The sequence below is a fragment of the Scyliorhinus torazame genome, chromosome 17 (genome assembly GCF_047496885.1).
Source record: "Scyliorhinus torazame isolate Kashiwa2021f chromosome 17, sScyTor2.1, whole genome shotgun sequence".
NCBI lineage: Eukaryota > Metazoa > Chordata > Chondrichthyes > Carcharhiniformes > Scyliorhinidae > Scyliorhinus > Scyliorhinus torazame.
Window position 1 is genome coordinate 116,840,209 of NC_092723.1, and position 286,450 is coordinate 117,126,658.

The following is a 286,450-nucleotide window of genomic DNA, read 5'->3' on the forward strand; positions in this document are numbered from 1 at the left end:
GAAATCAAGAATTTATCAACTTCTGTCTTAAAGACACTCAACGTCCTGGCCTCCACCGCCCTCTGTGGCAATGAATTCCACAGACCCACCACTTTCTGGCTGAAGAAATTTCTCCTCATCTCTGTTCTAAAGTGACTCCCTTTTATTCTAAGGCTGTGCCCCCGGGTCCTAGTCTCCCCTGCTAATGGAAACAACTTCCCTACATCCACCCTATCTAAGCCATACATTATCTTGTAAGTTTCTATTAGATCTCCCCTCAACCTCCTAAACTCCAATGAATATAATCCCAGGATCCTCAGACATTCATCGTATGTTAGGCCTACCATTCCTGGGATCATCCGTGTGAATCTCCGCTGGACCCGCTCCAGTGCCAGTATGTCCTTCCTGAGGTGTGGGGTCCAAAATTGCTCACAGTATTCTAAATGGGGCCTAAATAATGCTTTATAAAGCTTCAGAAGTACAACCCTGCTTTTATATTCCAAGCCTCTTGAGATGGATGACAACATTGCATTTGCTTTCTTAATTACGGACTCAACCTGTAAGTTTACTTTTAGAGAATCCTGGACTAGGACTCCCAAGTCCCTTTGCACTTCAGCATTATGAATTTTGTCACCGTTTAGAAAATAGTCCATGCCTCTATTCTTTTTTCCAAAGTGCAAGACCTCGCACTTGCCCACGTTGAATTTCATCAGCCATTTCCTGGACCACTCTCCTAAACTGTCTAAATCTTTCTGCAGCCTCCCCACCTTCTCCATACTACCTGCCCCTCCACCTATCTTTGTATCATCGGCAAACTTAGCCAGAATGCCCCCAGTCCCGTCATCTAGATCGTTAATATATAAAGAGAACAGCTGTGGCCCCAACACCGAACCCTGTGGGACACCACTCGTCACCGGTTGCCATTCCGAAAAAGAACCTTTTATCCCAACTCTCTGCCTTCTGCCTGACAGCCAATCGTCAATCCATGTTAGTACCTTGCCTCGAATACCATGGGCCCTTATTTTACTCAGCAGTCTCCCGTGAGGCACCTTATCAAAGGCCTTTTGGAAGTCACGATAGATAACATCCATTGGCTCTCCTTGGTCTAACCTATTTGTTATCTCTTCAAAGAACTCTAACAGGTTTGTCAGGCACGACCTCCCCTTACTAAATCCAAGCTGACTTGTCCTAATCTGACCCTGCACTTCCAAGAATTTAGAAATCTCATCCTTAACAATGGATTCTAGAATCTTGCCAACAACCGAGGTTAGGCTAATTGGCCTATAATTTTCCATCTTTTTCCTTGTTCCCTTCTTGAACAGGGGGGTTACAACAGCGATTTTCCAATCCTCTGGGACTTTCCCTGACTCCAGTGACTTTTGAAAGATCATAACTAACGCCTCCACTATTTCTTCAGCTATCTCCTTTAGAACGCCCTAGCGAAGGCAGGCTCCAGGCATGGTTATTTCTGGAACCCCCCCAAAAGCACCCCAGTACACGCAGTTCAGGTCTCACAGACCAACATTCAGGATTTAGCGAAGGCCCAGAAAGAAGACGAGAAACTCAGGGAAGTTTTAACGGGAACCTTCCCAGCCCCGTACGACAAGTTTAGAAACGCAGGGCGGGATTCTCCGACCCCCCGCTGGGTCGGAGAATCGCTGGGGGGGCGGCATAAATCCCGCTCCCGCTGCCCGCCGAATTCTCCGAAGGGTGAAAAGTTGGCGGGGCGACAATCGTACCTCCCGCCTCGGAGAATGGCAGGGGCGGACGCGAGACAATGGACTTCGGGGCTGCCCATATTCTCCTGGCCGGATGGGCCGAAGTCACATCGGCGTAAATCAAAACACCTTTTTAACAGCGTCAACCAGTGCTGATGGTTGACGCCGTCCAGCGTGGAGACAGGTCACGACCTGGGGGGGTGGCCGCAGGAGAGGTCCACGTCGGATGACGCCATCGCCAATGGCGTCACGCCGCTCCTAGCCCATTTGGGACCGGAGAATTTGCGTTGTTTGGGGGGGCCCGACTCCGGAGTGATACGCGCCGTTTTTGGCGCTGGGTCCCAGATAGCGCGCCAGTTTTCGGAGAATCCTGCCCGCGATCACCACACACAACGGTGTGATTTTAAAGGGAGGCATTTATATAGTTCCCAGCCAGGACAGGAACCAAATCATTTCTCAATTCCATGACAATCATGGACACCAAGTAATTGAACCCACCCTAGCCCACCTCAGACTGCTTTGCTGGTGGCCTGGTTTAAAAATCGATGTCACACACTACGTAGAGAATTGTTTAATCTGTGCCCAGAACAATCCGGACAGATATGCGAAAAAGGCTCAACTTAGCCATACCCGCCCCGTTAATGGACCCTGGACAAATCTCCAGATAGATTATACAGGACCCCGACCCCCGTGCAGAAATGGTTACCAGTATGTGGTCATAGACACCTTCACAAAATGGGTGGAAGCATTTCCATCACGAACTAATACGGCCAAGACGACGGCTAAAATATTAACACACCACATCTTTACAAGCTGGGGCCTCCCACGCAGTATAGAGTCCGATCAAGGCTCCCATTTCACCGGATGTGTAATGAAAAACGTCCTCACGATTTTCGGCATTAGACAAAAGTTCCATATCGCATATCACCCCCAGTCAAGTGGTATTGTAGAACGAATGAATAGGCCACTGAAAGCCACCCTCAGGAAAATGGTACAGCAGAATAATAACACCTGGGATTCAGTACTCCCATTTGCTTTGATGTTTTTAAGAAACACAGTATCTACATCCACAGGATACATCCCCCACACCCTCATGACCGGACGCCCCATGAGAGGCACTGAGTATTTACTAGGACTGGATTTGGCCAGCCCCGCAGTTACAGCCCTCACGCATGAAAACGCAGTCACACAACTAGTTCAGAACATAAAGGCAGCCCAACTCGCCGCAGCAGTGAGACTTGGAACCAGGAAGAAACAGAGCAAGGCCTGTTTCGACAAAACAGTACACGCCACTGAGTTTACAGTAGGGCAACAAGTTATGCTTTCCCTTTACAACCCCAGTTCATTCCTCTCCCCAAAATTTTCCAGACCGTACTCCATTTCGGACAAAGTCAGCCCCTCAGTATACAAAATAACCTATCCCAATGGCAAGTCTGCGTGGTTTCATATAAACCAACTCAAGGCTTACGGCTCACAGAATAACCACACACACCACATCCTGCTCACAGCAGCAGACGATCGTGCCCCGCCCACAGATGATGTATTCCTATCCTCTCCCAACCACTCCAGCCCGCCCTCAGACATGACTTCAACTCCGCCCCCAGAGGCACGACTCCGTCTCTCCCTTCCCTCAACCAGCAGCGACAGCGACAGTGATAGCGATCACAATGATGACAGCCACAGTACACCATGTTACGACTACACCCCTGCACCAGGCCCCACTCCCAATGAATCTGAGCATGATTCTACCGACCCATTCAAGATCACTCATATCAAAGCCCCTGACCCAGACCCACCGCCCGACGATTACGGATTGAAGCATAGTAGCTCCAACCTCGACACACAATTCTGGCACCGAGACAATTCGTTCAGGCTCATCCGGAATGATGAGATGGACCCCAATTCGCCCCAAGCAGCTTTAGCACGGTTACTGCAGACAAGAGTTTGGCAGCCGGGAGAAGATGATGACTTAGAGTCTGACTCCCACCAAACAAATCTCTTTGTGACCCTGTTCACTATTGAGCAGTGAGGTGTCCAGATGATGCAGAAAAAAGGAACCGATGGAAAGATACGGTGTTCTTTCTGATGGAACCTGCACCATATTTGTTGAATGTTTGTTCGTTAATGTTATCGTTAAGTGTTGTGTGTAAACTCGAAAAGTTTTTTCACGGCCCCACGTCACCACCCCCTTTGATGGCCAATGGCTGTTAGAGGATCTAGTTTGTCCCCAGAAACTTGTTAATGGAACAAGTTTGTCCCAGACAATAGTTCAGAGGAACTAGTTTGCCGACAGAACCTTGTTTAAGGTACAAGTTTGTCCCAGACAATAGTTCAGAGGAACTAGTCTGTCGACAGAACCCGACTCATAGTTGCTCTCCTAATTCGAGAGGCAGCCCCCCACGCCGACCATATTCTTACCCGTTCATGCCGGTTGCTCAGGCAGTGGAGAAACGGCATTGGTCCCCGCCCTGCCTGAGGACCCCCCTCTGGTCAGCTACGCTCGGGTAGAGCACATACGGCATTGATCACCGTCCTACCGGGGATTCCACCCATTTCTTACCCGCCGCGGCCCATACGCACCCCATTTTCGCTTGTTACATTCAAAATTCTTTTGTTTGGTTTTGGCAACCCTTAGGTTGCGTCCCTATGCTATTTGCATCCTCAAACACTGGGATGGTAAATCACACAGGCTGCAAGACAGCTCGCAGTACGGCAGTATTTTCATAGAATCATAGAATTTACAGAGCAGAAGGAGGCCATTCGGCCCATCGAGTCTGCACCGGCTCTTGGAAAGAATACCCTACCCAAGGTCAACACCTCCACCCTATCTCCATAACCCAGTAACCCTACCCAACACTAAGGGCAATTTTGGACACTAAGGGCAATTTATCATGGCCAATCCACCTAACCTGCACACCTTTGGACTGTGGGAGGAAACCGGAGCACCCGGAGGAAACCCACGCACACACGGGGAGGATGTGCAGACTCCGCACAGACAGTGACCCTAGACAGAATCGAACCTGGGACCCTGGAGCTGTGAAGCAATTGTGCTATCCACAATGCTACCGTGCTGCCCACTTTCATTGATGTCTTGTCCAAATATTTGTTTTTTTTTAAAAATGAGGGAGTCATAGATGCTGACCAATTATAAAGGGAAATTGGCAGTAAAGGACAGACAGACAGACATACGAGATCTTAAGCAAGATAATAACAGAAATTATGCTTGTGTTCACAGAACTCCAGAAACCCAGGAACCACAGAGGAAGACAAAGAAGTCCGACAAAGATGAAGACAGCCTTCGTGTTCACATGGATCTTAGTGGGATCCCTTCAGTTGCGCGCGGACGCTACCCCCCTGACCCCTACCACACAAACCATAAATGACTCTCACCCCTGTAATGCACGGAACCCCGAGATAACTATCCCAGCGGCAGCTAGCAATACCCCGACCTGGTATGATAAGTTTATCACCTGGTACTCACTCTCATATGTAGTCGAAACACTCTTAGTGCTGGCGATACTTTGCAGTGTAGTGCAAACGTTTAGAGTCAGGAAATGGCGAAACAGAGCATATCGCTCTCGCACTTCGGTGTACAGATTTAAGTCCCCCATTTTCGGATTTCACCAGACCCCTGACCCCATTGGGACAGATTAAAGAGCATCCATTTTGTTTAATGTATTCTATGGAATAAAGAGATGTAAACCTCTGTGTCTGGCTGCCAGGCCAGAGAAATTTGTGTGCTGCTATTTTGTACAGTTTAAGATGTATAGATTATTTTTGGATTGTTTGTATTTTTGGATTGTTTAAATGAGGATAGTTTATTGAGAATAGTTAGAGGTTCCAGTTTTGTTATTTTTCTGTAATGCATGTATTAATGTCATAGCGCCCCGTAGAATTTTTTGATAATGTATGTATTTAAATGGTTTAGGTAAGATTGTGTTGCATAGGATAAGACAGTGTAGAGCCTAAGCATGGGTTCCCTGGGGATCAGAGGATGAAGACGGCATGGTAATGTGATCCTTCATGCTTCACGTTGAGCATCACAAGGAGGGAGTGTAGCCATCTGGGATGGCCACATCCCGATTACAAAATGGACACTTGCAAAGACTGCAGGGAAAATTGGACAATGCTAAGAAACAAGCAGGTGCAAGCTCTGTCTGTTGATTAGAACCTTAAACGCTCAGACAGGACAGAAACTACCAAACGATTTACATACTAATGAGCCATCTCCGGGGACGAAAGGAAAACATTTAGATACACAATGTTAGGACAGACTCCCCGGCGCCAGAAGAAGCTAAGACAAAGCAGACTGACAGTCACCAGGACACGCCCAGTGATCAGGGAACCACCCCTCTATTGGAAAAGATGATTGGGAAAGACCCAATTAATTCAGGCCAAGTTCAAGGCCCGCCCAAAAGTGCGCGAAGCCCTTTGCAGTATAAGAGGTTTCACCCAAGGGAGAATCTTTCTCCTTTGGCTTTGGCTCTCACCGAAGAGAGAGACCAGCCCAGCAGCTACAGCAGACCAAGTAAGTCCCAAGTCAACGCACGCTACGAGATAGACGCTCCTAGTTGCTACCCTGTAAACAGCTCAACCCAGCAGCCTCAGAACCGAGCAATGGCCATTGTTCCTCTGACTGAGTGGGCGCCCAAAGCTAAGTAGGCTTAGTAATAGTGGTAGTTTAGTTTGTAGGGTTTATGCATGAGTAGATTTGACTGTGTGTAAATAAATGAGCATTGCTTTTGAACTTACTAACTGGTGTGTCGAGTCATTGATCAGTATTCGGTTCTGAACCTTGTGGCGGTGTCGAAAGATACCTGGCGACTCTTGAGCAAACGTGATTAAATAGAGCCAAATTAAGAGCCAACCAAAAGTTAGCAACAGCTGTGGGTGAGATGTGGGTCTATAACGTTCCCTGTATCCTGTTTGGATGCAGTCAGATCATTTATCCGTGGAAGGAACATGTCGACGATTTTATCCCTTATTCAATCGGTCTTGTTTGTTCCCAATTATGTGATGACTATTGTTTTGTGCTGTACCTGATGTACATTGATACCTATAGCTATCTTCCACTTTTGTTTGGTTGTTGAAAATTTTTTGGAAAAAATGGAAAATCACAATAGCTAGACATTTTTTAAAAAGCGCCATCAAGGGTCTACTTGTGCCTTGTACAGTATGGCACTGCAGAGAGGACTGGAGGTGCAGGAAGAGGAAGGCCCATACTACTTTACATCCTTGGACAGGGAAGATGAGAAGCCAATTGTGGCCATGGTACCTGCAGTTGTTCAGATCACTGCCCAATACGCCTGTGATGCTCTTGTAAAGACATGGTTCAGATAACCTGGTGCATGAGGCTCTGAGGCAGACCAAAAATGCTAACCCCCACCCTCCCCACCACCACCCCGCTGTTTCCAGCAGACAGAAATCCTTCATAACTTCATCATCCAACCTGCTCATACCATTCTTCAGAGGGCCTATTCAGAATTGAGAATACAAGTAGAGGCCAGGATAATGAATAATTTACATAAAATGTTTGTTTCATTGATATCGGCATAAACATAATGCATTAATGTTGTTATACACACTCTCCTGCAGCTATTCGGTATTCCTCCATCGGCTTCCTATCATAGAATTCAGACAGTGGCGAAGGAGGCAATTCGGCCCATTGAGTCTGCAATGACCCTTTGAAAGACCACCCTACCTAGGCCCTCACCCTATTTCTAGAACCCTACCCTAAGTGGCAATTTAGCATAGCCAATCCACCTAGCCTGCACGTATCACTACATGGTTCTCCCCCTGTGACTCCAGTAGAGCTGGAAGGCAGACTGCTCTTCCCCTGCTCTATACAGATGCCCATGGAGGGGGGGCATCCACTGGCTTTTGGTGCCCTTGAGGTAAAACAATCGCCTCAACCCCCCTCCAAACCAATATGTTCAAACGGTCTGGAGGCAGGAATTGTGCATCCATCCATCTGGACCCCTATCCTCTGTGGCCATTTGAAAATTCAGTGCCAGGCCTCTGGGTCACCCCCATCTCCAATGTTTACTCCTGTGGGCTGTAATGAGGGGAAACAACAGAGTTATGAATGTGAGGAATGTATAGTGTTGGAGGGTGATTGTGAGGGGTGTGTGTGAGTCAGCAATAATGTGAGGGACTGCACACGTTGGCTATTCAGATGGGGAAGCGAGGAGTTGTTTGGAGAGAGAGGAATGAATGGAGCTGTAAGGTGTGTTGTTTAGAGTATTGCTGCATATGCTATTAAAGCTACTGTGGAGCATCAGTCAATTGCAAGCATCCTCATGCTTGCTGCTCACTACCCTGGCCACATCTGTTTGATCTCTCCCTCTGTCTCTACAGGGAATCAACACAACCCTTCTGTCCCTCACCACCTCAAGCCTGACCTCCAGGGAAGAATCAGAGAACCGAGGAACCAGTCCTCCTATGTCTTCCTGCTGTGTTCTTTCTGCTTTCACGAGGAACATTGGGTGAAGCCAATCTGACCCCTGCATCAGTCCCATGACAGGTTCTGTTGCTGGGTGCTGTTTGGCATCATGCTTGTGCCATTGGTCGAGAAGCCTGGAAACAGAATAACTGAGTGAAGCAGCCATGGAAAAGCTGACAAAATGGGTTTATAATCTGCTGCTGACCTTACACTGTGGGTTTGTCTGTTTCAATAACATTTCGCCCAATGTAACGGGTGACGGGGTGTTGGGCAACGATGAATGGGCAAGTATGAGGCAGGACATGAGAGGATTGTGGGTTACTATTGTGGGGAGAGTGTGTCGTAAAGCAGAGGGAAGACAAAAGAAAGGCATTGGGAAATAGCTTTAACTATGCCTCAAGTATTCAAACCTTGTTACATGCATAATACCTTACCCTTGGCCTCAATTTTCCATGCCTGTGATAGGGATAAGAAGTGGAAACCCTGGCTGATTTCCCTCACTAATCCAAAGGAAATAAAGTTAAATATAGCATCCCCCAACATGAACTGAAGCGGGCTAATTCAACTGTGAACGGGGATCACATTTTTGACCTTCCTGGGCTGCCTGACTCAGTTTATTTGCATATATACAACCAAAGGCCTCGTTTTGAGGTTACAAGTATTGAATTAGATCATTCCTTTGATAGGGCCATGTGGTTAAATATTACAAGATCAAGTTTCCAGTTATACGTGCCGACTCTTGTTGGCAATCCTAGGTAGTGAGAGAGTGGAAGGGGGAGGGGTGGGATGGGGAAATGGGCTGAAACCCTCGAAGGAACCTAGCACTGTAATCAAAAGAATCTATAAAATGTTTAGAGAACTGCTGCCCTTATTTTAACCAACACCCAAGGCCAGGATTTTCCAGCGCTGACACCAGTGGGCATCATTGTGGGCACGAAGGGCATTAAGAGAGCCGTTTGACTTTTGACAACTCTCCAAATTTTTCTGTCCTGTCTGTGTCGCTGCCACCAGTATTGAAATCGGAAAATCCCGCCCGGGGTCTCAGTCACCCATCATCACTCGCTGACCTGCATTGATTCTTGAGCCTGTAACACCTTAATTATAAAAAGGGGCTGGTTTAGCACAGGGCTAAATCGTTGGCTTTGAAAGCAGACCAAGCATGCCAGCAGCACGGTTCAATTCCTGTACCAGCCTCCCCGAACAGGCGCCGGAATGTGGCGACTAGGGGCTTTTCACAGTAACTTCATTTGAAGCCTACTTGTGACAATGAGCGATTTTCATTTCATTTTTCATTTCATCTTATCCTCCTGTTCAAATCCCTCACCCTAACCTCCTCTCCCTTGAGAACATGCAGAGAACTCTGCATTTTTCCAACCCTGGCCTCTTGTGCATTCTCCACTTCCTTTGTCCCACCATTGGCAGCTATACCCTCAGCTGTCTAGGCCCGGCGCCCTGGCAACGCAGCTCCACTTATCTCTCCTCCCATCACCTTCCTTAAAGGCCACTTTGACCATGTCTTTGGCCATTTGTCCGAACATATCTCTCTTTGGCACTGTCAATTTTTGGTTTAATTAAATTAACAGCACTTATTATATAACACCTTTGATGGTAGTCCAATAGTCAAACATCCCAAGACACTTCATAGGAGAAATTACCAAACAAAATTTGACACAGGGCCCTACCCCCTTGAAGAACCTTGGGATTTTTTCATCTTTAAATGAATTATATTAAAACAAGTTCATTGTTGTTGTTGGAAAAGAACTGATTGCTTAAAAAGAAGTTAACAGACTGGAGCTTCAAACGGGAGAAACATGAGCCGCCGAGCTTGGAGCCTTATCACAGTAGATGGGCTGAAGGCCGAGCCGGGCCAAAATGTTAATACATCCAGGTCAGTCTTGTGAATGAAAACAGTTGCCCGTAGCAGACGATAGGCCAATGGTTCAGGGTACCCATGGAAACAACAAAAGGAGGCTCAGATGTGGCAAGGAGCAAGCAGCCCAAGGATTGTGAATAGTCATAAGTTTGATTTCTTAATGTTTGAAAATAATGTAAGTCTGAAGAAATATATATAGAAACTTATAACAATTCTTACCAGTACGAACACACCTCCTGTGTGGAACATCATACTTTACGGGCAGCACGGTAACATAAGTGATTAGCACTGTGGCTTCACAGCTCCAGGGTCCCAGGTTCGATTCCCTGCGGAGTCTGCACGTTCTCCCCGTGTCTGTGTGGGTTTCCTCCGGGTGCTCTGGTTTCCTCCCACAGTCCAAAGACGTGCAGGTTAGGTGGATTGGCCATGATGAATTGCCCTTAGTGTCCAAAAAAGGTTAGGAGAGGTTATTGGGTTATGGGTGTCGTGTTATTCACCCTGGGGTAACACGGACTGCAACTGGATGCAGTTGTACTTAAAAGTAGACTCCAAACTTTGGTGTTAATTCAATACGCTTTATTGAACTTGCTGAGCAGTGCACACAGTTCGCTGTGGGTTGACACTTGACTACTCTGAGTGTGCTAACTATAACTAACTAGACCAGACTAGCTCTGAGCCACGTGTAGAAGGTGCTAACTGATATATACACCCTGACTGTCACTACAGTTGTCACCAGTGGAAAGAGGCAGAGTGCTGATGCCTTGTGTATTTTATAGTGGGAAACCCCCCTCTGGTGTTTTGCCTGGTGATTGGTTGTGTTCTGTCCTGTGCGTTGATTGGCTGTACTGAGTGTCTGTCACTGCCTGTCTGTATCACATTATGTGCATGAGCGCATATCATGACACCCAGCCTTTTAAAAAAAAAAAAAAATTGTTGTTTGCTTGGAGCATATGCGACTGTATTTACATGTAAAACTATTTACATTAAATGGCGAGTGGATGAATATATACATGAGAGGTGTCTAGCGTGCAGATACAGAACAAAATTTACCAGATAAATGTCTAAAAGTCCAATCTTTGGGGCTTACGTCTGATCCTTGTCGACCGCCTGAGAGGTAGAGGTGGGGACGACGGCGCCTGGACAGGCGGGATTGCTGCCAGATTGGTGGCCTTGTGGTGCGAAGTGGCCGGAGGAGGCATAACAACATCTGGAAAAGTAAGATTTGGTGGTCGGCAGGCAAGTTTGCGTAGTGCCCTTCTTTTGCGCCTGACAATGGAGCCATCAGCCATACGACCTACAAACGATCTGGGAGCAGCCTGTCGAACAACAACAGCTGGAGCTGACCAGCCTCCATCAGGTAGCTTGATCCGAACAGCATCTTCTGGAGATAACACAGGCAAATCGGTAGCATGAGCATCGTACGTCAGCTTTTGCCGGTTCCTGAGTTGCTGCACCTTTTGCAGCACTGGGAGGTGATCCAGGTCTGGTAAGTGTATGGCCGGAACAGTCGTCCGCGGGTCTCTATTCATGAGGAGTTGAGCCGGAGACACACCGGTGGACAGAGGGGTTGCCCTGTACGCCCGCAGCGCAAGGTTGAAATCAGAAGCAGAGTCCGCAGCCTTGCAGAGCAGTTGCTTCACTATATGGACCCCTTTCTCAACCTTCCCATTGGACTGCGGGTAGTGTGGGCTTGCGGTAATGTGGTTGAATTGGTACAACTTGGCGAAATTGGACCACTCTTGGCTGTGGAAGCAGGGACCATTGTCACTCATGACAGTGAGTGGAATACCATGCCTGGCAAATGTCTCCTTGCAGGCCTTGATGACTATCCTTGATGTGAGGTCTGACAGCTTCACAACTTCCATTTAATTTGAGAAGTAATCTATGATGAGCACATAGTCACGCCCATTGGCGTGTAAAAGGTCGATTCCCACCTTGGACCACGGAGAGGTCACGATCTTGTGTTGCTGGAGTATTTCATTTGCCTGAGCAGGCTGGAAACGCTGGCAGGTCGCACAATTGAAGACCATGTTGGATATGTCCTGGCTGATCCCAGGCCAATAGACAGCCTGCCGGGCCCTGCGCCGACACTTTTCGACACCTAGGTGTCCCTCGGGGATTTGTTTGAGCACTAAGCTCTGCAGGCTGCGAGGAATAACGATACGATCTAGCTTGAGGAGGATTCCCTCGACGACTGTCAGGTCATCCTTTATATTAAAGAACTGAGGGCATTGCCCTTTTTGCCAGCCATTTGCGAGGTGGTGCATTACACGCTGCAGAAGAGGGTCCTTGGCAGTCTCTTCACGAATGCTGATCACTCTTTCATCTGAAGCAGGGAGGTTGCTGGCACACAGTTGCACCTGTACCTCAATTTGGCGGAAGAAGTCAACCTGTTCACAGGGCGAGGTGATGGAGCGGGACACAGCATCCGCAATTATCAGCTTCTTGCCTGGTGTGTATACTAACTCAAAATCGTACCTTCGGAGTCAAAGGAGATTGCGCTGAAGCCTGTGCGTCATGTCATTCAAGTCCTTATGAATGATATGGACCAAGGGTCTGTGGTCAGTCTCCACTGTGAAGGTTGGTAGACCGTAGACGTAGTCATGGAACTTTACAATGTCGGTTAGGAGGCCCAGGCACTCTTTTTCTATCTGGGCATACCTCTGTTCAGTAGAAGTCATGGCCCTTGACACATAAGCAACTGGAGCCCAGGACAAGGAGTCATCCTTCTGGAGGAGCACCGCATCAATGCTGCCCTGGCTTGCATCCGTGGAGATTTTTGTTTCCCTGTCCGGTCAAAAAACGCTATTACCAGAGCAGTGGTGAGCTTTGCCTTTAGCTCGAGCCTCTCTGCTTGATGTGTGGGTAGCCACTGGAATGCAGTGGACTTCTTCACCAGATGCCTGAGAGCCGTGGTGTGCGAGGCCAGGTTAGGAATGAATTTTCCCAAGAAGTTCACCATACCGAGGAAGCGTAGCACCGCCTTTTTGTCTTCCGGGGTCTTCATAGCGTTAATGGCCTTTGACTTTGCGGAATCTGGTCGCACACCCTGCTGGGATATTTGGCCGCCCAAGAACTTGATGGATGACATGCCAAAGGAGCACTTGGCCTTGTTCAGCTTGAGGCTGTTTGCATGGACACGTCGAAAGACTTGTTTGAGACAAGATATGTGTTCTCCGGGGTCGTGGACCATATGATTACATCATCTACATAGACACGCACACCCTCAATGTCCTCCATCATCTGCTCCATGATCCTGTGGAAGATTTCAGAGGCTGAAACAATGCCGAATGGCAGGCGGTTAAAACAGTACCTGCCAAATGGTGTGTTGAACGTGCAGAGTTTCCTGCTGGACTCGTCCAGTTGTATCTGCCAGAAACACGCGATGCATCTGGCTTCATGAAGAATTTGGCATGTGCCATCTCACTGGTCAGTTCCTCCCGCTTCGGGATCGGGTAGTGTTCCCGCATTATGTTCCGGTTAAGATATTTAGGGTCTCTGTATATCCGCAACTCTCCTGAGGGCTTCTTCACACAGACCATCGAGCTGACCCAATCTTATGCCCTGGTCTTGGAGCTCCTGTAGCTGTGCCTTTAAATGTTCCTTCAGAGGAGCCGGTACCCGGCGTGGTGCATGGATTACAGGCGTGGCATCAGGCCTGAGTAAGATCTTGTAGCAATAAGGCAGAGTACCCATTTCAGTAAACACATCCAGGTATTGTGCAAGGATGTCATCAATGTCAGCCTGAAGATTCACACTGGAAGAAGACATGGCATGGACTCGCTGTACGAGGTTGAGTAGCTTGCATGCATGGGCACCAAGCAAGGATGCCTTATCAGGCTTGACGATTTCGAATCGCAGTGTGACATTGATGGTCTTGTTGGAGACAAATAAATGGCAAGATCCTAGTGCAGTTATGGTATTGCCATTATAATCGAGGAGCTGGCAGGCTGGCGGAAGAATTCTTGGTTGCTTTTAATGCGGTCAAAATCGGCTTGAGAGATGAGATTGGCTGAAACATCAGTGTCCAGCTTGAACTGTATGCTGCATTGATTTACTTGTATGACAGCAGGTCATTCGTCCGCGGAATCCACATTGAGGATAGATAGGCATCTTGCTGAATTTGAGGAGACATACTCACATGTAGTGATGATGCCCACACGATATGGGGACTCCAGGCAGTCGTCCTCTGGATCCGTAGTGCTACCAGGATCAGAATCCAGTAAACCTTGCTGCACACATCGGACGCGCTTGCGTTGGAAATGGGATCGCTGGCCTTGACCGGTGGTGCAGACCTGCGCAAGGCTGCATAATGTTCAGGCTTCCCACAATTTAAACATTGCCTGCCTTTTACAGGGCATTGCCGCTTTAAGTGGGCGGTGCCGCAGTTCGAGCACGTCATGACTTTGACGTTGTTACGCTCCGTGCGCCGTCGCACATGTGCAGTGCAGTCAGCCGACATTCGCACCTGCGCAGTTTGGTCTTCGGCCGCTTCGTTCTCCCGTTCGTGTTGCACATGCGTGGGGCCCTGGGAAAAGCGCGCGAAGTGGCCGCTTCATCGATACTGAGGCGCTGCATCTGGGCGACGGCCTGTACACTCTCTGCCTCGTGGGAGGCAAGTCGTTCCTGCTCTGCCGATTTGAAATGGGAGTACCAACTTCTCACCTGTTCATGTACTTTACACGTCTCGATTGCGACTGGCAGGGTCATGTGTTTAATTTTGAGAAGTTGCTCCCGCAAAGAATCGGAGTGCACCCCAAACACGATCTGATCCCTGATGATGGAATCAGCGTTGTCACAATAATTGCAGGACCGCGCTAATATACGGAGATGAGATGAGTTAGAAAGGTTCATCCTTACCCTGGAAAACATAGTGTTCAAAGCTCTCATTTGTTTCGACTTCACAGTGACTGGCGAACTTCATTGAATTTGGTCTTGTCCTCGCCGTCGGTAAAAGTAAGCGAGCTGAAAATCTGGATGGCTTGGTCCCCCACAGTTGATAGGAGCAGCGTGGTTTTTCTGGCATCAGACGCATCCTCGAGGCCTGAGGCCTCAATGTAGAGAAGGAACCTCTGCTTGAAGACCCGCCAGTTGGCGCCGAGATTGCCGGAGATCCAGAGCTGTGGAGGGGCCTGGATCTTCTCCATGCAGCTGGAAGGCACTTGCTGGTCGTCACGGAATCACTCGAGGTAAACCACTAAGATAAAGTAGACTACTGGTACCATATTGTGTTATTCACCCTGGGGAAACACGGACTGCAACTGGATGCAGTTGTACTTGAAAGTAAACACCACACTTTGATGTTAGTTCAATACGCTTTATTGAACTTGCTGAGCAGTGCACACCGTTCACTGTGGGTTTGACTCTCTACTAATCTAAGTGTGCTAACTATAACTAACTAGACCAGACTAACTCTGAGTCACGTGTAGAAGATGCTAACTGATATATACACCCTGACTGTCACTACAGTTGTCACCAGTGGAAAGAGGCAGAGTGCTGATGCCTCGTGTGTTTTATAGTGGGAAACGCCCCTCTAGCATTCTGCCTGGTGATTGGTTGTGTTCTGTCCTGTGTGTTGATTGGCTGTACTGAGTGTCTGTCACTGCCTGTCTGTATCTCATTATGTGCATGAGTGCATATCATGACAATGCGGAAAGGGTGGAAATGAGGGCTTAAGTGGGTCGGTGCAGACTCGATGGGCCGGATGGCCTACTTCTGCACTGTATGTTCTATGGTCTATGTTCTGTGATAAGTCTCTGATTTTCCTTGCTCTGATTTATTTTCAAGGGGCTGGTATTGGCGTGATAGGCTGAATGGCCTCCTTGATACCGCAGGATTCTATGGACATGGTAATCTCAACCTTGAAAGAATCAGACATGCCTGTAGCCAGATCAGACACGACAATGAGCCTTGAGAGCAGGTTTTTCGGGGGGGGGGGGTTGCGGTTGATGACATATACTGCCCATGCAGTGAATGTAATATTCAAAGTATTGTTTGTGGTTCAATCTTTGCAACACACAAGCTGTGAGTTACATATGAGTGACACGGAGGCACAGTGGTTAGCACTGCTGCCTCACAGCAACAAGGACCAGGGTTCAATTCCGGCCTCGGTGACTGTCTTTGTGCAGTTTGTACTTTCTCCCCATGTCTGCGTAGGTTTTCTCCGGGTGCTCCGGTTTTCTCCCACAGCCGAAAGATGTGCAGGTTAGGTGGATTGGGAAAGCGAAATTTCCCCTTAATGTCCAAAAGGTTAGGTGGGGTTACTGGGTTACGAGATAGGGTGGAGGCGTGTGCCTAGGTAGGGTGCTCTTTCCAAGGGCTGGTGCAGACCTGATGGGCCAAATGGCCTCCTTCTGCACTGTAGGGATTCCATATTATAAATATATTCATTCAAAAGTACAATAATGATAATTTATATTTCTTTGGCATCGTTAATGCAATAAAATCAGAAGGCATTTTACAGGAGCATTAGAAAACAGTATAAGGAGATGTGAACACAGAGGTAGGTTTAAAACTTGCCTTAAAGGAGGAAAGCAGCGAGGTAGAGATGCAGAGAGCTGCTGGGAGGGAATTTGAGAGCTTAGTGCCGAGGGAGGCAAAGGCACAGCGTCAAACGGTAGGAAATCAGAGTTGCTCAAAAGTCCAAAAGCAGAGGCGGAGGCAGCAGAGCTTTAGATGACCTCCAGTTTACAGAGGGTAGAATGTGGGGGATCAGCCAGGAGTGCAGAGTTCAGAGGTGACAAAGACATGGATGAGGATTTCAGCAGTAGATGAGCTGTGACAGGGGTGAAGTGAGGTAACGTTACTGAAGTGGAAATAGGCAGTCTAAGTGATGGGGTGAGTGGAGGTCAAAAACTCATCTTGGGACCAAGGTTGCAAATGGGCAGGCTTAATCCCAAATGGTTGCCAGGAGAGAGATTGAAGCTCGGGAGCAGAGTTTGGAGCAGGGACCGAAATTAATATTTAATTGGAGGAATTTGCTGCTTATCCAGCACTGAATGTCGGATAATCAGTCTGATAGCTTAGCAATTGTTGGGGAGTGGAGAGAGGTGGTGGTAATGTGGAGCTGGGTGTAGTCAGCGCGCATGTGAAAACACTGTGCTTTCGGAATGATGTCAAAAGTAGCTCATTTAGTGTCCAGCTCCACATTGTCCCAAAGTTAAGCTGTTGGCTTTACTCTTAATTTCTACTGTTCCTTCATGAGTGAAATCAAATATAAACCCATTTCAATGCACAGAATATTTTCCTGTTGCCTTTGAGCTTTAATTTCTAAAACACTTTGGTAAACGTGTTGGAGCAAGGCAAGAATTAGTTTCTGGAACAGGACCAATGTCCATATTTGGCATTGCTGGTGGTGTAGCAAACTGTAATTAGAAACCTACACAGGGCAGCTTTTAGCATCGCAAAACAACATTCTTCATTATTGCCTTTAGATTTAGACTGAAAATGACATTAGCAGCTCCTGGAACATTTATTCTGTGCTGCGTGATGTTATTTTGTGCCAAACACTCCGACATGGAAGCAGCGAGGATCCTGGCTGTCCCCGCAGATTGGAGCCACTGGCTCCTGATGAAAACCCTGCTCTTGGAGCTGGTGGAGAGGAAGCATGAGGTGACGGTGCTGAGGAGCAGCGATTCCACGAGTGTCGAAGAAACCTCTGAAGATTTTGCCCTCGAAACAATCCCCATTGCCTCAGGTCAGAGTCGGAAAATGCTTTCTGAAAGCGTTCAAAACTTTATCTTCAGTTCGGCCTATGCTGGGACTGGTTTCCTATCCAGCATCTCAGCTACATGGGGGCTATTCCTCTTATTTTCCCGCACTTCTGACGCAATGATTCCGCCCATCAAGGCGATGTTCACGGATCCTGCACTCCTACAGCGACTAAAAGCTGAAGGTTTCGATGTGGTTTTGGCTGATCCATATAATGCAGCTGGTGGCATGTTGGCGCATTTCCTTGACATCCCAATAGTGCTTTTTGGCAGATGGGCAACCACTGGAGATCTCCACTTTAATGTAGCTCCATCCCCACTTTCCTATGTGCCTGTGCTAAATTCGTACTTGACAGACAGAATGATGTTTTTAGACAGATTGAAGAATGTTTTTGTATATGGTCTGACTGATTTCATGAGCAGGTTCTACATAAGCCCACGGTACAATGAACTATGTCGGCGTTATCTCCAAAGCGACATTACAATGGAAGAGCTTTACCGAAAGGCCGATATCTATCTAATGAAGGTTGACTGCATCTTTGAATTCCCGAGGCCAATCATGCCAAACCTGGTCTACATCGGGGGGTTTCAGTGCAGACCGGGCACGCCCCTGTCTCCGGATCTGCAGCAGTTCATGGACAGCTCTGGGGAGGATGGGGTTGTGATCTTCTCCTTGGGGAGTATTGTAGGGATGCTTCCGCCAGCATTGGCCTCGGAAGTGGCAGCAGGACTGGCGCAGCTCCCTCAGAAGGTAATCTGGCGATATATCGGCAAGGCGCCCTCAACATTGGGAAACAACACCAAAACAATAAAATGGCTTCCTCAAAATGACCTTCTGAGTCATCCAAAGACAAAAGCTTTCATCACTCACGGTGGTGAAAATGGGGTTTATGAGGCCATCTATCACGGTGTCCCCGTGGTTGGTATCCCAATCTTTGGCGATCAGTATGATAATATTATGCGCCTCAAAGCCCGGGGAGCTGCAGTCATGTTGGAATTGGCTCATTTGAAGAGGAATGTTATGTACCAGGCTGTGAAGACGGTCATAGAAAACCCTTCTTACCGAGAGAACATGAAGCGTATGTCTGCCTTACACAGAGACGTGCCACTGGCTCCAGTAGAACTTGCTGTTTTCTGGATTGAATATACGATAAAGCACAGAGGGGCTGCTCATTTGAGAGCTGTAGGCAATGAGTTACCTTTTTATCAGTACTACTTAATGGATGTAATTGCCATCATTATAACTGTATTGGGGCTTTTCCTTTACCTTGGCTATAAAATGGTAAAAGCATTGCTTGGCAAAATCTGCTTGGGTAGGAAAAAGAAAAAGGACTAGATGATTAACATCAAAGGAAAGATTTTAGGGGCGGCACAGTGGTGCAGTGGTTAGCACTGCTGTCTCACGGCGGCGAGGTCCCAGGTTCGATCCCGGCCCCGGGTCATTGTCCGTGTGGAGTTTGCGCATTCTCCCCGTGTCTGCGTGGGTTTCACCTCCACAACCCAAAGATGTGCAGGGCAGGTGGATTGACAATGCTACATTTACCCTTAATTGGAAAAAAATTGGGTACTTTAAATTAAAAAAAGATTTCAGGCAGGATTACCCCCCCCCCCCGCCCCATAGCATATTCTGCGAAAGCAGAGGCGGCCACCATTAACTAGCGGAGGGATCATCCGGTCCCATCGCTGTCAATGTGGCCTCCCAATGTTTTCACTCTCCGCTGCCAGGGAACACACGGTGGAGGATCAGCGTAGGTGGGGCCGGGAGATCCTGCTGGTGGGAACGGTCAGTAAATCCTGCCCTTTAAGCTAGAGAAGCACTCCAATTTCAAACTCTTATTTACCCCACTTTCTCGAACCAGTTCTCATTAACTAGCTGCTCCATATTGTGTGCCATAATCCTATCACCCAGCCTCACACTTAGTTGTGTAGGTGAGTGGTCCTAAATATGGCTAGAGTTGTTCTTACAATGTCATTAATGATAGTCCCAGTCCGTGTGGAGTTTGCACATTCTCCCCGTGTTTGGTGGGTTTCGCCCCCATAACCCAAAGATGTGCAGGCTAGGTGGATTGGACATGTTAAATTGCCCCTTAATTGGAAAAAATGAATTGGGTACTCTAAAAAAAATTTAAATTAATGATAATCCTGCTGAACTCTGCAAAAAAAACCTCAATGCTAAGAATTCATCGGATGTGTTCAGCGGTGAAGAAAACAAAATCTCTCACAATAGGGTTTTCATTCTAATTGGCAATGACTAGACGGAAAAAAGGTTTGTCAAGGATGATTGAAGGACTATGAAGAGAACTTGCATAAACTAGTCTTGTATATTCTCGAGTATATAAGGTTACGGGGTGACATAACTAAGGCATTTAGAAATGATTAAAGAAGTTGCTGGGGTAAATAGAGAAAGACCACATCCTCTGCTGTGACAGTCCACATCAAGGGGCTCTAACCTTAACATTAGAGCAAGGCAACTCAGGAGGTTTGATAGAGGTGTTCAAAAGCTTTAGGCGCTGGAAACAGTAGTTAGGGAGAAACTGTTCTCTCAGAAAAGGATCAATAACGGAAGGGCACAGATTTAAAGTGATTTGCAAAAGAAGCAAATGTGATGTGAGAAAAAGCTTTTTCCAGAGAGCGAGTGGTTGGGTTATGGAATGCCCTGCCTGGAGACAAGTCCAATCAAGGCACTCAAGAGGGAGTTAGAATATTATTTGAATAAAAACAACGTGCAGGGGAAAAGGCAGGGGCAATGGCACTCAGTCAGAATACTGATTTGGTGAGCCGGTGCAGGCACGATGGGCCGAATGGCCTCCTTCTGCAGCAGAACAATTCTGTGATGCGTAAGTGTAGTGATCCAGGAGACATGAAGATAAAGGTTAAAGAAACTTTATTTGAACTCAAAAGTAAAGGCCCACCCGTGGGACACAACATGAGTGTCCCAGCCCAGGACTCACAGGAACTCAGTCCAGGACCAACGGGAACTCCCAGTCCGGGGCTCACAGGAACTCAGTCCGGGACTAACGGGAACTCCCAATCCGGGGCTCACAGGAACTCAGTCCGGGACTAACGGGAACTCCCAGTCCGGGAGTAACGGGAACTCCCAGTCCGGGACTAACGGGAACACCCAGTCTGGGAGTAACAGGAACAATTTCAAAACAGAGTGGTCAGGTTTAGTGAGGTAACGGTGTTCAAGGTGATGAAATGGATTTTGGAAAGACACTGCTTTGATCCAACCGAATGGCAGAACAGATTCAAGGGAAGAATGGTCTACCCCTGACCTTTCTCGTAATTTTGAGCAACAAAATGAAAAGAGTCTCCATAAGCAACACTAGGGGACCTGGGGCGGGATTCTCCGACCCCCCGCCGGGTCGGAGAATCGCCGGGGGCTGGAGTGAATCCCGCCCCCGCCGTGTCCCGAAGTCTCTGCCACCAGAGATTCGGCCGGGGTGGGAATCACGCCGCGCAGGTCAGCGGGCCCACCCCCGCCGATTCTCCGGCCCGCAATGGGCCAAAGTCCCGCTGCTGGAATGCCTGTCCCGCCAGCGTGGATTAAACCACCTTTTGAACGGCGGGACAAGGCGGCGCGGGCAGGCTCCGGGGTCCTGGGGGGGGGGTGGCGCGGGGCGATCTGGTCCCGGGGGGTGCCCCCACGATGGCCTGGCCCGCGATCGGGGCCCACCGATCCATGGGCGGGCCTGTGCCGTGTGGACACTCTTTTTCTTCCGCCTTCGCCATGGTCTTCACTATGGCAGAGGCGGAAGAGACCCCCTTCCCTGCGCATGCACGGGGATGACGTCAGCAGCCGCTGACGCTCCCGCGCATGCGTCGCCCGACGAAGACCTTTCGGCCCCGGCTGGCGTGGCGCTAAGGCCTTTCCCGCCAGCCGGTGGACCGCAAACCACTCCGCCGTGGGCCTAGCCCCTCAAGGTAAGGGCTTGGCCCCTAAAGGTGCGGAGACTTACGCACCTTTGGGGCAGCCCTACGTCGGAGTGGTTCTGCCACTCCATTACGCCGGAACCCCCCGCCCGCCGGGTAGGGGTGAATCCCGCCCCTGATCTTTATCCAAAACATTTTATCACCAATAGTACCTAGCTTGATTTTGTTATTCAACATTAAGATGCTATTCACTTCATTGTCCAAACTTCATCAATAGCTCCAGCGGATTAATTTAAAAATAAACTGTTCATGATTTCATTTCCTTGATAACGTGACAAGAACTTAAATCTTTTAACATAACTGGAACCAATTGTTCATCTAACCAAATTTAGGTCTCTTGTACTTCCTTAGACAGAAAGAATTCCTTGTCAAGGAGTTAAGGTAAGGGATTGAGGATTTGTTTGCCGTTCTTTGACTAATATTCCTTTCCAGGATCACTGGGTCCTCAGTTTCCCTATGTTTATTAGGCACTCAGAGAAAAATAATCATTTCTGGAGGCACTGTGAATTTGGGATCAACGTTTGAAGTTAATTTCAAATTCACTGTCATTTTAAGAATTTTATAAGCCAGCTAAGCACAATTGAGCACATTGAACTGTTTTTAAAATATTAAATACTGAAATGTTTGTACAGTTTTACAGTTGTGTTTGCTATATACTGATCAGTTAGCTCCCATAAACTGCATATTCTACATTGAACATCCAACATTTTCTACTTTACTCCAGTTGCCATGCCTGAAAAGTTCTTTCTGATCTGTAAAACATTTTGGGACACCCTGAGGTCCTAAACCACCTGCGTGTTAAGGGAATGAACGAGTGTGGCTGTTGCCAGGCAACGTAGGTGTGATCTGTCATGATATGCAGACATGCAGATAATGATATACAGACAGGCACAGACAGGCAGCTAATGAACACCAAGAACAGGACATGATCAATAAGCAGACAGGACACTCAGGGGTGGTATCTCACTATAAAAGGCACGAGGGACTTACATTCCGAGTCTTTCCACTGATGAACATCTACAGAGTGAGTCAGGATGTATGTACAGTATCACACCTCCAGCACATGACTAAGAGCTATTCTGGTTCAGTTAGACAGAGTAACCACACTTAGGTTAGCAGAGACTCGAACTCATGGAGAACTGTGCTAACTGTGCTACTGGTTCAATAAATCAGATTGAACTAACTTCAAGGTCTGGAGTATCTTTTGGTTAAAGATGCATCCAGTTGCAGCCTGTGTACATCCCAGAGTACATAACACATCATGCTACCAGGAGACTGCTTAATCTAGGTGGTTTACCTCAGTCCGTTCCGTGATGACCAGCAAATGTATCCCGGCACCATGGAGAAGATTCAGGCTCCTCAGCAGCTCAGGACCTCCGGCAATCTCAGTGCCAACTGGCGGACATTCAAGCAAAAGTTTCTGCTGTACATTGAAGCTTCAGACCTCGTGGGCGCGTCTGATGCAAGGAAGATCGCGCTTCTCCTCTCAACAGTGGGTGATCAAGCCATCAAACTCTTCAACTCTTTTCTCTTCACCGAAGGCCAGGACAAGACAAAGTTTCAGACCATCCTGGACAAGTTTGACAGTCACTGTGAAGTGGACACCAATGAACTCTTCAAGCGCTACACATTCAAACAGCGTCTACAAGGTAAAGATGAATCTTTCAACTCCTTCTTAACTAACCTCTGCCTGCTAGCGGTGTCCTGCAACTTTGGTGATATTGCTGACTCCATGATTAGAGACCAAATCGTTTTTGGAGTTCACTCTGAACCTCTGAGAGAGCAGCTACTGAAAATCAAGCATATGACCCTGCCAGTCGCGATTGAAACATGCACAGTGCATGAGCACGCCAAAAGCATGCCCAGTACAAATCGGCTGAAAATGAGAAGCTTGCCTCCCACGAGGCAGAGAGCGTGTAGGCCATCTCCCGGAAGTAGCGCCTCAGCATTGATGAAAGCGACCATTTTGCGTGCTTTTTCCGGGGCCCCACCCATGCACGATGCAAATGGGATAACGAAGCAGCCGACACCTGCACTGCGCATGTGCGACGACGCACGGTGCGTCAGGACGGCGATGTCATGACATGCACGAACTGCAGCAACGCCCACTTAAAGAAACACTGCCCTGCAAGAGGCAGGCAATGTTTAAACTGTGGGAAGGCTTGTGCAGGTCTGCAGCACCAGTCAGGGGCCAGCGCTCCCAATTCCGATGACGGCGGAAACAGAGTGTGCAATAATGATTACAGGATTCTGATCCTGGCAGCACACGGATCCAGAGGAAGAATGCCTGGACTCCACCTACCGAGTGGGCATCATTACCAAATGTGAATATGCCACATCCAACTCATCACAAAGTCAATCCTTCCTCGCTGTGGATTCTGCGGACGAATGGCGTGCGGTGATGCAGGTCAACCACTGCTCCATCCAGTTCAAGCTGGACACAGGTGCTTCTGCCAACCTCCTCTCACAGGCAGATTTCAAATGCATCACAAAGCCCCCCAAGGTCCTTCCAGCAGCCTGCAGGCTCCTGGACTTCAACGGAAATGCCATCACGGCACTGGGATCCTGCCATCTCCTCGTCTCCAACCGGAGCACCCATGCACAGTTATGTTTTGAAATTGTCAAGCCAGACAGGGCATCCCTACTTGGCGCGCATGCCTGCAAGCAGCTGAACCTCGTGCAGCGGGTTTACACAACGACATCCTCCAATGTGGATCTTCAGGCCGGCATTGACGACATCCTCGCTCAGTATCTGGATGTGTTCGACGGGATGGGCACGCTGCTATATCGATACAAGATTCTGCTACGACCTGATGCCAAGCCAGTGGTCCACGCACCACGCCGTGTCCCGGCTCCACTGAGGGAGCGCCTGAAGACACAGCTCAAGGATCTTCAGCAACAGGGCATCATTTCCAAGGTAACCGAACCGACTGACTGGGTCAGCTCGATGGTATGTGTTAGAAAGCCTTCGGGAGACCTGCGCATCTGCATTGATCCCAAGGATCTCAATAAGAATATAATGCGTGAACACTACCCCATCCCGAAGCGGGAGGAACTCACCAGTGAGATGGCACACGCACGTTTTTCACCAAGTTAGATGCGTCACATGGATTTTGGCAAATCCTGCTGGATGAGTCCAGCAGAAGGCTCTGCACCTTCAACACACCGTTTGGCAGATACTGCTATAATCGCATGCCGTTTGGCATTGTCTCGGCATCGGAGATCTCCCATCGCATCATGGAGTAGATGATGGAGGGCATTGAAGGGGTTCGTGTGTACATGGACAACATCATCATATGGTCCACGACCCCTGAAGAGCATGTTTCCCGTCTCCAGCAGATATTCCGCCATGTCCATGCCAATGGCCTGCAGCTGAACAGGTCCAAATGTTGCTTTGGCATGTCGACACTCAAGTTCCTGGGTGACCAGATCCCTCAGCAGGGCCTGCGCCCGGACACAGACAAGGTCATGGCCATCAAAGTCATGAAGGTCCTGAAGACAAAAAGGCGCTGTTGCGCTTCCTGGGCATGGTCAATTTTCTGGACAAGTTCATTCCAAACCTGGCCTCACACACCACGGCCCTACGAAACCTGGTGAAAAAGCCCACTGCCTTTGAGTGGAAGGCAGCACATCAGGCAGAGGGGTTGGAGCTGAAAGCCAAGCTCATCCCTGCACCTGTCTTGGCATTTTTCGACCCAGACAGGGAGATGAAGATCTCGACAGTTGCAAGCCAGGATGGCATCGGTGCGGTGCTGCTTCAATGCGATGACTCCTGGGCACCGGTAGCCTACGCCCAGCGAAACAAGGTATGCGCATATAGAGAAGGAATGCCTGGGTCTTCTCACTGGCATTCTCAAGTTTCACGACTATGTCTACAGCCTGCCGACATTCACTGTCGAGACGGATCACTGGCCCCTGGTCCACATTATCCACAAGGACCTGAACGACATGACGCCTCGGTTGCAGCGCATCCTCCTCAAACTGAGAAGGTACGACTTTGACTGAGTGTACACACCTGGCAAGGAGCTCATCATCACAGATGCATTGTCCCGCTCCATCATATTGCCTAGTGAACCGCTCGAAATCATCCGGCAGATTGAATCACAGGTGCAGCTGTGTGCTAGCACCCTCCTGGCGTCTGATGAGAAGGTGGTTCGTATCCACGAGGAGACAGCCAAAGACCCCCTCTTGCAGCATGTCATGCACCACCTCGCCAATGGCTGGCAGAAAGGGCAGTGCCCTCAATTTTACAATGTAAAGGACGACCTGACGGTGATTGATGGTATCCTCCTCAAGCTGGACCGGATTGTCATTCCACTCAGCCTCCAGAGCTTGGTGCTCTGCCAAATCCATGAGGGACACCTGGGCGTCGAGAAGTGCAGACGCAGAGCCAGGCAGGCTGACTACTGGCCCGGTATTAGCCAGGACATCTCGAACATGGTCCTCAACTGTGCGACCTGTCAACGCTTCCAGCCAGCGCAGAGCAAGGAGACGCTCCAGCAGCATGAAATCGAGAACTCCCCGTGGTCCAAAGTTGGCATCGACCTCTTTTGTGCGAATGGTCGTCACTACGTGTTGATTATTGACTATTTTTCCAATTACCCTGAAGTCGTGAAGCTCTCAGTCCTCACATCTCGGACTGTCATCAAGGCCTGTAAGGAGACCTTCTCCAGGCATGGTATCCCACTCACTGTCATGAGTGACAATGGCCTGAGCTTCAACAGCCACGAGTGGTCTATGTTTGCCAAGTCATACCATTTCAAACATGTCACTTCCAGCCCACACTATCCGCAGTCCAATGGGAAGGTTGAAAAAGGGGTGCACATTGCGAAACAGCTCATCTGCAAGGCTGCGGATTCTGCTTCTGACATCTACCTCGCGCTGCTTGCGTACAGGGCGACCCCACTGTCCACTGGCATGTCGTCGGCTCAACTCCTGATGAACAGGGACCTGCGGATGACACTTCCAGCCATACACTTGCCCGACCTGGATCACCTCCCGGTGCTGCAGAAGGTGCAGCAGCTCCGAAACCAGCAAAAGCAGGGCTATGATGCTCATGCCACCGATTTGCCCATGTTATCCCCGGCAGACACTGTCAGGTTCAAGATATCGAATGGTGGCTGGTCTGCTCCAGCTGTCGTCGTTCGACAGGCTGCGCCCCGCTCGTATGTTGTATGTATGGCTGATGGTTCTGTTGTGCGATGAAACAGATGGGCACAGCGCAAAGTTGCCTGCCCGCAACCGCTTTCTTCTCCGTTTCCGTCCGTTGTTTTGCCACCTCCTGATACCTCGAACTACGAGGCCACCAGTCAGGCTTCCATCCCCGCCTGTCAAGGCACCGTCGTCCCCACCACCACCTCTCCGGCGGTCGACAAGGATCAGACGCAAGCCACAGAGACTGGACTTATGAACATTTGTTTTGTTTGCTATGTTCTGTTTTCTCACATTAGACAGCTGTCTTCACATATAAATATGTTCACATATGCCACCGCTTGTAAGTATGTTAATGTATGCCACCACATGTAAGTACGTTCCCATGTGCCAACAAAACATTTTTAAAAAGGGGAGATGTCATGATATGCAGACATGCACATAATGATATACAGACAGGCACAGACTGGCAGTGAATGAACACAGAGAACAGGACATGACCAATGAGCAGGCAGGACACTCAGGGGTGGTATCTCGCTATAAAAGGCACGAGGCACTCACACTCCGCCTCTTTCCACTGATGAACATCTACAGAGTGAGTCAGGGTGTATGTACAGTATCACACCTCCAGCACGTGGCTAAGAGCTAGTCTGGTTCAGTCAGATAGAGTAACCACACTTAGGTTAGCAGAGAGTCGAACTCATAGAGAACTGTGCTAACTGTGCTACTGGTTCAATAAATCAGATTGAACTAACTTCAAGGTCTGGAGTATCTTTTGGTTAAAGCTGCATCCAGTTGCAGCCTGTGTTATCCCACAGTACATAGCACAACATGATCTACTGTACCTTGTGTCCTGGGGAAGCCAGCATTGTAGCTGAAGTCGAGTGCCATCTCGCCCTACTTTGCTGGATCTCTATGGAAACAGGGGAGGTAAGAGCTTCCTGCTACGACGCAGTGGACTGCAAATCGAGATATGTCACTGATGTCACCTGCTGCAGATTTGGGACAAGCCCACAGAACAAAGACCTTCAAGGCCACAGCCAGGGCTCACTAGGCCCGATAGTGCCAGGCGCCAGTTCTGGCTGCAACCATTGACGTGGCTCAGTGATGGCCTCCTTTGTGAACCTTTGGTGAAACCCTGGTGAAGGCGCTGTGGACATTGTTCCTCAATGAGGTTGGTAATGAGGGAAGAGCACTTTGTATGCCAGTGATGGGCAACCTAGGCTAGTGAGTGGCTGCTTGAATGGCCCTCCTTCATCTCAGTGGGGTGCGAGATTGAAATCAGGCTTGTTCACTAACCATGGCCCATTTTAAGTACATTTAATACACATTGAATATTTCATAACGGGTGTGGTAGTATGCATTAGGGGTCATGTGGGACTGTGAAGCCGTGATGTCATTGGCTGACAGATCCCGGGTCCTGGTTGGCTGTTGACCTCTAGCTCCGCCCCGAAGGCGGAGTATAAGAACCAGGAGTTCTCCCCCACAGGCCAGTCTGTTACTGAACTGCGGGGAACAAGTCACGCTTAATAAAGCCTCATCGACTTCATCTCTATTCGTCTCTCGTGAGTCTTTGTGCGCTACAATTTATTAAGCGTGACTTGTTCCCCGCAGCTCAGTGACAGTTTTTAAACACTGGCAGACTTGTTTCGAAGCATACCTCCGAACGGCCCCCGGCCGGGTCACAGAAGACCAGAAACTACAGGTCCTGCACTCGAGGGTAAGCCCGGAAATTTTCCCTCTCATAGAAGACGCAGAGGATTTGCAGACGGCGTTCGCAGCACTAAAAAGCATCTATGTTCGCCCAGTGAACCAGATCTACGCACACTACCAACTCGCAACGAGACGGCAAAGTCCCGGAGAATCGCTAGACGGATTCTACGCCGCGCTGCTAATTTTGGGACGGGCCTGCAGCTGCCCGCCGGTAAACACGATTGAACACACGGACATGTTAATTCGCGATGCGTTTGTGGCTGGTATGAACTCTCCCCAAATCCGCCAAAGACTTCTAGAAAAAGAGTCGCTAGGACTCTCAGAGGCACGGGCCCTTGCAGCCTCACTAGATGTGGCCGCGCGAAACGCCCGCGCGGATGGCCCCGACCGCGCGGCAGCCCCTTGGGCTCCGTGGACCCCCGTCGCGACAAACCCCACCCCCACCCCACAGGCTTGCGCGGTTCAGCCGCCAAGTCGTCCCGGGGGAGCCCGCTGCTATTTCTGCGGCCAGGCGAAACACCCCCGGCAGCGCTGCCCGGCCCGCGCAGCGATTTGCAAGAGCTGCGGGAAAAAGGGCCATTTCGCGGCTGTGTGCCGGTCCCGGGAGGTCGCCGCTGTCCCCGGAGAAGAAGGAGTCCTGCGCGTTTCTAACGCTCCCCAACCCCCCCAGCGCCCCATGTGCGACCCGCAGGCGCAGCCCTTTTGGGTCCCGGCCACCGCTGTCCCCGGAGAACAAGGAGTCTTGCGCATTTCTAACGCTCCCCAACCCCCCCAGCACCCCATGTGCGACCCGCAGGCGCAGCCCTTTTGGGTCCCTGCCACCGCTGTCCCCGGAGAACAAGGGGTCCTGCGAGTTTCTAACGCTCCCCAGCCCCCCCAGCGCCCCATGTGCGACCCGCAGGCGCCGCCATTTTGGGTCCCGGCCACCACGAGGGGAGGAGGGGCGCCGCCATCTTGGGACCCCCCAGCCCTGTGCGACGCATGGGGGCGGCCATTTTGTCCACCCCCGCCGCCATCTTGTGACCCCCCAGCCATGTGCGATGCATGGGAGCGGCCATTTTGTTCACCCCCGCCGCCATCTTGGATGGCAACAATGGACCCCAGCATCGACGGCTCCACGGGGTTCGAAGAAGACGCTGAAGCACTACGACCACGTCTGGCCTCAATGACGCTGGACCAAGCACGGCCCCGGACGCTCCAGACGACGACAACAACGGTGCTGATCAACGGGCACGAGACACCATGCCTGGTCGACTCTGGGAGCACAGAAAGCTTCATCCACCCTGACACGGTAAGACGCTGTTTTTTGACCATCTGTCCCAGTGCGCAAAAGATTTCCCTAGCTGCAGGATCCCACTCCGTACAGATCAAAGGCTTCTGCATAGTGACCCTAACGGTGCAAGGGAGAGAGTTTAAAAACTACAGGCTCTACGTCCTTCCCCAACTCTGCGCGCCCACATTACTGGGATTAGACTTCCAGTGCAATCTGCAGAGCCTAACTTTCAAATTTGGCGGCCCAATACCCCCACTCACTATCTGCGGCCTCGCAACCCTCAAGGTTGAGCCCCCATCCTTGTTTGCAAACCTCACCCCGGATTGCAAACCCGTCGCCACTAGGAGCAGACGGTACAGCGCCCAGGACCGGACATTCATTCGGTCCGAAGTCCAGCGGCTACTGAAGGAAGGCATAATCCAGGCCAGCAATAGTCCCTGGAGAGCACAGGTGGTAGTAGTAAAGACAGGGGAGAAGCAAAGGATGGTCATAGACTATAGCCAGACCATCAACAGGTACACACAGCTAGATGCGTACCCTCTCCCCCGCATATCCGACATGGTCAATCGGATTGCCCAATATAAGGTCTTCTCCACCGTGGACCTCAAGTCCGCCTACCATCAGCTCCCCATCCGCCCAAGTGACCGCAAGTACACAGCCTTCGAGGCAGACGGGCGATTATACCACTTCCTAAGGGTCCCATTTGGCGTCACAAACGGGGTCTCGGTCTTCCAACGAGAGATGGACCGAATGGTTAATCAACACGGGTTGCAGGCCACGTTCCCGTATCTCGACAATGTAACTATCTGCGGCCACGATCAGCAGGACCACGTCGCCAACCTCCAAAAATTCCTCCTGACCGCTAAAGCCTTGAACCTCACATACAACGAGGACAAGTGCGTTTTTAGCACAAACCGGCTAGCCATCTTGGGATATGTAGTGCGCAATGGGATAATAGGCCCCGACCCCGAACGTATGCGCCCCCTCATGGAATTTCCCCTCCCTCACTGCTCAAAAGCCCTAAAACGCTGCCTGGGGTTCTTTTCATATTACGCCCAGTGGGTCCCCCAGTACGCAGACAAGGCCCGCCCCCTAATACAGACCACGACCTTCCCTCTGTCGACAGAGGCTTGCCAGGCCTTCAGCCGCATCAAAGCGGATATCGCAAAGGCCACGATGCGCTGCATCGACGAGTCCCTCCCCTTCCAGGTCGAGAGCGACGCCTCCGATGTAGCTCTAGCGGCCACCCTTAACCAAGCGGGCAGACCCGTGGCCTTTTTCTCCCGAACCCTCCACGCCTCAGAAATCCGCCACTCCTCAGTGGAAAAGGAAGCCCAAGCCATAGTGGAAGCTGTGCGACATTGGAGGCATTACCTGGCCGGCAGGAGATTCACTCTCCTCACGGACCAACGGTCGGTAGCCTTCATGTTCGATAATGCACAGAGGGGCAAAATTAAAAATGACAAGATCTTAAGGTGGAGGATCGAACTCTCCACCTTCAACTATGAGATCCTGTACCGTCCCGGAAAGCTGAACGAGCCGTCCGATGCCCTATCCCGCGGCACATGTGCCAACGCACAAATTAACCGTCTCCAAACCCTCCACGAGGACCCCTGCCACCCAGGGGTCACTCGGTTCTACCATTTTATAAAGTCCCGCAACCTCCCCTACTCCGTGGAGGAGGTCTGTACAGTCACAAGGAACTGCCACATCTGCGCAGAGTGCAAACCGCATTTTTTCAGGCCGGATAGTGCGCACCTGATCAAGGCCTCCCGTCCCTTTGAACGCCTCAGTCTGGATTTCAAAGGGCCCCTCCCCTCCACCGACCGGAACACGTACTTCCTGAACGTGGTGGACGAGTACTCCCGTTTCCCCTTCGCCATCCCCTGCCCTGACATGACAGCGGCCACAGTCATTAAAGCCCTTAACACCATATTCACACTGTTCGGTTGCCCCGCATACGTCCATAGCGACAGGGGGTCCTCCTTCATGAGTGACGAGCTGCGCCAGTTCCTGCTCAGCAAGGGTATAGCCTCGAGCAGGACGACCAGCTACAAACCCCGGGGGAACGGGCAAGTAGAGAGGGAGAACGGCATGGTCTGGAAGACCGTCGTACTGGCCCTACGGTCCAGGGATCTCCCAGTTTCACGGTGGCAGGAGGTCCTCCCGGACACCCTCCACTCCATCCGGTCGCTACTGTGTACCACTACTAACCAAACGCCTCATGAGCGCCTCCTTGTCTTCCCCAGGAAGTCCTCCTCTGGAACGTCGCTGCCGACCTGGCTGGCGGCCCCAGGACCCATCTTGCTCCAGAAACATGTGCGGGCGCACAAGTCGGACCCGTTGGTCGAGAGGGTTCACCTCCTCCACGCGAACCCGCAGTACGCCTACGTGGAGTACCCCGACGGCCGACAGGACACGGTCTCCCTGCGAGATCTGGCGCCCGCCGGCAACACGCACACCCCCCCCCCGACACCAATCACCCCCTCCCTGCCACCGGCGCACCCTGCGACAGCCCCCTTCCCGGGAGGATCGGTCCTCCTCCCAGGTCCGACCAGAAGTGAAGCTGAAGCAGAAACCGTAAAGCTCCCGGAGGCGACAACACTGGAACAAGCACCACCACCACCGGGGCTGAGGCGATCGACAAGGACGACCAGACCACACGACCGACTTGTGGCATCGGTGTAACACTAGAATGTTGTGGACTTTAACGAGAATTTTCCCCCTTTTCCCTCTTACGAATACTGTAAATAGTTCAAAACAAAAAAAAAACCCTGTACATACTGTGATGACATGCAAAAGCTTTTCCTCCCAGGACCAGCCTTGTAAACCCCTACCACCATGCGAAGCACCACCCCGCCGGGTTTATTTTTAACAAGGAGTGAATGTGGTAGTATGCATTAGGGGTCATGTGGGACTGTGAAGCCGTGATGTCATTGGCTGACAGATCCCGGGTCCTGCTTGGCTGTTGACCTCTAGCTCCGCCCTGAAGGCGGAATATAAGAACCAGGAGTTCTCCCCCGCAGGCCAGTCTGTTACTGAACTGTGGGGAACAAGTCACGCTTAATAAAGCCTCATCGACTTCATCTCTATTCGTCTCTCGTGAGTCTTTGTGCGCTACAACGGGTAATAAAAAATCCTTACTCATTCATAACTTCATAGAACTGTCATAAACTTCAAATGGTATGAAGCATAGTCACACCTTGATTGGGCATAGAGTGTGCACGGTTCTCACAGTCAATGTTGTGAGCAGTCAGCATTCACCTCACTTCACTTGCCCTTGTTTTATATGTGTAACACTTCAGTCATAGCAATTAGAGAAAAAGCTACACGGACGGAAACAAGTGGAATGTGGCAACCCTGCGTGTGGGCAGTGGTCAACAAAACATCTCGTGGGCCGCACTCAGAACCTAATTGGCTGCATATGGCCCCCGGGCCGCAGGTTTCCCACCACTGCTGTATACCCACAGTGGGTGGTACTTCCTCTACCTCCTCCTTCACTCTCTTGTAGCCGTTGCTCGTGCTCCCTACAACTCTCTTGCTGCTCCCTCTCATCCTTCAGCTCAGAAGGTTGCCATCAGACATCACCCATTCCTGCAGACAAACTATCCATGTCACTGGACAAGTACATCATGAGCCACGCCACCGGCTTAGGAAAGCCAAATCCAGTCACTGGTTCTGCAAGAAGTACAACACCTTAGGCTAAATGTCAATATTTAAAATACTTTTTGATGTGTCTGGAGTAGCTCAGTCCAATAGATGACACAAAAAGTAGCAAGGCAAGTGGTGAGGATGACACAAAGAGTTTTTATAGAGGAAAATCGATAGGTTAGGTGAGTGGACAAAAACTTGGCAGATGGAATATGATTTAGGAAAATGTGAAGTTATGCACTTTGTCCTGAATAAGAAAGGAGCTGAATAGTATTTAAATGGAGAAAGATTGCAGAAAGCACAGAGAGATTTGGGGGGGTCCTCGTGCATACATCACGAAATTGGAGGGATTCTGCATACCCTAGATCAATCTAGTGAACCTTCTCTGGACTGCCTCCAAGGCAAGTATATCTTCCTTAGGTAAGGGGACCAGAACCGATATGACTGAGGTTGAGTAGGTTGGGCCTGTACTCACTGGAGTTTAGAAGAATGAGAGGCGACCTTGTTGAGACATATAGGATTCTCAGGGGCTTGACAGGGTTGACGTTGAGAGGTTGTTTCCCCTTGTGGGAGAGTCTAGGATCGGAGGGCGTAATTTCAGAGTAAGGGACACCCGTTTAGGACGGATGATGGGGAATTTCTTCACTCAGAGTACAGTGAATCGATGGAATTCTTTATTGTAGAGAGGTATAATGGTTAGGTGGTTAAGTATGTTCAAGGCTGAGATAGACAGATAGTTAATCAGTAAGGAAGTCAAAGGTTATGAGGGTAAAACAGGAAAGTGGAATTGAAGATTATATCAGATCAGTCATGATCTCATTGATTGGCGGAGCAGATTCGGTGGGTCGAGTGGCCTAATTCTGCTCCTATGTCTTATTGCCTTTGGGTGTCATAATCCAGCTGGAAATGTGCTTGTGCTCACTGTCTGTCATGCTGGGGGTTCAGAGTCTGAATAAAGGGTGTGGCCAGGTCAATAGAGTTCAACTTTAATCTCTGGAGTCTTATGTGTCACACACATTCCCTGGGGGTAGAGAAGGGACACACCACCTTCCTTCTCCCATCCTACAGATTTTATGTTAAACTGTGAGGAATGAACATTTAAACAGAGAGAGAAGGTGCTGGAATCCACAGGTCAGGCTGAGTCCGTGCAGAGAAACCAGCTTTCAGCTTGAGATGAACTTTTGGCCACAGATGCTGTCTGACCTGGGGGCGACACAGTGGCACAGTGGTTAGCACTGTTGCTTCACAGCTCCAGGATCCCAGGTTCGATTCCAGGCTTGGGTGACTGTCTATGTGGAGTTTGTACTTTCCCCGGGTGTCTGCATGGGTTTCGTCTGGGTGCTCCGGTTTCCCCACACAGTCCAAAGATGTACAGCTTAGGTGGATTGGCCGTGATCAATTGCCCCTTAGTGTCCAACAGGTTAGGTGGGGTTGCTGGGTTACGGGTGGAGGTGTGGGCTTAAGTTGGGTGCTCTTTCCAAGGGCCGGTGCAGACCCGATGGGCCGAATGGCCTCCTTTTGCACTGTATATTCTATGATGACCTGCTGAGTATTCCCAGTACTTTTTGCTTTTATTTCAGATTTCCGGCACTGCAATATTTGCTTTTGTAAGGAAAGTACACTTACTGTGTTGCAAGTGACTACACTTCAGAATAGTCAGTATTTTTGTTCTGAAGTGCTAGGGGCTGTTGCAAGGCCGTGTGAAAGATGATCTGAAATTCAAGTCTTTCTTTACTTACCATGGATTGAGTTAAAATTACCAGGGTGACCAACTCTTATGAAATAAAATAAGGGATTCTTTGATCATGGGCCAATGACGGCGGGAGGGCATGCTGGTGATCGTGAGAGTTGGGGGGGGGGGTTGGGCTTTAACAATATTCCACTCATTGAGAGAATGACGTTGGATTCAAACTTGCCACCAACCCAGATTAGTTGCTCTTCGTTGCCTCACATGCCACCTTGTGGCCGCTGGCAGGAGTGCAGTTCAGCTACGTAAACCAACCAGGTAGCTGCAAGATGAAACTCCAGACAGTTTTCCAGATCGCTGATCAGAGTTTTAGAAATACGGGGCAGATGCCACACCTGGAAGAAAAAATACAGAACACGGGACAACCAGCAGAATTATGAGACAATCCCGTCAAAGATGAGATAAGAGACGGCACGGTGGCCCAGTGGTTAGACCTACTGTCTCGTAGCTCCAGGGCCCCTGGTTCAATTCCGGCCTTGGGTGACAGTCTGTGTGGAGTTTGCACTTTCTCCCCCTGGCCGCGTGGGTTTCCTCCGGGTGCTCTGGTTTCCTCCCACAGTCCAAAGATGTGCTGGTTAGGTGGATTGGCCACTTTAAATTGCCCCTTAGGTTGGGTTACGGGGCTAGGGTGGAGGTGTGGGCTTAAGTAGGGTGCTCTTCCCAAGGACCGATGCAGACTCAATGGGCCAAATGCCTCCTCTGCACTGTAAATTCTATGATTCTATGAATTAGTCGACCTGCAAATAACAGTAAATCATTGTATGGAAATGAGGCAAAACAAATTTAAATTATTTGTAGATATTTGAGCAGAGGGTAACCCCCGGGGGGCCTGTCTCGGTCGGGGTGTCCAGCCATCGGTGACGGGGGGGGGGGTGCGGAGCTGAGGGTGTGTGTGGAGCTGGGGGGGGTGCCCCCCCATTGGTGGGGGGGGGGGGAAAGATAGGTGTATCAGTGTCAGCGGGTCCACCATGCCACCTGTTCCCATGTGTTCCCGTTCCGGGGACAACCCTAGCTCCAGCCTGAATGTCCCACCAACCACCCATAACTCCCACTGACCGCGGAAACCTCGGACCACATGGCTGAAGGCTATTGCTAATTGGGAATTGGAAATCGTAGTTAAGTGAGCAGTTTACAGCTCCCATGTGGATTCCCATGTGGAAGTTATTGCCTAGCATCTCAATCAGACTGTGATGCCTGAACACTGCGGAAGGCAATATCACGGGCAGTGAACTATATACACTCCGCCATTCCTGGGTTGCCCCAGGTTCAAGGGGGAATAGATGCAACACATGTTGCCTTGCTCTCGCTGGGCTGTATGGGAGTGCCCTACATCAACAGAAAGGGGTTCCACTCCCTGAACATCCAGCTTATGTGGAGCTGCGAGTCGGAGCGGAGATTTTAAAAGATCGCGGCCTAGTTTAGGGAGCCATTCGGAGGTGGAGGAGCAGTCTCTGTCAGGGAGAGAACCTGAGAACATCTAAGACACTCAGAAGGTAAGAAGGTAAGCAAGTGATTTTTACTCATTTTTACTTTTATACCTTTTTCAAATTGTGTGTGTCGGGGGGCAACTGAAGTGACATCACAGAAAAGCTGTGGCCTGAGTGGCTGGTTGGGAATCTACACTAAATTAAAAAAATTAAGCATTGGTAACTAATTAAACATAATTACTTAATTATAATTTAGAGGGGTATCTAAGCCAGAGATCGGAGAGTACTATATTTAGCTTTCGCATTTCTATTAGAAATCTACTGCAAGGAAACAGATAGTTAACAGTAACTTTGAAAAAATTTTAAAAATATATTTTTTTTAAAAAAAAATTTAATTTTAATTTTAATTAATTGATGCAATGTCAGTTAGAGGGGTGCAGTGCTCTGACTGTGAGATGTGGCAGGTCCGGGAGGCTTCCAGCGTCCCGGATGGCTTCATCTGCAGAAAGTGCACCCAACTGGAGCTCCTCACAGACTGCATGGTTCGGTTGGAGCAGCAATTGGATGCACTTAGGAGCATGCAGGTGGCGGAAAGCGTCATAGATCGCAGTTATGTAAATGTGGTCACACCCAAGGTGCAGGCAGAGAAATGGGTGACCACCAGAAAGGGCAGGCAGTCAGTGCAGGAATCCCCTGTGGTTGTCCCCCTCTCGAACAGGTATACCCCTTTGGATACTGTCGGGGGGGATAGCCTATCAGGGGAAAACAGCAGCAGCCAGAGCAGTGGCACCACGGCTGGCTCTGATGTTCAGAAGGGAGGGTCAAAGCGCAGAAGAGGAATAGTAATAGGGGACTCTATAGTCAGGGGCACAGATAGGCGCTTCTCTGGACGTGAAAGAGACTCCAGGATGGTATGTTGCCTCCCTGGTGCCAGGGTCCAGGATGTCTCCGAACGGGTAGAGGGCATCCTGAAGGGGGAGGGCAAACAGGCAGAGGTCGTTGTACATATTGGTACTAACGACATAGGCAGGAAGGGGCATGAGGTCCTGCAGCAGGAGTTCAGGGAGCTAGGCAGAAAGTTAAAAGACAGGACCTCGAGGGTTGTAATCTCGGGATTACTCCCTGTGCCACGTGCCAGTGAGGCTAGAAATAGGAAGATAGAGCAGCTAAACACGTGGCTAAACATCTGGTGTAGGAGGGAGGGTTTCCATTATCTGGACCACTGGGAGCTCTTCCGGGGCAGGTGTGACCTATATAAGAAGGACGGGTTGCATCTAAACCGGAGAGGCATAAATATCCTGGCCGCGAGGTTTGCTAGTGTCACACGGGAGGGTTTAAACTAGTATGGCAGGGGGGTGGGCATGGGAGCAGGGCCTGATGGCATCTACCCCAGAATATGAAGGAGGCTGGAGAGGAAATTGCTGCGGCCTTGACAGAAATCTTTGGATTCTCACTGTCTTCAGGGGATGTCCCGGAGGACTGGAGAATAGCCAATGTTGTTCCTCTGTTTAAGAAGGGTAGCAAGGATAATCCCGGGAACTACAGGCTGGTGAGCCTTACTTCAGTGGTAGGGAAATTACTGGAGAGAATTCTTCGAGACAGGATCTACTCCCATTTGGAAGCAAATGGACGTATTAGTGAGAGGCAGCATGGTTTTGTGAAGGGGAGGTCGTGTCTCACTAACTTGATAGAGTTTTTCGAGGAGGTCACTAAGATGATTGATGCAGGTAGGGCAGTGGATGTTGTCTATATGGACTTCAGTAAGGCCTTTGACAAGGTCCCTCATGGTAGACTAGTACAAAAGGTGAAGTCACACGGGATCAGGGGTGAGCTGGCAAGGTGGATACAGAACTGGCTAGGTCATAGAAGGCAGAGAGTAGCAATGGAAGGATGCTTTTCTAATTGGAGGGCTGTGACCAGTGGTGTTCCACAGGGATCAGTGCTGGGACCTTTGCTCTTTGTAGTATATATAAATGATTTGGAGGAAAATGTAACTGGTCTGATTAGTAAGTTTGCAGACGACACAAAGGTTGGTGGAATTGCGGATAGCGATGAGGACTGTCAGAGGATACAGCAGGATTTTGATTGTTTGGAGACTTGGGCGGAGAGATGGCAGATGGAGTTTAATCCAGACAAATGTGAGGTAATGCATTTTGGAAGGTCTAATGCAGGTAGGGAATATACAGTGAATGGTAGAACCCTCAAGAGTATTGAAAGTCAAAGAGATCTAGGAGTACAGGTCCACAGGTCATTGAAAGGGGCAACACAGGTGGAGAAGGTAGTCAAGAAGGCATACGGCATGCTTGCCTTCATTGGCCGGGGCATTGAGTATAAGAATTGGCAAGTCATGTTGCAGCTGTATAGAATCTTAGTTAGGCCACACTTGGAGTATAGTGTTCAATTCTGGTCGCCACACTACCAGAAGGATGTGGAGGCTTTAGAGAGGGTGCAGAAGAGATTTACCAGAATGTTGCCTGGTATGGAGGGCATTAGCTATGAGGAGCGGTTGAATAAACTCGGTTTGTTCTCACTGGAACGAAGGAGGTTGAGGGGAGACCTGATAGAGGTCTACAAAATTATGAGGGGCATAGACAGAGTGGATAGTCAGAGGCTTTTCCCCAGGGTAGAGGGGTCAATTACTAGGGGGCATAGGTTTAAGGTGAGAGGGGCAAGGTTTAGAGTAGATGTACGAGGCAAGTTTTTTATGCAGTGGGTAGTGGGTGCCTGGAACTCGCTACCGGAGGAGGTGGTGGAAGCAGGGACGATAGTGACATTTAAGGGGCATCTTGACAAATACATGAATAGGATGGGAATAGAGGGATACGGACCCAGGAAGTGTAGAAGATTGTAGTGTAGTCGGGCAGCATGGTCGGCACGGGCTTGGAGGGCCGAAGGGCCTGTTCCTGCGCTGTACTTTTCTTTGTTCTTTGTTCTTTGCCTGACCACCACATGACGATCATGCACATGTGTGCAAGCTTCCCAGGGCGTGTGCACAACAGCTACATCCTAGGGCAGCCAGACATGGCCAGCCTCTTCAAGGACCACCCAAGGATGGCCGGTTGGCTATGATAGATAAGGGTTACACGCTGAGAACCTGACTAATGACGTCAGTACGGAGGCCGGTGACCGATGTGGAGACGCGATACAATGAGGCCCATGTGGTCACCCGGATTGCCATTGAGCAGTGCATCAGACTCCTCAAAATGCGGTTCCGATGCCTTGACCGCACAGGTGGTGCACTGCAGTACACTCTCTGGAGGATCACCCGCTTTGTGGTGATCAGCTGTGGCCTCCACAACCTGGCACAGAAGCGTGGCAAGGTTCTGAAGGTGGAGAAGGAGTAACATGTGGCCACCTCCGAGGAGGAGGAGGATGAGAAGGCGCCAGACCAGGAAGGGTTGGAGGACGAGCCTGGGGAGGACTCACGGCAGCAGCGAGTGTCCGGCAAGCCTGAAGGGTCAGGGAGGCCCGCTTCACGTAAGATGTGTCCTCGTCCATCATTGCACCCCGAGCAGGCGCCTGAATGTGGCGATTAGGGGCTTTTCACAGCAACTTCATTGAAGCCTAATTGCGACAATAAGCGATTATTATTATTGTTACCCTCTCCTTCCCCTCTTCAAGGCTAACCCCGCATTGTGGAAGTGCTAGAGACATCATGGCTGGGATTCTCCGAGCCTGCACTGGGTGGGAGAATCGCCGTTGACGCCGGAAATTCCCGCCACGCCGCTCTGATGTCGGGACGCGATTCTCCGGCAACCAGAGAATCGCCGCCAGTCGCGTGCACGCGGTCGACGCGGCGCCGGTTGGGGGCCGTTGAAAGAGGCCTCCGCGGCGATTCTCCGTGGGGGCCTCTTTTCCTGGCCGAGTTCCCGCTGAGTCCAGCCAGCACGGTTCACAAATGGTACCACCCGGCGGGAGCTCGGACCCATGGCCGTGGTGGCCATCCTGGTGGTGGGGTGGGGGGAATAGACTCCACGGTGAGGCCTCCACGACGGCCAGGCCTGCGATCGGGGGCTAACGATCGGCAGGCGTTTGCGATCTGGGAGGGGCCTACCTTTTTCCGCACGGGCCCACTTTGTCGCTACACCATGTTTGGCAGCGCCGGCGCGGAAACGGCCACCACGCGCATGAGCAGACCCGCGCCGGCAGTGCAGGTCCGCCGGTGGGCCACTGAATCGCTGGGCCAAGAGGCCCGTTGACATGGCAGTTCCTGCTTGCTACCACACTTAAGCCCGGTGTTTACGCCGACGTCAACACTTAGCCAGGATTTTGGAGAATCCCGGCCCATATTTCTGGAGTGCAACTTTTTTAATGCTGTACATATGTGTTCCCAATTGCCGCAAACCCCCGATGGTGCTGCCCATCTTCCCCACCTTTCCAAACTCCTCCTCCCTCATCGTGCCCCTCCTTCCCGTTCTCTCATCGTACCCTCCCCCCTTAGCCATAACGCCCCCCCCCACCCTCCTCTCAGTGATCCTCGACCTGCTTAGCCTTCCATGTGCTACCGCTGCACCTAGGTATGTCCTCAGGATGTATGTCAAGGCTGGAGGCAGCTTGCTGCTGACCATGTCATGTGGCCTTCCATGCCCTGGTTGGCATCCTCTGGGAGCCCTGTGGCCGGAGCGCCCAGCCCACTTGCCAGCAGCACATGCCCCACCGTGCCACCCTGTTTAGGTGCTGACTCTGAGACGTTTTGTTGTCAGGCGGGATGAGTCTCAGGGGAGCAATGTCCACCTGAAACTTGGACATTATCCGTAGCATCTCAGCTATGCCCACCTGAGATTGGGACATGCCTCGCAGCACCTCATCAAGATCCAAGTGGGACTGGGACATGTCCCCCAGCGATTGGGACATGCTGTTGAAGTGTTCAGCCATGGCCGTCACCAACTGAGCCATGCTTTGGGCACCTCCACTGATGCTGCTGATGTCATGTACCAGGCTCTCCACTGTGGTCGCCACCCTAGTGTTGGCCTCTATGCCAGCGCCATCTCCTGTGCCTGTAGACTCTGGGACTTCTCCAATCGGCTACGGACCTGCTGGAGTATCGCCGACATTCATCTCTGAATATCACGGCTGCATCACCCCTGGGTGAACCTGGTCCAGAGGCTCAGCATCAGACATCCGATTGCTGTCTCACCTGGGGGTCCCTGCCTCCACCTGATGTGCATGGCGCTCAGCCATGGCCGTCACTGACTGAGCCACGCTTTGGACACCTCCAGTCATGCTGCCACATCCTCCCAGGAGGCACTGGCTGCCCCGTGGCTGCCCCTCCGAGATCCTCGCGGGAACAGGGCATTCTGTTTGGTCTGGACCACGTCCAACAATCTGGCCAGGTTGGCATCCCCAAATCCTGGGTGGCATGGCTGCAAGCTGCGTCGGGTTGATTGTGCAGGATTGGTTTGAGTGCTGCTCTCCCTTGTTAGCTGGAGGGCTGGCAAATCAGCCGGCGGGACAGTCATTTGCGGCGTGAAGCCGGTGGGGCCTTGTTAAGTGGACCAATAAACGTTTTATAGCGGTGACGGTCTTGCCGGGCCAAGCGCCGGGAAGCTCGTGGCAGTTCCTGCTCGCTACCACACTTAGAAACTTTTCCATGAGTATGGGGAGAAGTGGCACAAGCTGGCAGGCCAACGTCAGAGGGAGGTGGCGGCGAGGGAAATTGTCCAGGTGCGGGATAGGGCAGGGAAATTGGTGCTGGCCCCGGACAAAATCAACAGGGTGTTTGAGGAGTTCTATGAAAATTTGTATAGGTCGGAGCCACCGGGGGATGCGGGAATTCCTGGACGGTCTGGAGTACCCGAGGTTGGGGGAGGAGGATTGGGCCATATTAGAGGGATCAGTAGGGGTACTGGAGATAAAGGAGGCAATTGGGAGGGTGCAGTTGGGGAAGGTGGCAGGACCAGATGCATTTCCAGTGGAGTATTATAAGAATTTTAAAGACAGGTTGGCGCCGCTGATGGTGGGGATGTTTGAGGAGGCGCTAGGGAAGGGGGTGCTGCCACAGACTTTGGGGCGGGCCTCAATTTCCTTGTTGCTGAAGAAGGATAAGGACTCGATGGAGGGTGAGTCCTACAGGCCGATATTTGTATCGGTTGTTGTATAGAGCATAGAGGGTGAGCGTCCACACAAACAATGTGAGTTCAGGGTAGGGTGGAACATAGGCGCCCGGATACTCCAACCCTGCACCGGGTTGGAGTATCCCCGAGGGGGAGGCGCGAATCCCGCCCTGCCGCCCCGACCCTGGCATCCCTATTCTCTGGCGATGTTTTTCGGGCGGTGGTGGTATTTCCGTCACACCGGTGGGGGGCCATTGACAGTGCCCCCCCCCCCCGGCGATTCTCCGGGCCCCGATGAGCCGAGTGGCTGACAAGTTTTGCCCAGTGCCGCCGGCGTGGTTTACTCACCTCACACTTGGCGGGACCTGACAGGTAAGTGTGCTGGGGCCATCCTTGGGGGGGGGGGGGGGGGGGGGTGCACGGCGACCTGGCCCGCAATCGGAGCCTACTGATCTGCGGGCGGGCAGGTTCCATGGGGGCCTTCTTACCTCCATGCCGGGCCCCTGTAGGGCTCCGCCATATTGCCCGGTGGCCGGCGCGGAGAAGGGAACCCCCGCACATGCGCGGAAATACGCCGGCCGTTCCGCGCATGCGCGAACTCGCACCGGATATTCAGCGCCAGCAACACCCGCGGCAACGACTCTGGCATCAACCTAGCCCCCTAGAAAGGGGAGAATTCCTCACTTTCGGGGGCCGTTGACGCCGGAGTGGTTGGCACTGGTTTTCACACCGGCGTGGGCACATAGCCCCATTATTGGAGAATCCCGCCCAGGGTGTCTCTGTATGTGGGTAATCTATTACTGTTTGTGCCAGAGCTGAATGCGTCGATGGGGCGGATATTGGAGTTTCTCCGAATGTTTGGGTCTTTTTCGGGGTATAAATTAAACCTGGAAAAAAGTAAATACTTGGTGGTGTCCCAGCCGGGGGTCGCGGCGAGAATGGGGTGATGCCATTCCGCAGGTAACCCCCTTTAGATATCTGGGGGTGCAGGTGGTGTGGGTCTTGTGGGAGGGGGGGGGGGCTCCGTAGGTACAATCTTACTAGCTTGGTGGGAAGGGTGAAGGCAGACATGGCAAGGTGGGATAGTCTCCCTCTGTCACTGACAGGTCGGGCGCAGGCGATTAAAGTGAATGTGCTGTCGCTATTTTTGTTGATATTTCAGTACCTGCTGATCTTTTTGCCGAAGGCATTTTTTAAGGAGGCGGATAAGTTGATCACCTTGTTTATTGTGGGGGGGGAGGTAGCCAGGGTTAGGAAGATACTTTTACAGAGAGGAAGGCAGGCAGGGGGGTTAGGCCCCCCCAAATCTATTATACTATTATTGGGCGGCAAATGCCGAAAAGGTGAGGAGTTGTGTTGAATGGAGGGAGACCCAGTGGGTTAGAACGGAGGAGAGCCTGTGCAGGAGGTCGGGGCTGAGGGCATTGGCAACTGCGCCGCTCCCAATGGCCCGGGGGAATCAGGGTATTAAAAGACCTGTTCTTGCGAGGCTTGAGGAGTTGGGGGAGAAATATGGACTGGGGCAAGGGGAAGTATTTAGATACCTGCAGCTCGGGAATTTGCCAGGAAGGAAGTTCAGAGCTTCCCAAATGCGCCGGCCCCACATTGTTGGAAGAGGCATGAATGGCAGGGGGAATGGAGAAGGGGGTGATGTCGGCGACCTATGGGAGGAATTTGGGGGATAAGGTATCCTTGGAGGGGATTAAAGCCAAGTGGGAGGAAGAGTTGGGGGAGGCTATGGAAGAGGGTCTGTGGTGTGAGGTGCTCCGGAGGGTGAACGCCTCAACCTCATGCACGAGGTTGGAGCTGATACAGCTGAAGGTCGGGTATAGGGCGCACCTCATGAGTGTCATGATATTCAAACACACACATCATGATAGACACACCAACAGACAAATCAGAACACACACCACCACAACCAATCACAGAAAGATATAAAAGCACAAACACGACACCTGGTGGTCAGTATTAGCTGGAGAGGAGGATCAGGACAGACCTGCTACACGACACACTCAGGGAGACAGCACGTGCAGAGTATCCAGAACGAACTGTATTGTAAGAGTTAAAATAAAATAGAGTTGTACCACATACAACTGTGTTGGCTCATCTGTGCACCAGAGCACCCAACACCACATGGTACAGGAGTGGATCGATACCTGCCGGCATACCTCAGTGTACACAGACAACCAGCAGTGCCCAGGCAAAATGATAGAGCTCCCGGTTCCGCAGCCGCTCCAGTGCTACGGCGATCTCCGCGAAAACTGGCGGCGATTCCGGCAAGTGTTCGAATTGTTCCTGGTGGCAGCTGAACTCCAAGACCTGGATGATAGCGAAAAAATTGAATTTCTCCTCACCATCGCCGGTGCAAGGGCAAGAGAAATATTCACAAGGTTCAGGTTCTTCAGGAGGCAGCAAAGGTACGATTACCAGGCAGTCCTGGACAAATTCTCCAAGTACTGTGAAGAAAACGCAATCCAATCGGCAAGTAAAGGTAAGAAAAGCGGCAGTACTCACCTCGTGGCTGGGATCCCGGAGCCCGAATTCCCAGAGGCCGAAATCCCGGGCCTGAGAGAGGGCTGGGTCGAGGTCGGCGGCCATCTTGCTAAAGGTATCCGGCTAGCACAGTTGCGCGAGCAGTGCGCAGAACCGGAAGTTTCGTTTGCGCATGCGCGAGATGCTGCGCATGCGCAGTCAAGAAAACGGCCATCGGTAAAGGAACAGCGATCTGAGCATGCGCAGTCGCTTCCTACGTGCTACATACCGAGCGTCAGGATGTCAGAGGCCCCAGACCGCACCAATTTAAAGGGGAAACGTCCCAAATCCAATTTAAAAGGGAAACGTCCCAAATCAAAAAAACAAAAATCTGTTAAAGCTGTAAAACAACCTTCCCTCACCTGGAATGACAGCACATTGCCGCAAATTGACCCAGGAGATGAATTTGACCTCCGAAGAACCCTCCGACAAGCAGTTACCTACGCACAAGCCGATGATTCCGACCTCGAATACTTCGATGACGATCTTTACAGTGTTTCCGGACCTCGCGAGCCCAATGATAGCTCTGTGGTCCTATACGACTATGACTCGGACGAACCTTTCGTGTTGCACATTGGCGGCCCCCACATTGAATCCGACGCAGATGCGGATTCATTTTTTGGATTTGATTATCTTCAATCCAGCAGATATGATGTCCCAACTTATCAGTACCGGATGATGCTGCAGCCTGACATTAACAGACAGGGAGCGGTGCAAGCACACGGAGAGCGCCCTGCTGCCACACAGAGCGTGGTCCACGTCCCGCTCAACGTTCCCGACTCTATGAAAGAAGACATGCAAGACTCCAGAGCGCAATCCTCGCATGAACCAGAAGTGACTCCAGTGTCACAAGCCTCCACAGCAAGCTCGTGGACAGACTCCACAATTGCAGAAACGCAAGACTCCAGAGCGCAGTCCTTGCACGAACAAGAAGTGACTCCAGTGTCACAAGCCTCCACAGAGAGCTCGTGGACAGCCTCCACGATAGAAGCAACGCAAGACTCCAGAGCGCAGTCCTTGCATGAACAAGAAGTGACTCCAGAGTCACAAGCCTCCACAGGGAGCTCGTGGACAGCCTCCACGATAGAAGCAACGCAAGACTCCAGAGCGCAGTCCTTGCACGAACAAGAAGTGACTCCAGTGTCACAAGCCTCCACAGAGAGCTCGTGGACAGCCTCCACGATAGAAGCAACGCAAGACTCCAATGTGCGGTCCTTGCAGGAACAAGACCATGAGGGTCTAGCAACCTCTCCTGACCAACCAGCGGCAGACGATGCAAGTCTGCCATGCTCACGTGAACAGCAAGAAGGCTATAACAGCCTACCATGCTCCACTACAAAGCAGCATGACCATGACGGTCTCTCATGCTACAATGAAGGGCACAGCGCTGAAGACTGTTCAAGCCCAACTGAAGACAAGCCAAAGGAATCGCCTCTTCCAAGCCCGAAGAAAAAAGGTTTATGCGCTGATCTTCAGGATCATTATAGCCGAACAGAGATTAATAATGCTGCACGGTCACAGAAGGATGCTGAGGATTTGCTAAACAAATTAATTGAATGTTTAACTTGCAAGGAGCAGACTGAGAATTGCCAGTGTTTTAGTACGGATCGAAAAAATGGACAAGACATTGATCCTCAGGTAATGGAAATAACACAACCTGAATCATATCTACAGCAGGGACAAATGTCTCCCTTCAACACAACGCCGCAAAGTCCCAACTTCGGAGACCAGCAGTTAGTCAGTAATGACTCTTCAAACCTCCTATATTCGAGACCATACATATGGGAGAATTTGGGGGTAATAAACAAGGTTCTGCAATGTCTGGGGGAAGATTTAAAATTCCAAAGAAGAAAAGCCCAAATGAAGGACAACGGCAAGACAATGACAGTCCACCGACATGGTGTGCACCACCAGATGAAAACTCTGACAATTTACCCAACCCTAGTGAACAGCAAGCTGCTAATGAGGATCTATCCACGGGATGTGAGACGAGTGACGACAGCATCCCACTTCCCATGCAAAAGGTGCAAGGTGACAGACCTCGCCTCGTGCGTACCGAGGCACTCGACGATCACGGTGGGACCACTGACGACTGCGGTGGCGGCGCACCGCTTCCACCCTCGATGGCACGAGCCTCTCCACTGGTTGGTGCATTCCTGCATGTTCCGACTCCAGAAGTGCAGCTTCAAGGAATCTCGGCTGCCTCCAGTGAACCTGTTGGGACTCCGGACGGGGAGCATCGACGGAAGGCAGACCGGACTCCAGATGGGGAGCAGCCAAGCGCCGACTCTGACTCGCGCACTCCAGACCTTGCTCCGGATGGGCGGTGTCGCGGCCTCGGTGATGGCACGCTCAGGGTGACGGCGGATGCCATGGCGACAGGGAATGGATCGCGTGGCAGTCCCACTGGGTCGGCAGTGGTGACCAGCACCGGCGGTCCAAGACGGACACACCAATTCGCGCCATCGCCAGACGTTGCTGCGAGCAACAATTCTCTCTCCAAGGCGACATGCTTCGACGTTTCTCTGCGGAGTCGCCCTTCCGGCACAGCAGGTGGCCGGAACCAGCGTGCACGGTATCGGCCAACTTCCACATCTGGCACAGTCATCGCCTTGCATGATATTAGTGATGGTGCTACTTCGATGGCAACGACCCATCGGCTACAAGATGCCGTCCACCACAAACATAAAAAGAAAAAAGACTCCACCTTGTTCCTGGCATGCAGGGCGGATGGATTGGTGCGTAGGCGCAATCAGCGAGCTTTGCGCCGCCTTCTACGCTCGCAACTGAACCGTACGCACACGCCGGATCCTCCAGTGGTTCCCAAGGATGACTTCGTGGAGATGCCATGGATCATGCCCCTTCCATCGCCACCAGAACCAAACCACAGCCAAGGCAACACTAACAAAGATGTTGAATGTTATATTTGCACGAATGAAAAACCAAGCACTGCACGAAGTACAACAAATGGAAAAGTAGAGACTTCGGCAACAGCATCACCTCCAACAGTCCAAGGTGAACCAGTGTGAACCCAAATCTCCACAGCTGAACCGGCTTGAGGACCAGCCTATTCTTGAGGCGGTCACCCATTAGACTGGACTTATAACGCTGTTCATACGTTCAAAAAGTCAAACACTTCTGTATTATAACCTGTTGTTGTTTATCGTTCCAGATATCGTCTGACCAGACCACTGTTCAAGTTTTTTTTTTTTCTCGCATTCATGTTTTGTTATGGTACAACCTTGTTAGTGTGACGCACAGAACATCGCCCCATGTAAATAGTTACGTCATATACACACGCTGTACACAACACACGCACACACTCTTAGATGCACTCACGACACGATTATATTTATAACCACGTAGGCACATATCTTTGTAAAAAGGGGGGATGTCATGATATTCAAACACACACATCATGATAGACACACCAACAGACAAATCAGAACACACACCACCACAACCAATCACAGAAAGATATAAAAGCACAAACACGACACCTGGTGGTCAGTATTAGCTGGAGAGGAGGACCAGGACAGACCTGCTACACGACACACTCAGGGAGAGAGCACGTGCAGAGTATCCAGAACGAACTGTATTATAAGAGTTAAAATAAAATAGAGTTGTACCACATACAACTGTGTTGGCTCATCTGTGCACCAGAGCACCCAACACCACAATGAGGGCGAGGATGGGCTGACTCTTTGAAGGGGTGGAGGATGTGTGTGAGCATTGCGGGAGCTCACAGCCATTTTGTCAGCTGCTGTAGGAGGCCACACTTCAGATACTAATAAAGCCTCAGTTTGAATTCAACTTCGTCTCCAGCCAAATTGATCGTGCCTCAATTTATTAGTATCTGATTCAGAAGATGGACCTCCAGATTAAACCAGATCGACTGCAGCTGGATCCACACGCAAGCGACGCCAGAAAGGACTTTCAGCACTGGCCAGCTTGTTTTGAAGCGTATATCAACCCGGCGCCGACCCCTGTTCCAGAGGCTCAGAAGATTCAAATCTTGTACTCCAGACTCAACTCTAAAATCCAGGATGCGCCCAATTACGCTGACGCTATGACTCGACTCAAAGAGAGTTATGAGCAGAAGACGAACACGCTCTTCGCCAGACACGCGCTCGCAACGCGTACTCAACTACCTGGTGAGTCAATCGAGGACTTCTGGAGTGCCCTGATCCCACTAGATCGGGACTGTGACTGCCAGGACGTTACAGCTAAAGAGCACTCAGATCTCCTTATGAGGGACGCTTTTGTAACTGGGATTGGGTCCGATGTTATCAGGCAGCGGCTCCTAGTGGTTTACGACCTCGCAGAGACTAAACCACTAGCGCTTTCCATGACGGTCGCCCTGCGCAATGTACAGTCCGATGCCCCCAACCGCGCCGCCCACTCCTCCTACGCTTCATGGGCCCCACAGGCAGCCACCCCAGCGGGGGCGCTACCCACCCAGTACGCCTGCGCTACGCGCCAGCCAGTGATCTCCGGGGGACCCCGATGCTATTTTTGCGGCCAACAAAGACACCCCCGCCAACGTTGCCCGGCCCGCGCTGCCCTTTGTAAGGCCTGCGGGAAGAAGGGCCACTACACAGCGGTGTGCCAGGCCCGCTCAGCGGCAACGGTCCCCCCCACCCCGGTCACAGACAATGGGCGCCGCTATCCTCCCCTCCTCCCCAGGCCATGTGCGAGCAATGGGCGCTGCCATCTTCTCCCCCGCACAACACGTGCGTTTCATGGGCGCCGCCATCTTGCTCCACCCCCGCAACGTGCGTCCCATGGGCGCCGCCATTTTGTGACCACCAGGACCTCCGGGCGGTGCCATCTTGTCCACCCCGCAGCACTCGGAGACCAATGGTGTTTCAGGACCCCGACGCAGCGGCCGCCTCACTACCCGACGATCAACCACGACTTGTATCCATGGTTATCGACCAGTCCAGACCACACACTCTGACCAACGCATCCACCAGCGTGAAACTCAATGGCCACGTGACCTCCTGCCTACTGGACTCCGGGAGCACTGAGAGCTTTGTACATCGAAATACGGTAAGACGCTGCTCCCTTAAGGTACACCCTACCAATCAAAGTATCTCCCTGGCCTCCGGATCCCATCACGTAGCGATCCGGGGGTACTGCACGGTCACGCTCACAGTCCAAGGCGTAGAGTTCCACGGTTTTCGCCTCTACGTCCTCCCTAACTTTTGCGCTGCACTTATCCTTGGCCTGGATTTTCAGTGCAACCTTCAGAGCCTGACCCTTAAATTCGGCGGACCCTTACCACCCCTCACTGTGTGCGGCCTCGCGACCCTAAAGGTCGATCCTCCTTCCCTCTTCGCCAATCTAACTCCAGATTGCAAACCCGTCGCCACCAGGAGCACCTAGGATAAGGCCTTCATCAGGTCCGAGGTCCAGGAGTTGCTTCAGGAGGGAGTCATCGAGGCCAGCAACAGCCCCTGGAGAGCCCAAGTGGTAGTGGTTAAGTCTGGGGAGAAAAATCGAATGGTCGTGGACTACAGCCAGACCATCAACAGGTGCACGCAGCTCGACGCGTACCCCCTCCCACGCATATCTGACATGGTTAACCAGATTGCACAGTACCGGGTCTTCTCAACTGTGGACCTGAAATCCGCTTACCCATCCAGCTCCCCATCCGTAAATCGGACCGCCCATACACCGCCTTCGAGGCAGACGGCCAGCTATATCACTTCCTTAGGGTCCCCTTCGGCGTCACCAATGGGGTTTCGGTCTTCCAAAGGGAGATGGACCGACTGGTCGACCGGTACGGCTTGCGGGCCACGATTCCGTACCTAGACAATGTGACCATCTGCGGCCATGATCAGCAGGACCACAACGCCAACCACGCTAAATTTCTCCGCACCGCCACTCTCCTCAACCTCACGTATAACAAGGAGAAGTGTGTGTTCCGTACAAACCGCTTAGCCATCCTCGGCTACGTGGTCCAGAACGGAGTTCTGGGGCCCGATCCCGACCGCATGTGCCCCCTCATGGAGTTTCCCCTCCCCCACTGCCCCAAGGCCCTCAAACGCTGCCTGGGGTTCTTCTCGTATTGCGCTCAGTGGGTCCCAAACTATGCGGACAAGGCCCGCCCACTCATACAGTCCACTCATTTCCCCCTGACGGCAGAGGCCTAACAGGCCTTTGCCCGGATCAGAGCTGATATTGCCAAAGCTGAAATGCACGCTGTAGACGAAACACTTCCTTTCCAAGTAGAAAGCGATGCATCGGACGTCGCCTTTGCCGCCACCCTCAACCAGGCAGGCAGGCCCGTTGCATTCTTTTCCCGCACCCTCCATGCCTCCGCAATTCAGCACACATCCGTCGAAAAGGAGGCCCAGGCTATCATTGAGGCTGTGTGATATTGGAGGCATTACCTGGCCGGCAGGAGATTCACTCTCCTCACTGACCAATGGTCGGTAGCCTTCATGTTCAACAACACGCAGCGGGGCAAGATCAAAAATGATAAAATCTTGCGGTGTAGAATCGAGCTCTCCACCTATAACTACGAGATTAAGTATCGCCCTGGCAAAATCAATGAGCCCCCAGACGCCCTATCCCGAGGTACATGTGCCAGCGTACAGGTAGACCGACTCCAGATCCTGCACGACAGCCTTTGTCACCCAGGGGTCACTCGGTTGTACCAGTTCATGAAGGCACGAAATTTGCCCTACTCCGTCGAGGAAGTAAGGACGATCACCAAGGACTGCCAGGTTGTGCGGAGTGCAAGCCGCAATTCTACCGGCCGGACTGCGCGCACCTGGTGAAGGCCTCCCGCCCCTTTGAACGCCTCAGCGTGGATTTCAAAGGCCCCCTCCCCTCCTCCGACCGACACACGTATTTCCTCAGTGTGATCGATGAATACTCACGTTTTCCCTTCGCCATCCCACGCCCCCACATGACGTCTGCCACCGTCATTAAAGCCCTTAATTCTATCTTCACTCTGTTCGGCTTCCCCGCCTACATCCACAGTGACAGGGGATCCTCATTCATGAGTGATGAGCTACGCCAGTTCCTGCTCAACAGGAGTATCGCCTCCAGCAGAACGACGAGCTACAACCCCCAGGGAAACGGACAGGTAGAAAGGGAGAATGGGATGGAATGGAGGGCTGTCCAGCTGGCTCTACGGTCCAGAAATCTCCCGGCCTCCCGCTGGCAAGTGGTCCTCCCTGATGCACTACATTCCATTCGCTCATTACTTTGCACTGCTACTAACAGCACACCACATGAACATCTTTTTGCCTTCCCCAGGAAGTCGACATCCGGGGTATCACTCCCAACTTGGCTCACAGCTCCGGGAACCGTGCTTCTCCGTAAATATGTGCGGCTCCACAAGGCGGACCCGTTGGTGGAAAGGGTGCACCTACTCCACGCAAACCCACAGTACGCCTACGTGGCGTTTCCCGCCAGCCGCCAGGATACCGTCTCCCTCAGGGACCTGGTACCAGCAAGTTCCGCCCCGACACCACCCCCGTTGCCCCTGGCGCCACCCTCCCCTCCCCCGCCGCCCCCATCACCCCCCCTAGGACTGTCCGTCCTCCCCCTGCCCACCCCTGTTGATGAAGAGGATTTTGGCACACTCCCGGGGCCAACTTCGACCACGACAGCACCAACATGGCCGGCTCCACTTCGTCGATCCAAGAGGACGATCAAGGCGCCGGAGCGGCTGAACCTCTGACCGGCCCACCGGATGACCGGAGACATTTTTTTTTCACTGTTCAGTAAATATTAAAGATTGCGAATTGTACATAGTTATCCACCAACCCCGCCGGACTCAATTTTAACAGGGGGTGAATGTGGTAAACCACTGTGTTCCTATATTAAGGGTTGTACGGTAGAACCTGCACTCCAGGTTCACCTGGACCCCTGCATGCTAGCTCCGCCCAGGAGCCGGGTTATAAATATGCGTGGCCTTCAGCTCGCAGTCATTTCATCAGCTGCTGTAGGAGGCCACACTTCAGATACTAATAAAGCCTCAGTTTGAATTCAACTTTGGCTCCAGCCAAATTGATCATGCCTCATGGGATGACCGTTAATTCTCTTTTGGTCTTTTTCTTTTGTTGTAATTGGAATGTATGGGTGATGTTTGGGTTTGTATGTTGAAGGGGATGCTGGTTGGGGGATTGGTACTGTATTTGTTATTGTTGGTTATCTTTTGTTGTGCATTTGATGAAAATGTGGAAAATGAGGAGAATAAAAAAAGAAACTTAGCGATTAAATGGCACACATAGTCTACCTCAGTGATATAAGGTCAGATGACAACAGAGCTTGGGGAGAAATAGTTCTATGTAGAGCCTTGTGCTAAGCCTGTACTGTACATAGTTAGTGTGATGTTCCATAAATAGTGAAGACCACCAACAGTCTTGCCTTCAGCAGTTTCTGTCAATGCAGATGCTGGACAATACCATTTAAGACCAGGAGATTACAGAGATGATAACGGAGAGTTCTCTCTGCTTGTGAATGCGGAGAAAATGTCTGAGTGCCAGGAATTTCAATTGGTGAAAACCATAGGCCCAGATATTCCAGTCTATGAAACATGCATGTACGGCCCAGATGTGAGTCGGGATTCCATAGGCATCCCGACGTGCTGACCTCTGTGAGAAATACCCAGGATGTTTTGACTTAATTTGGTCAATCCCCCTGCTCCCCGGGACCCTCTTCTGAGTGAGAGTCAGAGGTTTTGGATAGTTCTGACTCACTTAACTGGATAATTACCCAGGAAATGTGAGGCAGAAAAACCCTAACTCCTGGGTACAGAACTGACCCCGAATTGCGGATCACCACACCTCAGGTGAGGGACAAGGTTGAGAAGGTGGGGCCTTGATGCATAACCTCAGCTGGTACGGGAATTGAATCCACGCTGCTGGCCATGCGTTGCATCACAAACCAGCTATCTAGCCAGGTGAGCTAAATCGGCTCTCAGGAGGTTTGAAGCCACTGTGAATTGACCTCATTCCACATTCTGTTACACCGTGAGGTAAGTGCATTGTCGTGTTAGGTCCACTGGTCTAACACTGGCTGCAACTGGATGCAGCTTAGATCAGAAAGATACTCCAGACCTTGAAGTTAGTTCAATCAGGTTTATTGAACTAATAGCACAGTGAGCACAGTTCTCCGTGAGTTCGACTCTCTGCTAACTTCAGTGTGGTTACTCTGTCTGACTGAACCCGACTAGCTCTTAGCCACGTGGTGGAGGTGTGAGATTGTAACAACACCCTTGACTGACTCTCTAGATGTTCATCAGTGGAAAGAGGCGGAGTGTGAGTGCCTCGTGTCTTTTATAGTCAGATCCCACCCCTGAGTGCCCTGCCTGCTTATTGGTCATGTCCTGTTCTCTGTGTCCATCAGCTGCTTGTCTGTATATCATTATGTGTGTGTCTGCATGTCATGACAGCTCATAGATGAAGTAAGAACAAAGAATCGTTGTTTGGAAAAGAGATACCATCAAAAATAATTACTGATGTACCGTCAATTACCACGAGACAAGAATGGTGAAACAATCGAGGCTTTATTGCACAAGATGTTGTGCCTCCTGCAGCTGGAACCAGAATGGGAGCAGCGCAGGAGAGCATACACTTTTATACTCCGCCTGCTGGGCGGAGCCAGCAGGCAGGGATTTACCGTAGTACCTGTAATAGTGTAGCAGTACCGTAATACATGCAATGTGTTACTAGTGGTGTTTACCACTACTTGGAACTATGATGTTGTTGCCATTACAGAGACCTGGTTGAGGGAAGGGCAGGATTGGCAGCTAAACGTTCCAGGATTTAGATGTTTCAGGCGGGATAGAGAGGGATGTAAAAGGGGAGGTGGAGTTGCGCTACTTGTTCGGGAGAATATCACAGCTATACTGCGAGAGGACACCTCAGAGGGCAGTGAGGCTATATGGGTAGAGATCAGGAATAAGAAGGGTGCAGTCACAATGTTGGGGGTATACTACAGGCCTCCCAACAGCCAGCGGGAGATAGAGGAGCAGATAGGTAGACAGATTTTGGAAAAGAGTAAAAACAACAGGGTTGTGGTGATGGGAGACTTCAACTTCCCCAATATTGACTGGGACTCACTTAGTGCCAGGGGCTTAGACGGGGCGGAGTTTGTAAGGAGCATCCAGGAGGGCTTCTTAAAACAATATGTAAACAGTCCAACTAGGGAAGGGGCGGTAATGGACCTGGTATTGGGGAATGAGCCCGGCCAGGTGGTAGATGTTTCAGTAGGGGAGCATTTCGGTAACAGTGACCACAATTCAGTAAGTTTTAAAGTACTGGTGGACAAGGATAGAGTGGGCCGAGGATGAATGTGCTAAATTGGGGGAAGGCTAATTATAACAATATTAGGCGGGAACTGAAGAACATAGATTGGGGGCGGATGTTTGAGGGCAAATCAACATCTGACATGTGGGAGGCTTTCAAGTGTCAGTTGAAAGGAATACAGGACCGGCATGTTCCTTTGAGGAAGAAAGATAAATACGGCAATTTTCGGGAACCTTGGATGACGAGTGATATTGTAGGCCTCGTCAAAAAGAAAAAGGAGGCATTTGTCAGGGCTAAAAGGCTGGGAACAGACGAAGCCTGTGTGGCATATAAGGAAAGTAGGAAGGAACTTAAGCAAGGAGTCAGGAGGGCTAGAAGGGGTCACGAAAAGTCATTAGCAAATAGGGTTAAGGAAAATCAGAAGGCTTTTTACACGTACATAAAAAGCAAGAGGGTAGCCAGGGAAAGGGTTGGCCCACTGAAGGATAGGCAAGGGAATCTATGTGTGGAGCCAGAGGAAATGGGCGAGGTACTAAATGAATACTTTGCATCAGTATTCACCAAAGAGAAGGAATTGGTAGATGTTGAGTCTGGAGAAGGGGGTGTAGATAGCCTGGGTCACATTGTGATCCAAAAATACGAGGTGTTGGGTGTCTTAAAAAATATTAAGGTAGATAAGTCCCCAGGGCCTGATGGGATCTACCCCAGAATACTGAAGGAGGCTGGAGAGGAAATTGCTGAGGCCTTGACAGAAATCTTTGGATCCTCGCTGTCTTCAGGGGATGTCCCGGAGGACTGGAGAATAGCCAATGTTGTTCCTCTGTTTAAGAAGGGTAGCAAGGATAATCCCGTGAGCCTTACGTCAGTGGTAGGGAAATTACTGGAGAGAATTCTTAGAGACAGGATCTACTCCCATTTGGACGCAAATGGACGTATTAGTGAGAGGCAGCACGGTTTTGTGAAGGGGAGGTCGTGTCTCACTAACTTGATAGAGTTTTTCGAGGAGGTCACTAAGATGATTGATGCAGGTAGGGCAGTAGATGTTGTCTATATGGACTTCAGTAAGGCCTTTGACAAGGTCCCTCATGGTAGACGAGTACAAAAGGTGAAGTCACACGGGATCAGGGGTGAACTGGCAAGGTGGATACAGAACTGGCTAGGCCATAGAAGGCAGAGGGTAGCAATGGAGGGATGCTTTTCTAATTGGATGGCTGTGACCAGTGGTGTTCCACAGGGATCAGTGCTGGGACCTTTGCTCTTTGTAGTATATATAAATGATTTGGAGGAAAATGTAACTGGTCTGATTAGTAAGTTTGCAGACGACACAAAGGTTGGTGGAATTGCGGATAGCGATGAGGACTGTCTGAGGATACAGCAGGATTTAGATTGTCTGGAGACTTGGGTGGAGAGATGGCAGATGGAGTTTAATCCGGACAAATGTGAGGTAATGCATTTTGGAAGGTCTAATGCAGGTAGGGAATATACAGTGAATGGTAGAACCCTCAAGAGTATTGAAAGTCAAAGAGATCTAGGAGTACAGGTCCACAGGTCATTGAAAGGGGCAACACAGGTGGAGAAGGTAGTCAAGAAGGCATACGGCATGCTTGCCTTCATTGGCCGGGGCATTGAGTTAAGAATTGGCAAGTCATGTTGCAGCTGTATAGAACCTTAGTTAGGCCACACTTGGAGTATAGTGTTCAATTCTGGTCGCCACACTACCAGAAGGATGTGGAGGCTTTAGAGAGGGTGCAGAAGAGATTTACCAGAATGTTGCCTGGTATGGAGGGCATAAGCTATGAGGAGCGGTTGAATAAACTCGGTTTGTTCTCACTGGAACGAAGGAGGTTGAGGGGCGACCTGATAGAGGTATACAAAATTATGAGGGGCATAGACAGAGTGGATAGTCAGAGGCTTTTCCCCAGGGTAGAGGGGTCAATTACTAAGGGGGATAGGTTTAAGGTGAGAGGGGCAAGGTTTAGAGTAGATGTACGAGGCAAGTTTTTTATGCAGTGGGTAGTGGGTACCTGGAACTCGCTACCGGAGGAGGTAGTGGAAGCAGGGACGATAGGGACATTTAAGGGGCATCTTGACAAATATATGAATAGGGTGGGAATAGAAGGATATGGACCCAGGAAGTGTAGAAGATTGTAGTTTAGTTGGGCAGTATGGTCGGCATGGGCTTGGAGGGCCGAAGGGCCTGTTCCTGTGCTGTACATTTCTTTGTTCTTTGTTGTTCTTTACCACATTCACCACCTGTTTAAAAAAAGAGTCCGGCGGGGGTGAAGAACAGCATTACAGATTGAGTCTGTCAGGGGCTCTGACCCTCCTTTGCGATCGCCTCAGTCCTGGTAGTGATGTGGGCGCCGACGTGGTCACCTGCGACTCCGGGAGCGTGTTGTCCACTGCTTCGTCGCCCCTTAGTGGATCCAGTGAGGGGACAGATCCTGCTGGGGTAGGGCCTGCGGTGAGGTTCGTTGGTGGGAGGGTGGGTGGCACAGGGGTGAATGAGGCAACCGGGGGGGAGGAAGGAGCGGTATCAGGTCGGGTGTTGTGGGTGGGGACCCAGTCGGTGCCAGGTCCCGGAGGGAGACTGTGTCTTGGCGCCCGTCGGGGTGTGCCACATAGGCTTACTGCGGGTTGGCATGGAGGAGGTGGACTTTCTCAACCAAGGGATCCGATTTATGGTTCCGCACATGCTTCCGGAGGAGTCCGGGTCCAGGAACTGTCAGCCATGTCGGGAGCGAGACCCCGGAGGTGGACTTCCTAGGGAAGGCAAACACACGCTCGTGAGGGGTTTCATTAGTAGCGGTGCACAGGAGTGGCCGGATGGAGTGGAGCGCGTTGGGGAGGACCTCCTGCCAGTAGGAGGCCGGGAGATTTCTAGACCGAAGGGCAGCAGGACGGCCTTCCAGACCGTCCCGTTCTCCCTCTCCACCTGCCTGTTTCCCCGGGGGTTGTAGCTGGTCGTCCTGCTCGAGGTGATGCCCTTGCTGAGCAGGAACTGACGCAGCTCATCACTCATGAAGGAGGATCCCCGATCGCTGTGGATGTAGGTGGGGAAACCAAACAGAGTGAAGATGCTGTGCAAGGCATTGATGACCGTGGAAGAAGTCATGCCGGGACATGGGATGGCGAAAGGGAACCAGGAGTACTCATCAATTATGCTGAGGAAGTACACGTTGCGGTCGGTGGAGAGAAGGGGCCCTTTGAAGTCCATGCTGAGGCACTCGAAGGGGCAGGAGGCCTTCACCAGGTGCGCTCTATCTGGCCGGTAGAAGTGCAGCTTGCACTCTGCGCAGACTTGGCAGTCTCGGGTTATGGTCCTGACCTCCTCAATGGAGTAGGGCACGTTGCGGGCCTTGACAAAATGGAAGAACCGGGTGACCCCCCGGGTGGCAGAGGTCATTATGGAGAGCCCGGAGTCGGTCCACTTGTGCGCTGGCTCATGTACTGCAGGATAGAGCATCAGGGGGCTCATTGAGCTTCCCCGGGCGATACAAGATCTCATAGTTATAGGTGGAGAGCTCGATCCTCCACCTCAAGATCTTGTCATTTTTGATCTTACCCCGCTGTGTATTATTAAACATGAAGGCAACCGACCGTTGGTCAGTGAGGAGAGCGAATCTCCCGCCGGCCAGGTAATGCCTCCAATGTTGCCCAGCTTCCACAATGGCTTGGGCCTCCTTTTCGACAGAGGAGTGCCGAATTTCGGAGGCATGGAGGGTGCGGGAAAAGAAAGCCATGGGTCTGCCCGCCTGGTTGAGGGTGGCGACCAGAGCTATGTCTGATGCATCGCTCTCCAACTGAAAGGGGAGGGTCTTGTCAACTGCGTGCATCATGGCCTTAGCGATGTCCGCCTTGATGTGGTTGAAGGTCTGGCGGGCCTCAGCCATCAGGGGAAAAGCTGTGGACGTGATGAGTGGGCGGGCCTTGTCCGCATAATTTGGGACCCACTGGGCGTAATACGAGAAAAACCCCAGGCATCGTTTCAGGGTCTTGGGGCAGTGGGGGGGGAGAGAGTTCAAGGATGGCTAAGCGGTTGGTGCGGAACACGCATTTTTCCTTATTGTACGTGAGATTAAGGAGTTTGGTGGTATGGAGGAATGTTTGGAGGTTTGCGTCGTGGTCCTGCTGATCGTGCCCGCAGATGATGACGTTATCTGGGTACGGGAAGGTGGCCCGCAGCCCGTACTGGTCAATCATTCGGTTCATCTCTCGCTGGAAGACCGATACCCCATTAGTGATGCCAAAGGGAACTCTGAGGAAATGATAGAGGCGGCCATCTGCTTCAAACGCAGTGTATTGGCGGTCCTCCGGGCGGATGGGGAGCTGGTGGTAGGTGGACTTCAAGTCTTCTGTGGAGAAGACTCGATACTGTGCAATCTGACTGACCGTGTCAGGTATGCGTGGGAGAGGGCACGCATCGAGATGAATGTACCGGTTGATGGTCTGACTGTAGTCAATGACCATCCTGTGCTTCTCCCCAGTCTTCACTACCACCACTTGAGCTGTCCAGGGGCAGTTACTGGCCTCAATGATCCCCTCGCGCAGAAGCCGTTGGACCTCCAACTTGATAAAGGTCCTGTCCTGCGCACTGTACCATCTGCTCCTATTGGCAACGGGCTTGCAGTCCGGGGTGAGGGTGGATCAACCTTAAGGGTCGTGAGGCCGCAGATGGTGAGGGGGGGGGCAGGGGTCCACCGAATTTCAAAGAAAAGCTTTAGAGGTGGCATTGAAAATCCAGGCCGAGTAACAGGGCAGCGCAGAGGTGGGGGAGGCCGTGGAGCCTGAGGTTGCTGAACTCTACGCCCTGAACGGCGAGGGTCGCGACACAGTACCTCCGGATTTCCACGGAATGGGATCCGGAGGCCAGGGAGATTTTCTGGGAGACAAGGAGTACCGGGAGGGAGCAGCGCATTACCGTAGCAGAGTGGATGAAACTCTCTGTGCTCCAGGAGTCAAGAGGCCGGTCGTCTCGTGCCCGTTGATCTTCACCGTTGTCGTAGCGGTCGCGAGGTTGCGGGGTCGAGACTGATCCAGGGTGATGGAGGCGAGCTGCGGAAGATGTTGGGAGGTCCCGGGCTGATCAGCGGTGGCGGAGGTATCAGCGGACAGCAAACGGCCAGACGAGCAGGGGTCCGGAGGCGCGGTCCAAAATGACACCGAAGACGGCAGCGCCCACGAGGCGCACATGGCGGGCGGCATCGAAGATGGCGGCGCCCAAAGGCCGCACGTGGCTTGTGATGGGGAAGCTGGCAGCACCCGCGGGCCGCACATGGCTTGTGGTGAAGATGGCGGCGCCCCTGGATCACACGTGGGGGAGTAGCAATGCCGGGCCTGGAAACAGCGGCGACCGACCGGGCCTGGCAAACGGCAACAAAATGGCCCTTCTTCCCGCACCCGTTGCAGGTTGCGCTCCGCGCCAGGCAGTGCTGCCTGGGATGTTTGCTCTGGCCGCAAAAATAACTACTTGGGTCCCCTGGAGTTTGCTGGCAGCCACGCGGCGCAGGCTTGCGGTGAGCTCAAGTCGGCAGCTGGTGGGGCCCACGATGCCCACGAGGATGCCGCGCGGCCGGGGGTGTCGACCTCCAGATTACGGGAGGCCACTACTAGTGAATTAGCAAGCTGCCTAGTCTCTGCAAGATCTAGCATACCCCCTTCCAATAGTCGCTGGCGAACGTACGTACACTTCATGCCCATGACGTAAGTACCCTGATTAATAGTTCGGTGTGTTGGACTGCCGAAACTGCCTGGCAGTCACAGTTCCTGCCGAGAATCTGTAGGGCCCGCAAGAAATCGTCCAGAGAAAATGAATGTGTTGCCGCAATTTCTGTTTATTTTTCAATGCCTACCGATTTTCCTGCCAAAGTCTTTTCTCAGGGAGATTGAGGGAATGATTACCTTGTTCATATGGGAAGGGAAGATGGCCAGAGTGAGAAAGGTGCTGCTACAAAGGAGAAGGCAGGCAGGGGGTTTGGGTCTCCCGAACCTGATGTACTACTACTGGGCGACGAATGTGGAAAAGGTGCGGAGCTGGGTCAGAGGGGTTGATTCTCAGTGGGTCAGAATGGAGGAGAGTTTGTGCAGGGGGTCGGGGCTGAAAGCACTAGCAACAGCGCCGCTCCCGTTAGCTCCGGGGAAATACTCAGGGAGTCCGGTAATAATAGCCACATTGAGAATTTGGAGGCAGTTTCGCCAACACTTCGGGTTGGGGGCAGGGTCGAGGGAAATGCCGATTCGGGGGAACCACAGATTTGAGCCAGGGAGGTGGGATGGAAATTTTCAGAAATGGGAAGAGAAGGGGATTAAGACGCTAAAAGATTTGTTTCTTCGGGGTTGGTTTGCAGGATTGAGGGAGCTGGAAGCGAAGTATGGGCTGGAGCAGGGAAAAGTGTTTAGGTACATGCAGGTTCGGGATTTTGCCAGGAAGGAGATACTAGAGGAACCGGCCTCCACATTGCTGGAGGAGGTGTTGACGACAAGGGGACTGGAGAAGGGGGCAGTGTCAGCGGTGTACGGAGCTATTCTGGAAGAGGATAAGGCACCACTGGAAGGGATCAAAGCAAAGTGGGAGGAAGAGCTGGGAGAGGTTATGTGAGGTGCTCCAGAGACTGAATGCCTCCACCTCATGTGCGAGGTTGGGGCTGATACAGCTGAAGGTGGTATATAGAGCGCACCTCACGAGGGCGAGGATGAGCCGATTTTTTGAAGGAGTAGAGGATGTGTGTGAGCGTTGCGGGGGGGCTCGCGCTAATCACGTTCATATGTTTTGGTCCTGTCCAAAGCTAGGGGAGTACTGGAAGGTGGTTTTTAGGGTAATTTCCAAGGTGGTGCGCGTGAAACTGGACCCGGGTCCCCGGGAGGCCGTATTCTGGGTGTCGGACCAGCCAGGGGTGGAAACGGGTGCGGAGGCAGATATCATAGCCTTCGCCTCGTTGATCGCCCGAAGGCGGATCCTGGTGGGATGGAGAGCAGCCTCTCCACCCTGTGCCCTGTCGTGGTGGGGGGACCTGTTGCAATCTTGACCCTTGAGAAGGTTAAGTTTGAACTGAGGGGAAGCTCGGAGGGGTTCTACAAGTCATGGGCACTATTTATTATGCACTTTCAAGAACTGGATAATATCGAACATTAGTTGGGGGGGGGGGATGGGTGGTGTAGCCACCTGGGTTGGCCACTTCCCGACTTAAAATGGAGAACCGCAAAGACTGAAGGGAAATTCAGCCAACACAGGCAAAGACTAGCAAATACAGAAATCATGTGTATTGAAACCTGTAAAAAACCAGACAGCTCTGAAACCAGCAGCCATCTGCATAATAATGAGCAATTCCAAGGCACAATTTGTTAACCTTGCTACCTAAAGGGAAAGCAGCAAATGTATGATGTGGAATGATATGTATCCTCAAGAATGGAAAATCTGAAAAAAACAACAGACACTATTAGCTTCATGTGAAAGGCCATTGGCATAGGTTTGTCTCTCCACAGCTGTACAGAACCTTAGGTAGGCCACACTTGGAGTATAGTGTTCAATTCTGGTTGCCACGCTACCAGAAGGATGTGTAGGCTCTAGAGAGGGTGCAGAAGAGATTTACCAGAATGTTGCCTGGTATGGAGGGCATTAGCTATGAGGAGCGGTTGAATAAACTCGGTTTGTTCTCACTGGAACGAAAGAGGTTGAGGGGCGACCTGATAGAGGTCTACAAAATTATGAGGGGCATAGACAGAGTAGATAGTCAGAGACTTTTTCCCAGGGTAGAGGGTTCAATTACTAGGGGGCATAGGTTTAAGGTGCGAGGGGCAAGGTTTAGAGGAGATGTACGAGACAAGAGTTTTACACAGAGGGTAGTGGGAGCCTGGAACTCGCTGCCGGAGGAGGTGGTGGAAGCAGGGACGATAGTGACGTTCAAGGATCATCTTGACAAATATATGAATAGGATGGGAATCGAGGGATACGGACCCCGGAAGTGTAGAAGATTTTAGTTTAGACGGGAAGCATGGTCAGGGCAGGCTTGGAGGGCCGAAGGGCCTGTTCCTATGCTGTACTTTTCTTTATTCTTTGTTCACAGATGCTGCCTTGATCTGCTGAATGTTTCCATAATTTTCTGGGGGGGGGTTTTACTTCTGGGAGCATTGGCTGATCGATTGCGTGATCATATGTCCATAAGGCTGTGTAAAAGCCCTCATGGGGAAGTTAGACTTTTAATTCTGATGATCCGTAATTGGCTGGATTTTTAACCACCTATCGCGGCATCCCCCTCCCCCACCCCTTCCACTCCCGCAGAAGTGGGCAGGTTGGCAGGGTCAACATAAAATCAGATAGCATGGCAGGGGTGCCTTGCCAACACGTATATGCCGCCACTGGAATTTTACCAACAGCAGAGAAGGTGGAACAGCCACACATCCTTGGGTCAATTAAAGCCCTTAAGTGGTCAATTAATGGACACTCCTGGGCCCCGTCCTGCCACTGCTGGTATTTTACTAGCGATCGTGGTGTAGCCCTGGTGGTCGAGCTATGGATGGAGGGTCCCTCCTGTTCCAGCAGGCCCCCTCTCCAATGAACATTGCCCACAAACCTGTACACAACAGCCCTCCCTCCCAATTTCCCTTCAACTCCAGTCTCCCCTCTGCCCTCCCGATCGTAAACCCCCTACTCCCCTCACCATGAGCTGCCCAACTGGCCTCGGCAGTTCACCCACCCTGCCCTGAACTCACTTCACTATTCTGGACCAATGACAATCCATTTTGGGGACTGTCTGAAGTACCAGAAGTGGCCACTGCTTCCAGGTGGCACTGCTGAGACTGGAGCGTTGTCGGCCATCCAAATGGCCAGCAGCTATCGAAGGTGTGACTTCTTCCCAAACCAGCCAATTAAAGGTCAGGACTTCCCAGGTACGCAGGGTTGACGTGACCACTGCCTCTGAATAGAATTCTGCCATTGATAGGAAACGTTCTCTCGTTTTCTGCCTCCACTGATGCTGCCTCAACTATTACCAGCATTTATAGTTTTTATTTTTGAATTTTAGTTTGTTCATCTCTTTAAAAATATATAGGAAAAAAATCCTCAAATCAGCAATCACAATAGGTGCTTGTGAATAACAAGAGTAAAAGAGTTTGCATTGCTCCTGATATCAATGGATGCTGTCTCAGTCCTGTGGCAAGTAAATGGGCAGAGGGAGCGACAGGTTGAAGTTACTGAGAACTGTACAGATTTTTAAGACAGTAGGCAAAAATTAAAGAAATCTTTTAGGACTTCTACAGCAATCTGCACTTATTTTCTCTATTCCGGTTTCAAATTATTTATAATTTTTCTCAAATTTTGATCATTGATGTTTCCTACTGGACCCATCTTTATACTGATGTAAAATATCATGTGGAAGGTCACTTGCACTCTCCTCTAAGGAAGAGTTATATTGAGATAAGGGGCTGGATTCTCCGCCGGCGTGGTGCTCCGTTTTGCCGGCAGCCCGAGGGTTTTCCGACGGCGTGGGGCTGCCCCACAGTGGGAAACCCCATTGACCAGTTGGCATAACGGAGCATCCCGCCGGCGGGGTGAAACAGAAATGTGGCACGGCTGGGCGGAGAATCCAGAGGGCGGAATTCTTCCATTCTGGCCCAGGGTGGGTTTGGTGGTGGGCGGGAGGGAGAATCCAGTGTTCAGCTCCGATGGTAAATCTATAATATGAACTAGGAAGCAAGTCTTCACTTCTCTGACTCCAAGTTTATCGTGTTCAGTAATCACTTATCCACAACAAAACAGTGCCACCTGTATCCCCTTTATATTGGTGCAGTCCATTAAACAATATGTGCAATCTATGAAACAATTAAAACCCCAATTCGAATTTAAGTACTCAGGAACATTAGCACTCTCCTAACATTCAGCGGGCGGCAAAATGTATAACCAGTTTGCAATTCTCCCAATGGTGGGTTAATGGCGGGTCGATTTTCCTGCTGGGTCATGGTGTGAACGCCATTTCCATTCACTTGCATTTCATGAATGTTCAATAAAATAGCTGCTCACTTGGATCTCACCAGGCCTTCCAATCTTGTGTCATGTCAGCGGGAAATTAAATCGACCACAAACCTGTTTGAAAAATAGTGGTGTGCACAAGATGGCCCTCCGTTCGATCAAAACTTTGAGTTGAATGCAACATACATAGTCTACCTGCCATAACGTACATTGCTCCTGATGTGTTGAATGTCCTGTTCTCCAACTCCATGCTAAGCTGGTCTTGATAGGCTGCAGAGCTGCAGGATTCATGGGCCCCACATCGTTTCATCGACTCGGATCAGTGCTGTGTCCGAGGTTGGCGGGTACAGGAGTCTTCTGCACCCGGCGCCACACACCATTGTCTGTTTAGACAGCATGGTGCTGCAGGAACCATCCAACCTCCAATCCAACAGACTGAAGGGTGACCAGGGTGGGTGCAAAGTGGGGGGGTGGGGGGGGTGGCGGTAGCTAACGAAGAAAAATGGGGCAATGCGGAAAGAGGGCTGTGCAAAGGCGGGGACGGGAGAAAGGGAAAAGGGTCACCCTGGCAGGCAGGGGGCTGAGCTTGTTCGTGCAGGAAATAAGCCTAAGTGCAGCCTCGGCGGGCGTTCCGCGCCATGGCCCGAAAAATAAGCAGAGTCCCGTTTAACAGTTCTCGGTGCTGCAGGAAACTGGGAAACACCCCACTAAACATGCCCAAAGCTGGACCCTCACAAGACTGCATGAAACATTGACAAACACAGGCGTCAAAGAGATACCGCATTGATTAATTGAAGAGGATGCACACAGACTCCAGGATATGGGTTGAGGGCTTGTTCAGGATGGTTTGTACAGCACCCGGGAGTCGGGGATGGAGTGATTTGGAGGATCACTGTTATCCTCTTGGGAAAGGGGAACTAACTATATCAAGTAAATATTTATGGGCTGCCAGGCAGGAGTCAGAGAGTGCAGGCATTCCTCCTGTGAAATGCAAAGGAGTCACAGCAGTCCAGGAGCTATGTGATCCTCAGCGTCTGAAGTCAGAGATAGTTGACAGTGTAAGGATGTAGCAGACATGCCGCAGGAACAAGGGCTATGTGCTCCACAGGAAAAGAGCACAGTTTGGTGTACAGGACAGCCCTTCGGTCACTGTCCCTGGGCTTGGCTACCTCTGTACCGGGCTGCTAAGGGTATAATCACTGGGGGAATATGTAGCCTGTCGATAGGGAAGACATAATTCGGGATGGCAGGTGTGGGGGGGTAGGAGGTATGTGGTGTGTGAAGCCCTCATTGGGGAGGGGGGGTGTCCCTCTGGACATAACAGTGCACACAGCCTCCAGATGGGAAGGGTAGATGTCTATTTGGGGCACATGAACCTCGCAGTTGATGGGCTCCTGGGGGAGTGTGGGAATGTCTACCACCACAACTGGATCCAGTATCAGTGGGCGAGGCTGGAGAATAAGTAACAGGTGGCATTCCTACCTGCACATTGTGAGGCTCCACGTAAATTGGAGGCATGCAGACAGTGGGGGAGGGAGGGCCGAACTCAGTCCTGTCGTAAAGGTGAAGCTCCACCATCTTGAAGTCCAGAACAATGGCATCATGAAAAACTGAAAGGAAGATCGGTTCTGTCTGGGAGGGATGTGAGGCAGTGTGGGAGGACTGCTTAGCTGGACTCTGAGGCGTGTTCTTGGGATGCATACGCACTTGTTGGCGCCACTACAGTTGGCAGGATCCAGGTCAATTACGCAGGACAGGGACCTCATTGCCCAGGAAGCAACAGAAGGCACTCATTTTATTCTGCGCTGTTAAATGGATAAACAGAACTCAATAGCCTCATGTCAAAGTCAACATGTGTCGGCCTCGACAGAAAGAAGGTAGGAATGCAGCTTTGAAGGCAGTAGTGAAAGGGATATATATGCTTCATTTCTGCCATTCCACCAGTGAAGAGGAGTCACAGGTTCACAATGAATACCATTCATCAATGGCCAGACGGACTCCTCTCATTGACCATGAGCAACTGAAAGGTCATAATTATACCAATTCAAAGAATGGAGTGCAGAGCTACTTTGGTTTAATCATTTCATTCACAACTCATCGCCTCCCAGAGGGCTCCAGATGTCACATCTCAGGAATGCAATGTTGCTCACCTCTTTGGGAACCTGACAAGACTGCATGAAACATTGACAAACACAGGGGTCAAAGAGATACCGCATTGATTCATCGAAGGGGATGCACACAGACTCCAGGATATGGGTTGAAGGCTTGTTCGGGATGGTTTGTACCAGCACTCGGGAGTCTGGATGGAGTGATTTGGAGGGTCACTGTTATCCTCTTGGGAAAGTGGAACTATATCAAGTTTGTCATAATATACACCACTATATCATGGTGCAGACACACACTGATGGACACACAGTGGGACCAATCAACATTCACAACACCACAGCCAAGTGAGAGCACACGCACTATAAAGACAGGGCGCATCAGAGTTCCCGCTCATTCGAGCTGCAGCTAGCTAGGACAGAGCTCACAGCCTGCAGCACAGACATTCACCATGTGCTGAGTGCATCAACTGGTTAGGACAAGGCAAAGGTCTTTAGTTAAAGCTAGTATCGTATTAACCCACAGTCTGAGTACGTTTAAACAGTTAATGGTTCAATAAAATAGTGTTGCACTATTTCAAGTCTTATGTGATCCAGAACACCCAGCACATCAAAGTTCATATTTAAGGGCTGCCAGGCAGGAGTCAGAGAGTGCAGGCATTCCTCCTGTGAAATGCAAAGAAGTCACAGCAGTCCAGGTGCTATGTGATCCTCAGCGTCTGAAGTCAGAGATAGTTGACAGTGCAAGGATGCAGCTGATATGCCGCAGGAACAAGGACTATGTGCTCCACAGGAAAAGAGCACAGTTTGGTGTACAGGACTTAGTCTCAGGAGTAAGGTAGCATTAAACACAACACAATCTGTTGTGTTATGCTTCTTCGTGTAGCATAAGCTGCTTCCTTGATGTATGCTTTGACAAAGGAAGGTCCATACTTTGTAATGAGTTCAATATGTTTATTGAACTATTAGCACAGTTCTTAAATGAGCTTGACTCTCCTGCTAATCTAACTGTAGTAACTCAGTCTAACCAAAACAGTCTGCTCTAAGCCACATGCTGGGTGTGATGCTTCTGATCAACCCTGATGTACTCTCTAGATGTCTGTCTGTGGAAAGAGACAGAGCATGTGTGCCCTGTCCTTTTATATGGGTTGTGTAATGCCCCCTTGTGGTAATACCACCTCTGGGTGTCTTGACTGCTCATAGGTTGTGTCCTATTCTAAGTGTTCATTAGCTGCATGTTTGCGTATCATGACAACTCCGGTGCTCCCTCTAGTGTTTACTTAGTTGTCGTGTATTTACATTAACCCCCTGTGTATGTACAGTGATGCATGTCACCACACAATCAAGGCACACAAAGCTGTGCAGCCCCACATCTCCCATCGGTCTGTCAATCACAGCGTCCTTTTCTGCACCCCTTAACCATTGTTATCTGTAATGATGTATGTTCACAGACTGTGTTAGAACACAAAAGGTATTTTAAAATAGTTTATCGTTTCTCCCCATATCCCCAGGACCTTGGAAAGAGGGGGGCTATCCAATGAACACCTTTCAGATGTGGTACCAATCAAGTTATAACAAATCCCACCAGCCTCCGTTTCTTACCCTCACTAATGCCACCAATATGGGAAGACCACTGGGAATAATATGTTCAGTAAGGAATGTGGTTAAAGAGATATTTGTAGGTGCTAGTCAATGTGAGCACAAATTTGTGGTGGCCAACATATCCGAGGTCTATCCCGTATATACGTCTCCTCAGTTTTATGGGTGTACACTGGACGTCCCCTACGCTAACGGGACAGGTACCTTCAAGTACTCCTTGATGGCTGAAGGGTTTGATGTGGACAAACTCACTTCATACAATGGGACATACTTTATTTGTGGCCACAAGGCATATCCCTGGCTGCCAGAGAATTGGACGGGATCCTGTTATCTGGGGTATGTAGTCCCCTTTATACACCACCTCACCAATTTAGGCGACCATTACCAAATGATGAAGCGACAAAAGAGAGCAATAACCGAAACGCAACGATACTTTGGGATCCTGCTTCCCCCTATCGGGGTAGCTCTTGCAATGAAGGAAATAAGGAAGAGAGCAAAAATCCTGGAGGAGGTAGCAAACGACACCACTGAAGCATTGACTGAGATAAATAATGAAATGGTGGCAATAAGAACCGTGGCCCTATGAAACCGAATGGCCCTCGATTACCTCCTTGCAAACAAAGGTGGGACTTGTGCTGTGATCGGTTCGGAATGTTGCACCTACATCCCCGATAGTTCAGAGAATATCACCCACCTCGTGGATCATATCCGCAAAGAGGTTAAGAAACTGCATGAAATATCAAGAGATGGGTGGTTAGATTGGTTGTTTGCCGGATCATGGGGGTCTTACCTGGTGCATGGATTAATAATCCTGGTAGTTGTAATACTTGTAATTATTATGCTTAGCTTCCTAATGAAATGCTTGTGTAAAAGTGTCAGTGCAGCAATAATTTCCCAACAGTTAATGCAGCAACATGAAGTGAGCCTTGAAGAGTTAATGGATGTGAAAGAAAGTGCTGAGAAACATAAGAAAATGATAGAAGTACAGATAGAATGGGAGAGACTGAGACGAGTAGCTATGGATTAGAAGTTATCATGAAATGATAACGGGGGGGAATGAGAATTTGGCTCAAGATAGAATAGAATTTTATGGGAAAATAAAATGTCAGATAAAGCTTTGTGTGCTGGAATGTCAAGACAGGCTTTTGTAGCAAGCTGTAATCACTTCTGCTTTCGCACCAGACAAATTGCAGTAACGGCCTTGGGAATGGATGTATTAACTTTAAAGATAACTAGAGCTGAGACTGAAAGCCAGGGGGGCTGTTCTCAGAAATGAAACAGTGTCAAAATGTATATAAACTGCTGTTGGATGTATTAACTTCAGCTTGTAACTCTCCGAGATACAGTGGTTTAGCTCCGGCCGAGAATAAACATATGTTAACGAAACTCGATGTTCGATTGGTCATTTCATCCGGACTGAAGGAAAACGAAAATTCACAAGTGGAGATCAAATTGGTATACAAGATGATAAATGGTACGGATAAAGCAGATGTGGAGCGGATGTTTCCTCTTCTGGAGCATTCTAAAATGAGAGATCATAGTCTTAGGATAAGAGGTAGCAAATTTAAAACAGAATTAAGGAGAAACTACTCCCAAAGAGTTGTGAATCTGCGGAATTCGCTACCTCAGAGTGCAGTGGATGCTGGGACAGTGAGTAAATTTAAGGAGGAGTTAGGCAGATTTTTAATTGGTAATGGGTTGAAGGGTTATGGAGAATGGGCAGGTCGGTGGCGTTAAGGCCAGGGTGCGATCAGTCATGATCGAATGGCAGAGCAGTCCCGATGGGCCAAATGGCCTACTTCTGCTCCTATATCTTATGAACGCATCACCGCATAAAGGAGGTGACCCATGCCCTTTACAGGAAGGCCCATCATTACTTCAGGTTTTCTCTGCACGAGGATAGCCAGGCTTAAAGATTCACTTACTTTAGAACTATCTCAGGCTTCCTAAGAGTACAGGCTGCAATAGACTGTACCCATGCGGCTATATGGGCTCCCTGGCCGCTCTCCCTAATGTTTATAAACCACAAGGGCTACTGTTCTAACAACTAGTGTGTGGCCAGAGCAAGCGCATCCTGCACATGTGATGTGTTACCCTGGCAGTTGCCATGACTCCTACATCCTGTCACTCTCAGGTACCTGGAATTATTGAGGGGCCAGAATGTCTGCAAGGTTGGTTGCTGGGAGATAAGGGCTGCCCACTTAAATACTGGCTCATGACTCTGGTGCGTTGCCCTCAGAGGCGAGCCAGGAAAGGTACAACACTGCTCACACCTCCACACGCTCCATCATAAGAACTTGTGAAGATGCGATTCAGTAGCCTGGAGCGCTCAGGTGCCTCTCTGCAATAGGCACCGGGGAAGGTTTGTACATTATCGCAGTTTGCTGTACCCTTCACAAACCAGCTGTGTAGAGAGGTGAGGCTCTGCCAGAGGGTGAACGGGAGGAGGATGAGAATGTCTTGGAAGGTGAAGGTGTGGAGGTGCAGGATGTCCAGGGGGCTGCTCAGGGAGCGTGCTGATGCCATGGAGGAGGGAAGACATGGAGGATGTGCCCGTGATACTTTAATAGCTGACAGGTTCCAGGAGAATTAAAATTCAGTTGGATCATCTGGAAACATCTCCATCCCTCCAAGCCATTTCCTGTTTTTTCAGGGGATAGCCGCAACATCGTTGAGAAATGGAAATGAAATGAAAATCGCTTATTGTCCCAAGTAGGCTTCAAATGAAGTTACTGTGAAGCCCCAAGTCGCCACATTCCGGCGCCTGTTCGGGGGCTGGTACGAGAGTAAACCTTTTTAAAATTTGTTCATGGGTGTCACAGGTTGTGGTAGCCAGCGTTTATTACCCTAATTGCCCTTGAGGGGGCAGTTAAGAATCAACACATTGCTGTGGGTCTGGAGTAAAATCAAAATGCTTTCAGTTGACCAGAACGTTCACATACCTATGTCAATAAGTGCAATTTATTTAGTGACAGTACACTCGTGCACCAGAGGTGACATCAACATTTTTTAACTTTCCAAACTCTACCGCTGAACCTGGGTGCAGCCGCGACATCCACAGAAGAGATGAATGCAGCTGCTGACTGCTACGTCCTGATGCCTGGGATTATTTTAGCAGATGATCTCTGGTGGCCCGATTCCTGGAGGACCCAGGCCCTCAGCGGCTTACACTGCCGGAATTGGTGCGGGCACAGGCAGAGGGGACTCTGAGCGGCTGCACACCCTTGGGGTGTCCCAGGTGGAGGCCCCCAGAGTGTCTGCTTGATGCTTATCCTCCCTGTGGGTGCAAGAGGGCCCCGGCCTGAATCCAACAGGAAATGGGGCAATTGGAGGGAGGTCAATGTCCAACGTCACCGACATCCTGACGCTGCCCACCAGAGTGTGTGCCGATGGAGTGCAGGACCGAGCGCAAATCTGGCAAGATCTGCTGGACAAAGGTCACCATGGTGCTCACCAACCTTCCCATGGTGACCTCACAGCGCTTGTATTGGAGCCACGACATCAGACACAATGCGAACGGACTCCTCCATCAGCGCTCTATTCCGCTGAGTGACTGTTGAATCTCTGTCTGATGTTCCACTGCCTCCCTTTGCATCTCCACCAGTGAGCAGGCAACTGCTTCCAAAGGCCCATCGACTGACTGGGACTGAGCAGGTGGCTGGGCCCCAGCAGCCCTCCGAGTGCCAGAGACCTGGGCTGTTCCTGCTTCCAATTGCTGCGGGGACATGTCAATGAAATATTCTCCAGAAAGTGACCCCGAGTCTATACTTGAGCTATCCCCCACTGCGCTGTTGGAGGTGCGGGTGAGCGCTGGCATGGTTCTTTGTGAGCCCCCTCATCCTCTGACCTGCTCTGGGGGATCAGCTGCTTGGACGGCCTTGATTTGCTGATGCCTGCGTGAAATAAATGACAGTTTCAGTGGATGACTTTAAACTATTTCAGAGTACATTTCACTCACTCAGATTGTCAGGATTTGATGAAATGATGGAACTGTGATCCGGTTGTTCGGAGAGGTGATTCTCTGCATCATCACAGGAGCGATCCCTGTCCCGTTTCCTCCCACTGTCCAAAGATGTGCAGTTTAGGTCGATTGGCCATGCTAATTTGCTCCTCAGTATCCAAAGATGTTCAGGTTAGGTGGGATTATGGGGAGGTGGGGGGTGGGGGGTTGGGGGGGGGGGGGCGGCGCAGGGGTGAGTGGGCAGAGAGCCGGTGCATACTCGATGGGCCGAATGGCTTCCTTCTGAACTGTAGGAATTTTATGGTTCTATTCTATTCTATTTCTGCCATCGCTACCCTCGGTCTGGGCTCACTCTCCCTTGTTGTGTGCCAGCTTGGTCCGTTTGAAGACAAAATAATGGTATGTGGTCAGAGGGGTTGGGGCAGAGGTTTGGTGAAATACGTGTCCCTGTCTGTGCTGAACCCTCCCCAGAAGAGCCAGAGGACGGAGTTTGAGGATGGTGATGACGTGAAAGTATCTATGAGAGAATGAATGTTGACATGTATCTCCCATGACTGAATGCGTGAGATCCGTGGAGAGAGTAGCTGCTTGAGTACATGGTGTCATGCTGAGAGTTTGATACTGGAGTGGAGCTGAGAGAGAACTTGGCGGAGCGACTGAGATCATTCACCCCTTCCTGAACTGCGTGATGCCTCTGGCGCGGTTGCCAGCCATGTTGACCTCATGGGAGACAGCCCTCCAATCTGGGGAGGTGAGGTTGTCATGCTTCCTCGTGCCATCCCTGGGTTGGAGGACATACCTCTGTACCTGGGCTCCTCAAATCAAGGCTCCGAGGGCATGGTGCTTGAATCGGGGTGCAGACATCTTCTTGAGGCTGCTAGACTTTTGCCCCTGGGCTTCTGACGTTCTGCACAGCCACATGGAAACAAGTGGGCTGGAGTGAGTGATATGTATGTGGTGGACTGGCATTTAAATATGGTGCCCGGAACTTCGAACCTACCAGCTGATGAATCGCCAGGTGATTTGGGGAGGCACTGACTCGTAGTTAATTAATGTGGCGGCAAGCATGGAATAGGGCGCGATTTTACTCCATTCCGGCCAGCGGGAACAGCACCACTGGAACCGCCTGCCTCAGCACTTAGACAAAAAACTGGAGAATGTTGCTCTCTATGATTGCCTTGCCCTTTACTGGTCCCGTATCTTCGAACACACTTGGCGTTTAACTAAAAGCACCTCTGAACTGTGAGACTTCCATTCTATCCTCCACATCAATCTACTTCTTCTGATCACTTTCTCCCCCATAACAATTACCCCTCTCATTTCTAGGTTTAGTATCGCCTCTTGGTAACAAAAATTGAACATTCTGGGCCAGATTATCGCAGAGTCCACAAATGTTTTTCTTGCTCTAACTGGGAATACCTGATGATCTGGGTGTGGTAAACCACTGTTGCGCCTCTATTAGGTGATGTATGGTAGGACCTGTACTACAGGTACGTTGGTAGTGCCTGCCTGCTGGCTCCGCCCAGTAAGCGGAGTATAAATATGTGTGTCCTCCATGCTGCAGCAATTTCGCCAGCTGCTGTGGGAGGCCACACATCTTAGAGCAATAAAGCCTCAGTTGTACCCAATTCAAGTCTTTGTGCAATTGATCGTGCATCAATTTATTGCTCTAAGATTTTCAAAAGATGGACCTCCATATCAAACCGGATCGCTTGTAGCTGGATCCGCATTCAAGCAACGCCAAAAAGGACTTTCAACACTGGCTAGCTTGCTTCGAGGGGTACATCAACTTGGCATAAAGTCTTTGTGCAATTGATCGTGCATCACTGGGATTCTCGATTGGAATTCTCAACTTCTTCTCAACACCTCCGTTCCTCGGCTATTTGTGATTGCTCATGTTCAACTAACTTTCCAGAGTGTGGCTTCTCTTGCCACAGCTACATATTTATTTTCTCTTTCTCTTTAAATCACCTCTGGCCTCCTTTTTGCCTTGGCTCCCAAAATGGCTCTCATTGCCAGTGACCCTTCTCTATCTCTAGGTTTCTTTACTCTTTCTTCTAATTTATGTTTTCCCTCCTTCAACTGAATACAATTTTCCTTTAACTGATTAGGAACTTGAGCAGCCATTCTTCTGATGTAGCCAATTTTTCCTTTTAGTCCTGACCGTATTTGACTATGAATGAGAGAAAGAACTACAGTCAGGCATAATTCTGAATATTTTTCCTACCATTTGGGCAATTTCCTATCTAGATATTTTTATCTTCTATTTTATTCGGACCATACAAGGTTTCAATCTCCTGCCTATTACAATCCTACTTTTGTAGATTTAGTTGGGGCCTTTTATGTCTCTAACTGTAAGAATTCCCTGATTCTCTTCCCACTGTTTCACAATCCTATCGAATTGCAATTTGACCGTGAGTCGGTGCCTCATAACATCAAAGCCCTCTGTTGGTGCCAATACCGTTAAGGCTTTAATTTCACTTGTACTACTTGGCCCAAAGTTAACCTCATTACTTGTCCTGACCCTGAGACAATAATCACAGAAATTGGTATTAAAATTTCAAAGCATTTCATTCCATTGGCAAACAACAACAGGCAATATTTCAAGACAATAGGGTTTTCTATCCGGGGTGATCAGACCATTGTTCTGGGAGAGCTTGGAAGTGTAGATCAAAGTGGTTCTCCTTGTTCTCATCTTCTCATCAGTATATCTCAACACTTAACTGGTTAGCTACTGCACTGATATAGTTTGCTTGTTTCAGTTTAGAGAAACTCATTTTGCCACCTGATACTACTGGGAGTGAGTCTGGTTGATACCTCATAATGAACATTTTTTTTGTCACTCTTTGCTTTTTGAGAATTTGTTTGTTTTCTCATTTTGCCAGTTTTGCACATTCCTATTTCATGCTTGGAGCCATGGGTGTCATTAGCAAGGCCAGTATTTAATGCACGTCCCTGGTTGTCCTTGAGAAGCTGGTGGTGAGTCGCCTTTTAGAACTGCCGGGGTTAGTGTGGTGATGGTGTTTCCACGCGCTGTTAGAGGGAGTTCCAGAATTTTCATCCAGACGTGATGATATGTGATTGGAGGGGTACTTGGAGATGATAGTGTACCCATTCACCTGCTGCCCTTGCCCTTGGTGGCCGAGGTTGTGAGTCACTCCAGTGCATCCTATAGATGGGACGCACTAGCCAGGGTGCAGCAGTGAAGGGAGTTCATGTTTAAGGTCGTGGAGGATATCGGAATCAAGCGGGTTGCTTTGTCTTCGATAGTGTCAAGCTTCTTGACTGGTTAGCTGCACACATCAGGCAAGTGAGGGTATTGCACCACACTCCTGATCTATGCCTTAAAGGTGGTGAGGGGCTGCATGGTGGCACAGTGGTTAGCACTGCTGCCTCACAGCCCCAGGGACCTGGGTTCAATTCCGGTCAGTGTGGCGTTTGTACGTTCTCCCCGTGTCTGCCTGGGTTTCCTCTGGGTGCTCCGGTTTCCTCCCACAGTTCAAAGATGTGCTGGTTAGGGGGATTGGCCATGCTAAAATTGCCTCTAGTGTCCAAAGATGTGCAGGTTAGGAGGATTGGCCATGCTAAAATTGCTTCTAGTGTCCAAAGATGTGCAGGTTAGGAGGATTGGCCATGCTAAAATTGCTTCTAGTGTCCAAAGATGTGCAGGTTAGGTGGGGTTACAGGGATAGGGGGAGGGGGAGTGGGCCAAGGTAGGGTACTCTTTCAGAGGGTCATTGCATAATTGATGGGCTGTATGGCCTCCTTCTGCACTGTAGGGATTATGACTCGATTTTGTGGAGTCAGGAGGTGAGTCACTCACTGTGGAATACTCACTGTTTGACCTGACCTTTAAATCACGCAATTTATGTGGTTACTTTAGTCCGGTCACTGGTTAATGGTGACTCCCAGGATGTTAACGATGGGAAATATGGTGATGATAATGCCGTGCTTCTAACATTCCAACTATTGTGATCTTTGCATTTATTTTAAATTTCCTGATAAGTTTACCTTTTAGCAACAAACATTTGTTTGTCCAGTTAATGTTGAAGCAGTGACCAACTCATCGCAAACAGTTTTAGCAGGGGACACAATTCAACATGGATTGCAGGAGATGGTATCTTGTTCTGGAGAATTAAGGATTATGGGTTATATAACCAATTGCTACAGGATTAATGACATTTATCTGGTAACAGCAAGTGGAGATTTCTTGTTTCGCCATTGAAAACATCCACACACCTCTGATCCAGACTGCTGATAATGTCTGGGGCCAAGCACTTGAGAAATAATAGCCTTGAAAGGTTTAGAGTGGGCTTTTCTGCTCCCACTGGGATTGTGCGGTCCTGCTGAAATTCAGTGGACGTTTGGCTGGGCTGCTGAATCTCCCGCAGCGGGTCCCACCACAAGGCCAGAAACTCCTGGCCTCAGTAAATTTAATTCAAATGGAAATGAGAAACATTACTGTGCAAACTTTTCACTTTTTCCTGCAACACACTCAGTACCGGAGCAGTTCCTCGCTCCTGGTCTGTACTGTCCCTGTGGATTGAACACAAACTCAATATGAAAACTCTGCTATTGGACTTCATGGATAATAGTGCCGAGGAATTGATGAAGTTGCCCAAGATTTTGCCATTGTAAGTGCCCAGATCCATCTGACCCAAACAGGTAATAATAAAAACTGAGTGTAAAGGGTATCTGTAGACTGAGCTTCTAGACTGTTGCCACATTTTCTGTCTAATACCTTCACAATCCTTTGAGTGCTGCTTAAGTTGAACTCGATCTCTGCTCTTCTTTAAGCATTTCTGGTGCCTACTCATCATCAGTACTGCCATTGCAATAATCTGGAATGGTTGTTAAGAACTGGGTTTGCGGATGCTCCCACTGCGAAGACCAATACGTTTGAGAAGCTAATATATATTGCAACTTCTTAAAACACTTGTTTGATAGAACTAGGAAACATGGTACTTATCTGCATTCACTTCTTTCACTGAACGTCATACAATCTGAATTAATAGTTATTTACTATTGTACCCCAATGAAATTGGATTTGCATACTGATGTGTTGGGTGTTCTGGATCACATGCAGGTCACCAACACTTGAAATAGTGCAACACTATTTTATTGAATCATTAACTGTTTAAACATACTCAGACTGTGGGTTAATACGATACTAGCTTTAACTAAAGACTAACCTTGTCCTAACCAGTCGATGCACTCAGCACATGGTGAATGTCTGTGTTACAGGCTGTGAGCTCTGTCCTCTTAGCTAGCTGCAACTCGAATGAGCGGGAACTCTGATGCCCCCTGTCGTTATAGTGCGTGTGCTCTCACTGGTGATTGGCTGCGGTGTTGTGTGTGTTGATTGGTCCCACTGTGTGTCCATCAGTGTGTGTCTGCACCATGATATACTGGTGTATATTATGACATCCCATTTTATAAAAAATGTACCTGCATGGCAATAAATAGTGTGTGGTGAATTTTCCTGACTACGTGTGTGCAAAATATTTACAGGACTATGTACATAAAACTGAGCTATTTACATGGGAAGGTGCCTGGTGCAGAAAAACAGCGTGTCACAAGAATAACGAGATGAACACTATATACAAGCCACTTGAACAATTAAACGGAAGAACAGAACAAATCAGAAAGTCCACAAGTCCACAAAGTTCACAAATTAAGTCTCTGAGGTGGGCGACGAATTCTGGTTGACTGCCTCAAGGGTGGGTCGGGAGCCGCCGGCTGAGGAGCAGGCGGGTCTGCGTCAGAGTGAGGAGAATGCAGAGTGACCGGGATCTCTGCATAGTCCAGGTCAGGGTCAACAGGAGGTCGTGGCACTGGCAGAGGATCACGTAGCGAGTGTGGAACGAGACGAAGGGCATGTCGATTGCGGCGCAGAATGGAGCCATCCGGTAGACAAACCAGGAACAAGCGGGACGCCACCTGCCGAAGAACCACAGAGGTTGCAGACCAGCCACCATCTGGAAGATGGATGCAGACGTTGTCATCTGGAGCCAGAACAGGGAGATCAGCTGCACGGGAGTCATGAGCCATCTTGTGCTGTGCATGTGACAGCTGCATTCGTTGAAGGATCGGAACGTGGTCGAGGTCTGGGTGCGACCCATGAGCAGCTGGGCTGGTGATAGGCCAGTGGACAGTGGGGCCGAACGATAGGCCAGCAGAGCGAGGTAGAAATCGGACCCAGCATCGGCCGCCTATGTGGATGCCCTTCTCCGCTTTGCAGTTGGATTGGGGGTACAGGGGACTGGGTGTCACATGCACAAAGTTGTACCTCCTGGCAAAGTTGGACCATTCCTGGCTTGCGAAGCAGGGGCCATTGTCCGACATCACAGTGAGTGGGATGCCGTGTCGAGCAAGGGTGTCCTTACAGGCACGGATGACTGCAGACAATGTGACGTCGTGTAAACGTACCACCTCCGGGTAGTTTGAAAAGTAGTCTATAATCAGGACATAGTCCCTGCCCAGCGCGTAGAACAGGTCGATGCCCACTTTGGTCCAAGGGGACATGACCAACTCATGGGGCTGTAGGGTCTCACGTGGTTGGGCCGGCTGGAAGCGCTGACAAGTGGGGCAGTTGAGCACTGTGTTGGTGATGTCGTCATTGATGCCTGATCAGTACACTGCCTCTCGGGCCCGTCGGCAGCACTTTTCCACGCCAAGATGGTCCTCATGTAGCTGTTCCAGAATGAGCTGGCGCATGCTATGCGGGATGACAATGCGGTCCAGTTTCAGGAAAACACCATCAACTACCGCCAGATCATCTCTGATGTTATAGAACTGCGGGCATTGGCCCTTGAGTCACCCGTCTGTTAGGTGGCGCATGACACGCTGTAGCAAAGGGTCAGCCGCTGTCTCGCGGCGAATTTGGACGAGGCGTTCATCTGTGGCAGGTAGATTGGAGGCCACCTTGTCCGCATCCGGCCACACACCCAACTGGGAGATGTGGTCCCTCAGGAACTTGAGTTCCGTCTGGCCAAACGAGCATTTGGCTCTGTTGAGGCATCGGCCCTGCTCACGTATGCGTTTGAACACGCGCTGGAGGCGACTGACATGCTCCTGCGGGGTGGTGGACCAAATGATTATGTCGTTGACATCGACGCAAGCACCTTCAATGCCTTCCATCATTTGTTCCGTGATCCTGTGGAACACTTCTGAAGTCGATATGATCCCAAACGGCATCCTGTTGTAACAATATCTGCCAAAGAGGGTATTAAAGGTACACAGTTTCCTGCTGGATTTGTCGAGCTGGATTTGCCAGAATCCTTTCGAGGCGTCGAGTTTGGTGAAGAGCTTGGCGCGAGCCATCTCACATGTGAGCTCTTCGCGCTTGGGAATTGGATAATGCTCCCTCATGATATTGCGATTCAGATCCTTGGGATCAATGCAAATTCTCTGCTCTCCGGAAGGCTTTTTTTACACACACCGTGGAACTGACCCAGTCGGTTGGTTCCGTAACTCTGGAGATCACTCCTTGGTCCTGGAGGTCCTGCAGCTGCTGCTTGAGGCGGTCCTTGAGGGGTGCTGGGACCCTGCGAGGTACGTGCACCACAGGCATAGCGTTCTGTTTGAGTAGAATCTTGTAAGTATATGGGAGCGTGCCCATGCCTTCGAAGACGTCGCGGTGCTGGTTGATGATGGCATCGAGTTGCGCCCTGAAGCCAGCGTCCTGGAAGGCAGACGTATCATCAGAAGAGAGAGAGTGAACTCTCTAAACGAGGTGCAACAGCTTGCATGCCTGTGCACCAAGCAGGGAGTCCTTCGAGGAGCCCACAATCTCGAAAGGAAGGATGGCTTTGCGTGACCTGTGCGTCACTTGAAGTTGGCACGAGCCGCTAGCAGGAATGATGTTGCCAGTATAATCCAATAGCTGGCAGGCTGATGGAAGGATGGCTGGTTTGTCACGAAAGCTTTGGAAATCAGACCTCGCCATGAGATTGGCGGAGGCACCAGTGTCCAGGCGGAATCGTATTTGGGACCGGTTGACCATCAGGGTGGCACACCACTCATCGTCTGGATCGATGCTGTATACCGACAGCGGCTGGTGTCTTTGCTTCGGGGACAGCCTGTTTTTCGTTACGACACTGACTCGAAAAGGCGCCTTCGAGTCCTCGGTGTCACTGCTGTGTGGGAGGTCCGCATCGGGCTCGGTGACCCTGGGTTGAATTGTCCGAATATTCCTGCGAGGCTGGCTGAAGTGATATGAATTGGCAGGCTGTGTGTCCATCAGTGTGTGTCTGCACCATGATATACTGGTGTATATTATGACACATACAGCTTGTCTATCATTTGTCCTACTTTGCAATTCGCCAATGGTTTTCCCTTGAAATAGTGAACAATATTCAAGTTCAAAAGGTAAGAAAACTATCGTCATTCCATTCATGTCTATCTTCCACTTAATGCAATGCACATAATGGACCAAGGCTCCTAACATGTTTTGGACTTGTTCTGTCAATAATCTAAATAACGGGGCTAGAAAGGGTTTAATTAGTAGACTGGATTGCAGAGACTACACAGGTATTCCCTCGACGTCACTCTGGTGGGGTGGGCCCTGATAGAGCTGGCACCCGGATCCACAGAGATACAGGTGCATCTTTAAACCAATCAGAAATGAGGGGGCAGTGCCAGGACATGTCCCTTTCCCCTTGGGGGCTATACTTAACTTTGTGCCCCCAGTGAAATCCCCTTGGTTATTCTCGTTTTGCCAAACCTGTTCTAAAACTTGCCAACATGTTGTCACGTCAGCGACATATGAATATCTAGTGAGGGGGGGGATCACGTGGCGGGGAGGCCCATTAATAATATTAAAATTTACTAGAATACATTTAAATGAGGATCCTGCCCTTTGTGGCCGTGGAACTCATGACATCACCGGAGAGGAGTGGGGAAAATCAGGAAATGCAATCTCTCCGCAGAGAATCGCATTTCCTGAGTCTCTCCGGATTTTCCTTCCGAGTTGCTGTTCTCTCTGGCGGCGATCGCGAGATGAAAATCTCTACCACCTTGTTGATTTATTCTTCCTTTTCTTTAATAGTGGTGAACCCACTGAGGTTTGCTCGAAGTTTAATTTAAGAGCCTACATTTGCAGACCTATAGGATACGATTCACCCAAATAATATCGAAGGGCATGATTTAACCAAATTTGTTTAAGTGAGCAGGAATAACCGGGTGTTTCACGAGGCCTGACCCGGCGAGGCCGTCACCGGTATCTAACTTTAGTTAGGGCGCCGCAAATGACTGTCCAGCCGGCTGATTCCCGGGACAGCGGCCATCAGCTCCCCGCTAATGGAGAGCAGCACTTAACCCGATCCCACAGAACAAACCCCAGACAGCACGCAGCCATGCCATCGCGCAGCCCAGCTCTACAATTCAGAGATGCCAATCTGGCCAGACTGATGGGCGTGGTTGAGTACAGATGGGATACCCTGGGCGTCATTCTCCGACCCCCCGCCGGGTCGGAGAATGGCCGTTGGCCGCCGTGAATCCCGCCCCCGCCCCCGCCGAAGTCTCCGAAGGGAGAAAAGTCGGCGGGGCGTTAATGGCGCCGCTGCCGCGGAGAATGTCACGGGTCTGCGCAAGGCAGCCGATTTTCGGCCTGCCGATATTCTCCCTTCCGGATGGGCCGAAGTCCCGTCGACGTGATGACCGTTCACGTCGACGTGAATCAAACCTCCTTTTCATCGGCGTGACCCGGTGCTCCAGGCTCACGCCGACCAGCGTGGAGGTGAGTGACGGCCTGGGGGGTTGGCTCTGGGCAGGCAATGGCGTGGCCGCAGTCTGATTGCGTGAGGAGAGGTGTGTCTCGGCTTGTGTGTGTGTGCGGCGGGGGGGGGGGGGGGGGGGGGTGGTTAGAGTAGGCTGGGCTCCGGGGGAGTGCCGGGAGGGGGTCCGTGCCGGGGTGGAGGTTGGGGGTTGTGGAGGGGGTCCGTGCCGGGGTGGAGGTTGGGGGGGGGTCCGTGCTGGGGTGGAGGTTGGGGGTTGGGGAGGGGGTCCGTGCCGGGGTGGAGGTTGGGGGGGGGGTCCGTGCTGGGGTGGAGGTTGGGGGTTGGGGAGGGGGTCCGTGCCGGGGTGGAGGTTGGGGAGGGGGTCCGTGCCGGGGTGGAGGTTGGGGAGGGGGTCCGTGCCGGGGTGGAGGTTGGGGAGGGGGTCCGTGCCGGGGTGGAGGTTGGGGAGGGGGTCCGTGCCGGGGTGGAGGTTGGGGAGGGGGTCCGTGCCGGGGTGGAGGTTGGGGAGGGGGTCCGTGCCGGGGTGGAGGTTGGGGAGGGGGTCCGTGCCGGGGTGGAGGTTGGGGGGGGGGTCCGTGCTGGGGTGGAGGTTGGGGGTTGGGGAGGGGGTCCGTGCCGGGGTGGAGGTTGGGGGGGGGTCCGTGCTGGGATGGAGGTTGGGGGTTGGGGAGGGGGTCCGTGCCGGGGTGGAGGTTGGGGGGGGGGGTCCGTGCTGGGGTGGAGGTTGGGGGTTGGGGAGGGGGTCCGTGCCGGGGTGGAGGTTGGGGAGGGGGTCCGTGCCGGGGTGGAGGTTGGGGGGGGGGTCCGTGCTGGGGTGGAGGTTGGGGGTTGGGGAGGGGGTCCGTGCCGGGGTGGAGGTTAGGGGTTGGGGAGGGGGTCCGTGCCGGGGTGGAGGTTGGGGGGGGGGTCTGTGCTGGGGTGGAGGTTGGGGGGGGGGTCCGTGCCGGGGTGGAGGTTGGGGAGGGGGTCCGTGCCGGGGTGGAGGTTGGGGAGGGGGTCTGTGCCGGGGTGGAGGTTGGGGAGGGGGTCCGTGCCGGGGTGGAGGTTGGGGGGGGGGGTCCGTGCTGGGGTGGATGTTGGGGGTTGGGGAGGGGGTACGTGCCGGGGTGGAGGTTGGGGGGGGTCCGTGCTGGGGTGGAGGTTGGGGGTTGGGGAGGGGGTCCGTGCCGGGGTGGAGGTTGGGGAGGGGGTCCGTGCCGGGGTGGAGGTTGGGGGGGGGTCCGTGCTGGGGTGGAGGTTGGGGAGGGGGTCCGTGCCGGGGTGGAGGTTGGGGGTTGGGGAGGGGGTCCGTGCCGGGGTGGAGGTTGGGGGGGGGTCCGTGCTGGGGTGGGTGTTGGGGAGGGGGTCCGTGCCGGGGTGGAGGTTGGGGGGGGGGGGGGGTCCGTGCCGGGGTGGGTGATGGGAGGGCAAATGAGTTGGTCCACCTGGCCAGGTGCCAGCCTCCAACAGTTGGACCCATGCGGTCCATGCCACCTGGCTGGGGGGAGGAGGGGATATGGGCAATGATGACATGTCGTCGTTCCCCTCCCCCCCACCAGGCCGTCATGTTTTCAGACCATCCAGCGATGTTGGCCGCCGTGGTGACAGCCGCTCATGTCTATGTTGCCCTGGATGAGGAGGAGGAGGAGGAGGAGGAGGAGGAGCGTGCCAGAGAGGCGGCGCAGGCTGCCGCAGAGGGGCAGGCGGCAGCCGCCCAGGCTGGAGGGACACCTGACCGACAGGACGAGGAGGGGGAGGAGGACGTCGTGGCCCCACGGCAACGGAGGCACCCGAGGGCGCCCCGTGTGTACCGGCCCCGGCAGTCATACCAGGACCTCACGGACCGGGAATGCAGGAGGAGACTCGGATGAGCCGGGAAACCGTGGCACACATCTGCCACTGCTGGCACACCTGTCACCGCGTGGCACTGGCGGGGGACACCCTCTCCCCGTGTCCGTCAAGGTTACGGTGGCCCTGAACTTTTATGCAACGGGGTCATTCCAGGCACCGAGTGGGGACCTGTCCGGCATATCGCAGACATCGGTGCATCGGTGCATCCGGGCAGTGACAGATGCCCTTTATGCCATGGCGCACCGCTACATCCGCTTCCCCGTGGACCGGGCCAGCCAAGATGCCCGGGCCGTGGGCTTCTCTGCCATTGCCGGGTTCCCCATGGTCCAGGGCGCGATCGATGGGATGCACGTCGCCGTGCGGCCACCTGCAGATAACAGGGCCGTGTTCACTAATAGGAAGGGGACCTATTCGATGAACGTACAGGTGGTCTGCGACCACCGCATGATGATCCTGCACGTCTGCGCCCGTCACCCAGGCAGTGTACACGACTCATTCGTGTTGTCGCGGTCATCCATCCCCGGCATGTACGAGGGACGCCATCCCCGGCTGAGGGGCTGGTTGCTGGGCGACAGGGGCTACCCATTGCGATCGTGGCTGATGACGCCTATACGGAGGCCACGCAATGAGGCGGAGAACCGCTACAATGATGCCCATGTAGCGACAAGGGGAGTGATCGAGAGGTGCTTTGGCGTGCTGAAGATGCGTTTCAGGTGCCTGGACCTCTCTGGGGGCGCCTTCCAGTATCGGTCAGATAGGGTCGGCCGCATCATTGTGGTGTGCTGCGTCCTGCACAACATAGCCCAGCAGAGGGGCGATGTGCCGCAGGCAGAGGAGGGCGGAGTGGAGGAGCAGCAGGAGAGGCCCAGTCCTCCCCAGATGAGGGGGATGGGGGCAATGGTCAGGGCAGATGGGGTAGACACAGACGGGTGGCTGTCCACCGTTACCGGCTGGCCCAGCGGGCACGGGACAGACTGATAGACGCCCGCTTCACTGACTAGATGGGCGTGGGAATCGGGTAGTATGGCCACAGACCGCACACCATGACAACAGCCGACCACCCACACCCCCCACCCATCCACCCACCCAGCACCCTCACCCCCCTCCCCAACCCCACACACCCCACCCGCATGCACACCACCCCCCCACTCCCAATTGCCGATCCACCGGCGGCACAACGGGCCGGGCTCACCCAGTTGCGGGTGGACGCGTGTCTATCGCAGGCCATGGAGAATGATGACAACCCGCCTCCGATGAGCTCCTGGCTCTACATCGTTGGACTATGTCTGACCCATGGCCACAGTACCACCATCCACCCGGACCATCCCTGCATGCGGCTGTGACACTGCAGCGCACGGTCCCGTCCTCTGCCCGGGGATGTTGATGGCGGCCCAGGGGGAAGGGGGCAGACTCACCTGGGGCTGAGGTAAGACCACCCCTCACACACACACTTGCGCTCAACGTACATGACACCCCCGCACACTTTGGACAGAGCACAAAGGCAGCTTCGGTAGGTGTAACATTGACTTTAATAACCAAAGGAGTTCATGCACGTGCCCTAGCGCCTAAAACTCATCTGTGCCCTGCACCCGTGCCAACTTACTCAGTGTCTAATTGTTTGGCCTTACGGGCCCTTTGACTACGTCTACGTGGTTCCCCAGACGGTACAGCAGAACTGGAGGTGGACTCCTGTGATTCCTGCCCTCTGACACTGGATCCCTTTGGCGGCCGTTTCCTGGGGCGTCCTGGCCTAGATGGGCCAGGCTGCGGCCCGGGCGACTGGGATGGCGAGCTGCCAGCCTGTCCTGCCCGTTGCCCACCCGATGCACCTGGGACGGAAGGGGGGGAGTCCAAGGTGTCGCGGTGTACCGGGACCTCCCCTACAGAGGGAGCCGGGACGGACCACACCACCTCCTCCTCCCTCGGGGTGCCCGATGGCCCCCAGGCCTCTACATGGGTGGGGGATGCGAACGGACTGGCCATCCGACGCGCCCCCGGCATCTGGCGCTGCCAGTCCTGGAGGCCCGTGCTGGTATCGACAGGGGTCTGCAGGTTTGCAGCCATGGAGCCCAGGGGGTTGTCGAACCCTGTCTGCGACAGTGCGACGCCAGCTCGCACATGGCCACTGGCGCCGATGCCCTCAGCGATGGCCTGCTGAGACTGGGCCATGGCCTGCAGAGACTGGGCCATGGCCTGCAGAGACTGGGCTATGGCCTGCTGAGACTGGGCCATGGCCTGCTGAGACTGGGCTATGGCGTTGAGCGCCTCTGCCATCTGGCGCTGGCACTGGCTCATGGCCTCCTGTGAGAGGGCAGCCATTTCCTGGGCCACAGACGCCGCCTGCACGGAAGGCCCCAGGCCTCGCAAACCGTTCCCCATGTCTGACACCGTCGCACCCATTGCCTCCACCGCGGACGCCACCCGTGCGGTGTCAGCCTGGGTGGCACGCATGACCGGGACCACTCCCAGCTCCTGGACGCGGGTGGACTCCTCCACCTGCGACCGCAGCCGCCGCAAGCCACCCGTCACCCTATTCGCTCGTCTCCGTGTCGGTGGTTGCATCGGATCTATGTGTGGGTGTGGTAACTGCAGGAACCCGGGATCCATCTGGGCGGCAGATGTTCGCTTGGCCTGGGCTGCCCTCCGACCGCCCGGTCCCTCTGCTGCTCCTACCTCCACCTGCTGTACCGGGACGGCTGTGTTGTGCGCACCAGTGAGTGTACCAGACGCCTCATCACTAAAGTGCCCAACCGTGGTGAGTGTTTCTGCGATGGTGGAGGGTGTTGGTGACAGCAGTGGCGTTGTGTCGTGCTCTTCGTCCCACTCTGAGTCCATGGCACTTTGGGGTGGGGGTTCGTCTCCACCCATCCACTCTGAGTCACTGTCCGGTATTTCGTCTTCCCGGGTAGGGGTGTCCTGGGTAGTGCTGTCCCGGGTAGTGCTGTCCCGGGTAGTGCTGTCCCGGGTAGTGGTGTCCCGGGTAGGGGTGTCCTGGGTAGTGGTGTCCCGGGTAGGGGTGTCCTGGATAGTGGTGTCCTGGGTAGTGGTGTCCTGGCTCGGATGTGACGGGGGCCTGTGGCTGCCCCCCTCATCGCTGGGTGGTCGCTCCCGCACGTGACGGGGGTGTCGTCTCCCTGTTGCTCCAGGTCTCTCCGTCTCCCGTGGTCTCCGAGGGGCATCCTGCGGGCGTCGCATGCTGGAGGGTTCGGGTCTCTCCGTCTCCCGTGGTCTCCGAGGGGCATCCTGCGGGCGTCGCATGCTGGAGGGTTCGGGTCTCTCCGTCTCCCGTGGTCTCCGAGGGGCATCCTGCGGGCGTCGCATGCTGGAGGGTTCGGGTCTCTCCGTCTCCCGTGGTCTCCGAGGGGCATCCTGCGGGCGTCGCATGCTGGAGGGTTCGGGTCTCTCCGTCTCCCGTGGTCTCCGAGGGGCATCCTGCGGGCGGTCTGCATCTGCGGGGATGGGTGCCTGGACGTTTGGTCCTGTGATACACAATGAAGCATGCATGGTTAGACATCAGGCAGTGATCAGGTGATACGGGAGAGGGGGATATAGGGGAGGGGGGATATGGGGACGGGCTGTTGGTGGCTCACTTGCTCGTGGGGCCCCGACCTCTGCATCAGCAACCTCCCGGTCCTCAGGTCCGCCAGCCAGTTCCAGGGCCCTTTCCTCGTGTACGGTCAGTGGCCTCTCATCAGCGGGCCCTCCTCCAGTCCTCACATGCTCCCTATTGTTGTGTGCGCGCTTCTCCTGGGGGGGGGGGGGGGGTGGTGGCAGCGGTAAAAGGCAACAGTGTTAGGCAGGTATATGAATGCACGCCATCGGTGCGCGTGCATTGCAGATTAGGGTTTATTTTTTTTTTTTTTTTATTTTCTTTTTTTTTTTTTCTTTTTTTTTTAAGGTTTTTTTTTTTATAAGGTTAGGGCTGGATTCACTTGGGGATATGGGGGATATGGGGGGAGGGGGGGATATGGGGGAGGGGGGATATGGGGGATATGGGGAGGGGGGATATGGGGGAGGGGGGAATATGGGGGATATGGTGGAGGGGGGATATGGGGGATATGGGGGAGGGGGGATATGGGGGATATGGGGGAGGGGGATATGGGGGAGGGGGGATATGGGGGATATGGGGGAGGGGGGATATGTGGGAGGGGGGATATGGGGAGGGGGGATATGGGGAATATGGGGGAGGGGGGATATGGGGGAGGGGGGAATATGGGGGATATGGGGGAGGGGGATATGGGGGAGGGGGGATATGGGGGAGGGGGGAATATGGGGGATATGGGGGAGGGGGGAATATGGGGGATATGGGGGAGGGGGGATATGGGGGATATGGGGGAGGGGGGGATATGGGGGATATGGGGGAGGGGGGATATGGGGGAGGGGGGGATATGGGGAATATGGAGGAGGGGGGATATGGGGGATGGGGGAATATGGGGGATATGGGGGAGGGGGGATATGGGGGATATGGGGGAGGGGGGATATGGGGAGGGGGAATATGGGGGAGGGGGGATATGGGGGATATGGGGAGGGGGGATATGGGGGAGGGGGGAATATGGGGGATATGGGGGAGGGGGATATGGGGGAGGGGGGGATATGGGGGAGGGGGGATATGGGGGAGGGGGGATATGGGGGATATGGGGAGGGGGGATATGGGGAGGGGGGATATGGGGGATATGGGGGAGGGGGGATATGGGGGAGGGGAGGGATATGGGGGAGGGGGGGATATGGGGGAGGGGGATATGGGGGATATGGGGGATATGGGGGAGGGGGGATATGGGGGAGGGGGGGATATGGGGAGGGGGGGATTTGGGGGAGAGGGGATATGGGGGACGCTCACCCTGCCTGCTCTGACGAGGTCGTTCACCTTCTTGTGGCACTGGGTGCCTGTCCGTGGTGTTAGGGCCACAGCGGTGACGGCCTCTGCCACCTCCCTCCACAGACGCCGGCTGTGGCGTGGGGCAACTCTGCGGCCGTGCCCGGGATACAGGGCGTCCCTCCTCTGCTCCACCGCATCCAGGAGCGCCTCCACATCGCATGACTCGAACCTCGGGGCTGAGCGACGGCCAGCCATCAAGTCGGGTGTTGCGGTCGGCTGTTCCGGTCAGGTGGGGGGGAGCTGCGCGGCCTTATGAGCCGTCACGCCGTGCAGCGCGTATGACGCTGCACGGCGTGAACCACTGCGCAAGCGCGGATCCCGTTACGTCGCTGCTAGCCCATTTCGGGCCGCAGACTATCGGCACATTTTTATGACGTGACGCAAGTGGGATTTGCGCCGTTTTTTGCGCCGATCGGCGGAGTTTCCGCCGATAACGGAGAATTTCGCCCCCTGTTCTTCCAAGAGTGTCAAAGGGTCAGCCACAGGTTAGCCAGTGGTGCCTCGGAGGCAGTGGCAGCAGCAGTCACCGACATCAAGTTTGGCCTGCGCTGCGGAGGTCAGGATCTACCAACCCCTACCCAGATGCCACACAAGTCTCCGCACCAGCCCTGGAATGATCCTGAGATTCAGGGCTGCGGTGACCTTGATAGCCACCAGGGGCGGGTATCCTCCTCCTCTACGTGGTGCCAAGCCCGCAAGGATGTGGCACAGGTGTCGCACCATTTCTTTGTTGAGGCGGAGTCTCCTGCGGCACATGCTGTCCGCCATCTGTTCAAAGGACCAGCGATGCCTGTACACCTTGGGCGGTCATCGGCCTCCCCCTCAGGGTCCCTCCCTGGCTTGATGAGCGGCCAGGACCTCAGGGTGTGGGGCAGGGCTCATGGGCCTCCACTTCGAGTGTCTGTCGACGCTGCTGCCACCACCTTCTCCAGCGTCTGGCCACATGGACTGCCAACGCCACTGCGAAGGCAGATTCCGCGGGGTACACGATATCATCCATAATAATCTGTGAGGAATTGGAGAGGGTTTGAGACTGGCAATCAGCCATGGCTTCCACCCTGGTACCCTCGGATCCCCCAGGCTTCCTCTACCCTCACATCCCCTGCCAGCCCTCAGGGTGCCATCCAACATGCCCTGCACACTCACCCCTGGCCGCAGCAGTGGCCCCTAGGCACCAGTCCCCAGATCCTATACCCCAGATACCTGCTGGAAACACTACCTGGACCGGCAGCTGCTTCCCTCCCCAGTTCGCACACGAACCCTCTGGTTATGGGGATGTCTCCAGTGCTGAGACCCAGCTCTGGGGTGTTCTAATGTTGCCTGCTGCCTCTGTGGTGTTGATGCCTTCAGAGTTCAGGACTAGTGTCTAGGCCTCACGGCCTGATTGGGATGCTAGGCAGTAACAACCGCCTACTTCATGCCAAGTGGACCCATGGGAATCCACTTGGGAATATTTTGTTTATTAAACAGTCAACAGTAGCAAAGATTTGAAAATCAAATACGTGACATTCCACACATCACACTAACCATTAAACAACAGGAGAAGGTTCGATATTCTATCACAGCATCGCGCCCGGCTCACAGGAGAGGCCCAAATCAGGGGGGCATACCCATGAAAGGGGGGGTGGGGGGGGGGTATGAAAGAAGGCGCGGCACGTTAGCACAGTGGTTAGCACTGTTGCTTCACAGCTCCAGGGTCCCAGGTTCGATTCCCGGCTTGGGTCACTGTCTGTCGGAGTCTGCATGTTCTCCCCATGTCTGCGTGGGTTTCCTCCGGGTGCTCCGGTTTCCTCCCACAAGTCCCAAAAGATGTGCTGTTAGGTAATTTTGATGTTCTGGGTTCTCCCTCTGTACCTGAACAGGTGCTGAAATGTGTCATCTAGGGGATTTTCACAGTAACTTCAATGCAGTGTTAATGTAAGCCTACTTGTGACAATAATAAAGATTATTATCATTATTATTAGATAATAATCTAATAATATTCATTAGATTAATAAGTATCATTTATGGCGGGTTTGGCAGAAGGCATCAAAGAGACATGTCGGGACAGGGTCGGCTGTGTGGGCTGCTCGAGGGCAGTCCTGGGACTGCTGGCCTCTCTATAGTTTTTCTTATTTCCCGACGACTTTTTGGGTGAGATCCAGACTGGTATTTACCCACACAATCGTTTTTTGGGGTCTTGGGGAGTTTCTCCCTGGTCCAGCCCACACGTTGAAATATTTTCAGCCGTGGGGAACTGAACTCCCTGGTGAGAGCGGCTCCTGAGAGATCCCGCCACCATTTTAAAAGGGTGCCCCGATCCTCAAATGAGCTTGATGGTCTCCCACACCTCCCATCCATGGGCAACGCCATTCCCCCTACAGATATGGGCATTACCCCCCCCCCCCAAGTGAAGAAACCCCACCATGCAGTTGCTGAGTGCCTACTGGTGCCCCCCCCCCTTTTCAGGCCCCCCCCAACCTCGCTTTCAGCACTCCCCCTTCATCCCCCAACCATTTATGAGGCCCCTTCATACCCCCCTTCCCCCACCCTTCATACTCGCCCTTCATATCCACCTCACCCCATCCTTTCAAGGCCATGACCCCCTCCTACCCGATTTGGGACTCTCCCGTGAGCTGGGCGCGATGCTGTGATAGAATCACGTCCTTATACTCTTCAGCCCACCACAGTGTGGGGAGGGTGAGCTTTCATTTCTCTTGCCCCTTAACCCTGTGATTCCCTCCCTAAATCACTTTGTGTCTCTTCCTCTCACCTTTAAACTGCTTCTTAAAACATCCATTTGACTAATCTTCCAATCCAGCCATCTCCTCATGTGGCTCAGCGTCAATTTTTGCTGATTAATATTCGGCTGAAGCACTTCGGGATGTGCATTCTGTTTAAAGTAAATCCTGTTTCGGTAGTTCACCTGAATTTCTTTCTGAAATTTGTTTTCCTCTCAAGAGGTAAGTCACTGGATCTTCCTCAGATAGTGGATGCCGAGTTTTTGAATGTTTTTAAGGCGGAGCTGGATAGATTCTTATTTAATGAGAGGGTGAAAGGTTATCGGGGTAGTCAGGAATGTGGGGATGAGATTACAATCAGGTCAGCCATGATCTTATTGAATGGTGGAGCAGGCTCGAGGGGCCGAATGGCCTCCTCCTGCTCCTAATTTTTATGTCCGTATTGTAATGATGCATATTCACAGACTTCATTAGAAACACAAAAGATATTTATTAATAAGAAAAACTATAGAGAGGCCAGCAGCCCAGGACCACCCTCGAGCAGCCCACCCAGCCCCGACATGTCTCTTTGATGCCTTCTGCCTAAGAGAGGACTCCACCCCCTGGAGTGATTTCCCATTCTTTGTCCCAATTAGTCCCCTAAGCCAGGTGACCCTCTTCTTCTGTGTTGCCCTTAAAGGGACAATCCCCACAAATCACCACACGTATGTTCTTTTATCCCCCAACCTAACTAAAATACATCCTTATCTTTCAGCCTGTAGTTGATCTGAAGGCCATACACTCTTTATTGATGCTTTTTGATCTGCTGTGGCTTCCAAGTGTTATACTGTTTAATTTCAACATTCCATTTTTGTCTTTCCCCTTTAGGCTGCAGTATTCCCTGTAATTGAATTAAATTGGCATGTCAGGGCAAGTACAGAAATCTAATATTCTAATGCATGTTTACTCTACCCTTATAACACTCTCCATGGGAAATAAACATTTGGCACATTCGAGCAAAGGTTGAGCAAAATACATTAAATGCAAAATTTAAAAACTGCAAAATGATTTCACAACCTTAAAGCAAAGACTGTGTAATCCAACAGTTTGATGAGGATGTGTAGCAATGTTTTATTAAAATTAACCCCCAAAATACCAGAGTAAACCTATGTCTGCTCTCAAAAATATATGAAGTGAAGGCGACTTACCTCATAGCTGACTGGGTTAATAATAGTCGAGTCAACCTTGTAGGAAAGAAAGAAAGAAAGATTTAGGGTGGTATTTTCCGACCCCGCCCAACGGCAGGATTGTCCAGTCCTGTAAGTTTATAAGCAAATTTATAAAGCACCTTTCAAAGGCTGGGATTTTCTGGCCTTCTGCAGTTGGTTTTCAGATGGAGGCTGCCAGAGGGATCTTCCAGTCCTGTCAGTGGCAATGGCCATTTGCGTTCCTTGCTGGCCACGCCGCTTGGGAACCTGCTGCAGGTGCGCAAGGTGGGACGCGGCGTGTGGAGTTTCATAAGGCTCGGGGAATTCGTAGTAAGTAAAATTAAACAACATTTATTTCACAACATCTGCATGAGTACTGGTACAACCTCACCAGGTACTCTCTCCTGTCAGTCAGTTCCAGATTGGCCGACCTTTTATGCAAGTACGGGTAAGCTACCCCGCTCCTAGTGGGGGAGCTCGCACTCCCCAAGGAAAATGGGGAAAACAGTCATCCATCAACTCACTGTATCCCCTGTGCTGGTTGTTACCGGGGAGGTGGTGGGAGGGGGCTTGCCATCAGCAGGATTGGAAAATCCTGGTTTAGGGCTGGTTTAGCACAGTGGGCTAAACAGCTGGCTTGTAAAGGAAACAAGGCCAGCAGCGCGGGTTCAATTCCCGTATTAGGCTCCCCGAACAGGCGCCGAAATATGGCGACGAGAGGTTTTCACAGTAACCTCATTTGAAGCCTACTTGTGACAATAAGCAATTTTCATTTCATTTCAAAATCCTTCCAACAGGACGAGCCAGAAAATCCCATCCAAAACCTCCGCATGTCCCAAAGCACTTTATTGCCAATGAAGCACTGTTGAGTTATAGTCACTGTTTCAACATAGGGAAAAGACTTACTCAGCTAATGTAGAATTAATTCATCTTATCCAGAGTGGCAATTAAACTGCAAATTGGTGTCAGTACACCTAGATGTAGACTTACATGGATATATATACATATAAGATAGGAGTAGGAGGAGGCCTTTTGGCCCTTCAAGGCTGCTCCGCCATTTATCACAATCATGGCAGATCATCTAACTCAATAGGCTTATCCTGCTTTCTCCCCATCGCCTTTGATCCCATTCTCCCCAAGTGCTATATCTAGCTGCCTCATGAATATATTTAATGTTTTAGCATCAACTACTTCCTGTGGTAATGAATTCCACAGGCTCACCGTTCTATGGGTGAATAAATGTCTCCTCATCTCTGTCCGAAATGGTTTACCCTGAATCCTCAGGCTGTGACCCCCTGGTTCTCGACACACCCACCATTGGGAACATCGTCCCTGCATCTACCCTGTCTAGTCCTGTTAGAATTTTATAAGTCTCTATGAGATCCCCCCTCATTCTTCTGAACTCCAGCAAGAACAATCCCAACCTAGTCAATCTCTCCTCCTATGACGGTCCCGCCATCCCTGGAATCAGTCTGGTAAACCTTTGTTGCACTCCCTCGAGAGCAAGAACATCCTTCCTCAGAAAAGGAGATCAAAACTGCACACAATATTCTGGGTGTGGCCTCACCGAGGCCCTGTATAATTGCAGCAACACATCCCTGCTTCTGTACTCGAAATGTCTCTCAATGAAGGCCAACATACCATTAGCCTTCTTTACCGCCTGCTGCACCTGCATGCTTACCTTCAACGACTGGTGCACAAGGACACCCAGGTCCCGCTGCACACTCCCCTCTCGCAATTTACAACCATTCAGGTAGTAATCTGCCTTCCTGTTTTTGCTTCCAAAGTGAATAACCTCACACTTAATCAAATTATGCTGCATCTGCTATTGATTTGCCCACTCGCCCAACCTTTCCAGATCATGCTGTAGGATCCCTGTATCCTCGTCACAGTTCACCCTTCCACCCAACTTGGTATCATCTGCAAACTTTGAGATATTACATTTTGTTCCCTCATCCAAATCATTAATATATAGGGGGCGATTCTCCAAAATGGAGACCAAGTGTTCGCGCCGTCGTGAACACCATCGCGTTTCACGATGGCGTGAAACGGGCCCGGGTACGACCGATTCAGTCCCCCACAGGGGGCCAGCACGGCACTGGAGCGGTTCACGCCGCTCCAGCCTCCCTTCCCGGCGCCAAATGAGCGCCGCGCCAATCCGCGCATGCGCAGTTGGGCCGCGCCAACCTGCGCATGCGCGGGGGACTTCTTCAGTGCGCCGGCCCCGACTCAACATGGCGTCGGTGTACAGGGGCCGGCTGCGCAACAAAGTAGGCTGGGGGGGGGGGGGAAGAGGCCGGCCCGCCGATCGGTGGGCCCTGATCGCGGGTCAGACCCCATCGGAGGTCCCCCTCGGTGAAGGATCGCTTTTACCCGCCCCACAGGCAGAGTTCCCGCCGGCAGCGACCAGGGGTGAACGGCACCGGCAGGACTCTGTCGTATCCGCGTGGCCGCTCGCCCATCCGGGCCGGAGAATCGGCGGCCATGCCGATTCCAGCAGCCCACGGCCGGCGCTGTGTCAAACGCGCCGCCGCAAATGGCACCGATTCTCCGCACCTCGGAGAATCGCGTGCCGGCGTCGGGGCATCATGGCGCAGTCGCGGCGATTCTCCGGCCCGGCGCGGGGCTCGGAGAATCGTCCCATATTGTGAATAGCTGGAGTCCAGCTAAAATTTGAAAAGGACCCATTAATTCCTATTCTTTGTTTCCTCGCTGCCAACCAGTTTTATATCCACCTCAATACACTTCCCCCAATCCCATGCGCTTTAATTTTGCACAATAATCTCTTATGCGGGACTTTGTTAAACACCTTCTGAAAGTCCAAATATACCACATCCACTGGCTCCCCCTTGTCAACTGTACTGGTTACATCTTCAACGAATACCAACAGATTCGTCAAGCATGATTTCCCCTTCATAAATCCATGGTGACTCTGACTGATCCTGTCACTGCTTTCTAAATGTTCTGCTATAAAGTCTTTGATAATGGATTCAAGAATTTTCTCCACTACCGATGTTAGGCTTACTGGTCTATAATTCCCTGCTTTCTCTCTACCTCCCTTTTTGAATATCGGAGTGACGTGAGCTACCCTCCAATCTGCAGGGACAGTTCCAGAGTCTATGGAATCCCGGAAGATGACCACCAATGCATCCACTATTTCCAGAGTCACCTCCTTAAGCACTCTGGGATGCAGATTCTCAGGCCCTGCGGATTTATTCGCCTTCAATCCCATCAATTTTCCCAGCACCATTTCTCTACCACTGTTGATCTCCATCAGTTCTTCCCTCTATTAAACCTTCATTCTCCAACATTTCTGGTATCTGATTTGTTGTGTCCCCTTTTGTGAAAGCAAAACCAAAGTATGTATTCAATTGCTCAGCATTTCTTTGTCCCTTATTATGCATTCCCCTGTTTCTGTCTGTAGGGGGCCTACATTTGTCTTTACCAATCTCTATCTCTTCACATATCTATAGAAACTCTTAGTGTCAGTCTTTATGTTCCCTACAAGCTTACTTTCGTACTATATTTTGCGTATTCTTAATCAATCCTTTCGTCCTTCTTTGCTGATTTCTAAACTGCTCCCAACCCTCAGACCTATTATTTTTCTTGGCCAATCTGTATGCTTCTTCCTTGGATCGGAAACTATTTCTAATTTCCTTTATAAACCATGGATTGGCCCTCTTACCCATTTTGCTTTTGTGAATTAGCTGTGCTTCTGATTGCTTCCCTGCTCCCTTTTTTGGCAAGTATGATTGTGCTTAGGCATCATATAGGATATATAGCACAGAAACATTGGGCGGAGATGTTGGGTGAGGAGAAGGTGAAGTTGAGCTGTCATGTATTCCACCATCAAAAACTTTTTGACATTTACTGTGAGGTCTTATAAAAGAAGCATAACCACTTGGCCCGAGGTTACAGGCGGAATGACGGTGCCTATGGAGCCACACCCGAGTACATCAGCCACTTGAAGAGATGAGAGAGAAAATCAGAGAGGCGAGATGGTGTGACTAGAATCTGGCAAGAATACGCCTAGGGCAGCAACAGCAGAATTATTTCACTGGACTTGTCTGGAGACAGACAACCTTAACCATTCTCTGTAACCGATGACAAGAAGGTTTGGTGTGCAGGTAGGGTTAAAATGGAAAGTGCGTCCTGCCCTCCAGCTTCACTCATGGTGTTCATCGTTTTAATTAGCAGCCTAGCAACCCGCCAGCCAATCCGGGAGCTCCAGCCGATCATCAGGCCCTCATTAACATTCCATTTGCCGATGATCCAACCTATATGGGACGAAGGTTGGTTTGGAGGGGCTGAAAGACTGGCAGCATAGAAGGGGAACGCCCATCTCACTTATGTCCTGGCAGATATCTAATTCCAAAACCACAGCCCCTAGGGTCAGTGGCAGGGCAAATTAGCAGGTTAAAGTTGCACTCGCACTCCCACCCCCTCAAAAGGGTTCGCAGATTTTCTGGACTTATACGTAAGTTGTGGTTTAACATTTTCCCCCCATTTTCAGCAGTTGAATTAACCAAATGTATGGGCCTTCTGTTCCATGTATAGCTAAGGGGCGCGATTCAGCGAACGCATTGCGCCCTGAATAGCGGGAGAAAGCAAAATCGAGATTCGCACCAAACAGTTTTGCGATTCACCCGACCCGCACCCAATGGCAAATTCTAGATCACGCCCACAAATGTCGAGAATATCATTGACTCTCATTTGCATTCATTTCAATCTCATTCACGAAATAAAAGTTGAATGCAGCAAACTCCCGGGAATTACCAGTCTCCCCAAAAACGTGAAGCTGGCACAATGACTACTGAGGGAAACTGAGGAGCTGAGTAGCCATTTCCATTTTTCGGCATGCAGCTCAAGGGCCCCAGAGCTGCTGCCCCAATGTTTGCGGGAGGAGGAACCCGAGGTGTGTGGCTCTGCGCTGTTGGAAGGTTCGGGTGATAGCTGTGACACCTCGCCGGTAGTCTCCTCGGAGCTCTCCTTGAGGTGGTCTCTTATCATAGAATTTACAGTGCAGAAGGAGGCCATTTGGCCCATCGAGTCTGCACCGGCTCTTGGAAAGAGCACCCTACCCAAGGTCAACACCTCCACCCTATCCCCATAACCCAGTAACCCCACCCAACACTAAGGGCAATTTTGGACACTAAGGGCAATTTATCATGTCCAATCCACCTAACCTGCACATCCTTGGACTGTGGGAGGAAACCGGAGCACCCGGAGGAAACCCACGCACACACGGGGAGGATGTGCAGACTCCGCACAGACAGTGACCCAAGCCGGAATTGAACCTGGGACCCTGGAGCTGTGAAGCAATTGTGCTATCCACAATGCTACCGTGCTGCCCCCTCTTGGGTGATGGGGTGGAGGGGTGTGAATCAGGGGCTCCGGATGACCCGGCCTTACCTGATGGTGATCCTGCGAGACAATGGACATGTGGTCAATGAGAGGGAAGGATCATTTTGTCTGACATGAACTACTCACTTGAGAAAGGTCATTTTGCGAAGGTCAATGAATCCTCATCTCTCTGGCACAGGCCAACCTTGCTTCGGTGACTGCTCTCTCCTCGGGCAACACCGCAATTTCCAGGGGCCTGTCCCTCATGGGGAGTGAAGGCTCCCCCTGCCTTGGCCATTATTACGGGCTATCTTCTCCTGCGGGGGCAAAGTGAGCCGCACACATGGTGGGTTGGGAGGTCTATGGCAGGTGGCATGTGTGGGCAGCACACCTGGACTTGCAGGGGTTGTGCTGGTGGACACCAAGGGGTTCTGAGGAACAAGCTTGAAGATCAGGTGTGGGGCGCATGTGAGGTGTCAGCCAGCCGACTGGGGGAAAGGAGGGTTTTGGGGGGAATTTGAGAGATGGATGGTGGAATAGATGCCAGGAGAGAGGTGGTAATTTACCCTTGCAGCTCGGTGGAGGTTATTGGTTTTCTTCTGGCATTGGAAGGTGGTCCTTCTTGTCATGCTACCCGAACTGACAGCCACTGCCACTGCCTCCCAGGCAGCATTGCTGACCCTGCTGCTTGTCCTGCAATCCCTCGGTGGAACAGGGTGGTTCGCCTCTCATCCACAGCATTGAGAGGCCTTGTGAGGTCGACATCCCCAAAGAGGGGAGCAGGTCTGTGCGTTGCTATGCTTGTGTGTTGACTGAGAGCGAGTGGTGAGGGCGCATTTAAAAGCACCTCCACCTTGTTAGCGGCGAGAAGCTGAGGCACGAGTTGGACGAATCAGCTGGCGAGGGTGCCAGTAAGGTTGAGAAACATGTGGGGCTCATTTTTGACTCTAGGTGCTCTTGAATACCGGCCACAATCTCACCAACATGGCTGCCACGAAACACCCCGCCGAATGCGCCCAAAACCGGACTTTGACATTTTTCAGTGGAATTGGCTCAAGATATTTTGCAGCATTCTGGGGTTGCCAACCCTCCAGGATTGGCCAGGAGTCTCCAGGAATTTAAGATCAATCTCCAGGCCACTGCTGTGTGCAACCCTGGAGAACAAAATCATTGGGACATTAAAAAAAGATGATTTATTTTTAATTTTCTTTGAACATTTCTCTTTATCAGATATAAAAATATTGGAAGTGGGGGAGGAGAAAAGGGTGTTTGTCTAACTGTTGCACACTGTCCAGTTGAGTAATGATTCCATTTGCTTTCCAATTGGTGAAGGAAGACATGGTACATAACAAGCATTGACGTGTTGGCCGACTAATGGCTGGAGCATGGAGGCAAGCCATGTCATCAAACCTCCAGGAATACATTTAGTCACAGTTGGCAACCCTAGTCCAGAACGCAGAAAGTCAGACAATGGACTTCTATTCCAAAGTGTTTGTGGAAAGACGTGCTTGTTAGATGAACTGGACATTCTGAATTGCCCCTCTGTGTACCCGAACAGGCGCCAGAGTGTGGCGACTAGGGGATTTTCACAGTAACTTCATTGCAGTGTTAATGTAAGCCTACTGGTGTCACTAATAAAGATTATTATTATTTAAAAAATACATTGCATCATTAAGATGTAGCACCACCATCAGAAGCATGTTATCCTGGCAAAGTAATACGCACACTCCTTCTGCTTCTCTCTGTTAAGGAGGATGATAATGAAATCTCCTCTCCAGGCGTACAGAGCCTCTGTGACCACCTTCTCCCTAACACAGTGATGGAGTGGCAAATTTCAAGATGTCTGCTGCACCAGCCTGGAAGGATCTACTGGAGTAGACATTCAGGACCACAGTCACCTTGACCATCACCAGGTTAAGCTTGCTCAACTCTGAGTGTGCAGGTCTGGTTTCGAGACGTGACACTTTTCTGTAACCATTTCTTTGTTGAATCACAGCCTCCTGGCTTAGCTGTATGGAGGGGACGTTCACCCTGAAGATGAGAGGTGGGTAATATTGCGTCATGGGTTGGTTTGTTGTCTCAATGATGAGATCTCGAGGCATGTATGTTGAAACATGAACCATTTATTGTTAATCTTCAACTATGTACAGATCCCAGTTACTTGCATGCACTGTGCTGCGGTCTCCATACAGGCTGCTTCCATAAGACCATAAGACATAGGAGCGGAAGTAAGGCCATTCGGTCCATCGAGTCCACTCCACCATTCAATCATGGCTGATTTCAACTCCATTTACCCGCTCTCTCTCCATAGCCCTTAATTCCTCGAGAAATCAAGAACTTATCAACTTCTGTCTTAAAGACACTCAACGACCCGGCCTCCACCACCCTCTGTGGCAATGAATTCCACAGACCCACCACTCTCTGGCTGAAGAAATTTCTCCTCATCTCTGTTCTAAAGTGACTCCCTTTTATTCTAAGGCTGTGCCCCCGGGTCCTAGTCTCCTCTGCTAATGGAAACAACTTCCCTACGTCCACCCTATCTAAGCCATTCATTATCTTGTAAGTTTCTATTAGATCTCCCCTCAACCTCCTAAACTCCAATGAATATAATCCCAGGATCCTCAGACGTTCATCGTATGTTAGGCCTACCATTCCTGGGATCATCCGTGTGAATCTCCGCTGGACCCGCTCCAGTGCCAGTATGTCCTTCCTGAGGTGTGGGGCCCAAAATTGCTCACAGTATTCTAAATGGGGCCTAACTAGTGCTTTATAAAGCTTCAGAAGTACATCCCTGCTTTTATATTCCAAGCCTCTTGAGATAAATGACAACATTGCATTTGCTTTCTTAATTGTGGACTCAACCTGCAAGTTTACCTTTAGAGAATCCTGCTTCGAGAGTGTTCTCTCGGGCCTATTGCCATGTGACTCTATACATCATACTGTGGGCGGTGTTATTAACCTTTGCTCTGCCGAGAAACTTTACATTACAATGGCATGCAGGCACGCACAACACCATACAACAGTTAAGGCCCCCTGCTAAGGACCTTCCTCCTCCTTCCTTCATGAACAGCACGTCTTCTCTACTGCATCTACTCCACCTCTCTCTAATACTCAGCCATAGGGAGGCAACAACTACTGCTCATGACTGGGAGCAAGTGGTGCATTCAGCAGCCTTGTAGTAGCAACCAGCACCTTCCCCACATCCTCTACCAATTTTATGGACTATTTCAAATGCCCAGATAGAACATAGAACATACAGTGCAGAAGGAGGCCATTTGGCCCATCGAGTCTGCACCGACCCACTTAAGCCCTCACTTCCACCCTATCCCCGTAACCCAATAACCCCTCCTAACCTATTTGGACACTAAGGGCAATTTAGCATGACCAATCCACCTAACCTGCACGTCTTTGGTCTGTGGGAGGAAACTGGAGCACCCGGAGGAAACCCACGCAGACACAGGGAGAATGTGCAGACTCCGCACAGACAGTGACCCAGGAGGGAATCGAACCTGGGACCCTGGCGCTGTGAAGCCACAGTGCTATCCACTTGTGCTACCGTGCTGCACAAAGACCTTCCACAAGTTCTGCAAGAGCCAATAGAAAGTAGTAAGCACTGACTTACAAGTTGAATGACGATATCTTATCGAAAGCACTGATAGGTGGGGGCCATGTGCTCTTGAACGCAAGTTCTTCTGTAAGTAAGGACGTCCCACTTTGAGATTGAGCATTGGCTAGAGTGGAGGGGTTGAAAATGGCAGGTCGTTTTGCCAAATCAGCATTAGACACTGACTGACATCACTGCTCAGCATATGTTCCGTTTATGGTCGTAATGCCTGTTTCAATGCCTTCCACTAATATGATTGGCTGCTCATTCACTGAGCAAAGGAGGAATCTGGAGCCAGTCTTTCTTCAACAGGTTTAACGTAGGTTTATACACAAAACCCAGAAAGCTCAGCCACAGACCCCCTTTTCCTCTCCCCACAGTTGGAGACCTGTTTTCGTATATACTACAGAAAAATACCCATACCTTTCCCCGGTTAGTAACAGCTGCACTCACTTGGTGCTAGAGCAACCAATTCACTGTGACAGGATTGCAACATTAACATCAACAACATGGCGTTGGCCATCAACTGCGTCATAAGCGGTGGAGAGCGGTGCGGAAGCCATTGTTCGCTCCAGCACCAGACCTACTGGAGCTATAAAACTGAATTTTTGAGCATTAATCCTTATTATTTACCAGCCTTGAATATGTTTCTGTGAATTGTTTCTGTGTTTATGCCCAGCTGTGACATCTAAATTGTATTAAATGTTGCTCACCTAGTTTTCCTGGCAGCTGTTCATTGATCTTATCGACATTATCTTTTGTACTTCACAGCCAAGACTGGCTTTTGCTGCAAATATCTCTCCACCTCAGTTGTGCAATAACACGTTTTTCTATTCCTAGGAATTAAGTGGGTTCTCCAGAGTGTCAAGAAAATCATTTTGAATATTGTTTATGTATGCAGTACAGAAGGGCCCCATCAAATAGAACTGAATAGAGAAGGGCCGAAATTCCCTGGCTGTTGCGATTCACTTTTCCCGCCGGCAGCATACCCCTGCCAGCAGGTTCCCGACGGCGAGGGGTGGCTTCAATGGATAATTCTATTGACAAGCGGCGAGAGTGTAGAATCCCACCACCAGCCTTGGAGGACCGGAGAATCCAGCACCTGGTTTAGAGTTATTTTTAATGATGGAGTAAAAAGCCAAGGTATAATACCATTGTTCATTTAGTCACCTTTATTCACTGTTTATAATCATATTTTGCCTTTTTAAACATAAATTTATGTTTTCATGTCAAACAACTTACAAAAGATAACTATCCAAACCCCTCCCTGTGAATCTGAGCAATGATAATGCAGACATCTTCACACATTTTAAAGAAAAACTAGGCAGTGATAGGAGTTAGGCCTGAGGCTGTGCGCCGGGCTGGACATTACTTGAAATTTGACTTGTAGACCACATACAGATAAATCAGGAACAGATTTGAGGAAATTCTCTGTACTTCCAATGACAATCCAAAGCCGGTACCTAAATTTCTGATGTGATTCATGACCGGCAGGGTGATTTCGCTAAAATATGTCAAAGCTCGATCAAAGGGGGTTGTTACAAACAAATCCATTCTGTCTGTAACCATCATTAATGTCCCTTAGTTGATTCTGAAGCCAGAAATTCTGATTCTTTTCCATTTAACATGCCAGATGGGGGCGAATCGCAGTTTATTAGAGGTAATACATTGTGATTCCCATCACAGCGACACAGGTGGAAAGCAGGGCACTGGAGCTCTTGACTGAAGTTGAAGCACTCACTTTGGCAACTGAAATAAAGAAACACATTCTAAATAATCACCCCCTACTGCATCCTTCAATCTTTTTCAAGCCAGAATTATATTTAGTGTAAAGCAATAGCCGGGATTTTCCACCCCTGTTTTCAGTGGGTGGGAAAACTGGCGGTGTGTGGAAAATCCAACGAGAATCCCCAAATGGCTTTTATGCCAACAGGATTTCCCATTCAGATTGTCCGCACCCCATGCCGATGACGTAATGAGGTTCCCTCCATGAAAGGTCGTAAACCCCATTGCCATATATTTAAAATCATTAATGGGGTTTCCCGCTGTATTAGAACCATAGAAAAGATACAGCACAGAAGGGGGGCATTCAGCCCATCTTGTCCATGCCGGCCCAAAGACTCCCAGGTGTTCTTTCTGCACATGGCCCATAGCCCTGCAGCTTACAGAATTAAGGTGCAGATCCAGGTACCTTTCAAAAGTGTTTAGAGTCCCTGGCTCCACTGCCAACTCAGGCAGCGAATTCCAGACACCCACCACCCTCTGCATAAAAAAGATTTTCCTCTTGTCCCCTCTAATCCTTCTGCCATTTAGCTTGAATTTATGACTCCTGGTTTTTGAACTCTCTGCTAAGGGAAACTACTCTATCTCTACCCCTCACAATTTTGTATACCTCAATCATGTCACCTTCAGCCTCTTCTGTTCCACGGAAAACAACCCCATCCTCTCCAATCTCCCCTCGTAGCTACAATTCTCCAGCCCTGGTAAATTCAAGTAGATCTTCTCTGAACTCTCTCCAGAGCAATTACACTCTTCTTGTAATGTTGTGACCAGAACTGAGCACTATACTCCAGTTGTGGCCTCACCAGTCTTATACAGTTCCATCATTACATCGCTACCTTTGCATTCTATATCTCTGCCAATGAAGGAGAGCATTCCATGGGCACAATCATCTGGTCTCGTTACACTCATGCTCGAGCGTAACAGGGCTGGTGAATAGCAGGAGAGGCCAATAAAGGGAACTGCGCCAGGCACCAGTTTGCGATGCAACTGGCCCGCTCCAATAGGCGAATTCGGAATCTCGCCGTAGCTTGGCGAGAAACCAATTATCACCACTGAAGCCCTTTTTCCATACAATTAACGAGGGCCACCCATCATCCAACTGTCTCCCATCATTCACCGGCCTCCCCAGCAAGTAGTCATGCTGGCGCCGATTAGTACTTCTTTAGGAAAACGGGAAACTGACGGAAGGGCTGCTATAGGGAGCCGAGGAGGTGAGTAGCCATCTTTGCTCATAGACAAAGAGCCCGGGGGCGCTGGGCTTTCTGCCCCTGAGCTCGATGGGGGACCCTCAGTTGAGGGTGGGGGGGACCCTCCGCAGGGGTGCACAGCCATGGGAGGGAGGGGGACGCTGGGGCAGGGGTGCAGCAGGTGGGAAACCTCTCTCTGCACCTCCATGCCAATCCCTGGATTGTGTGTACCCATTCCGGGGGCAACCCTTGTCCCTGCACCGCCATGGGAGGGGGAGGATGCTGGGGGGGGCGCAACAGGGGGGCGACCTCTCTCTGCACCTCCATGCCAATCCCTGGCTTGTGTGTACCCATTCCGGGGGCAATGCTTGTCCCTGCCCGTCTGCCCCCGGACAATAACCCCCACCGGCTGACGAGGCCTCCGGCCGTGCAGCTGAAGGCTATTGCCAATAGGGAATTGGCAATCATGGTTAACTGAGCACTTCACACAAAAGTGTAATCCTGTGTGTGGGCGAGCCATGTAGTATGCAGGAGTCATTGCCTGGCTTCCCAAACAGACCGTGGTGCCTGGACATTATACCTGAACACTGAGGGAGGCAATATCACACATGCAGCAGCCACCATCCCAACACCCAAGGAATGGGGCACAGCTCCAGCGACATGTCCACGGCCGGAGGGTGGGTGAGTGCCCAGGAGAGAGGGTCAGCACGCGGTCTGGGTGGTGTCTTGAGTAGGTACAGGGTCTGGGGCCTAGTGAGGGGAGCCCGCTGAGGCCAGTGGTATTTGGAAATGCCATTCCGAGTAGGGTGGTGGGAGAGTAATCAATGGGGGAATGGAGGGCCCTGGGGTGTCAGTCTAACACCCTCTGCCAATGCCGTACAGATATTGAATGCTGTGGCAAGGATGTTGGATGCAGAGGTTACCCTAGTGATGCTGGGTCTACGCAATGTGGCCAGACACCGGAGAAGGCGGCAGCAGCAGCATCTGCAGATGTTCAAGGTGAAGGACCATGTGCCGGATCCCGTCCCACATCCTGAGGACCCGGCCCATCAAGCCAGAGAGGGACCCAGAGGGCTCAGGGTGTACAGGCGTCGCTGGTCAATCGAACAAATGACGGACAGCATGTGCCGCAGGAGTCTATGCATCAACAAGGAGATAGTGCAATACCTGTGCCTTATCCTCGCGGACTTGGCACCACGTGGAGGAGGAGGACACCCGCTCCTGGTGGCCATCAAGGTCACTGCAGCCCTAACCGTTTATGCCACGGGATCATTCCAGAGCTCGAGTGGGGACCTGTGTGGTATCACACAGGCCACATCCCACAGGTGCATTCGACAGGTCACGAATGCCCGAGTGGAAAACCACACTGTTTTTGACAGTCCCAACAGAATGCCTGGGCAGCAGGTTTCTCCACACTCGCCGGGATGCCCCAGGTCCAGGGAGTCATAAACGCCACGCATGTTGCCCTGCGCTCACCGGGCCATCTGGGGGTGCCCTACGTTAACCAAAGAGGGTTCCACTCCCTCAACATACACCTCGTGTGCGATCACCAGATGCAGATAGTGCATGTGTGTGCCCTCTTCCCGGGGGGCGTGCACAATAGCTACATCCTGGGGCAGTCAGTCATCCTTGCACTCTTCGAGGAGCACCCCAGGATGAGGCTGCCTCTTGGGGGATAAGGGATGTCCGCTGAGGACCTGGCTAATGACACCAGTACGGAAGCCGGAGACTGAAGCGGAGACCCGGTACAACGAGGCCCATGCAGCCATCCGGGCTGTAATTGAGTAGTGCATCGGACTCCTCAAGATGTGGTTTCAATGCCTTGACCGCTCCAGAGGTGCCCTCCAGTATACCACCCGGAGGGTCGCCCGCTTTGTTGTGGTCTGGTGTGTCCTCCACAACCTCGCACAGCAGCGGGGTTACGAGCTGGAGGTCGGTGATGAGGAACATGTGGCCACCTCTGAGGAGGAGGGGGCCTGGATCGAGGATGATGAGGATACGCCGGACCAGCAGGGGACGGAGGATGAGGCTGGGGAGGAATCTGAGGCCCAGCCGGAGGCTGCAGGACAGGCGGCGGCGGTGAGGGACCTGCAAGCGCGGAGTTCCAAGGAGGCCCTCATACTGGCCTGATTCATCTAGGACATGGCCTGGTCCATCGTCGCATTTTTAATTACCCACCACTCCCATTTCCCACCCTCCCAGGGTATGTGTCACATCACTCCAGGGTGCTGGGACAGTGTCGGCACTGTCAGCGGGTCACTGTCGAGGGCAGGGGGGTGATGATAACCTGCAAAGAGCTGGGCGCTGGTGCTCCTCAATCTATGCCATAATCTGACCCCTACCTGTGTGCTGAGTGCTCGCTCACACCCATCACCTGCACGTGGTGATGCATTGTGGAAGAAAGTGACAGAGGCTGCCTACTGGTTGTGCACAAGGGTGTTTAGTGTTCAATATATGCCCCACTCTCCTGATGGTGCAGCTCCCCCACCCCCTCATCCTTTATCTACCCCGTTCCCCCCACCCCCGGTGCCCTCCATGATTCTCGCTGTGCTTTGCCCTCCTAGCTCTACCACTAGGTCAATTTGTGTCCCCAGGAAGCACATCAGAGCTGGAGGCAGCCAGCTGCCTACCTCGTCCCAGGCAGCATTGTCTGTCCTGCGGCTCACCCTCCGGGACCCTTGGGGGAACAGGACATCCTCCTGGCCTCCACCACATCCAGGAGCCTCCCCATGTCATCATCCCCGAATCTTGGAGCCGATCTCCTCGGCGCTATTGTTGTGAGCTGGCTGGGGTTGGCTGAGCAAGTGCAGCTTAAATGCTGCTCGACATTGTTACCAGGGAGCTGGCGAGTCCCGGCGAATCAGCTGGCGAGCCGGCATTCGGGGCAAGAAGCATGCGAAGCCGCGTTAAGTGGACCAATTAACGTTGAATAGTGTTGCCGGCCTTACTGGGCTTAGCGCCAGTAAACTAGTGGCAATTCATGCTCATTACAGCACTTGGAAATTTCTCCGGAGTATCGCGTCACATATTTCTTCTTTGCAACCTTATCTACCTGCTACCTTTAGGGAGCTGTGTATTTGCACACCAAGATCTTTCACTTAGACCATAAGACAATAAGATATGGGAGCAGAATTAGCCCATTTAGTCCATCAAGTTTGTTCTGCCATTTGACAGTGACTGATATGTTCCTAATTGCCATTCTCCTGCCGAAGACCATAAGATATAGGAACAGAATTAGGTCATTTGGCCCATCGAGTCTGCTCCACCATTCAGTCATGGCTGATATGTTTCTCATCCCCATTCTCCTGCCTTCTCCCCGTAACTCCTGATCCCCTTATTAATCAAGAACCTATCTATCTCTGTCTTAAAGACACTCAATGACTTGGCCTCCACAGACTTCTGTGGCAAAGAGTTCCACAGATTCACCATCTACTGGCTGAAGAAATTCCTCCTCATCTCTGTTTTAAAGGAGCATCCCTTTAGTCTGAGGCTGTGTCCTCTGGTTCTAGTTTCTCCTGTTAGTGGAATATTCCTCTCCACATCCACTCTATCTAGGCCTCTCAGTATTCTGTAAGTTTCAATAAGATCCCCCCCCACTCATTCTTCTAAACTCCATCGAGTACAGACCCAGAGTCATCAACTGCTCCTCATATGACAAGTCCTTCATACCGGCCAGCACAGTAGCATAGTGGTTAGCACAATTGCTTCACAGCTCCAGGGTCCCAGGTTCGATTCCCGGCTTGGGTCACTGTCTGTGCGGAGTCTGCGCGTTCTCCCTGTGTGTGCGTGGGTTTCCTCTGGGTGCTCCGGTTTCCTCCCACAGTCCAAAGATGTGCAGGTTAGGTGGATTGGCCATGCTAAATTGCCCTTAGTGTCCAAAATTGCCCTTTGTGTTGGGTGGCGTTACTGGGTTATGCGGATAGGGTGGAGGTGTAGGCTTGGGTAGGGTGCTCTTTCGAAGAGCCGGTGCAGATTCGATGGGCCGAATGGCCTCCTTCTGCACTGTAAATTCTATGATTCTGGGGATCATTCTTGTGAACCTCCTCTGAACTCTCTCCAAGGCTAACACATCCTTTCTTAGATACGGGGCCCAAAACTGCTCACAATATTCTGAATAAGGTCTGACCAGATCCTTACACAGCCTCAGAAGCACATCCCTGGTCTTGTATTATAGGCCTCCCAACATGAATGCTAACATTGTATTTGCCTTCTTAACTGCCAACTGAACCTGCATGTTAACCTTAAGAGAATCCTGAACTAGGATTTATAAGTCCTTTTGTGCTTCTGATTTCCGAAACTTTTTCCCATTTAGAAAATAGTCTATGTCTCTATTCCTCCTACCAAAGTGCATAACCTCACATTTTCCACATTGTATTCCATCTGCCATTTCTTTGCCAACTCTCCCAGCCTGTCCACGTCCTTCTGCAGCCTCCCTGCTTCCTCAACACTACCTGTCCCTCTACATTATCTTTGTATCATCTGCAAAATTAGCAACAATGCCCTCAGTTCTTTCTTCCAGGTCATTAATGTATCGTGAATAGCTGTGGTCCAAACACTGACCCCTGTAGAACACCATTAGTCACCAGCTGCCATCCTGAAAAAGACCCCTTTATCCCCATTCTCTGCCTTCTGCTAGTCAGCCAATCCTCTATCCATGCCAGCACCTTGCCCCTAGCACACGGGCTCTTATCTTATTTAGCCTCCTGTATGGCACCTTGTCAAAGGCCTTATACATCATGTCCACTGGTTCTCCTTTGTATAACTTCCTCATTACCTCCTCAAAGAATTCTAACAGATTTGTCAGACATTAGCTCCCTTGACGAACCTGTGCTAACTCAGCCCTATTTTACCATGCACTTCTAGGTACTCCGCAATCTCATCTTTAATAATAGACATTATAATCTTACCAAAATTCAAAGTCAGGCTAACCGGTCTATAATTTCCTGTCTTTTGCCTCCTTCCCTTTTTTAACAGGGGTGTTACATTAGTCATTTCCCAATCCTCTGGAACCCTCTCTGCCTCCAGTAATTCCTGAAAGATTACCACCAATACCTCTACAATCTCCTCAGCTATCTCCTTCAGAACCCTGGCCCAGGTGCTTTACCCACCTTCCGACATTTCAGCTTTCCCAGCACATGGTAGCTTCACAGCTCCAGGGTCCCAGGTTCGATTCCCGGCTTGGGTCACTGTCTGTGCGGAGTCTGCACATTCTCCCCGTGGGTTTCCTCCGGGTGCTCCGGTTTCCTCCCACAGTCCAAAGATGTGCGGGTTAGGTGGATTGGCCATGCTAAATTGCCCATATCGTCCAAAATTGCCCTTAGTGTAGGGTGGGGTTACTGGGTTATGGGGATAGGGTGGAGGTGTGGACCTTGGGTAGGGTGCTCTTTCCAAGAGCCGGTGCAGACTCGATGGGCCGAATGGCCTCCTTCTGCACTGTAAATTCTATGATAATTCTATGATAAAGAGCACCCTAATCTGTAAGGAGCCGTTGCTCATTCAGAGCCCACCCCGCCAGCATGATGTTGTGGTCTTTGCATTTTTTGCATTTTTGGAAATTACATAGCGGGTGCGATCTACCCAAATGGGAACAGTCCCATAATGAGACGTTTAGCCGGGTGTTTCCCAGCATTCGGAGCACCGAGAAACCCCACGCTATAGAACGGGACTCTGTTGCAATTCGGTCAGAAACGGGGCCTTAGCGGGAAACTCTCTGATGAGGTTGCACTTAGACAGGTTTCCTGCACTACCCGCAATCCCATGCACTTTAACTTTACATAGTAATCTGTTATGTGAGACCTTGTCGAAAGCCTTCTGAAAGTCTAAATAAACCACATCCACCGATTCTCCTTGGTCAACTCTACTAGTTGCATCAAATAATTCCAGTAGATCTGTCAAGTATGATTTTCCTTTCATAAATCCATGCTGACTTGGTCTGATTACACCACTGTGTTCCAAATGCTGTGCAATGAAATCCTTGATAATGGACTGCAGCAACTTCCCTACTAATGACATTAGGCTCACTGATTTATAGTTCTTTGTGATGCACAATCAATTACTACAAAGACGTGTGGCCTCCTGTAGCTGCTACCAGAATGGGAGCAGCTCCGGTGAGCACACACATTTATATGCCGCCTACTGTGCGGAGCCAGCAGGCAGGGATTCACCTATGTACCTCTAGTACAGGAGTCTTACTGTACTACATCTAATATACATCTAATACAATAAGTAGTGACTACCACACCTTGGGCAGGATTCTCCGAAATGGAGGCAGAGTGTTTGCGCCGTTGTGAAGGCCATCGAGGTTCACGACGGCGCGAAACGGCCCCTATCCCGACCGATTCAGGGCCCGATAATGGGCTAGGAGGGGCGCCGCGTCATTTACGCACGCCAGGCCTTGGCGCCGCGTCAAGGCGGCGCCGCATACATGACGCGGCCGGCGCCGCATAACTGGCATCACCCGCGCATGCGTGGTTGCCGTCCTCTCCAAGTCCGCCCCGCAAGAAGATGTCTGACGGATCTTGCGGGGGTGCGGAAAAAACGAGGTCCTCCTTCAGAGAGGCCAGCCCGACGATCGGTGGGCACCAATCGCGGGCCAGACCCCATTTGGGACCCCCCCCCCGGTGCAGGATCCCCCCTCCCCCCCCTCCCCCGCAGGCCGCCCACCCAGCGTTCCCGCGCTGTTCCCGCAGGCAGCGACCAGGTGTGGACAGCGCCGGGGGGGAACCCGCCATTTTGGGCAGGCCGCTCGGCCCATCCGGCACTGAGAATCGCGGGGGTACCGGTGAATCGCCATTTTGGCTGTCTTGGGCGATTCACTGGACCGCACCGCGCAGAACGCGATTGTGCCGATCTGGCCGCTTCCGCGAATCGCGGGATGGCGTCGGACCGGCGTGGCGGGAAAATTTGGCAACCCAGGCGATTCTCCAAACCGGCGCGGGAGCGGAGAATCACGGCCCTTGTTTTCTCTTTACCTCCCTTTCAGAATAGCAGGTTATATTAACTACCTTCCAATCGGCACGAACCATTCCAGAGTCCAACAAATTTTGGAAAATAACCATCAATGGATCTACTACTTCTGGGGTCACTTCCGTAGCTATTGTGGGATGAAGATTCTCAAGCCCTGGAGATTTATCCCCCTTCCATCCGATGTGGCCACAGTTTCTACTCTTGCGTCAAATAGGAATAATCAACTTTTGAGTTCATCTATTTGACGGGAAAGGTTGACAAGCCAGCTAGTGCGCTGCCCTCCACTTTTCCTACCCAAGACAACACTTTGGAAAAAAATGAGAAAATTCCGTCCAGTATCTTTCAGAAACACCACGTTGCACTAAAAAGCAGCATGTTCACTTTTCAAACTGTGATTTTCTTTTACCCTTTATTTCCTTAAATGCTTCTAGTTATCCAAAATATTTCCTTAAATGCTTTTTGTGTACAATTCTACATCATTATTGATGACTGTATGGGATTGTGACACTGTGCAGGTTAACCATTTCTTTGGGTGCAATCTAACCGAATGGGAACTTTGTCCCGCTTGGACCACCCAGAAACACCATGCTGTCGAGTGGCCATATGGGTAGATTGGGGGCCTCAGTGGGGAACACATGGCCGAGACTGCACTTATCCTGTTTCTGCACTGAGGAGCTCTGCTCGCCGGAACTCCACGACGTGCTGATCTCTTGACCCCCCAATGTAACCTCAACCCCCCCCCCACAAGCCCCAATTCATCGATAATGATCACCAAGGTGAGGGGGTTAGCTATCATGCCCTTTATGTAAGTATGTAATATATATATGTCTTTTCCTCTTTATTCTCAATGATAGAACAACTTTTAAATAAACAATGTCTTCTTTACTCCCATGATATCAACCAATCCTAGGCACTGCCCAATGTCCTTGGTGTGGAGAACAAAAGATGTAAAATTCCACTTACGGTACTTGAGGGAAAAGATTCCAAGTTTAGCTGGTAATATTCCTCCTTGGAGTCCAATTCCCAGACTCATAACCTCATCCATTGTGTGTGAGTTAACCCAACACTGCACTATTTCTTGATTTTCATTTTCTTTTAGGGTTTTAAGGTTTCCTCCAAGAAGTTCACGTACGCTCAGAGCTGAGAGTTTCTGAAAGCGATAAAATGGGAGTAATGTAAGATGGTCAGTATCTTTTTTCTTTGATCAATCTTACCCTGGAGATTACACGTTGAATCACGCGGTCTGTCACTTATAGAATCATAGGATTTACAGTGCGGAATGAGGCCATTCGGCCCATCGAGTCTGCACCGGCCCTTGGAAAGAGCACCCCACTTAAGCCCACGCCTCCACCCTATCCCCATAACCCAGTAACCCCACCTAACCCTTTTGAACACTAAGGGCAATTTAGCATGGCCAATCCACCTAATCTGCACATCTTTGGACTGTGGGAGGAAACCGGAGCACCCGGAGGAAACCCACACAGACACGGGAGAACGTGCAGACTCCGCACAGACAGTGACCCAAGCCGGGAATCGAACCTAGGACCCAAAGCTGTGAAGCAACTGTGCTAACCACTGTGCTACCGTGCTGCCCTACACTTGTGGGGTGTGGTACCTCTTTGACTAAAATGAAATATAGGAGCCTTTTACTTAATTATGAATCTTCTGGAGCTGAGGATGAAGCTGGCGAAGTACATGAAGGTGAAAGGAATGAAACGTTTCACTGATAGGATGAGATGGTCATGTGAGGCTGTGTGAAGATAAATACCAGCACAGACCAGCTTATTTCTATGCTGTGAATTTAATGTTGTCCTATTGAATTCACTCACAGAACAAAAAGCACACTTAAAGTTAGCAACGATTAGTCAAAGATAACCAAGTTTATATCTGTTCCTTGGACACTATGCTCACTTTTGTGCCAATAGAAAGCTCGAGGGGGACCTGAGAGAAAGGCCTCAGGCAATAGCACAGATGGATATTGGGATCATATTTAATTTTATTTAAGTTTGGTGTATTCCTTAACAATATATAATGGCGACTTCTGGTTGCGGCAGGAATGAGCTAGCCGCACGTTTCGGCGGCTCCAGCTCCGACGGAACTTCGGGCTCTTTTAAGAGCCCCAACGGGGACTTTGCCGGCCGAAAAACCCGGTGCGAGGTGCGTGGGAAGGGAGTCCCCCCGAACGACAGAGGGAAAAACCGGCGGCGGCGGCTGCAGCCCGAAGAATCTTCATCCACAAGGTCAGAGGGAGTGGAGAACAAAATGGCGGCGGAGAAATCGCAGGCGACATGGGGGCCTGAGCAGGACGAGGTTGTGAGACGGTGCGTGGATCTGCTGAAGAAGGAGGTAATGACCCCGATGTTACAGGCAATTGAGGGGCTTAAGGAGACTTTAAAGACCCAGGAGACTGAGCTTCGCGTGGTGGAGCAGAAGGTGTCAGGTATTGAGGACGAGGTCCTGGGCCTGGCGGTTAAGACTCAGACGCACGAGGCACTTCATAAAAAGTGTGCTGACAGGATTGAGGCCCTTGAAAATGGAGCGCGAAGGAAGAACCTTAGGATACTAGGTCTCCCGGAGGGTGTGGAAGGAGTGGACTGTGGAGCGTACGCAAGTAAGGTGCTGAGCTCACTGATGGGTGCTGAGGCCCCTGCGGGCCCCATGGAGGTGGAGTGGGCAAATCGGATCCCGGCGAGAAGACCAAAAGCGGGAGAACCACCGAGGGCGATAATCGTGCGATTCTACCGCCTTAAAGACAGAGAAGAGGTCCTGAGATGGGCTAAAAAGGTGCGGAGTAGCAGATGGGAGAATGCTGTGGTAAGGATCTACCAGGATTGGAGTGCGGAGTGGCGAGAAGGAGGGCGAGCTTCAACCGAGCCAAAGAGGTTTTGCACAAAAGGAAGGTGAAGTTTGGGATGCTGCAGCCGGCAAGACTATGGGTCACGCATCAGGAGAGACACTATTATTTCGAGACGGCGGAGGAAGCATGGTCCTTCATCAATGAAGAGAAACTGGACCGGAACTGAGGGACTGATGCTGCAGGGAACTGTTATGGTTGTTATTTTTGTTTTTGTTAATGTGATGGTGAAAGTTAATCGAGAAGTAAACAGGGAAGGGGGGGGACACTGGGGAAATGTGGGCGCCGGTGAGGGGGGAAAGGCGGGACATAGTCGGAGAATGGGGAAGGAGAGGGGGAGGGGAAAGGGAGCTGCGCCATAAGAGGCGGGTCAGGTAAAGGGATGTTCCCGCGCCAGAAAGAATAAGGCGGGAAAACAGGCGCAAGGCGGATGGAAGATCCCTCACACCGGGGGGGTCGAGGAGCGAGCAGGAGTAGCCGGGGTCAGTTGAAGTTAGCTGACTTACGGAAGTGATATGGGGGGAGCAATCAAGCCAGATAGGGATCTAACGGGGGGGGGGGACAACAACTGGGTTGCTGCTGCGGAAATCCAAAAGGTAATGGCTACAGAGTGCGTGGTCAGGGGCGGAATGCGACGCTGGGGGAGCGAGCGGGAGCGCGGAGGCGGGATATGGGACTGGCCTGGAGAAGGTAATGGCTAGTCGACACGTGAGGGGGGCAGGTAGCCCCCCAGTGAGGTGGAACGTGAGAGGCCTGAATGGACCGATAAAAAGGGCCCGAGCGCTCGCGCATTTGAAAGGACTAAGGGCAGACGTGGTTATGCTCCAAGAGACGCACCTAAAGGTGGCGGACCAGGTTAGGCTAAGGAAAGGATGGGTGGGACAGGTGTTCCACTCAGGACTGGACGCAAAGAACAGAGGGGTGGCCATTTTTGTGGGGAAATGGGTAGCATTTGAAGCAAAGAACATCGTAGCAGATAGTGGAGGTAGATATGTAATGGTGAGTGGTAGGCTGGAGGGAATGGAGGTTGTGTTGGTTAATGTGTATGCCCCAAATTGGGATGATGCGGGGTTTATGAGACGGATGCTGGGGCGTATTCCGGACCTGGAGGCAGGAAATTTGATTTTAGGAGGGGACTTCAATACGGTACTGGACCCGGGGCTAAATAGATCCAGCTCAAGGACTGGAAGAAGGCCGGCAGCGGCCAAGGTACTTAAGGGGTTTATGGACCAAATGGGGGGAGTGGATCCATGGCGATTTCTTAGACCCAGGGCTAGGGAGTATTCCTTCTTCTCCCACGTCCATAAAGTGTACTCCCGAATAGATTTTTTTGTTTTAGGAAGGTCGTTGATCTCTAGGGTGGAAGATGCTGAATACTCAGCCATAGCGGTTTCGGACCATGCCCCGCATTGGGTGGACCTGGAAGTAGGAGAGGACAGAGCAGAGAACACTCTGGCGATTAGATGTGGGACTGATGGTGGATGAGGGAGTGTGTGCAAGAGTGAGGGGGTGTATTGAGAGATACCTGGAGGTCAATGACGACGGCGAGGTCCCTGTGTGAGTGGTCTGGGAAGCACTAAAAGCGGTGGTCAGAGGAGAGCTGATTTCTATTGGGGCCCACAAAAGGAAAACAGAGGCCAAGGAAAGGGATAGATTACTGGGGGAGATTTTAAGGGTGGACAGGGAATTTGCAGAGACCCCGGAGGAGGAGCTGTACAGGGAGAGGAGACGACTCCAGACCGAGTTTGACCTTCTGACCACCAGAAAGGCGGAGGTACTGTGGAGGAAGGCACAGGGGAGGAGGTATGAATATGGGGAAAAGGCTAGTCGCCTGCTGGCGCACCAACTGCGAAAGAGGGCAGCAGCGAGGGAGATAGGAGGAATTAGGGATGAAAGGGGAGACACTGTGCGAAGGGCAGGAAAGATAAATGAGGTGTTTAAGACCTTTTATGAGGAACTGTATAGGTCTCAGCCCCCAGAGGGAGAGGAGGGGATGCGGCAGTTCCTGGACCAATTGAGGTTCCCGAAAGTGGAGGAGCAGGCGGTGGCAGGCCTGGGGGCGCCAATTGAGGTGGACGAGGTTATTAAGGGGGAATTGGGAAGCATGCAAGCAGGGAAGGCCCCGGGGCCGGACGGGTTCCCGGTGGAATTCTACAGAAAATATGTGGACTTGTTGGCCCCGTTGTTGGCGAAGACGTTCAATGAGGCCAGGGAAGGGGAGACTCTACCCCCGACGATGTCGGAGGCGACGATATCGCTAATTTTGAAGAGGGACAAAGATCCGTTGCAGTGTGGGTCCTATAGACCTATTTCACTATTGAACGTGGACGCCAAATTACTAGCAAAGGTGCTGGCATCGAGGATAGAGGACTGTGTCCCGGGGGTGGTGCACGAAAACCAGACAGGGTTCGTAAAAGGGAGACAATTGAATGTTAACGTGCGATGACTATTAGGGGTGATAATGATGCCCTCAGTGGAGGGGGAGGCAGAGATAGTGGCGGCAATGGACGCAGAGAAGGCATTTGATAGGGTGGAGTGGGAGTATTTATGGGAAGTGTTAAGGAGGTTTGGGTTTGGGAACGGGTTTATTCGCTGGGTTAGACTACTTTATGGGGCACCAACGGCAAGCGTAGTTACAGGTCGACATAGATCGGAGTATTTCCGATTATATAGGGGAACAAGACAGGGATGCCCGCTGTCTCCATTGTTGTTTGCATTGGCAATTGAACCTCTGGCCATGGCGTTGAGAGACTCCAGGAAATGGAGAGGGGTGACTAGAGGGGGAGAAGAACACCGAGTCTCGTTATACGCGGATGACCTATTGTCATACGTGTCGGACCCAGCGGGGGGGATGATAGAGGTTATGCGAATTTTGAGGAGGTTCGGGGAATTTTCGGGGTATAGGTTAAACATGGGGAAGAGTGAATTATATGTGATACATCCAGGGGACCAGAGTAGAGAGATAGAAGGCTTACCGCTAAGGAAAGTGGAAAGAAACTTCCGATACTTGGGGATTCAGATCGCTAGGAGCTGGGGAACCTTGCACAGACTTAATCTGACACGGCTGGTAGAACAAATGGAGGAGGACTTTAAGAGGTGGGACATGCAGCCTTTATCGCTGGCGGGCAGGGTGCAAGCAATTAAGATGATGGTCCTCCCGAGGTTCTTATTTGTATTTCAATGTCTCCCTATTTTAATCACCAGGACCTTTTTTAATAAAATAGATAGGAGCATTACGAGCTTTGTGTGGGCAGGGAAAGTTCCGAGAGTAAGGAGGGGGTTCCTTCAGCGCAGTAGGGACAGAGGAGGACTGGCACTACCGAACTTGGGAGATTACTATTGGGCCGCCAATGTGGCAATGATACGTAGATGGATGATGGAGGGTGAGGGAGCGGCGTGGAAAAGGCTGGAGAGAAGGTCCTGTAAAGGGACGAGTCTAGAGGCGCTGGTGACGGCACCGCTACCGCTCTCACCGAAAAAGTACACCACGAACCCGGTGGTGGCGGCAACACTGAACATATGGGGACAGTGGAGGCGACAGAGAGGGGTGCGGGGAGCCCTGGTGGGGTCCCCTATCAGGAACAACCATAGGTTCGCCCCAGGAAGAATGGATGGAGGATTTCAGAGCTGGTACTAGTTGGGAATTAGGAAGGTGGGAGATTTATTCATAGATGGGACTTTTGCGAGCTTGGGAGCACTGGAGGAAAAGTATAAGTTACCCTGGGGGAATTTCTTGAGATATATGCAGGTGAGGGCGTTTACTAGACAACAGGTGAGGGAATTTCCGCGGCTCCCGACACAGGGGATACAGGACAGGGTGCTTTCAGGGGTGTGGGTTGGAGAGGGCAAGGTGTCAGAGATTTACAGAGAGATGAGGGAAGAGGGGGAGGAGTCGGTGGGCGAACTAAAAGGAAAGTGGGAAGAAGAACTAGGGAGGAGATAGAGGAGGGTGTGTGGGCTGATGCCCTGAGCAGGGTAAACTCCTCTTCCTCATGCGCCAGGCTTAGCCTGATTCAATTTAAGGTGCTACATAGAGCACACATAACGGGGGCAAGATTGAGCAGGTTCTTTGGAGTGGAGAACAGATGTGGGAGGTGTGGCGGGAGCCCGGCAAACCATGGACATATGTTTTGGGCGTGCCCGGCACTGGTAGGATATTGGGAGGGAGTGACGGGAGTGATCTCGCAGGTGGTGAATGCCCGGGTCAAACCAAGCTGAGGGTTAGCTCTATTTGGAGTTGCGGAAGAGCCGGGAGTGCAGGAGGCGAAAGAGGCCGATGTCGTGGCCTTTGCGTCCCTCGTAGCCCGGCGCAGGATCCTACTCATGTGGAAGGAGGCGAAACCCCCCGGACTGGAGGCCTGGGTAAACGATATGGCGGGGTTTATTAAACTGGAGCAGATAAAGTTTGCCCTGAGAGGATCGGCTCAAGGGTTCACCAGGCGGTGGCAGCCATTTCTCGACTACCTAGGGGAACATTAGAGGGAAGACAGATGACCAGCAGCAGCAACCCGGGGGGGGGGGGGGGGGGGGGAGGGGGGGAGGAGGTTTAGTTGAGTATAGGTCAATAGAGTATGAGGTTTTGTTACTTGTGTATTATTATTATTATTATTATTATTGTTAAAAAGTTAAACATTTCTGTTTTGTTATTGTTATCGTTTCGTTTGTTTTGTAAGCGGGAAAAATGTTGCTCAGGGAAAAAAGAATTTCAATAAAATATATTTGTTTTAAAAAAAAACAATATATAATGGCAGTGAACATATTGCTTGATGAATTACATGTACATTGTGAAGTGTTGGGTACTCTGAGACACAGACGAACCAACACGGTTGCGAATGGTACAACACAGTTTTATTTCATTTAACTATTGACATAGTAAACTCCGGTTCTCAGCACATGGTGACTGTCTGAGTGGCTGGCAATGAGGTCTGTGCCCTGAGCCGTCTCCTGCTGGACTGCCCAGGAAGTGTCGTGTTCCTTGTTTTGTACTGTGTATGCTCTTGTCTGTGATTGGCTGTCGTGTTGTGTGTGCTAATTGGTCCGTTGATCTGTCCATCATTATGTATGTATGTATGTGCTGTGATGTTCACTTGAATATCATGACATCCTCCCTTTTTTACAAGATTATGTGCCTACGTGGTTATAAATAGAGATGTGTACTGAGTGCAGCTAAATGTGTGTGTGTGTAATATTTACAGCATGTACATGGGGCTTAACTATATACAAGGGGCGATGTCGGGTGTGACATAATAACGAGGTTGTACCATAAGAAAGAACGGAGAAATGTGGAACGATAAAACGAATTCCTGTAACGATAAGAACATAAACATGTTAATACAGTGGTTGCATGAGTTCAACGTGTAAACGGTCTCATAAGTCCAGTCTAGTAGGTGGGCGACAAATTCGGGTTGACCGCCTCAAGGGTAGGTCTGGAACCACCGGCTGAGGTGCGGGCCTGGCCACGGGCGATGACGGAAGGGGCATGGTAGCAGGCAGCTCCACAAAGTCGAAATCAGGAACAACAGGAGGACACGGTGTCAGTGTAAGGTCTCGTAGCGAGCGTGGAAGTAGGCGAAGAGCCCGGCGATTGCGCCTTCGAACGGATCCATCAGGCATGCGTACCAGGAACAAGCGGGGAGCCACGCGTTGGAGAACTTCGGCAGGTGGTGACCAGCCACATTCTGGTAGGTGGATGCGGACGTCGTCTCCAGGGGCCAGGGCGGGAAGATCAGTTGCCCATGTGTCATATGACCTCTTCTGGCGACTGCGCTGCAGTTGCATCCAGTGCAGTACCGGATCATGGTCTATTGTGGGTGCCAGGATGGAAGGCACAGTGGTCCTGAGGGCGCGACCCATCAGCAGCTGGGCTGGTGAGAGACCAGTGGCTAGTGGGTCCGAGCGATAGGCCAGCAGGGCGAGGCAGAGATCCGATCCGGCAGCAGCAGCCTTACAGAGGAGCCGCCTGACAATGTGAACGCCCTTCTCCGCCTTTCCATTGGACTGGGGGTGCAGAGGGCTAGACGTCACGTGTGTAAAGCCACACGAGGCAGCAAACAATGACCATTCCTGGCTGGCAAAACAGGGCCCATTGTCTGAGATGACAGTCATCGGAATGCCGTGGCGAGTGAAGGTGTCTTTGCAGGCCCTTATGACAGCAGACGACGTCAAATCGTGCAGGCGTATGACTTCAGGGTAGTTGGAGAAGTAGTCAACGATGATGACATAGTCCCTGCCGAGCGCGTGAAATAGGTCCACACCCACCTTCGCCCAGGGGGACGTCACCAGCTCATGGGGCAGAAGCGTTTCAGGAGGTTGCGCCGGCTGAAACCTTTGGCAGGTGGGACAGTTGAGCACCATGTTGGCAATATCGTCACTGATGCCCGGCCAGTATACCGCCTCTCGGGCCCTCCGTCTGCACTTCTCGACCCCCAGGTGGCCTTCGTGTAGTTGGTCGAGAACCAGCTTGTGCATGCTGTGTGGAATCACAATCCGGTCCAGCTTCAGAAGGACACCATCAATGACGGCCAGGTTGTCTCGGACATTGTAGAACTGCGGGCACTGCCCTTTGAGCCACCCTCCCGTCATGTGGCGCATCACACGTTGTAGAAGGGGGTCAGCCGCAGTCTCTCGGCGAATACGGGCCAGACAGGAGTCGTCAGCTGGCAGATTTGCCGATGTGAAGGCCACCTACACCTCGACCTGACATACGAACCCCTCCGAATCTGGCAGCATGCTCACTGCTCTGGATAGGGCATCCGCAATGATGAGTTCCTTCCCTGGGGTGTAGACCAGTTGGAAGTCATGCCTCCTGAGTTTAAGTAGGATGCGCTGGAGGCGAGGGGTCATCTCGTTCAGGTCCTTGTTTATGATGTTGACCCGGGGGTGGTGGTCAGTTTCAACAGTGAACCGGGGAAGACCATACACATAATCATGGAACTTGTCTAAACCGGTTAGCAAGCCCAGGCACTCATTTTCGATCTGCGCGTAGCGCTGCTCTGTGGGGGTCATGGCCCGCGATGCATAGGCAACTGGGGCCCATGACGCCGTGTCATCCCTCTGCAGGAGCACTGCCCCAATGCCGGACTGGCTGGCATCAGTCGAGATTTTGGTGGCACGAGACGTGTCAAAAAACGCCAATACCGGTGCAGTGGTGAGTTTGAGTTTGAGCTCCTCCCATTCCAGCTGGTGTGTGTGTTGCCACTGGAACTCTGTGGACTTTTTGACGAGGTGGCGCACAGCTGTCGTGTGGGAGACAAGGTTGGGAATGAACTTCCCCAGGAAGTTGACCATGCCAAGGAAGCGTAGCACTGCTTTCTTGTCTGCCGGCTGCGGCATGGCTGTGATGGCGCTCACCTTGTCTGCATCCGGACGGACCCCTGACCGGGAAATATGGTCCCCCAGGAACTTCAGCTCGGTTTGGCCAAAGGAACACTTGGCTCGGTTGAGGCGCAGGCCGTTTTCCCGTATGCTGGCAAAAACGCGTTGGAGACGATATATGTGCTCCTGTGGTGTGGTGGACGAGATGATGACGTCATCCACGTATATGCGCACCCCTTCGATGCCTTCCATCATCTGCTCCATGATCCTATGAAAGACCTTGGATGCCGAGATGATGCCAAATGGCATCCAGTTGTAGCAGAACCTGCCGAAAGGGGTATTGAAGGTGCACAGCTTTCGGCTGGATGGATCGAATTGGATCTGCCAAAACTCCTTAGAGGCATCCAGTTTCGTAAATATTTTCGTCTGGGCCATTTCGCTCGTGATCTCCTCCCGTTTGGGTATGGGATAATGTTCCCTCATGATATTGTTATTGAGGTCTGTTGGGTCAATACATATCCGGAGCTCGCCGGAGGGCTTCTTGACACACACCATGGAGCTGACCCATGGCGTGGGCTCCGTGACCCTGGATAGGACCCCTTTGTCCTGGAGATCTTGCAGCTGCTGCTTGAGGCGGTCTTTGGGTGGCGCAAGGACTCTGTGAGGTGTGTGAATGACCGGGATGGCGTCTGGTTTGAGGCGAATTCAGTAGGTGTATGGCAGTGTTCCCATGCCCTCGAATGCCTCCTGGTTGTGGGCGAGGAGTGATTGGAGCTGTGCGTTGAACTCTGCATCCGGGAAGTCAGACGTGCCGTCTGGAGAGAGTGAGTGGACCCGTTGCACAAGGTGGAGAGCCTTGCATGCCTGTGCGCCTAGCAGGGAGTCCTTCGATGAGCCGACTATCTCGAACGAGAGTGTGGCCGTGTGTGTGTTGTGTGTCACCTGGAGCTGGCAGGATCCCATAGCCGGGATAACGTTCCCGTTGTAGTCGACCATCCTGCACCGGGACGGCCGGATTGGTGGTCTGACCTTCATGGCGTAGAAGGCTGACCATGCTATGAGGTTGGCGGAGGCGGCAGTGTCCAGGCGGAAAGTGATCGGCGATCGGTTGACCGTCAGGATGGCACACCATTCATCACCCAGATTGATCGTGTTGACTCGGTTCCCATCAATGACCGCAACCCAGAAGGCGTCTCGGTCATCTGTGTCACCGGTCTGGATGTCGTCTGGGCCCGATTCGTAATGGGGAGGCTGAATGGTCCGCACGTCCCTGCGAGGTTGTCGGAGATGTGGAAGATCGACAGGTTGAGCTGCTCGACAGCAAGCAGCGTAGTGGCCCACCTTGCCACAGCGTAGGCATTGTCGGGTTCTTGCGGGACATTGCCCTTTTAAATGTGCAGCTCCAGAATTGCCGCACGTCGTGACGTCATGGTGTTCGTTGCGCCACTGCGCATGCGCAGTTCGGTCTTGCGTCGAGCGTGTCTGCGCATCACGTCCCTCAGTGTTGCTGTAGGTTTTGGCGCGCACAAGCGCGGGAGGCCTCGAAAAGCGCGCGAAACGGCTGCCCTCGACCGGGCCGCGGGCCGGGAGGAACTCGATCGCCTGGACCCGTTCGGCCTCATGGGGCACCTGGCTCGCCAATCCGGTCGTGTAGGACCCCCTCCGCGCCGATTCGGTCGCCTGAAATTGGGCATAGCGGCTAGTCGCGTTCTCGTGCAGGACACAGGCTTCGATTGCAGAGGCTAAGGTTAGGCCTTTTATTTTTAAAAGCTGCTGGCGTAGGGTGCCCGAGGCGACCCAAAAACAATCTGGTCCCGGATCATGGACTCTGAGGTGGTGTCGTAACCGCAGGACTGCGCGAGTATGCGGAGATGCGTCAGGAATGACTGAAAGAGCTCATTCTTACCTTGTAGGCGCTGCTGGAAGACATACCTCTCAAAGCTCTCGTTGACTTCGACGTTCAAGTGTTGGTCGAGATTGAGGAGGACCGTCTTGTATTTAGATTTGTTCTCGCCTTCTGCGAACACCAGGGAGTTGTAGACATGGATGGCGTGCTGACCTGCGGTGGTGAGGAGGATGGCGATCGCTCTTTTGTCCGAGGCGCTCTCTTTTTCGTTGGCTTCCAGAAAGAGTTCGAAACGCCGTTTGAACAACATCCAATTTACGCCAAGGTTCCCAGCGACTTGCAACGGCTGCGGTGTGCTGACAGTGTCCATGGCGCAGGATGGCAGATTTGTGGGTAGGTATTAATTCACTTCTGGTACCATGAAGTGCTGGGTACTCTGAGACACAGACGAACCAACGCGGTTGCGAATGGTACAACGTAGTTTTATTTCATTTAACTGTTGACATAGTAAACTCTGGTACTCAGCACATGGTGACTGTCTGAGTGGCTGGCAATGAGGTCTGTGCCCTGAGCCGTCTCCTGCTGGACTGCCCAGGAAGTGTCGTGTTCCTTGTTTTGTACTGTGTATGCTCTTGCCTGTGATTGGCTGTTGTGTTGTGTGTGCTAATTGGTCCGTTGATCTGTCCATCATTATGTATGTATGTATGTGCTGTGATGTTTACTTGAATATCATGACACATTGGAACAGAAATAGGCCATTCAGCCCCTCAGCTTGTTCCATCATTTAATGAGCACAGTAAGAAGTCTTACAACACCAGGTTAAAGTCCAACAGGTTTGTTTCGCCACCCCAGTCCAATGCCGGCATCTCCACATCATCATTCGATGAGATCTTGAGTAATTTCAATTCTAATTCCACTCCCTTGTCTTGGCTCCACATGTATTGATACCCTGGGCTAGCAAATATCTATCGATCATTTGATTTCAAATTATTAATTGAATTAGCATCTGTTGCTTTTTGCTGGAGAGTATTCCACACTCCTGGAACTTTTTCTGTGGAGAAGTGTTTCATAATTTCTCGCTTGAGTTGCCCAGCTCTGATTTTAATGTAATGTCTCTTTGTTCTAGACTCGCCCACCAATGGAAAATGTTTCTACCTACCCTATCAGTTAGAAATTCCAACCATTTCAATCAAATCACCCCTTCCCTTCTATATTAAAGAGAATACAAGCCTAGTTCATGTTATATCTCCTCATAATCTAATCCCTGAAGCTCTGGTGAATCTACGCGGTGACCACAATATTATCTATTCTACAATGGAAGACCAAATGCAGATATTGACTGCTCTGTGACACACCTCCATTCAGTCCGCAAGCATGCCTCTGAGTGTCCAGTCACCTGTCAATTCAATTCTCTCCCTTCCTTCTACTCTGACCTTTCCGTCCTTGGCCTGTTAGAGTTCCAATGGAACTCATGCTCAGCGACTATATGAACCCGCTTATCATAAATTGAAACTAATTTAAATATGCTTAAACAGCTTAACGCCATTGCTTTTGGAGCATCAGATGTTCCCTCCCCACCCCATCAGCATAACGGCACATCAACAAGAATCGCTAAAGGAGTCCAAAAACAGGAACCAGTCGCGATCACCATGCTAGGGGCTTGAAATTGGGTGTAGCCCCTAGGTGGCGAGGAACGTGGCTGGGCAGTGCCTTGGCACAGTCTCCTGGCACCCTCAGTGCCAGCCTGGCAGTGCCAACCTGCCACTGTCAGGTGTGGGATGGAGGTGTGGAGTCAGAGGTTTGTGCCGGGACAGGACCTTTAGAGACCCCCATTGGGGTAGGGGGCATATTCTCATTATGTTGGGATGCCACTGATTCATGCAAGGGGGAAAGGTTGAAGCCCCCTGCTGACAATAGTATGGAGCCTTTACTTTCAGGGCGCCCTCCTCTGCCTTTTTTTTGGACAATATGTCTGAAGATCTGTAGAGAAAACCTGGCTAACACACCAGTTTTCAGTCAGAACCTGACACTTTACCATTCTGGGGGAAAATTCCACCCATTGAGTTCAATGATTTTAGGTCATAATAAAGTTAGCAAATAATTAGGAGGGCAATGGAACGTTGCCCACTATTACAAGGGAGATGGACTGTAAAAGTAGTCAGGCCTTGCTACAGCTTTACAGAGCATTGGTGAGACCACACATAGGGTATTGTGTACAGCTTTGATGACCTTATTTTAGGAGGGATATACTTGTAGTTCAGAGAAGGTTCATTAGGCTGATTTCTGGGATTAAAGCATTCTCTTATGAGGAAACAGGTTGGGCCTATACTCATTGGAGTTGAGAAGAATGAGAGGTAAACCTATTGAAACATCACGGGCGGGATTCTCCGAGCCCCGCCGGTCGGGGGCCGTTGGAAAGGCCCCCCCCCCCCCCCCCCCGATGATTCTGCGGCTCGCGATGGGCCGAGTGGCTGCCCATTTTCAGCCGGTTCCGCCGGCGTATGTTAAGATAGGTACTTACCGGCGGGACCTGGGTCCGTGGGTGGCCTCCGGGGTCCTCGGGGGGGGTGCGGGGGGTTCTGGCCCCGGGGGGTGTCCCCATGGTGGCCTGGTCCGCGATTGGAGCCCACCGATCTGCGGACGAGCCTGTGCCGTGGGGGCACTCTATTCCTCCGCGCCGGCCGGTGTAACGGTCCGCGATGGCCGACGTGGAGATGAACCCGCCCTGCGCATGCTCTGGGATGATGCCAGCACACGCTGGTGTTCCCGCGCATGCGCGAACCCATGGCAGCCGGCGGGGGCCCTTCGGTGCCCGGTTGGCGTAGCGCCAAGCCCCTTCCGCGCCGGCGCGGCGCAAACCACTCTGGCACCAGCCTCGCCCCTGAAGGTGCGGAGGATTCCGCAGCTTCGGGGCAGCCCAACGCCGGAGGTGTTCACGCCACTCCTTCGCGCCGGAATTGCCCGCCCCGCCAGTTTCTGAAGAATCCCACCCAAGATTCTGAAGGGGCTTAACTGGGTGGATGCTGAAATAATGTTCCCCTACATGGGGAATGGAGAATTAGGGGGACACAGTTTAAATTAAGGGGTCTCCCATTTAAGACTGAGATAAGGAGATGTTTCTTCTCTTCGAGGATTGTTAATCTTTGGTATTCTCTTCCCAAGCAAGCAGTGGAGGCTGGTTCATTGAATATATTTAAGGCTAAATTAGACAGTTTATTAATTCATAAGGGGGTCAAGGGTTATGTGGGGATGGTTATTTGGCTGGAAAGTGGAAATGAGGCTACAATCAGCTCAGACTTGATCTAATGAAATGCAGGTTTGATGGGCCAAATGGCATATTCCTGTTCCAATTTCTTATGATTGTGATCTTGTGACCAAGCCACATCAGGCGATATTAGGTCAGATGGCCTTAAGCTTGGTGTCAAGAGTTCACCGCACTCTGTCAACGTTTATTTTGTGATTTCTCTTAAGAGTTTCACCTGAAAATAGGTGAGTGTTATGCTACTCTACCTTATTGGATACTTTATAGACGTTTGCAGAAGAAAGTGAGTGTTTGGCCATCAACGACTTGCTTAGGGTCACCTGGGACCTATAGGAGGAATGGAAGGAGGGAGGTGAGGCCATGCAGAGCAGCAGCAGCTGAGGTAGGTGGTTAAGGGGGGGGGGGCGGGGGGCGGGGGGGGGGTGTGTGGTGTGGGGGGACGCTGGAAGAAAGGGTGGACACTGCAGGTCCCTCCTCCACCAGGATCTCCAGTGGCACCCCTGAAAACCTGGGAGCTCCCTAACTTGCTCCCTGAGCAATTCTGATATGTGCCACCATGATAACCAGTATGCGCTGTGGGCGGGAATAGCCAGAACATCCCAGCCCATCTTTTCAGTGGAAGAGGGTGCATGATATCCACTTGTACTGCTGGACAGAAAGTGTGGTGAATCCGCAAGTGAGTGCTAAACCTGCAGGTGGCTGATTTAACATACTCAGGCAAAATCAAATGACAGTAACAGCAATCAGTCCCTAAGTTTGGTGTTAAAATAAGACTTTTCAAACTGACTCATTTTATCGGTTAACTTCATTAAGCATCAATTTAACCCTTGCACCAAAATAATCTCTTAATGTTTAAAATAAATGCAGCAACTGCCTCTATACTAAATACTTAAACTAATTATTTGATATATTTATTCATAGCCATAAGAAAATTATTTAAGTTTAGTATTTTGTATTGTAACGTTTGACATATGCACTGTGGGACTCCAGGGGCGGGATTCTCCAATAATGGGGCTATGTCCCCACTCCAACGTCAAAACGCATAAGTTTCACTCTGGATTGCTTGAAGAAAGTCCAGAGTGATTCTCTTACCTGGAGGGGGTTAGCAGAGCCTCGAAGTACTCCACGCAGCTCAGCCTGCCTACACGGGGCCCTGCACTTCCGGTCAGGAAGTGGGCAGCTGTCCAGCGCAACATGGCGGGCTCACAACGCAGAGCAGCCCCGACAATATAGCCCCCCCCCCCCCGGATCGAGTGCGCCCACGGATTGGTGGCCCCTGATTGCTAGCCTGGCCGTCCCTGAGGACCCTCCCCCCCCCCCCCCCCCCCGGTGAAGGACCCCCCCCATCCTCCGCCGGGCCGGCAGCGGACTGAGTTTTGCCCGACAGGCAAAACGTGGTTCGAACTACACCGTCAGGAACTGGGCCAATTTTCTTTGGTGAAATGCGGTGGGGAGGGGGGGGGGGGGGTGGCTGTAGCCATCTAAGATGGCCACCTGCAAAGGACCATGGGAATTATGACCAACCCAGGACTCATACAGATACAGAGCCTCTGAGTATCTGAAACACAGGTAACCAGACCTGATCAAAACCCCCGCTCGTTTGCATTTTAATGGCCCATTTTCCCAGGACAATAGAACTCCAATTAAGCAACCGGTACAGCCACAGACTGATTGGCATCACCCGCCCAGCCACCAAGGCACCCGCCCCTTTATTGTCCGAAATCGAAGACAGTGATCAGAACCCTGTCGAACTATTGGGTCCAAGGTTAAGGACCGCCCCAAAGAGTGTGAAATCCCAGAGGGATAAAAGAGAGCACAGCCATATGTTCTGTCTCTTTTGGATCTGGCCTGTGCCAACCCAATCGTAGCAGGAACAGCCAGCTAAGTTCAAGACCAACGGTCGCTACCTGATGGTTGAGCCCAACAAAGACAGGGTCACTTTCCTCGAGCCAGCCAAGTGAAATCCAGTTAAAGGCCTTATCCATTTGCACAGTGCCGGTCGCCCTGAAGTTAAGTATAGGTTATTGTAGCTGATAGGTGTAGTTTAACTCGTAGTAGATATTGTGTTTGCATGTCAAGATAACTCTTGTGTATGTAAATAAACCATCTTTTGAACTAACTAACTGACTGTGTGGTCATTTGATCGATATAAGGGAAGGCTTGTGGTTCACTAAGATAAATAGAAATACCCACAGTATTGACGACGCTGTTGGGACCGGAAAACACCAACGTTGTTGGCAACAGGGCCTCTGTCAATGGCCCCCTACCCGGACCGCACATGCGATTCGTGGCGATTCTATGGGGACCGGAGAATTGCGGGAGCGGCGTCGCAATGGTTTTCAGCGTCAACACCCATTCTACGACCCTGCGCCGATCGCGATTTCAGTGTGGAGGCTCGGAGAATCCCGCCCCAGATGTTACAAGAGAGATTCATTGAGACTAAGAGGTGGAATTTTCCATGGCTTCAGGACTGTGCCCAAATGATAGTCCCAAGCCTGCAATTACTCGCATCTTGTCCGAAGGAGTTATTTTCCCCGTAATGGGCTCTCAATGTTAACGGTTCAATTAGAGGGCTAGTAGCTCTGGGCCCTCTGCACTCACAACAGATCAGTGACTGCAAGGGCACCTCAACACGGTGGTGTCCTTGGAGGCAGGTATTTAGTGTTAAAATTATTCGGGGAACAACCCTTGCAGCAGGGGGGAAACCTCCTTCAGATGCATCAATTGGGCTGTGGGTGGGGTCTTTTCTGCCCACAGACCACCATCTTTTGAGGTATGAAGCCTCCAGTTCCAATGACCCCCCCCCCCCTCCAGCCTGCCACAGTGATGCCATCTCCATGGAGACAATGGACTCTACAGGGGGAAGGAAATGATCGCAAAATGCTAGCGTGCCCGCAAAATTGGATCTAACTGGATCCATAATCAGCTGAATTGGCAGCCCCCCTCCTTCACCCACGGGAAGCACCTCCAGTGGTCAGAATGCCCCTGCGCTCCATTTCTTCAGCCCTCTCGCCTTCAAGCCCGCCACCACAAGGGCTGGAAAGTTCACCCCTGAAGATTTGGCCGACTATTTCAATGTCGCTGGAAACTAGACTGAAGGGTTCATCATTTTATGTCTCATTAAACAATCCAAAAGATAACACTGTGGATAGAACAATAACATAGGACATCAGGAAAAACTTTCCATTGACACCTACTTCTACTTCAGAAGGATTGAGTCCCTTGAATGTCTCAAAATCCATGTTAACCCTTCTGGCAGCTAAACGCTGTAGATCTGCTGCCCGGGCACCACCTGTAGGAAAGGAAAGAGACTTTTAGTTTAGGGTTCCTACACAAGTCTTTTAAAATGAACCAGGTTAGGACAGGGACAAAGGCTGGAATATCTCATCCCTTCACATTGGAAAATGCCTTCGTTCGTAAACAATATCCTCAAAGATTAAGCTGTTCAACAACCCATCAAACCAATTTGTAAGATTACTTACCAACATACGGCCTGGTGAGGTTATAATAAGCATTGGGATCACCAGCTTGATCCTGGAATGCTACTTTTGCGATCCCAAAAATAATGTCTTTCCGTGCCTGAGTACATGTGGAAATATCAAGTGGCTTGGCTTTCCTGCAACAGAATGGTTGTGATGTTATATTTTGGTTAACATTAACGCTTTTTAAGGACTTTGATAGTTTGTCTCCATCAAAAAGGTCACAATTTCCCGCACCTTTCTTCTGAAAGAGGAGGCCTATCCACCTTACCATTAAGTGTGTGCCTTGCGTCAGTGGCAACACTCCAAACTCAAAGCCAAAAAGATTCAAGCAGCACTCTGGGACATGAGTAGATATTGTAGACTTCTGTGTAGTACTGAGGGAGTACACATTTTGCAGAATCCTGAGAAATACGGGTCTAGGCTGCAGGCTTGACGATGGGAGGCATTTTCTCAGAAATAGGCAGAATGGCGCAGCGGGTAGGAAAAATAGCAAGGATGCCGTCAACCCCAAAGGCAGCTTCCCCTGCCATATTGTCCGCCACACCAGCAGAAAAAAGAAGGGGCGGGTCCCACGATATCTCACTGGCAGTGTGGGCCAGGATTGAGACTGCCCCGCCAGTAACTTTGGTTGTAAAAGATCAGGGCACCATTTGAAAGGCTGCCCCGATACAAAGAAAATTAAAATTGAATTCCCCCCTCCCCCTACCACACCCTTCCCCCTACCAGGCAGCGCCAGGGGGTAGTGTCCGGGCATGACCCTCTCCCTCCGAGTCAGGCACTCATCTGAACTCCTCCGGCAGGTTCTGCTCACCAGGTGCACGCTGTGGGAAACCTGTTGTGATTCACATCAGAGCGACCTCATGTTGACGTGAATGGACAATCTAACGGGGGGGGGGGGGGGGCGTGGGGGGGGGGGATTTATCAGGCATAAAGGCCTGATAATCATATTTAAATGCATTCAAATGGGGTTCAACATCGAGTTTCTTGTTATGTCAGTGGCAAGCCACGGGGGCAATCGCAATGGAAAATCCCGCCGGCATAAACGGCGGTTGGGATTCCCGTGGGATAACCCGCTCCCGCGCTGATCTGGCCCCTGAAAATGAGAGCGCAAAATGCTCCCCAATGAAAGAGGGCATTGTGGATCCAGACAGCCTGAATTGGATCTGCCAAAATGCATCACCTCACATTTGTCCGGGTTAAATTCCACCTGCCATTTCTCCGCCCAATTTTGCAGCCTATCTATTTCAAAACATTTCCATATAACAGCAATGGCAAGTGTAGCACACTGACCTCTGTATAAAAAGGTTGTAGGTTCAAGTCCTACTCTGGGGACCAGAGCACAAAATCCTGACTGTTTTTCTGTGCATTATTAAGGGAGTGCTACATTGCCAGAGGCACACTGACTTTTGGATGAGATGTTAAAACAATTTGAAACGTGCTCAACAACAAATGTCAACTTTGGACATAAAAGTTTCCATGCCACTATTCAACACAGCAGAGATATTCTCCAAGTGTCCTGGCTAATATTTGTCCCTTGACCAATATCACTAAAGCTTAGTTGTTGGTGATTATCTCTTTCTTTTGGTGGGAGCTTGCTATGTAAAATGTGACTGCTCTATTTCCCTATAGAAAAGCAGAAAATAGAGCAGGAGGAGGCCATTCGGAATTCAAGCCATTCATATTACAACAGTGACTGCACTTCAAAAATAGTTAAATAGTTCATTAGTTGTAAAGCATCTAGGGACATCTGAGGTGGTGAAAGTTGTCATCTAACTGCAAATTCTTTCTTTGTTGGCACCATTTATCACAAATGTCTTTTTTTTACCTGTTCGGAACAACAAGTCTGATGGTCTCCAGGTTCTACGGCAAGTCGTGGCCAAAGTTGACTTTTGTTATCCAGCACTTTTCAAATTCAGTGTAAGATGTTTCAATTTTTATTTTTACTGGGCAGGCTCATCATTCAAAGCCAAATCTTTAACCCAAGAATACCTGGGTGCTAAAATGATGCAGCTTCGAGAATGTAACACTCACCTGAATTCGGTGGGAGGAATGGTTTTAAGCCTCACTTCAGTGGCCGTACATAGCGTGGCGCCACCAATCGCGTTTAATGCAGTTGCATTTAATACCCCAGGCCCTTTCAGATAGTGCGACTTCAATATATTAATCTGAAACCAGAAAAGCACAATCGCTGGAGTTCTGCTCACAGGCGGAATTTGGTCTTAGAATTTGGCACAGATTTGAGGTGATTAGCAAGAGGTGACAGGAAGGAAAAAGTGGTTCCCGTGCAACGGATAGGTAGTATTTGGGCTGATAGGGCAGTGAATACAGATTCAATAGCAACCTTTAAAGGGGAATTGGGCAAATGCTTTCTGGGGAAAGAACGAGGGGGAGTGGGCAGCACGGTAGCCTTGTGGATAGCACAATTGCTTCACAGCTCCAGGGTCCCAGGTTCGATTCCGGCTTGGGTCACTGTCTGTGCGGAGTCTGCACATCCTCCCCGTGTGTGCGTGGGTTTCCTCCGGGTGCTCCGGTTTCCTCCCACAGTCCAAAGATGTGCAGGTTAGGTGGATTGGCCATAATAAATTGCCCTTAGTGTCCAAAATTGCCCTTAGTGTTGGGTGGGGTTACTGGGTTATGGGGATAGGGTGGCGGTGTTGACCTTGGGTAGGGTGCTCTTTCCAAGAGCCGGTGCAGACTCGATGGGCCGAATGGCCTCCTTCTGTACTGTAAATAAATTCTAATTCTAAATTCTATTCTAATTCTAAAAAGAGCCAGCATCAACTTGATGAGCTGAATGTTCTCCTTCTTGCCCTTGGATTCAATGATTTTATTGTTGAGGGACACCAAGACATGTAGATCAGCCTTGATCTAAAGGCTGAACTGGCCCAAGGGACTAAAGGGCCTATTCCTATGACACTAAAACTTTTCAGCCTCCTCATAGAGAATATGGAATATTACTGCAGCTCCTTACCGCCTCAGCAGTTCCACTGTTCTCTATGGCAGCTGCAACAACATCTGGATCGATTATTTTCCACTGGCTGATATCTTCAATGGTGTACACAGTGATGATTAATCCCAACTTTTTAATCTCTTCTTGAGGCAGTCCACCGGGGTATATCTGTGTCAGAAAGATTAAAAATCAAGGCAGTCATCAAGGTATATTTGGAACCAAAGCATCTCAGGTTCAGCTTTGCTCTGTGTCAAATCAGCTTTCAGATGTGGGGTTTGAGTGCCAGTGGCCAGAGTGAATGCTACAGTGTGAGAAGCTGGAAACAATATCGCCCGAGGCCCTGCTCTTCATTGTGATCTAGCGACTCCTGCCGGAAAGGGTACAGCTGTGGTTAGTGGGTGAAGAAAAGACCGGACTTCACTTTAATGCCCCTGAATGCCTGAGAGTTTGTGGCATGATGGCTATGAGGAGAAGGGTGGGGCAGAAAGGAACAGTTGCAAGGTGAGGTATATGGAACCCAGCGAGTCTGAGGAGATGGCAGGAGTGTGAGTAATCGGTGATAGGATCAGAAGAAAACCACGGAGAGAGACACATCTTCCTCAACTCCAGTGTCAAATGCAGCCTAGGTGACTCTTACCCCTTGCACACCGAAACACAGAGCCCACCATCTCCTATCAGAAAGGAAAGGATAAGTGAGGGAGCAATGAAAAAGATAGAGAGAGAGAGAAGTGAATGAGAGAGATGAAAGCTCAGACAGAAAACCAGCAATATGTAGAAGGAAGAACTTGCATTTTTATGGGACCTTTTAACATCGCTGTCTTCCAAATGTTTTTATGAACAGAGAACAATAGATACATAGGCCTGATCGACCATTCCACTAGATCATGTTCAACTCTATCCACCCAACTTTGATAATTAACCATTTTTATCCTTGCCTAACAAAAGTATTTTGGAACTGTAATTGGTGTTGGGAAATGCAGTTGTCTATTTTCACTTCATCAGCAAAGCATCACAGGGATTTTGCTTGAACTTGTTCTACCTGTTTGAAGCCCTGGGGGCTTTAGACTGTGGTTATCTTTGTGCAGCACATGGAAATTAGCATCATGTCTAGCTGTGTGACCATATTAGGATTTAGTTGTTAGAACAATACTCGAGTTGGCAGTGTAATGAAGCATTAGCAATCAGTATTGATGAAAAAAAGTCATTTTGTCAAAGCTTTTCTTCTTGCACTCGTCAGCACAATCACAAGAATACCAATGTCAGGGGAGTTTATAAGTTTCTGTTGTATGAGAAGAGAGTGCTTACTGGTTGGCAAGTGGACTCTGATTGGGAGAGGCATTGCCATGGAGAATGCACCAGTTAATGGTGACTGACAGTTAAACGCCAAGCATTGTTTGAAATTTTAGACCAGGCAGCTTCACTAATTGGTCAAGGTATTGTCCTGAGGAATGAACCAGTGAATGGCTATCACTTATTTTGTTTAACTGAAACAGACACAATGTGTGTACATGTTCTTTCTGTCTGTGAAGAACAGGGCCCTGTTTATTAGTATTTGCAACTTCCAGCACATGCAAATATGCCACATTGTGAGCCCAACAGACAATCTTAAATTGTTTGTCAGCCTTATTTTTAGTACACTGCAGACTATCTCGCAAATGTTGTCCAGTCATGGAATCACGTCTAATGTTGGACATTGTGTTTTGAGTTTTGCGAGCACAGGCCTGTTGGGTATGGTTTGTACCTTGCCCATTGCAAACAGCGGAATGGACATGCTGTTTGATATGACCCGCCATTCTTTGGGAATATGGGGCTGGTTTAGCACAGGGCTAAAGAGCTGGCTTTTAAAGCAGACCAAGGCAGACCAGCAGCACGATTCAATTCCCGTACCAGCCTCCCGAACAGGCGCCGGAATGTGGCGACTAGGGGCTTTTCACAGTAACTTCATTTGAAGCCTACTTGTGATAATAAGCGATTTTCATTTCATTTTATTTCATATATCTCACCAAGGTTGCTTAATTCCAGATTGTTGCTGGGCGAGGGATGAAGTCTCTAGCTAGGGAACAAAGTTTGAAAGTGGAAGTTTCAATAGCCCCAGTCCACTGGTGGAAATGTGGTAATGGAAGGCCTAAATCTTAAGTTTTCTAACGGATACCCAACCCCATCCCAATTGGGGCATCACCATGTACATGTTCACGGTGGGCACATTGTGCCTGTAAAGGGCATACATTGGCAAACGCCCATGATGACAGGGCAGCAGCATACTGGTTCAATGTAGCAAAGGAGATCCAGGGAATGGCATTTTGGAATAAAACTGCACAACTCTTTGCTGTCCCTGCAAGGTAATGATCGCCTCAGGGGTCAATTACCCTTTCCTTTGGCATTTTGGGGTATTTGGAAGGCCCTTAATGGAATAAATGCCAAAGGTGAATTTAACTGGGGCAATTAGGTAGCATTTCTGGGCATTGCGGAGAGCATCTTGCTTTGTCATGGCAGTGGTTGGAAGATCGATGTTCTCCCCTCCCCTCGTGTAACTTCCTGACCTCCTCTCAATGGTTTGGAATCCTTCTGGGTATTGTGCTCAGCCACATCTTCCCACACTCCCTTCCGCAGCGATGCCAGAGAATTTTGTAGGGTCGAAAACATTTAGAACTTTAGAGACTCTATGAAAAAAATCAGCCATCAATTTTCTCCTCTGCCTGTGGTGCCATTAATTTGATCCTAAATTCACATTGTAATAGGTACAACCAAAAATCGACATTGGAAATATGACAATCATTTAGAATAACGCTTGACGTGGTAGGAGTGAGTTAGGTGCAAGGGTGGAGCTGAAAAAAAGCAAGAGAATGTAATTATTCTGTTCCAAAGTGTCAAAATCTTTTCTTCTGTGAAATGAGGCGTCTCCATCCCTGAGCCTTACCTCTCCCAGTTTTCTTTTAATAACAAGTAATTGCTGTGTGTTAAAGGCTAAATTTCCCAGTTCACTGAGGTTCGCAGCCAGCACACTATTGTTCAAACAGGCTTCCAAATCGGTGGCAGAATACATTGAAGGCAGCAAAAAATTATCGGTCTTGTCTGGTGTGATGAAGGCCAATGTGCAAGCTGTGAATGTAAAGGGAATGAAATGTGAGAGATATCATTACATCTTAATTTTCTAATCAACAAAGTTTTATTCTATTATTCCGTTCCATAGATGGTACAGAGTTGATACTTGTCTTCTTGGCACCCTCATCAATGAGTCTCATATGAATAGGGTGGGCACAGATGACACACATTTAGACAGAGGCATTCTGGGGTCCCATGTCTTCAGCTGCTAAGCCTTAGCTGGATTCAAGTAGGTTGGTGAGGTTAAAACTAAGGCACAGCAGCTTTCTTTGCTGGGAAGAGTTTATTGACTTGGTCCACAGTCAAAACTTGTCCAACACACCAATGTCCCAGCTATCCCCTTTCATAGGTGTGCAATACCTATCACCCTGTTTAGCAATGTGATTGCCATTAAACCTTAACAACGTGATTAATAAGACATTGATGCTAAGTCCCTAAGCTCTGGAATTCCCTTTTTAAACCTTTCTATCTCTCTACTCCTTTTGGTCACCTATTCTAATATCTCCCTATATGACTTGGTATCAAATTTTGTTTGATGACACTTCTCTGAAGCGTCTTGGGATGTTTTGGGGTGTGACATAAATGGCAGTTGTCGCTAAAAAGAGCAGGAGCATTATAAGGGTGGGTGCATAGAAGCCCCATAGCAGGAATTGTTGAATTTGGGAATTTTGTGGCATTCTGGAACCGGACAAGATTGTGCAGCTGTCCTTGCACTTTACTTACACCATTCTGTCATCTGTCAGAAGCTTGGACTTGCCCCATTGTTTTTCTCATTGATTTGAGCAGGTTTCGCCTTATCTTTGGACGTGTTCTACTGCCGCTGTGGCTACGGCACTTCAAACAGGGCGTTTCCCACAGTGAGCCTGGCCAGGGGTCAAAAAGGTAGCACCGTACTCATAAGCAGCAGGTGCAAAAACACATGTGTTTAAATGAAGCATTGCAAGATACTGATTGTCTGTGCATTTTGCATTTTGAGTGTGGCGGAGAACATGTACAGGCATGAGTGATGAACGGTTTCAGGTTCAACTGTGAAACTTCTCTTTTTGTACAGGGTGAGATTGCACAGTCATGGAAGTATGGGAGTGGTGCAGGAGAGGGCTGTGATTATTACTTCTTAACTGCTCCCAAATAAGCCATATGCAGAAGTGCGAGCATTGTGACACCATAAAGAACAGCTGGGGTATTGTTCACTGTTCTGGGCACCGCTCTATAGGAAGGATGTGAACACATTGGAGAGAGAAGAAGAGGTTTCCAAGAATAGTTCCAGGGATGAGAAACTTTAGTTATGAGGATAGGTGGGAGAGGTCGGGATTGTTCTCCTTGCTGAGAATAAGGCTAAGAAGGGATTTGATGGAGGTGTTCAAATTCATGAGGGGACTGCACAGAGGAGATGGGGAGAAACTGTTCCTGCTCAGAAAAGGATCAAAAACGAGCGGGAACAGATTTAAGGTGGTTTGCAAATGTGAGAAAAAGCTTTTACCAGACAGCGTGTGTCCTGTCCATAGAAATCAGGGAAAATCTAATACGGCCAAAGCCACTTGGCTCCTGACCCAACCACAGCCTTAGCCAAGCAGGAACAAAAGAACTAGGCCGCTGGGTCGGAGAATCGGCGGTGACGTGGGAAATACCCGCTATGCCACTCCGAAGGCAGGACGCGATTTTCCGGCGACCGGAGAATCGGCGGCAAGCACGCCCGCACAGTCGATGCGGCGCCGGCCGAATTCCCACCGAGTCCCGCTGGCGAGGTTCCAACCTGGCACCACCGGGCGGGAGCTTGGACCCGTGGCCGTGGTGGCCATCCTGTTGGGGGGGGGGGGGGAACTGACTCCAGGGGGTCCTCCACGCCGTCCTGGCCTGCGATCTGGAGGGGGCCTACCGCCTTCCGTGCGGGTCCGCTGTAGGTCTGCGCCATGGTGCATGGCGCCGGCGCGGATACGGCACCACGCACATGCACCGGCGCAGAGACGGGCGTCGCGCGCATGCGTGGACCCGCGCTGACAGTGCAGGGCCACCTTTCGGCGCCGAGCAACGCGTAGCACTCTGGCGCCATGCTGGCCCCCTGAGGACCGCTGAATCACTGGGCCAGGGGGTCCATTGACGCTGGTGTCCACCACTCCGGTGTTTACGACGGCGTCAACACTTGGCCGGGATTTCGGAGAATCCCGGCCCTGAACTCAAGAGGTGAGGTGAAGTGAGAGCGATTGCTCTTGACGCCACAGTAGCATTTGACTGAGTGTGGTATCAAGGAGCCCTAGGAAAACTGGAGTCAGGATAAATCGCTCCACTGGTTGTATTCATACCTGTCACAAAAGAAGATGGTTGTGGGATGGGAGGTCAATTGTCTCAGCTCCAGGATATCACTGCAGGAGTTCCTCAGGCAAAAGTCCTACATTTGACCACTTTCAACTGCTTCATCAATATCTTTTCCTCCATCATAAGGTCAGAAGTTTGGATGTTCGCTGATGCTTATACAATGTTCAGTAACATTTGCAACTGTACAGATACTAAAGTCTTCCGAATTCATGTATAGCAATACCTGGACAATATTCAGACTTGAGTGAGAAGTGGAAAGTAACATTTGTCCGACACAAGTGTCAGGCAATGACCATCTCCAACAAGAGAGAATCTAACCATCTCCCTTGACATTCAATAGCATTACCATCGCTGAATCCCCCACTATCAACATGCTGGGGGTTGCCATTGACCAGGAGCTGCATTGGGCCAGCCATAAAAATACTGTGGCTACAACAGCTGGCCAGAGGCTGGGAATTCTGTGGTATCTCACTTCCTGACTTTGCAAAACCTGCCCAATATCTACAAGGCTCAAGTCAAGAGCGTGATGGAATGCTCTCCACTTGCCTGGATGAGTGCAGCTCCAATAACAGCAAAGAAACTTGACACCATCCAGAACAAAGCATCCCACTTGACTGGCACCGAATTCACAACCTTCAACATTCAATCTCTTCACCACCAATACACAGTAGCAGTTGTGTGTACCATCTACAAGATGCACAGCAGGAACTCACCAAGACTCCTTTGACAGCACATTCCAAACCCACACTACCATCTAGAGGACAAGAGCAGCAGGCACATGCGAACCCCACCATCTGCCAGTTCCCCTCCAAGTCACTCACCATCCTGAATTGGAAATATATCGTCGTTCCTTCACGATTGCTGGATCAAAATCCTGGAATTCCCTCCTGTTATAACCTGCCTACTGACGATTGGCTGGGGACTAATGATTATCCCACAATCCTATGGGAGTATGAACTTCCCCAATGAGGGGGGCGGAGAAGCTCCTGCTATAAATAAGCTGGCCAGTCCAGGAACCAGGAGGAAGGAGAAGGTAGCAAGGGAAGTTACTGCTACTGTTATGTATATATTGTTATAGTAAATAAACTTTATTATTTTGTATCCTTAAAACTCGTGCTGGATTCTTCGGGGCCTTTACAAAACTGGCGACGAAGGTAAAAGTGAATAGCTGTCTACACTGCTGAAGCCACCTCCCTGGATTTTTGTTGGATACAGGTTGGAAGTTGTTTTCTATTATACCATGCCTCTGTACGGACGTTTGGATGTTTTTGATGCTGCGCTGGAAAGCTGGAACCAGTACACGCAACGGATGCGTTACTATTTCCGGGCAAACAATATCACTGAAAACGAGCGCCAGGTGGTCATATTGCTCACCGCCTGCGGACCGCATACGTTTGGGGTGATTAGGAGCCTTACGTACCCAGCTGCGCCGGACACCAAAACGTTTGACGAACTTGTGAATATAGTGGGGCAACACTTTAACCCAACCCTGTCCACGATAGTCCAGCGTTACCGGTTTAATACCGCTGAGAGGACCCCTGGAGAATCCCTTGCCGATTTTTTATCCAGGCTACGCGGGATTGCGGAGTACTGTGACTATGGTGAGACCTTGTCAGAAATGTTACGCGACCGTTTGGTTTGCGGTATTAACAATGCGGCCACCCAGAGAAAGTTGTTAGCGGAGCCAACGTTGACTTTTCAACAGGCAATACAAATAGTCTTGTCCCGAGAGAGCGCAGAGCGAGGAGTACAGGAGCTACAGGGAATGGAAGTGCATGCCTTGGGGCGAAACCCTTTCCGCCCAAAAACGTCCCCCCGCACTCCTGCGGTACCTTGGGCGAGGCAACGACCAGACCGACGCCAGTGGCCATCGGACATTCCTCCCCGAAGGGAGCCTTCTCCAGAGCCAATGGATGAGGAGCCATGTCCGTGTCAGACTTGTAGGCGCCAACCCCGTCGCGGACGCCAGAGGCGCCGTCGTTCCGACCGAAACTGGGACCAGCCCAGGGGCCGTAACTGGGACCAGCCCAGAGGCCGTACCTTCCATGTGGATGAACCTGCGGCGACCACTCCTGAGGACGTGGAGACGGAGGACGACTGCCTGCAGCTGCATTGTGTGGCAGCTCCCCGTGTGGCCCCCATTAAGGTGACAGTACGGGTCAATGGCCACCCGCTGGAGATGGAGTTGGATACTGGCGCAGCGGTCTCCGTGATCGCCCAGAGGACATTCGACCGCATCAAGCAGGGTATACAGACCCTTACACTAACTGACTCACAGGCCAGGTTGGCCACCTACACGGGGGAACCACTGGACATTGCAGGAACTACAATGACCCCTGTTGTCTATGGACGCCAGGAGGGGCGTTTCCCACTTATCGTAGTGCGTGGCCATGGGCCCAGCCTGTTGGGTCGGGACTGGTTGCGCCATTTGCGGTTGCAATGGCAGCACATCCTCCAAACAGTTTCTGGAGGGTTGACTGAGGTACTAGGACGATACCCAGAGGTATTCCAGCCTGGTCTGGGGAAAATAAAAGGGGCCGTAGCCCGTATCCAAGTTGAACCAGGAGCCACACCGCGCTATTTCCGGGCGCGCCCAGTGCCTTACGCTTTGCTCGAGAAGGTAGAAGGGGAGCTCACTCGTTTGGAGAGTTTGGGTATTATCAGGCCTGTCCGTTTTGCTGACTGGGCAGCACCAATGTGCCAGTAATGAAGCCAGATGCCACAGTTCGCTTGTGTGGCGACTATAAACTTACAGTGAATACAGTTTCCCGACTCGACCGATACCCAATGCCTCGCATAGAGGATCTCTACGCGAAACTTGCAGGCGGACTCTCATTCACAAAATTAGATATGAGTCCCGCCTACCTGCAGTTGGAGCTGGACCCTGCCTCCCGACCATATGTAACAATTAACACACACCGGGGCCTGTATGAATATACACGGTTGCCCTTTGGAGTATCCTCTGCCTGCGCAATTTTTCAACGTGTTATGGAGGGCATTTTGAGAGGTTTACCACGTGTGGCTGTCTACCTAGATGACGTGTTGATTACAGGGACGTCGGAGCAAGAGCATTTGGAAAATCTGGAGGCTGTCCTTAAACGCCTTTCGGAGGCTGGAGTCCGTTTATGTCACACAAAGTGCGTATTTCAGGCAAAAGAAGTAGTCTACCTAGGTTATCGGGTGGACTGCGAGGGTCTGCACCCCGTCGCAGAGAAGGTGCGTGCAATTCAACATGCCCCCACCCCGACTGACACTTCGCATCTTCGTTCTTTTCTCGGTCTCGTAAACTATTACGGGAAGTTCCTCCCCAATCTGGCAACTACGCTGGCCCCCTTACACCTGCTGCTAAAGAAAAATCACACCTGGGTTTGGGGTCAGCCGCAAGAAACCACTTTCCGGCGGGTAAAGCAACAATTGTCGTCGTCTGGGTTACTAACCCACTATGATCCGGGAAAGCCTTTGCTCGTCACATGTGATGCATCCCCGTATGGTATTGGGGCTGTCCTGTCCCACAAGATGGAGAACGGGGCCGAGCGACCGATAGCTTTCGCCTCCCGCACATTGACTGCAGCGGAGAAGAAGTACGCGCAGATCGAGAAGGAGGGCCTGGCAGTGGTTTTCGCGGTGAAACGCTTCCACCAGTATGTGTACGGCCGCCATTTCACTATCGTGACTGATCATAAGCCCCTGCTGGGACTCTTCAGAGAGGATAAGCCGATACCGCCCATTGCTTCTGCACGGATCCAGCGCTGGGCTTTGTTGCTTGCTGCATATGAGTATTCTCTGGAGCACAAACCAGGTATGCAGATAGCAAATGCCAACGCACTGAGCCGATTGCCTTTATCGACCGGCCCCATGTCGACCCCCACGACCGGTGAGGTGGTCGCAACCCTAAATTTTATGGACACCTTGCCTGTCACGGCATCACAGATCCGTGAGTGGACCCAGATGGAGCCAGTCCTGTCAAAGGTTCGGCACATAGTCCTGTATGGTGGGCAGCATAGACAGCTCCCAGGCGAGTTACGGGCATTTTCCTCCAAGCTGTCAGAGTTCAGCGTGGAAGACGGCATCCTCTTGTGGGGGACGCGTGTGGTTGTCCCGGAAAAAGGCCAGGAGCTGATATTATCAGACTTGCACAATGGGCATCCGGGCATGACCAAGACGAAAATGTTGGCCCGGAGTTATGTCTGGTGGCCAGGCCTCGACACCGACATTGAGAAAGTGGCCCAAAACTGCTCCATTTGCCAGGAGCATCAGAAGCTTCCGCCGGCCGCGCCCCTACATCACTGGGAATGGCCAGGGCGGCCTTGGGCACGCTTACATGCAGATTTCGCAGGCCCTTTTCAGGGATCCATGTTCCTTCTACTAATTGACGCCCAGTCCAAATGGCTGGAGGTGCATAAGATGCAGGGGACAACGTCCTGCGCAACAATTGAAAAAATGCGTTTATCATTTAGCACGCATGGCCTCCCCGAGGTGCTGGTCACGGATAATGGCACTCCATTCACGAGTGAGGAGTTTGCTAGGTTTACAAAGATGAACGGCATCCGCCATATCCGCACTGCCCCTTACCACCCGGCTTCAAATGGGTTGGCAGAGCGTGCAGTGCAAACATTCAAAAGAGGCCTAAAGAAGCAGTCTTCCGGATCAATGGACACGAGACTGGCTCGGTTTTTGTTTACGTACAGGACCACCCCCCATACAGTGACTGGGGTAGCTCCCGCAGAACTCCTAATGGGCCGGAGACTTCGCACCCGCCTTAGTATGGTCTTCCCGGACATTGGCGCAAAAGTACGCCGCACACAAGAACGGCAGGGACCAGGATTGTCTCAGCATCGTCTGATTCGGCAGTTTGCGCCCGGTGACCCAGTATTCGTGCGGAATTTTGCTGGTGGTGCCCAATGGGTTCCTGGGGTAATCTTTCGCCAAACGGGCCCTATATCGTACCAAGTGCAAGCCCAGGGTCGTCTCCAGCGAAAACATGTAGACCACGTCCGGTCCAGAAGATCATCCCCGCAAAAGATTCCCCGCCCCCAGAGCTCAGTTCAACAGCGGCAAAGACCAGAAACAAGGGAAGGTAGTCCTCCAAATCTTCCACTGGTGCCTCACTCAAAGCCTGCGCAGGTCATGACGGGACCGAATGGGGACAGAGACGCTGACATGACGGAGGCAGCAGACTCTGACTCCGAGATGGAGACACAGGATGAATCAGAGGCGGAATCCTCGGGTCCACAGGCCGTGGATGTACAACCGCGCCGTTCATCACGGAAGCGCCGGTCTCCGTCTTGTTATACGCCGCATGATCCAGCGCCGCGTGCAAATGGCGTCCGGCCTGCGGCCAAACGAGTTCGACGCCTCCCTTCGCCAGGGCCTACGGTGGATTCCTTGGACTTTGGGGGGGGAGGGATGTTATAACCTGCCTACTGACGATTGGCTGGGGACTAATGATTATCCCACAATCCTATGGGAGTATGAACTTCCCCAATGAGGGGGGCGGAGAAGCTCCTACTATAAATAAGCTGGCCAGTCCAGGAACCAGGAGGAAGGAGAAGGTAGCAAGGGAAGTTACTGCTATGTATATATTGTTATAGTAAATAAACTTTATTATTTTGTATCCTTAAATCTCGTGCTGGATTCTTCGGGGCCCTTACAAAACCCCCCTAATAGCACTGAGGGTATAACTACGCCACATGGTCTGCAACGGTTCCAGAATACTACTTGCCTTGCCAATGACACCCATGTCCCAATAACAAAAAAGAAGGAAACAAATAGAGAGAATTAAGTCCTGCTTTTTATTTTCTTTTACCTCCTTACACTTGCAGTGGAAGCTGAGGCACTAAGTATTTTGTGGTATAGAAATAAAATAATGTAGATGTTGAAATTCTGAAATTAAAACAGAAAATGCTGAAAATACTCAGCAGACCGGGTAGTATCTGTGGAGGGAGAAATAGAGTTAATGTTCCATGGGATGGGGCCCTCCTATGAGCCTATGGGGCCTGGTAAGGAGGGACCCTTCTGCCCACAACCTTGTAGAGAAACCTGCCAGGCTAGCTGCTTGGCATTGGCCTCTCCCACTGCTGGGGGCTGGTTTAGCACAGGGCTAAATAGCTGGCTTTCAAAGCAGACCAAGGCAGGCCAGCAGCACGGTTCAATTCCCGTACCAGCCTCCCCGAACAGGCACCGGAATGTGGCGACTGGCGGCTTTTCACAGTAACTTCATTTGAACCCTACTTGTGACAATAAGCGATTTTCATTTCATTTCATCTCATTTCAATCCTGGCAATGGTGAAATGAAGCCATCGAGTGGGAAGAAGAAGATTACAACAAATGATAATTAACAAGGTGCATTGCTTAAGATGTTTATTTAATATAAATTCAGATCCGTGAAGCTCTCTAATTTATTATTAAATTCTTGAGTTTGATTTCTCTCTTTTTAGTGAACAAACCTGATCCTTGGAGATGACTGATACCTTGAGAAGATTGACTTTCTGAACTGTACCAAATCTAAGTTAGGGGCAGCACGGTAGCATTGTGGATAGCACAATTGCTTCACAGCTCCAGGGTCCCAGGTTCGATTCCGGCTTGGGTCACTGTCTGTGCGGAGTCTGCACATCCTCCCCGCGTCTGCGTGGGTTTCCTCCGGGTGCTCCGGTTTCCTCCCACAGTCCAACGACGTGCAGGTTAGGTGGATTGGCTATGATAAATTGCCCTTAGTGTTGGATGAGGTTACTGGGTTATGGGGATAGGGTGGAGGTGTGGACCTTGGGTAGGGTGCTCTTTCCAAGAGCCGGTGCAGACTCGATGGGCCGAATGGCCTCCTTCTGCTCTGTAAATTCTATGGTAATCTATGATGATTAGACTTGAGAGCCTGTCTGAGGTAAAAACCTTCTGAGGGAAGATTCTCCGGGGCAGGATTTTAACAATCCCCTGCTTGTGAGTTTGCAGGCTGGGTGGTGCGCCCTCCCGCTCACCCCCGACCTGTCTGCAATTTTAGGCGGGTGCAGGCGGGGGCCAGGGGAGGCCTAAGGCAGCCCACCTGTCTTCAGCTTTTAGGCTGACATGAGTTCAAGGGTTCTGAAAAGTCTGACAGGGCTCCCTGGGTTCGTGGGGGGGGAGAACGGTGTCGTCGGTTGGGGGAAACCACCTTTTTGCAACAAACTCAGGGTATTTCCCCGAGGGGCCAGAAGTCAGGGCAAAGCCCAGGGAAAGCATAACCTGCGACACCATTGCAGTTTCCTCTCTGAAAATGGTTGTGGGGGGGAGCAGGAGGTAGAAGTAGAACACTTGCAGGTCTGATTCCTGAGAGAATTCCTCAGTTACAACAAACCTAAAATCAGGATGCGGTTTGATTGCAGCCTAACCATAGCTGTCACTTGTACCTTGTCCTGGTGTCTCTGATGGCAGAGTCCAGCCATGGCAGGGCTTTCACTGTCACCTTCCTCCAAACCCGGCAGCCACTCAGTGCCAAGAGCCAGGAGTAGAGGTGCACATCTCCTTTCCACATTGAGTGCTATCTAAGGTCAGCCCCCTGTGAGAGCTCCCTCCCCAAACCCCAGCCTCTCCGTCAAAGCAGAGAGGTGGGAATATTGAGGTTAGTATCAGAGTTAGGGTGGAAGTGTTTAATATGGCACATGTTTAGAAGACTAAAGGGCAACGTTTGTGAATGGTGACTGTGAGGTACGGGTGGGGAGCCAGGTGGCATTAGGCCAAGTGTCATTGTGAGTTTTGGCTGCTCAGATGGACATTCAAAGAGAGGAATGAATAGAGCAGCAAGATGTATTAACCCAAGGTGTGCGGTTCAGGAGAATGCTGGGCAGGTCAGAGTGCGGAGCCTGAGACCTGATGGCACGCATCTTTCCTTCTCTCCTGAGGCCCTGGATCCTCCTGGACGTGCAGAAAAAGGATTTAATGTAATGCCGAACCAGGACAAAAAGATTGCCATGGACAACTTTTAAGAGACGAGAGAAAAAACATACAAAAATGAAAAAAAAAAGCATTGATTCTGGTGTTGTGGCTTCTCTCTTTTCCACAAAATAATCGGAGGAGTCTCAGGCATAGAACAATCGTTTATTGACCAACGCATAGGGAGAGCCCAGCTCCAGAGATAGACCTACGGAGCTCACTCCACCAATGGAAAAAAATCAGGTCACATTTATACAGAGTATGGTTATATAGTGTTATGGGCCAGGGTTTAGAGAACCCCAAAGTGTATCATGGAGTTCACCTGACCCGCAACTTTTAATAGATTGTGGTATGGGGAGCACACAGCCCACTCTACAGGTGGGGGTAGAGCAGAAATGGAAAAGTATTTTTTTTAAAGCAAAACAATGTTTATTCTATTACCTCAAAGTTAACCTTTTTAAAACATACAGTGAACATCTTAGCAACTATCAATTCAAATACAATCCCCAAAGAATACAACACTAAGTAATCCTTAAGCTGTCCTTTTAACATCCATAAGACCTTTTTTTTAAACCTTTAAACAGAAGCACATCAGGTTAAAGTCACTACTGAGAGTAGTTATTAGTTTTAAATCACCAAAGGATCGATTTACAGTCTTTAGATTACAGAGGGAGAGACTAATACACCTTCTGGCTGTGACTGCAGCTATCCAGCTCTGAAAAATGAAACTAAAACACACCCTGCAGCAAACAGACTAAAACAAAAGTAAAAAGCTGACAGACAGCCCAGCTCCACCCACACTCTGACATCAATGATAAACACCCATTTCTAAAAGGTACATTTCTTAAACACCCATTTCTTAAAGGTACTCTCACACGACAATAGTCAAGAATATTGTTTACATTGTCTGTTTTAAATTTTACATTGAACAAGTTATGTATGTGCACCCAAGCAGAATGAGTGTTATCTACCCTTATCTCCCTTTCTTTTTTCTATGGATCCCTCCCTAACCTCCCTACTTGGTGCTCGACCTGATAGAGGTGGCTGGTCCCTATGTCGAGTTAGCAAAACATGTTTGTTAACCTTTATGCGGACTGCTGAACGTTGTGTCTTCAGAATGATGTGTTTAAGGTCACTGAAATTTGGTTTAACTGGAACATGTTGCTTGACCCTTATGCTGGCTGCTACAGAGGCTGCCACACCAGCTTTTAGCTGACATCTTTAAGAAAGTTGACCTTGATTGCTTTAGTATACTAGATTCAAAACTTTAAGAATAATTGCTAATTACCCGAATAGATTGTTGTTAATAAATCCTAATCATTTGCCTTCCCACAGCACTGGCAAATGTGAAAGTTACAAAAAGCAGCAAATGGTGAAAGGTAGGAGCTACCCAAAAAAATGAAAGTAAATTGCCAGAGATATGAGCATGAACACACAAAAAACCTCTTCAGTTATATCAGGAAAAAGTGGCACGTCAGAAACAATGTGAGGCCATGAATGAAAATATGCAACTGGCAGACTTGCTGAATAACTACTTTCTGTCATTACAGGACACTACTTACTTACAGGAGAGGAAGGATCAGCATGTCAAACGCCCCAGGGAATCCTAATGAATTGGACCAAGGACTCAACAACATTTAGATCAGCAAGATATCAGTAATGGAGATATTATTGGCTCTTAAGTGGGAGAAACTCCCAGGTACAGATGGTTTTCATCCCAGGATCTTAAAAGAATTGGGGAGAACACTGCATATGCCCAAACTATAGTCTTCCAAAGTTCTCTCAATTTGGAAAACCATTCCTTTATTTTGATGAATTGTGGATGTCACTCTGCTATTTAAGGAAGGTGATGGGGTGGCAGCAGAGAATTATAGATCAATTATCCTATAATATCTATTGATGGGAAATTATTGTTTTTTGATAAGAAAGCATAGGGTGACTGAACACCATGGCCATTTTCAGCTGATCAGAGAGAGTTCTAATTATTAGGTTCTTTACGTTGGAAACCACACCCTTTCTGTCTCAAACTCATCCTTTTCCAGGACCTTACACTACAAAACTCCCTAAGCATCTGAAAAGTATTTTAAAATTCGGCTTGATCTGAAAGCTCATTACTCCTTCACTTAATTTTCCCTTCTCCAACTCTTAGTGACCCTGCCTGCATCACGCGTATTGACCTTTATCCCTTTTATCTTGAGTTTTCAATAACAAGAAAACTCAGGGGAGCGTTTAACAAGTTCAGATTTTTCTCAGAGGGTGGGCCCTCATTTGCACTGCTATCCAGTTCAACAGTCAGAAATACTTAGGTCAATCGCTGGTTACGTACCAATAGCACGTCTGACTCTTTCTTTTGCCAGCATCTGGGGGCATCTTTCTGATCTTTCATTCAAAGATACATCCTGGACTTTTCCAGTAAAGGTCTGCAGAGTAGAGAATTATGGTTAACATTTTTAATAAGTTTCATTTTTCCCATTCCAATTCGCTTCCCGCACCTAGGGATGCGTTATGGCAGACTCTTGTCCTTTTCCATAACCAGTAATTCCGGTTGCTAGTTTGTCATAATGGGGCCTATAGTTTGAGGGGCATCACTCCCAATCAAGTGTGCCTGACAGGAGTCTCTCCTGCTCTTACCACCAGCCATTTATATGTTTGGAAGGATTTTGCAAGTTGATACTCAACCTGTTTTGTCACAATATGAACGCACCTTCCTTGGCCATCAAGTCCTAGCGTGGGACTCAAACCCAGACTCTGGCTCAGAGATAGGGTTACTACCCAGTGCGCAACAAGACCTCCTAGTTTCATTTGTAAAGCATGAATAATCAAATTTATAATCATTATAAAGAGTGTGCTCATAATTATTTATTTTCCTTTGTTTATTGGGTAGAATGTTTTTGATGGCAGGTCTTCCCACCGGAGGAGTTAACAGGGTGTACATTCCTGCTGATACTGGCTTCTCCACAGCCATTTAACGCTCCAAATAGTGATAATTGTCTGGGAGATGGGACTTCCGCCGCTCGGAGTCCTGCCTCCGAGAACTGCCAGCCAATTTGATTCACAGTTCTGCAGCTCCAACAGCACCAATAGCAGCAATGGCCTGGAATGGGACTAAAGGCAGTCCACAGATTAAAGTTAGGACCAGGTAAGTGTGGGTGGCTTTGTGGTGGGGTGGGATAATGAGGGCTGGGGATGTGGGTAGAGAGGGATGAAGTTTTGATGGAGAGGTCAGGTGGGGGAGTGGGAAGAAGGGAGCACCGAGAGGGCAGGACCTGAGGGGTGGGGAGGCACCAAATGTGGCACCCACCTGAAGCCTGAGTAGGGCGACCTTTTTTGGAGCCCACCCCCCCTCCACCCCACCCTGCTCCTAAACCCATCCCACCTGCCTCAAAATTGAGCCTGAGTGGAAAACTACCCTTATGTAGTCATTAATTGCCATTTAAGGACTTCAACTGGGGTAAGGAAGGCAGGCTGGCCTAACCCTTGCCTGTCCCAGGTTGGGGCAGGTGGGAAGGCCATTCGGAGAATTTTATGGTGGGGACTGTAGGGAGGGGAAGGGCCACCTCACTCCAGAAAACCAACCGATAGGGAGCATAAAATTCTACCCATTAATTGTGGGACATGGGCATTGCTAGCAAGCATGGCATTTAGAACCATTAATTGAGAAAGTGGTGGTGAGCCGACTTATTGAACCGCTGCAGTCCATGTGGTGAAAATACTTCCACAGTGCTGTTAGGGAGGGAGCTTTTGACCCAGTGTTTAAGGAATGATAGAAATATATGCCCAAGTTGGACTTGCAGCAGAACCTAGAGGTGATGGTGTTCCCATGACCCCTTGTCATTCTAGGTGGTGGAGATTGCAAGATTCTGTCAAAGAAGCCTTGATGAATCGCTTCAGTAGATCCTGTAAATAGTACAAACTACATCCACTGTGTGCCGGTGGTGGAAGAATGGATGTGTAAGGTGGGATGATGGGCTGCCTTGTCCTGGATAGGGTTCAGGTTGTCAAATGTTGATGCTGTAGTAATCATATAAATGATACATCACCGAGTAACATGGGATATAAAATGTCCTTCAGATTGAATTTGAGCCGTTCTGCAGTTTTCGTAGCTGCTCTGTGGTAGATTTTTCATGTCTAGTTCCCAGATGACGACACGGCGGCACAGTGGTTAGCACTTCCGCCTGACAGCTCCAGGGACCGGGTTCAATTCCGGCCTCGGTGACTGTCTGTGTGGAGTTTGCACTTTCTCCCCATGTGTGCGTGGGTTTCCTCCGGGTGCTCCGGTTTCCTCCCACAGTCCAAAGATGTGCTGGTGAGCTGGATTGGCCATGTTAAATTGCCCCTTCGTGAACAAAAGGGGTTACGGGGACCGGGTGAAAGTGGGCTTAAGTAGGGTACTCTTTCCAAGGGCCGGTGCAGACGTGATGGGCCGAATGGCCACCTTCTGCACTGTAAATTCTATGATTCTATGTAAAGCAGCAGCTGGCTGGAGAAGAAAATCAGGTGTTGAGGATCACACACCTGTAAGGAACTTTCATGGTTTTTTTTTACTTGCAGGAAGAAAACATAGGATTGGTTTCATTACTGCAATTCTCCCCATCCATTTCCCGACCCTATGCTGTGGCCGGCGTTGCTTTACACTCAAGCACTAAGAACAGCGCTCATTTGCCATATGAGTGAGATTTCCTATACAATATTGCCCCATCGTTTTAAAGAGACAAATGCTGCGATTGTTTTAAAACTCTCCTATTAGACTTATAGAGCGGGATTCTCCGCCGGCCGGCCGGTGCGGAGAAGAACCCTCCTGCACATGCGCTGGGATGACGCCAGCACACGCTGGTGCTTCTGCGCATGCGCCAACTCGCGCCGGCCGGCGGAGGCCCTTCGGCTGGTGCGGAGGGAAAGAGTGCCCCCACGGCACAGGCCCGCCCGCGGATCGGTGGGCCCCGATTGCGGGCCAGGCAACCGTGGGGGCACCCCCAGAGCCCGAACCCCCCGAGGACTCTGCAGGCCGTCCGTGGAGCCAGGTCCCGCCGGTAAGGACCTGTTGTGATTTACGCCGGCGGGACCTGCCGAAAACGGGTGGCCACTCGGCCCATCGCGGGCCAGAGAATCGCTGAGGGGGGCCGCTGCCAGCGGCTGCCGACCGGCGCGACGCGATTCCCGCCCCCGCCAAAACCCCGGCGCTGGATAATTCAGCAGCCGGCGGGGGCGGGATTCACGCCGCCCCCCCCCCCGGAGAGCCTCCAACCCGGCGGGGGGTCGGAGAATCCCGCCCTATAAGTCCGACATACATTAAATCATCCTTACCGGCTGAGGACTGGAAATGGTCACAAAGAAGCCTAGAATAAAACATCAACATAATGTGTTAAAACAAATCTATCTGATCTACAATTCACAGAATATTTCTTGGAATTTACAGTGCAGAAGGAGGCCATTCAGCCCATCGATTCTGCACCGGCCCTTACAAAGAGCACCCCACTCAAGCTCACGTATCTACCCACACCCCAGTAACCCCCACTTAACCTTTTTTTTCGACACTAAGGGCAATTTAGCATGGCCAATCCACCCAACCTGCACATCTTTGGACTGTGGGAGGAAACCGGAGCACCCGGAGGAAACCCACGCAGACACAGGACGAACGTGCAGATTCCGCACAGACAGTGACCCAAGGCGGGAATCGAACCTGGAACCCTGGAGCTGTGAGGCAACTGTGCTAACCACTACGCTACCGTGCTGCCCAAATTCAGCAATAAAAAGAAACACGTTGGTGCTCATGATTTTGAGAACTCAGACACTCCAACCAATATATTCGGAATTGTGTCAGCGCTCCTTGAAGTCAGATAAGAACGTAGACATGGGAGCGGAAGTAGGCCATTTGGCCCCTTGAGCCTGCTCCATTCAACAAGATCACAGCTGATATAGGTGTGGCCGTAATTTCACTTTCCTGTCTTCCCTCCATAACCCTCGACTTCCTTGTCTATCAAAACTCCAACTCCGCCTAGAATGCTGCTCTCTGGAGACGAGAATCCCACATCGAATAACACTCTGGTAGGGAAAACAAACCATATTATCTAATTCTTATACTGTAGTGGGATATTTGTTCAATGAAAAATAGTGATCTGTCTGTATCACCCTGTCCGTGACAACAAGACCCCTCCATCCCTCCTTGCTGAGGGACGAAGAAAACCCAAACGTTTCAGATCCATTAACGTTTTTAATTGTGTATAGTATTATTCTGGCTAAATCACATGCAATCTGTTGAACCTCAACTGACCTGTTGATAATTTCCTTTATAAATTTAATGTAGAAAATTCCCATTAAAGAACACTCTCTTCAGAGATATATCAAAATATATCTAGGCCTCACAATGTGGGCAGCATAGATATGAAGCAAAATAGACAGTCACAAATAAAATTGAAATCCATGCTCCCACTAATTTTCATATCTCAACTTGGTGGGACTGATTCATCTTGGTTTGAGGATTTATCCACCAACAAGGAAGCAGAGCTAAAAAAAAACAACCTTTTTTAAATGTCTAAGCCCATGAAATTGAAGCAGGATAAACCAACAAATAAAATGAATATAGACTCAAATAGGACTAAGATTCAAAAGATAGATTGCAACAGATGGGGCCTCAGGGCTGAATGTCTGACACCCTAACCTTACTGAGACTAGAGTTAGGTTGTGGCAGTACACAACAAGACATACTCCTGGCAGGATTGACTTACCAAAGGCGATTGTAACCATCATGAGCTTTGGGACAATTGTCCAATTGGGCGACACTGTTTTCTCCATCATTATTGGCCGTATGCTGTCCAAACACTTTTCTACAAAAAAGAAGCAACAGCCCTTATTGTTATTGTAAAGGAAGCGCTAATCAGACTGTGCTGATGTCTGATAGTATTACACTCCTTTTGATTTCTCTCCAAGAACATAAGAACTAGAAGGTCCTTCAGTCCCCCAAGTCTGCCTGTTGTGCCATTTTTACAGTGTATTTGTTCATGGGATGTGGGTGTCACTGGCAATGCCAGCATTTATTGCCTATCCCTAATTTCCTTCATAAAGCCGCCTCCTTGAACCGCTGCAGTCCATGTGGTGTAGATACACCCACAGTGATGTTAGGGAGGGAGTTCCAGGAATTTGACTCAACGACAGAGGAGGATCAGCAATATACATTATATATCCAAAACAGGATGGTGTACGGCATTAGAGGGGAACTTCTAGGAGGTGCTATTCCCATGCATCTGCTGCCCTTGTCCTTCGAGGAGATAGAGGTCATGGGTTTGGAATGTGTTGTCAAAGAAGCCTTGCTGAGTTTTTGCAGTGCATCTTGTGGATGATACATACTGCTGCCACTGTGCATCAGTGATGGAGGGAGTGGATGTTGAAGGTGTTGGATGGGGTGCTAATCATGTGGGCAGCATTGTCCTGGGTGATGTTGAGCTTCTTGAAAGTTGTTGGGACTGCACTCATCCAGACAGAATTCCCAGCCTCTCCCGTTCAATTAGACCATTGCTGATATGTGCCTTAACTGCATCTAACACTTAGTAGCCTTATTTACAAAAAATTACATTTTGAAGTTTTCAGTTGGTCCCCAGCCACAATAGCATTCTTGTGGGGGATGGGGGGAACAATTTCAGATTTCTTCTTATTTTTGTGTGAATAGGTGCTTCCTGGCATCATCCCTATATGACCTAGCTCAAATAAATGCTTCCCAATTCTATCATCAGAACAGTCTCCTTGCAATCTCAAGGATTAGCTCACTTATATGGCCCCTTAATCACAGCTTTAGCCGACATGCTGGCTGTATGCATTTTAAATCTGTTTTTTAAATAACATTACTGTAACAAATATGAAATATAAAAATTTCTTACATTCATCACACCTCCCCCCCTTAAATAAATGAACCAACAATATGAAAAGATACCTTCATTTTCCAAAGCCTTTTCCAAAGCTTTTCAACTTTAACTCATTATAAAACACTACAATGACATTATAAGATACATATCTCATCAACTTCACGTATGCAAATTTAAACATCAGTATAGTATATTTCAGTCTTTCTTTCCCAACTTTAAATGTTCCATTCATCTCACGTTTCACAGTTGTGATAAAACCTCTGCAATCACGATTGTCTTTGTGTTACATGTATAATTTTCAAGTTAAATAATTGTAGCAACAAACTCCATCTAAATAGTTTTGCACTGCAATCTTTAAATTTCTCCAGAAACTTCAACGGATTATGTTGCGTATGTTATGGGCCAGGGTTTAGAGAATCCCAAAGTGTATCATGGAGTTCACCTGACCCACGTCTTTTACTAGATTGTGGTATGGGGAGCACACGGCCCACTCTACAGGTGTGGTACAGCAGAAATGGAAAAATATTTTTTAAAGCAAAACAATGTTATTCTATGAACTCAGGTTAACCTTTTTAAAACATACAGTGAACATCGTAGCAACCATCAAATCAAATACAACCCCCAAAGAATACAACACCACGTAATCCTTAAACTTTCCTTTTAACATCCATAAGACATTTTTTAAAAAACTTTTAACAGAAGCACATCAGGTTTAAATGCACTACTGAATTCACCAAATGATCAAGAGATCACGGGGTTGGTTTAGCACAGTGGGCTAACAGTTGGCTTGTAAAGCAGAACAAGGCCAGCAGCGCGGGTTCAATTCCAGTACCAGCCTTCCCGAACAGGCGCCGGAATGTAGCGACTCGGGACTTTTCACTGTAACTTCATTTGATGCCTACTTGTGACATTAAGCAATTTTCTTTCTTTCCTCCTAGATAGTCTTTACATGGCAGATTGAACAACATTACACCTTCTCTGGCTGGCTGCAGCTCCAACACTGAAACAAAACCAAAAAACACAGACACATCCAAGCTTTTCTCAAAGTGAAACTAAAAGCTGACAGACAGCACAGCTCCACTCACACTCTGACATCACTGCAGTAATAAACACCCGTTTCTTAAAGGCAGTCTCACATGACACGTATGAATAACTGACTCTGAAGAATTGTTAACAATATAAATGTCAAAATGGTGCAACGTCAGCACCAAACTCAACATTTCTTTTTTGATGGCCGAATACCTCTTTTGATTAATATTTAGTTTTCAAGAAAAATAACCAACAGGTCTTTCTAGCTTTCATCATCTTCTTCTAATAGTACAGCACCAATGCCCAAATCATTCGCATCAATGGCACCTTAGATTTCTTGTCATAATTGGGTGTCGCCAAAACTGGTGCTGTCGTCAACACAGTTTTCAGATTATCAAATGCCTCCTGACATTCTGAAGTCCAATGAAATTTCTAGTTCCTTTTCAAAAGTTCAGTTAGTGGAGAAACCTGGGGTGGGATTCTCCGAACCCCCGCCGGGTCAGAGAATCACCGGTGGTCAGCGTGAATCCCGCTCCCAACGTGCTCTGAATTCTCCGGCCCCCCAAAAATCGCCCCGGCTTGAATTGCGCCGCCGCCTCGGAGAATGGCAGGGACCGGCGCAACTCAATGGGCCCCGGGGCCACCCGAATTCTCCGGCCCGTGATGGGCCGTAGTCCCGCCTGTTTTTTGCCAGTCCCGCCGGAGTAAATTGGAGTAGGTCCTTACCAGCGGGACCTGGCGGCGCGGGTGGCCTCCGGGGTTCTTGGGGGGCGCGGGGGGATCTGGACTCGGGAGGTGCCCCCATGGTGGCCTGGCCCACGATCGGGACCCACCGATCCGCGGGCGGGCCTGGGCCGTGGGGGCACTCTATTCCGCACCGGCGGCTGTAGCGGTCCGCCATTGCTGGTGCAAAACGAAGCCCTCTGCGCATGCGCGGGGATGATGCCAGCACACGCTGCCGCTCCCGCGCATGCGCCAACTCACGCCAGCCGGCGGCGGCCCTTCGGCGCCGGTTGGCATGGCGCCAAGCCCCTTTCCCGCCGGCCAGCGGGGCACAAACCTCTCCGGGGCGGTTTGGGGCGTCCCGACGCCGGAGTGGTTCAGCCACTCCTCGGCACCGGGACCCCCCGCCCCGCCAGGTAGGGGAGAATCCCGCCCCACATTGCTAACCTTTGGTACAAATTTTCTGAAGAAACCATTCATGTCCAGAAATCTCAAAACGTCGCTTATCACTGACGGTATTGGAATCTCTCCAAAATCTTTCATTTTCACGTTTTGTGGGGCCACCTGACCATGTCCAACATATGACTAAGAACATGACTTGTGTTTTCGCACGCTCATTTTTAGTCAAGTTTACCACCAAGCCAGCCTTTTGTAGCCAAACTAACAATTCCTTCAAATGCTCCTTCCATATTTGACTGATCACCGTAAGATCGCCTATGTACACTGCACAATTCCTTCGTCCAGAAATGACCTTATTGGAATATTGCTGCAGCATTCTTCATTCCAAATGGCATAACTTTAAACCAGTACAGCCTGGTGTTATTAAAGCCAAAACCTCCTTTGCCCTTTCCGATAAACATACTCGCCAATATCAACAAAGAACAAAGAAAATTAAAGCACAGGAACAGGCCCTTCGGCCCTTCAAGCCACACCAACCATGCTGCCCATCTGAACTAAAAACTACTACCCTTCCGGGGACCATATCCTTCTACTGTTTAGCACAGGGCTAAATCGCTGGCTTTGAAAGCAGATCAAGGCAGGCCAGCAGCACGGTTCAATTCCCGTAACAGCCTCCCCGAACAGGCGCCGGAATATGGCGACTAGGGGCTTTTCACAGTAGCTTCATTGAAGCCTACTTGTGACAATAAGCGATTTTCATTTCATTTCATGTATTTGTCAAGATGCCCCTTATACTGATTGAGTCTCCTTCCTCCTTTTCCTGTAGCCCTGAAATTTTCTTGTTCTCGGATACTGATCCAATTCTCATTTGAAGGTTTAATTGGATCCTTTAAGAAAGTCAATTTTGGCAATGGAATTTGCTTCCCCCACATTTTCAATGCAGGCTTCCAAACGAGGAATAGGATACCAATCTGACTTTGTTACTGCATTGACTTTCCTATAGTCCACACACAATTGTTACGTTCCATTTTATTCTGGTACGATCACGATAGTTCAGCTCCAATCACTGCAACTTATTTCAATGATATCATTCTTAAGCATGTTTTCAATCTCCTTTTGTACCTGTGCCAATCTTAGTGGATTTAGTCTATATGGATGTTGCTTAATTGGAACAGAACTTCCTACATGTACATCATGCATAATTACTCTTGTACTTCCTAATTTGTTCCTGCATACAGCTACATGTGATTGTAATAGCTCTTTCAGGTCACTCTGATCTTCCTCCAGAAGGTAACTCAGTAATTTATCCCAATTTCTTATTACTTCCTGATTGTCTCATCTAATTTGAGGAATGTCGAATTCAGAATCATCTGGTTTTATCTCTTCTCCCTGAGTTATAACGACTAAGACATCCTCATGCTTTCCTTCCCTATCAAAATACCCTTTGAACATATTAACATGACACACTCTGAGCTTTCTTTCTATCTAACATTCTTATCAAATAATTCACCTCACACAAGTTACTTTCAATTACATTCTCCCCATTAATAAAACCACGAGTTTTTGATTTCTTATCCGTCTCTTCATACATCACATACCGTTTCATCACATACTGTCATAATTTGAAATGCTTTTTAGTCAACTCACCAGCCCTACTTAATCACTCCCTAAAGCTTGACACATAGGGCAACAATGTAGTCTCAAAACGCTGACTCGCCAATTATCCTTAATTAATTGAAGTAGTCCTCTTACCTCGTGACCAAAAATCAATTCAAAAGGACTGGATTTAGTTAATTCATTAGGTGCATCCCGAATTGCAAATAGTACAAATGGAATTCCTTTATTCCAATCATCTGGATAATCCTGACTTTAAAGTCCCTGCAATTCTGGATTATACGCAATTGACTTAAATGATTGACCTTAAACTATCCATAATTTCCTTACATAACTTCGACATAAAATTGGACCCTTGACCTGATTGAATTTCTTTTGGTGGTCTGTATTTGATTTTTTTTAAATAGTTAACTTCTTTACAACCCTCTTAGCTGCAATATTTCAGAATGGAATGACCTCCAGAAATCTCAAAGACAAATTCATTATAGTCAACAAATACTGATTCCTATTTTTCATCTTAGGAACAGGTCCTACACAATCAATTACGCCGCGCCGGTCGGTGGCCATTGACAGCCCCCCCCGGAATCCGCCGCGCGGATCGGTGGGCCCCGATCGTGGGCCAGGCCACCATGGGGGCACCTCCCGAGTCCAGATCCCCCCGCGCCCCCCAAGAACCCCGGAGGCCACCCGCGCCGCCAGGTCCCGCTGGTAAGGACCTACTCCAATTTACTCCGGCGGGACTGGCAAAAAACAGGCGGGACTACGGCCCATCACGGGCCGGAGAATTCGGGTGGCCCCGGGGCCCATTGAGTTGCGCCGGTCCCTGCCATTCTCCGAGGCGGCGGCGCAATTCAAGCCGGGGCGATTTTGGGGGGCCGGAGAATTCAGAGCACGTTGGGAGCCCAAGTAAAAGATTCCTCAAAATCCTGAACGAGTATTAACGGTGTTGGTTTGATTACCACTTGAGGTTTTGCTATCACCTGACATGTGTGACATATACTACAAAATTCAACTACATCCTTATGCAGTCCAGACCAATAAACATTTTTTTGTCGTTTTGCTGGAGTTTCATTACTCCTAAATGCCCGTCTACTGGAGCCTCATGTATTACCTGCAAGACCTTCTTTCTATAGCCCAATGGCAATACAACTTGATGAACCTCTGCCCATTTCTCATCTGCCTGAATATATATTGGTCTCCATTTTCTCATTAATTCATTATTTCTAATGTAATAACACTGGTATACACTCAGACTCTCTTTCTGTGTATGCTTTCTGATACAACAGGTTTATCCTTCTATTGGAATTCTGCCAACTTTCATGAACTTTCATTCTCCACCTGCTTTTGTTCTTTATCAACAATCTGATCAAAGATTGTTTCTGAAACTGAACCTCAAACTCCCTCAGTGGAATTCTCTGTCAGCAGGATTTTCCGGTCCGCTGGCAGCGCACCCACAGCCGCTGGTTTCCCGGTGGTGTGAGATGGCCACAATGGGAAACCCCAATGGCCAGCCGTGGGAACGGAGTTACCCGCTACTGGTGGGGGCACGCCAGAAAACGTGGCTGGTGGACGGGAGAATCCCGCTCCCTATCTTTAATCTTTGATTTCTCCTCCACCTGTGGTTTTGGGATCTTTTAACCACACAATGTGGAAAGACCCCTGGTATGCTTCTTGCAACATCTCAGTAATTTGACTTTCCATCAGCTTTTCAACCACAGTAAGCATCACTCCCACCTGTGATCCAGCTATATCATTACCCAGGATAAACTGTATCTCTAAAAAAGGTAATTTCTCTTTTACTTCACCACCACTTCACCGCTTTTCACCGGCCTCTCTAACACTACCTTACATTTTTTTCTTGCATTATAAAAAAAAATTAAAGTACCTAATTCTTTTTTTCCAACTAAGGGGCAATTTGGCGTGGCCAAGCCACCTACTCTACACATCTTTTTGGGTCATTGGGGTGAGACCCATGCAGACATGGGGAGAATGTGCAAACTCCACATGGACAGTGACCCGGGCCGGGATCAAACCTGGTTCCTTGATGCCGTGAGGCAGCAGTGCTAACCACTGTGTCACCATGCTGCTCTTTAACATTCCCTTACATAATGGAATACTACTCACTTCACCTTTAATCCCGCGTAATACCACCTTTTCTGGCAACACTCCTTCCGAACTACATAACTCCTTATTTCTCACCATTGAAGATGGACATGCTCCTCTTTCCCAGAATATTTTAACATCCTTACTTACTCCATGTTGAACACATGAGTAAACCTTACCGTCACAAATAAAATCTTGAAACAGATCTGACACCTGCTTGTCAACCAACAGGCTGTACACTCTTTTACACCTTTCAGTTGCAACCATGATTTCTTCTGCCACTTTAATACACCCTACTGGCTTCTTCTCTTTTCAAGAGTCTGTCTCCCCAGTATTTTCTTAAACCACCAACACTGTGACTTTATTAAATTGAAAACATTTATGTTTTCTTATCTCCCTTCTATTCTCAAATGTTTCCTTTTTAACCTGAGGCAAAATCTCTTTAATATCTCCTTTGCCTTGACCATCTGTGGATTTCTCATTTTCCCAACATCTATCCTTCAAAGACTGAAAGTGATGTTGAAATCCAATTCAAAATAATCTGTCATTCCTGCTGCCTGTCAAGCAGTTTTGACCAATTGTTCTTCCACGAGTTCCCACTGCCACAGGAAGTGTATCTTTAAATTCCTCAATAATAAGAGCTTCATATGTTTGGTCTATTTTTAATGTTCTTTTATCCACCTATCAAAATTAATGGGCGGGATTCTCCCACAATTGGCAGGATGGCCCACCACCGGCGCCAAGACCAGCGCCAACCACTCCGGCGTCGGGCCAACCGGAAGTTGCGGAATCCTCCGCACTTCCAGGGGCTAGGCCGGCGCCGGAGGGGTTGCCGTGCACCAACCGGCGGCAAAGGGCCGCACGGGATGGCGCATGCGCAGAACCGCCAGAGTGGTTCCACGCATGCGCAGACCGGCCGCCGTGCTCCTGCACATGCACAGGGGGTTCTTCTCTGCGCCGGCCATGGCGGAGCCCTACAGAGGCCGGCGCGGAAGGAAGGAGTGCCCCCACGGCACAGGCCCGCCCGCAGATCGGTGGGCCCCGATCGCAGGCCAGGCCACCGTGGGGGCACACCCCCGGGGCTGGTCCCCCCGTGCCCCCCTGAGGACTCCACTAGACAGCCTACCGGCCAGGTCCCGTCGTGTGAGACCATATCCATTTAACGCCGGCGGGACTAGCCAGGAACTGACGGTGCTCGGCCCATCGGGGCCCGGAGAATTCCGGGGGGGGCTGTCAATGGCCACCGACCGGCGCGGCGTAATCCTCACCCCTGCCTGAAAACCGGCGCCGGAGAACATGGCAGCCAGCATCGGAGCGGCGGGGCGGGATTTGTGCCGCCCCCCCGGGGATTCTCCGACCCGGCGGGGGGTCGGAGAATCGCACCCATTTTGTTTGACTCTTTCAAATTAGCAGACATGCATCTTAACAACATTTAAAACAACATTTTAATAAAATATAAAATGTAACAATTGCTTACATTCATCACATAGGTTATATCAACTTATTCTGGTGTCCCTTGTCAGAAGAAATCTTTCTCTCTGTCTACCCTATCAATTTATTGAATCATCTTAAGCATCTCAGTTCTGTAAATTATCTAGTTATAGGCTTCTTTACGCAAGGAAATGCAGTCCTGTGCAATCTACACTTATAATTTAATCATTTAAAAAAATTATTGCTCCCTTGAATCAGAGCTGGACTCCCTTCCAAGGCCATTATCTCCTTCTTGAGATGCAGTGCCCAGAGTCAAACACAATGCTCCAGCTTTATATTGTAGTGACCTTTAGCTATAGTAAGGAGGTATAAGTAAAATTTTATGCGGTGACCACTGAGCTCTTGGATTAAGTTTGAAGTAATGGTTAGTTGACTCACCAGTAATCCTAACTGAAAGATATTTCAGTATAATTACAGAATATTTTACTCAACTGAAAATAAATTAGTTCTACAGGAATAAATTATCTTGAAATTTATCATAACATCTTTTGTTAGAAGCAGCAAGTCGGTATAGAATGCTACAGACTAATACCCAATAATCTCTCCAGTCCATCAATCTATTGCTCGGAAACACCAGGGGCGGGATTCTCCGAGCCCCGCGCCGGGCCGGAGAATCGCCGCAACCATGCCACGCCGCCCCGTCGCCGGCACGTGATTCTCCGAGGAGCGGAGAATCGGTGCAATTTGCGGCAGTGCATTCGCCGCAAGCCGCAATCCGTGGCCAGGCCGCCGATTCTCCAGCCTTGATGGACCGAACGGTCGCATGGAAACGGCAGAGTCCCACCGGCGCCGTTCACACCTGCTCGCAGCCGGCGGGAACTCTGCGCGTAGGGTCGGGGGGGGCGGCCTGTGGGGGAGAGGGAGGGGGCGCCTTCACTGGGGGGGGGGCTCCGATGGAGTCTGGCCCGCGATCGGGGCCCACCGATCGGCGGGCCGTCCTCTCCAGCCCCGGCCCTATTTTATTATGTGGCCGGCCCCTGAACCTCCACGCCATGTTGCGTCGGGGCCGGAGCGTTGAGGAAGCCCCCCACGCACGCGCGGGTTGGCGCGGCGCCCAGTTGGCGCCGGGAAGGGAGACTGGAGTGGCATGAACCGCTCCAGCGTCGTGCTGGCTTCCTGTGTAGGCCAGAATCGGTAGTGCCCACGCCCGTTTCGCACCGTTTCTCTGCCTCCATTTCGGAGAATCCCGCCCCAGTTGTCCAGAAATTTTGTGTACTGATCCAAAGCAGCATAAGGACTCGCCACATGACTGTTCAACACATTTTGCTGCACCAAATCAAGAAGGCTTAAGTTCAGTAAAGATAATGAATATTCAATACCTTCTTACGGTGGGGCACAGTATTTTTGAAAGTAAAATCATTTTTATTACAAATTTATAGGGCGGGTGTGTTTTGCTGAGGCCTCCTGCTATTTGCCGGCAATGGGATCTTCTGGTCCCGCCACTGTCAATGGGGTTTTCTGTTCTATGCACTCCTGCCACCGGGAATCCTGCAGCGGTCAGTGGGACCTGAAATTCCCACTGGTGAGAACAGCCCGAAAATTCCGGCCATAATGTCTCAACACCATTTTTCATTTCAGGTATATATTTAAATCTATTTTCTGGTTCACGCACTTGTGGTAACATCCTAACACCATTCTATAAACCAGAAAATTCCGAAATCCAGAAATGACTAGGTCGCAAGCTTTCCTGACTCAAAAGGTTACAGTGTAGTAAGACATATCCCTTAGTAAATAGCAACAAGAGTGAATTACCAATAAGATAACAAAGTAAAGTTGTTATACCAGTCTACAGTAAAGGAGCTCATTGAAACAAAAGTTATTGTTAATGGACAAGCATATTAAAATTCATCTATAAACCATTGTATTACGATTGTCACTCAGAAAGAGTAAGAAAGATATATTAAAAGATATGTTGCAATAGATATTTCTGTTACAATTGAGGTTTATATTTTTGGACTGTAACTTTAAATTTAGGAGGTGGCCATTTGATCTGTTTTGTGATCTACCTCACAGTTAGCGAGGGTGGTTTAATTGTTAGGAATCAAAGGAAGGCGTGGATTGTATTACTGAGAAGAAGCTGCAAATTATTTATGCTTGGAAACTATGGCAGCAGTTTTGAGTTTACCATGGGTAGACCCAAAATCGCAAAACGGTGTTAGGTATTGGGTTGTAAATAATTATGCTGTAATTGTCCATTTATTTCGAACATGAAAGGAAGCTGAGATTAAATGTAGCTAATTCACATTTTTACCTGGATGCAAGGTTAATGTGTTTCCAGATGTCATGGGGAAGAGGGCAAAGGAAGCCATTTTGAGATCAGGTTACAAGCTTCTCTATAATCAGTGAAGATCACAGACAAACAGCAGTGGGTGTGTGAGCACAGCAGTTGTTGTTGCACAGCTGCTGCACTGCAGTGCGACCTGGACTTTGCACTTTGAGACATCAGACCATAAGACGGTGCTCCTTCTCCCGGTTTACAAGCAGAAACTCAAGCGGGAGAATCCAGCTAAGAAGGTTGTGCAGTGCTGGTCCGAGGAAACAGAAGAGCACCTACGTGACTGTTTAGAGACAGTGGACTGGTCCATATTTAAGAATTCAGCGACCAACTTTAATGAGTGTGCCACCACCATCACAGACTTCATCAGAAAATGTGTGGACGACTGCGTGCCAAAGAAAACAGTACGTACGTTCCCCAACCGGAAACCATGGCTCAATCGCGAGATTGACTCCCTACTGAAGGACAGGTCTGAGGCTTTCAAGTCAGACGAATGCGACCTTACAAGAAATCCAGGCATGTCCTCCACAAAGCCATCCGAGATGCCAAGAGAGAATATCAGACCAAGCTAGAGTCACAGACATACACTCGGCGATTGTGGCAATGACTAAACAACATAACGGGCTACAAAGCGAAGCCGAGCAGTATCTCCGGCAGCAGCACACCCCTCCCCAATGAACTCAATGCATTTTATGCTCGGTTCGAGCAGAGAACCAACAATCCGTTGTTGAGTGCCCCAGCAGCTCATAACTCACTCATACCCACCGTCACAGCTTCCGAAGTCAGATCGGCCTTCCTGAAAGTGAACCCTCGGAAGGCGACGGGCCCGGATGGGATCCCTGGTTGTGCACTCAGAGCCTGCGCGGACCAGCTGGCAGATGTGTTGGCGGACATCTTTAACCTGTCCCTACTCCACTCCGAGGTCCCCACCTGCTTCAAGAAGACCACCATCATACCGGTGCCAAAGAAGAACCAGGCAACGTGCCTCAATGACTACCATCCGGTGGCTCTGACTTCAGTCGGAATGAAGTACTTCAAGAGGTTGGTCATGAAGTGCATCACCTCCATACTCCCAGAACGCCTTGATCAACTGCAAGTTGCATACCAACGCAACCAGTCCACAGCAGATGCCATTTCCCTGGCCCTACACTCATCCCTACAGCATCACGACAACAAGGACTCCTACATCAGACATCCTATTTATTGACTACAGCTCCACATTCAACAGCATAATCCCAGCCAAGCTCATATCAAAGTTCCAAAACCTAGGACTTGGCTCCCCACTCTGCAACTGGATCCTCGACTTTTTGACCCACAGACCACAATCAGTAAGAATAAACAACAACACCTCCTCCACAATAGTCCTCAACACCGGGTCCCTGCAAGACTGCGAACTTAGCCCCCTACTCTACTCCCTGTACACACACGACTGCTTGGCAAAATTTGGTTCCAACTCCATCTACAAGTTTGCTGACGATACGACCATAGTGGGCTGGATCTCGAATAACAATGAGTCAGAATACAGGAGGGTGATAGAGAAGCTAGTGGAGTGGTGAAGCAACAACAATCTCTCCCTCAATGCCAGCAAAACTAAAGAGTTGGTCATTGACTTCAGGAAGCAAAGTACTGTACACACCCCTGTCAGCATCAATGGGGGCGAGGTGGAGATGGTTAGCAGTTTCAAATTCCTAGGGGTACACATCTCCAACAATCTGTCCTGGTCCACCCACGTCGACACTACCACCAAGAAAGCACAACAGCACCTCTACTTCCTCAGGAAACGAAGGAAATTCAGCATGTCCACATTAACTCTTACCAACTTTTACAGATGCATCTATAAACTTTTACAGAAAGCATCCTATCTGGCTGCATCACAGCCTGGTATGGCAACTGCTCGGCCCAGGACCGCAAGAAACTTCAGAGAGTCGTGAACACAGCCCAGTCCATCGCACAAACCTGCCTCCCATCCATAGACTCCATCTACACTACCCACTGTCTGGGGAAAGCGGGCATCATAATCAAAGATCCCTCACACCCGGCTTACTCACTCTTCCAACTTCTTCCATCGGGCAGGAGATACAGAAGTCTGAGAACACGCACAAACAGATTCAAAAACAGTTTCTTCCCCGCTGTTACCAGACTCCTAAATGACCCTCTTATGGACTGACCTCATTAACACTACACCCTGTATGTTTCATCTGATGCCGGTGCTTATGTAGTTACATTGTATACCTTGTGTTGCCCTACTATGTATTTTCTTTTATTTCCTTTTCTTTCCATGTACTTAATGATCTGTTGAGCTGCTCGCAGAAAAATACTTTTCACTGTACCTCGGTACAATAAACAAATCCAATCCAATCCAACACATAAGAGCTCTAGAGAGGGTGACGGCGGGCGGGAGGCAGCCGCACATTGGAGGGCTCCCGTTCAGGAACGGCATTTTCGGTGTTTAACGCCCTGTCCCAGGTCAATGGAGGCGGAAAAAACAGGGAGAAGGCACAGTGAAGGGAAGTGTCGAAAATCAGTTTAAAAACTGCCGTGAAAAAAGCGGCTGAAAGTCCGTCGGGGAGTGGAAAGGTCACTGCGGGGACGGCAAAAAAAGTGGAGACTGGGGCACCAGGGGAGGCCGCATTGCCCACGGCTGAAGAAATGACTAAGGTGATGGCGGTGGAACTCGAAAGGCAGTTCACAAAACACATGGAGACGGTGAGGAAGCAGATGGGGGCGGTTTTGAAAGTGCTGGTGGAGGAGGCAATTGCCCCGGTGAGGGCGGCGGTATTGAGCGCAGTGGCGGAGGTGCGGGAGCAAGGCGAGGTGTTGAAGGAAGTGGAAGAGACATTATTGCAGCAAAGTGATCACCTTACCTCGATGGGGAAGGAGATGCGGAAGGTAATAGAGATCAACAAGGGTCTGCGAGCCAAAATGGACGACTTGGAAAACAGATCTAGGCGACAGAATCTGAGGATTGTGGGACTTCCCGAAGGAGTGGAAGGCCCGAGGCCGACTGAGTATTTTGCCACGATGTTGGTGTAGCTATTGGGGGAGGGGGATGATCCCTCCCGATATTAACTAGATCGGGCTCACCGGTCGTGGAGGCCTGTACCAAAGGATAATGAGCCGCTAAGAGTAGTAACTTTGTGTTTTCATAGGTACAGTGTGAAGGAGAAGGTCCTGTGATGGGCAATGCAGAAGCGGGTGGTGCAGTGGGCTGGAGCTGGTATACGCATATATCAGGACTTTATGGTGGAGCTGGCGAGGAGGCGGGCTGCCTTCAGCCAGGTGAAGAAGGCACTGTACATCAGTAAGGTGCAGTGTGGCATAGTATACCCAGCTAAGTTGAGGGTGACCGACAAATCCAAGGACTTTTATTTTGGGACGGTGGAAGCAGCGGAGGAGTTTGTGAAGGCAGAAGGACTGTGGCTGAGTTGAGAAATGGTCATGTACCGATGTAGCCTCATGTAACTGTATTTTTTCACTGCGTGCTGGTGTATGTGGTAAATGAGCCAACATTGTATATATTTGGACAAGGGAAGAGTTGGGACTTTCAGTTGCAATGATGGTTCTTTGGGGCTTTGGGTGTGTATGTGGGGTTTGTATGCTAAAGTGAATTTCTTGGTTTTCCTGGGACCGGGCAAGGGGGAAAGAGACCCGGGCGGGGGCCTCCACGCTGGCCGGTTTAAACCGACCAGTGAACGGGAGTGAGGTGGGGGGAGGGGCTGCGGCCATCGGAGCCTGGCAGAACGGGTTCCGATGAGTCTAGCCGGGGTGGAATGTTGGGGGGAAGGAACAGAGGTTGGAGGAAGGAGTTTTATAAGAGGAAATGGAGGGGAGGAGTAGGGGAGGGGGGGGGGGGGGGGGTTTACAATTCATGGGTGTCATTTACGGTACTCTTTCGGGGACTGGATGGCATTGAATGTTAGGGGGAGGGGAGCTGGGGTGGACTCTATAGGTCAATGGTGACCATAGGCGATTCCTGATTCCTTTTTCTTTTTTTTTTCCTTTGTTTTTCCCACCGTGGGAGGGTTTGTTTTATTTGATGCTTATATTGTCAGGTGGGGCGCTGTTTGGGGTGGTGGGAGGATGGGATCGTTGTTGTTGATAAGGGAATTGATTGACTTTGTATTTGTTACCGTTTACTGCTTGTTGGTGGGGTGTACATTCTGAAGAAAATGTGAAAATGGAGAATAAAAATATTTTACAAAAAAAAAGAGCGCTAGAGATATTCCACCAGCAATATCTTTGCTGCATTCTTCGGGTTCAATAGGAGGGCTGTTGAACAAACACTAGAATGCTTCTTGAAGCCAGCTCCACAAACATTCAAGCTAAACCCCCGCAAAATCAACTTTAATGGACTGTACACTCTGTCCGGATGGCCGGAAAAGCATCTCCTCTACCTAGTCCTGTTTTCCCAACGCCCAAATGGACAATATTCCAGCGGAAGGCAAAGAAAATGCTTCTGAAGCCCTCCTTCAGACCCAACGGCAGTGACTGGGAGGAGCTTGCTACAAATCATGCCGACAACTTGTCCATCAAGTTGCAACACATTTTGAGTCCAAAGTGTCTTCATGATGAGGCAAAATGGTGGCAGAGAAGGAAGGAAAAGGAAATAAACCCTGCACTCTAGATCCCAGTGTCTCATAGGATGAATCAAGGATGTCCTGCCCATGCATCCAAAAATATATGGTTCAAAAATCAGCTTGTTCAATCACATGAAGACAGACATGGCAGAAACACATGACCCTGAGTACAGGGCATCCTCAATTTGAGGGACAAAGGGGGATTATTGAGCGCTATGTTTCAGAACATTTATTACGAAAGTTATTTCATAGAATTTACAGAGCAGAAGGAGGCCATTCAGCCCATCGAGTCTGCACCGGCTCTTGGAAAGAGCACCCTACCCAAGGTCAACACCTCCACCCTATCCCCATAACCCAGTAACCCCACCCAACATTAAGGGCAATTTTGGACACTAAGGGCAATTTATCATGGCCAATCCATCTAACCTGCACATCATTGGACTGTGGGAGGAAACCGGAGTACCCGGAGGAAACCCACGCACACACGGGGAGGATGTGCAGACTCCGCACAGTCAGTGACCCAAGCCGGAATCGAACCTGGGACCCTGGAGCTGTGAAGCAATTGTGCTATCCACAATGCTACCGTGCTGCCCATGTTGTGGACCTTTTTAAAAGTATATGTGGTATAAACAGTACATAGTGCCAATATCGAGTGGTGCACTGTACTTTGTTGTTATAGCATCAGTCAGTGCAAATTTGTTTCCCTCACTTGCAAAATCTGCTGTAGCATTGTTCTCTTTTATTACTGTATTTCAAATGATCTACAAAATGAGTTTTGATTACAATGAGCACTGCACATTAGAGTTAGACATGTTCCCACCCTCAGTGTTCTCGAAGTTCACAAAAACAAGTCTCACGTTTGAACTCTTTTGGGTTCCAACTAATTAAACTAAATCAACAAATGGAGGGATAAATTAAAAGGGGCTGCTCCTTAAAGAAAAACAATGAAAAAAGACAACTTAAAAATGTAAACCAAAAGGTGTTTAAAAGGGTCAATAAAGCACCACTGACCCTCAGGTGCCCACTGGGCACCGAAGGCCTCGAAGGTGCCTGTGGACACCATATGCTCCTACTCCAGGGAAACCCGGCCATGAATGAAGCCGCGGAAGAGGGGCTGACCGTTGGGCTGGATGACCCCCTCAATCGCCCGCTGCCTGGACCAGTTAATGGCAAGTTTCGCCAGGCCCAGGAGCAGTTTCCTGAGGAGGTCTTCCTCCTTTCCCACCCCTCTCTGCACTGGGTGCCCGTAGATCAGGAACATGGGGCTGAAATGCAAACAAAACTGTAATAAAAGGTTTGTTAAGAAATTAAGAAGGGAGTCCAGCCAAAAACATTTAACGTATACATGGTCCATGGACTCCACAAAGCTGCATCTTGGGAGTCCATGAACCGGTGCTTTCGACAGTTGCATGGCACTGCTGCATGCAACACCCTCCGCCCTGGATCCCCAAGATTGAGGAGGAGGACCTCTCCGCAGAGGGACCTCCAGTGAGGACCTCCGCTGCCGGCAGCAACAAGATGTGCCAAGGCATGTCTGGGCGGTGGGCGAGGAGGTGAAAAGTGTGCAGCCCAAAAGGGAAACCCCTTTGTGCATTGCAAAAGGGCAAAGAGGGCAGCTAAGGTTGTGGGCCTCTGGCTTCCGAGCGAGAGTTCAGGGTTTGGGGCCAATGTGACATTCCGTCCAAGCAGGTATATGCTCAGACGGAAGTGCACCGCACACCTTTGATTCCTCAAGACCACAAGTGCCATCTGGTCCGAGCATGACCGTTTTGAGGCCATGGAAGGCATCGGCTGCGAGCAAAGGACACCCACTGCCGCACGACGTGCCAATTCACGGCGTGTCATCCAGCCCACTCCTCTGCCACCCAGCACATCCCCGACCATGGTCACCCCAGCAGCCATAGTCCTTCACTACACCAGCCACTCAAAATGGTACTGGTGGAGGTGCGCATTCCTGAGTAATGGCTCCCTGGTGACATTCCTGACAGGAGAGAGCTGCGCCGCAAGGTGACCATGTTCCAGACTTTAAGCAGGACCTGGTAAAAGATGAGCAGCGCCTGCAAGGAGTGATGAAGACCCCTCAGGCCTATAAACAGGAGCTGCACATCGTAGTTCAGGTCATGCATCTGGCGGAAGAAATACGTCACCAGGGTACACCATCGTGGAGGTGGATCAATGAGGAGGTATCGCTGCAGGGTCCAAATGTGGAAGGTCGCCACCTGGCTGGGTGCAAAGGCACACCTGACCACCCTCCCCAAGTGTGAGTCTCAGCACCGCAGCAGTGACTCAGAGCAGTCTTTTATCCCAGAGGAAGCGTATGAGCGTTCCCTGGAATTTTGCAACCACGTCAGGGGGAGAGGTCAAAATGGCCAGCAGGGACCAGAACATGGAGGCAATCATTTACTTTATGAAGAGAAAGTCACATCTTTGAGCACACCTTAATTCCTGAGGCTCTGGCACTCCTTAATTAAGGCTGTAATGGGCAAGTCTGAGCAAGTATCACACAATGTTATAAAGAAACAAGTGCATTCCACCTTACCATTAGAAAGAAGCATTCACAAGCTTTAATGAAAGTCCTCTTCAATTATGTACGGACAAACCGGAAGACATAACATTGAATACACTCAGGACAGAAACTATTAGCCTCTAATCTTCTAATTTCATTCAGACTTAGCTGACAATATCAGCACAAATCTACAAATTATCTTAACAGAATCTCATGGTTGCTCTGTGGGTAACTGGACCATCCAATTTAAAACTGGACCTCACAGAAGAGGAAGATGAAGGGCAGCACGGTGGCGCAGTGGTTAGCCCTGCTGCCTTACACCGCAGAGATCCCAGGTTCGATCCCAGCTCAGGGTCACTGCCCGTGTGGCGTTTGCACATTCTCCCCGTGTCTGCGTGGGTTTCGCCCCCACAACCCAAAGATGTGCAGAGTAGGTGGATTGGCCACGCTAAATTGCCCTTAATTGGAAAAAATTAATTGGATAATCTAAATTTATTTAAAAATAGAAGAGGAAGGTGAAATCAAACTAACATTTAGGTACATGATTTGCATCAGGTTTTGGCAAAAGGTCATTGGCGTGAAAAATACTTTGCAGAGATGTTGTCTGACCTGGGAGTGGTCCAGCCATCTTCAGTCTAACCAGAGGTTATTTCTGTTCTCCAGGGTGATCCTAGAGTAGTGAGTGGTATTGGCTGAGAAGAGAGAAGCCCCAAACTGCTTTATATGATCCATCCAGACCTACTGATGCACGACTATACCAATTATGTACCCAATACATTGAAGTAAGCACCGCTTGGAAATGAGAGAATGAGGTGAACTACTAGAGGCACTTACCAAAGTGAGAGAAAAAAGTGTTATATTGAAGGCAAGAGTGTGACAGGTTAAGGTGAGGAATTAGTTGAGCACATTACCATCTGCAGAAGTGATGGCAAATGGATGGCCAAGGATTAGGAAAATAGCAGCACCTGTAAACCAACTTTTTGCGACTCATGCACGAGGGACCTGGGTGTGCTAGTGCGTGAGTCACAAAAAGTTAGTTTACAGGTGCAACAGGTGATTAAGAAGGCGAATGGAGTTTTGTCTTTCATTGCTAGAGGGATGGAGTTTAAGACTAGGGAGGTTATGCTGCAATTGTATAAGGTGTTAGTGAGGCCACACCTCGAGTATTGCGTTCAGTTTTGGTCTCCTTACCTGAGAAAGGACGTACAGGCGCTGGATGGTGTGCAGAGGAGATTCACTAGGTTAATCCCAGATGTGAAGAGGTTGGATTACGAGGAGAGGTTGAGTAGACTGGGACTGTACTCGTTGGAATTTAGAAGGATGCGGGGTGGATTTTATAGAAACATATAAAATTATGAAGGGAATAGATAGGATAGATGCGGGGAGGCTGTTTCCACTGGCGGGTGAAAGCAGAACTAGGGGGCATAGCCTCAAAATAAGGGGAAGTAGATTTAGGACTGAGTTTAGGAGGAACTTCTTCACCCAAACGGGTGTGAATCTATGGAATTCCCTGCCCAGTGAAGCAGTTGAGGCTCCTTCATTAAATGTTTTCAAGATAAAGATAGATAATTTTTGGAAAAATAAAGGAATAAAAGGTAATGGTGTTTGTGCGGGAAAGTGGAGCTGAGTCCACAAAAGATCAGCCATGATCTCATTGAATGGCGGAGCAGGCTCGAAGGGCCAGATGGCCTACTCTTGCTCCTAGTTCTTATGTTCTTATGAAAGGAAAATTGTAAGTGATTTGGGAGGAGTTTATCTCTTGGCCCTTGGTGTGACGGTGAGGGAACCAGAGAATCCCGCTTCCAGCGAACAGTCGGAGAATTCCCGCCGGCATCTCTGACAGTGCAGCACTCCCTCAGTATTGCACTTAATGAAAGACGGGTAAAGTTACTGGGGCAGTATTTCCTCTGTCACTCTGGCCACTGTCCATCCTTATTAACTAAATGGAAAATGTAGCTTTACATGACCATTGTTATTAATAACGTATTAATAAATAATCTCTGACGGATGATAATCTGATTGGAGTTTTTAAACATTTCCATAACTCAGTTGATTTGTTTGCTGTTATAAATGCTTCATAAATTTCAAAAAGATAAATATTAACTGTGTTGAGTTCATTCCTTCACAAACTATTAATAGAGTTTTTTAGCAGTGGTTAGCACTGCTGCCTCGCGGTGCTGAGGATCCAGGTTCAATCCTGACTCCGGGTCACTGTCCGTGTGGAGTTTGCACATTCTCCCCGTGTTTGCGTGGGTTTCACCCCCACAACCCAAAGATGTGCAGGGTAGGTGGATTGACCACGCTAAATTGCCCCTTAATTGGAAAAAACAAATTGGGTAGTCTAAATTTATTTTTTTTAAATAGAGTTTGTTTATTCATTCATGGGATGTGGGTGTCACTGGCTAGGCCAGTATTTATTGCCCATCTCTAATTGCCTTTGCGAAGGTGGTGACAAATTGCCTTTTGAACCGTTGAGGTCCATGTGGTGTAGGTACGTCCGCAACAATGTTAGGGGTATATACTCATAATGCTATTGTTGCATTTATAAAGCACGGTTTATGATCCGAGGACATTCTAAATTCTTCACAACCAGTTAAACACCTTTGAGGTGTAGCCACTGTTATAATGTAAGATCCCTCCCTGCCCCAACCCTGCCCCTGGGGGGTTCTAGATTCTGGGGATGATCCAACACTGGCCAATTCATTCCAGTGGCCTTCCCCAATGGAGGCTCCCACCAGTTGCCCAGAGGGCAGGTGAGACCCCGTCATCAACATTAAATTCCATTTTGAGAGAAATAAACAGACAGGATTTGTTTCCATAAGGTATTTTAACTTCTACCTGCTGTTTGGCCAAGAGCAGGGAAACATTTGGAGCAATTCGACTAGATCACCCTACGAGTTTCTTTCTTTAATTCAACCTCACTTTTTTTTTTGCAACATAGTAAAAGTTTTATTATGAATACTTAATTAAAACCTGCAGTACTTTCTACTCACATTTTCACTGCACAAAGCTAGAATAAAAACACTTTATTGCTGGTAATAAAATGCGTGTTTCCTGGGGCTTACCTTTGAATTCTGTGTCCTCCAGTGCCTGTGGAACAAAGGGATAATGGGACTATAGCTACAAGACTGTTTCATAAGAAAATCAAGGTGTGGATATTCATAGTTACGCAATGGCTTTACTGAATTAACGTGGGAAATTTTGGAAGAAGTTGGATTTGTTTTTTTTCTATGTTTTGATGCCTCAATATGAATTTCACTTCATGCCAAAACCATTTTGAATGGGTGCAGCAGGGTGTGCCTGAATGGAGGGCAAGATCAAAACAGGGTCTGGACAGGCAGAATCATTTATCTGTGGATCAGTTAGCAATCTCACCTCAACATCCATGTTGACTCACCAATGCTGTACCGAGGGATCACTGCACTGTTGCTGGTGTGTCTGTTTTTGGATGAGATTGATCTCCCCATTGTCCTGGTCAACATTTAACCCGCAACCAATCACTTGCATAACAAATGATAATTACCACACCACCAGGGGCACTGCCCATGGGCCCCATCCATGGTCACAAACTCTGGCAGCAGTTGGCAGGTATGGGGGTTACCGGATGTCTCTTTTTTTTAAAGTAATTTGGGGGATATGGGGATTGCTGCCATTTATCACCATCCCCCAATTAGCCATGAAAAGGTGGAGAGCTCTTGAATATATCTGAATGGGGCTCGTTAGCTCATTTCAAAGAGAAGTTACGATCCAATCACATTGCTGTGGGTCTGGAATTACATGTAGGCCAGACCAGATAAGGACGGCAGATTTCCTTCCCTAAAGGACACGAGTGAACCAGATGGGTTTTTTTTAAACAACATTCCAATAGTTTCATAGTCACCATTGTTGATACTAAGCTTTAATTCCAGATTTAATTAATTAATTGAATTTAAATTTTCCAACTGCCGCAGTGGAATTTGAACTCAGATCACCAGAAAAAAAAAAGAAAGACTTGCGTTTGTAAAGCACCTTTCACAACCAAACTGCTTTACACGCCAGTGAAGCATTGGTCAAGTGCAATCACTGTTGTGATGTACTAAACACGACGGCAGTGGGAAAGGTTTGAGATAATCTGTTTTTGTGATGTTGACTGAGGGAAGATTATCAGCCAGAAGGACACAAAGGGCAATTACTTTGTTCTTCAATGAAATGGTGACATGGAATGTCTTACGACCATCTGAAAGGACAGACAGAGCTTCAATTTTGACATCACATCAAAAGAGAACAACTCTGAGAATGCGACTTACCCTCGGTGCAGCTTAGGTTTTTATGCTCATGCCCTGGAGTGAGATATAAACCCAAAACCTTCTATCTCAGAGGCACGAATGCTATCAACTGTGCCATGGCTGACACTTTAAGCTGAGATTTTCTCAACTTTAGAGTTATCCTGCCTCTGAATCCAAAATCAAGTCTTGAGCCCACACGGAGGGGTGGCAGGATACTGGGCAGCATTTTACCGAGGGCGACCCAATCAGAGGGTCAGCAGCGCCACCCATAGGTGTGGCCACTGCTGAGGCTGCAGGAAGAAGGGGCTGCCTCAGTGTTCAGCCACTCTCGAAGGCCATACATAGAAACATACATACATAGAAAATAGAAGCAGGAGAAGGCAAATCGGCCCTTCGAGCCTGCTCGGCCATTCATTATGATCATGATTGATCTATACCCTGATCCCGCCTTCCCCCCATATCCCTTGATCCCTTTAGTCCCAAGAGCTATTTCTAATTCCTTCTTGAAATTACACAATGCTTTAGCCTCAACTACTTTCTGTAGTAGTGAATTCAACAGGTTCACCACTCTCTGGGTGAAGACATTCTTCCTCACCTCATTTCTAAAAGGTTTATCCCTCATCTTCAAATTATGACCCCTAGTTCTGGACTCCCCCACCGTCGGGAACATTCTTTCTGAATCTACCCTGTCTAATCCTGATAGAATTTTATCAATTTCTATGAGATCCCCTGTCACTCTTCTAAACCCCAATGAATATAATCCTAAATGACTTAGTTTCTCCTCATAAGACAGTCCCACCATCGCGGGAACCAATCTGGTAAACCTTCGCTGCGAGTATTCAACCAGGGAGAGAGCGTGGAAGCTAGGAGTTACACCACCAAAGATAAATGGGTAGCAGCTATGAGCCTAGCAAACAAAGATCCAATTTCATACACGGTACAGAGGGATGATGAAAGAATTTGCTGACGTCATTCTGATTGGTTACTTGCTACACAAAGAAGGTTGCAGAATCTTCTGAAGAGATTCTACCTGTAGAAGATCTGGAGAGTTATACTTTGGAATGGAGATCAGAGACAGTGACAAGTTCAGATTCTGTTTCTGAGGACTTTTCAATGCTTATAATGACAGATACTGAAACAACTACTCAAGAGGTACCATCTACAAAAAGGAATGAGGTCACTTCTGTGGTCGCAAGCAACCAAGTTCAAGAACACTAAATTCTGCAAAAAAGGAACTGACATCAACTACAGAGTCTACCTTATTGAACTGTATATATGTGCAGAAATAATACATAAGGATATCTGCTGTATAAATTTTTTTAAAATGCTGCGGATGCTGGAATCTGAAACCTAAAATTGGAAAAAGAGTCCTCCCCCCGCTCTACAGATCCTTTCATGTGCCTCCAACATTCTGCCTCAAATTGGACACCCCCGCCGGGACAACTACCTGCCCTCGATCTTTTCATTGAGAACTGTTGATGGGACATTGGCCGTCTTAATTGTTCTACTCCCCTCACTCGTTCCAACCTCTCTTCTTCCGAACTTTCCACTCTTCACTCTGTCAGGTCCAACCCTGACTTTGTCATCAAACCTGCCGTCAATGTGGGTGCTGTTGTCGTCTGACGTACTGACCTCTACCTCGCAGAGGCTGAGCGCCAACTCTCAGATACTTCCTCCTACCTCCCCCTGGTCCATAACCAAACCACTGAATATCAAGCCATTATCTACAACACCGTTAGCGACCTCATTTCCTCCAGATGCCTTCCCCCTACGGCTTCCAACCTCATAATCTCCAAACACTGGACAGCTCACTTTTACCTGAGCTTTGACAAAGGGTCATCTGGACTTGAAACGTTAGCTCTTTTCTCTCCCTACAGATGCTGCCAGGCCTGCTGAAATTTTCCAGCATTTTCTCTGTTGTATAAATGTTAATTGTTGTCGTTACACGAATGAAGTAAAGAGGGAGGGTTGTTATGTATCTGCGAATACATTTCTGCTGGTTCAGCGTCACATGATATGTAGTGACGTCTGCAGAGTGCACGGGCTTTGAGCAGATGACTATCTTGATTGTATAAGCAACAGCCTTGATAAACCCTCTCATCGTGTTATACAAGAATCCAGAGTGAGGGCAACTCATTACCTTCTCTCTTTGCGGCAACAAAGAAATATAAAAGGGTGTATCCAAAAGGCTTTGGAACACGCAAAGACGTACGCAATCCCAGTGCGTGATCTACTGGCCATGTTGCGCAGGCGCAAAAACAAGCGGGCTAGTTAGATCGTGGGAGAGTCTGAGATCGGGAACCATGGCGGACAATCAGTTTCCGATCTAACCGGCCCACTCCCATTAGCAAGATCAGGACCCCGCTGCGGCGTGGCAGGAAACCAATAATCACCAATTAATACTAATCTCAGGACGGCACGGCGGCTCCGTGGTTAGCACTGCTGCCTAAGGCACCGAGGACCCGGGTTCGATCCCCGCCCCGGGTCACTGACTGTCAGTGTGGAGTTTGCACATTCTCCCCGTGTTTACGTGGGTTTCACACCCACAGCCCAAAGATGTGCAGGTTGTCATAATATACACCAGTATATCATGGTGAAGACACACACACTGATGGACACACAGCAAGACCAATCAACACACACAACACCGCAGCCAATCACCAGTTAGAGCACACTCACTATAAAGACAGGGGGCATCAGAGTTCCCGCTCATTCGGGATGCAGCCTCTCAGAAGGACAGAGCTTACAGCACAGATCTTCACCATGTGCTGAGTACATAGACTGGTTCGGACAGGCATAGGTCTTTAGTTTAATCTGACATCGTGTTAACCCACAGTGAAAGTATGTTCAACAGTTTCTAACTTAAGTGTTGGTGGCCTGTATGTGTTCCACGGATCCAGAGCACCCAACACATCACAGGTTAGGTGGATTGGCCATGTTAAATTGGCCCTTAATTGGAAAGAAATAATTGGGTACTCAAAATTTTTTTTAAAAGACCGATCTCCATCCCATTAATGTGAAGAACGCCCCCTATCGAACAGCATCCTGTGATCTCACTGCCTCCCCAGCGAGCAGTCACGCGGAGGCCATTTAGTACACCTATTTGAAAATGTGAAGCTAGCACAATTCCTGCTGTGGGGATCCGATGAGGTGATTAGCCATCTTCAGGCAGTCAGCTGGGGCAGCTCGGGGCCAGGGGGGTGGGGTGCGGGGGAGGGGGGGGGGGAGCCCCAGATGGGGGGGCAGGCTCGGTCGTTGGTGGGAAGGTGAGCCACCATCGTTCGGGAGTCGCCACTGGACAGTGGGGCGAGGGGGCCCAGCGCCCACCAGTCCACCATGGCCCCCCCGGGCGGAGGGAGCTCTAACTGCTGCCTGTCTGTCGCATCAAACGCCCCCAGAACAGAGCCCCGTCCGTGGTAATATGGTGAAGGTCACTTTAACCCCCGTTAACTGTGGCGGCTGCTGGCCGCACAGCTGAAGGCTATTGCTAATGGGGAATAGGCAACCCTAGGAATGTGAGCACTTCACAGCTACCAAGTGAACTCCCATGGGTAGTTGTGCCATGATGCAGGTGGTTGTTAGTGCCTAACATTTCAATCAGGCTGTGGGGTTGGACACATGTCTTAGGCTCCAGAGGCATCAACACCACAGAGGCATCAACCAACATTCGAACATCCAAGAGCTGGAAAATCCCCACAACCAGAGGGTGGGTGTTTGGACTAGAGTGGGAACCAGCGCTCAGTCAAGGAAACTTTTCCAGCGAGTGTCTGGGGTACAGGGTCTGGGGTCTGGTGCCCAGGGACCATTGCTGTGACCGGGGGTGCATGTGCAGGGCGTGTTCGATGACACCCTGAGGGATGGCGTTGGCAGTCCAGGCGGCCGGATGCTGGAGAAGGAGGCGGCAGCAGCGTCGACAGAGGCTCAAGATGGTGGCCCATGTGCAGAGCCCCATCCTCCGCACTGAGGACCCGGACGCCCATCAGACTGGGGAGGGACCCAGAGGGGGAGGCCAGCAACAGCCGAAGGTGTACAGGCATCACTGGTCCTTCAAACAGATAACGGTCCACATGTGCAGCAGGAGGCTCCACCTCAGCAAGGAGATGTTGCAGCAACTGTGCCACGTCCTCGTGAGGAGAACATAAAACATAAGAACATAAGACCTAGGAGCAGGAGTAGGCCACCTGGTCCCTCGAGCCTGCTCCGCCATTCAATGAGATCATGGCTGATCTTTTGTGGACTCAGCTCCACTTTCTGGCCCGAACACCATAACCCTTAATCCCTTTATTCTTCAAAAAACTATCTATCTTTATCTTAAAAACATTTAATGAAGGAGCTTCACTGGGCAAGGAATTCCATAGATTCACAACCTTTTGGGGGTGAAGAAGTTCCTCCTAAACTCAGTCCTAAATCTACTTCCCCTTATTTTGAGGCTATGCCCCCTAGTTCTGCTTTCACCCGCCAGTGGAAACAGCCTCCCCGCATCTATCCTATCTATTCCATTCAAAATTTTATATGTTTCTATAAGATCCCCCCTCATCCTTCTAAATTCCAATGAGTACAGTCCCAGTCTACTCAACCTCTCCTCGTAATCCAACCCCTTCAGCTCTGGGATTAACCTAGTGAATCTCCTCTGCACACCCTTCAGTGCCAGTATGTCCTTTCACAAGTAAGGAGACCAAAACTGAACACAATACTCCAGGTGTGGCCTCACTAACACCTTATACAATTGCAGCATAACCTCCCTAGTCTTAAACTCCATCCCTCCAGCAATGAAGGACAAAATTCCATTCGTCTTCTTAATCACCTGTTGCACCTGTAAACCAACTTTTTGCGACTCATGCACTGGCACACCCAGGTCTCTCTGCACAGCAAAATGTTTTAACATTTTATCATTTAAATAATAATCCATTTTGCTGTTATTCCTACCAAAATGGATAACCTCACATTTGTCAACATTGTATTCCATCTGCCAGACCCTAGCCCATTCACTTAACCTATCCAAATCCCTCTGCAGACTTCCGGTATCCTCTGCACCTTTTGCTTTACCACTCATCTTAGTGTCGTCTGCAAACTTGGACACATTGCCCTTGGTCCCCAACTCCAAATCAACTATGCAATGAGGAAGATTCCCACTCCCAGTAGCCGTCAAGGTCACCGCAACCCTGAACTTATAAGCCTCAGGGTCATTCCAGGGCTTGAGCGGGAACTTGTGCGACATATCCCAACCAACAGCCCACAAGTAATAATAATAATCTTTATTAGTGTCACAAGTAGGCTTACATTAACACTGCAAGGAAGTTACTGTGAAAATGCCCTAGTCACCACATTCTGGCGCCTGTTCGGGTACACAGAGGGGGAATTCAGAATGTCCAATTCACCTAACACCACGGGCGAAATTCTCCTACCCGCCCCGCCACATTTCTGCGCCGACCGGCCGGCGGGAGTCTCCGTAACACCGGCCGGTCAATGGGGTTTCCCATTGTGGGGCACCCCCACGCCGTCGGGAAACCCCCGAGCGCCGGCAGAACGGAGACTCCCGCCGGCGGAGAATGACGCCCCACGTCTTTCTTGACTTGTGGGAGAAAACTGGAGCACCCGGTGGAAACCCACACATACACTGGGAGAACGTGCAGGCTCCTGCATCGGTGAAGTCAGGGGTGCCCTGTTTGCCGGGGCAGCTGACTACAGACACTTTGACCTGGGCCCAGCAAGGTGCCCGAGCAGCAGGATTCTCCGCCATTGCTGGGATGCCTCCGGTCCAGGGGGTAACAGATGGCACACATGTCACCTTGCGCGCACTGGGCGGTCTGGTTGTACCCTTCATCAACAGGAAAGGTTTCCACTCCCTAAACGCCAAACTTATGTTTGACAGCTACATCCTGGGGCAGTCGGAGATCCCTGGCATTTTTGAGGGACACCCCAGGCTGACGGTTGGCTTTTGGAGGATAAGAGGTACCTACTTAGGCCGTGGCTAATGACGCCCAGTACAGAGACCGGTGACCGATATAATGAGGCCCATGTGGCCACCCGGTCTGTCATTGAGTGGTGCATCTGACAGCTTAAAATGTGGTTCCGATGCCTCGACCATTCTGGTGGTGCATTGCAGTATACCCCCTGGAGGGTCGCCCATGTTGCGGTGGTCTAGTGTGCCCTTCACAACCTGGCATTGCAGCGGGGCAATGTGCTGGAGGTGGAGGAGGAGGATCATGTGGCCACCTCCGAGAAGGAACTGTGTCAGGAAGGGCTGGAGATCAAGCTTGGGCGGACCTGTGGGAGCAGCGGAGGGTGGAGGATGGAGGACGGATGGCAGCGAGGGTCCAGCAGGCCCGGAAGAGTAGGGAGGCCTCATCCCCAACCGTTTCTCATAGGACGTGGCTTCGCCACCCACCTCGCTCCTTCCCACCATCGTCCCCCTGTACCCGTGACCCCCCCCCAACCATTCCCCCTTACCCCTCTGCCCCCTCGCCCCCCGAATTGCTCTGTTCCACCTTCTGAAGGTCTGTTACATAACTCCATGGTGATGGGCCTATGTCAGCACTGTCAGCGGGACATTACAAAAGGCAGGAGGGTGATGATAACCTGCTGTGAGCTGAGCTCTGGTGCACCTCAATCTGTGATGTGGAGATGCCGGCATTGGGCTGTGGGGAGCACAGTAAGAAGTCTTACAACACCAGGTTAAAGTCCAACAGATTTGTTTCAAATCACTAGTTTTCAGAGCACAGCTCCTTCCTCAGGTGAATGAAGAGGTGGGTTCCAGAAACATTTATATAGACAAAGTCAAAGATGCAAGACGCTACTTCGAATGCGCGTCTTTGCAGGTAATTAAGTCTACAGGTCCAGATGGAGCAACTGGAGAGAGGGATAACCACAGGTTAAAGAGGTGTGAATTGTCTCAAGCCAGGACAGTTGGTAGGATTTCGCAGGCCAGATGGTGGGGGGTGAATGTAATGCGACATGAATCCAAGGTCCCTGTTGAGGCCGTACTCACGTGTGTGGGACTTGGCTATAAGTTTCTGCTCGGCGATTTTGCATTGTCACGCCTTGGAGAACGCTTACCCGAAGATCAGAGGCTGACTGCCCTTGATCAGCCCTTGACTGCTGAAGTGTTCCCTGACTGTTAGGGAACATTCCTGCCTGGTGATTGTCGTGCAATGTCCTCAATCTATGCCATAGTCTGACTCCTGCCTGTCTACTGCGTGCACGCTGGCACTCATCACCTGCACGTGGTATGTCTTGGGGGGGTGGGGAGTAGGTCAGTAGCAGGGCCTGGCTGCTGGGGCTGGGGGGAGGGCCAAGGGCAACATGGGGGAGGGGGGTGCAGGATGGTCGCAGTGCGGTCTAACGTCACGGAGGCTTTGCATGCCTCGGGTGTAACATGTTTTAATGTTGTACAATCGAGACTCCATTTGCCTCTCGACCCCTTCCCTATGGTAGATAGTGCTGCCCCCCTCCCCATGGTGCCCTCTCAGCGATTCTCTGCTTAGCTCTCGTTGCTCTGCCGCTACATCTAGGTGTTTCCCCAGGATGCACATCAGAGGCGTGTCCTCTGTTTACCTCGCTCTGCGGCCTTTGATGCCACTGGAGTTGCCACTGGGTAGCACAAGTGGATAGCACTGTGGCTTCACAGCGCCAGGGTCCCAGGTTCGATTCCCTGCTGGGTCACTGTCTGTGCGGAGTCTGCACGTTCTCCCTGTGTCTGCGTGGGTTTCCTCCGGGTGCTCCGGTTTCCTCCTACAGTCCAAAGACGTGCACGTTAGGTGGATTGGCCATGATAAATTGTCCTTACTGACCAAAAAGGTTAGGAGGGATTATTGGGTTACGGGGATAGGGTGGAAGTGAGGGCTTAAGTGTGACGGTGCAAACTCGATGGGCCGAATGGCCTCCTTTTGCACTTTATGTTCTATGTTCCTGGGGCTGGAGGGCCCCATTTGACTTGGCAATGGCATGCTGACCCCAAGGCGCGCCGTTGTCAGCGGATGGTGGTCTCGGATGAGCTGGTGACCTCCATCGTCTCCCTGTAGAGCAGCTGAGGGTGGCCCTCCAGGGCTCCTTCCTCCCAATCGGTGCCCATAGGGCCCTGGGGGTCATCTCGGGATAGAGGGGCAGCTGGATTGACCTGCCAGGCTAGCAGCTCCCCAATGTCTGCATCAAGGTGTTGATGCCCTCAGCGATGCCCCTCGGTGGGCAGGCCATTCTCCGCAGCGCCTCGCCAATGTTCACCTGCATCTGGCACACTGCCCTCGGCAACCGGGACATACTCTGGAGCAGTGCAATTGTGTGGTGTTCGCCAGATTGTCACCCTGAAGCCTGTCCACGATGTTTGCCCACTGAGGTCTGTGTCTTTTTGCTGGTCGAGGGTGGCGATGAAAGCGTGGCGCTTCAATGGTGGCATCCTCGGAGCTTTCCTCCGAGGTGTTCTCATGGGCGGCGGTGGGGCTGCAGGGGGGGGGAGGGGGGGTGGCAGTGCCATCAGATGGAGATCCTGCGGGAGAATGGACATGTGGTAAGTGAGAGGGAAGGATCATCATCCTGGCATGAACAACTCATGTGTGACAGGTCCTCTGGGTTGGGACCGGTGGATAGTCACTTCTGCGGTGGTGGCTAATCTCTATATCAGTGGCCGATTTGTCCTCAGCCACCCCCACGATCTCCAGAGTTTGTACTTCATAGCGGGGGGGGGGGGGGGGGGGGGAGACCCGGAGGCCTGACACCCCGCCCGCCATCTTTCTGAACCTATCTCGTCTGTTGTGGGCCAACGTCTCCTGCAGGGACACGGAGGCGGCAATATGAGCCCAATGCTTCATGCATCGTTGAGGTGGGGGGAACATGGTGGGTGACAGGCGGGTGCACCACTGTTGGGCATGTATAGGGTGTGGTAATGAATGTCAGGGTCTGCTGGGCACCGTGGTATTATGCAGGCGGGTGGAGGGGGGGGGGGGGTGGGGGGGGGAGGTGCCAAGCATTGGGTTGTCAGGGGTGGGGGCCTCCAGGGGTCGAGGGGTAGCAGGCAGGACCGGTGCCAGGGGGCCAATGCCAACTCACCCATGCGGCCTGGTGGAAGTCGTTTAGCTTCTTGTGGCACTGGGTGGCGGTCCTCCTTGTCACACTCCCCACGCTGATGGCTGCTGCCACCACCTCTCCAGGCGGCACTGGTTGCCCTGTGACTGATTCGCCGAGCCCCTCAGGGGAACGGGGTGTCCCATCTGGACTCGTCCGCATCTATCAGTCTGGCCAGGTCAGCATCTCTGAATCGTGGGACTGGTCTGCGCGGTGGCATGACTGCGCGCTGTCTAAGGTTTGCTCTGCGGGGTCGGTTTAAGTGATGCTAACCCCCATTAGCGGAAAGCTGCTGGGCCCGATCCCGGGCAATCAGTTGGCGGGCCGGTCATTTGCAGCATGAAGCCCGTGGGACAGCATAAGCTGCTCTCATTAACATTAGATACCGGTGATGGCCTCGCTGTCGGGAAACACCCGACAATTCTTTCGCATTACCACACTTAGAATCATTTCTGTTCGATCGCTCCCCTGTCTCCAAAGACCATGTCATAATATACACCAGTATATCATGGTGCAGACACACACTGATGGACACACAGTGGCACCAATCAACATACACAACACCGCAGCCAATCACCAGTGAGAGCACACGCACTATAATGACAGGGGGCATCAGAGTTCCCGCTCATTTGAGTAGCAGCTAGCTAGGAGGACAGAGCTCACAGCCTGCAACACAGACATTCACCATGTGCTGAGTGCATCGACTGGTTAGGACAAGGCAAAGGTCTTTAGTTAAAGCTAGTATCGTATTAACCCACAGTCTGAGTATGTTTAAACAGTTAATGGTTCAATAAAATAGTGTTGCACTATTTCAAGTGTTGGTGACCTGTATGTGTTCCACGGATCCAGAGCACCCAACACAACAGACCATTGACTTGTAGCCTGACGGGATTCCTTTTTCCAGTTCCTGTTATTCTGCAAAAACAGTTTTTGTCTTGCACAGTCACAGGGCAACCAGTGCTGCCTGGGGAGGCGATGGCTGCAGCCGTCAGCGTGGGGAGTGTTTTGTCTTGCAAAGTCTCTGTGCCCTTAATGGCTGTGTTTCTTTATCCCATTGTGTTTTTATACCTGGAGCGAAATTCTCCGTAATCGGCGCGACGTCCGCCGACCGACGCCAGTCTGGCATCGCGCTGCCCTAAAGGTGCAGAATCCTCCGCATCTTGAGCGGCCGTGCCCTAACCTTGAGGGGCTAGGCCCGCACCGGACTGATTTCCGCCCCGCCAGCTGGCGGGAAAGGCCTTTGGTGCCCCGCCAGCTGGCGCGGAAATGACATTGCCAGGCGGCGCATGCGCGGGAGCATCAGCGGCCGCTCACGGCATCCCCGCGCATGCGCAGTGGAGGGGGTCTCTTCCGCCTCCGCCATGGTGGAGACCATGGCGAAGGCGGAAGGAAAAGAGTGCCCCCACGGCACAGGCCCGCCCGCGGATCGGTGGGCCCTGATCGCGGGCCAGGCCACCGTGGGGGCATCCCCCGGGGCCAGATCACTCCGCGCCCCCCCCCCAGCACCCCGGAGCCCGCCCGCGCCGCCTTGTCCCGCCGGTAAGAGAGGTGGTTTAATCCACGCCGGCGGGACAGGCATTCCAGCAGCGGGACTTCGGCCCGTCCGGGCCGGAGAATCGCCGGGGGGGGGGCCGCCAACCAGCGCGGCGAGAATCGCCGGGGGGGGGGGGGGGGGGGCCGCCAACCAGCGCGGCGCGATTCCCGCCCCTGCCGAATCTCCGGTGCTGGAGAATTCGGCTACCGGCGGGGGTGGGATTCACGCCAGCCCCTGGCGATTCTCTGACCCGGCGGGGGTTCGGAGAATCCCGCCCCTGTTGTGTTAGCTTTCACGGCTAATTAATAAATTGTAACACAATGCGGGGAGGAGTTACAATCTGTGCATTGCACAACCCATGCAACCAAACAGACAGGTGTGGATAGTGGGACATTAAAGTGCACTAAGCTATGTTGTTGGACCAGTCCCCCCTCTAATAAATCTTCAGATTCTGACTACCCTGAGATTTATGAACTTTTCTCAGTTGGCTAAATGACAAACGACGTGTTTCCATTCTTCTCAATGGGAGGTGGGGGATGGCTCTTTATTCCCAGCATTTGGAAAAGGTCACATTTTAACAAAAAAAATGAAATTCTTCAACCAGTTTTCCTCAGATTATAATTCACAATCTGAGGATGATTCCGTTTTCATTTATGGGTCAAAACAACAAGGGCAGGACTCTCCGTTGGCCGATGCCGAAATCGGGAAATGGGATTGGGTGGAGAATCGGTTCCAATTCTGAAATCACGGCGGGCGCCGATTTCAACCAAATCACAATTCTCCGTTGCCTCAACAGCGGCGTCAATGTGTACCGGAATGCACGTGCAATAAACACCACTTGTATATCGTTAGCAGGCCTGACCTGGTATTCTCCAGGGCCTCCGCAATTCTCCGCCTCCAATAGGCCGAGTTCCTGACGACGAGGTTCATTTATGCTTTTAAAAATCAAAAATTCATAAAAACCATGGGCCAAGGTGGATGGTCAGTGGCATCTGCAGCAAATAACTGCCCTGTAGGCCGCGGTAATGGCTGAGGGAGAGAGAGAGGAGGTAGGACCCGGAGAGACGCGACCATGGGCTGCCATGGCCGCGCTGACTGGGGTGGAAGGGCTAGGGGGGAGGGGGATGACGAGAAACGGGCTGGGTGGCCAGGTTACCCACTCCTGAGCTGGGGTGCCCAGGCATTGACCGCCATTGTGACCTTGGCCCATGGTTCTCCAGAGTGACAACGGCCATATGGGTGCCCCCATCACACCACCCCAGTCCCACCCTCCACCCAACCACCCCGCACCCCACCTTCTGCCATAATACCCCCGCCACCCAACCAGTCACCATCTGCCGGTGGGGCACCAGAGACCCACCCAGGACATCACCCAATGTAGCCCTTATGGGGACATTGGGTGGGGACCGCAGAGCGTACCGCTGGCAAGCCGACAGTACCCCTGGCGGCAGGAATGGGCACCAGGACCAGAGTCCCCATGGCACCGGGCCGATGGGAGCAGTGATGCTGGGATCATGGGGGGAGGGGGGTCATGCAGGGGCAGAGCCGGCAATGTCAACCGGGGCCACCATGTAGCCCATTGGACCTGTTGGACACGGGGGTATGTACCGTGCTAACACGTCAGCCTTTCACCCCCTACAGTCAATGGATATTGGAATTCAACCAGCAATGGTGGCCTTCCTGCTAGTTGCCGCAGCCCTGGGGGATGTTCTGCGGCTGTACGAGCTGGCGCTGCTCGAGGAGGAAGAAGCTGCAGCAGCGGAGTCTGCCCCAGAGGAACAGGTGGCAGACGTCCAAGATGGACAACTGGCCACCCAACAGGCTGAGGAGGAAGAGGAGGTGCCAAGGGGTCACCACTTGAGGCCTCCTGAGTACCGGCAGTGCCTGTCATTCAAAGACCTGTCGGTCTGGGCATGTAGGCAAAAGTCCGGTGTGGTGAACCACTGTAATAGGAGATGTAAGGTAGGACCTGCACTACAGGTTCGCCGGTAGCTCCTGCCGGCTGGCTCCGCCCACGGAGAACTGTATAAATATGCATGACCTCCAGTGCCCTGCCATTTCGCCAGCTGCAGCAGGAGGCCACGCATCTCACTGTAATAAAGCCACAGTTGTACCCAACTTTAGTCTTTGTGCAATTGATCGTGCATCATCCGGCTCAGCAGGGAGACGGTGCAAAATTTCTGCCAGGTGATGGCACACCTGGCACCACGTGGGTATGGGGGAGGACACATGCTCCTGGTGACTGTCAAGGTGACGGTTTCCCTGAACATTTACGCCAAGGAGTCCTTCCGGGATCTCACAGACCTCGATGCACAGGTGCATCCACGCTGTCATGGAGGCCCTATACGCCCAGTCGGCACAATACATCCATTTCAATGTGGACCGAGGCCTACCAGGATGCAGTGGGGTTGGCCGCCATCGCCAACATGCCGTGTGTCCACGGGGTGTTCAATGGATGACTATCGCCCTACGAACATCTGCCGCTCTACACAAACTGAAAGGGGTTCCACTCGATATGTGACCATCAGATGCGCATCGTACACGTCTGCGCCCAGTCCCCGGACAGTGTGCACAACGCCTTCATCCCGGCACACTGGACGATTCACGGCCTCTTCGAGATGCCCCCCTGGCTGGGGGATTGGCTCTTGGGTGACAGGTGTTATCCACTGCGATCATGGCTGATGACGCCTATCTGGAGGCCACGACAAACACCGAGACCCTCTACAACGACGCCCATGCCGCAACCAGGGGCGTGATCAACCGGTGCTTCGGCATCCTGAAGATGTGGTTTAGGTGCCTGGACCACTCTGGAGGGGCCCTCCAGTATGATGCTGAGAGGGTCACCCAAATCGTGGTGGCCTGCTGCATCCTCCACAACATTGTGCAGCAGAGCGGCGACGTGTTGGAGGAGGATGAACGGCAGGCTCCTCCAAGGAGGAGGATGCGGAGGAGGGCACAGACACCGCATCCCACCTCCACACCCGCACACTCCTGCCCCCCCCCCCAGCCACCACCGCCCCCCCCCCCTCCCCCACCTGTAACTCCCTCCGTGATACATACCTACCGCACTAGACGGTGCGAGCCCTGTGTTGGCAGTAACACCGGGACTGGCCCAAGTGATGGAGGATGATGCCAACCCACTCTGTGATGAGCTGTGGTGCTCCACATCATATGATAACATCTGGCTCCTGCCCACGGTAGCACCTTCCACCGTCCACCTGGGTGAACCCTGCATTCGAGCTAGCCATTCCATCACACGGTGTCATTGATTCCCTTGGGGTGATGGAGGTGGGGTCGGTCGAGAGGAGGAGGGGGTTGAGGGTGGAGAGCCCAGGTCCCCCCACCCCCTGCAACCCCTCTCTGGCCAGCCCAGACCAGCCAGCCCTCACACCCACCTGACAGAGCACCGAGGCAGTTTGTAACAGTGTTAACAGATGTTTAATGTACACAAATATTGACAGATTTGTCCGTAGCCTCTATAAATAAACTGTGCCACGCACCCATGCCAACCTAACTGGTGTCTGAATTTCTGGCCTTACAGGCCCCAACGCTACTTCTAGATGGATCCCCAGGTGGCCCGCCATTCATGCTCCTCCAACACGTCGCCCCTCTGCTGCGCGATGTTCTGGAGGATATAGCAGGATGCAGATGGTACAACAGGATTGGGGGAGGCCTACTGTGACTTCCGTCCTGCGACCTGGGTCCCTGTTGGCAGCCATCTTCAGGGGCTGCTGCTCGGGTGTCCCAGGTGGTGTAGTGCCGCCCTGTTCTGCCCGCTGCCCTTCAGATGCGCCAGGGGCAGGAGGTGGGGGGCAGTCCGAGGTGCTGCGGTGTTCCAGAACCTCCCCTGCGGGAGTCACCGGCACAGGCCCCATCACCTCCTCCTCCCTCGGTATGCCTGATGGCGCCTGGGCTACTCCATTGGACAGAGGTGCGAGCGGAGCTCTCCCATAAGACCATAAGACATAGAAGCAGAATTAGGCCACTCGGCCCATCGAGTCTGCTCTGCCATTCAATCGTGGCTGATATTTTCTCATTCCCATTCTCCTGCCTTCTCCGCATAGCCCCTGATCCCTTACTAATCAAGAACCTATCTATCTCTGTCTTAAAGACACTCAATGATTTGGCCTCCACAGCCTTCTGCGGTAAATAGTTCCACAGATTCGCCACCCTCTGGCTGAAGAAATTCCTCCTCATCTCTGTTTTAAAGTATCGTCCCTTTAGTCTGAGATGGTGTCCTCTGGTTCTAGTTTTTCCGACAAGTGGAAACATCCTCTCCATGACAACTGTATCCAGGCCTCGCAGTACCTTGTGTAACCACTTAAAATGGCTAACTCCTGATTTAAAATGGCGAACGGCAAGTGCTGATGGGAAAGTCAGCCAACAGGACAAAAACGAGCAGCTGCAGGTTGACTATGTATTTACCTCTGGAAAGGCCAGACAAGATCGATACCAGCAACCATCAGCATAACAAAACACCAGCCATCTGCATACTAATGAGCAATCCCCAGGAACAATGAGCAACATTTAGACACATAGACTCTTTGGCGCCAGCAGAAGCCTACACAAAAGGAGGTGAATGACCACCTCAAGACCGCCCATCGATCAGGGAACCGCTCCAGCATTGGAGAAAATCGAACAAAGCGATTGGGGCAAAGTCCAATCACTTGGAACCAGGTACAGGGTCCGCCCCGAAAGGCGGGAAGCCCCTGGGGACTATAAGAATTGAGCCCCAAGTTCAAGGCGCTCTCTCTTCCAGCTTGCTTAACTCTTCAACAGCCGCTCAAAAACTGTAAGTCTTACTTCAACGCTCGCTACGAGATAGGCGCTCCTAGCTACCAATCCGTACCAACTTCGAATCCCGCAGGCTCAGAACCCGAACGAAAGGCCATTTGTTTCCCTGACCTGGTGGGCCAGTTCCAAGTTAAGTATTAGCCTGTTAGCTGTAGAAGTAGCTTAGACGTAGAATTTGTACATGAGTAGCGATTACTGTGTATAATAAATGTGCTTTGATTTAAATCTTACTAAGCGGTGTATTGGATTATTGATCATTACTCGGACATGAACCACGTGGCGGTATCATAAAGATACCTGGCGACTCAAGAGCAAAGGTGATAAAACAGAGCAATTAAACTAAGGCAAAGTTAGCAACACTTGTAAGTTTCAATAAGATCCCCCCTTATCCTTCTAAACTCCAACAGACCCAGAGTCCTCAACCGTTCCTCATATGACAAGCTGTTCATTCCAGGGATCATTCTTGTGAACCTCCTCTGGACCCTTCCCAAGGCCAGCACATCCTTCCTTAGATACGGGGCCCAAAACTGCTCGCAATTCTCCAAATGGGGTCTGACCAGAGCCTTATAAAGCCTCAGAAGTACATCCCTGGTCTTGTATTCTAGCCCTCTCGACATGAATGCTAACATTGCATTTGCCTTCCTAACTGCCGACTGAACCTGCACGTTAACCTTAAGAGAATCCTGAACAAGGACTCCCAAGTCTCTTTGGGCTTCTGATTTCCTAAGTATTTCCCCATTTAGAAAATAGTCTATGCCTAAATTTCTCCTTCCAATGTGCATAACCACACACTTTTCCACATTGTATTTCATCTGCCACTTCATTGTCCACTCTCCTAGCTTGTCCAAATCCTTCTGCAGCTCCATTGCTTCCTCAATACTACCTGTCCCTCTACAGATCTTTGTATCATCTGCAAACATAGCAACAGTGCCTTCAGCTCCTTCTTCCAGATATTGTGAAAAGTTGTGATCCCAGCACAGACCCCTAAGGGTCATCCTGAAAAAGACCCCTTTATCCCCACTCTCTGCCTTCTGTCAGTCAGTGAATCCTCTATCCATGCCAGGATCTTACCTTAACACCATGGGCTCTTAACTTATTTAACAATCTCCTTCTGGCACCTTGTCAAAGGTCTTCTGGAAATCTATATAAATTACATCCACTGGTTCTCTTTTGTCTAACTTCCTTGTTATCTCCTCAAAGAACTCTAACAGATTTGTCAGACATGACCTCCCCTTGACGAAGCCGAGTTGACTCAGTCCTATTTTATCATGCACTTCCAAGTACTCCGCGATCTCATCTTTAATAACGGACTCTAAAATCTTAGCAATGACCAAAGTCAGATTAACCGGCCTATAATTTCCCGTTTTCTGCCTCCCTCCCTTCTTAAACAGCGGTGTTACATTAGCCACTTTCCAGTCCTCTGGGACCCTTCCTGCCTCCAGTGATTCCTGAAAGCTCCCCCGCCACCTGGCGGTACCAGTCCTGGAGGCCCCCTCTAATCTCGACCAAGGTCTGCAAGCTCGCGGCCATGGAACACAGGGAGTGGACTATCTCCCTCTGGGATTGAGACACCTCCTTCTGTGTCTGCACCACATCGGCCAGCACCTGGGCAATGCCGCCGACGTTCTCAGCCATGACCCACTGTGACTGAGCCACGCTCAGAGGTACCGCTGCAATTGCCAGGTGTCTCTCGCACATGGCTCCCTGTGAGAGGGCAGCCCTGTCCTAGGCCTTGGCCAGCACCTGAACAGAATACCCCAGGCGTTGGACATGCTGATCCACAGCCAAGGCCCACACCCTCAATGCCTCCACCAGGGACGCCACCCATGCAGTATTAGCCTGGGTGTCATGCATGGTTGGCACCACCTCCTGCTGCTGCATACAGTTGGACTCTTCCAACTGCGCTGCAGGTGCTGGATGCTCGCCGACACCCACTCATGTAGTCCCTGGCTCTGTGACCGCATCTCGATGGGACTGTCCGCTACAGAAGCCCAAACCCATCTGGACGGCAGCTCGTTCCTGGGATCAGCCCTCCCTCCGACCGTCCGCCCCCTTCGATGTTCCTACCTTCACCTGTTGCACCGGAGCAGCTGTGTGGTGCGCACCAGATAGTGTCTCAGGAGCCTCTCCACTAAATTACCCAGCTGAGGTGAGTGTCTCTGGGATGGTGGCGTGTGTTGGAGAGACAGCTGTGACTGGACGTCTGTGTCATCCCCGGACTCTGATCCTGCTGATATATCAAGTTTCAGTAAAGCCAAAATAAACAAAATACTGGGTCACTGTCCGTGTGGAGTTTGCACATTCGCCCCGTGTCTGCCTGGGTTTCCTCCCCACAACCCAAAGATGTGCAGGGCAGATGAATTGGCCACGCTAAATTGCCCCTTCATTGGAAAAAAATAATTGGGTACACTAAACTTACAAAAAAAAATGTTTAACAAAATAAACAAAATAAACAAAATACTGCGGATGCTGCAACCTGAAACAAAACAGAGAATGCTAGAAAACTCAGCAGTGCTGTAGGAAGAGGAACAGAGGTAACGGGCCAGTTTCTCCGAGTCTGAGGCTAAGTGCAGAGATCGGTGGCGTTTTACGTGGAAATTATCGGCGCCGCCGCCTCACCGATGCTGCGAATGGTGAGGGGCGAGCAAATGCACCACATAAAATGCCCGGCCTCCGCAAAATAAACGTCCAGAGAACTGCCAGGTCCATGGCAGCACATGCGCACGGCAACGACCTGCAGCGCTCGCACAGTACAACATGGCGCCAGTCGTGTGCGGACCCGACCTGCTAGATAGAACCCCACTGGACACCCCCTCGCCATCCTCCGCCACAAGTCCCTCCCAGCCCTCGCAGAAGCCCCCACCCCCCCGGCCAGCAGCACGGCTCCCGTGCGAGTGTGGCGTCACTGGACACAGTCTCAGCTGCCACACCAGGTTCCCGCACGGCTGAGACCACACTCCCCCGGCGCCGTAGTGAACTCAGCCCATCGGGGGAGGAGCAGCGGGGGAGGGCCTTCGGGTGACGTCCTGAGGCCGTCCCAACTTCCTTGTTACCTCCTCAAAGAACTCTGACAGATTTGTCAGACGTGACCTCCCTTTGATGAAGCCGTTCTGACTCAGTCCTATTTTATCATGCACTTCCAAGTACTCCGCGATCTCATCTTTAATAACGGACTCTAAAATCTTACAACGACCGAAGTCAGGCTAACCGGCCTCTTATTTCCCGTTTTCTGCCTCACTCCCATCTTAAACAGCAGTGTTACATTTGCCACTTTCCAGTCCTCTGGGACCCTTCCTGCCTCCAGTGATTCCTGAAAGCTCCCCTGTGGCTCGCCCACCACCTGGCGGTACCAGTCCTGGAGGCCCGCTCTAATCTCGACCAAGGTCTGCAAGCTCGCGGCCATGGAACACAGGGGAGTGGACTATCTCCCTCTGGGATTGAGCCACCTCCTTCTGTGTCTGTACCACATCAGCCAGCACCTGGGCAATGCCACCGACATTCTCAGCCATGACCCACTGTGACTGAGCCAAGCTCAGAAGTACCGCTGCAATTGCCAGGTGTCTCTCGCACATGGCTCCCTGTGAGAGGGCAGCTCTGTCCTAGGCCTCGGCCAGCACCTGAACAGAATACCCCAGGCGTTGGACATGCTGATCCACAGCTAAGGCCCATACCCTCAATGCCTCCACCAAGGATGCCACCCATGCAGTATTAGCCTGGGTGTCATGCATGGTTGGCACCACCTCCTGCTGCTGCATACAGTTGGACTCTTCCAACTGCACTGCAGGTGCTGGATGCTCACCGACACCCACTCATGTAGTCCCTGGCTCTGTGACCGCATCTCGATGGGACCGTCCGCTACAGAAGCCCAAACCCATCTGAACGGCAGCTAATTCCTGGGATCAGCCCTCCCTCCGACCGTCCGCCTCCTTCGATGTTCCTACCTTCACCTGTTGCACCGGAGCAGCTGTGTGGTGCGCACCAGATAGTGTCTCAGGAGCCTCTCCACTAAATTACCCAGCTGAGGTGAGTGTCTCTGGGATGGTGGCGTGTGTTGGAGAGACAGCTGTGACCGGACGTCTGTGTCATCCCCGGACTCTGATCCTGCTGATATATCAAGTTTCAGTAAAGCCGAAATAAACAAAATACTGGGTCACTGTCCGTGTGGAGTTTGCACATTCTCCCCGTGTCTGTGTGGGTTTCACCCCCACAACCCAAGATGTGCAGGGCAGATGGATTGGCCACGCTAAATTGCCCCTTAATTGGAAAAAATTAATTGCGTACACTAAAAAAAATTTTAAAGAAAAGAAAAAGAAAAAGAAACAAAACAGATCGGATGCTGCAATCTGAAACAAAACAGAGAATGCTAGAATACTCAGCTGTGATATAGAGAGAGGAACAGAGTTAACGGGCCAGTTTCTCTGATTCTGAGGCTAAGTGCGAAGATCCGTGACATTTTACGTGGAAAAAAATCCACGGCGCCCCCTAACCGATGCTGCGAATGGTGAGGGGCTAGCAGATGCGCCACGTAAAGCGCCCGGCATCCACAAAATAAACGGCCAGTGAATTGGCAGCTCCGTGGCCGCGCTTGCACACGGCGACAACCTGCAGCAGTCGCGCAGTACAACATGGCGCCAGCCGTGTGCGGACCCGACCTGCCAGATAGTGCTCCCCTGGACACCCCCTCACCAACCCCCGGCTCTCCCAGAAGCAACCCCCGCCAGCAGCACGACTCCGCTGGACACAGTCCGCAGCCGCCACACCGGGTTCCCGCACGACTGGGACCACATGTCCCCAGCTCCATCGTGGATTCAGCCCATGAGGGGTGGAGCATCGGGGGAGGGCCTTCAGGTGACATCCTGAGGCCGTCCCAACGGTAATGCCATTTCAGAGGGGGCAGAACATGCAAAACCTGTGTAAAACAGGTGCGTTCCCGAATCCATCGTACAAAGGGATTCTCTGCCCGATCGCCGATTATGAAATCGGTGTTGGGAAACAGAGAATCTCGCCCAACATTTCCAGTCTCTCTGAATCTTCATCAGAACTAAAGAGAGGGAAAATGTGTTGGTTCTTAACTGTAGTTGGGAGAGATTATAACTAGGTGTAGCAACCTTAAGAACAAGAGACAGACAGGCCAGCGTGGGAGGGGGTGGGAGGGAGGAAGGAAGGGCTGGAATTGAGACAAAAAAAGTGCATGGGATATTAAAAAATCAGGGTTAAGATATTTGATGCACGATCAATTGAACAAAGACTAGAGTTGGATACAACTGAGGCTTTATTGTTCTAAGATGTGTGGCCTCCCACAGCAGCTGGCAAAATGGCTGCTGAATGGAGGACATGCATATTTATACTCCGCCTACTGGACAGAGCCAGCAGGCAGGGGCTACCAGTGAACCTGTAGTACAGGTCCTACCTTACATCACCTAATAAAGGTGTAACAGTGGTTTACCACATTCACCCCCTGTTAAAATTGAGTTCGGCAGGGGATATACAGCAATTAATCTATATTTACAGTATTTGAGCAGGAAAAAAATGTCTTTTGAAGTCCGGCGGACCAGTTAGAGGTTTAACCGGTCCGGTGCCTTGAAGTTCCGCTGGGAGCGACGTACTGGTGGCGGCGATGTTGATGCTGGCCCGATGTTCGGTGGCTCCGGGAGTGTGCCGAAATCCTCTTCATTCTCGGGCGTGGGCAGGGGACGAACAGATGGCCCTGGTGGGGTTTATGCTGGGAGCGCTGGGGGAGGGGAGGGTGGCGCCGGGGCAGAGGGGTGTGTGTGTGTGGAACCCGCTGGTGCCAGGTCCCTGAGGGAGATAGTATCCTGGCAGCTGCAGGCATACTGGGGGTTTGCATGGAGCAATTGCACCCTCTCCACCAACGGGTTCGCCATGTGGAGTTTGACGTGCCTATGGAGTAGGACTGGTCCTGGAGCTGCGAGCCAAGTCAGGAGCGACACTCCGGATGTGGACTTCCTGGGGAAGGCAAAAAGACCTTCATGGGGTGTGTTGTTAGTAGCGGTGCACAGCAGTGACCGAATGGAGTGGAGTGCATCAAGGAGGACCTCCTGCCAGCGAGAGGCTGGGAGGTTCCTGGACCGTAGGGCCAGTTGGACGGCCCTCCATACCGTCCCGCCCTCCCTCTCTACCTGCCGTTTCCCCGGGGGTTATAGCTGGTCATCCTGCTGGAGACGATACCCCTGCTGAGCAGGAATTGACGCAGCTCATCACTCATGAATGAGGACCCCCTGTCACTGTGGATGTAGACGGGGAAACCGAACAGAGCGACGGTTTAGGGCTTTGATGACGGTGGCAGACGTCATATCTGGGCATGGGATGGCGAAGGGGAATCTGGAGTACTCGTCGACCACACTGAGAATATACGTGTTTCGGTCGGTGGAGGGGAGGGGCCCCTTGAAATCCACGCTGAGGCATTCAAAGGGGCGGGAGGCCTTCACCAGGCGCGCAATGTCCGGCCGGTAGAAGTGCGGCTTACACTCCGCACTGACCTGGCAGTCCCTGGTGATTGTCCGTACTTCCTCGATGGAGTAGGGCAGATTGCGAGCCTTGACAAAATAGTACAACCGTGTGACTTCCGGGTGACAAAGGCTGTCGTGCAGGGCCCGGAGTCGGTCTACTTGTGCGCTGGCACATGTACCTCGGGATAGGGCATCTGGGAGCTCGTTGAGTTTGCCGGGGCGATACAAAATCTCGTAATTATCGGTGGAGAGCTCGATCCTCCACCTCAAGATTTTATCGTTTTTGATCTTGCCCCGCTGTGTGTTATGGAACATGAAGGCTACCGACCGTTGGTCAGTGAGGAGGGTGAATCTCCTGCCAGCCAGGTAATGCCTCCAATGCCGCGCAGTCTCAACAATAGCTTGGGCCTCTTTTTCGACGGATGAGTGACAAATCTCTGAGGCATGAAGCGTGCGGGAGAAGAATGCCACGGGTCTGCCTGCCTGGTTGAGGGTGGCGGCTAGGGCGACGTCCGATTGCATCATCTCTACTTGAAAGGGCAGTGTCTCGTCTACTGTGTGCATCCCGGCCTTGGCAATATCGGCTCTGATAAGGGTGAAGGCCTGTTGTGCCTCGGCTGCCAGGGGAAAGTGTGTGGACTGTATGAGTGGGCGGGCCTTGTCCGCAAAGTTTGGGACCCACTGGGCGTAGTATGAGAAGAACCCCAGGCAGCGTTTAAGGGCCTTGGGGCAGTGGGGAAGAGGTAACTCCATGAGGGAATGCATGCGGTCGGGATCGGGCCCCAGAACTCCGTTCTGGACCACATAGCCAAGTATGGCTAAGCGGGTCGTGCTAAACATGCATTTCTCCTTGTTGTAGGTGAGGTTGAGGAGAGTGGTGGTGTGGAGAAACTTTGCAAGGTTGGCATCGTGGTCCTGCTGGTCATGGCCGCAGATGGTGACATTGTCTAGGTACGGGAAGGTGGCCCGTAAACTGTACCGGTCTACCATTCGGTCCATCTCCCTTTGGAAGACCGAGACCCCGTTAGTAACGCCGAAGGGAACCCTGAGGAAGTGATAGAGACGACCGTCCGCCACGAACGCAGTGTATGGACGGTCCGATTTACGAATGGGGAGTTGGTGCTAGGCGGATTTGAGGTCTACCGTTGAGAAGACCCGGTACTGTACAACCTGATTGACCATATCAGATATGCGTGGGAGGGGGTACACATCGAGCTGCGTGTACCGATTGATGGTCTGGCTGTAGTCCACGACCATTCTGTGTTTCTCCCCAGTTTTAACGACTACCACTTGGGCTCTCCAGGGGCTGTTGCTGGCCTCGATGATGCCTTCCCGAAGCAGCCGCTGGACCTCGGACCAGATGAAGGTCCTGTCCTGGGTGCTGTACCGTCTGCTCCTGGTGGCGACGGGTTTGCAATCTGGGGTTAGATTTGCAAAGAGAGAAGGCGGATCGACCTTTAGGGTCGCGAGGCCGCACACAGTGAGGGGTGGTAGGGGCTTGAGAGATTGCACTGGAAGTCCAGGACTAGTAGTAGAGCAGCTCAGAGGTTAGGGAGGACGTTGAGGCGGAAGCCACTGAATTCTACGCCCTGGACCGTGAGTGTGACCGTACAGTACCCCCAGATCATGATGGAATGGGATCCAGAGGCCAAGGTGATTCTTTGGTTGGCGGGGTGTACTGCGAGGGAGCAGCGCCTTACCGTATCTGGGTGTATGAAGCTTTCGGTGCTCCCGGGGTCCAGCAGGCAAGAGGTCACGTGGCCATTGATTTTCACGCTGGTCGATGCGGTGGCCAGGTTGTGCGGACGAGACTGGTCAATCGTCACTGAGGCGAGTCGTGGTCGGTCGTCGCTGGCGTCGGATGATGGGGAGCCTGGGGGGCCCAGGTGCTGGAATGCTGTCGGTGTCCATGTCCTGTGGGGGAGACAAGATGGCGGTGCCTGAAGATCCTGCGGGGTACAAAATGGCGGTGCCCATGGGCCACACGTTGCGGGGGTTGGACAAGCTGACGGCGCCCATGGGCCACACGTGGACTGAGGGGGAGAAGATGGCGGCGCCCACTGGCCGTGCGTGGTCTGGGGAGATGAAGATGGCGGCGCCCATTGTGTGTAGACTAGGGGGGTGGGGGCGATAGCGGCGACTGCGCGGGCCTGGCACACCGTGGTGAAGTGCCACTTTGTGCCGCAAGCCTTGCAAAGGGCCGCACGGGCCAGGCAGCGTTGGAAAGGGTGTTTCTGCTGGCCGCAGCAGTAACATCGGGGACCCCTGGGGTGCGCAGGCTGGCGCGTGGCGCAGGCGTACTGGCTGGGTAAGGCCCCCGCTGGGGCGGCCGTCTGTGGGGTCCACGATGCGTAGGAGGGGTGGGCCACACAGCTGGGGGGGTAGGTCTGAATGTTGCGCGAGGCAACTGTCATAGAGAGCGCTAGCTTCTTTGTCTCAGCTAGATTGAGCGTGGCCCCTTCTAACAGTCTTTGGCGTATGAAGTCCGACCCAATCCCCGTAACGAACGCGTCCCGCATAAGGAGGTTCGAATGTTCAGTGGCCGTAACGGCCTGACAGTCACAGTCCCGGACGAGTGGGATTAGGGCCCGCCAGAAGTCTTCTATGGACTCACCAGGGAGTTGAGAGTGAGTGGGGAGTTCGTGCCTGGCGAAGAGTGTGTTCGGTTTCTGTGCGTAGTTTTCTTTGGGAAGCGCATGGCTTTGGCGTAGTTCGGGGCATCCTGGATCAGCGGAAACACGTTGGAGCTCAACCTTGAGCACAGGATCTGTATCTTCTGAGCCTCCGGAACAGGGGTGGTCGCTGAGTTGATATACGCCTCGAAGCAAGCTAGCCAGTGATTAAAGTCCTTTTTGGCGTCGCTTGATTGCGGATCCAGCTGCAGGCGATCTGGCTTGATACGGAGGTCCATCTATTAGAAAATCTTAGAGCAATAAATTGATGCACGATCAATTGAACAAAGACTAGAGTTGGATACAACTGAGGCTTTATTGCTCTAAGATGTGTGGCCTCCCACAACAGCTGGCGCAATGCTGCTGAATGGAGGACACGCATATTTATACTCCACCTACTGGGCGGAGCCAGCAGGCAGGGGCTACCGGCGAACCTGTAGTACAGGTCCTACCTTACATCACCTAATAAAGGCGTAACAGTGGTTTACCACAATGTTGGAAAAAGTTCACAGTCTAAACAAAGTTGCTGAACTCAATGTTGACTCCTGAGGCTTGTAACGGGCCTAATCGGAAGGTGAGGTGCTGCTCCTCCAGTTTGGTTTGGGCTTCACTGGAGCACTGCAGCCGGCCAAGAATGGGCTTATGGGTGTGTGAGCAAGGTGCTGAGATAAAATGGCAAGTGACAGGAAGGTTGGGGTCATGGTTGCAGACTGAGCGAAGGTGTTCCGCAAAGTGGTCATTCAGTCTACGGTTAGTCCTCTCTGTCACTATGACTTGGGCAGCATCTTCTCCCTTGATGTACATCAACATATAAATAATGAACGTGGCCTTGACAGCATTATTTACATCCTGAGTGCAGTTGGAAAAAAGTATATTATTCCTATTTACATAATCATCTGTTGAAGAACAGACGTTCCTCACCTCAACAACATTGAGTATTTCCAGATTGTATACGGGTGAATGACCAGATTAATATCTGTGGTATTGATGGGTCTCTGACCAGGTATATTTACATTTTTATTGAAAATATATATTTTTCCATACAAGGCAACAAGTAAAATAAATCAATAGGTGCATCATGCAATAAATTTTATAAATACATTATGTAAGAAAGCGGTAAGATCAGGCATCAAATAATGTAAACAACCAATAATAATGCCACTGAATACTGCTCGATATCAAGAATATACAGGAGACTGCTTAATCCAGGCCAGAATTCGTCGGCCGTTTGCTGGCAGGGGAATTCTCTGGTCCCATCAGCAGGGCGCCCCTGCCTGCGGCGTGGGGTGTCTTCAATGGGAAATCACATTGACAGCGACAGGAACAGAGATCCCGTCACCAGCAAACGACCCGCCATCTCCCTCCGCCGGGAAACACGCGGCTGAGGGACCGGAGAATCTGTATCTTTTTCACCAAATTTTCTCATGTTCACTCTGATGTGTTGGGTGCTCTGGATCCGTGGAACACATACAGGCCACCAACACTTAAAATAGTGCAACACTATTTTATTAAGTTAGAAACTGTTGAACATACTTTCACTGTGGGTTAACACAATGTTAGATTAAACTAAAGACCTATGCCTGTCCGAACCAGTCTATGCACTCAGCACATGGTGAGGATTTGTACTGTAAGCTGTAAGCTCTGTCCTTGTAGGAGGCTGCATCCCGAATGAGTGGGAACTCTGATGCCCTCTGTCTTTATAGTAAATGTGCTCTAACTGGTGATTGGCTGCGGTGTTGTGTATGTTGATTGGTCTTGCTGTGTGTCCATCAGTGTGTGTATCTGCACCATGATATACTGGTGTATATTATGACACACTCTTGGAGGCTCTGACTCTGGCTGGAATATTGTGCCAGCAGCCTTTCCCCACTTGTTGTTCTTTATCCTGAATGAGGAGCTGGTTTAGCTCAGTTGACTGGCCAGCGGGTTTGTGATGTAGAGTCAGGCCAACAACGCGGGTTCATATTCCTGTACTGGCTGAGGTTACTCATGAAGGCCCCACCTTTGCAATCTTGCTCCTCTTCTGAGGTGTGGTGGTCCTCAGGTTAAATCACCACCAGTCAGCTCTCCTCCTCAAAGGGGAAAGCAGGCTATGGTCATCAGGGACTATGGCGACTTTACTTTATCAGTTAATGTCTGAGGAGGACACTGTTTTAAGTTGCTGAGGCAGAAAATGACACTGCTCGATTGTGAAGCATATCACAATTCAGGCTAAAGACGGCAACAAGCACTTCCCAATTGGGTAACAAGGCAAAGTTCGGAGGCAGGAACTCTAAATGCCTTTTCTATTCCAAATTACCAAGATAAACATTTGTGCCATAACTGCTGTTGCACTAAAAAAGCGAAGTTAGCACAGACCAACTCTGAGCTTCAGACTGTTTCAAGAGCAGTGCCCTTTACTTATGAGGCAGAGCACAAAATGTGACAATATTCAAACAACTTTTTGAGACATATAGATGAATGTATAAATCAAGAGTCTCAAAAACATTCTTACAACCAACAAATTCCCCTGGGCCTACAAAACCAGGTGAACTAGCAGATGCATGTATTGGTGGCTTGTCACGACAAAACTGTGACACCAGTCTCCACATTTGCACTGATGGCGACTCACTATACCACCTTACAGGACATCTGCATGTACAAAGATAAGTGTGCAAGATTGCTTCAGCTCCCCTTATTCAGAACATGTCAGAAAATTAGCTCAAGTTACCAGTTACAAGTCTATGCAATCAATTTGGAATTTTATTCACTCTGTAAGGATTCCATGAAAAAAAAACTTAATAAAGATTACAACACACGATTTGGTAAACAGTGCCCACTGTTCCTGGATCGTCATCATTCTTCTGAAAACCCAATCTAGTTGCTTTATGTTTTCCAACTGATCAGAACATGGTCTAGAATCTGGCTTGAAGTCAGTCCACAATGCATCATTATAAGCAGATTTCACTTTGCATCTGCTGAGCTTGTTAAATCTTCATTAATATCCAAAAGAGAATTCTGATGTTTTCCATTTAACAGAGTAGAAAGCACAAAGTGGCTGAATCGCAGTTTATGAAAGGTATTGCAAAGTGATTCCTATCACAGTGATGCAAATGGAAAGCAAGAGACTATAGCTGTTGACTGGAGCAGAACCTGGCACTGGAAAATAAAATGAAACAGAGAAAATCTTGTGAATAATTTTTGTCTGGGGTAAGCTTTAACCGTTTTCAATCCAGAATTGGTTTTAGTTTCGATACAACATTTTTCACAGTCATTTCACACGGAGGTGCAGAGTGTTTATTTTTCAAATTGTGATCTACTTTTACACATTACTTTGTTCATTTCTTCTAGCTATGCTCAATTAATGTTGTTGTCAGTTGGCTCTGTCCACCATTCTACCCGATTATATGTGATTGGAATGTTTGTAAGTCTGTGTAGATTAACCGCTATGTCAATATTGAGTTTGTATGTTTGCACACATATAGTAACCTCAGGATGGCATAGTTTTCAAATAAAATATCTCCTCCCATGGTAGTGTCAGCCAATTGTAGATATTAACCAATGTTCTTACAGATGTAAAAATCCACTTACATTCCTTAAAGGAAAAATTCCCAAGTCCAGCTGGTGATATTCCTCCTCGAAGGCCAATTCCCAGACTCATAACTTCTGCGACTGTGTGTGAGTTCACCCAACGCTGCACTATTTCATGATTTTCATTCTCTTTAAGAGAATTCAGGTTTATTCCAAGTAGTTCTCGTATGTTCTGAGCCGTGAGTTTCTGAACAAGATAAAATGAACACAATGCAATGTAAACGCTATCCTCACTCTTGTTTTCATGTTGTTCACAGAAACAGCCAATTGGCCTAAATGTTTTGTGTTGACCATTATCATCCACGCAAGTAAATAAACTTAATCACGTTTACCCGCCCTGTTCCCAGAGGCCATCAACCCATCTCCGTCAGCGACCTACCCAATCGAATCGTAAGTGTTCATGTAATCTCTGCGTCAATCTTTTCAGTACTTTTTATCTGCTAATAACACTATTCAGACGGATTTAACTCCAATCCTGATCTGACTCCCTACAATTTGGGGCAGCACGGTAGCATTGTGGATAGCACAATTGCTTCACAGCTCCAGGGTCCCAGGTTCGATTCTGGCTTGGGTCACTGTCTGTGCAGAGTCTGCACATCATCCCCGTGTGTGCGTGGGTTTCCTCCGGGTGCTCCGGTTTCCTCCCACAGTCCAAAGATGTGCAGGTTAGGTGGATTGGCCATGATAAATTGCCCTTAGTGTCCAAAATTGCCCTTAGTGTTGTGTTGGGTGGGGTTACTGGGTTATGGGGATGGGGTGGAGGTGTTGACCTTGGGAAGGGTGCTCTTTCCAAGAGCCGGTGCAGACTCGATGGGCCGAATGGCCTCCTTCTGCACTGTAAATTCTATGATAATCTATGAAATTAATTAAAACTGCGTGGCTCCAGCTGAATGGTTCTATAAGTTGTCTCTTTAAATAGAAATATTCACGGTGGAAAGGTTTTGAGCATTAACACAATTGGACAATAGTGAACTGGTTGTCTGTTGATGACCCTGCACCATTTCACTGGAAATGAATGACAGCTGAAAATCTATCATGAACTCAGTTGCTTAACAATAGGAAAGCAGTCTGAGTTTATCTAATCCCACTTTAAACCTGCTTGAAATACGATGAACTTCTTGTTATTCTCTTTTCTGCTCAGCTGAGAGAATAATGGCCGGGATTCTCCGACCCCGTACCGGGTCGGAGGATCGCTGGGGGGGGCAAGAGAATCATGCCTCGCCACCCCGACGCCTGCTCGCCGATTCTCCGGCTCCGATTCTCGGGCGCCCGCGGGATCACCGCCACGCCGGTCAGGGGCCGTTGAAAGCACCCCCCCCCCGGCGATTCTCCGGGTCCCGACGGGCCGAGTGGCAACCTAGTTCGGCCGAGTCCCGCTGGTGTGGGTCATGTCTGGTCCCACACGACGGGACCTGGATGTTCCATGTGCGGGGGCCCTCCTGGTGGGGGGGGGGGGGGGGGGGGGGGGAGATCCGACCCCGGGGGGGGGCCTCCACGGTGGCCTGGCCCGCGATCGGGGCCTACCGATCGGCGGGCAGGCTGGTTCCGTGGGGGCCTATGTTCCTCCGCCCCGGGCCCCTGTAGGGCTCCGCCATATTGCCCAGGGACCAGCGCGGAGACAGGAACCCACGCGCATGCACCGAATCACGCCAGCCGTGGCGCGCATGCGTAAACTCGCGCCGGCCTTAGCGCGCATGCGCGAACTCATGCCAGCCGTGCCGCGCCAGCTGGAGCTGCGGGGACCAATCCGGCGCCGACCTCACCCCTAGGAAGGGGAGCATACCTGATGATCGAGGACCATTGACGCTGGAGTGGTTGGCGCCGCTTTTCACGTCAGCATCAGAACTTGGCCGCGGGATTGGAGAATCCCGACCAGAGTAGTTGTGTGGTAATGGTGTGGTCCGTGGTGATTGATATGGAATGGATTGAATTAATGATTGTTTTTGGGCACTGTGGGCGGCACGGTGGCGCAGTCGTTAGCACTGCTGCTTCACGGCACCGAGGAACCAGGTTCAATCCCGGCCCAGGTCACTGTGTGGAGTTTGCACATTTTCCCCGTGTCTGCGAGGATCTCACCCCCACAACCAAAAGATGTGCAGGATAGGTGGATTGGCCACACTAAATTGCCCCTTAATTGGAAAAAAATGAATTGGCTACTTTAAATTTATTTTTAAATGTTTTTGGGCACTGTATCTAATGCTTGTTTTGTGCGTAATGCAATAAAACACTGAATGATGTTGCAATCCTCCATTGATACTTACTTCTACTTCCACTGGGTTGAGTCCGCTGAATGTCTGGAAGTCCATACTGATGTTACCAGCAGCTAAACTTCGTAAATCAGATGCTCGTGCACCACCTTTTAGAGAACAGAAAGAACCGTCAGATTAACCTGTGCATATATATATTTATCTGCATAACTACACATAATATAGAGTTAAAATGAAGATTTAATTTATTTGGTATTAGTAACAAGCTTTCCAAGGTAAAGATTATGATGAATTGAAAATTAAGATTCTCGAATAATTCTTCAAATAATCCTAAACTAATTTGTAAGGTTACTTACCAATATACGGCCTGGTGAGGTTATAATAAGCATTGGGATTACCAGCTTGATCCTGGAATGCTACTTTTGCGATCCCAAAAATGATGTCTTTCTTTGCCTGAGTACATGTGGAAATATCAAGTGGCTTGGCTTTCCTGCAACAGAATGGTGGTGATGTTATATTTTCTTTAACATTAAAACTTTTAGGGTTTTGCTGGTCTGTATTCAATGACTAGATGAGCAATCCAACTTTATTTTATTTAGACAGAAGACCTCTGTTTGCAAAATAGTCCATTGGGTCTTCTGAACGTTCGTTGGGTCATTGCTGAGGGGTTTAACTGGGGGTGATTGGATATTCTCTGGGCTCCACTGAAAGTGATGGCATCAAGTTGTTTTCTTCTTTTAGTCTTGACTTTCAAATCTAACGCCTGTGGACTAGCAGCTTGAACACGCAGTGTTCAATTGGCATAGTGCCGACCGCGATGAACGCTCCTCTAGTTTTGCTGCTCTGCCCAGTAGTCAGTAATCTCAAACTGTTCAACTGTTTTCTTCAGAAAGTACCTGCGTTTGAGATCCATACCAATTGTCTCTATACCATGCGCCACATTCATCTTTATAGACATGAGTGGGTGGAATGTTGGGCCGGATTCTCCGTCCCGCCGTGCCACATTCCAGTTTCACCCCGCCGGCGGGATGCTCCATTACGCCAACAGGTCAATGGGGTTTCTCATTGTGGGGCAGCCCCATGCCGTCGGGAAACCCCCGGGCTGCCGTAAAAATGGAGCACCCCGCTGGCAGAGAATCCAGCCCATTATATATGCAACTGAAAGAAACACAGTGGCGCAATGGTTAGCACTGCTGCCTCGCCGCGCCGAGGACCCGGGTTCTATCCCGGCCCCGGGTCACTGTCCATGTAGAGTTTACACATTGTCTGCGTGGGTCTCACCCCATACAGCCCAAAATAGGTAGGTGAATTGGCCACGTTAAATTGCCCCTTAATTGGAAAAAAAAGATTTGGGTACTCTAAATGAATTTTTTTAATGGAACTGAAAGAGTAGATTGGCTGGGTGACTAACACTCACTTTAGTTCACTGGGAAGAATGGTTCTAAGGTTCTCTTCACTCAGACTGCACAATGCTGGACCACCGATCACATCCAACACGCCAGCATTTAGTGACCCAGAGCCCCTCAGGTAATTTTCAATAATTGCATTGGTCTGAAATGGAAGGAAACAGCGAGCATTCACTTCATTAACTTTTGCTTAAAACACTGTAAAAACTCAGAATGTTTTCTAACAACATATTCACTTTTGAACTGCTTTATAAAATATGTGAGGGCCTAATAATTGAAATAGTGGAAATTACAAGATGATAAGGTGAATTTGCTAGAATCAAAACAGAAAACAACAAAGGATGAAAACAACAGAAGTTCCTTCAGACATTGACTGATCTGCTCGGTGTTTCCAGCACTCGCTGTGGTCACTGACATCAAAATAGGTTTTGTCAGAATCAGGCTAATGGTCGATTTGTTTCTCTAATAATTATTTTTCCTTTATTAAGTAACTTTTCTGTCACTAGCACCCAAGCATGATGTCATGGGAACGGGAAGCAACAATCAAAGGGGATTCCCATTCCCTCAGACAAATATTTAATGCAGAATATTTTACCAAGTCTTCTGAAGCAAATGAGTTACATCAACAAACAGCATTGAGCAATTGGATACAAGGCAAGCTCTTTAAGATAGTCATGCAGTCAGAGGTTTGCTGATAATCCGTACCGTGTTAAGATTTGGGCTGTTCCTCAAAACAAGTGCAAGGGTATCCAGCCTTGTTATGTTCCATGTGCTGATCTCCTCAGGGCCATACACAGTAATAATGAATCCCAACTGTTGTATCTGATCTTCCGGCAGTCCACTTGTGTAGATCTGTTCCAAAATATCAAAAATAAGAGTTAGATTAAACTACATTTTCAGTGTTGTCGCGGAGTGGTTACAGGACATTCTGGAGGGGGAGGTTTAACAGCCAGTGGTCATGGTGCACATTGGTACCAACAACATAGGCAAAATAAGGGATGAGTTCCTAAAAGCAGAATATAGGGAGTTAGGAAGTAAGCTGAAAAGTAGGACCTCAAAGGTAGTGATCTCAGGATAGTTTGATGGAGTAAGAGCCCCATGTAAAAGGAATGCCCAATAAGTATAAAACCAAGCAGCAGAAAAGTAATGATTCATCGTCAGACTCAGGAGCTTCGAAAGCATCATCTGCTGAGGCTCCTACTGTGCCCTTGGCTCCATTAACTGCTGGGATGATTACAGACAGAGCAATCAAAGGGGCCTATTCATGCGGCCCTGGAAAACCTGACCTGATGATAAAGGCGCAAAGTATGGTGCTAAAGGATGTGGAGGCAGAGTAACCAGATCATCACCCTGGGAGTGGAGATGGCACGGGTGCTAGTGACATTAAGTCATTAAAGGCGAAGGTCAACAATCTGGAGAATCGCTCCAGAGGGCAGAATTTGAGAGTAGTTGGGCTGCCGGAGGGTCTGGAAGGCCCGAACGCAATAAAATATATGCAGCTGTTTGGAAAGATGGTGGGGCAGGGTGGAATGTCTTCCCCTCCTGAGTTGGGTTGGGACCACATTTTGTTTGGGGTTGTGTAGGGGCACTTTGTTTGCCTTGTTGTTGTTTGCTAGTTGATTTGGGTGTGGTATTGATGGGAGATGGGTTGAGTGAGGAGGGGGGGTTGGGGTAGTTAGTTCTCTGACGGTAGCCATTACTTTTTCTTTGTTCTGTTTGGATGGGGGATTTGGTGGCCATCTTGTATGGGCCTGGTGTGGGTTCGATTTGAGTGGGTGCTGGTCTGCTCCCATGGTGGGAATGACTGTACCTGGGTCGGGGGAGGGGTGGTGCAGTAGCAGGGGTTAGGCGGTCCCCTGTTCAGCTGGTCACCTGGAATGTAAGGGGGTTGAATGGCCCAGTAACAGTTCCAAGTTGTTTGCGCACCTTAAGGGTTTGATTGCTGATGTGATGTTCTTGCAGGAGAGCCATTTGTGAATCAAGGATCAAATAAGGTTGCAGAAGGGCTTGGTGGGGCAAGTATTTCTTTTGGAATTTGATAGTAGGGTCGGAGGGGCTGAAGTTTTGGTGAATAAGAGAGTATTGTTCTCAGCGACAAAAAGTTTGGTGGATCCAAATGGGAGCTCCATGATTGTACGTGAGTTGTTGGGTGGGTACTCCATTTATTCACCGAACTGGGATGATACAGCTTTTGTCAACAAGTTGTTGGCTAGTTCAAGTACCGGCAGGTTAAGGACTTTGCGCGGATGGTCTGGAGGTGGGTTCCCTAGGTTGCCGGGATACACCCTGCTGGAGCGACTGCTGCTTCTGGATGTGGAAGGGGAGGGAAGAATTGGGGATATATACAAATGGCTGAGGGAGCAGGGAGGCAAGCGGGTGATGAAGATCAAGGAGAAATGAGAAGCGGAGTTGGGAGGGGAGATCAATTAGGGAGTATGGAGTGAGGCACTGCGTAGGGTAAATGGGACTTCCTCTTGTGCAAGGTTGAGCCTGATACAGTTTAAGGTGGTGCACAGGGTGCACATGACTCGGGTGAGAATGAGTGGGTTCTTTCAGGGGGTAGCAGATGAGTGTGAGAGGTGTGGGCGGGGGCCAATGAATCATGCGCACATGTTCTGGGGTTGAGAAAAATTGGGAAGATTCTGGGCGGGAGTGTTCAGGGTCTTCGCCAGGATAGTGGAGGAGGAGGTGGATCCGGACCCTTTGGCGGCAATATTTGGTGTTTCAGAGAAGCCGGAGCTCATGGAGAGGAGGAAGGCTAATGTCGTGGCCTTCACCTCTCTGATTGCACAGCGACAAATTTTACTGGAGCGGCAGTCGGCATCGCCACCAGGGGTGGTAGCGGCTTGGTTGGGTGACCTGTACGACTTCATGCGGTTGGAGAAGATAAAGTATGAGTTAAGGGGCTCAGCAGGGAAGTTTGAGAAAAGGTGGGGGATGTTTGTGACCATGTTTGAGGAGCTTTTCATCGCGGGAAGGTGGGGTTACTTTATCTGTGGACTGGACCTTACAATGGACAGATCGAGCCCTTTTCCAAAGGGCAGGCAGTGACTAGTTGGGTACCGCAGGGATTGGTGCCAGGACCCCAGCTTTTCACAATATATATTAATGTTTTAAGAGAATGAAACTAAATGTAATATCTCCAAATTTGTAGGTGATACAAAGCTAGATGAGAGCGTGGACTGTGAGGAGGATGCAGCGATGCTGCAGTGTGATTTGGACAAGCTGAGTGAGTGGGAAAATGCATGGCAGACGCAGTATAATATGAGATTATCCACTTTGGTAGCAAAAACTGGGAGGCAGATTATTATCTGAATAGCTATCAATTAAGAGAGCGGAATGTGCAATGAGACCTGGGTGTTCTGATACACAACATCCATGCAGGTACAGCAGACGGTAAAGAAGGCAAATGGTATGTTGGACTTTATAGCGAGAGGATTCGAGTACAGGAGCCGGGATGTCTTGCTGCAGTTATACAGGGCCTTGGTGAGGCCACACCTGGAATATTGTGTGCAGCTATGAGGCGCGATTCTCCGAACCCCCGCCGGGTCGGAGAATCGCCGGGGCTGGCGTGAATCTCGCCCCCGCCGTGTCCCGAATTCTCCGCTACCAGAGAATCGGCGGGGGGGGATAGCGCCGCACCGGTCGGCGGGCTCCCCCCAGCGATTCTCCGGCCTGCGATGGGCCGAAGTCCCGCCGCTGTCAACCCTCGCCAGCCGGCGTGGATTGAACCACCTACCTTACCAGCGGGAGCAGATGGCGCGGGCGGGCTCCGGGGTCCTGGGGGGGGGGGCGATCTGGCCTAGGGGGGTGCCCTGACGGTGGCCTGGCCCGCGATCGGGGCCCACCAATCGGCGGGCGGGCCTGTGCTGTGGGGGCACTCTTTTTCTTCCGCCTTTGCCATGGTCTTCACTATGGCGAAGGCGGAAGAGACCCCCTCCACTGTGCATGCGCGGGGATGCCATGAGCGCCCGCTGACGCTCCCGCGCATGCCTCGCCCGGGCGAAGTCCTTTCGGCGCCGGCTGGTGTGGCGCCAAAGGCCTTTCCCGCCAGCCAGCGGGGCGGAAATCACTCCGGCACGGGCCTAGCTCCTCAAGGTGAGGGCTTGGCCCCTAAAGGTGCAGAGAATTCCGCACCTTTGGGGCGGCCCGACGCCGGAGTGGTTCCCGACACTCCATTACGCGGATTCCCCCCCACCCCGCCGGGTAGGGGAGAATCCCGGCCATGGTCTTTTTATCTGAGGAAGGATGTTCTTGCTGTAGAGGGAGTGCACAGAAGTTTACCAGACGGATTCCTGGGATGGTGAGACTGATGTATGAGGGGAGATTGAGTCGGTTAGGAATACATTCGCTGGATTTCAGAAGAATGAGAGGGGTTCTCAAGGAATGCTACAAAATTATAACAGGACTAGACAGGGAAGATGGAGGAAGGATGTTCCCGATGGTGGGGGTGTCCAGAACCAGGGGCCTCATTCTCCGACCCCACGCCGGGTCGGAGAATGGCCGTTGACCACCGTGAATCCCGCTCCCGCCCCCGCCGAAGTCTCCGGTACCGGAGGTTGGGCGGGGGCGGGAATCGGGCCGCGCCGGTTGGTGGGACCCCCCGCTGGATTCTCCAGCCCGGATGGGCCGAAGTCCCACCCAGAAATTGCCTGTCCCGCCGGCGTAAATCAAACCTGGTATTTACCGGCGGGACCAGGCGGCGTGGGCAGGCTCCGGGGTCCTGGGGGGGCGCGGGCGATCTGACCCCGTGGGGTGCCCCCACGGTGGCCTGGCCCGCGATCGGGGCCCACCGATCCACGGGCGGGCCTGTGCCGTGGGGGCACTCTTTCCCTTCCGCCTCCACCACGGCCTCCACCATGGCGGAGGCGGAAGAGACTCTCCCCACTGCGCATGCGCGGGAAACTGACAGCGGCCGCTGACGCTCCCGCGCATGCGCCGGGAAACTGACAGCGGCCGCTGACGCTCCCGCGCATGCGCCGCATTTCCGTGCCAGCTGGCGGGGAAACAAACGCCATTTCCGTAAGCTGGCGGGGCGGAAATCCCTCCGGCGTCGGCCTAGCCCCTCAATGTTGGGGCTAGGCCGCCAAAGATGCGGAGCATTCCGCACCTTTGGGCCGGCGCGATGCCCGTCTGATTGGCGCTGTCTTTGGCGCCAGTCGGCGGACATCGCGCCGTTGGGGGAGAATTTTGCCCCAGGAGTCATAGTCTAAGGACTGAGATAAGGAGAAATTAATTGACCCAGAAAGCGGCGAGCCTGTGGAATTTGCTACCAAAGGAAGCAATTGAAGCCAAAACATATGTTTTCAAGAAAGAGTTAGACATAGCTCTTGGGGCTAAAGGGATCATAAGATATGGGGGAGAAAGTGGGAACAGGTTACTAAGTTGGATGATCAACCATGATCATAATGAATGGTGGAGCATGCTCGAAGGGCCGAATGGCCTCCACCTGCTCCTATTTTCTATGTTTCTGTGGTTCCAGGTGGTCAGTTGCTTTGGGTATGGGAAGTATTCAGCACAAAAAGCATATCCTCAAATCTTGCAGGCTTACCTCTCCCAGCTTCCTTTTCAGAATAAGAAGCTGGCCTGTGCTAAAAGCGATATGTCCCAGTTCAGTGAGGTTCGACACCAGCACACTATTGTTCAAACAGGCGTCTAACTGGTCAGCAGAATAAAATGCAGCCAATAATAAGTTGTTGGTAATTTCTCTTGTAATGAAGCCCTCGGTACAACCTGTGAATACAAAACACATTTGATGCACGTGAAGTCAGCAAGTATCATTTTATATTGGATATCACAATGCTGCCATGTGCATCTGCCAATCAGCACTTTGTTCAGTACATAGGGACCGACGAAGAAACAGAATGAGAAAAGGCCCATCACTCTCATCACATCCAATGTCTAATAATGTTATTCTGTGATGGGCATGTTAGTGTGGGTGCGTCCTGAAATCCGCAATTTTAAAACTCGAATAATTTGTGCAACAAATCAGATATCTAAGATCTGCAACAAACTGTCAAATGCATACCAAACATTGGCGAGGAGGATGGTTGCGAAATTTAACTTTACCAGCTAGAGAATGGATTCTTCATTGCCAGGAGATCCTCCCATTTCGCAGGAGTGAAGGATTTTCAAGTTCCAAGATCTATTACCTCACTGCAGGGAAAGACAGTCTAGATGTCGCAATTATGCACAAGAAGGCAGTGCTTGTAACTTGTCCCAGTACAGAAGGTCAGCCGGTGTTCAAGTAGCTCAGAGAAGGTATCTCTATGCTGGATACAGCAATGAGTGCTCTCGCAAAATACCTCAGGCCGTAGAAAAATATGATGATCAAATGATAAATATTTTGTCAGAGATTCCCGGGAATGGCATGTCCATCAAACAATATGTGGCAGCATTGTGGCAAAAGGCTTCTACATGTAAACTTGGTATGTCAATCAATGAACTAATTTGTGACCAATTGATTGAAAAGACTTGAATTTCATGAATTAGGGAACATCTCCTCATGCAGATTGATAACTTAACCCCTGGAAAAGGTCAGCTCGAGTGCAAAGGGTTGCGGACAAGGAGACCTCAGTTACCTCATCATCTGTGGAAATGCTCATCTGGTCAGAACTTCATGACGAGCTTGAGGGAGGAAGTACAACTCATGCTAAAAGTGGAAACATTTTGCAAAGGTGTGTGGGTCATCAAGAAGAAAGCATCATTGGTTTGCCACATAGAAGTATCTCTTCCTGACTGTGAGGTACAACATGTATATACTATTACAAAAGACAAAGAACCAGGTCATTTTAAGGAGTGCTGAGTTGAGATTGGGGGCATCTCTGTGTCATTTTTTTATTGATGTTGGCACTAATGTTCGTATGTTGAGTGACAAGCTATATCATCAGTATTTTTTGCAATTCTCTCTCACTCCTGTAACAGACACTTTTGCAAGCTTATGCTGATTCTATTGTTCCAAGTTGGATGGATCTTGGATAGACAAGAGAGTCGAGGATTATGGGGGGACAGACAGGAAAGTGGAATTGGTGTGACAACCCGATCAACCATAAACTTATCAAATGGTGGAGCAGGTTTGATGGGCTGAATGGCCTACTTATGCTCCTAAATCCTCTGTTCCTATATGCGCAAAAGACAATGCTGAAGCATTATCAACCATCTTCAGCCAGAAGTGTCAAGTGGATGATTAATCTTGGCCTCATCCTGAGGTCCCTAGGTCACAGATGCCAGTCTTCAGCCATTTTGATTCAGTCCACATGTTATCAATAAACGGATGAAAGCACTATATACTGCAAAGACTATGAGCCCTGACAATATTCTGGCAATAGTACTGAAGATTTGTGCTCCAGAACCTTCTGCACCGCTAACCAAGCCGTTCCAGCATAGTTACAGCACTGGCATCTACCCGGCAATGTGGAAAATTGCCCAGATGTGTCCTGTCCACAAAAAACAGGAGAAATCCAACTCAACCAAGTACTGCCCCATCCATCTACCCTCAAACATCGGCAAAGTAAGGGAAAGAGTCATCAATAGTGCTATCAATTGGGGCAGTACGGTGGCGCAGTGGTTATCACTGCTGCTTCACGGCGCCGAGGACCCAGGTTTGATCCCGGCCCCGGGTTACTGTCTGTGTGGAGTCTGCACATTCTCCCTATGTCTGCATGGGTCTCACCCCCACAACCCAAAATGATGTGCAGGGTAGGTTGGTTGGCCACACTAAATTGTCCCTTAATTGGGAAAAAATAATTGTGCACTCTAAATTAAAAAGAAATCATGCTATCAATTGGCACTAACTCACAGTAACCTGCTCACTGATGCTCAGTTTGAGTTACGCCAGGATCATTCAGCTCCTGACCTCATTACAGCCTTAGTACAAACAGGAACAACAGAGCTGAACTCAAGAGGTAAGGTTAGAGAGACTGTCCTTGACATTAAGGCAGCATTTGACCGAGTGTGGCATCGGGAAGATAATGTAGAATCGGGGAAAACACACCTCTGGTTGGAGTCATACCTAATAGAAATAAAGATGGCTGTAGTTGTTGGAGGGCAATCATCTCAGCTTCAGGATATCTCTGAATGAGTTCCTTAGAGTACTGTGCAAGGCTCAATCATCTTCATCTGCTTCATCAACGACTTCCCTTCCATCACAATGTCAGAATCATAGACTCATAGAACCATAGAATTTACAGTGCAGAAGGAGGCCATTTGGCCCATCGAGTCTGCACTGTCCCTTAGGAATAGGAAGGAGCACCCCACTTAAGCCCACACCTCCACCCTATTCCCGTAACCCAGCAACCCCACCCAACCTTGTTGACACGAAGGATAATTTATCATCGCCAATCCACCTAACCTGCACATCTTTGGACTGTGGGAGGAAACCGGAGTACCGGGAGGAAACCCATGCACACACGGGGAGAACTTGCAGACTCCGCCCAGATAGTGACCCAAGCCGGGACCCTGGAGCTGTGAAGCAACTGTGCTAACCACTGTGCTACAGTGCTGGCCAGAAGTGGGGATATTACTGATGACTGCACAATGCTCAGCACCATTTGTGACTCCTCAGGCACTGAAGCAGCCTGTGCCATATACAGCAAGACCTGGAGAAGGCTTGGGCAGGTAAGTGGGAAGTAAGATTCTTGTCACACAAGTGCCAGGCAATGACCATTTCTGACAAGAGAGAATCCAACCATCTCCCCTGACATTAATGGCATTACCATCGCTGAATTCCCCACTTCCACCATCCTGGGGATTACCATTGACCAGAAATTGAACTGGATGACCCATATAAATAATGTGGTTTTAAGAACAGGTCAGAGGCTGGGAATTCAGCATCGAGTAACTCACTGCCTCATTCCCCAAATCCTGGTCACCATCAGCATGACACAGGTCAGAGGCTTGATGGAATACTGTCCTCTTGCCTGGATGAGCAGTTCCAACAACACTCAAGAAACACAACACCATCCAGGAGAGAACAGCATGGACTAACCTGATTAATACTACACTCCTGTATGCTTCACCCGATGCCGGTGTCTGCGTGTTTACATTGTGGACCTTGAGTTGCCCTTTTATGTATTTTCTTTTTATTTTATTTTAATGTGCTAAATGATCTGTTTGAGCTGCTCGCAGAAAAATACTTTTCACTGTACCTCGGTACACGTCACAATAAACAAATCCAAACCACTCGCTCCCTCCGCCACAGACGCACAGTGGCAAAAGTGCTTACCGGCACGGTAGCACAGTGGTTAGCACCGTTGCTTCACAGCGCCTGGGTCCCAGGTTCGATTCCCTGCTTGGGTCACAGTCTGTGCGGAGTCTGCACGTTCTCCCAGTGTCTGCCGGAATGTGGCGACTAAGGGCTTTTCACAGTAACTTAATTGCAGTGTTAATGTAAGCATACTTGTGACAATAAAGATTATTATCACTGCAGCACCTTCGAAATCCGCGACCTCTCCCACAAAGAAGAACAAGGGCAGCAGATTCATAGGAACACCACCGCCTGCAATTTCCACTTCAAGCCAAACACCATCCTGACTCGGAGCTTTATCATCATTTCTGCCCTGTCATTGAATCAAGATCCTGGAAATCCCTTCCTAACTGCAGTGTGATCTCTGCATTGTTCTGAGATAACTCCGATATCTACGATAGACGGCAAACTGACGACTAGGACATTACCCTTCCCTACCAGCACATCCAGTCAGGTGTATATTAGTAAATACTATGCTTCACTGTGTGTTACTTACTAGTGTTGCTTCTCAAGCTTCTTTTAAATAACATTCTACTGGATCTCTGTGATTCGTTCTTACCGACAGCCTGTAGAGTGGGAAATAATAATATAACTGTGAATCTGTTTGTGATACAATTTAAATGAACAATGAAGTGAACAATTAACTCAAAAAAGTAGCCAATGGTGAATATTCAGCAAGTAGGTTATACACCACCAGTCAACAAGTGCAGCGGGATTCTCCGACCCCCCGCCGGGTCAGAGAATCCCTGGGGGGGTGGCGCGAATCCCGCCCTGCCACTCCGACGGTGGCTGCCATATTCGCCGGCGCCAGTTTTCAAGCGGCGGCGGGGTTCACGCCACGCTGGTCGGGGGGCACTTGGCAGCAGCACCCCCGGCAATTCTCCGGGCCCCGATGGGCCGAGCGGCCGCCCGTTTTTGGCCAGTCCCGCCGGCGTAGGTTAAATATGGAATCACACGGTGGGACCTGGCAGGTAAGTCGTCTGGGGCGGTCCTCGGGGGGCGCGGGGGGATCCGATTCCGGGAAGGGGCCCCACGGTGGCCTGGCCCACGATCGGGGCCCACCGATCTGCGGGGGGGCCTGTGTCATGGGGGCATTCCTTCCTTCCACGCCGGCCCCTGTTGGGCTCCGTCATGGCCGGCGCAGAGAAGACAACCCCCTGCGCATGCGCCAGAATACACCAGCCAGTCTGCACATGCGCAGAACCACGCCAGTAGTGCGGAGAATTCCGCACTTTCGGGGGCTTTTGACGCCGGAGTGGTTCGCGCCGGTTTTCCTGCCGGCATGGGGACTTAGTCCCGCGAAAGGAGAATCCCGCCCGTGGTATTAAATGGTTTTGATGTTTTAAGCCGGTTCTGTTGTTTCTATAAACACTCTGAGGGGAATGTTGTATTCGGCCCAATTTCAGGTGCAGCGATCGCAATGCACAATTCATCCACCCCTGGTTCCATTGAAGCACTCAGATTTTGTGCTGCCATTTAAATGACTTGGCATGCAACCCAGTGGACCATGCTACCGACTGGTTAAACTCTCAACAGGGGACCCAGTTACATGCCTGGTTAACATTGCGCTGCCAGCCTGGTTCTGGTTAGGTCAACGGACCAAATCCCAATTTTTGTTAGGATGTCGGACGAGAAACCCCAAACAATTTACAATTGTGAGGAAAGGATGCTTCACCCCAGGAGTGATGACTCTGACCAACAGATATCCTTTATGTTAAAATCAACTTTAATTAAAAACAAAATTAACTAAATAAAGAAATAGCTTTACAATTAACATGTAAACAGTTCTTAAATAATTGAACCCGGATTCTCAGCACTGTAGGCAGCAGTGCTAACCACTGTGCCACCGTGCCATGCAGAAGCAATGATTATCTCCCTTTTATGACTCCTTAATCACAGCTTTAGTAGACATACTGCCTGTATGGATATTAAACCAGTGTTTTTAATAACATTACTACAACAAATTTTAAAATATAATATATGACACTGTCCTGCTTTGATCATAATCACTTGTAGGCAGCCTATCCCTCTTAAAGAGGATCTGAACTCATTCAATAGAAGCTGCTGTGACTGTCTCTAGAGGCTAGGGTGGAAGATAAAATACAGCAAATATTTTCCAGCTGTGATGTAAGAGGCTGAGATGGAGCTGGAAAGGAGCTGGAAAGGAAGGATGTCAGATTTCCACAGAGGGGCCCGCAGGCTCTCAATGTCACCCTGAGAAGGGATTGGGAGTAAGTGGTCAGGAAAGTCAGTTCTCAGAATCTGGCCCTGAGCATATGGCTGCAGTGCCGGAAGGTGAAAACATACGTGGTCAAAGGCAGTTGTGCATCTTCAAAGAACAATTCCTAACCATTAGCACATTCCTCAATGCACCAAACTCCCTTCACTTCAGATATCACCCCCCCCCCCCCAACTCTCACACACCTTCCAATGTTGCCAGCTTTGCAACTGCCCCTCACTACTTCCACAGACTCCCAACTATTCAGTTTTGTCAGGCACATAACTGAAAGAATCAGAATAAAACCACCAAGGGACAGGCACACTTCCATCTCCAGAGCCCTCAGGAGGAGATGGTGCTCCTCATCATGAAGCTGGCTGTGACCAAGGCCATTGCAGTTGGTGTCAACATTGAGGATGATGGTAAGTTCCTGCCTTACGCACCTTCTTAAACCCCGCTTTGCACTCATCCTGCTATCCGGCATGAAGTGCAGGTTGCCAATGGTGAATCTCTTGCTTTCCATCCCCCCTCAGCCTCCCCCTCTGCTTTTAGATACCTAAGAACTGCTGCCTGGCCAACCAGCGCAGCCTCCGTGTCAATACTGAGAACAATGCTCGACCCCTGGTGAAGAAGCACCGTGAGTTTATCTGACACTGGCAACCACCAGCACAGTTTGGCACTGCACAAATTTGTGCCGATGAGTCAGATTTGTGGTGAGTCACTGGATACAAATAAGCCACACTGGCCATCAAAATTCAGGCCTGCCACAGAGTCTCTTGTAACTATCAAGGGGCAGGGAGGATTTGGCTCTGACATGTCTAGGGCTTTGAACAGGGCTTGGAGCTCACCCTTTTCAACATTGAAGTGATGGCTGACTCTAAGATGGCAGCTATGCATCTCCTGGTGATGCAACATCTGGACTGACATCTCAGCTTCCACCTCAACACAGGCAGAGGTCACCCAATGTCTCAGTGCTACATGGGAAGCCCAGTCTGAGGTCGTGAGAACCATATTTATTTCCATGCAAGTCCAGCTAGCTGCCATGCAGGCTCAGACTGCTGTCGTCATAGCTACAGGTACCCGTGCTCGAAGATGCCACCAGACTCTTACCACAATCCAGAAGTCTGTGCTCCAGCACATCACTGGGAGGTACTGCCCTGAGGGAGTGGCTCCATGGCGACTGGTACAGGGTATTGCAGTCCTCTGTCTGGAAGGCAGCCTTCATACTCCCAGCAATGCCACTCTGCCAGCGCCTTCGCCATGGGTTGTCAATCAGCCAGCCCAGAATGCTGCTACCCCTGTTGAGGTGGGGAAGTCTGGAGTCACACACGCCCACAAGGCCCAGATCTGCTTGAGGCCTTTCTCCAAGGCCATCTGGAGTCTCCTCCAGTGAAAGTCAGCAGCCTTCCACCAGCCGTGCTTTGGCCACTGGGCTAGGAGCACTAGGCCAGGCATGAGCATGTGTAACACAGGCACTGAGGGAATGCAATAAGTTCAGTTTTACATGCATGATTGGAAGTATTGTTGCATAAAGTTGTTATGGAATTTTTTTGTGGGGAGGTTGTGTTTACTTACCAGCTGAGTGTACAAAACGGTCAGAAAAAATCCTAGAAGAAAATATCAAAACAAAAATGTTAAAGGAAAGTCTCACAAATCATTTGTTAATAAAAACACACACACCACATGAATCAACCCGGTGGCTAATAGCTGATACGTTGACGAGTCGAAGAAGAAAAAACACTGGCCTGAATTTCCTAGTCTGTCATCATCCCCCTTCCCCCCAGCGGGATCTTCTAGTCTGGCCGATGGCGACCCATCCCCCCTATCCCCCACCGCGGCGTGTTCACCGTCAGCAGAGGTTGCGGAGCACGCAAAGCCCCGTAGGTCTCGGCGGGACCGGAAGGCCCTGTCACCGGCCAATGGTGGGACACCTCTGCCGGGGTGGGGTCGGGTGCAGTGGGGGAGCCAAGAAATCCCACCCGCTGATTCACATCCTCTAACCCAGCGACTGGCAATTGAATATTGAGAAGCACCGATGATGGGGATGGTCAGTGCATGGATCAAACTCCTCGTAAAAGGAGCGAAAACAAAAAATGCTGGATGAACTCGGCAAGTCTGGCAGCATCTGTGGGGAGAGAAACAGAGTCAACGTCATATGGACCCGAAACATTGGAGTGACTTCTCCGCCGATGGCATTCTCCATTCCGCCGGCGGTGTTGGGTGGCTACAATGGGAAATCCCATTGGCCTGGGGCGGGGACAGAGAATTCTGCTGCCAACGACGGCACCACCGCCGAGAAGCACGCGGCTGAGGAGGAGCAAAATTTACCCCATTAACTCTGTTTCTCTCTCCCCAGATGCTGCCAGACTTGCTGAGTTTATCCAACATTTACTGTTTTTATTTCAGATTTCCAGCATCCGCAGTATTTTATCCTGCGAAAGGAGAGTTATTTAGCTATATAAAAACTTGATATTACATGATGCGATGCCGTTACAATACTTAGAGTCAATCACTTGAAGCCACTGCAAAGCCACCTAAATGCTTCGCCAACCCCAAGTGCAAACAACTGGAGACTTGACTTTATATTTAGTATTTTACTCCTGCCAAATTTTCCACTGATGTTTTTCATAACCGGCACAAGTGAAAGAATCTTGGACCAGTGAACTCCTCAATGTGTTCAAGATCTCTGAGGTATTGAATTCCGCAAATTAAATTCCTCTGATGATAGGTTTGAATTACGATGCTTTTATTTGTGCCAGCAGTACCGAGTTCTAAGCGCAGGGTTTTGTGAGCCAGCTGAAAACTAAATTTAAAAACTGTCAGGACTCATTGAGCCCGGCTGCGGAGAAGGCCCTTCTCCACCAGGTTTCCAATCGGGGCTGATGGTTGTGGTAGTACCAGGTATTGCGGTACCTAAGAGGCTGATGACCATTGGTTAGACCCAGGAGTCTATCATTGGCTGTGCCACGTAGCTCCGCCCTGATAGGCAGAGTATAAGAGATGGTGCCGTCCCAGCAGCCTTCACTTTCTGTACCGAAGCTGCTGGGGAACAAGTTCTAGTAGATTAACTAGAACTTTCATCTACTAGATTTCATCTACTAGATTTAAGCTGGAAAGATGGATCTCCGAATCAAACCAGAGTGCCTTCAACTCAGCCCCCCCACGGAGAACTCGGCTGCAATATTTAAACACTGGCTGGCGTGCTTTAAAGGCTACCTCGAGACGGCCGGAGGCACCCCTTCAGAAGGACAGAAAATGCATCTCCTGCTCTCAAGGGTCAGCCCTGGGATCTACACCCTTATCGAGGAGGCAGAGAACTATGATGCCGCGCTTGAACTGTTGTAAGGACATTATATCCGCCCTGTAAATCAGGTCTACGTACGTCACCTGCTTGCTACGAGACGGCAAAGCCCCGGGGAATCGTTGGAAGATTTCCACCGGGCGCTACTGGTGCTGGGCCGAAACTGTGGCTGCCCGCATGTTTCGGGGAGCGAGCACACGGAACTTATAATCAGGGATGCTTTCGTAGCAGGTATGAGCTCCTCAGATATCCGCTGAAGACTCCTAGAAAGGGACACCCTGGGACTTAGATAGGCACGAGCCCTGGCAGGGTCCATGGACGTTGCCTACAAAACGCGCAGTCCTATGCGCCCGACCGCGCGGCGGCCCCCTGGCTGCGTGGCACCCCGCTGCGGCAGCCCCACAGACCTTCCCCCTGACCCCGCAAGCCTGCGCTATGAGATGGCCCGCAACGCCGCCGGGCCCCGCTGTTTCTCCTGCGGGCAGGCGAATCATCCCCGCCCGCGCTGCCCAGCCCGCACCGCCACCTGCAAAGGGTGCGGCAAGAAGGGCCACTTTGTGGGGGTCTGCCATGCCCGTGCCGTGGCCGCGGTCTCCAGCAACTCCGGACCGCCGCGCTAACCCCCACTTCAGGCCCCGATGGGCCAGCGCTCTCCGCCACCCCCCTATCCTAGGGCCACGTGCAACCCACGGGAGTGGCCATCTTGCCCCCCGGACACCACGCTGGACGGGTGGGCACCACCATTTTGTCCATCCCCGCTGCCATCTTGTTCATCCCCGGACACCATGTGCGACCCATGGGTGACGCCATCTTGGATGGGGCCTCTGGCCCCCAGCTCGGCCGACTACATGCTGCCCGATCTCACTGTCCAAGGCAGAAAATTCGACAATTTCCGCCTGTATGTCCTGCCGCACCTCTGCGCGTCTACCCTCCTAGGGCTGGACTTCCAATGCCACTTGCAAAGCCTGACCTTTAAATTCGGCGGCCCTATACCCCCCCCTTACTGTCTGCGGCCTCGCGACCCTTAAGGTCGACTCGCCTTCCCTGTTTGCGAACCTCACCCCGGATTGCAAACGCGTCGCCACCAGGAGCAGGCAGTACAGTGCCCAGGACCGGACCTTCATCAGGTCAGAGGTCCAAAGGCTGTTGGGGGAAGGGGTCATTGAAGCGAGCAACAGTCCCTGGAGAGCTCAAGTAGTGGTGGTGAAGACCGGGGAGAAACATAGGATGGTCATTGACTACAGCCAGACCATCAACAGGTTTATGCAGCTGGACATGTACCCTCTCCCCCGTATAGCCGACCTGGTAAACAGGATCGCACAATACAAGATCTTCTCCACGGTGGATCTCAAGTCCGCCTACCCCTCTGTAATAGTGACCGCAAGTACACTGCCTTCGAAGCAGATGGGCGGCTCTACCAATTTTTAAGGGTTCCCTTTGGTGTCACTAATGGGGTCTCGGTCTTCCAGCGAGAGATGGACCGAATGGTTGACCGGTACGGCTTACGCGCAACGTTCCCGTATCTGGTAACGTCACCATCTGCGGCCATGACCAGCAGGACCACGACACCAACCTCCGCAAATTTCTCCAGACCGCGAAAATCCTTAACCTGACATACAATAAGGATAAATGCGTGTTTAGCACCGAACGTCTAGCCATTTGAGGCTACGTAGTGCGAAATGGAGTTATAGGCCCCGACCCTGAGAGCATGCGCCCCCTTATGGAATTTCCCTTCCCTCACTGCCCCAAGGCCCTGAAGCGCTGCCTCGGGGTTTTCAGCTATTACGCGCAGTGGGTCCCCAACTACTCAGACAAAGCCCGACCCCTAATCCAGTCTACAACCTTCCCCCTGTCAACGGAGGCCCACCAGGCCTTCAGCTGCATCAAAGCAGACATTGCAAAGGCCACTATGCGCACCATCGACGAGTCTCTCCCCTTCCAGGTCGAGAGCGATGCGTCCGACGTAGCCACCCTCAACCAAACGGGCAGGCCCGTGGCTTTCTTCTCCCGTACCCTCCATGCTTCCGAAATTCGCCATTCCTCGGTCGAAAAAGAGGCACAAGCCATAGTAGAAGCTGTGCGACACTGGAGGCATTACCTGGCCGGCAGGACCAACGGTCGGTTGCCTTCATGTTCGATAATGCACAGCGGGGCAAGATTAAAAACGACAAGATCTTGCGGTGGAGGATAGAACTCTCCACCTTCAACTATGAGATCTTGTACCGTCCGGGGAAGCTAAACGAGCCTCCTGATGCCCTGTCCCACGGCACTTGTGCCACTGCACAAGTGGACCGCCTCCGAGCCCTCCACGAGGACCTCTGCCACCCGGGGGTCACTCGTTTCTTCCACTTCATCAAGACCCGCAACCTGCCCTACTCCATCGAGGAGGTCAGGACAGTCACCAGGGTCTGCCAAATCTGCGCAGAGTGCAAACCGCACTTCTACCGGCTAGAGAGGGCGCACCTGATAAAAGCTTCCCGTCCCTTTGAGCGCCTCAGCATGGATTTCAAAGGCCCCCTCCCCTCCACCAACTGCAACACGTATTTCCTGAACGTGATTGACGAGTACTCCCGGTTCCCATTCGCCATCCCCTGCCCAGACATGACCACAACCACCGTCATCAAGGCCCTCCAGGGTATCTTTACACTGTTCGGTTTCCCCGCGTACATACACAGTGATAGGGGGTCCTCCTTCATGAGCGAAGAACTGCGTCAATTCCTGCTCAACAGGGGCATTGCCTCAAGCAGGACGACCAGTTACAACCCCCGGGGAAACGGACAGGTGGAGAGGGAGAACGGAATGGTCTGGAAGACCGTTCTACTGGCCCTACGGTCTAGGAATCTCCCAGTCTCCCGCTGGCAAGAAGTCCTCCCGATGGCCCTCCACGCCATCCGGTCGCTGCTCTGTACAACCACAAATCAGACACCTCATGAACGTCTCCTTGTTTTCCCCAGGAAGTCCTCCTCCGGGACCTCGCTCCCAACCTGGCTAGTGACACCCGGACCCATCCTGCTTCGGAAGCACGTGCGGGCGCACAAGTCGGACCCGTTGGTCGAGAGGGTCCACCTGCTGCACGCTAACCCCCAGTACGCCTACGTGGCGTTCCCAGACGGCCGGCAAGATACAGTCTCCCTTCGGGACCTGGCGCCCGCCGGAACCCCACGCACTCCCAAACCATTACCCCCCCACACAGCAGTGGGAGGGATCAGTACTCCCGCCGCTCCTGCCTTGGCCCGCCCACCCACCGACGCCCCCTGCAGGCGCCCCCCCTCGTGTCAACCGTTTGCCCCAACAGCGCCGCCCAGGGGTGACGAAGCTGCCAGGGAGGCCGAAACCACGCTCCTGGAGTCGCAACCCCCGGGACCCCCACCAGAATCACCACCGAAGCCCAGATGCTCCAGAAGGACGACCAGGCCACCTGATCGACTGATTGCTTCACTGTGACTTTAACTGTTGTAAATATCCTCGACTGCACGGTACCTCCATACCTGGTCATACCATGTTAAAGGCGACTGTTACCACTGGCCACAACACCCGCCGGACTCTTTTTTAACAGGGGTTGAGTGTGGTAGGACCAGGTATTGCGGTACCTAAGAGGCTGATGACCATTGGGTTAGACCCAGGAGTCTACCATTGACTGTGTTACGTAGCTCCGCCCTGACAGGCAGAGTACAAGAAACGGTGCCATCCCAGCAGCCTTCACTTTCTGTACCGAAGCTGCTGGGGAACAAGTTCTAGTAGATTAAAGCCCTCAGTTATGAAATCACTTTGTCTTGAGTGTAATTGATCGCGCATCAATGGTCTGTCCAGCAGTTCTTTATTTTGGCCTGTAAGCGGCTGTAAATGGTCCTCTGCTCAGTGAAGCCAGTGTTACCAGCGCAATCTGAAAATGCCATTGCTTTTATTTCACTGGCTTTTCCCATTTGTAACCTGCATTCAGCTACAGATGGTTTCTGGAATTGAACAACAGTAAGCAGCCTTAACCTGGTGCAGTGCTGCAGTGAAGCCAGACTCAAGCTAGAGGAGCAGAGAATTCCTACAGTGCTAAAGTAGGCTATTCAGCCCATCGAGTCTGCACCCTACCTAGGCCCACTTCTCTGCCTTATCCTGCAACCCCATAATCCCACCTAACCTGCACATCTTTGGACTGTGAGAGGAACCTGGAGCACCCATGTAGACACGGGGAGAAAGGGCAAGCTCCGCACAGTTACCCAAGACCAAAATCAAGCCTGGGTCCCTGGCACTACGATGCAACAGTGCTAACCACTGTACCACCATGCCTCCCCTGCCGCAGCGTTTCAACTTCCGATATCACTCCCGGGACTCAATGTTGAGTTCTCATATATCTCAGAAAATGTACAATACAGAAGGAGGCCATTCGGCCCATCGACTCTGCACCGGCGCTTGGAAAGGGCACCCTACCCAAGCCCACACCTCCTCTCTATCCCCATAACCCAGTAACCCCACCTAACCCAACAGTTTTGGACACGAAGGGCAATTTAGCATGGCCAATCCATCTAACCTGCACAGCTTTGGACTGTGGGAGGAAACCGCAGCACCTGGAGGGAACCCACGCAAACACGGGGAGAACATGCAGACTACGCAGTGACCCAAGCTGGGCATCGAACCTGGGACCCTGGAGCTGTGAAGCAACTGTGCTAACCACTGTGCTACCGTGCTGCCCTACTCAACAACTTTAAAGTTTGACCTGTCTCCTCCACCTTAAACCCCCTTTTCTTTATTATTCCACACATGCATTGCCTCAATGCAAAACACCTCCCTCACTTCTCTCACCAAGACTCTTAAAGTTGTTACTTTTTGTTGCAGTTTCCACATTCTCCCTCCTTGCAGTTGTGACAAAGAGTCGAAGCACTCAAAACATTTCTCTGTTTCTCTGCTGGTAGATTCTGGCAGATCTGCAGAGTTTCCCCAGCGTCCTCTGTTCTTGTTTGAGCAATAGGATTGACTTACCAATGATGGTGACTGTCGTGAGCTTCGCTGAAATGGTACAGTCGAACAACGCTGCATTCTTCATCTTCGCTGGTCAGATGTGGCCCTTTCCAAACCAAAAAGAACTTAAGCTTTTCCTGTAAAAATAAAGAACGGGTCATAATTATTGTACCGGCAAGCAAGATGCAATATGCTTGGTTTTCACAGACCAAAATATATGGTTGAGAAGTGCATGGTGGCACAGTGGTTAGCTCTGCTGCCTCACGGCACCAGGCACCTGGGTTCAATTCCGGCCTTGGGTCACTGTCTGTGTGGAGTTGCACTTTCCCCCCCGTGTCTGCGTGGATTTCCTCCGACATTCAGATTTCTCCCACAGTCCAAAGATGTGCAGGTTAGGTGGAATGGCCTTGCTAAAATTGCTGCTTAATGTCCAAAGATGTGCGGATTAGGTGGGGTTGCTGGGATTGGGTTGAGGAATTGGCCTAGATGGGGTGCTCTTTCGGAGGGCAGCGCAGATGCAATGGCCTCCTTCTGTACTGTAGGGATTTTATGGATTCTGAGGTAGAGGATCCCAACTGAATGCAGTATTTTGTTTTTCTATTTCTGTTTCCTCTTAGTGCAGCATTAGAGTAGTCACAATACAAGGAAAGTTGTTGTCAATCTGAATTCTAACACCACTTGCAGCTTTGTTGGCCAATTTAACTTTCTAAAATCAATGGTAATTTCCGACTTTCTTCACTGAATACTCTTGGATGTAGATTTGTTTCTAAGTGATCAATCGTAATGGAATTGATTGGCTCTCACTTCCTCCTCATTCGCTGAGGTTTCGGCACTCAGTAGGTCAGGTTAATTTGATATAGGCCCAATCAGTTCCGTCACTGCGTACCAGGTGTCCTTTTCTGATGAATGGTTCATAACAATTCGACTCAAAACAATAACTGGAACTGAATAAAGAACAACATGACCCAGAAAGCTTGCTGCCAGTCAGCCTATTGTCCATCTTATTTTCTTTTAAACTTTACAAAGATAAAATCAAAACATGAAAATGGACAAAAGAACAGTCAACATCAGTGAGGCGACAGGACAAACTGGCATTTCAGGCCTGATTTAAGATACAAATGGGTAACTTGTGAATAAGTTAAAATCTCAACATTCGAGTGTCTATCTTTCATCTGATCTCATAAAGACTTAACATCCAAAATGAAACTTGTCATTTATCTGGGATTACTGTTCATTTGACGGTGAGGAAAAATGAGCCGGCTCCCCTTTTTACTCACCTCCCTTGATTGGCCACAACAAAGGTATGTTTAAAATTCTTTCCTCGTGATTTCCAAACCAAATGTATTTACATATTTTTTTTTGATAAATAATTTGATTGAGGCATTTTGGCATAGTAAACAACAACAATACAAAACAGTGTGCAAAGAACAATCAACATAGTGCAAAAACCAGCTCCCCGCCTAACTACCCCCCTAATCTACATTGCCCTAGCCCCCCATTTCCACCCCCCACCCCCCACTGCTGATGATTAATTTTCCGCGAAGAAGTCGATAAATGGTTGCCACCTCCGGACAAACCCTGACAGTGACCCTCTCAGAGCGAACTTAATTTTCTCCAGACCGAGAAAGCTCGCCATATCCGATAGCCAGGCCTCCGACATCGGGGGCTTTGAGTCCCTCCATGCCAGCAGAATTCGTCGCCGGTCTACCAGGGAAGCAAAGGCCAAAACATCAGCCTCTCTCTCCTCCTGGACTCCCGGGTCCACCAAAACCCCAGAAATTGCACCTCTGGACTCATCACCATCCTTGTTTTCAGTACCCGGGACATAATGTCTGCGAATCCCTGCCAGTACCCCCTGAGTTTTGGACATGCCCAGAACATGTGGACATGGTTCGCTGGTCCTCCCGAACATCTGGCGCACCTGTCCTCTAATCCAAAGAATTTATTCATCCGGGCCACTGTCATGTGGGCCCAGTGGACGACCTTAAATTGAATCAGGCTGAGCCTAGCGCATGTTGCGGTCGCGTTTACCCTGCTCAACGCATCCGCCCATAAGCCCTCTTCTATCTCACCTCTGAGCTCCTCTTCACACTTAAGCTTCAGCTTCTCGGTCTGAAACTCCTCTGCCCCCATAAGTTCTTTATATATATCTGAGACCCTCCCCGCCCCCACCCATCCACTAGACACAACCCTGTCCTGGATCCACCTAAGTGGCAGGCATGGGAAGGATGGAATCTCTATACATAGAAAGTACCTGAAATCATTCCCTCTCGCCAGCCCAAATTTCCCCTCTAGCGCCCTCATGCTCGGGAAGTGCCCTTCCAAGGACAGGTCCCCCATCCTCTCAATCCTTGCCCTCCGCCATGTTCGGAACCCACCATCCATATTCTCCAAGGCAAACCGGTGATTGTCGCAAATTGGGGACCAAAATGATGCTCTCACTCTCAGAATGTGTCAGAAAAAAGTTTCTGGGATTAAAGCAAAAGGGCTTTTGGATGCAAGACATGACAGCTTCCCCTCCCAGGAATACACAGAGAAATGTTCTAAAACTGACTCTGATGATCAATATAGGCAGTGGGAGAGGAAAAGAGCCACAATAGCATCACTCTTTCCCTCTCTCTCTCGCTGGAGGCAAGCGTGTTTTAGCGGAGACAGAAAGCAAGCAGGAAAACACAGGACACTCTCCTCAGTCACCCCTGCAGAGACAAGCATGTCATCCTGCCCTTTGGGATAAACCAACATGTGTCTCCAACAGACTGCCAAACTGCCAAAATCTGCTCCAGAGGTTTACCAAAAGTACATAAACAGCCACAGTGTCCCACCATATACACCTTATGGACAAGCCAATGACTGCTTTGTATATTTCTTTTAACTTCTATTTGGGCTCAACTTTTACTTCTGATCTGTGTGAATATGGGTTGCATTTGAAGTGGACCTTGAAAACTCTTCAGGTGTGAAATTCCATGCCCTCCCAAGACAGGTTTGTCAACATAATCCATGATGTGAATATGCCCGTGTTGGACTGGGGTGGGCACAGTAAGAAGTCTTACAACACCAGGTTAAAGTTCAACAGGTTTGTTTCAAAACACTAGCTTTCGGAGCACTGCTCCTTCCTCAGGTGAATGAAGAGGTATGTATATGTACCTCTTCATTCACCTGAGGAAGGAGCAGTGCTCCGAAAGCTAGTGATTTGAAACAAACCTGTTGAACATAATCCACATACAAATTTTCCAGAAAGTGGTCACTTTACAGTAGCAGCCCATCTTTTGATCAGTGTCTTTTCTCATATTTTTTACTAAAAGTACTATAGCTCAATATGCCGTAATTAGTTGAAGAAGTTGTAGGTGGCTCTCACTCCATCATCGTGTCCATTTTTACAATATTGGATCAAATATTTCAAACCAAAAATGAGAGTAAACATTTAATAATGTCAGCCATGATCTTATCAAAGGAGGGAGCAGATTTGAGGAGCAGAATGGACTACTCCTGCTCCTAATTTGTATGTTTGTGTCTTAAACATTGAGCACCCCATCATGCAGAACCCAACTGATGTCCCTGCCATTAAATTTAATGGAGGTAAAATCAGCCAGTTCCGTAAGCGGCATTGAAAGTCCCCACAGATCTTCGATTCGGTGCTTGGTAATGAGATACTTAAGGTCCAGATGATAAAGAGGAACATTCATCCCTTTATATACTGCATATCAACAACAGGCCAGTGCTTCAGACCACTCGCAGACAAGTGAAGTCCTGACATAAATAGTTTAACAATCATCGTAAACTCTTAAACTAGCTAAGGTATATTTTTCACAATGTTGTGTTGAGTATGTTTAACCCAGTACATGAAAAATAATAAAAATTCATTGTGCAGTTATTTTGCAAGCATGTTTTGCTGCAAATGACTATCTTTGGAGAAGTAGAAACAGACAGATGGAAATTAAGTTTCCAAACAGGCTGTGAAAATATACTTCAATCTCTGAAAGAAACATTACAAAACATTTCAAATTGTCAGAACAGGAAAATGCAATGATGTTCATAGCTCCTGCAGAGATCAAAATGCACTCTGAGATGCTTCAATTCAGTAATGAGAACATTACATACACGTCAATATTTTAATTGCATGAAGTATAATTCTATCTTCATTGGTCATGTTGCAATCTGCGTCATAGTGGTCTTTACCCATTGCACCTTGGCAGCAGCTGCCTCAAGCTTGAGTGCATCCCTCAGCACGTTGTCCTGGACCTTGGAATGTGCTATTCTGCAACACTCGGTTGAGGACAATTCTTTGCACTGGAAGATCAACATGTTTCGGGCAGATCGAAGAGTGTCTCTCATCGAGTTGATGATCCTCCAGTAGCAGTTGATGTTTGTCTCAGTGAGCGTCCATGGGAACCGCCCATAGAGCACAGAGTCCTGTTTCACAGAGCTGCTCGGGATGAAGCTCGACAAATGCCATTGCATCTCCCTCCAGATCGGTTTTGGAAAGGCACTTTCCCCAAGGAGGTGTGTGACCGTCTCTTCTCCCTGAAGCCACTTCAAGGACAGCACACAGGTGGCACAGAGGCTTCAGGCGTGCGTGAAGGATCTGACGGGGATCTTACCACCAGCCAAGCTTGATGCTTGTTTGAAAGATCTGGTAATAGGGCATTCTGCCAAATGATCTTGACAGTCTACTCAGGGAACCATCTGACAGGATCCACCATCTCCTTCCCCCTCAGGGCCTTGGCTGTTTGACGGACTTGTGTCAAAGTTGTTTTTCTGAATAAATCTTTCCATGAGGGACAGGTGATACGGCACAGTCCAACTACTTGGGGTGTTCCGCGGTAACGTGGCCAGACCCATCCTTCACAACACCAGAGACAGGCTAGAACTTCAGCACAAGGTGACACTTGATATTCCCATACCGAGAATCTACCCACAGCTTGACTCAGCAAAGATGGCCATCAGGATGAGGGCGACATTGAGTACATTCTTTCCTTATCTGGAGATTTGTACATGGTGTATCCTCAGACATGATCCAACGTACTCTGCACAGACCGTCAGTGGGAGGTATGTGCCAGTACACTGAGATACATATGAACCATCTGAAAGGTTTCAAACTTTAGTTCCACAAGTCATATCAAAGTCAATCTGAAAGCGAGATAATACTCCATCTGACACCAACGTGATGTGAAAATGTACTCCTTGATCTCAAAACATTTTCCCAAAGTAAATTCTGTGTTGACATTTAATAAAACGGTGTTAATTTTAAATGCATTGAAAATAAATCAATTCTTGAAAGCTTACCTTGTTTTGTGGGCAGCCTGCTGAGCACCAGACAGAGAAACAGAACACTGAGGGCTTATAACTGTAGCTACCCACTTTCTGCTTCTCTTTATAGTGGAATCCAGGTGTGGCTCATACGTCTTTACGAACATAACCTACGCCTTTGAACACATAAGAGACATGAGTGATATTCATATTGGCTTTTAAATGGGTGGTTCATGCTCTGAGGCTATTTGGTACAGCCAGAAAATGGAAGGCTATATAACTTCAATTTAAGGTAAATAAATGCCACATTCTATTCTCTGTAGTCACTTTATTTAGACATTTTTCTCTCCTTTAGTTCCCATAACAACTAACATCCACAATACCAAAGGCGCAGCTGACCTTCTGGCAGATATTCTTGCAACACCTCTAAAAACACTCCCTTTAGTTCTTCGAGTTTCCATTACAGCCAATTCACCGAGTTACGTCAACTCTGAGACACAGAAACAGGCCATTTGGATCCACAGGCCTACATAAGTACTTACGCACCACATGACCCACCTTCCACCTTTCTAGCCCCATCAACCTATCCTTCTATTCCTTTCTCCCTCGCCTCTTTGAGTAGCTTCCCTTAAACATGTCAGTGCGATTACCTCAGCCTTGTGACAGCAAGTTTTGAATTTTGTTGTGTAAAACAGCTTTTCTTGGACCCGTGCGCACGTGCGTGGTGGTTGCAAGGCTACGGGGCGGGGGGGGGGGGGGGGGGGCTGGGGGGGGGGGGGGGGGGATTTGAAAATAAGGATGAGAATTTTAAAGCTGAGGTCCTGTCTCCTGGCACATTTCACAAAATTGTCCCGGCATGACTTGGAAACATTTGAATGTGAGTTCCAGAGGAATGTCAAACACCGTGACAAATAGAAGGATGAGTTGTCTCGAATCATCCTTGGTCACAAAGAAGTGTAAGTAAATGTGGGTCCTTTTTCGGCAGATACTTTGATAGATAAAATAAAATAGCAGAGATATTATACAAGCGTCCTGTGCCTGTCTTCATAGTAGAAGACGCAAAGAACATACCGGAAATTATGCGGAAACCAGGGTTTCACTGAGTGTGAGGAACTTAAAGTAATTGATATTTGGAAAGCAAAAGTACTGGAGAGATTAATGGAGCTAAAGATTGGCACATATCTTGGACCTGGTGGCCCATATCCCAACATTTTTAAAAGAGGGGGCTGCAGGGACAGTATTTGTATCTGTTCCAAAATTCCTTAGAATCTATAATGGTCTCTGTGGATTGGAAGATGTTCTGTCCTTTGTTGTAGCGGCAAAGTGGAAAAATCATGTCGCGTTCATATAATAGTGCAGGGGGTTTATTCACAAGATGCTACTCACACAGGGTGCAATGGTGAGCTCCACAAAAGCCCGTGAAATGCTCCGATGACACCTTTGCATGGCACATGACATTGCACTAGCCAAGGGTGTTACTCTGATACATAACAGAAGATAGTTGTGGGCAGCACGCTGACACAGTGGTTAACACTGCTGCCTCACAACGCTGAGGACCCGGGTTTGATCCCGGCCCCAGGTCACTGCCCGTGCGGAGTTTGTACATTCGCCCCGTGTCTGCATGACTCTCACCCCCACAACCCAAAGATGTGCAGAGTAGGTGGATTGGCCACGCTAAATTGCCCCTTACTTGGAAAGAAAAAATTTGGTACTCTAAATTTGAAAAAATACAGAAGGTAGTTCATGAAACCTTGCCATTCAAGAGAAGAAGGAGAGAGAAAACAGGGAACAAAGGTCAGTTAGACTGAAGTCAGTAGAGGAGAAAATGCTAGAACCGATTATTAAAATTTTTATAGTAGAGCAGTTGAGAAATTAAAATATGATTAGGCAGAGTCAATGTGCTTTTACGAAAGGGAAAGTGCATTTGACAGATCCATTGAAATTTTGTTTTTGGGGGTGGAGCAACCAAAGAATCGATAGTCACCGACATTCTCCGAGGACATGGTACCTGAACTAACAGAAGATATTCAAAAAGGTTCCATACAAGGGGCACCTGCACAAGATAAGGGCTCATTGGTAATATATCAGCATGGATTGAGGACAGGTTAACAGACAGAAAAGACAGTAGGAATAAACAGGGCATTTCAGGATGCTAAGGTGTACCTATGGCGGAGTGCCACATAAATCCATGCTTGGGTTTCCGCCATTTTCAATCTGTATCAATGGCTTAGATGAGGGGACCAAGTGTAACGTATTCAAGATTGTTGACGACTCAAAGCTCGGAGGGAAAGTAAACAATGAAGATAATTCCAAGAGGCTGAAACGTGTTGACCAGCTATCTGATTGGGCAAGGAGATGATGGATGGAGTATGATATGAGAAAGTGTGTAATAATTCCTTATGGCAGGAAGAATGGAATTACAGAATTTTTTTTTTTTAAATGAGAGACTAGTTAAGTGGCATTCAGAGGGTTTTAGTGGAGTCCTTCTTTGTAACTCAAAATATTATCATAAAGTTACAGCAAGCAATTAAGAATGAAAATAGCCGTGGGATTATTTGTGGGAGGTGTTGAGGTGATTTGGTTTTGGAGAGGGGTATGTTAGATGGGTGCAGCTGTTGTATAGGGCCCCAGTGGCGAGCGTGGTCACGAATGGACGGGGATCTGCATATTTTCGGCTCCATAGAGGGACAAGGCAGGGATGCCCTCTGTCCCCATTATTGTTTGCACTGGCGATTGAGCCCCTGGCGATAGCGTTGAGGGGTTCCAAGAAGTGGAGGGGAGTACTTAGGGGAGGAGAAGAGCACCGGGTATCTTTGTATGCGGACGATTTGCTACTATACGTGGCGGACCCGGCGGAGGGGATGCCAGAAATAATGCGGATACTTGGGGAGTTTGGGGATTTTTCAGGGTATAAATTGAACATGGGGAAAAGTGAGTTGTTTGTGGTGCATCCAGGGGAGCAGAGTAGAGAAATAGAGGACCTACCGTTGAGGAAGGTAACAAGGGACTTTCGTTACCTGGGGATCCAGATAGCTAAGAATTGGGGCACATTGCATAGGTTAAATTTAACGCGGTTGGTGGAACAGATGGAGGAGGATTTCAAGAGATGGGATATGGTATCCCTGTCAATGGCAGGGAGGGTGCAGGCGGGTAAGATGGTGGTCCTCCCGAGATTCCTCTTTGTGTTTCAGTGCCTCCCGGTGGTGATCACGAAGGCTTTTTTTAAAAGGATTGAAAAGAGCATCATGGGTTTTGTGTGGGCCGGGAAGACCCCGAGAGTGAGGAAGGGATTCTTACAGCGTAGCACGGATAGGGGGGGGCTGGCACTACCGAGCCTAAGTGAGTATTATTGGGCCGCTAATATTTCAATGGTGAGTAAGTGGATGGGAGAGGAGGAGGGAGCGGCGTGGAAGAGATTAGAGAGGGCGTCCTGTAGGGGGACTAGCCTACAGGCTATGGTGACAGCCCCATTGCCGTTCTCACCGAGGAACTACACCACAAGCCCGGTGGTGGTGGCTACACTGAAGATTTGGGGACAGTGGAGACGGCATAGGGGAAAGACTGGAGCCTTGGGGGGGGTCCCCGATAAGAAACAACCATAGGTTTGCCCCGGGGGGAATGGATGGGGGATATGGAATGTGGCAAAGAGCAGGAATAACGCAACTGAAAGATCTGTTTGTGGATGGGAAGTTCGCGAGTCTGGGAGCGCTGACCGAGAAATATGGGTTGCCCCAAGGGAATGCATTCAGGTATATGCAACTGAGGGCTTTTGCGAGGCAACAGGTGAGGGAATTCCCGCAGCTCCCGACACAAGAGGTGCAGGACAGAGTGATCTCAAAGACATGGGTGGGGGATGGTAAGGTGTCAGATATATATAGGGAAATGAGGGACGAAGGGGAGACTATGGTAGATGAACTAAAAGGGAAATGGGAAGAAGAGCTGGGGGAGGAGATCGGGGAGGGGCTGTGGGCAGATGCCCTAAGCAGGGTAAACTCGTCGTCCTCGTGTGCCAAGCTAAGCCTGATTCAGTTTAAGGTATTACACAGGGCACATATGACTGGAGCACGGCTCAGTAAATTTTTTGGGGTGGAGGATAGGTGTGCGAGGTGCTCGAGAAGCCCAGCGAATCATACCCATATGTTTTGGTCATGCCCGGCACTACAGGGGTTTTGGATGGGGGTGACAAAGGTGCTTTCAAAAGTAGTAGGAGTCCGGGTCGAACCAAGCTGGGGGTTGGCTATATTTGGGGTTGCACAAGAGCCGGGAGTGCAGGAGGCGAGAGAGGCCGATGTTTTGGCCTTTGCGTCCCTAGTAGCCCGGCGCAGGATATTGCTAATGTGGAAAGAAGCCAAGCCCCCGGGGGTGGAGACCTGGATAAATGACATGGCGGGGTTTATAAAGCTAGAGCGGATTAAGTTCGTCCTAAGGGGGTCGGCTCAAGGGTTCACCAGGCGGTGGCAACCGTTCGTCGAATACCTCGCAGAAAGATAGACGGAATGGGAAAAAGAAGGCAGCAGCAGCAGCCCAGGATCGGGGGGGGGGGGGGGGGGGGGGGGAGGAACCAGAAGGACTCTCAGGGTTGTTAATATATACTGTATAGTATGTATAGGTCGTTGCTACAGATAATTATATATTGGACTGTTAAATTATATTTTTGGAGAGTGTTACTTGTGACAAGGCAGTTGCCAATTAGGGCTAGTTTTCATTTTTGTTATTTATTATTTATTCATTTTTTGTTTATAAAATAGGTCATTGTTATTTGTGTTGTTATAATATTGTGTAAAGGATGCACAACGCACAATGTTGGTTGACCAAAAATTTTCAATAAAATATTTAATTTTAAAAAAAGAATGAAAATAGCCTTATGAGGAGATTGGAATATAAGAGTCAGGAAATGTTGATGGAACTAGACAGGGATTTATTGCGACCACAGCCGGAGTACCCAAAAGGGTTAGGAGGAGTTATTGGGTGAGGGGGATAGGGTGGAAGTGAGGGCTTAAGTGGGTCGGTGCAGACTCGGTGGGCCAAATGGCCTCCTTCTGCACTGTATGTTCTATGATAAGGAGTCAGTCACTTAGGAGGAAATAAGAAGACATTGGTTCACTCAGAGGGTTGTGCATCTTTGGAATTGTCCACCCCAGAGGATTGTGGATGCTCAGTCAGTGAGTATGTTTAGGATTGAGATTCTTAGATTTTGAGCACTGCGGTATCAAGAGACATAGGGATAAAGGTAGAAAAGTGGAATAGATGTTGAGGTTCATATTCATTGGCCACATAATCAACTTCTACTTCTATTTTCTGTATTCATATTTAATATAAGAACAGTGATACTCAGCAGGGACTGAGTCTTCTACTTCTATTTTCTGTATTCATATTTAATATAAGAACAGTGATACTCAGCAGGGACTGAGTCACTGCAGGAGGTTAATAGTAAATTACATTACATACATAACAGGCTATAGTGTTGCAGTGTACTGAAATAGTTAGCCAAGGTTCAGGAGTTCAAAGCAAGTTGTAAAGTTCAGGTCAATAAATCTGCAAATTTGTGAGCTGGCATTTGGAAAAATCGCCATAAAAACCTAACCTATCTAGTTTGCCTTCAATGACGGGAACTTAAGGCCCCTACGGTGTCAGAGCTACAGTGTATCTGGCCCAGATTTTCAGCACAACAGGGATGCTCACTATCATGGTGAAAATAACAGAAATGGTCAAAATTACAAAGTCCTGCCCCAGAACTTGGTGTTTCCTATATTCATAGAGATGGCAGGAATGGAGTCAAGTCAGGCTGGAGTTCATGAATTGTGGAGGCAACTGATCATTTAAATCATCAGTTACCCCCACTGACGTGGGATCTTTGAACTCTAGCTGCGTGAATTCTGGAATACACAGATTGTTTGGTTAGTCTTTGGAGAGGTAAGGTATCCCTTGAGGTTAGGTGCTGGGATACATTTGGGAAATATGAGGCATCCTTTGGAATTGTTAAAATTACACATGATTCATGTTTTGCGCAGAAACTCATTAGAACTGTCAAGGAACTGTCCACTGTCAAAGCTGCCAAGGAAGTGTCAAAACTGTTTAAGAACTGTCCATGGATATGAGGGGAGTTGGAAAAGGGTGAAGCGTGAGGGTCGGCATGGACAGGGCATAGCAAGTGTGTGTGAGGGGTGTGAGCTGGAAGGATTTTTAAAACTGTTTGAATTTTAACATTTTCAGAGGCCAGAGGCATGCCTTGTGCCCAGCTCGCCCCTGCACCCAGAAACCTCCATATTTGTTCAGGGTTCCTGTCCTACTCCTATTTCAGCCTGCCCACAACCAACCCCAACCAAAAACCCGACCTGTGGAAAATTGGATTCACAGAACTGAGAACTCTCCCAACTCTGTGCACCCAACCCCAGGACAAAAGTCTGGGCCGTTGAGTCTACCCTAATTTTCAGTGAGTATTGCTGCTCTCTGAAGTGGCCAGCCATATGAACAATTGCTGCTCAAAATCTCATCAATCCCTAAGTAATCGATGTGATGTTCCCAGCATGTGTTACCTTTGGAGAGAAATTGGTTTCTGCCAAATATGAATTATACCGGTTTTCCATAATTACATCTTGGAGAACAGAACTTAGAATCCTCGCTCCTCGCCCCAACACTGAATATTTCCAAATAATTTCTGTGTGTTTGACCGGTATGACCAACTTCATGTACAATTCATTTGATTTTCAAAATTGAAAACCTAGAGATAACTTTCATCATTCCAGTGACAATCCAAAATTGTTCTTCAATTATTGTGTTTAACACTTGATCAGCACAGTGTGGAGAAAGCCGGTTTAAAACCAGTCCAAAGGGGATTGCTGCAAGCAGATATCAGTCTAAAAAGTGGTCAGTTTGTTAAACTTTCTTTAATATCCATCACTTGATATAGGAATCTCTGATTCTCTCCACTTAATATGGCAGAAAACACAGATGCATTGAATGGGGGTTTATCAAAGATATTGCAATGTGATTCCCATCGCAGTGATACAGATGGAAAGCAGGAGACTGGAGCTGTTGACTGGAGAAAACTGGCCACTGGAAAATAAAATGAAATAAAGAAACACGTTGTTAATAATTGTCCTGTGAATTAACCTTTTCTTAATGGATCTTACATGAATATCATTTCATACTGAACAGCTGCACTTTTCAAATTGTTCATTTTCTTTCTGACTACATTGTTCAATTCACCTGGTTATGCACAGTAACACGTTGTTAGTTGGTTTTGGTGCATCATTATGTCTCAATTGAAGTGCCTGTGACTCTGTGTAGATTAACTGAATTGTTAATATGAGTCTTTATAGAAGTATATATACATATCCAAGGATGGCAGGCTTTCTGATAAGCTATTTCTACTTTGCTACCATGGCGGTGTCAACTAATCCTAGATACTACCCAATGTTTTTATCGGTGTGGAGAAGAACAGATGTAAAAATCCACTTATGTTTCTGAAAGGAAAAGTTCCCAAGTTCAGCTGGTAGTATTCCTCCTTGGAAGGCCAATTCCCAGATTCATAACCTCCTCTACCATGTGTGAGTTAACCCAACGCCGCACTATTTCATGTTTGCCATTCACTGTAAGAGAATTCAGGTTTATTCCAAGTAGATCTCGTATGTTCTGAGTTTCTGAAAAATAAATTGGTTATATTGGAACAACAGGATTATGTTCATTTTTGGTTCCATGTAGTTATTTAATGATATGTCAGAAAGAGGGACACACTATTGAAGAAGTAACAAATATAGAAAAACATTTTTTTAAATACCAAGACAGGCCGCTCAATCCAAATGTGATGTGTTTTACAATCCATGCAAGTAACTAATCTAAATCACGTATTTACCAGCCCTGTTCGAGCTTCCTTCAACCCCATCTCCTTCATCTACCTATTCAATTTGATCCTGAGTGTTCACATGGTCTCTGCTTCAACCTGTTCAGTGTTTTATATCTGTTAATAACATTAGTCAGATGGATTTAACTCCAATCCTAGTCTGACTGCCTCCAATCAATCAGAACTGTGTACCTCTAGCTGAGTGGTTCTTTAAATAGAAATACCGTGGGTGAAATGGTCTCTTGAACATAATTGGGCAATAGTGAATCGGTGGTCTGTTGTTGACCCTGCACCATTTCACTGAAAATCTAACATGATATCATTTGCTTAATAACAGGCAAGCAGTCTGAGTTCATCTCGTCCAAGCCTACTTGTGACAATAAGCAATTATTATTATTATTATTATTAAACCTGCTTGAAATATGATGAACTTCTTGTTATTCTCTTTTCTATGGAGCTGAGGTTCTAGGTAAACTGTCATAAATATAGCAGTTGTGTGACAATGATGATGATTAATGTGCAGTGGATTGAATTAATGATTGTTTTTGGACACTGTATCTAATACCTGTTTTGTGCATAATGCAATAAAACACTGAATGATGCTGCAATCCTACATTGATACCTATTTCATACAAATTGCAATCATTAATTGTGTCTTTGAATAACTCATCAAATAATCATCAAACCAAATTGTAAGATTGCTTACTAACATGCGTCTTGAGTTGATTAAATTAAGCTTTGGGATCACCAACTTGATCTTGGAATGCTACTTTCACAAGTCCAAAAGTGTGGGATGATGCAGTGAGAAACCCCACACGCTCCAATAAAATGACCAGGGGCGTGATCTCCTGGTCACGCTGTGTCTGAAAATCAGTGCACTGTGGCACAACTTGGCCGTCAAATGCCGGGAGACCCCACTCCCAGAATCTACCCGCTCTCTACGCCTCATGAGATCTGACACGATCTTGCGAGACGTTGTGATGTGAATCCCGCCCATGGCGGAGGCAGAAGAGACTCTCCCCACTGCGCATGCGCGGGAAACTGTCGGCGGCCGCTGACGCTCCCGCGCATGCGCCGCATTTCCGCGCCAGCTGGCGGGGCAACAAACGCCATTTCCGCCAGCTGGCGGGGCAACAAACGCCATTTCCGCCAGCTGGCGGGGCGGAAATCCCTCCGGCGCCGGCCTAGCCCCTCAATGTTGGGGCTCGGCCCGCAAAGATGCGGAGCATTCCACACCGTTGGGCCGGCACAATGCCCGTCTGATTGCCGCGTTTTTGGCGCCAGTCGGCGGACATTGCGCCGTTGGGGGAGAATTTTGCCCCATATAATCCTGTCTTGGTGCAGTGCCGAGAGTAGCTGAGTCAGAGTTCCAGGTTCAAGTCCCACTTGATGGTCTAGGAAGGTGCTTTCATAACGTGGCCAAACAGGTTGATTGTCGATCTACAAATTCTTCCAACATGCCCCATGGGAGATGGTAAGAGTAGGAGAGGCGCCTGGGGCGAGATTCTCCGACCCTCCCGCCAGGTCGGAGAATCGCAGGGAGGCGGCGTGAATCCCGCCCCCGCCGGCCGCCAAATTCTCCGGCACCAAAAATTTGGCGGGGGCAGGAATCACACCGCGTCGGTCGGCCCCACCCCCCTGGTGATTCTCCGGCCCGTGATGGGCCGAAGTCCCGCTGCCGTCATGCCAGTCGCGCCGCCGTGAATCAAACCACCTACCTTATCGGCGGGACCGGCGGCGCAGGCGGGCTCCGGGGTCCTGGGGGTGCCCCCACAGTGGCCTGGCCCGCGATCGGGGTCCACCAATCCGCGGGCGTGCCTGTGCCATGGGGGCACTCTTTTCCCTCCGCCTCGGCCACAGTCTTCACCATGGCCGACGCGGAAGAGACACCCCCCCTGCGCATGGCGGGGATGACGTCAGCAGCAGCTGACGCTCCTCCGCATGCGCGGACTTCAGCCGGCTGGCGAAGTCCTTTCGGCCCCAGCTGGCGTGGCGCCAAAGGCCATGCCCGCCGGTCGACGGCACACCAACCACTCCGGCGCATGCCTAGCCCCTCACGGTGAGGGCTTGGCCCCTAAAGGTGCGGAGAAATCCGCACCTTTGGGGCGGCCCGATGCCGGAATTCACGCCACTCCATCCCGCCGGGACCCCCCGCCCCGCCGGGTAGGGGAGAATCCCGCCCCTGGTCAGCCATACCTGGGGCGTCATTCTCCGACCCCCCAGCGGGTCGGAGAATGGCCGTTGGCCGCCGTGAATCCCGCCCCCGCCGGTTGCCGAAGTCTCCGGTACCGGAGATTGGGCGGGGGCGGGAATAGGGCCGCGCCGGTTGGCGAGCCCCCCCGCTCAATTCTCCGGCCCGGATGGGCCGAAGTCCCGCCGAGAAATTGCCTGTCCCGCCGGTGTAAATTAAAGTAGGTATTTACTGGCGAGACAAGGTGGCGTGGGCGGGCTCCGGGGTCCTGGGGGGGCGCGGGCGATCTGACCCCGGGGGGTGCCCCCACGGTGGCCTGGCCCGCGATTCGGGCCCACCCATCCACAGGCGGGCCTGTGCCGTGGGGGCACTCTTTCCCTTCCGCCTCCGCACCGGCCTCCACCATGGTGGAGGCGGAAGAGACTCTCCCCACTGCGCATGCGCGGGAAACTGTCAGCGGCCGCTGACGCTCCCGCGCATGCGCCGCCCGACATGTCATTTCCGCGCCAGCTGGCGGGGCAACAAACGCCGTTTCCGCCAGCTGGCGGGGCGGAAATCCCTCCGGCGTCGGCCTAGCCCCTCAATGTCGGGGCTTGGCCGCCAAAGATGCGGAGCATTCCGCACCTTTGGGGCGGCGCGATGCCCGTCTGATTGGCGCCGTTTTGGGCGCCAGTCGGCGGACATCGCGCCGTTGGGGGAGAATTTCGCCCCTGTTACCGGAACAAAAACAGGCTACGGAAACAGATGCCAGCATGTGCTTGGCTGCCTTGTGTGTCTCCTAGTTCTATAATTCTGTCACATTGTCATATTTTATTAAAGGGCACAATGTGATTGGCTCAGTTCACCAGAATTATTCCACCTTTTGTTTTATAAATTTAGAGTACCCAATTGTTATATATATACATATATTTTTTTTTCCAATTAAGGACCAATTTAGCATAGCCAATCCATGACGGTCATTGGTAAGTCAATCCTCTTCTTCCACTCCAGAAATTGTTTGTAGCTGAATGCAGATTACAAATGTGAAAAGTCAGTAAAATGAACGCGATGTTGGCACTTGTATCAGCCTCTGAGCGGTGGCCGACAGTACAAATATACAACTGCCAAACAGACCCAAGAGCCCCGTTATCAACCTGGTGGAAAAGGGTCTTGACAGCAGCAGGAATGAGTCCTGACTCCTGGCAGTTTGTAAAATATTTGGTTTTCAGCATAAATCCTGTGCTTCGAACACGGAGCAAATAAAAGCATTGTAATTCCGAACTATCATCAGGACTATTTAATTTGTGGAATTCAATACCTCAGAGTGCTTGAACTTATTGAAGAGCTCACTGGTGCAAGATTTTCACCTTTCACAATGTTACAAAAAAAATCCATGGAAAATTTGGCAGGAGTAATGTACTAAATATAAAATGCTGCCATGCCTCCAATTGTCTTGCATTTGACGTTGCTAAAGCATTTACATGGTTTGGTAGTGGCTTCAATTGATTGAACTGCACATCTTTTCGGTCATGGGGGTGAAACCCACGCAAACATGGGGAGAATGTGCAAACTCCATACGGACAGTGACCCAGGGCCAGGATTTGAACCCGGTTCCTCAGCGCCGTAATCCCAGTGCTAACCACTGTGCCACCCTGCTGCCCTAGAAGTATTCCACCTTGAAAGATTGCGCAACTTTAACACTTCTGTGCTCGCTGAGGCAAACAATTGGCAGATGCTTTTTGATAAGAGGATAGTGCTCTGTTAAATTATGTTTTAAACATAAGGATGTGGGATGGAGGCTGTTTTTATATCATTGATGAGAGGCTACAGTGTGTCGGCAGAGTGTGACACTGGGCGCGATTCAGCGGACATAATATTGGGCGAGATTCTCCGACCCCCCGAAGGTCGGAGAATCGGCGTGGGCTGGTGTGAATCCCGCCCCCGCCGGTTGCCGAATTCTCCACCACCGAAGATTCGGCGGGGGCGGGAATCGCGCCGCGCCGGTTGGCGACCCCCCCCCCCCCCCCACGATTCTCCGGCCCTTTTGGCCCGAAGTCCCGCCGCTAAAATCCCTGTCCCGCCGGCGTAGATTAAACCACCCACCTTACCGGCGGGTCAAGGCGGTGCGGGCGGGCTCCGGGGTCCTGGGGGGGGCGCGGGGCGATCTGGCCCTGGGGGGTGCCCCCACGGTGGCCTGGCCCGCGATCGTGGCCCACCAATCCGCGGGCGGGCCTGTGCCCTGGGGGCACTCTTTCCCTTCCGCCTTCGCCACGGTCTCCACCATGGCGGAGGCGGAAGAGACTCCCTCCACTGCGCATGCGCAGGAATGCCGTCAGCGGCCGGTGACGCTCCCGCGCATGCACCGCCCGGAGATGTCATTTCCGCGCCAGCTGGCAGGGCACCAAAGGCCTTTACCGCCAGCTGGCGGGGCGGAAATTCGTCCGGCGCGGGCCTAGCCCCTTAAGGTTGGGGCTCGGCCCCCAAAGATGCAAAGCATTCCGCACCTTTGGGGCGGTGCGATGCCCGACTGATTTGCGCCGTTTTGGGCGCCAGTCGGTGGACATCGCGCCGTTTCCGGAGAATTTCGCCAATGAAGTCGGACGCATTTGAGTGCCGAAAATCACCCTGCTATCCAACGGCACTATTGTTCCCCATATCACTATTCATGGTTTAGCACAGGGCTAAATCGCTGGCTTTGTAAAGCAGACCAAGGCAGGCCAGCAGCACGGTTCAATTCCCGTACCAGCCTCCCCGAACAGGCGCCGGAATGTGGTGACTAGGGGCTTTTCACAGTAACTTCATTTGAAGCCTACTTGTGACAATAAGCGATTTTCATTTAATTTCACATACCAGGACACGGAGGTCACTTTCTCATGTTGTTTCACTGCCCTGTGCTGCACCTATCAAATTTCTGATTAATTATTATACAGTAAGTTTAATCAGACTAATTTAGATTACTGTTAACTTCTTAATTTATCACTGAATTATATTTATAATTGACCCAGGATGGTCAAGACAAAGATGTCAAATTTCTCTGAACAATTGAGCATTCAAAATGGTCAGAAAGAAACCTAAGAGGAAATACCAGAATGATCTGATAAAGGTCCTCAAAGTGAATTGTTGATTAAAATACCCACATATCTCAATGTGGTATCTGAGTTGCGCCAAGTCAAAGCGGAACTGATTCAGATCCACTAATCCTACCCACTGGCTTTGTAACATTGAGCACCACCAATGGTGGAGAAGGTTACTGAGTGGGTCAACCTCCTACTAAAGGAGAGTTGTTTAGTTATATAAATATACACAACAGTGCTATTGCAGTTCTCAGAGTCAATCAATTGAAGCCACTACCAAGCCATGTAAATGCTTTAGCAAACTTTGACTTTCCTGTAAAGAGGGAACAAGGGTCATGATTAGCATACAGACTGGTGAGGGACAATGCCCTCTTTCATCACAGACCAACAAAACATGGCTGAGAAGCGAGTGGTTCTCAGCTTTATCCCAGCATTTTGTGTTTCCTCTTATTTCAACTACCCAAAGGCTAGGAGAAAAGGTACTGCCAATCAGCAGCTTTGTTGATTCAGTCTCTCAATTAACTTTGCACAATTATCAGGTACTTCCTTTATTGAATAACTGTCTTACACAAAAACCTGTTTCTAAGTTTGCAATCATAACATGATACATTTTTTCTAGCTTACTTCCTCTCCCCAGTGGTTTTAACGCTCATTCGGTCAGGTAAGCTAGATAAGGACTAAACCAATTTTATATAAGTGTTACAGTTCAATTCAAGAAGAAAACCTGCCAATGTGAGATACAAATGAACAACATAACAGGGCAATCAACATCGGTGAGACGATGATCTTAAAATAAGCACTTTGACTGAACTTTTAATGGCAAAAGTTAGATAAACACCCTGGAGATTAAACTCCCCAAGGTCTCCTTCGACAGCACCTTCCAAAGCGTGACCATCATCATCTTGAAGGACAAGGGAATCAGATACATGGGAACCCCACCACCTGGATGTTGCCCTTCAAGTCACTCACCATCCTGACTTGAGAATATGTCACTGTTCATTCACTGTCGCTGGATCATTATCCTGGAAATTACTCTCTGATAGCATTGTTGGTGTACCTGCACTGGATGGACTGCGGCGGTTCAAGAAAGCAGCTCGGCCCCACCACCACACATGATGGGACACAACATCTCCCCCCCCCACCATGTGGCTCCCTAGAGAGCCCTCCCCTGGCACTGTCCCCAACACTCCCCTGGGCACAGGTTGACATGGCCAGGCTGGCACTGTGCCAACCTGGCAGTCCCAACCTGCGCCAAGGGGCAGTGCTGGGGGAGGGCTCTCTAGGGAACCCCTCTACCCCCAGGGGCTATACATACCTTTGCTCCTCCGGGTGGATCCTCTCGACTGATTCACATCTTCAGATAGCCGTTGTAAACCTCGCTGATGTGACGTCACATTGGCGAGGTTTACAACGTTCAGTGAGGGTGGGGCAGATATCATGAGGTGGAGGGAGGCTGGGTAATGACATTCAAATGTATTCATAAATATTAAAATTAGCTTCTCGCCCTTCGTGAGGGACGTGCAAAATCAGGAAATGTGATCTCTCCGTAGAGAATCGCCTTTCCCGATTCTACTCAGATTTTCCGCTCAAGTTGGCAATCCTACGGACCGCTAACATTGGCTCAAAATCCCCCTTTATATGAGTGGAGCATGTCGACCATTTGAAAAGTTTCAGAGGGCGAGATTGGTCATAGAACATACAGTGCAGAAGGAGGCCATTCGGCCTATCGAGTCTGCACCGACCCACTTAAGCCCTCATTTTCACCCTATTCCCATAACCCAATAACCCCTCCTACCCTTTTTTGGTTACTAAGGGCAATTTATCATGGTCAATCCACCTAACCTGCACGTATTTGGACTGTGGGAGGAAACCGGAGAACCCGGAGGAAACCCACGCAGACACGGGGAGAACATGCAGACTCCACGCAGACAGTGACCCAGCAGGGAATCGAACCTGGGACCCTGGCGCGGTGAAGCCACATGCTCATCACTTGTGCTATCGTGCTGACACCAGCAATGACAAAACAGGCTCAAAGTGAATCAGAAGCTTGGGGCGGGATTCTCCGCAATCGGCGCGATGTCCGCCGACCAGCGCCAAAAACGGCGCAAATCAGTCTGGCATCGCGCCGCCAAAGGTGCGGAATTCTCTGCATCGTGAGGGGCCGAGCCCTCACCTTGAGGGGCTAGGCCCGCGCCGGACTGATTTCCGCCCCGCTAGCTGGCGGGAAAGGCCTTTGGTGCCCCGCCAGCTGGCGGAAAAGGCCTTTGGTGCCCCGCCAGCCGGCGCGGAAATTACTTTGCCGTGCGGCTCATGCGCGGGAGCGTCAGCGGACGCTCATGGCATCCCCGCGCATGCGCAGTGGAGGGGGTCTCTTCCGCCTCCGCCATAGTGGAGACCATGGCGAAGGTGGAAGGAAAAGAGTGCCCCCTTGGCACAGGCCCGCCCGCGGATCGGTGGGCCCCGATCACGGGCCAGGCCACCGAGGGGGCACCCCCCGGGACCAGATCGCCCCGCGCCCCCCCCAGGACCCCGGAGCCCGCCCACACCGCCTAGTCCCGCCGGTAAGAGAGGTGGTTTGATTCTCGCCGGTGGGGCAGGCATTCCAGCAGCGGGACTTTGGCCCATCGCGGGCCGGAGAATCGCCGGGGGGGCCCGCCAACCGGCGCGATTCCCACCCCTGCCGAATATCCGGTGCCGGAGAATTCGGCAACTGGCAGGGGCGGGATTCACGCCAGCCCCCGCCGATTCTCCGACCCGGCGGGGGGGTCGGAGAATCCCGCCCCTGATCTCTTTTCCACTGAGTTTATGGAAGTGATTCAAATTAATTTTGAAGACCCGCCTCCTCGTCTCTTGATTGCATTGTCGCGGTTTGAAATTAAAAACCTTGACGATATTTTTCAAGTCAATTTTTTAAAAACTCATGCTAAGAACACCAGCTAGTGATTGACGACAAACCGGCGTCAGTCTGCTATCAAACACACCCACTCACAGTTTGGTTTCACAAATCTTCTTAAAGACTGCATGAAACTGCACTGCAAGGATCGATATAATATGAAAACTTCTCTATTCATCCAGAAACATTTTCACAAGTAAATTCTATATTTATCATTTGAATTCAAAATTGTTCATCTTAAATCAAATCCTGAAAACCTACCTCCTGTCAAGTGTGAAAGTTGCTAAGGAACACTGCAGCGAATGGATGACCAGGTCACTGAGCACATATAGCTGTAGCTATCCTCTTTATACTAAAATCCAGGTGTGGCGCCTCCATCTTTACTGATATAATCTACACTCTCAACGGCTTGAATACGTCAGTGATGCACAGATTGGTATCAAAAGGAATAGTTTATAGAATCATAGAATAGAATTTACAGTGCAGAAGGAGGCCATTCACCCAATCGAATCTGCATCAGTCCTTGGAAAGAGCCCCCTACTTAAACCCACACCTCCACCCTACCCCCCGTAACTGAGCAACCCACCTAACCTTTTTGGACACAAAGGGGAATTTAGCAACGCCAATCCACCTAACCTGCACATCTTTGGACTGTGCGAGGAAACCGGAGCACCCGAACGAAACCCATGCAGACATGGGGAGAATATGCAGACTCCGCACAGACAGTGACCCAAGCTGGGAATCGAACCTGGGACCCCGGAGCTGTGAAGCAACTGTGCTACCATGCCACCCTTTTTTATATCGAATTTGGTCATGGGTTGTTCCGCTGGTTAGCCCAGCATTTAGTACTGATGCACCATCAATTACGACGAAACGAGAGTAGAATGTAATTGAGGCTTTATTACACAGAGATGTGTAGCCTCCCACAGCTGCTGCCGAAATGGCTGCAGCTCGGAGAGCACACACATTTATACTCCGCCTCCTGGGCGGAGCCAGCAGGCAGGGATCTAACCCCGTACCTGTAGTACAGGGGCCTTACCGTAATACCCATATATACAATATAATACAACAGTGGTGACTACCACAAGTACCCATGCTTAATTGCCCAGAGAAGGTGGTAGAAAGCTGCCTTCTTAAACCGCTGCAGTCCATGGGGCAGCATGGTAGCATAGTGGTTAGCACTATGGCTTCACAGCACCAGGGTCCCAGGTTCGATTCCTGGTTTGGGTCACTGTCTATGCGGAGTCTGCACGTTCTCCCCGTGTCTGTGTGGGTTTCCTCCGGGTGCTCCGGTTTCCTCCCACAGTCCAAATATGTGCAGGTTAGGTGGATTGGCCATGCTAAATTGCCCTTAGATTAGATGGGGTTGTTGGGTTACGGGGATAGGTTGGTATTTTGGTCTTAAGTAGGGTGCTCTTGAGGAGAGCGGTCGTGGGCAACGGAGCTCCGACAGTCACGTCCCGTTCCCGGGGGAGAGACAAAAGAAAACACGCAAACCAGCCCAACTGCCCCTCCCCCCAACCCGCACACGGCAGGAGAAAACGGGGGCACCGAGCCAGCGGCGGGGATCGAGCCAGCGGCAGGGATCGACTCCCCCCCTCCCCCCCACACGGCAGGAGAGGCAGGAGAACGCGAGGACCAAGCCAGCGGCGGGATCCAACCCCCCCCCCCATCCCCGCCGCACGGCAGGAGAGGCAGGAGAACGCGGGGACCAAGCGAGGACCGAGCCAGCGGCGGGATCCGACCCCCCCCACCCCCATCCCCGCCGCACGGCAGGAGAGGAGAGACTGGAAGCCCAAGAGGTCACCATTAAGGAGCTGGAAAAAGCCGTGACTGACAAGAGTGACCGGATCACAGCCCGGGAGAAGGAGGTGGCGAGACTGGTCACAACACAGGGGAGCTTGAAGGGCAGAGTGGAAGATCAGGAAAACCGCTCGAGAAGGCAAAATGTAAGGATAGAGGGCCTTCCAGAGGGGATCAAGGGTAGAAACCCAACGGCATATGTGGCTGAGATTCTGGGTAACTTAGTGGGGAGGAAAACTTTCCGCTACCCACCAGAAGTGGACAAAGCTGCACCTCAGCAAAGGCTGACTTCCAGTTCCAGTTCCCCCCTGGCCCAAGGCAGGGGATCAACCGAGGGCAGTTATAGCTAAACTGCACCGGTACAAAGACAGGGAAACAATCTGCACTGTAAATTCTAAGATAATCCTGCACTGGGCCAGGCAAAATTGAACCTGCAAATGGGAAGGACACTTCATTAGAGTCTACGTGGACATTGGGGCAGACCTCGCCAGGAGATGGGCCGAATTCAATAGAGCAAAAGCAGGTCTTCACACAAGCAACGTGCGTTTTGGTATGCTGTTCCCAGTGAAACTCTGGGTCACATACCAAGAAAGGGAGGCAGGAGAACGCGAGGACCGAGCAAAGACCGAGCCAGCGGCAGAGACCGATTCATCCACCCAGGGGAGAAGGAGTTCTCCTTCTTCTCCCCAGTGCACAACGTATACACCAGAATTGACTTCTTTGTGGTGGTGAAAATGGTGATTCCGGTGATAGACAAAGTGGAATACTCCTCAATTGTGATATCCGACCACGCTCCCCACTACATGGACATGAGGCTGGAGACGGGCAGGGCCCAACGCCCCACATGGCGGTTTGACATTGCCCTACTAGCTGACAAGGCCTTCAACAAAACAATATCACAGGCCATAGCAGAGTACACAGAGAACAACCAAAACGGGGAGGTTCCACCTTCCACGTTCTGGGAAGCGCTCAAGGCCGTAGTAAGAGGACTGGAGGATAGCAAATGTGGTCCTTTTGTTCAAAAAGGGGAGCAGAGACAACCCCGGCAACTATAGACCGGTGAGCCTCACGTCTGTAGTGGGTAAAGTCTTGGAGGGGATTATAAGAGACAAGATTTATAATCATCTAGATAGGAATAATATGATCAGGGATAGTCAGCATGGCTTTGTGAAGGGTAGGTCATGCCTCACAAACCTTATTGAGTTCTTTGAGAAGGTGACTGAACAGGTAGACGAGGGTAGAGCAGTTGATGTGGTGTATATCGATTTCAGCAAAGCGTTTGATAAGGTTCCCCACGGTAGGCTAATGCAGAAAATATGGAGGCTGGGGATTGAGGGTGATTTAGAGATGTGGATCAGAAATTGGCTAGCTGAAAGAAGACAGAGGGTGGTGGTTGATGGGAAATGTTCAGAATGGAGTTCAGTTACAAGTGGAGTACCACAAGGATCTGTTCTGGGGCCGTTGCTGTTTGTAATTTATCAATGACCTAGAGGAAGGCGCAGAAGGGTGGGTGAGTAAATTTGCAGACGATACTAAAGTCGGTGGTGTTGTCGATAGTGTGGAAGTATGTAGCAGGTTACAAAGGGATATAGATAAGCTGCAGAGCTGGGCTGAGAGGTGGCAAATGGAGTTTAATGTAGAGAAGTGTGAGGTGATTCACTTTGGAAGGAATAACAGGAATGCGGAATATTTGGCTAATGGTAAAGTTCCTGGAAGTGTGGATGAGCAGAGGGATCTAGGTGTCCATGTACATAGATCCCTGAAAGTTGCCACCCAGGTTGATAGGGTTGTGAAGAAGGCCTATGGAGTGTTGGCCTTTATTGGTAGAGGGATTGAGTTCCGGAGTCAGGAGGTCATGTTGCAGCTGTACAGAACTCTGGTACGGCCGCATTTGGAGTATTGCGTACAGTTCTGGTCACCGCATTATAGGAAGGACGTGGAGGCTTTGGAGCGGGTGCAGAGGAGATTTACCAGGATGTTGCCTGGTATGGAGGGAAAATCTTATGAGGAAAGGCTGATGGACTTGAGGTTGTTTTCGTTGGAGAGAAGAAGGTTAAGAGGAGACTTAATAGAGGCATATAAAATGATCAGGGGGTTAGATAGGGTGGACAGTGAGAGCCTTCTCCTGCGGATGGAAATGGCTGGCACGAGGGGACATAGCTTTAAACTGAGGGGTAATAGATATAGGACAGAGGTCAGAGGTAGGTTCTTTACGCAAAGAGTAGTGAAGCCGTGGAATGCCCTACCTGCTACAGTAGTGAACTCGCCAACATTGAGGGCATTTAAAAGTTTATTGGATAAACATATGAATGATTATGGCATAGTGTAGGTTAGATGGCTTTTGTTTCGCTGCAACATCGTGGGCCGAAGGGCCTGTACTGCGCTGTATCGTTCTATGTTCTATGTAAGAGGGGAAATTATCACTTTCAAAGCTCGAAGAAATAGGGAGGAAAGGGCGGCTAGGCAGCAGCTGGTCGACTCCATACTGGAGGTAGACCGTATATACTCCAAGGCCCTGACCATCGAGCACCTGACGGAGAGGAAAGAGCTACAAAGGAACTTGGACCTGCTCTCCACCAGGAAAGCAGTGCACCAACTCCGCCAGGCACGTGGGACGCTATACGAACACGGAGACAAGGCCAGCCGCCTGTTGGCACACCAGCTGAGAAAGCAGGCAGCCACCTGGCAGGCAGCCACCTGGTGCACAAATCAGGGATACCAGAGGCACTTTAGAAACAGAAACAGAAAAGATTAACAAAACCTTCAAGGCCTTCGACCAAGGACTGTACACCTCAGAGCCCCCAATGGAGGAGTCTGGGATGAAACGGTTCCTTGATGGACTGGACATACCAGTCGTGGAGGAGGGCAGAAAACGGGGCCTGGAAGCACCACTAGCACTGGGAGAGATCATGGACAGCATTAGCTCCGTGCAGGCGGGGAAGGCGCCGGGACCAGACGGGTTTCCGGCGGACTTCTACAAAACATTTGCGACAGCACTGGCCCCGCACCTGCGGGAGATGTTCACAGACTTATTAGTGAGGGGCACACTGCCACCTACGCTAGCACAGGCCTCGATCCCGCTGATACCTAAGAAAGACAAAGACCCAATGGAATGTGGGTCATACAGACCCATCTCACTGCTGAACGCAGATGCCAAAATCCTAGCCAAAAGACTGCGTACCAGAGGTGGTCGCAGAGGACCAGACGGGTTTTGTCAAAGGTAGGCAGCTAACCTCGAACATCAGGCGCCTGCTAAACGTGATAATGACCCCATCCGGGGAGAGAACACCAGAGGTGATCGTCTCCCTAGATGCAGAAAAGGCCTTTGGCAGGGTCGAATGGAAATACCTCATAGAGGTACTGAAGCGGTTCGGGCTTGGAACAGGATTCACCCCCTGGGTAAAACTCCTAGACAACACTCCCATGGCAAGTGTACGGGCCAGCAACACCAACTCCCGATACTTCCAGCTGCACAGGGGCACCAGACAAGAATGCCCACTGTCCCCGCTGCTGTTCACTCTAGCGATCGAACCATTAGCAATTGCTCTCAGAGCAGCAAAAAGCTGGAGGGGGATCCGAAGGGGCGGCAGAGAACACAGAGTCTCACTCTATGCAGATGCCCTGCTCCTCTACATTTTGGACCCACAAAGTATCATGATATCCACATCAGCATATCATGGTGCAATCATACACACACTGATGGACAGGCAGTTGGACCAACCAGCACACACACAACATCGCAGCCAATCACCAGTGAGAGCACACGCACTATAAAACAGGGAACACCACAGTTCCCGCTCATTCTACCAGGAGATAGCTCAGAGCACAGAGCTCACAGCGTGCCACTCAGACATACACCATGTGCTGAGTGCTTCACTAAGATAGTGATAGGGCTGGGTCCACAGGTTAGCTGGTGAAGCGCATACCAAAGCCAGTAGTTAGTTGTTACCGTTGGTTAGACAATAAAACAGAGTTGTACCATCTACAGCCGTGTTGGATCATTTGTGCATCAGAACACCTAACACGACACAAAGCAGCATGGATGGAATCATCACGCTCCTGAAAGAGTTTAGCACTACAAACCCAACATGAGCAAAAGCTTCCCAGTACACTCACAAGGAGGGGGGCAGCACTAACGGGACTGCCGTTTAAACAAGCCCGACACAAATTCCGCTACCTGGTGGTCCAAATAGCCCATGACTGGAAAGAGATCCACAAATGGAACCTCACCAGTCTGACAGAGGAAGTAAAAAAGGACCTGCAAAGATGGAGCACACTCCCTCGCGGGGAGAGTCCAGTCAAAATGAACGTGCTGCCCAGGTACTTCTTCCTATTCAGATCCATCCCGATCTACATCCCCAAGGCCTTTTTCAAAGCACTAGACAAACTAATCATGGTGTTTGTATGAGGTGGTGGTGGTGGGGGGGGGGGGGGGGGGGGGGGGGCCTAGCCCTCCCAAACCTACAATTCTACCACTGGGCGGCGACAGCCAAGCGAATAAGGGGATGGACCAAGGAGCCAGAAGCCGAGTGGGTGCGTGCGGAAGAGGCCTCCTGAATGGGGACCTCCCTCCGGGCCCTCGCCACGGCGGCACTCCCATCCCCACCCAAAAAACACTCCAGCAGCCCGGTGGTGATAGCCACCCTCCAGTCCTGGAACCAACTACGGCAGCAATTTGGCCTGACCAAAATGTCGGACAAAGCTTCCATCTGCAACAACCATAGGTTCACGCCAGCGCTGACTGACGCCACCTTTAAAAAGTGGGGACAGGACAGAAGGACACTGACAGTCAGGGACCTATACACAGACAGCAGGATCGCAACAATGGACGAACTGGCAGAGAAATTCCAGCTAGCCAGGGGGAACGAGCTAAGGTACCTGCAACTCAAAAACTTCCTACGAAAGGAGACAAGAACTTACCCACAACCGCCACGACAGACATTACTGGAAGAGTGACTGGACACAAGCATCCTCGATAAAGGGAACTGTAGCGACATGTGTGACCGACTGGTAGAAAGGGCCGACACCGTACTGGACGCAACAAGAAAGAAATGGTAGGAAAACCTGGGGATTGAAATAGGGTGGGAACTCTGGAGCGAAGCACTGCATAGGGTCAACTCCACCTCCACGTGCGCAAGGCTCAGCCTGACGCAACTAAAAGTGGTACATAGAGCCCACTTAACAAGAACCCGTATGAGTCGGTTCTCCCCGGAGGTGGAGAATAGATGTGAACGGTGCCAAGGAGGCCCGGCCAACCACGCCCACATGTTCGGCTCTTACCCCAGACTTGCGGGGTACTGGACAGCCTTCTTCGAGGCAATGTCCAAAGTGGTGGGGATAGGGGTGGAGCCATGCACGAAAGTGGCAGTCTTCGGGGTATCAGACCAGCCAGATCTATTCCGGGGGAGGAGGGCGGACGCCCTTGCCTTTGCCTCCCTGACCGCCACCGTAGAATCCTGTTCGGCTGGCGGTCAGCAGCACCACCTAAAGCTGCAGACTGGCTGTCCGACCTCTCGGAATCTCTCCAAATGGAGAAAATCAAATTTGCCATCCGAGGGTCAGACGACGGCTTCCACAGAACGTGCGAGCCATTCACCCAATTGTTCTGGGACCTGTTTGTGGCCAACGAACAAGCAGAAGAATAGCCAGTTGCCAAGAAGCAGGGGAAAGTAGCCAAGGCGGGGGAGGGAGGGATAGACCGGGGGGGGGGATAATAGCAGCTAAACCTGAGAGAAAAGAAAGGCGAACCACAGGAGGGGGAGGGGGAAGAAGTGAGGGGATGGGGGCGAAGAGGGAGGAGACAGGGAACAATAGAGAGGAACCAGTGAGGTGGGGGGGGGGGGGGGCAGCAAGGGAATAACAGCCGGAAGGAGGGCACGGGAAACGATAACAAACATGGCATCTACAGGAGCAGAGAACAAGGAAAATCCGGGCGAAAGACGGGACGAACGGCTGAAGCGGAGATGATCGCGAGACGACAACGGCAGCGAAAACCGTCCGGGAGAGGCAAGCGACAACACCAACACCAGATCTATTCACGTATTGCCCTCTGTAATTGTTCTGTATTTGTTTCCCCGGCACCCAAATGTATATGTACCCCCCTCCTCCAGATTCCCCCCCACCCACAAACAGATGCCTACTTATGTGCTAAAAACAATATTGCCAATTGTACAGAGCTGCTGTTGCTGAGCTAGCGCATAATACCCTACCAGTTATTTTATTCTAACTTTTTTTGTTGTTGCTGTTTTGTTTTTTGTGCATGTTCCCTTCTCTTCTATGTATATATATATACATATGGCGAAAAAGTCACTGATAGGAGTAATCTATAGACCACCAAATAGTAACATTATGGTGGGGCAGGCAATAAACAAAGAAATAACAGATGCATGTAGAAATGGTATAGCAGTTATCATGGGGGATTTTAATCTACATGTCGATTGGTTTAACCAGGTCGGTCAAGGCAGCCTTGAGGAGGAGTTTATAGAATGTATCTGCGATAGTTTCCTAGAACAGTATGTAATGGAACCTACGAGGGAACAAGCGATCCTCGATCTGGTCCTGTGTAATGAGACAGGATTGATTCAGGATCTCATAGTTAGGGATCCTCTCGGAAGGAGCGATCACAATATGGTGGAATTTAAAATACAGATGGAGGGTGAGAAGGTAAAATCAAGCACTCGAGTTTTGTGCTTAAACAAAGGAGATTACAATGGGATGAGAGAAGAACTAGCTAAGGTAGACTGGGAGCAAAGACTTTATAGTGAAACAGTTGAGAAACAGTGGAGAACCTTCCAAGCGATTTTTCACAGTGGTCAGCAAAGGTTTATACCAACAAAAAGGAAGGGCGGTAAAAAGAGGGAAAATCGACCGTGGATATCTAAGGAAATAAGGGAGAGTATCAAATTGAAGGAAAAAACATACAAAGTAGCAAAGATCAGTGGGAGACTAGAGGACTGGGAAATCTTTAGGGGGCAACAGAAAGCTACTAAAAAAGCTATAAAGAAGAGTAAGATAGATTATGAGAGTAAACTTGCTCAGAATATAAAAACAGATAGTAAAAGTTTCTACAAATACATAACACAAAAAAGAGTGGCTAAGGTAAATATTGGTCCTTTAGAGGATGAGAAGGGAAATTTGGTAATGGGAGATGAGGAAATGGCTGAGGAACTGAACAGGTTTTTTGGGTCGGTCTTCACAGTGGAAGACACAAATAACATGCCAGTGACTGATGGAAATGAGGCTATGACAGGTGAGGACCTTAAGAGGATTGTTATCACCAAGGAAGTAGTGATGGGCAAGCTAATGGAGCTAAAGGTAGACAAGTCTCCTGGACCTGATGGAATGCATCCCAGAGTGCTAAAAGAGATGGCTAGGGAAATTGCAAATGCACTAGTGATAATTTACCAAAATTCACTAGACTCTGGGGTGGTCCCGGCGGATTGGAAATTAGCAAACGTGACACCACTGTTTAAAAAAGGAGGTAGGCAGAAAGTGGGTAATTATAGGCCAGTGAGCTTAACTTCGGTTGTAGTGAAGATGCTGGAATCTATCATCAAGGAAGAAATAGCGAGGCATCTGGATGGAAATTGTCCCATTGGACAGACGCAGCATGGGTTCATAAAGGGCAGGTCGTGCCTAACTATTTTAGTGGAATTTTTTGTGGACATTAACAGTGCGGTAGATAACGGGGAGCCAATGGATGTGGTATATCTGGATTTCCAGAAAGCCTTTGACAAGGTGCCACACAAAAGGTTGTTGCATAAGATAAAGATGCATGGCATTAAGGGGAAAGTAGTAGCATGGATAGAGGATTGGTTAATTAATAGAAAGCAAAGAATGGGGATTAATGGGTGTTTCTCTGGTTGGCAATCAGTAGCTAGTGGTGTCCCTCAGGGATCAGTGTTGGGCCCACAACTGTTCACAAGTTACATAGATGATTTGGAGTTGGGGACCAAGGGCAATGTGTCCAAGTTTGCAGATGACACTAAGATAAGTGGTAAAGCAAAAGGTGCAGAGGATACTGGAAGTCTGCAGAGGGATTTGGATAGGCTAAGTGAATGGGCTAGGGTCTGGCAGATGGAATGAGGTTATGTGAGGTTATCCATTTTGGTAGGAATAACAGCAAAAGGGATTATTATTTAAATGATAAAATATTAAAACATGCTGCTGTGCAGAGAGACCTGGGTGTGCTAATGCATGAGTCGCATAAAGTTGGTTATCAGGTGCAACAGGTGATTAAGAAGGCAAATGGAATTTTGTCCTTCATTGCTAGAGGGATGGAGTTTAAGACTAGGGAGGTTATGCTGCAATTGTATAAGGTGTTAGTGAGGCCACACCTGGAGTATTGTGTTCAGTTTTGGTCTCCTTACTTGAGAAAGGACGTACTGGCACTGGAGGGTGTGCAGAGGAGATTCACTAAGTTAATCCCAGAGCTGAAGGGGTTGGATTACGAGGAGAGGTTGAGTAGACTGGGACTGTACTCGTTGGAATTTAGAAGGATGAGGGGGGATCTTATAGAAACATATAAGATTATGAAGGGAATAGATAGGATAGATGCGGGCAGGTTGTTTCCACTGACGGGTGAAAGCAGAACTAGGGGGCATAGCCTCAAAATAAGGGGAAGTAGATTTAGGACTGAGTTTAGGAGGAACTTCTTCACCCAAAGGGTTGTGAATCTATGGAATTCCTTGCCCAGTGAAGCAGTAGAGGCTCATTCATTAAATGTTTTTAAGATAAAGATAGATAGTTTTTTGAAGAATAAAGGGATTAAGGGTTATGGTGTTCGGGCCGGAAAGTGGAGCTGAGTCCACAAAAGATCAGCCATGATCTCATTGAATGGTGGAGCAGGCTCGAGGGGCCAGATGGCCTACTCCTGCTCCTAGTTCTTATGTTCTTATGTTATGTATTCTATTTTGTGTACATAACGGTAAATATACTTTGTTCAAAAACCCAATAAAAAAAACATTTATTAAAAAAAAGTAGGATGTTCTTTCCAAGGGCCAGCACAGACTCGATGGGCCAAATAGCCTCCTTCCGCACTGTAAATTCAATGATTCTATGTAGTGTAGGTTTACCGACAGAGTTGTTAGGGAGGATGTACCAGCGTGTTGTGAAGTTATTTAGAGCCCAGAGTACATCAGATCCAATTCAAAGAACGTAAGCAAACATCCTTCGCACTCAATTTTCTCTCGTCACTCTCTCTTTTATTACTGATCTCGTTTGTTCTCTTGAAAGCTAAAATGCACCATGCCCAGGTGACATGTTCAGGCAGCTGACCTTTTACCAAAGTATTTTTGAAAACATGCACCAGCTCCTCAGTTAATTTGCCTGACCTCCGTTTCATTACAACAAGTTGACAGCACAGATACAGGGCATCCAGACCAACAGGTCCAAGCTGCACTAATATTTTACATTCTTCACCCCCAAATAACCCATTAATCTTGTTAATTATTTTTAAGGCATCTACCAAATCATCTCTCAGCATTCTTGTCTGGAGAAAAAAGCCCCAGACCTTTAAGTATTTTCTGATAGGAACACATTGGGGTTGATTCTCCCCCTGCATTGTGCCCAGCATACAACCCAGCACACCTCAGTGAACCAGGTTTGCATTTTGAAATGAGTATTTGAATATGCATTTCCAGGTTTTAGCCAGAGTCTCCTAGCTCACGGGATTCTCTCCCCCGCCGGAGCAGCATGAGGTTGGCAGGAATCACGGATGGTTCCCCCCATCAACGGAGGCCAGATGTAATGCCCACACCGGGGGGCTCAGAGGTCTTTGGAGCCACCGGGTGGTCGGGGACCAGGCAACGTAGTGCCCTGCAGCACTGCCAAGGTGAGGTGCCTAAGAAGGAGCTTGACCATGAAAGGGAGGTGGAATTGAGGGCGGAACATTAAGAGGGGCCTGAAGGGGACCTGAAGGGGGTGCATGGAGAACGGGCCTGAAGGGGGCACATGGGTGAGGTGGGGAACCTAAGAGAGAGGAATGGAGGGGGCGGGCCTGAACGTGGGGGAGCCTGAAAGGTGGAGGCCTTCGACGACCCTATAGTGGAGTGTCAATCATTTGAGGGAGGCGCCTGATGCCTGCAAATTGCGGTGGGTCTCTGCAGATGAGTAGAAGTGGGGAGTGGGGGCTGCTGTAGGGTTGTCTGGAGATTGAGGTGCTGTTTTTAAAGGGCACCCAATCTCTGACGAGCTGACCTGGCTGGTGTCTTTAGATCCTGCACACCTCTTTCCCGGTTGGAATCTCCCCATGCTCTGAAAAAATGACTATGTGTGGGAGAATTGTGATGGGAATCATGTTGAAACAGCTGATGGGATTCGCACCGATTTTCCCACCAAAATTACAGGTGAGTTAAAGTCCGATGAACGGCACATTTAGTAGGGTGTTTCTCAGCGGCTGAAGCACAGCGAAGCATCCTGAGGCACTTTGCCGCTTTTTGGGGTCTCGGGGAGTTTCTCCCTGCTGAGGCCACACAGAGTCATTTCCTGCTGTAGCTCGCCTGCAGGAAAGGCTCCTCATGGATCGCGGCACCATTTTGACTGGCTGCCCCAATCTTCCTCCTCCCTCCATTCAGGCCCAAACCCCCTCCATTTTTGACCCCCTCTCACCCTTTCACTACCTTGGTCAAGCCCCCGGAAACCCCCTCACCTCCCCTACTTGGCAAGCCTCACCCCCCTAGCAGTGCCACCCTGGGCACTTTGGCACTGCCGCCTTACACCTTGGCAGTGCTCCTGGAACCCTGACTGAGCCACCTGGGCAGCCAGGGTGTCAGTCTGGCAGTGCAAAGGTGCCTGGGTGCCAGAGAAGAGCCAGGGTACCACTCTGCCCTGTCCACGACCAGCTGGGGCATTCAATGGCCTGGTAGACCCCCCCCCCAGGTGCTGTTGCGACTGTTCCACAATTGTGTGGATCAGTGCTAAACGATACCCTGGAGAGGTCTCCCAGGTGCGGCCAGTGAGTCCCAGCCGTCGGGTAAATCCGGCGAATTTTTTTTTAAAAATTAATTTTGCAGGATGTGGGTGTCGCTGGTTAGGCCAGCATTTATTGCCCATCCCAAGATGCCCTTCAGATGGTGGTGGTGACTTGCCTTCTTGAACCGCTGCAGTCCTTGAGGTACAGGTACATCTGCTGTGCTGTTAGGGAGGGAGTTCCAGGATGTTGCCCCCAGCGACAGTGAAGGAACGATGATATATTTCCAAGTCAGGGTGGTGAGTGATTTAGCGGGGAACCTCCAGGTTCTCTGGGGTCAACGTAGGTCAACTGGTTGAGGTACCACTGTAGAGATGACTTCAGTTGGACCTGCTTCACTGGGAATCTCTCCTGTTACCAGCACATCATTTCCCACTGTATACTTGGTCTCACTGGGAGCAGCACTTTAGCTGCCATTGGCTGATCAGTCTCTTCACTCCTTGGGCACACAACAACACTACTGATGTACGATCAATTACACAAAGACGAGAGTAGGATGTAATCGAGGCTTTATTACACTGAGATGTGTGGCCTCCTACAGCAGCTGGTGAAATGGCTGCTGTACGGGGAGCACACATATTTATACTCCGCCTACTGGGTGGAACCAGCAGGCAGGGATCTACCCCCGTACCTGTAGTACAGGGGCCTTACCGTAAAGCACCTATATCAACATCCTATATATACAATATATACATCAGTGGTGACTACCACAACTATATGCTGGCACAATTGGATCAGGCAGTAACAGCCCCTGTCTCTGTAAGTGATCTATGTGTTTCTTCAAGATCTTGTCCTGTACTTTCACTTTACGGAACAGTGGCCCTTCTTGGCCACCACAACTCCCTGGACCCAACTCGGTCCACTTCCAAAGTATTTTACCAAAACCAGATCGTCTGTCTCAACTTTTCACTGTAACTTCATTGCAGTGTTAATTTAAGCCTACTTCTGACAAAGATAAAGATTCTAAATGCTCTTTTCAGATTTGCCGAATCACGGTTCCTTTTCTGTAAACTCTGCCTTGTCTCCAGCCTTCCTGACAAATGTGGGACTACCAGGCTCAACTTGGTTCTCAAACGTCGACCCATCAGCAGCTCAGCTGGAGCTGTGCCAGTCGTGGTATGTGGGGCGGTTCTGTAGGCTAACAGGAACTGTGCTGTCTTGATTGCTAGTGACGCAGGTGATTGTTTTTTCAGAACAGTCTTGAACGTTTGAACTGCACATTCAGCCAACCCATTTGATGAGGGGTGATATGGTGCAGTCAGAATATGCTCCATTCCATTAAATGTCATGAACTTCCGGAATTCCGCACTTGTGAATGATGTTCCATTATCCGAGACAAAGACTCTGGTACATGCGATGCATCACCATATGAGGTAGGGGCTCTGTTATCCCATACAGTGGAGGATGAGTCTGAGACCCCCTCTGGACACGTATCACGAACCCTAACAGACCACGGAAAGAGGATACTCCCAAATAGACAAAGAAAGCCTGGCTATATTCTATGGCATCATGAAGTTTCACCAATAAATTTAGAGGGGGGAGCATGGCTCATATCCAACTCTGTATATATCAAAACCCCAGCCACATTGGCATATAGATCCTGTATTTTAGGGATGCGGTACCTATCTAGTTTAGCAGCCTGACTTATCGTCAGCTTGTAATCTCCGCAGATACAAATTATCTTGCCTGGTTTGACTACCGGCATAATCAGTGCTGCCCACTCTGCAAGTTGTACCGACGTAATGACACTCGAGTCTTACAATTGTTTTACTTCTTTATCTATCTTCTCAACTAATGTGTAGAGCACAAATTTTGCTCTAACAAATCTGGGTGACTTCCGGGTCCACATGCATTTTTTGCTTGCAATCCATTGGACCTTTCCCAATTCCCCCTGGAACACACCTTCGTAGTTTTTTATGACTTCATGCAGGCCCACCACTTTCAATTCAAAAATTTCCAGCCAGTTCAAATTGATCTCTTGGAGCCAGTCACACTCCATTAACCTCAGTCCTTAGCCCGACAACAGTATCAACGGTAGCTGTGCAGACTGCTGTCTATACCTCACTGGGGTCATAGTCACCTGTACTATTTTTATGGCCTCTCCAGTATACATAGCCAGTATAGCTGCAGTCTTCTTCAACCTCAGGGGTTGAACCCCTTCTGGGAGATATTGATAGGTCTGCTCGCTCATGACAATAGCAAACGTCCCATGTTTACTTTCATCTTCAGTGGCTGGCTGTTCACTAACAACGTGACTGTGATGGGGATACCTTGCCCACTTTCCCGTTATTTAGTGACAAAATGTCCCATTCACTCGCTGGGCAATCCTCCATACTAAGCACTGGGGCAGGATTATTTACTCTGCTGGTAATGGCAGGCCCTACTTGTTTGTACACTTGTGCCTCAAATGTCCTTTTCTTCTACACACAAAGCAGTCTGCTTCTCTAAATCTACACGCACAGTAGCACAAGTGGATAGCACTGTGGCTTCACAGCGCCAGGGTCCCAGGTTCGATTCCCCGCTGGGTCATGGTCTGTGCGGAGTCTGCACGTTCTCCCCATGCCTGCATGTGTTTCCTCCGGATGCTCTGGTTTCCTCCCACAATCCAAAGAGATTAGGTGGATTGGCCATGATAAATTGCCCTCAGTGACCAAAAAGGTTAGGAGGGGTTATTGGGTTACGAGGATAGGGTGGAAGTGAGGGCTTAAGTGGGTCAGTGCAGACTCAATGGGCCGAATGACCTCCTTCTGAACTGTATGTTCTATGTACACATTTCTGGGGATTAAATTCCCCGCACCAATAGTGCTCTGTATTATTCCTAGGCTGTTGTTTAAATCTTCTATACTTTGCGGCTCTTGCAGCTTCTGTATTATTCTCTCTATTTAAACCAATGTCTTCATTCCTGGCGCCACTGCTGCTTGTATTTTCCTGCGATAACTTGTGGACCTCATCACTCAGTGCACTTTGGAGCTCCGAGGCAAACATCTCGGCGCTGTATATCGCGAACGCCATTTCTGACACCTTTTTAAAAGTTAACTCTGCTTCAGCGCACAATTTTCTCTGTATAGCTGTATTGTTTACACCATGTACCAATTGGTCCCTCACATGTCATTCGACACTGACCCACAATGCTCCGCGATTTGTCTTAGCCTTGCTACATAGGCTGCAAAGGTCTCCCCTGGGCTTCACCCCGTGGAATTAAATTTGTACCTTTGTAATATTACTGAGGGCTCAGGGTGGTAATGCCCCTTTGCTCACTTAATGAGCTCTACAAATGTCTTTGTGTCAGGAGCATCCAGGGACGTTAAACTTTGGATTAAGTTATACGCATGGGTCCCACATCCAATCAGCAATATTACTTTCTTATCCTCCCCCTCTATTTCATTAGCACGGAAAATATATTCCAAATGCTTCACATACTGTACCCAGTCTTCTGTAGCAGTGTCGAACGCTTCTAATTTTCTAAAGAGAGGCATGACTACTTCTGCCTCTTTTGAAGGCCGGATTTCATTGTTCTGCAACCCTTGCAGCTGAACTTTCTGTCAAAATTTTTTCTTTGTTGCAATCTGAGTCGCTGTTGTTTTCCTCATCGCCAATGTAGTAAATGCAATAACTGGTGACCACCAGTTAGCAAACTCACAATGACAGGTTTATTATAAATTCAAACTCCATACAGAGTGCTACAATCAATGTTTCATTCTCAACACTAGGATCACAACTGGCTGCAAAAGCCAGTGCTCTGCACCGATGACCCCTGCGCTCGCTCCCCATTGAACGATCGGGTCACATAGCCCTAATGATGTACACCACCTTAAAGGGCCATTAACACAAACTCTCCACAGTCCCACACACCCATCATATGAGTCATGAGGGAGCCTCCTGGACTGACAGGGATGCTCTACATCACCACCGAATGTTTTCCACCCCAGTTGTTAATAACATTTTTTTAAACTTGTTCATGGGATGTGGGTGTCGCTGGCTGGGCCAGCATTTCTTTCCCATCCCTGAGGGCATTTAAGAGTCAACCACATTGCTGTGAGTCTGGAGTCACATGTAGGCCAGACCAGGTAAGGACGGCAGATTTCTTTCCCTAAAGGGCATTGGCTAACCAGATGTGTCTTTACGACAATTGACATGGTTTCATGGTCATCATTAGACTTTTATTTCTAGATTTATTTTTATTGAATTCAAATTCCACCATCTGTTGCCATGGAGGGATTCAAACCCAGGTCCGAGACCATTACCCTGGGCCTCTGGATTACTAGTCCCGCAACAATACCACTACTCCACCACCTCTCCTATTTATTGAGAGTACAAACTTGGCATGGGGGTTTGTACAAATTTAAATTTCACTTCTAAATATTTCACATTACATTGATGTTTTACCTCATTTATGTATGCATCACCCTTATTTGTTGAGACTAACTTTGTCAGAGATGTAAATATACTGGCACCCCTCATGGTTGCACCAAGGCCCAGTAGAGGGGGCTGCACAAGGTGCAAAACATCAGGGGGAGGCCCATCTCAACTTGTAACTTTTGTCTTTGTCTTTGCTAACAGCAACGTCCCCCTTCATCCCAAGTGGCCAACTCACACTTTAATGTGTCTGCACACAAGAAAGGGATGGATTCTTTGCTCCAGGGAAAGTTTCCAGTGTTCAAGGTCCGAATGTCCTGGCTTGTGAACCCCAATCTGTGCAGCCATTTCTTTGGACAGACAGGTGTATCCCAAATAATTTAGTCCACCCTTCAATGCACACTCACCCTCCCATACAGGCACCAGCCCACCAAAGGACTCCAGGGGTCAACCTCACATCAAGACGACAGAGCAGGGAGTCTAGGAGGGGCAGTGGCTGCTGCAAAAGCGAGGTCCAGGGCATCTGGAGTGTTATTCAGGATAGTGAGGAAGCACATCTTGCCACCTTCACAGCAAACCAAACTTCTTCTTGGTGATATTAATCTCTAAACCTCTGAGGGGCAGAGAGTAAATGTGAGAGAGTGAGAGAGAGCAGGAGAGACAGAGGGGATGCTGAAGTTGGAGTGAGCTGGACACAAACTCACAGGCTGCTCATTGTGGGGACATATACACACACATACACGACTCCATCCTCAAAAACATATTCACACAACAGGCCGGAGAAATAGAGGAGGCAAACCCAGGTTGAAATGATACCTGCTTCTGATCCCCAGTTTTATATGAATTCTGCCGAGGCCAGTTTTAGAATGTATGTCACCAGCAGTGAATGCAAGGTCAGTGTTCGTTAAACCCAACTCCTTAGTTAAGCCCCAGGCTCCTCCACCTTCCCTGGTGACCAAGATTTGGGGCCTAATCTGTCTTACTGTGACTCTGCTTCTTAAACAAAAAGGCAAAAAAAGGTTTTTCCAGTTAGCTCTTCTGCTTGGCACTTTTGAATGGTAATTTTTATTAATTATTCATTTTTTAAATTATCAATTTATTGCTTTGAGATTGATTTTTTTTTTTGCTCATCAAGTTGCCTATGTTTTCTTTATATGTTAACATTTTTTTGAAATTCATGTTTAACAATGTGCCAAACCATCTCAGGCAGCTGCTGCTGGGTTTCTTGCTGAAGGGGAATGAAAGGCTCACAAGACGTCTGGTTAGGTTTTTTTAGGGCAGACAAAATGGGTTATTTTTCCGCAGTAGAAATGGTAAGTATTGGAAATGCTCAGCACACATGGCGGCATCTGCACAGAGAAAAGCAGTGGGCACTGATCCTTCATCAGAACTAATAATCTTTATTCGTGTCACAAGTAGGCTTACATTAACAGTGCAATGAAGTTACTGTGAAAATCCCATAGTGCAGATCATGGATCTGAAGCGTGACATGAGGCTGACATGCTAAAAACACATCACTGACTTAATCTCTGCATCTCAACCCACTGGCAGAAAGTCAAAGTTTTGCAGCCTACCTCATTCCATACTTACCTATGTTTCCTGCTCTCGTAGAATGTAAAATCTTCCTCCCTCCCCCCACTGTCTGTCTATTTTATCAAAAGCTGCCACAATTTTAAAGACTTCTATTAAGTCAGCCCATAGCCTTCCCTCAACAGCCTTCCATTATTAGGTAAGACTTCCATTTTCAAAAAGAAATTAAATGAAAAATGAAATGAAATGAAAATGAAATGAAATGAATGAAAATGAAAATTGCTTATTGTCACAAGTAGGCTTCAAATGAAGTTACTGTGAAAAGCCCCTAGTCGCCATATTCCGGCGCCTTTTCGGGGAGGCTGGTACGGGAATTGAACCACGCTGCTGGTCTGCCTTGGTCTGTTTTCAAAGCCAGCGATTTAGCCTTGTGCTAAACCAGCCCCAATGGAACCAGTTCATCCTTTCCTGATAGATATAACTTCAGAGTTCTGGCACCGTCTTTGTAAATCTTTCTTTGTGGCCTCTACAAAGCCTTTATGTCCTTTCAATAATAATAACAACCAGAATTGAACACAATATTCCAAGTCTAGGGTGGTGCAGTAGCGCAGTGGTTAGCACAGCTGTCTCACACGCCGAAGACCTGGGTTCGATCCCGGCACCGGGTCACTGTCCGTGTGGAGTTTGTACATTATCTGCGTGGGTCTCACCTCCACAACCTAAAGATGTGCATGGTAGGTGGATGAGCCACTCTAAATGACCCCTTAATTGAAAAATATTTTAAAATATTTCTAGTTTAACCAAGGTTCAAAGTTTAGTTTAACTTTTCTAATTTTCAGTTCCATCCCTCGTGAAGTGAACTCCAACATTGTTTGTAATGATTATGTCGCTACTTTCAGTGATATGTGGATATGTTCTCCCTGAACCTGTTGTTCCAGTCCCCTATTGTGAGACCCATTCACCAAGTGCTAAGTGACCTCTTTAGTTTTATTGCCAAAATGTAATGCATCATACTTACCTTTGTCAAAATTCATTTCCTAATTATGTGCCCATTCTGAAAGTGTATTTGAAATTGATTTTTTGCAGAGGGCCTGCAGTGAACATGGAATATATCCTACCCATCATTTAATGTTCAGCCTAAGATCATATATAAAAGTGCACAATAGCATAAAGGCTATAGTACTGAACTTGTTACCCAGGATTCGGTAATAGAAAACAAGTTGCAAAATTGAATTTAATAAATGAGTAAATGTGTCATCCAGCACTAGGAAAACTAATCATGACCATAAAGCCCCCTCTGGTTGATTAACATCCTTTCATTGAGGAAACCCTATCAACCTTACACGGTAACTCTGAGTCTATCACAGTGTGGTTGCCCTCTGAAATGCCCTCTGAAATGGCTCGTTGTACGAAGAATTCCTACTTGAAAACCAACCATCCCCCAAATATTTGTCAGCATTATCTACACCATGATAGAAACTTGTTTATGTATGATATAAATGATTCTTGTTCTTCACAAACACATCCTTAGGATCCTCTTGTCAGCATTGATCAATATGAGTGTCAGGATTAGCCAAGTTCATTGACAATTCGCATGTTTTTTCATTGAAAGTTTACAACACAATAAGGCAAAGAGTCAAAAATTAATTAATAAATGCATCATAAATACATTGAAAAACTGCAAGATGGGTGAGCAAATGGTGTAAGCATCTAATAAAAGTTATTTAAAAAATTACATAGTCTGCTTTCCCCTTGGAGGGGAAGAGCTGACTGGTGGTGATTTGACCTGAGGGTCACCACAGCTCAGGCAAGGTCAAGAAGGTGGGACCTTCATGAATAACTTCAGTCAGTACAGGAATTGAACCTGCTCTGTTAGCCTTGCTCTGCATCACAAGGCAGCTGTCTAGCCATCTGAGCAAAACCAGTAGACAGTCTCACTAGCTGACTGTGATATGTATTATAGCCCAGCTCAAATCCAAACTGGTAACTAGTATCTATCAGGGACAGGAACTGTTTTATCCCCCTCTCTATCCTAAATCACTGCAGCTAACCGTTGTACCATGAATGCTGTTGCACTGAGATTTGTAAAGTTAGCATGGACATTCAGTTCTGTACTGTTGACTGCTTCAAGACCTGGAGGGTTGGATTCTCCGTCCCGCCAGACCCATTCTGGCGCAGCGTGCCCCTGACTGCAGCTGCAGCGGGATCCTCCATCCCGGCAGCCGGACAATGGGGTTACTCATTGTGGCCAGCCCATGCCGCCCAGGGTCTTTGTAATATTAGACCATTGGGGAAAGCACCAAATTTAACAATATTAAGCAATTTTGTGATATAAAACACCTTTAATGAGTGTTCTCAAAGGATAATTTCATAGATGAAATTAAAAAATGAAAATGAAGATGAGATCACTGATTATATCACAATTTTATATGATGGAGAATAATCCCAAGTTTCCTTCATCATTGCAGAAAATTACACTGCGGCTAATTATCATTTGGCAAAGTATTGGGCAGGTGGGGCACACTCTACCCATTGGCATCTCAAAACTGGACAGGAGTCCTCCAACTGGCGAGGGATTCCTGTGATAAGTCAGATTCTCACCTGAACGGTGGTAAGCTTCAGTTCCGCACATGCAAAGGCTCGAAGAAAATGCCAGCCCATGGAACGGAAGTGGCAATTGGATGGTAAGTTCAGCCCATGATTTTCATGGGCTACCCAAAAATCAGGGACAGAAATCATGCCCCTTATTAGTTTTGCATGAATGATATTTGAGACTTAGCAGCACAAGTCCTAATGTTGTCCAGGTCTTGTTTGCAAGTGCAGACTGTTTCAGATCCATGGAGTGACAAGTAGGACTAAACACCGCTGAACACACCAATCCTGTTAACTCCAAAATTTGTCTAAAACTTGCCTTTTGCCTCAAGTAGGCTTATTCTTGAGACAGCAAAGCAACAACTCTCCCAATTCCTTCCACACCCCACTGGCACAGCTGTCACCATTTATAGGTGAACCAATTTTAACACAGTAATTGGCTTAACAATGTAATTGCTATACAATGTATAGAATTTCTGACACATTGACAAAACCAGTTTAATTTACAACATTGACATGGAAATGGATGACAACTCATTTCTATCATGACGTACTGCACTTAATGTCAACCTGAGTTGATAAAGTGCAATGTGTTTAAATGTGTTTCAAATATGATAAACTCCTTGTTACTCCCTTTTCTACTGAGAAAATAATGCTCCCTCTGCAATTTCTGTTTGCGAGAAAGTGTCACAAATAGGGCAGTTGTATAGCAATGGGGCTGGATTCTCTTTTAGAACCACAGATTTCCTACAGTGGAGAAGGAGGCCATTCAGCCTATCGAGTCTGCACCGACCCTCCAAAAGAGTACCTTATCTAGGCCCACTCCCCTGCTCTATTCCTGTAACCCCACTTAGCTTGCACATCTTTGGACACTAAGGGGCAATTTAGCATGGCCAATCCACCTAACCTGCACATCTTTTGACTGTGGGAGGAAACCGGAGCACCCGGAGGAAACCCACGCATATACAGGGAGAAAGTGAAAACTCCACACAGTCACCCAAGGTTGGAATTGAACCCAGGTCCCTGGCGCTATGAGGCAGCAGTGCTAAATATTGTGCCACTTTGCCACCGTGCCACCCACAGATCTGGAGACTAAGTGCTCCCATCAGCGGAGCCTCGTGACTGGTCTCCGCTGGCACTAGGAGAGGTGCCCAGGTCTGAGTCTCTCTCCATTTCCATGGTGATTTATGCATGGTGGAAAGCTTGCGGGATTCTGTCTGAATCCCGGTATCAGGTCGCCATTTTGAGAGGGTGGCCTGATACTGAGGTCTGACGAAGTAGATGAGAACGTGGGGGTGGATGCCTCTTTCAGCCCAGGCATACCAAGTGTAGGCGATGGGTGTGAGCGAGCACTCAGGCAGGAGTCAGACTATGGCATAGATTAAGGAGCACCGACACTTGCTGCCCACATATTCTTGGCCGCAGCAGGGGGCCATGGTCACCGGATGCCACACCCTGTACCCCAGACACCTGCATGTAACATTACCTGGACTGGGCACTGGTCCCCTCCCCACTGCACACACCCACCCTCTGGTCGCCAAAATGTCCCCAGTGCTGGGGCCCAACTGCTGGGTGTTGGGATCTCTGCTGCCACATCCGTTGTGTTGCCTCCCGCAGTGTTCAGGCACAGTGTCGAGGCACATGGGCTGATTGGAATGCTAGGCAATAACTCCCACATGCTACATGTCACACACACCTAACCACAAGAATCCACTTGCCAATTCCCAATTAGCAATAGCCTCCAGCCACGCAGCCAGAGGTCTCCGTCATCAGTGGGAGTTTGGGGTGATTGGTGGGCAGACAGACAGGGGCTGGCGTTTGCCTCTGGAATGGGAACACATGATCCAGAGGGTGGCATGGCAGACCAGCGGATGCTGAGAAACCCCCCCCCCCCTGCCCCGCCCCCCCAGGGCATGTGCGGGCAACCCCCATCGCTCTGCACGCCCCCCACCACCAATGGCAGGCGGTACACCCCGACTGAGACCAGCACCGCCCGCCCCGGCCCCCCCTACACTCCCCCCCTCCCATCCCCTCCCCCTCCCCCTCAGAGCACCAGGGCAGCAACTCCAAGTGTCCCCGGACTCATTGCCCTGGAGCGAGGCTGGCTATTCACCTCTTCAGGTCCCCACAGCAGCTATTCAGGCAGTTTCACATTTTTAAAAAGGAGTACCAATCAGAGCCTGCATGACCTCTTGTTGGGGAGGTCGTTAGTTAGATCACAAGTGGCTGTTAATTGTATGGAGATTAAAAGTGGTGATTATTGGATTCTCGCCACGTTACGGTGGGTTCCTGATTTCGCCAACGGGCGTGGGCCGGTTAGATTGTAAACCGATCGGCCCTGGCGCGGTTCTCCTTTTCGGCCTCTCCCTTGTTGTGCTCTTGCTTAAGCACAACGCGGCCATTAAATCGTGCCCTATGTATCCACTTTCTCAATTCTAAAGTTTAATATATGAAATACAAATGTGTGTTAACCCTCGCGAGGATCATGAGGAACCACTCCTTGATCTCCCTGTGGTGCTCGTGGAGTACAAGTTCCCATGGTAACGGGCTGAGGCCTGTCAAGCTGGGACTCATTGTCTAGCCTTTTAAATACCGTCCCAGACCGGGACTGGGAGCTCCTGTTAGTTCCGGGCTGGGAGACTCGTGTTGTGTGCCCCCAGGTGAGGCTTTACATTTGGTTTGAAATAAATTTGGTTTAACCTATATCTTCATATCTTCCGGATTACTACAATATGAATTCTACCTATTTATTCACCGTTCAAAGGTTCTCTTCACTCAGACTACACAATGTTGGATTACCAACCACATCCAATGCAATGGCATTGAGTGGTCTAGAGCTCTGCAGGTAATTTGCAATAATTGCATTGGTCTGAAAAGAAAGAAAACAGTGAGCATTCACTTGATTAAATTTTGCTTCAAACACTGTATCATTTTAGTGTGTTTTCTAATTACTCATTTATTTTTGAACCACTTTATAAAATATGCGAGGGCCTAACTATTGAAATAGAAGACTTGCCTCCGAGGATGATATTGTGGGGAGTAATCAGCATCAATCAGAAAAAATAGGTTCCTTTGCCCTCAAGGAAAATATTTGAAGTATCTGACGGAGAATGTGTTTACAGAAATTTTGGAAGCACAAGAGTTCCATTTTATTCAGGCTTGTGTCATTGTCCAACACATTGTCACACTTTGACATGATCACATGCTCTTTAAGAGAATCTCACAGCCTGCTGCTAATCCGTACCAAGTTAATATTTTGGCTATTCCGCAATACAATTGCAAGGGTACCCACTTTTGTTATGTTCTAAGTAGTGACTAGTGTAATACCACAAGGATCAGTGCTGGGCCTCAGCTATTTAAAATTAATATTGCACAAAAGATGTGTAGGTCAAGCGGGGTTACGGGGAGTGTGATGGTTCAACTCGATGGCCAAAATGGACCCCTTCTGCACTGGTGGTTCTATTCTAAAGAGAACAGTGAGGAGGGGTCATAGAGGCTGCAAAGGGACAAAGGCAGGTCAAAAGGGTGAGCAATAAGGTGGCAGATAGAGTATCATGTGGGACATGGTCAGTTATTCAATTGGATAGCAAGAAGAGGAAAACAAAATATTTCTTCAACAAAGTAAATCTTTTTGATGTTGATGATTGGAGACACTTGGGTGCACTTGCACAAGGAATGTAAAAAGTTAGCATGCTTGTACAGCAAGCAATAAGCAAGTGACATGTTGATCTTTATTGCAAGAAGTGTGAGGACAAAGGATGTCTTGTTCTAATTGTACAAGACATTGCAGAGACCATGCCTGGAGCACTGTGTGCATTTTTGGTTTCTCGATTCAATGCCTGGGCACGGGGGGGGTAGTGCTGCGTGGGGAGGGTGTTGAGTGGATGGTTCCATTTTCTTGGAAGAGGGAGGTGGGGAGTTCTGTGCTGGGGGTAGAGTTTTGTGACAGTGGGGAGGGGAGTTCCATGTTGGTAGGGGGAGAGGGGCGGGAGTCCCGTGATGGTGGTGAAGGGAGTTCCATGGTGGTGAGGAGGGAGATGCCATGATAGTAGGATGTAGGGTGTTCCATGATGGTTGGGGGGGAGAGTTCTGTGGTAGGGCGGTGGGAAATTCCTTGTTGGGGGTGGGGGGTTTCATGGTGAGGGGGAAGGTTTCTGTGATTGGGGGGGGGGGGGGTAGTTCTGTGATGAGGTGGGGAGTTCCGTGATGGGGTGGGGGTTCCGTGAAGGGGGTGGGGCGTTCCATGACAAGGAGGGTGGGAGTTCTCTGGTGAGGGGGAGAGTTCCGTGGTGAGGGGTGGGAGTTCCGTGGTGAGGGGTGGGGAGATTTAAGATGGGGGTGGAGAGTTCCGTGATGGGGTTCCGTGATGCAGGTGGGGGGGGTTCTGTGATGTAGGTGGGGAGTTCTGTGTTGTGGGTGGGGAGTTCTGTTGTGGGAGGGTGCGGGGAGTTCCATGGTGGGTCGGGTATGTGGAGCCAGGGTGTTTTTATTTTTATTCTTATACATCGATGTGCCATTTCTTTTAAAAGCCTAAGTTGATGGCGGGGGGGGCTTAATGAAAGCCCACCCATTCCCAGCATTACATTTTAAAGTCCGCCCCTTGCATTTTTTTGATCAGTTTAAATATGTGGTGGGAAAACCCACCAATGCCACTGGCGTGCTAGCCTCTGCTTTTCCCGCCAAATTAATAGCGGAATTCCATCCAATGGATGGGGTAAAAAGGATGTACTGTAAAGGCTGGCTGTGCTTTGAGTGGATAAGTCACCTGGTTCTGATGGCTTGCATTCCATGTCGCTCAAGGAGGTGGGGGGGAGGGGTGGTGGTGGAGATAATCATCCAATTTTCCCTTGATACAGGAACAGTGCCAAAGGTTTGGCGAGTGGCACATGTAATGCTTCAGTTCAAAAAGGTGCATAAGAACTTTCTTAGTAACTACAGACCGGTCAGTTCAACATCAGTGATGGGTAGAAACAATAATCTAGCAAGGACTTGAAGAGGTTCAAGTTAATTAAGGAGAGCCAGCACAAATTTGTAAAAGTCAGATCATGTTTAACTAATCTAATTGACTTTTCTGATGGTGGATCAGAGAATGTTGATGAAGGGAGTGTAGTGAATGTTGTCTATATGGAGTTAAGGAAGCGTTAGACAAAAGGCGCGATTTAATTGTCGCTTTGCACTTAAGCAAGAGCTCGATGAGGCCATTAATTCACGGCAAAGGCCAAAATGAGAACCGCGCTGGGTGCCTATCAGTATGCGATCTAACTAACCCACTCCCATTGGTGAAATCAGGATCCTGCCGTACCTTGGCGAGAATCCAATAATCACCACTTAAGGCTTATTTCCATACAATTAACGAGAACGGCCCCCTATTTAACGCCCCCCCCCAGTGATCTGACCGCCTCCACAACAAGTGGTCACACTGGCGCTGATTAGCACACCTTTTTAAAAACATGAAGCTGGCAGAAGGGCTGCTGTGGGCATTCGAGGAGGGGAACAGCCATCTTTGCTCCCAGGCAATGAGCCCAGGAGCTCTGAGATTGCTGCCCTGGTGCTCGGAGAGGGGGGGGGGGGGTGTCCCGGTCTGAGGCAAAGCCAGCCCCTGCCTGTCTGCCCCACCAACCACCCATAACCTCATTGACCCCAAATGCCTCTGGTCTCTGGTCGCACGGCTGAAGGCTATTGATAATTAGGAACTGGCAATCGTAGTTAAGTGAGCACTTCACACATCCCAAGTGGATTCCCATGGGTAGGCGTGCCATGTAGCAACTGACAGTTATTACCCAGCATCCCAGTCTGACCAATGGTGCAGACAGGCAGGGGCTGGGTTTGCCCTCAGAACGGGAACACCCCCCCCTCTCTCTGAAACCGTGACGCTTGGATACTGTGCCTGAACATTGTGGGAGGCAACACCATGGATGCAGCAGCCGAGATCTGAACACCCAGGGGCTGGGTCCCAGCACCGGGGACATTTCGGCGACCAGAGGACAGGTGTGTGCAGTGGGGAGCGGACCAGCGCCCAGTCCAGGTAATGTTGTGTGCGGTGTCTGGGATGCAGGCTATGGGGTCTGGTGACCAGGGGCCGGGGGTGTGTGAGCAGGGCGTGTCAATGGCAGAGGGCGGGTGGGTGGGGGTGGGGGTGGGGGGGGGGGGGGGGGGGGGGTGGGGGGGGGGGGGGGGACCAGGAATAGAGAGTCCTGGGCTGGAAGACATTGCTGCTTGTCAGTTCCACACCCTCCTCTAATCCTCACGTAGATTACAGGCGATGCATAATATCATGGACCCCGTTGCAGCTTCCCTCAGGGTGCAGCTGGCTGTTCAGGCAGCCAGACACCAGAGATGGCGGTGGCAGCAGCGTCGACAGAGGCCTGAGGCCCATGTTCAGGGCCCTGCCCCAGACACAGAGGACCCGGCCACCCATCAGGCCAGGGAGGGAAACAGAGGGGAGGCCGGCAACGGCCCAGGGTGTACAGGTGTCGCTGGTCTTTCAAACAGATGACGGACTGCATGTGCCATATGAGGCTCCGTCTCAACAAGGAGATGGTGTGGCACCTGTGCCATGTCCTCGCAGACATGGCATCACGTGGAAGAGAAATGTACCTGCTCTCGGTGGCCGTCAATGTCATCACAGCCCTGAGCATTTACACCTCAGGATCATTCCAGGGCTCGAGCAGGGGCTTATGCAGCATCTCACAAGCTACAGCCCACAAGTGTATCCGTGAGGTCACAAATGCTCTGTTCACCCGGGCAGAGAGCTATATAAACTTTGACATAGACCAGGCCCAACAGGATACCTGGGCAACAGGATTCTCGACCACCGCTGGGATACCCCAGGTCCCGAGGATAGTGGATGGTGTGCATGTCACCTTGTGCTCACCGGGCCGTCTGGGAGTGCCCGACATCAACAGGAAGGGCCTCCACTTCCTGAACGTCCAGTTCGTGTGAAGATCATGCACGTGTGTGCACACTTCTCAAGGAGTGTGCCTGACAGCACCATGCTGGAGCAATTAGACATCCCCGGCCTCTTCGAAGACCACCCAGGATGGCCTTTTGGCTCTTGGGTCATAAGGGATACCCACTGAGAACTTGGCTAATGACACCAGTACAGAGGCTGGTGACCAATACAGAAACCCGATACATGAGGCCCATAGATACATAGATACATAGAAGATAAGAGAAGGAGGAGACCTTTTGGTCCTTCGAGCCTGCCATTTATCACGATCATGGCTGATCATCCAACTCAATAGCTTAATCCTGCTTTCTCCCTATAGCCTTTGATCCCATTCTCACCAAGTGCTATATCTAGCCACCTCTTGAATATATTCAATGTTTTAGCATCACCAATTTCCTGTGGTAATGAATCCACAGGCTCACCACTCTTTGGGTGAAGAAATGTCTCCTCATCTCTGTCTGAAATGGTTTACCCTGAATCCTCAGGCTGTGACCCGTGGTTCTGGACACACCCACCATTGGGAACATCTTCCCTGCATCTACCCTGTCTAGTCCTGTTAGAATTTTATAAGTCTCTATGTGATCCCCCCTCATTCTTCTGAACTACAGCAAGAACAATCCTAACCTAGTCAATCTCTCCTCATATGACAGTCCCGCCATCCCTGGAATCAGTCTGGTAAACCTCTACTGCACTCCCTCAAGAGCAAGAACAACCTTCCTCAGAAAAGGAGATCAAAACTGCACACAATATTCTAGGTGTGGCCTCACCAAGGCCCTGTATAATTGCAGCAACACATCCCTGCTTCTGCACTCGAAACCTCTCGCAATGAAGGCCAACATATCATTAGCATGCTTACCTTCAGCGACTGGTGCACAAGGACACCCAGGTCCCGCTGCACACTCCCCTCTCAAAATTTACAACCATTCAGGTAGTAATCTGCCTTCCTGTTTTTGCTTCCAAAGTGAATAATCTCACACTTATCCAAATTATACTGCATCTCCCACTGATTTGCCCACTCGCCCAACCTGTCCAGATCATGCTGTAGGATCTCTACATCCTCGTCACAGATCACCCTCTCACCCAAGTTGGTATCATCTGCAAACTTGAGATGTTACATTTTATTCCTTCATCCAAATCATTAATATATATTGTGAATAGCTGGGGTTCCAGCACCGATCCCTGTGGTACCCCACTAGTTACTGCCTGCCAATTTGAAAAGAACCCATTAATTCCTACTCTTTGTTTCCTCGCTGCCAGCCAGTTTTCTATCCACCTCAATACACTTCCCCCAATCTCATGCGCTTTAATTTTGCACAATAATCTCTTATGCGGGACTTTGTCAAAGGCCTTCTGAAAGTCCAAGTATACCACATAGACTGGCTCCCCCTTGTCAACTGTATTGGTTACATCTTCAAAGAATTCTAACAGATTTGTCAAGCATGATTTCCCCTTCATAAATCCATGCTGACTCTGACTGATCCTGCCACTGCTTTCTAAATATTCTGCTATAAAGTCCTTGATAATAGATTCAAGAATTTCCCACATTACCAATGTTAGGCTTACTGACCTATAATTCCTTGTTTTCTCTCTACCTCCCTTTTTGAACATTGGAGTGACATTAGCTACCCTCCAATCTGCAGAGCCTGTTCCAGAGTCTACAGAATCCCGGAAGATGACCACCAATGCATCCACTATCTCCATTTCTCAACTAATATTGATCTTCCTCAGTTCTTCCCTCTCACTAAACCTTTCATTCTCCAACAAACCTTTCATTCTGGTATCTGATTTGTCCTCTTTTGTGAAGACAGAACCAAAGTACGTATTCAAATGCTCAGTCGTTTCTTTATCCCTATTATGCAGTCCCCTGTTTCTGTCTGAAGGGGGCCTACATTTGTCTTTACCAACCTCATTTTCTTCACATATCTATAGAAACTCTTAATGTCAGTCTTTATGTTCCCTGCAAGCTTCTTTCGTACTGTATTTTCCCCATTCTTAATCAAATCCCTTGGTCCTTCTTTGCTGAATTCTAAACTGCTCCCAATCCTCAGACCTATTATTTTTCTTGGCCAATCAGTATTCTTCTTCCTTGGATCCCCCATGCAGTTCCCCCTTGCGTTCCTCGAATGTTTGCCTTTGCCTATCCACTGTCATCACTTTAAGTAACTCTCCCCAATCTACCAATCTATCAAGGCCAACTCACACCTCATATCTTCACAGTTTCCTTTATTAAGATTCAGCACCCTAGTCTGCGAATCAACTTCTTCACTCTCCATCTTGATAAAAAATCCAACATGTTATGGTCGCTCATCCCCAAGGAGTCTCGAACAACCAGATTGGCAATGATTCTCTCCTCATTACACAGTACCCAATCTAAGATGGCCTGCTCTCTAGTTGGTTCCTCCACATATTGGTCAAGAAAACCATCCTGTACACACTCCAGGAATTCCTCCTCCATGGCATTGTGGCTAATTTGATTTGCCCAATCGATTGTTAGATGTTTTAGTTGCTGTGATATGAAGAGTCTAAAGTTCTGTTCCTTTTTCACAAACACACATTTATTTCATTCCAACAGCCTTTGCACAAAACCCTAACTATACATTACCTGTCAGAGGCCACCTGAAGCCCCTTTACATATCAGTCTCAATTAATGGATACTTAACATAAATGAGACAACTAATTGCAATGTCTCTTAACCCATTACTTAACAGTCTCCCCTTCCTTGGAGAACAAAAAAAATTAGGTGAAAACAAAATTTCAAGAAACTCAAAAGCCCACACATGATTTCCACCCCCCCTTTTTTTTTGTTTGGACGAGAAAGAAAAAAAAACAGTCACAGAAACAAGCGCCCTTCATTAACAATATCCAAAAGTTTCTGTGAACTCGCCCCTCTTTTCGTAAAACAGTCTGGCAGCTGATAGCTCCTGTGGACCCATTTAATTTTTGTTATTTCCCCTCTGTCCAACACCTGCTTCAAACTTGCGATGTCTATCTGTAACCTCTTTTCATTGACACTTTTTGTAGAGTGCACATTTTCCCACAGGGATTTATTGTCAATGTGGCAGTCAATAGGTATATTACCCAAATCCCCTAATCCCAAAATTTCTGTCAATATCATACTTATATAAAAGGCCATATCCACCGCCTCTACAAGGCTTAATGTCTCAGCAGCCAAAGTGCTTTTTACCACTCTCCTTATTTTCTTTGTTTCCCACACAAGCGGGCATTTACCATTGTTCCCTAAAAGGAAAATAATAAAACCTCCTGCGCTTGAAACCCCATCACATAAATTTGCGTAGGACACATCACTATAAACTATGAGTTTCAAGTGCCTAAGGTCACCTAAAACCGGGAACTTCAAAACACACTCCTGTATTTTTAGTTTGGCTTTATTTGCTCTTATTATGTCTTCCACTTTGGGATCATTCATTTTTGTACTCAACTCTAAGACATCAAAGCTCACGTCCGGTCTAGTCTGTCTACCTAACCAGTTCAGTTGCCTAATTAAACTTCGCATTTGCTCTTTTTCTATCTTTGAAACCATTGCATCTTTTTGTGAAACTCGGCCACAACTAATTGCTATTGGGCTGATGCTTTACAAATAAGATTGCTGACGTAAAATTGCCCCTAACTTAGTCTGTCCAATTTCCAGTCCAATATATTTAAATGCACCGGAAGCCTGACTTCCAACCCTGAATTCTTTCCTCAAACCAGAGATTACAATAGCTTCAAAATCACTAGTCCCACCCCACAAAAAATCATCGACATGCATCATAAAAATGCCAGAAAGATTTGCTTTATAGTGCCAGTAAAACATTAAAGGATCTGCTTTCAACTGGCAACAGCCTAACTTTAACAAAACTGACCTTACCGAAAAATACCAAACTCTAGATGCATCATTTAATCCATATACACATTTGTTCAACTTCCAGAGTACCCCTTCTGTGTTAGCTGCTTCTTTAGGAGGACGGAGAAAAATGTCTCTCTGGAGCTGATGCCCCTGCAAAAAGGCAGCATTTATATCTATAGATTTACATTCCCATGCCTTTGTGGCTAATACAGCCAAGGAGATCTTTAAAATAACCTTTCCTGCTGTAGGTGAATCTACCTTAAATCCTGATCTTCTAAGTTTTCTTCAAATCCCCTTGCCAGAAGCCTGGCCTTTGCCTTATAAGTTCCATCCGGAAGAACCTTTTCCGTGCAAATCCATCTGTGGGGTAGAGCTCTTTGTCCCCTATCCGGTACTTCTGTGTATACCCCAAATTCACTCCAACTATGCAATTCTTGCTGTTTAGCTTCTTTGATAACTTTTACATCTAATTTATTTGAAGCCACCAAAATTTCATGTGCATGTGGGCTTCTACTCCTATTAGTATTTGTAGTCTTACTCACGTTCTGAGATCTTGATAAACTACATCCCCTCTCCCGCCTGGTATCTCGTTCTGTACTGCTACTGCTTGATCTTACCCTTCTGCTGTGGGATGTCCTTTCAATAGTTCCCGACCTTTTCCTGCGGACCTGTTCACTATCCGATGTACTATCTGAACTGGCACTGCGTTTCTGTGCCCTCCATTTTTGAACTTTGTTTTCCCAATCCATTTGCTTGACTCCTTCCCCTGAATGCTATGCATTCAACCAATGTTTATACTTTCCAGTGGCCTTCCCTGCTCTACTAATAACAGTTGCATCCTTCCATTGACTAGATCCTTCAGGCAAGTCTGTCACTTTTGTACCAACTTTTGGCAGTTGCCCGTTCGGAAAAATGGCCTGTTTTAATTCACCAGAAGTGTTGTGTTCCTCCACAGAAACCCTGTCTATATCAGCTAGTTGGTCCTCATAGTTCTGTAACACATGCGTGCCAGATGACTCTGGTTTCTCGTTACGTCTGTCTGCTCTGGCTAAATTTGAAAATTTGTAATCTGCACCCATTATCCTTGATGAATGTACCTAACAGTTTGATTACCATGTTGCAAAATAATTGTTTTGCCATCTATGCCTATGATCTTCCTTGGGCCTTTCCATTCATTAGAATTGTCCCTCTTTTAGTATGCCATGCCTCCTTGCTGAAAAACAGCATCTGATGGCCGTACGTTATGTCTTAAAGCTCTGCGAATTCTTTCAGAGACTTCTGCTTCCAAAAAAGCTTTTCTTCTGCTATGTAATGCATTTAAATGTACTTAACATAAATGAGACAACTAATTGCAATGTCACTTAACCCATTACATAACATCGATGTGAAGATTAAAATCACCCATGATCACCGATATTCCCACATTACGTACATCTCTAATTTCATGTTTAATGCCATACCCAACATCACCAGTGCAGTTTAGGGGTCTATATATGACACCCACAAATGTTTTTTGCCCCTTAGTATTTCTCAACTCTACCCATACAGACGCCACATTTTCAGAGCTAATATCCTTTCTCACTATTGTGTTAATTTCTTCTTTAACCAGCAGTGTCACATCACCACTGTGGTGTTGGGTGCTCTGAGGTACAGACGAACCAACACGGTTGCGATTGGTACAACGCAGTTTTATTCCAACAAGTTATTTACACATCTGACTTGGTACTCAGCACGTGGTGACGTGTGAGTGTCTTGTTAATGAGGTCCTGGCCTTGTCCTGTCTCCAGATGGACTGACCAGGAGGTGTCGTGTTTCTTGTCTTACACTGTGTCTGCTCTTGTCTGTGATTGGCTGTCGTGTTATGTGTGCTAATTGGTCTGTTGGTCTGTCTATCATGATGTGTGTGTTGTGATGTGTGTTTGAATATCATGACATCCCCCCTTTTTTACAAGACTATGTGCCTACGTGGTTATAAATATAAATGTGTCCTGAGTGCAGCTAAAGGTGTGTGTGCATGATATTTACAGCATGTACATGTGGCGTAACTATATACAAGGGGCGCTGTCAGGTGTGACATGCTAATGAGGTTGTACCATAACAAAAGAAGAAGAACGTTGAAATTTGGACCGATCAAACGAGGCCTGGAACGATAAAACAGTGACATGTTACAATACAGTAGTTGCTAAAATTTGACATGTGAACAGTCTCATAAGTCCAGTCTAGTAGGTGGGCGACAAATTCGGGTTGACCGCCTCAAGGGTGGGTCGAGAACTACTGGCTGAGGTGCGAGCCTAGCCACGGGCGGCGACAGAAGGGGCATGGTATATGGCAGCTCCACGAAGTCACTATCAGGAACCAGTGGAGGACACGGTGTCTGTGTGTGGTTCCGTTGCAAGTGTGGAAGTAGGCGAAGGGCTCGGCGATTGCGCCTATGCACGGATCCATCCGGCATGCGTACCAGGAACGAGCGGGGAGCCACGCGTCGGAGAACTTCGGCAGGTGCTGACCAGCCACCGTCTGGTAGGTGAATGCGGACGTTGTCTCCAGGGGCCAGGGAGGGAAGATCAGTTGCCCTTGTGTCGTACGATCTCTTCTGGCGATCGCGCTGCAGTTGCATCCTATGCAGTACCGGAGCATGGTCTATTGTTGGTGCCAGGATGGAAGGCACAGTGGTTCTGAGGGGGCGACCCATCAGCAGCTGTGCTGGCGAGACACCCGTGGCTAGTGGGGCCAAGCGATAGGCCAGCAGGGCGTGGTAGAAGTCCGATCCGGCAGCAGCAGCCTTGCAGAGGAGCCGCTTGGCAATGTGAACGCCCTTCTCCGCCTTTCCATTGGACTGGGGATGCAGAGGGCTGGACGTCACGTGTGTGAAGCCATACGAGGCCGCAAAGGACGACCATTCATGGCTGGCAAAACAGGGCCCATTGTCCGACATGACAGTCATCGGAATGCCGTGGCGAGCAAAGGTGTCTTTGCAGGCCCTGATGACAGCAGACGACATCAGATCGTGCAGGCGTATGACTTCTGGGTAATTGGAGAAGTAGTCCACTATGATAACATAGTCCATGCCAAGCGCATGAAATAGGTCGACACCCACCTTCGCCCAGGGGGACGTCACCAGCTCATGGGGCAGAAGCGTCTCAGGAGGTTGCGCCGGCTGAAACCTTTGGCAGGTTGTACAGTTGAGCACCATGTTGGCAATATCGTCACTGATGCCCGGCCAGTATACCGCCTCTCGGGCCCTCCGTCTGCACTTCTCGACCCCCAAGTGGCCTTTGTGTATTTGATCGAGAACCAACTGGCGCATACTGTGCGGAATCACAATCCGGTCCAGCTTCAGAAGGATCCCATCAATGACGGCTAAGTCGTCTCGTACATTGTAGAACTGCGGGCACTGCCCTTTGAGCCATCCTCCCGTCATGAGGCGCATCACTCGCTGTAAAAGGGGGTTGGCCACTGTCTCTTGGCGGATGTGGGCCAGACTTGAGTCGTCAGCCGGCAGATTTGCCGCTGTCAAAGCCACCTGTGCCTCGACCTGACATACGAACCCCTCCGCATCTGGCTCATTGCTCTGGATAGGGCATCTGCCACAATGAGGTCCTTCCCTGGAGTGTAGACCAGTTGGAAGTCGTACTTCCTGAGTTTAAGTAGGATACGCTGGAGGCGAGGGGTCATCTCGTTCAGGTCCTTGTTTATTATGCTGACCAGGGGGCGGTGGTCAGTTTCAACCGTGAACCGTGGAAGACCATAGACGTAATCGTGGAACTTGTCTAAACCGGTTAGCAAGCCCAGGCATTCTTTTTCGATTTGCGCGTAGCGCTGCTCTGTGGGGGTCATGGCCCGCGAGGCATAGGCAACTGGGGCCCATGACGACGTGTAATCCCTCTGCAGGAGCACTGCTCCAATGCCGGATTGGCTGGCATCAGTTGAGATTTTGGTGGGACGAGACGTGTCAAAGAACGCCAACACTGGTGCCGTGGTGAGTTTGCGTTTGAGCTCCTCCCATTCCAGCTGGTGTGTGTGTTGCCACTGGAACTCTGTAGATTTTTTGACGAGGTGGCGCAGAGTCGTTGTGTGGGAGGCAAGGTTGGGAATGAATTTCCCAAGGAAGTTGACCATGCCAAGGAAGCGTAGGACAGCCTTCTTGTCGGCCGGCTGCGGCATGGCTGTGATGGCGCTCACCTTGTCTGCATCCGGACGGTCTCCTGACCGGGAGATATGGTCCCCCAGGAACTTCAATTCGGTCTGGCCAAAGGCGCACTTGGCTCGGTTGAGGCGCAGGCCGTTTTCTCGTATGCGGGCAAAAATGTGTTGGAGACGATGTATGTGCTCCTGCGGTGTGGTGGACCAGATGATGACATCGTCCACATATACGCACACCCCTTCGATGCCTTCCATCATCTGCTCCATGATTCTGTGGAAGACCTCGGATGCCGAGATGATGCCAAATGGCATCCGGTTGTAGCAGAATCTGCCGAAAGGGGTGTTGAAGGTACATAGCTTTCGGCTGGACGGGTCCAGTTGGATCTGCCAAAATCCTTTAGAAGCATCCAGTTTCCTGAATATCTTCACTTGGGCCATTTCACTGGTGATCTCCTCCCATTTGGGTATGGGATAATGTTCCCGCATAATGTTACTATTGAGGTCTTTGGGGTCTATACAGATGCGGAGCTCGTCAGAGGGCTTCTTTACACAGACCATGGAGCTGACCCATGACGTGGGCTCCGTGACCCTGGCTAGGACCCCTTGGTCCTGGAGATCCTGCAGCTGCAGCTTGAGGCGGTCTTTAAGTGGCGCAGGAACCCTGCGAGGTGCGTGAACGACCGGGATGGCGTCCGGTTTGAGGCGAATTCGGTAGGTGTATGGCAGTGTTCCCATGCCTTCGAATTCCTCCTGGTTGTGGGCGAGGAGCGATTGGAGCTGTGCGTTGAACTCTGCATCTGGGAAGTCAGACGTGCCGTCTGGAGAGAGAGAGAGAATTTGTTGCACAAGGTGGAGAGCCTTACATGCCTGTGCGCCCAGCAGGGAGTCCTTTGATGAGCCAACTATCTCGAACGAGGGTGTGGCCGTGTGTGTTTTGTGTGTCACCTGGAGCTGGCAGGATCCCATGGCCGGGATAACGTTCCCGTTGTAGTCGACCATCTTGCACCGGGATGGCTGGATTGGTGGTCTGACCTTCATGGCATAGAATGCTGACCATGCTATGAGGTTGGCGGAGGCGCCAGTGTCCAGGCGGAAAGTGATCGGCGATCGGTTGACCGTCAGGGTGGCATTCCATTCATCGGCCGGATTGATGGTGTTGACCCGGTTCACATCAATGACCGCAACCCGGAAGGCGTCTTGGTCATCTGTGTCGTCGGTTTGGATGTCGTGGTGTGGAGGCTGGATGGTCCGCACGTGTCTGCGAGGTTGTCGGAGATGTGGAAGATCCACAGGTTGAGCCGCTCGACAGTAGGCAGCGTAGTGGCGCATCTTGCCACAGCGTAGGCATTGTCGGGTTTTTGCAGGACATTGCCCTTTTAAATGTGCAGCTCCACAGTTGCCGCACGTCATGACGT

At 50.1% G+C, this 286,450-nt stretch overlaps 2 protein-coding genes and 1 pseudogene across 5 annotated transcripts; 1 reads left to right on the forward strand and 2 right to left on the reverse strand.

Moving 5' to 3' along the window:
- The first annotated feature begins 17,513 nt into the window (after nucleotides 1-17,513).
- LOC140394094 (UDP-glucuronosyltransferase 2C1 pseudogene) lies at nucleotides 17,514-21,249 on the forward strand (annotated as a pseudogene).
- An 82,303-nt stretch (nucleotides 21,250-103,552) lies between these two features.
- LOC140394095 (mesothelin-like protein) lies at nucleotides 103,553-195,666 on the reverse strand. 4 transcript variants are annotated; one of them, XM_072480939.1, is made up of 13 exons: nucleotides 195,523-195,663; nucleotides 193,649-193,811; nucleotides 174,997-175,021; nucleotides 154,084-154,182; nucleotides 152,663-152,694; nucleotides 149,685-149,778; nucleotides 136,959-137,140; nucleotides 134,063-134,209; nucleotides 133,123-133,256; nucleotides 131,092-131,225; nucleotides 130,807-130,901; nucleotides 113,297-113,483; nucleotides 103,553-104,147 (listed from the first exon to the last, which is right to left on the reverse strand). In XM_072480939.1, the coding sequence occupies exons 4-13, from the start codon at nucleotides 154,151-154,153 to the stop codon at nucleotides 104,053-104,055; spliced, it is 1,170 nt and encodes a 389-aa protein (XP_072337040.1). In that variant the 5' UTR covers nucleotides 154,154-154,182; nucleotides 174,997-175,021; nucleotides 193,649-193,811; nucleotides 195,523-195,663; the 3' UTR covers nucleotides 103,553-104,052. The 4 variants fall into 4 exon arrangements, with proteins under 4 accessions (XP_072337040.1, XP_072337039.1, XP_072337038.1 ...); XM_072480938.1 differs by lacking the exon at nucleotides 174,997-175,021 and having other exon boundaries at nucleotides 193,649-193,808; nucleotides 195,523-195,666; XM_072480937.1 differs by lacking the exon at nucleotides 174,997-175,021.
- A 6,061-nt stretch (nucleotides 195,667-201,727) lies between these two features.
- On the reverse strand, nucleotides 201,728-233,002 carry LOC140394097 (mesothelin-like protein). The gene is made up of 11 exons (XM_072480940.1): nucleotides 232,903-233,002; nucleotides 227,641-227,756; nucleotides 220,944-220,975; nucleotides 217,647-217,716; nucleotides 213,458-213,639; nucleotides 208,612-208,758; nucleotides 207,918-208,051; nucleotides 206,857-206,990; nucleotides 206,555-206,649; nucleotides 204,294-204,480; nucleotides 201,728-203,861 (listed from the first exon to the last, which is right to left on the reverse strand). The coding sequence occupies exons 2-11, from the start codon at nucleotides 227,702-227,704 to the stop codon at nucleotides 203,773-203,775; spliced, it is 1,134 nt and encodes a 377-aa protein (XP_072337041.1). The 5' UTR covers nucleotides 227,705-227,756; nucleotides 232,903-233,002; the 3' UTR covers nucleotides 201,728-203,772.
- Between the last annotated feature and the right edge of the window lie 53,448 nt (nucleotides 233,003-286,450).

Excerpts from the sequence above, each read along its gene's own strand:
- LOC140394095 (XM_072480936.1), bottom strand. Across the intron at positions 134,210-136,958 it reads TTAAAAGAAAACTGGGAGAG|ATATACCCCGGTGGACTGCC; the intron begins GTAAGGCTCAGG and ends TTTCTGACACAG. Across the intron at positions 113,484-130,806 it reads TCAATCCTTCTGAAGTAGAA|AAACTCTCAGCTCTGAGCGT; the intron begins GTAGGTGTCAAT and ends TATCGCTTTCAG.
- LOC140394097 (XM_072480940.1), bottom strand. The coding sequence starts at position 227,704 with ATGAAGAATGCAGCGTTGTTCGACTGTACCATTTCAGCGAAGCTCACG. Across the intron at positions 220,976-227,640 it reads CACGACAGTCACCATCATTG|GATTTTTTCTGACCGTTTTG; the intron begins GTAAGTCAATCC and ends ATTTTCTTCTAG. Across the intron at positions 206,991-207,917 it reads ATTCTTCCCAGTGAACTAAA|GAAAGCCAAGCCACTTGATA; the intron begins GTGAGTGTTAGT and ends ATTCTGTTGCAG.